At 57.3% G+C, this 276,930-nt stretch overlaps 5 protein-coding genes across 8 annotated transcripts; 2 read left to right on the top strand and 3 right to left on the bottom strand.

The window, feature by feature from the left end:
* Positions 1-42,851: 42,851 nt before the first annotated feature.
* On the top strand, positions 42,852-84,794 carry FEZ1 (fasciculation and elongation protein zeta 1). The gene is made up of 12 exons (XM_054175990.1): positions 42,852-42,909; positions 45,685-45,987; positions 50,416-50,512; positions 50,949-50,957; positions 52,069-52,155; positions 52,772-52,973; positions 55,650-55,909; positions 57,072-57,152; positions 57,509-57,584; positions 58,450-58,515; positions 59,847-59,906; positions 84,785-84,794. Exons 2-11 carry the CDS (start codon positions 45,713-45,715, stop codon positions 59,861-59,863), a joined length of 1,170 nt encoding a protein of 389 aa, XP_054031965.1. The 5' UTR covers positions 42,852-42,909; positions 45,685-45,712; the 3' UTR covers positions 59,864-59,906; positions 84,785-84,794.
* On the bottom strand, positions 62,974-202,660 carry PKNOX2 (PBX/knotted 1 homeobox 2). The gene is given in 13 exon segments (XM_054175989.1): positions 62,974-63,334; positions 64,853-65,031; positions 66,112-66,188; positions 68,099-68,218; positions 71,906-72,003; positions 72,074-72,206; positions 86,046-86,093; positions 86,095-86,235; positions 90,502-90,673; positions 98,558-98,697; positions 110,765-110,873; positions 128,906-128,990; positions 202,563-202,660. Coding segments are annotated over 11 exon segments (1,440 nt in total). The 5' UTR covers positions 110,849-110,873; positions 128,906-128,990; positions 202,563-202,660; the 3' UTR covers positions 62,974-63,086.
* Positions 202,661-228,756: 26,096 nt separating this feature from the next.
* Positions 228,757-232,298, top strand: TMEM218 (transmembrane protein 218). Its single transcript, XM_054176024.1, has 3 exons — positions 228,757-229,172; positions 229,252-229,354; positions 232,164-232,298. The coding sequence occupies exons 1-3, from the start codon at positions 228,757-228,759 to the stop codon at positions 232,296-232,298; spliced, it is 654 nt and encodes a 217-aa protein (XP_054031999.1).
* Positions 232,299-240,427: 8,129 nt separating this feature from the next.
* SLC37A2 (solute carrier family 37 member 2) lies at positions 240,428-250,702 on the bottom strand. 4 transcript variants are annotated; one of them, XR_008462995.1, is made up of 18 exons: positions 250,593-250,702; positions 248,282-248,363; positions 248,110-248,197; positions 247,608-247,686; positions 247,281-247,416; positions 246,114-246,190; positions 245,854-246,020; positions 245,512-245,549; positions 245,192-245,371; positions 244,962-245,052; positions 244,824-244,886; positions 244,603-244,688; positions 243,756-243,804; positions 243,450-243,523; positions 242,384-242,462; positions 242,171-242,268; positions 241,042-241,880; positions 240,428-240,584 (listed from the first exon to the last, which is right to left on the bottom strand). XR_008462995.1 is itself a non-coding variant. In XM_054176031.1 (18 exons), exons 1-17 carry the CDS (start codon positions 250,649-250,651, stop codon positions 241,569-241,571), a joined length of 1,758 nt encoding a protein of 585 aa, XP_054032006.1. In that variant the 5' UTR covers positions 250,652-250,702; the 3' UTR covers positions 240,428-240,584; positions 241,520-241,568. The 4 variants fall into 4 exon arrangements, 3 of the variants coding, with proteins under 3 accessions (XP_054032006.1, XP_054032007.1, XP_054032005.1); XM_054176031.1 differs by having other exon boundaries at positions 241,520-241,880; XM_054176032.1 differs by lacking the exon at positions 241,042-241,880.
* A 1,560-nt stretch (positions 250,703-252,262) lies between these two features.
* On the bottom strand, positions 252,263-268,871 carry CCDC15 (coiled-coil domain containing 15). Its single transcript, XM_054176023.1, has 9 exons — positions 268,739-268,871; positions 265,632-266,029; positions 265,052-265,213; positions 259,815-259,964; positions 257,904-258,023; positions 256,113-256,216; positions 253,420-253,596; positions 253,199-253,347; positions 252,263-252,527 (listed from the first exon to the last, which is right to left on the bottom strand). The coding sequence occupies exons 1-9, from the start codon at positions 268,869-268,871 to the stop codon at positions 252,364-252,366; spliced, it is 1,557 nt and encodes a 518-aa protein (XP_054031998.1). The 3' UTR covers positions 252,263-252,363.
* Between the last annotated feature and the right edge of the window lie 8,059 nt (positions 268,872-276,930).

Raw genomic sequence — 276,930 nt, 5'->3', positions numbered from 1 at the left:
GCAAGCAGGATGCAGCAGAGAGCCTGCAGGAGCCTGAGGCTGCCTTTGAATGTCTACAGCCAGGCAGCAGCCTCCAGGCTCCTGCTGCCCCTGCTGCAGTGCCAAGGTGCTGAGGGGCCTGGAGCAGCTCTGGGAGGAGGAGAGGCTGAGAGCCCTGGGGCTGTTGAGCCTGGAGAGGAGCAGCCCCAGAGGGCATCTGAGCAATGCTCAGCAAGAGCTAAAGGGTGGGGGACAAGAGGTTGGGGCCACTCTTCTCAGTGGTGCCACACCAACAAGAGCAAACCAGTGCTGCTGAGGCTGTTCCCAGCCCCAGGGCAGCAGAGAAGGAGCTCAGTGCTGCCAGCAGAAGCTTGGTCCTGCTGCAGTCAGCAGCCAAAGCCCTGGGCACTCGGAGCAGCTCTCTCCCCTCCTCCTTTGGAGCCAAGCACAGCCACAGCTTCCAGCCAGCAGATCCAGGGCCAGGATGCCAGCCAGACACTCACCTTCTCCACTTGGAAAGTGACTGCTGGGGAGGACATCTGCAGAGCAGGAGCAAGGAGCTGGCAGCTGAGCTCCACCTGCAGGATCTGGGTGCTCCTGGCCTGGCTGCCCACCGCGGCCTGGCACAGCAGCTGCTGGCTCCCCGCCTGCAGGAGAAGCCACAGGGCACATGGGGGCTGCCAGCAGGGTGGCCAGAGGACAGCCTGCATCTGCCAGCCACCAGCCATGGCCCTGCCCCTGCCCCCCTCAATGCTGCTTTCCCCTTGCCCTCCACATTGTGCCCAGTGCTGCTGAGAAGGAAAGCAGGAGAGAAGGAAAAGCCTGGGCAGGGCTGCTCTGCAGAACAGCAGAGAGGAGAGCAGCAGAGAACATGACAGAGACATCCCCATGGAGCCTGGGAGAAGCAGAGCAAGAGGAACCTTATCTGTGGCCTCAGTTCTGCCTGCTGCAACTCAGGGAGCTGAAGAGGCTGCTCAGAGGACAACATCTCCTCTGCAGCCCAAGCTGCAGCACCCCTGCTGCACACCCCCAGCATCTCCTCTGCAACCCAAGCTGCAGCACCCCTGCTGCACACCCCCAGCATCTCCTCTGCAGCCCAAGCTGCAGCACCCCTGCTGCACACCCCCAGCATCTCCTCTGCAGCCCAAGCTGCAGCACCCCTGCTGCACACCCCCAGCATCTCCTCTGCAGCCCAAGCTGCAGCACCCCTGCTGCACACCCCCAGCATCTCCTCTGCAACCCAAGCTGCAGCACCCCTGCTGCACACCCCCAGCATCTCCTCTGCAGCCCAAGCTGCAGCACCCCTGCTGCACACCCCCAGCATCTCCTCTGCAACCCAAGCTGCAGCACCCCTGCTGCACACCCCCAGCATCTCCTCTGCAGCCCAAGCTGCAGCACCCCTGCTGCACACCCCCAGCATCTCCTCTGCAGCCCAAGCTGCAGCACCCCTGCTGCACACCCCCAGCATCTCCTCTGCAGCCCAAGCTGCTGCACCTCTCCTCCACAGACTCTCTCTTGGGGGGTGGTGATACAATTCCTTTCCTCTTTCCTCTTCCCTCTCTCCCTCTCTATTCTCTCTCTCTCCTCCTGATCCCTCCACTTGATTTGTGTAACACATAGTCCAGCTGTTGGTACTTTGGCCTCCTTTGTGCCTCTCATTTCATGGCACAGAGAGCCTCACCAGCCTCACCAGCACCAAGGCTCTTTCCTCTCTGGACCAGACAAGGAGCCAGCCCCTGCCTCCCCCTGAGCTTCTCCCCACCCAGCAGCAGCTCTCTTTGTGCCCAGCCAGGGAAAGCTTCCTGAAGCACATCCTCTCAGCTGCTGTGGGCACAGCAGCCCCAGCCCCTGGGGCCCCCTCAGCAGTGTTTTACCCAAGGGCTGCCTGAAGCTCAGACTGGAGCAGACCCTGAGCTGGCCTGACCTGGCTGCAAGCAGATGGAGGAACAGCTCCAGGCCACTGCAGCTTCTCCTTGGCAGCTGCTGCCTCAGTTGGCTTCCTCTGCAGCTGCCAGCGGGGGGCTGCAGGGTATGGACTCCCCAGGGCCCTGCCCATGGCAGGAGGCTTGGAACCAGATGATCCCTTCCAAACCAAACCATGCCAGGATCCTCTCTGGTGGTCAGGGCACCACTGGCTTCGCTGGGGGGTGGGGGGTGGGGAGGGGGTGCTGGCATCCCTGGCATCACTTTCAGGCCTCCATCCTGTGGGAAGCATCCAACCCTCCTCAGCCTCTGCTGACCAGAGCAGCTGGGCTTGTGTTTCAGACAGAGCACTGAGCCTCAGAACGTGGATCCCCAGGAGTGTGGCTGAGAGGAGCAGGGTAGCCAGCCCAGCTCTGGCTGCCGAGGGAGCAGAGCCACAGCCAGAGATGAACAACCAGAGCCAGGCAGAACCCCAAGGGAATGTCCCATGGGAATGGGAGTTCCTTCCTGGAAAGAATCCAACTGCAGCTGGGCAGACAGGGCCAGCCTTTGCTCCAGGAAACCACTCCAGGGATGGGGACTCTGCCACTGCCCTGGGCAGCCTGGGCCAGGCCTTGACCCTCAGGGCAAGAATTTGTTCCTCAGGCCCAACCTAAACCTCCCCTGGGGCAACCTGAGGCCATCTCCTCTCCTCCTATCACTTGTTCCTTGGCAGAAGAGACCAACCCCCCCCTGCCTCCAGCCTCCTTCCAGGGTCTCATAGAGAGCAAGGAGGTCTCCCTCAGCCTCCTCTGCTCCAGCCTCACCACCCCCAGCTCCCTCAGCTGCTCCTCCCCAGCCCTGCTCTCCAGCCCCTTCCCCAGCTGGGTTGTGCTTCCCTGGCCACGCTCCAGCCCCTCAATGTCCTCCCTGGAGCGAGGCCCAAGCCTGACCCCAGGGCTCAAACTGTCTCTCAGCGCTGCCCAGCACGGGGCACAACCCCTGCCCCGCTCCTGCCGGGCTTCAGCCTGAAGGATGCCTGTGGCTGCCCTGGCAGAGCCCCTGGCAGCAGCAGGAGCTGAGGGTCACCTCCCTGCAGCCAGTGCCCAGGCTGGGCTGCGGAGCCCAGGGGGGCTGGCGCCGCCCAGGCGGGGCTGGCACCGCCCAGGGGGGGCTGGCACCGCCCAGGGGGCTGGCACCGCCCAGGGGGGCTGGCGCCGCCCAGGGGGCTGGCACCGCCCAGGCGGGGCTGGCACCGCCCAGGGGGGCTGGCGCCGCCCAGGCGGGGCTGGCACCGCCCAGGGGGGCTGGCGCCGCCCAGGCGGGGCTGGCACCGCCCAGGGGGCTGGCACCGCCCAGGGGGGCTGGCACCGCCCAGGGGGCTGGCACCGCCCAGGCGGGGCTGGCACCGCCCAGGGGGCTGGCACCGCCCAGGCGGGGCTGGCACCGCCCAGGGGGCTGGCACCGCCCAGGGGGGGCTGGCACCGCCCAGGCGGGGCTGGCACCGCCGACGCCCAGGGCCGCGCGGGGCTGCCGTAGCCAGGGCCGCGCTCCGCCGGCAGCTGCCCCTCGGCCTGGAGCCGCTCCCTGCCCTCCCCCTGTGCTGGGACACACACAGACACCTGGCCCTCGGGGGGCAGCGCTCCTTGGCTGGGCTCGGCCCTCCAGCACAGCCTCTGCCGCGCTGCAAGACGAGGCAGAGCCCCGCGGAGGCTGCAAGCCGCAGCCCTCGCCCTCTCGTGGGCTGCAGGAGCGAGGATGCGAGGGCAACGAGCCAGAAGGGCTTCCTGTGCCTGCAGCTGACCCGGGGGGGCTGCAAACAGCAGCTCTGCAGGCGCTTACACCCCCCTGTGCCACCCTCCTCTCACAGACTGCCCTCGTTAGCCCCCACGGCACCAGCCCGAGGCACACTCGGCCTCACGAGAAGGCTCTTTGCTCCTCCAGCCTCCTCGGAGTGAGTGCTCCCTGGCACTCCCAGCTGCTCTAAAGCTCCCTCTCTGAGTTGCAAACCAGCCCTCTTGTCCTGTCACTACAGCTCCTAGGCAAAAGTCTGTCCCCAGCTTGCTTAGAGGCCTCTTGAAGGACTGAAAGCTGCAAGGAGTTGACTTTTCTCCAGCAAATCCCAGGGAGAGGATCAGAGTCACAGAAGGCTTTGGCATTTAAGGGACCTGCAGCTAATTCCAAGCCCCTGACCTGGACAGGGACAGCTGCAACTGAACCAGGTTGCTCAAAACCCTGTCCTCAGTAAAGTGCTGAGGGAGCTGAGCTTGCTTAGCCTGCAGAAAAGGAGGCTGAGGGGAGACCTTCTGGCTCTCTCCAGCTCCCTGACAGGAGGCTGCAGCCAGGTGGGGCTCAGTCTCTCCTCCCAGGCACAAGCGACAGGACAAGAGGCAATGGCCTCAGGTTGCAGCAGGGGAGGTTGAGGTTGGCCACGAGGAACAATTCCTTCCCTTGAGGGCTGCCAAGGCCTGGCCCAGGCTGCCCTAGGCAGGGGTAGAGTCCCCATCCCTGGAGGCATTTCAAAGCCTTGGAGCTGTGCTGCTGAGGACCAGGCTTTAGTGGGGAGCTGGCAGTGCTGGGCCAAGGTTTGGCCTGGATGATCTGCAAGGTCTTCTCCAGCCCAAGGCATTCTGTGATCCCAGAGCTCCAAAGCCCTGACTCTCACAGCCAGAGACCTTCCACAAAGGAAAGGGAGAACTTGGAAACAGGACCCAGGCTCGCTGCTGCTCCAACATCTCCACAAGCTCTGGGATCCTGAGGGCTGCCCCAGCTGAACCTGCCCCCAGAGCCACCTCTGGCCACCTTCTGATGGAACATCTTGCTTGATCTCTCAGGCAGCCAGATGCAAAGGCTCCAGATGAAAACTGAGCCCCAGCTGGCCACAGAGCAGCCACTTCCACTGAAGCCCTCTCCAGATCCTCAGCAGCTCTGCCTGGAAGGCTGCAGGGATCAGGCTCTGAGTGCAGAGCTGCAGACACCGTGAGGCCTCCTGCAGAGCTTGGCTGCTGCCCAAATCCACCTGGCTAGGCTGCACAGAGACAACTGGGCCCTCTCCAGGGCTCACCAAGAGACCTCCTGCTGCAGGCAGGAGAGAGGAAAACCACAGTGGGCAAAGCTGAGAAGGCTCAGACAGCTCTGAGGCTGCTCCTGGATGGGGGAGAGCTCTGCCTGCTGCAAGTCTGCAGCGCTGGAAGCCTGAACCAGGAGGCCTGCAGCAAGGGTGGGCTCTGGAGGGAGCCCAGCTGAAAGCCACAGGCTGCTGTTGTCAGGGGTAAAGAAAGCAGCCTGCCCAGCCTGCAGTCCCTCCAGCAGCTCTCCTTCCTCTGCCCTGTGCCTGCTCCCAGCCCCTGCTGCCCACACTGCTGGGGACCTGCCCAGGGCACAGCTGGCTCTGGCTGGCAGTGCACAACTCCTTAACATGTCCACAGCAGCAGCTCCCAAAGAGTTGGAGATCCCTGGCAGGAAGGCAGGAAAGGAGAGGCAAGCCTTGGATGGCCTCAGCATCCTCAGGGGGCCCAAAGCTGCTGCAGTCACAAACATCCCTGCTTGGGCTGGCAGAGCAGCTCTTCAGCACCCTGACTTCTCCTGCATGGCAGCAGCCCAGAGCCCAGAGCACAAACTGCTCCCCAAAGAGCTGAAAGTGCTGCCTGAGGCTGCTGCTCAGGAAGGTTGCCATTGCCCTGCTCCCTGAGCTTCCCTTTGGGTGGCTTCCTGTGCTCAGCAAAGCTGTAGCATGGACTGGAAACCACCAAGGTCTCCCCCAAAGCTCTTTTCTCCCAAGCCCAGCCTGGCTGAGCCCTGGGGGCAGGAGGTGGGGGGGATGCCAACCTGAGGCAGCAGCCTGGCAGGTCACTGTCCTGCACCAGGGGCAGCAGCTGCTGGGCAGGGAGCTGCAGGCAGCAGCAGGCAAAGGTCACCACAGGGCTGAGCACTCCCAGAGCAGGAACCACACAGCTGGGCAGAGAGAGGGCCAAAGGCAATGGAGACACTGGCAGAGGAGAGGCTGCTTGAGCCCTCAGCTGGCTTTTGATCCAGCTTGGCCTTTGATCCAGCCTGGCCAGATGCCTCTGTAGGTTAACAAGCAGCTCAGCACTGCTGCCCAGCTTGGGCCTGTCTGCAAATGGACTGAGGGAGCCTGAGGGCATTGATCAAGTGTTCAGGAGAACTGGCCCCAGCACTGAGCCTTGGGGAGCACCACTGGTGACCAGACACCAAGTGGAGTTAGCTCCATCCACTGCAGACAGCAGAAGGAAAACCAACCCCAGGGGATCAGAAAGAGAGCTCCTGGCTCAGTGCTGAGGAGATTCAGCCCTCAGAGGGTCCTAGAGTAGAGAAGGACACCAGGTGCCCCACACACTGCATCCAGCTCCCTGCAGTGAGGCTGCAGAGCCCAGCTGCTGGCAATGCCACCAGAGCAGGGCTGCTGGAGAGCACAGGGGTGGAAGAGCTGCTGGCACTCAGAGCCTCACCCTGCCTTGCTGCCACCCAGAAACCTCCCCTCAAGAGCTGCAAATGGCAAGGCACCTCCTGGCCCAGGAGATCCCAGCCTAGAAAGCAGCCAGGGGCAAGCAAAGCCTGGCCTGAAGAGCAGAGCAGGATGCTGAGCTCCTCACCTCCGAGTGCTGGTGCTGTAAGGAGCCTCCTTGGGCTCTGTTTCTGCCCTTGGATCCTGCAGCTCCTCCCAGACACTGCTCTCGGGAATCTCCGCCGGCTCTGGCCACTGGCCTGCCCCCTGCCCCTCAGCCTGCTCAGGGCTAGCTGAGGCATCTTTCTAATTTGAGGAGTTGCTGAAGGAGGAGACTAACTTCTAAGCCTTCTTTTGAGCCTCTGTGACCAGCACCACTCAGCCCTTTCCCTCTGCTGCCTGCTGCTCTGCCTCTGCATGTCTCGGCTTTTGCTTCTTTCTCCCTGCAGCTCCTCTTCTCCTTCACCTCCTTCTCTTTGCCCTCTGACTTATCCTCAAGATGTCTTTTCAGCCTTGATTGCTGCTTGCTGACTTCAGACACCTTTGTGCTTTCCCTTTCCCAGGGGGCAGCATCTTTACCCCTGGCTGGCTTCTCTCTCTCAGGCTTAGGTTTCCCTGGGGCCCGGCCGAGCGCTCCCGGCTGTGGTTTCCGCCTCGCCTGCAGCCTCTCTTGCTTGGCTGACTCTGCTTTGCCAGCCTGTGCTGCTTGCTTTGCCTCAGCACCAGGCTGACCCTTCCTGTCTGCTGCCAATTCTGTCCTCTGAGCTTGCTCTGGAGCTCCAGGGGGATGTTGGAGCCTCCTATCAAGTGTGGGATCCCTGAGGACTCTTTTGAGACCACGCTGTGGAGGACTTGGGCAGGGTTGGTTCTCCTCAGGGTGCACAGCAGTCTGAGCAGGGCCTTTAGCTGCCAGATGAGCTGTGGCAGCCCTGGGCTGCTCAGCAGGGGCTGGAGCTGCAGCTGCAGGAGATGATCCTTGCTGAACACCAAGAGAGGCAGCCTGCAAGACAGACAAATCCACCACTGGGCTGCCTGCCACAGCTCTGACTCTCAGCTGCTCAGATCCTCTCTGCAAACCAAAGCCACCAACAGAAGGGCCTTGAAAGCTGTGAGGTTCAGCCACTGCACTGCTGAGGAGCCCTGCACTGCTCATTACCAGCACTGCAGCCATGCAGCCCCCTTACAAAAGATCCACTTCAAGCCCAAGGCAGAATCAGGGCCACAGAGCAGCACTGCAAGCTGTGTCCCTTCACACAGGGCCTCACTGCAGCCTTCCTGCTTCTCCCCATCCCTCCTGCTCCAGGCCACTCAGCTGCCCAGCCCCTGATACACTTTCCCTCTTTCTGCCCTTCTAAGGTGCTTGGCTTTGTCTCCAGCTGGCAGCACAGCAAACCTTCAGTTACAAAGGCAGAGCCCTGCAGCTCAGCTGCTATCTTCAGAGGGTGGCATCGACCCAGCCTGGCCTGAGGAGGCAATGGACTTGACTGCCAGCAGCCAGGCCTCCTTGTCCTTCCTCAGAAGAGAGAGTGGAGGAAGCCTGGCTTGCTGTGAGCCACAAGAAGGGCTGGAAGAGGAGGAGCACAGGCAGGGATCATTGTGGAGGCAAACTCAGAACAAACCCTAACAAATTTCCCTTTCTTTGCCTCCATTTTGAGGGCAATTCTTAGTTTTGAGGTCAGCAAATCCTGCCCAAGCCCCCCAGGTGAACTGGCATTGCTCCACTCCTCACAGAGCTCTGCTTCCCAGGCAGCAGCACAAGCTGATGGCTGGCAGCTCCCAGGACAGCCAAGAACTGTCCCAAAGAGCCTGAGACCCCCCCAGAAAAGTGTCACCACCTGTGCTGCTCACCTGTGCTGGGGCCTGCTCCAGCTCTGAGAGCTTTGGCCACAGCTCCAGCAGCTCCTTTTCCTTCTCAAGCACTTGCTGCCTCAGCAGCTGCTCCTGGGGCAAAGGCTGCACTGGAGGAGCAGAGGCAGCAGCCTTGGCACAGGCAGGTGCAGTGCATTCCTCTGGCTAGAAACAGAGCAGAACCTCTTACACTGCAAATCCTGAGGGAGCCAGGGAGCCCTGCAGCTGCTTTGCTTAGAACAAGGTCAGCCAGCCCCAGCCTCACCCTAACACCCCCACGGTCCCCATGCTCAGCTCACTCCAGCTGCCCTACCTGCTGCCACCACTGCACTGGAGCTCACTCTGTGCAGCTGGTGGAAGCTGCACTGTTCATGCACAATGGAACCAAACTCATTGGAAACCTTTGCCCCCCCTCCAATTTGCTGTTGTGACAGGGGGACATCACCTAACAGCAGTTCATCCATCTCCACCCTCCAGAGCACAGGTTTGAAACAGGCAAACCAAGCCCCCCCAGCGCTCTGCATTCAGGAGTGCCTCTGCCCTGCACTCCTCAGGCCCTGCACTCCTCAGGCACTGCACTGCCAACAAGCAGCCTCCAAACAAGGATGGCTGCTCTGGGACCGGCTGTCCTACAGCAGGCACACAAACTGACCGAGGCAGCTGCAGGCTGAGGGCTCACAGGGCTGCCAGCAGCACTCCCATCTGCAGGCAGAGGTGGCACTGGCCAAGCAGGATCTAATGCCTTGACTCTGACATCCAGGGCATGCAGCTTCTGCAGGGGGAACACCCTGTCCCACGTTGAGCGCAGGAGTCTTGCGAGTCTCTGTGTCCCCCTGCAGCAACAAAGCAACCCCAGGGCTGCCTCAGCTCCTGCCAAGCACAGCCTGCAGCTCTGCTGCCAGAAGGAAGGCTGCATTCACGTCCTGTTGCTCTCAGCACTGGCATTTCAACACGCTGGCCTGGCTGTGCAGCAGCTCTCAGCAGTGCAGCTCACACTCCCATGCCAAGGGAATCAGGCAGCAGCCTCTGAGGCAAGCAATGAGCCCAGGGGCTTGTGCTCAGCTCTCCAGCCCCTGCAGGACTTTTCCCCACCAGATGCCAGAGCAGGGCTAGCAGTTACAACTCAGCCAGTTCTGCTTCAGGTCAGCTGCACCACCAGACCCATGTGAGACACAGATCCAACCTCCTTGCAGGCTCAGTGCCCACTTGACTGCTTCAAACCACCAGCAGGGACCAAGGCCCTCAGTGCAGAGCCAGGCCAGAGATGGAGGAAAGCCAAGCAGTTTGTGTGGTTCACCACCCAAGCAAAGCCAGCCCTGAGCACAGTGCTCAATGCCCAGGCACAGCTTTGGGCTGCAGAACTCTTCTGAGGTGCAGAGACCTTCTCAAAGACAGAGAGAAAGGTTTCCAGCAGGTTTGGGGCAAAAGCCTGCAGGTATGCTCCTCCCACATTCTTGAGGATGGAGTCCATCAGGTGCAGAGCAGGGAGCTTCTGGGATGGAGGAGCCTGGAAGCCTGAGAAGAGAGGGAGAAGTTCAGCACAACCAAAGCACCTCTGAAGCATTGCACACACAGGGATTGCCAGGCTCAGACACCTCAGAGCCAGCACTTCAGCAGGGTTGGAACACTGAGGTTTTCTCTTGCAGGCAAAACCAGCTCCTGGGACAGGCCTGCAGACAGCTTTTAACCCCCACGCTTCTGGGCAGGCTGCAAACCAGCCCTTGGCTGACTGCTGCCCTGCCCTGTCCCAATCCTGCCTCACAGCAGGACATTGGCTGATTGAGGTCAGTCAGCCTGACCTCAGTGCCAGGGAAAGTGATGGAGCAGATTATCCTGGCGGCAATAACTGCGCACCTGAAGGATGGCCAAGGGATCAGGCCCAGCCAACATGGAGTTAGGAAGGGCAGGTCCTGCCTCTCCAACCTGATCTCCTTCTATGATCAGGTGACTGTCTGGTGGATGTGGGGAGGCTGTGGATGTAGTCTATCTGGACTTCAGCAAGGCCTTTGACACCGTCCCCCACAGTAAGCTGCTGGCTAAGCTGTCAGCTCGTGGCTTGGACAGCAACACTCTGTGCTGGGTTAGGAACTGGCTGGAGGCTGAGCCCAGAGAGTGGTGGTGAATGGTGCCACATCCAGCTGGCAGCCAGGCACCAGTGGCGTCCCCCAGGGATCAGTGCTGGGCCCCATCCTCTTTAACATCTTCATTGATGATATGGATGAGGGGACTGAGTCAGTCATCAGCAAGTTTGCAGATGACACCAAGTTGGGAACAGATGTTAGTCAGTTAGAGGGTAGAAAGGCTCTGCAGAGGGACCTTGACCGACTGGACAGATGGGCAGAGGCCAATGGGATGGCATTTAATAAGTCCAAGTGCCAGGGGCTGCACTTTGGCCACGGCAACCCCATGCAGAGCTGCAGGCTGGGGTCAGAGTGGCTGAGAGCTGCCAAACAGAGAGGGACCTGGGGGTGCTGATTGACACCCGCCTAAACATGAGCCAGCAGTGTGCCCAGGTGGCCAAGAGGGCCAATGGCATCCTGGCCTGTATTAGGAATAGTGTGGCCAGCAGGAGCAGGGAGGTCATTGTGCCCCTGTACTCTGCATTGGTTAGGCCACACCTTGAGTCCTGTGTCCAGTTCTGGGCCCCTCAGTTTAGGAAGGACATTGAGACACTTGAAGGTGTCCAGAGAAGGGCAACGAGGCTGGGGAGAGGCCTTGAGCACAGCCCTGTGAGGAGAGGCTGAGGGAGCTGGGATTGTTTAGCCTGGAGAAGAGAAGGATCAGAGGCGACCTCATTGCCCTCTACAACTACCTGAAAGGTGGTTGTAGACGGGAGGGGGTTGGTCTCTTCTCCCAGGCAACCAGCACCAGAACAAGGGGACACAGTCTCAAGCTGTGCCAGGGGAGGTTTAGACTCGAGGTGAGGAAAAAGTTCTTCACCGAGCGAGTCGTTCGGCATTGGGATGTGCTGCCCAGGGAGGTGGTGGAGTCGCTGTCCCTGGAGGTGTTCAAGGGGAGATTGGATGTGGCACTTGGTGCCATGGTCTAGTCGTGAGGTCTGTTGGAACAGGTTGGACTTGATGATCCTTGGGGTCTCTTCCAACCTTAGTTACTGTGATACTGTGATACTGTGATCTCCCCAGGCCCTCCTCGCCCTCCAGGCCCCCCCAGCCCGCAGGCTCCAGCTGGTGCCCCCAGCAGCACAGCTAGGAGCAGCAGGCAGGGGAACTTCCAAACCTTGGCCGCCTGTGCCTCCACCAGGGAGACAATGCTGCTGGCAAAGGCCACGTTCTGCTGGGCCAGGACGGTCAGCTTGGTGATGCAGGACTTGCTGCTGCGTGTCAGGCACTGCAGCTGTGCCCAGTAATCCTGGCACACAGCTGACACCTCTCTCCTGGCTGCTGGGGACTCAGCAGGCAGCTCTGGCAGGCTGGTTCCGCTCAGCAGCTCCGACCCCATCCCAAATGCGCTGTGGGCCACAGGGCCTCCCACCTCCTCCAGCCCAGGCAGCTGCTTCCCTGGCAGCAGGTCTGGTCTCTAGACAGGGAGAGCACTTCAGTGACAAGTCCAGGAGCCAAGGACACGGCGACCCTGCCCTCCCCAGCCCCATGCAGGCCTTGGCTCTGCAGGATGCCTCCTGCAAACCCTCCTCCCCTGCGCCTGCCTCCCTGCCAGGCTGCAGCCCCCCTGCCCTGGCAGAGCAGACAGAGGGGCAGCAGCTCCCAGCACCCAGGAGCACTGGCCAAGAGCAGCCCTCAGGGCTCCCCTGGCCCACCCCTGCTGAAGACAGGAGCCCCCTGCTTGCAGTTTCCCTGACCTCCTTTGGGACGCTGCCAGTGCGGCCGGGCAGGCTGGGGGCAGCCTTGGCAGTGGGCCCCTGCGAGCTCCTCCTGAGGCTGGGGATCCTGGGGAAGGCAGAGAAGGGCTGGCATTAACTGCCAGGGGCTGAGCCTCTCTCAGAGATGGACAGGAGGAAGAGGAACCAAAGCTCTGAGGGCATGAGGTGCTCCTGACATAGAGTGAAACCGTGGCAAGGGGCTGGGCCCCTCCCTGCCACCCTGCTCCCAGCCAGGGCATGCACAGGGCATCGGGGCACCCGGGCCAAGCTCCTGCCCACAGCCAGCCCTGTGCCAGCCCTGTCCCAAGTGCAGGGGGCAGAGGGGCCAGCAGGGGCAGAGGGGCCAGCAGGCACCAGACACTCACCTCTGGTAGAACAGCAGGTAGGCCTGCTGCTGCTGCAGGACCTCTTGGGTGTCTGCGGAGCCGACCCGCTCGTCGTCCGCCAGGTACCACTGCCCGTCGCTGGCCTGCAGCAGGGGAAGAGAGAGCAGGGCTGGGCTGTGCCCAGGCACCTTCCTGGCAGCAGGAGCAGCAGGAGCAGCGCCTGTGGGCAGAGCTCCTCTCCCCACAAGGCAGAGGAGGCCCAGGGCAGGCCAGGGGGCTCTGCCAGAGCCCAACCTTCCCCCCTCCTGCAGCACAGCGCAGCCTGTAGCCCACAGCCAGTGCTGCCCACCATGCACATCTGCTGAGCACCCTCCTTGCTGGGCCCTACAGGGACCCCCCAGCCCTGAGGGGGTGGCACCACAGCTCCTGGGCTCACCGTCACGTAGCAGCAGTAGTGCCCTGCGTGGCAGCTGTGCCCAGCGTGCACCAGCACCGCATAGAGGCTGTACAGGACGGGGTCCCTGTGCCGCACAGACACGTAGGGGCGGAGGTTCAGCGGCACGGGGTACCGCACGTGCTGCAGAGACAGGAGGGCTCAGGAGCCTGCACAGGGCAGGGCTTCTGTGCTGGGGCAAGAGCAGCACAGCTCTGTGCCACCTCTCAAGAGAAGGGCACTGAGTTGGGTGCCCCCCTGGTGCATTCACTTCCTGTGTCCATCCCTCTGGGCTGGACTTCTCCTCGTTCTCTGCGGAGCGGCAGGGAGCGGAGGAGGGGCAGCGGCAAGCAGAGCGTGGTCGGCCCGCGGCCGCTGCGGGGGCGGACACCCGCGGCGAGCGGGCAAGCGACTGCTGGAGGTGACTCGGACTCTGCATCGCGGCGACAGAGACGGCGGGGGCTGGGCCGGGCCGCGTTCAAGCGGCGGCGGCGGCACCGCCCGAGCCGGGCTGCGTTCAGGCGGCGGCGGCAGCTGTAAATCTTTCCCTGGTGTTTTCGGACGTGTTCCGAAAATGGCGCCGAGCACCTGGCTCCGCCTCCCTGCTTCTTCAGCGGGCTGTGGCGCAGCTCCTCCCTCTGCCGGGGGTGGAGGTTGTGCAGCCGGATGCTGTCCTGCCTCGGTACGCGAGCGCCCAGCCGGGGGGTGCGGAGTGCCTCTGACATGCATCCGTGTAGCTTTGGTCCGCGTGAAAGCGGTTGGCTGCGGCACCCTGGATGGATTGAAAAAGGCAGTCATGGAGCCGGATTGTTCCGACTGGCCTGCCCCAGGGGTGGAGAATCTGCCGCTGAATAGGAGAGTAAAGGCTTGGCTGAGAAGTTGTGAGGTATTTCCAGGTGACCAGGATGTCCCAAGGAGTCCACAAGGAATTCACACTGCAGGAGAAGGACTGCGTCGCTGGGAGGTTCCATCACATGAGGAAGAACAACTGGAAGGGACTGATGCTTGAGCCTGAATGAGAGACTGTTTGAGTGGACGCCCAGATGAAGATGTGGACTCCGCCGGACATGTCATCAGAAGTTTTCTGATCTGATGATGTGTTTGGGTGCAAAGATTATGGTATGAAATACAGGGGTGGCATGTTGTAGTTTGAGTTGGGTGCCCCCCTGGTGCATTCACTTCCTGTGTCCAGAAGTCCAGCCCAGAGGGATGGACACAGGAAATTGTGTATTTCCTACCATAATTCTTTGCACCACTATAAGATCCAGTGCGGAGTCTGGCACTTCCTCTTTCCTTCCCTCTCCGAGACTTGGTAACTGGGGGAGAGATCTCCCGGCCATGGGCCTGATTGGGCCCAAGGCCACAGGGGGATGGGCAGTCTCAGGCCTGGCCAGCTGAGACTAGCCCAGCAGAGGGAGGGGGAAGAAGGAGCCCTGGGGGTTTTGCATGCACCCTCAGGTGGGGATGGGATCTTTCTTTGTCACTGCGCTTTGGGTTTTCTGTAACATTCACTGCTTTCTATTTAAACTTTCATCACTTTTGCAATCCGTTTGTCTGAGTCGTTATTTCTGCCTGTGGTGGGGAGGGGACCTGCCCCAACCCATTACAGGCACTCAGCCTCCTTGTGCAGAGGTGGTGCTGAGGAAGGCGGCAGAGGAGCCAAGCTCCGCCTGCACCGCACAGCTGGGGAACGGCTGCAGCAGCACGGCACAGCTCACACTGGGCACAGGAGCACCTCCCAGCCTGCTCTGGGCAGCAGGACCTGGGGCCAGGAGACAGCCTCAGCTCCGGGCTGCCAAGCACTCACCTTGGTGATCTTCGCTCCGGCGCAGGGGGCAAAGCGCTTCAGTGCCACGGTGAGGACGTTGGCGGCTCGGTGGATGCTGAGGCGTTTGCTGGCCGACACCTCCTGCTGGCACCTGCACAGGCAGAGCTCCAGCTCTTCAAGCTGCTCTGCCAGCCAGCTGCCTGCCAGCCCTGCCCGGGCAGCAAACCCCTTGGCACTGACCCTGCCGGCAGCAGGCACTGCCGCAGGGCCCCTGCTGCCGGCCACGGCTGCCGGCCCGGCTCCTCCTCACCACAGGAGGCAGCCTTCGTGGCAGGCTCCCGCGGCCACGTCCCTCACGGCCGAGCCGTGGAGCAGGCAGAGAAGCCCTCCCGCAGCCAGCAGGGGGCACACCTGCTTGCCCCCAGCACAGCGCCCCCCGGCGCCCGCAGCCCCACACTCACCTGGCACACTTGCAGGCGTTCTCCCCGCACAGCAGCTCTGCCTGCACAAACTGCCCCAGCGCCTGCACCACGCTCGTGGCCTCCTGCACGGACAGAGGAGAGCTCAGGCCACCAGTGGCCTGTCCACGCCACAGCCCCGAGAGATCACACCGACCCTGGGCCACAGGCTGCAGCAAACCCCTGAGCCCCACCAGCTGGCACTGCCCAGCACCACGAGGGGCAGCTGCAGGGCCCCCAGCACCACGGAGCCTCTCGCCCAGGCACCGGGCACTGCCCTGCCAGACACAGCAGGCAGCTCAACAAGGCAGCGGCTTCCCTCTTCCCTGCGCTGTGCCTTGGCACCGGCAGGCTCAGGAGCCCTGAGGGCAGCGATGCTGCAGCTGCAGGAACAGCCCCAGGAGAGCAGAGCTCCTCCCCAGCCCCCACCCTGCCACCCTACCCCGATCTCCAGCGCCAGGTCCAGGTAAGGCTCGTAGGTGTCCCAGGTGCTCTTGCACTCCAAGCACGTCACTGCCAGAGAAAGAGCACTGAGCACATCCTGCCGTGGCCCTGCACCCACCCCAGCACAGCACAGGCGGCACCAGGCTTCCCCTCTCGTGCTCTGGGCTGCGGGAGGCCAGCCCCAGGGGGCACAGCCTGCCCGGGAGGAAGGCTGCCAATTCCACCGTGCCCTGGCACAGCCAGTGTGGCAGCAGGGGCTCCTTGGCTGGGGGCAAGGAGCTGGGCACCCACAGCCAACAGAGTTTCCTGTCACCGCAGCAGGCACCACAAACCCCAGCAGCTGCAGCTGGGGATCTCTGGCACACACTCAGCACTGCTCCCAAATGATTCCTCCTGCCAGGCAGCCCTGAGAGGCCCAGGCCCAGGAGCTGGCAGCCAACACTCACCACGGGACCGCAGGCAACCGCCAAAGATCTGCTGAACCAGGGTCGGGGCCTGGCTCTGGCCATCCAAGCTAGGCACAGGAGCAGCAGGTCTCACACCGCCCCTCCACCACGGCCACCCCGAGGGCCCCCTCCCCGTCTCCTCAGGACAGCTCCCCCCGGGGCGCTCTGGCCAGCACACAGGCTGCAGAGCTCCAGAGGCAGAGGCAAGTCTCAGAGGGAAGCCTCTCCCAGTGCCACAGCTCAAGGGCTGGCACCAGGCTCCCGGGGCACCTTCCTCCAGCAGGAGCAGAAGCTGCTGGCCGCAGCTCAGAGCTGCGCACTGCAGACAGAGGCAGGGCAGGGCCCAGAGGACAGCTGCTCACCCACAGCCACAGAGCTGCACCTCAGCCAGCTGCACCCTGGGTTCCTCGGCAGCTGGCACAGGATCCAGACCCAGAGCAGCCTCAGGAGCGGGGCACAGGGCCACAGCTGTGCTGGGGCAGGGGAGCCGGGAGAAGGTGGACTGTGGCACAGAGGGGCAGAGAGCTGGGCCATCCAGTGCAGCCCCTGCACTCAGTGCCTCCCTCTGGGAGTTCAACCTGGGGCAGAGGTTCACCCCTCCCAGGGGCACGGGGCACTGGGGAGGGCACAGGGCAGGAGGGCCACACATACTGGGCACAGCCGTTCCAGCAGGCCTGCTGCATGGCGTCGATGCTGTAGCGCAGGAACTCGTGGGCATCCTCCTGCTGCCGCAAGCAGAGGTGCTGGGCAATGTCTGCAGGAGGGGCAGCAACCAGCCTCAGCAGCTGCTGCAACAGATGCAGCTCCTCCCTCCCTGCCTGCTGCCCCGCAGCCCAAACCTGCTCTCAGACTCACGGCCACGGGAGAAGCCCCCTGCAGCCCACGGAGCCCCCAGCCCCCGGCAGGCTCCCTGAGTCACCTCAGGAGAGCTGTCTGCCAAGACCTGCCCCCATCCCACAGGTTCTGCTCCAGCATCAGTCTCTGCTCCCTGCAGGGCAGGGCAGGGCAGGGCGGGGCTGGGCGGGGCAGCCTCCTTTACTCTTGAGGTTCCGGGTGAAGGCCATCGGCTTTATGGCCTGCCCACTGCTGGCAAACGCCTGCCCCACCTGGTCCTGCAGCGTGCACAGCAGGCAGAAGCCTTCTTGGCGGCCTGGAGCAGCAGAGCAGAGGGCAGGACGTCAAGGTCAGAGCCAGGAGAGATGGAGGCAGGACAGAGGGTGCAGGGATCTCTGTTCCAACAGGGGTCAGCCACGCTCAGTGGTCCCTAGGAGCTCTGTGCTGCAGCACAGCTCTGGGGCATCCTGGCTACACAGGGGCCAGCAGACGTCCCCCTGGCTGATGCCATCCCACTCACGGTACCACTGCAATGCCCCTCCCCCCCAGAGGAGACAGCCTCCATGGGGATGGAAAGCAGCCACAGGTACTCTCCAGAGGAGGGCACAGGTTGGCCCTGAGGGGCAGGTCCCAGCAGAGCCCTACGGACAGGGCTGTGAGCCCTGAGTGCTCCCTCTAGTCCCAGCTCTGACCCTCCCAGCAGCTGTGCTGGACCAGCCTCCTGCCAGCCCTGAAACCAGCCCTGAAACCATCTTCAGCAAGGTGTTGGCAGAGAAAGTGGAACAACAGCAAAGGCAGAAAGCTAAAGCTGCCCTCTTGCAGTACAGCCATTGTGTTTCATTGAGAGCAAAATGCTCCCTGGGGAAAGGAGGCTGGGAGCTGAACAGCCTCTGCCCCCCTGCACTCCACACAAGCAAGCAAAACCAAAGCCAAACCACACAGACGGCCAAGAGCGGCTGGGGGCTGCCACTGTGCCACCTATGGACTCAGTCCTGAGCCGCTACAGAGCACTTGGATGGGAGGCAACCTTGTAATAAGGTGTCCTGGTTGGACAGGACTAGGCCCAAAACAGTTTTCAGTAAGAGCCCTAAGAAGCTGGGGGAGATAGACAAAAGGAAACGTGTACCAGTAAAAAGCCAACCAGACCTGTGTGGCAGGTATCCTGACCACTCACCGCTGCGCTGATGCCCAGAAGGTGGTTGGCCAAGTTTCAAATCCCTTTTCTGCCAGTGGTCAGTTCTGTTTCACAACAGCAGTTAAACAGAGGGGTTCCTCAGTAGCCCGCCCCTTTTCCTTTGGTTCTGGCTCGTCTTCAGCCAGCGAGCTGTGTGCTACTCGCCCATCCCCCTCCACCAGCATCCACCACGTGTACTCCAGTTTCACTTTCAGTGTCAGGCACCGTGCTTGGATCCTACTTTTACTTTTCCTCGGCTTTATAAATTTATACCGAGAGCAGAATTCTGGATTATAAACGTTCCTGCCCGCCGCTCTCAACGCCAGCTCTTGGACTGACTCAGAATCTCCGGATGGAATATCGCTTCATAAGTGACTCTGATTATTGACACAGCATTTGGTCATGACCTCCATGTCAGGACAGGCAGTTTCAGCATCCCAAGTGCTTGCATTACCAGAAGGGACACCAAAGGTGACTCTGCTCTACTTCCTTGGGCTTTGTTACCTTGAAATGTGCTGCAGAAACAGCCACACCTCAAACTGCCCATCTCAAGGCTTGACAACTGCTGACAGGCCTTGGGCACTGCAGGCAGCAAAGCCTGTGCCTGGAAGAGGGCAAACAGACTTGGCTGTGCTGGGACCTGTTTCCCTTGGCTGCCTCAGTACTTTCCCTAACTTGGCTCAAGCACAGGGGTGCTGCAGGAAGCCCACTCTGAACTGGCCCAGTCAAGGATTTCCCAGCCTTCACATGCAAATCCTCACTAGGGATGTGTGCACCTCCAAGAGCAGCTTCAAAAGGGCTCCTGAGTGGCTGAAAGTTCTGGTGCTGTCAATGTCTGCAGTGCACTTGACTGCTCCTCCACTCCATTGACCACTCTGAAAGAGGGAAACATCAAATACGTTGGTATTGATCAGGAAGCTGTTGAACTTTGTAGCTGTGTGATTCCAAAGGGAGAGAACTGAACTGTGCCAGGCTCAGCCTCTGCAGACTGCGGGACGTTGTGGAGCTGGTCACCAGCTGAGAGCTTTGCTTGACCTAAGAACTGAAGGAGTGGGAGCTAAGAGACAAAGCCTTGGTAAGGTAAGCAGCTGACTGACAGCCCAAGGACAGGGGTGGGAGAAGATGCAGGCCCTGCCCGTTTGGAGGTGAAAAAGACCATGGACAACAGGTAACCTCAAGTGACCATGAGGTTCCAATAGCTCTGAATATGGTATGAGCACCAGGGATAGGTGGGGACAGGATAATGATTTCTGGGGAAACTGGAGCTTGTGTCTGTTCCTATGCTGCAGGAACCTCTGTGCCCACGGATCCACGGGGGTGTCCATGGGGGTGCACACTTTGGGAGAGACTCCTGTGAACCCCAGGGCTGCAATAAAAGCCTGGATAAACTCATTTGCTATCAAGGGCAGCTTCTTGGTTCCAACAGCAACGTCTGGTGAATCCAGGTTAATGACAGGTAGGAAATGTTAGTCTCCAGTTCAGCACCGCAAGCAATATCCATCGTAAGGACATCTTCCTCAGGGTCTGCCGAGAGTCACTGACCGTTGCTGTCACACCTTGTCCAGAGCAGCAGCCGGTGCGGGGCCTGCCGCCCCGTGGCAGATATTCACTGTGCAGCTCCACAGGCAGAGCTGCCTGGAGCTGTGGCTCCATCCCTGTGTCTCGCCAGCTGCAGGCGCTCAGCCCTGCTGTGCTTTCCTTGCACTGCTGCCCCCAGCTTCCCGAGCAGCTTCCCGCACTGGCATCAGCTCACCGCGTTTCGGCTGGGGGTTGCTGTGGCTGTCTCGCTGGCAGCGGTGTCAGCAAGGGCAGTGGTGCCTCTGGAGCAGGCAGGGATTCTGCACGCAGGCTCTGGCGCTCTCGGGGCAGGCATCTTGGGGCAGGGGTGTTCAGCCGGGCACTGAAGAAGTCTCTCGGCGACAGGCTGAGAATGCCCCACCAGTGGATCCGCAGCAGGGGTCTCGTTTGCTCGGGTGCAGAACAGGAACTGCTTTGGCCACGCCACATCAGCGCAGAGAGCAGAGAGCTGAACGCAGCCAGGGAAGAACCAAAGCCTCCTGGCACGGCGCCGCCGGGGGCGGCGTCAGACGTCACTTCCGCCCTTGCTCCCGCAGGGGAGTCCATGCAACCCGCAGCAACCATGGCGCTATCGGGTGATGCGTCATTACGTCACTTCCGCCCTTGCTCCCGCAGGGGGGTCCATGCAACCCGCCGCAACCATGGCGCTATCCTGGGCGTCGTCGTGATGTCACTTCCGCCCTTCCTGCCAGCTGACACCCCCAGTGCTACCGGCCGTGCTCCAGAGGCGCCGCTGCCAGCCGGGCGGCTCTGGTCCTGCGGCCCCCGGGTCCGCACGGGGAGGCGGAGGCTGCCGAGTCCCACAGCCAGGACCCGCCGTGGCCAGAGCCCCGCCACGAGCGCACCCCGTGGCCCCTCAGCCGCTCCGCCGCGGCTCCGGCTGCCCCGCAGCGGGGAGCGGGAAGCAGCGACCGGAGGCGCCGGGTTCTGCGCCTGCGCGGCCGGCGCTGGCTGAGCCTGGCCGCGGGGCCACGGAGTCGTTCGGCTGGAGGTGGGCTCTGGCCGGGATGGGAGTCAGAGCACAAAAGCCTGAAGCCATTGTCACCAAATGCTCAAGGGGCAATCAGGAGGTGGCTCACAGCAGGGTGAGCAGTCCCACCGTGGGCAGGGGTCCTGCCAGGGTCAGTGGTGCTGCTGGAAAGGGTCAGTGCCTCACTGCCTGCTGCTGCAGCTGCTGCTCCACACCTCTGCCACAGGAAGAGCTGGTGCCAGTTCTGCCTCTGCTTTGGGCAGACCCAGCAGGATCGGTTTAATCTTGGTGCCAGGGGTGAGCCCTGGGCTGGCCCCCAGGAAAGTGACAGCTGCTCCCCATGAAGCCCTCTGCTTCCCAATGGGGAAGAGAAAGAAATGAAGTAGGGAGACCTAGGGACTGGGAAAGAAGGCTGAAAGCAGCTGTCAGGACATAAAAGAGCAGTCAAACGAGTGGACAAAACAGATCCAGAATTAACCAGGTTGGAAAAGACCTTTGAGATCACCACATCCAACCTATCACCCAGTACCATCTGATCAACTAAACCATGGCACCAAGTGCCTCATCCAGGCTCTTTAAACACTTCCAGTGATGGTGACTCCACCACCTCCCTGCAGCATATTCCAATGGCCAATCTCTCTTTCTATGAAGAACTTCTTCCTAACATCCAACCTAAACCTCCCCTGGCACAGCTTGAGACTGTGTCCTCTTGTTCTGGTGCTGGTTGCCTGGGAGAAGAGACCAACCCCCAGCTGGCTACAACCTCCCTGCAGGGAGTTGCAGAGAGCAAGAAGGTCTCCCCTGAGCCTCCTCTTCTCCAGGCTAAGCAACCCCAGCTCCCTCAGCCTCTCCTCACAGGGCTGTGCTCCAGACCCCTCCCCAGCTTTGTTGCCCTTCTCTGGACACCTTCCAGCAGCTCAACATCTTTCCTAAACTGAGGGCCCCAGAGCTGGACACAGGACTCAAGGTGTGGCCTAAGCAGTGCCGAGCACAGGGCACAAGGACTTCCCTGCTCCTGCTGGCCACACTGTTCCTGATGCAGGACAGGATGCCATTGGCCTTCTTGGCCCCCTGGGCACACTGCTGGCTCATGTTCAGGCCAGGGGCCAAGTGCCAAGCTCGCCCATGCCAAAACTTTATCCCCAGTGACTTCCCTCCCGATGCTGAGCCAGATACATGTTCAGGTGCCTTACAGTGCCCAAGCCAGGGAAATCCTCCTGCAGAGCTGTTCCGATGGGGCATAGCCAAGCCCAGCCATGTCTGCCCAAGAGCCCTTCCTCCTTGCTGGAGGCCCGGAGCAGCAGCGGCAGGTAGACGACAGAGGCTCCGCACAGAGCTGTGTCCGGACTCGCCGGCGGCATGGAGCCGGCAGCAGAGCTGCTGGGCAGGGCCCTGGCCGCTCACTGCTGTGCTGCTGCTCAGCAGCTACTTGGCTGCGTTTCGGATTGCTGGTGTGCCGCTGCTCCGCTTTGTTTCCAACAGGAGTTAAAGAGAGGGCGGGTGGTAAACCCTTCCCTTTCCCCCCTTGCTGCTGCCCGGCTGCCGGCCATCTGAGGGAGTGCTGCTGGAGCCTCCCCCTCCGCCGCTGCCCGGCGGCTCCACTTTCCCTCTCGCTGTGGACAAGGGGGAGGCTTAGCTCCTGCTTTCGCTTTGCCTCTGCAATTGCATCCAGAACACAACTTGGGATTATGAAATTTCCTGCCTGCAGCTCCCGGCACAGCGCCTCGCACTGACCAGAATTTCCCAGCCTGAGCATTGCTGTGTGAGGAAGCTGACTCAGGAGCTTGAGCAAAGCCTCCGGGGTTTGGGGTTCCCCTCCCCTTTCCTCTGCCTTTGCTCCATGAAGGAGCTGAAAGGAGTCCATCTTGTGACCGAAGCAGAAATTGCAGCTCCTGGCTCTCTCTGGCTCTGGATTTGATGTTGGGTTTAGAGTTGTCTTTTCCCTTCCTCTGCCTAAATCGTTCAGCTGCTCCTGCAGGTGCATTTGATGTGGATCCTTCCCAGCCAGGCACAGGAGCCTGAACAAACTGTAGAAAAGTTGTACTGGCGTTTTCTGGGGGACTTTTGGATTAATAAAGCTATCAATATCATTATTAATGATTCTGCCAGTTATTAACAATCATAATCCTGCCAAGCACATCCTCTCAGCTGCTGTGGGCAGGGCAGCAGCAGCCCTTGGTGCTTCCCAGCCAGCAGTGTTTTTCCAAGGGACTGCCTGCAGGTCGCCCTGGATCAGACCCTGAGCTGGCCTGACCTGGCTGCAAGGGGATGGAGGAACAGCTTCAGGCCACTGCAGCTTCCCCTTGACAGCTGCTGCCTTAGATGGCTTCCTCTGCAGATACCAGTGGGAAGCTGCAGGGTATGGACTCCTCATGGCCCTGCCCATGGAGCTAGATGATCTCTAAGGTCCCTTCCAAACCAAACCATTCTAGGATCCTATCTGTCAGTCTGGGCACCACCGGCCTCGCTGGCAGGGTGCCCTGGCATCCCTTAGGAAGCATCCAACCCTCATCAGCCCCAGCAGATCCCCCTCTGCTGACCACTACAGCTAGGTTTGTGTTTTAGGAAGAGCACTGAGCCTAAGAATGGAGATCAGGAGTGTGGCTGAAAGGAGCAGGGCAGCCAGCCCAGCTCTGCCCCCAGCCTGTAGCACTGCCTGGGGTTGCTGTGGCCAATGTGCAGAACCTGGCACTTGGATGTGTTCAATCTCCTGCCCTTGGCCTCTGCCCATCTGTTCAATCTGTCGAGGTCCCTCTCTACTCTCCAGCAGCTCAACTCCTGCCCCCAGCTTGGTGTCATCAGCAAATTTACTGCTGATGGACTCAATGCCCTCATCCAGATCATCAATAAAGATGTTCAAGAGCACAGGGCCCAGCACTGATCCCTGGAGCACACCACTGGTGCCTGGCTGCCCGCTGGATGTGGCACCATTCACCACCACTCTCTGGGCTCAGCCTCCAGCCAGTTCCTAACCCATCGCAGTGTGCTCCCATCCAAGCCATGGGCTGACAGCTTGGCCAGGAGTTTGCTGTGGGGGACAGTGTCAAAGGCCTTGCTGAGGTCCAGGTAGACTACATCCACAGTCTGCCCCACATCCACCAGGCAGTCACCTGATCATAGAAGGAGATCAGGTTGGTCAGGCAGGACCTGCCCTTCCTAAATCTGTGCTGACTGGGCCTGATCCCTTGGCCATCCTGTAAGTGCTGTGTGACTGCACTCAAGATGCCCTGTTCCATAACCTTGCCTGGCACTGAGGTCAGGCTGACAGGCCTGGAATTCCCTGGCTCATCCAACCGGCCCTTCTTGTGGATGGGCACCACGTTGGCAGCTTCCAGTCCTCTGGGAGCTCTCCAGTGAGCCAGGACTGATGAAAAATGATGGAGAGCGGCTTGGCAGCTCATCTGCCAGCTCTCTCAGCACCCTGGGATGGATCCCATCTGGTCCCATGGACTTGTGGGGGTCCAAGTGGCTAAGCAGATCACCAACTACCCCATTCTGGAGCAGAGGAAGACTATGCTGCTCCCTGACTCCTTCTGCCAGCTCTGCAGGCCAGCTGTCTGGAAGACATTCTGTCCTGCTAGTAAAAATTGAGGCAAAGAAGTTGTTAAGTACCTCTGCCTTCTCCTCATCCTCATACAACATTCCCCTCCATGTCCACCAAGGAGTGGAGGTTGTCCCTGCCCTTCCTCTTGCTATTCATGTATTTACAGAAGGACTTTTTGTTGTCCTTCACAGCAGAGGCCAGGCTAAGCTCCAAATGTGCTTTTGCCTCCCTAATTTTCTTCCTACAAGACCTAGCAACATCCTTAAACTTTTCATGGTTGCCTCCCCTTTCTTCCAAAGATGATACACCCTCTTTTTGTCCCTTAGTTCTATTAGAAGCTCATCACCCATCCAGGCTGTCTGCCCCGGGGCTCATCTCCAGCACATTGGCACAGCCTGCTCCTGCGCCCTCAACAGTTCTTCCTTCAAGCAGGTCCAGCCCTCCTGGACCCCTTTATTTTTAAGGGCTTTATCCCAAGGAACCTTCTGAGTTAGTTCCTTGAGTAACCTGAAGTCTGCCCTCTGGCAGTCCAGAGTGGAGGTCTTCTTGCTGCCCCTCTTAGCTTGACTGAGTGCTGAGAATTCAGTTCTCTCGTGGTCGCTGGCCCCTAAACAGCCTCCGACCACCACATCCCCACCAGCCCTGCCCTGGTGGTGAAGAGGAGGTCAAGCAGAGCCTTGCCCCTGGCAGGCTCACACAGCACCTGGGATAAGAAGCTGTCCTCCATGCACTCTAAGAACCTCCTAGACTGTCTCCTCTCTGCTGTGTTGAGATCCCAGCAGATGTCAGGCAGGTTGAAGTCGCCCATGAGAACAAGGTCAGGAGATCTTGAGACAGCCTGAAGCTGCCTATAGAATGCTTCATCAACATCTTCCTCCTGGTTGGGTGGTCTGTAACAGACTCCAACCAGGATGTCTGCCCTGCCGGTCTTCCCTCTAATTCTCACGCACAAGCACTCAACCTGATGGTCCCTAATCTCCAGCTCAATGGCATCTAGTGCCTCCCTGATGTACAGGGCCACCCCTCCACCCCTTCTTCCTTGCCTGTCTCTCCTGAAGAACCTGTAGCCATCAATTGCAGCACTCCAGCCATGTGAGTCGTCCCACCATGTCTCTGTGATGGCAACTACATCATAACTTTCCTGCTGCAGCAAGGCTTCCAGCTCCTCCTGTTTGTTACCCAAGCTTTGTGCATTAGTGTACATGCACCTCAGCCGGGCTGCTGGTTTCACCTCTGACCTTAGCTTATTGCCCCCAGACTCCTGCCTGGGGGGACTGGTTTCAGCCCCTTCCCCCTTCGAATCTAGTTTAAAGCCCTATCTATGAGAGCTGCCAATTCCCTTCCCAGGACCTTTTTCCCTTTGAGGGACAGGCCATTCTCATATACTGTGACCTTTCCCCTCCTCTGGGACAGATGTGCTCCAGCTGTTGCCAGCTGGCCTGGTGCAGTAGAAAGTTTTTCAATATTGAAAAACCCAAAATTCTTTTGGCTGCACCAGCCTCTGAGCCACTTGGTGACCATGGCTGCTGACCTGTTCCTTAAGGTATTCCCTCCTGCAACTAAGGGGATTGATGAGAAAATTATTTGGGCACCTGACCCCTCAACCAGATCTCCCAGGGCCCTGAAGTCATTTTTGATAGCCCTGGGAGTTCTGGTTGCAACATCATCATTCCCTAACTGCATAACTAGTAAGGGGTAGTAGTCAGAGGGCTGCACCAAGCTAGATAGCCTTCTGGTAACATCATTAACTTGGGCACCTGGGAGACAACAGAGTTCCCTATGAGATGGGTCTGGCCGACAAATGGGGCCCTCTGTTCCACTCAGAAGGGAATCACCAATAACAATTACCCTCCTCTTTTTTTTGAGGGAGCAAGTCCTGATGCCAGGGGAAGGCTGTTTGACCTTAGGCTGCTTTGCCTTAGGCTGTTCAACCTTAGGCTGTTTAGCCTCAGGGAGAACCCCAGATGGTGTGTCCTCCAGCATCAGGACCACCTCACCCTCGATCTCCAGTGCCCCATACCTGTTTTCCAAGAGCAGCGGGGAAGGTGAGGGGCAGCAAGGAGGTTTTAGTGTGTGTCTTTTGAGAGGAACCTGTGTCCATTCCCCTCTGCTTTTTGGATAACCAGCCTCTGCTGGAGGACCCTGCAGAGCCTGCTTACTCTGGTTCATCTCTTTCCCCCTCTGGTTCGTCTCTTTCCCACATTCCCTTACATCTCTAAGACTAGTAACCTCGTCCTTCAGTCTGGCCACCAGATTAAGCAGACAGTCGATCTGCTCACACCTTATGCAAGAGTTGCCCCCACTACCCTGCATCTCAGGAGCCAGGCTCCAGCACTCTCTACAGCCAGATACCTGGACAGCTACCTGCTTGTGTTCTACCTCAGTCTGGGTCGACGCTGATTTTTTTAGGGAGATTTTGCTGCGAGTTACAACCATGCCTGTCCCTGGCTAGAAAAAGTGCGTGGGCGCGTGAGAGCAGGAGAGAGTGCGAGCGAATAGGGAGAGCTGCCCGCCACGCGAGAGCCCTGTGAAACTATGCCGCTGCTGCCGCTGGCGTCACGAGCCCCGGCCACGTGAAAAGACGTCTCCTGCAAGCCTCGCGGCGTGTGCAAGGGATGTCCGCGATGCCGCCACTGCCCGTAGCCCGAACAGGAGGGAGCGCTTGGCAGCCGAGCCATGTTTCAGCTTGCCCAGCCGGGACTACAAAGCCCCCTCGCCGTAGAGCCTTGTAAAGCCCAGGGGCAGACACGCGTCTCGCCGGGCCGAGGTGAACCCCAGAGGAGCTGAGTCCCCGGCACAGTTTCGTTTGATTGGAAGACGCGAGCGTGCCGCTGCGAAGGATTGCAGCAGAGCAGCCTCTTTTCTACAAGGCTTTCAGCTACAAAACCTCTGGGGATAAGTCCTGAATGTGTCTTAGCAACAAGCTGCAGGCGCCAACAGAAAGTGAAACTGCTCCTGCAGCTCTCGCGTGGTCGGGGTGGTTGGTTGTGTTTAAATCCCCAGGTGTGCCGCGGGGTGCCAGGATCAGTGAGGAATTACAACATCTGATCTTTACAAGCATCTGTTGCAGCTCTGTTGCCCCGGGGGGTTCTGGAGCTCCCCCCTTGTGGGCCGCCGCCGCCTTCCTTGCCAAGGTTTCTTTTCTTCACAGTTTCAAGCGCTGTTTGTTGTTTCTGGATGCTTGTACATATTGTTTAAATTGTTACTTGTTCCTGCTGGGGAGGGATCTGTTCCACAACCCAATACTTCGAACCGGTAAATAGGTCTTATTAATATTTTCTGCGGGATTTTGATGATTAATAAAGTTATTGCTGTTGTAGTAATCGTTCTGCCTATCGGATGCTAATCGCCTTTCATGCGATCAGAGCAGCCTCTCAGCCCTTCTCTTGAGAAATCTCTCTGGTTAACCCCTCAGCAGGCTGCATCAGGTTACACCCAGCCCCAGAGCAGGGTGGGCTTAAAAGAATCTAGGCCCCAGCTGCACAAAGGAACCTGACCCAGGTGGGCAGAGAGACTTGGTCCACCCTCCCAGGAGGACGGTCCCCGTCCTGACCACCAAGCCCATTTAGGGGCAGTCATTTCCTGTCCTCACCCTCTTGCTCTGGCTCCTGGCCTGCCGGAGTGGATGCTCCTGCTGCTCCCTGCTGTCGCTGCGAGCACATGGTGGGGCCATGCTGCATCCAAACTCCTAAGGACTGCATCTAAAGAGAATCCACGTTTGCAGCCAGGGAATCCTTTGCCAGCTGTGACTGATTTTGTATATATTTTTATTTACCTTTTTTCCTTATGCCTGTGTGACCTTCCTTTTACTCAAATGCCTTTTATATTTTGCTAAACTTAGCTTTTTCCTTCCAAATCAATTCAAGACTATTTCTTTTGTGATTTTACCATATTTGCTTTCCCCTACTGGGAAAAGCATCTCTGTTTCATTTGGACGTTTAGACTCTCAAAACACATTAGTAAGGCTTAGAAGCAAAGCCCAGGCTTTTGGGGGTCAAACACTTAGTAGTCCAAACAATGTGCCACTCAGGGAGGAAAATGGAAACGCTGGACCAGCCCAGATGGAATGCACCACTCTGCACTGCCACCCCTCCCATGCACCAAATGCCCACCCCTCCAGCTCCTTCAGGATTTGCTTTAGCATTTCTGATGTCTGTTGAGAGGGTTTTCTTTCTGTGGCTTTGTACTTTGCTCTTTGAGTACCTGCCCAAAGTTAGCTCTGTCACAAAGAAAATGCTGTCAATGGTCTGTCAAGTTAGTCAAGAGAGACCACTCACCCCTGGGACACCAGGTGGGCTCTGGCACAGGATCCAGCTGAGGAGCTGAAGATGCCCTCCCCATGCCTCCATCTGCAACTAAACAGCAGAAACTCCCCTCAGAACCTTGGCAGACACTGTCCTAACCCAACAGGAGGACATTGAGGGGATCACACTGATGCAGCACACACAGAGCAGGTTGATATTCTGCCACCTGCAAGAGACACCTTGCTCACATTTGGGCTTTGAGCCGGCAGCTCTCAAAGACAGCAGAAAGCTGTCATACCCCTGGCAGTTGTTTAAGTGTCAGGCACAGAACGTAGCTGTGACTGTGTCTCCATCACCTGCAGCCCCAGCTGTGGACAGACACAACAGGAAAGCTCCCAGGAGGTATTTCAAGACACTTCAGATCTGTACAGCAGCAAATGCCAGGGGAGCAGGTAAGCTGCAGTCACCTGCCACCTACCTGGGGCACAGCCACACATTTCATCTTGGGAGAGTGGGGCTCCCAGAGGGGTTCTCCCTGGACTGAGGTACCTTCATTATGCCCACCCAAGTGCACTGGAGGCCCTCATCTCATGTGCCTGTCTGGGCATTGTGGCCAGCTCTGTGCAGCACTGGGAGAGGGAGACAGCTGGGAGCTTCCTTTGAAAAGTCCTGCAGCTGTCTCATCCTAGGGAGCGTGGTCATGACTTGGAGGAAAATTTCTCCTCCCTACTGAGTGCTCATAGTCCATGGTATCTATGAACTGGCTGTGGATGTCATTGCCCCACAGTGGCAGTTTGCTCCAGGTCCTCTCCCTGGTACCGTTTCTCTGGCAGTGGGAAGAAAGCCTGCAGCCCTGCTTCTTGTTGTCTTCTTGGTGCTGTGAGCTCACCCAGTGCAACAGGCAGTCAGATGTCTTCTGGACACAGGAGGCAATGCTGAGCCTGCCTTGTCAGATGTTTTGCAGCCAGTGGGCAGATGCCTCCTCTGGACTGTGCCTGGATTATCTGGCTGATGCTGGCTGTTGTTAAGGAGCTGCTGTCTTCTGGAGAGTCCTCCATGCTCACTGCTATGTCCTGTAAAGAGCAACCTGAAGATGCCCCTGCTGATGGTGGGCAGCAGGATAGACTGGATGGATGATCTTTGAAGGTCCCTTCCAACCCAAACCATTCTGTGTTTCTATCATGTTTGCTTTCTCTAGACGAGGACAAAACACTGAGGCAGATTCCTGGGAGGAGTCCCAGGGACCTCCTGGGCATTGCACATGCCTCCAGTATAGGCAAATTTGCCCAGGTAGCTTCCCTGGAGGAGCCTGGGGCTGTGGAGGTTTTTTTCTTCACACCACAAACTTAAGGCAATACTTGGATGTTCCCCAAGTTCCTCTGTGAACGTGGACTTCTGTCAGGACACGCTGTGCAGGACAGCCAGCAGCTCTGGGCTCAGGACAGCAGTGCAGATGTGCAAGTTGATTGTGTTACTGTCGTGGTTTGGGAGGCCGATTCTGCCACCACAGGCAGAAATAAGGACTCAGACAAAGGACTGCAAAAGTGATGGGAAGTGTAAATGGGAAAACAAAAAACCCAACAATGAAAGTTTTACAGAGAACCACAACCACCGTGACAAAAGAGATCCCAGAACATACCCAAGAACGTCCCATCCCCACCTGGGGGTACACCCAAACCCCCCAGGGCTCTTTCCTCCCCCCCAACCCAGCCTTGGGCCTGGGCAGGCCCCAGGGAGGCAGCTCAGCCATGTTACCTAGGCAGCAGCAGGGGGGCGAAAGAGGAAGCGAAGACCCCGCGCTGATCTATTACAGGGGATCAGGGCATTATGGGAATGGAATACCTGGTTTGCTGTGACCACCCCCCCGGGCTGGGCCCACCCCTTGGGACCTCCCAGGTGTGGTCTGTACGGTGGCATCCGGGCCAGCACCCAGCCTAAACCACCACAGTTACAAGTGCTGTGATCAGGAGAATGGACCCAGCCGCATGGTGCGTGGGGACAGGTGATGAATTTGGCTGTCCCTGGAGCAGCGACAGGCAGGAATGCCCATGGAAAGGTGTGGTAGGTTGAGAGAGGGCCTAGCTCTCCCTCCCCCACAGAGTAAGTAACCAGGGCTAAACTGAGTTGGAGAAAGCAGACTATATTTACAAGCATATATGGAAAGCAGGTTATATATAACACAATCTATACAGGCATTGACAATATATATAGAAACATACAGCAAAGAGAAATAACACAACAGAAATCCCTCCTCGAGAGGAGGGTTCCCCTCCCTGGAACCCCCTCTCTCCCCCCTACCTCCCTTTTGTCCCAAAAAGGGGTTAGAGAGAGAGAAAGGCAGTTAGTAAGGAAAAGAGTTGTTACTAAGCTTCAGAAGCCCCTGCAGGATTAGTTTGCTTATCTCCAGGTCAGCTCCGCTGAGTTTGCTGAGAAGCAGGCAGGGAGAGCAGCAGTTCAGGCTGGCATGGCAGAACAGGCTGAAACCCAAACTGAGAAAGAATTCCAACTGCCCTACAATTTAAAGTTGCATTTTGTCCATCCCCCAATGAGATTCGTTTAGAATCTCAGAGTGGTTTTGTTCTAGTACCGAAAACATTCAGCCAGTGTCCCTGCACTGTCTGCTTCTTCAGGGCACAGCCTCAGACGGTCACAAAAGGGAATATATTTTTAAGAAAGACAAACCAAGGGCCAAAGTCCCCCAAGCCCCTACCAAGACCTACAGAGCACAAGGGGAGGGCAGGGACCAGTCAGCTCATAAAATGCTTGCAGATGTGGGAGCAGGGTTGGACTAAGGGCGGCACAGGGTCACCTACAGCTGATTCATCCAGCACGCCAATGATTTACTGCTTCCTCACTCTCTGCTTGAGTTCCCTTGGTTTAAATCTCCTTGCTGGTGAGGGCAGAGGTGAATGGCCCACCCAGCTTCCTTGGTGGTGCCTCCTCCTTGCCCTGGGATGCCAGGGCCAGTTCTTTCTCACACCAAGCAGCAGAAAGGGCTCAACCTCTGCAAGAGACCTTCCTGGTGCTGGACATGATCAGGGCAGAGGCATAGGCTCAGCATCATCCCCCAGAAGCAATTTCATTTTCTTGTGTCTTTGTGCATCAGAGGGGCGACCAACGTGGCTGGGTCCTCTGGGTCAGCTGTTGCCAGGATTTGAGCAGCCATGGCACCTGCCAGCCTGTTTGTAGGCTCAGAGACCTCTTTCCCTGGAGGACACTGAATAATGTTGAACAGGACTTCGTAGGAGTGGGCCATGCCGCAGCATGTTGCAGTAATTTGTGTCTCTCAGGAACTGCCAGGCAAACAACAGACAATTTTAATTGTTTATCCCTGAATAACACCTGAGAAACATTCAGGAGACACAATGACAAGAGCAGGCTGGCTTGGACATCCCACAGACATTCAGCATTCTCAACAGGTGAGGCCTTCTTCCCTGTCTCACCCAGGAAATCAATGCGATTACTAAAACACTACAAGCTGCACACAAACACCAGCTTCACCCTCTTCCCAGCACCGTTCTCATCTCACATTTCCACGTTGTCCACTGACAGGGGCCCACTTCCACAAGATCACAGAATCACCAAGGTCGGAAGAGACCTCAAAGATCATCAAGTCCAAGCTGTCACCACAGACCTCATGACTAGACCATGGCACCAAGTGCCATATCCAATCCCCTCTTGAACACCTCCAGGGATGGGGACTCCACCACCTCCCTGGGCAGCGCATCCCAATGGCGATGCTCAGCATCAGCACAGGAGAGCCTAGAGCAGAGTCAAGAGCAGCTCGGCGCTGCGGCTGTGCACTGCTCAGCTCACACCCGCCTGTGGGTTACAAACTGTTGAACAGGCTCTGGTCAGATCGTTTGGGGAGCTGGGCACTTCCCAAGTGTGCACTGCAGAGCACAAAGGCTCACTCAGAAGGGCTGAAGCCTCACTTGAAGTGTTCAGATACTGATTCTTGTGGTGCAGGTGCTCATGGTGGGGTGTCTCTTCAGCCCAAAGCCTTATGTGCAGGGCTGAAACCTTCACCGTGGGACCCAAACTTTCACCTGTGTTCAGGAGCTACAGCCTCATCCCTACGGACCAGGCCCTGACTTTTAGGGCCGCAAACATCATTGTGGAGTCTAAAACCTCATTGTTAAAGCCCAGCGCCTGGGTCTGAGGTTGCAAAGCTGCACTGCCACGGCCCGGAGCCTGATGCTGGGCTCGGGCAGTGCTCGGCCAGGCTGTGAGCTCGCACCTCTCCTGGGCTAAGGCCTGGCTGGCGGCATGACTGGCAAGGGGACTCCCCTCGCATTTGGAAGCCATTGGTCACTCGGAGCCGTCCCTGGCCGCAGCTCCGAGGCTCCCCCCGCGCCAGCGCCCCCGCCGCCCCCCCCCAACGCGCCCCATCCCGCGGCCTCCCGCGGCCGGCCTCGCCGCGGCCAATCGGCTGCTGCCAGTGGCCGGAAGGCACCGCCAATGAGAGCCGGGCGTGCCCTGGTGACCAATCCCCGCACCGCTCCCGGCAGGCGGGAAAGGGCTGAGGGGCAGCAGCTTCGTGGTGCTGGCAGGCGAGGCAGAGCCACGTAACACCTGCGCTCAACAGGCAGCGATGAGAGCCCTGACCAGAGCCCTGGAGCTTCCCCGAGGGAGATGTGCAAACACAGGGGCTGACTCCAGGCATGCCTTTGGGGTGGTGCATGCCCAGGGAGCCATTTGCAAAGCAAGAGGACTGTTGGCATCTCAAGGAAAAGCTATCAAACCCGTGGGAGAGATACTGAGGCTGCTGGCAGCAGTGCAAGAGCCAAGCAAGGCACTGCAAAGCACCCCAAAAAGGGAACACCGGGTGTCGGCGTCCATCCTGCCACTGCACTCCCAGAAACTGGATCTCTGTGGTAGGACCCTTCACCTTGTCTCTCTTGATGGCAAAACCTGCATTCAGAAGAATGTCCATGATTTTGTTGCCTTTCTCAAAGACTTCCTCAGCAGTTTTACCCCAGACGATGATATCATCGATGAACTGGATGTGTTCTGGAGCACCACCTTCCTCCAGAGCATCATGGATTACTGCATGACAGATGCTGGAGCTGTGGATCCAGCCCATTGGCAGTCTGTTGAAAGTGTACTGGATTCCTCTCCAGGTGAAAGCAAACTGAGGCCTGCATTCCTCTGCTATGGGAATAGAGAAGAAGGCATTAGCAATGTCTATGGTAGCATACCATTTGGCCTCTTTGGATTCCAGCTCGTACTGGAGTTCCATCATGTCTGGTACTGCTGCACTCATAGGCGGAGTTACTTCATTCAGGGCTCGGTAGTCCACTGTCAGACGCCAGTCTCCATTCGGCTTTCGCACAGGCCACACTGGACTGTTGAAAGGTGAATGAGTTTTGCTGATGACTTTCTGACTCTCCAGCTGACGAATCAGATTCTGAATGGGCAACAAAGAGTCACGGTTGGTTCTGTATTGTCTGTGATGCACAGTCTGAGAAGCAGCCAGCAATTTAATGTCCTGGATCTTGTGTTGTCCCACAACTGCAGATTCATCAGAAAGTTCAGGTCTAGCAGACAGCTTCAGCTTTTGTCCATCAATCTCTACAGAAGCTACTCCAAAAGCCCATTTGTAACCTTTAGGGTCCTTGAAACGCCCTTCTCTCAGAAAATCAATTCCCAAAATACAAGGTGCATCAGGTCCGGTCACAACTGTATGCTTCTTCCACTGCTTACCAGTTAGACTTATATTAACCTCCACCTTACTTAACTCTTGAGATCCACCAGTGACTCCCAGAATAGTTATGGACTCTGATCCCTGATAATTTGATGGCAATATGGTGCACTGAGCTCCTGTGTCAACCAAGGCCCTGTACTTCTGAAAGTGTGAAGTGCCAGGCCACTGGATGTACACATACCAATAGATTCTGTTATCTCCATTATCCCTCTCCTCCCCCTGGCGGGAGGCAGGGCACCCCTAGTTATGGGGAACATTTCCACAGGTGCAACGAGCACACTGTGCAGTGTTAGAACTGGAGCCACTGTTGGAGCTACTAGAGTTGTCCTGGGGAACTGTGGAAGTAACAGCTACCCTTCTGGTATTGCTACCTCGGGTTCTGCCACTTTGCAGTTCCCTCAGTCTCCTGAAAAGATTAGAGGTTGGTTGACCATCCCACCTGTTCATGTTCTCACCAAACTGATCACGCAGAGTTATCCAAATGGTCCTACATGATTGCCTTGGTGGTCTGTTTTGGTTTGGCCTGTTTTGGAATGACCTCCTTGGAGGATGTCTATTCCTCACAGCTGAAACCTGCACCCACCTGGAGGAAGAATTGGAATTATCTCTTTGTGCCAATTGGCATATGGAATCTTTCAGCTCTTTCATGCAATTCTCAATTTTTCCAGACAGAGTTTCAATGGCTGAAACCAAAGAAACACGTGTCATGCTATCATCCAGTTGTCTTAGTTGATCAGTGAATTGGCCAACCGTAGGAGGATCTCCACCATAATTTCTTGCCACAATTCTACTTGCCAAAATATTTGCATAATTGGAAGGAGCAAGCTTAATGAGCTTTTTAGCAAGACCAGCTGCCACAGGAATATCGTCAGGATTCAGAGTGTCATGGTCACCATAGAGTATCTCTCTAATGGTAAACTCTCTCAGACGCTTAATTCCCTCATCTATGGTAGTCCAGGGCTGAGGATTCCATGGAAGGTCATCTCGGGAAGGGTATCTCAGGGAAACCGCCATTAAAAGGCGTATCCACAGATTAACCTTACCGAGAATCCTGGCTAGATGTCTATCTATTCCATTATCCTTTGAGAGAGTTCCTAGCTGGGCTGCTGACTTGTCTCCCACTATTAGAGCTGGAGCACCTGTATCATAACACCTAGCAAGCCAAGATAGGATGGGTTCCTTATCTGCTCTGAGGTAATCTTTGCGGACATTGCGAATCTCCTCCCTTGGTGATGAGCAGCTCTGCAGGTCATCCTCCTCTTCATCTATCACATCTTCCTGAACGTTTTGTCCCCATAATCCTGCTGTCACTCTCCTAAGGATCTCTTTAAGCTGAGAAGCACCACTGCCAGCTGCTGTCTTAGCTGCATCTCCATCCTGTGATGATCTCAATAACTCAGCTATATCTCTAAGGCGAACCTTTTCTTTATCTCCAGCAGGCCCTTTCCTAGCAGAGGTTCCCTCACCAGGATCATCCTGTCTAGCAGAGGTTCCCTCACCGGGATCAGTATCCTGCTCTTCTCCTCCATTATCACCACTAGCTCCTGGATCAGCTTTGGCCTTTCCACCTCTGGTCTTTAAGACTGCTACTTGTTTAACTGGAGCTGTGTTTGAATTTACAGCCATCCTGATAGAAGCTGACAGGTCCTGATCTAAACCAGCCGCCGTGGGGGCCCCTTCCGGTCCTGTCATGGCAGACGGAAATGACCTTGCCTCACTACCGGTCGCCATCTTGGGAATGGGAGCCGCCCCTGGCTGCTTGCCAAAGTCATAGAGTGGAGCATTTAAGGCTGCTTTGCCAATAGGTTTTGCTATTTTTCTAACCGACGCAGCCCCTTCCTCATCACTCGAGGACTCTGGGGCAGATTTAGAGGAATGCCTACGCTTCCTAGATTTTTGTTTAATCACAAAACATGGTCGAGAAACCTTTTTCTCTATATATAGAGCCCACAGCAGATAGACATTAATTATCAGCAACAGCAGGATTACACCCGTCAAATAAATCACCTTAAGATCCCAGCCAGCACTTAAAGTTACTCTTTGACCTCCTGAAGTGTTAAACTCCCTTATCTCGATCGGCAAAGTGGAAGACGTTCTATTGCCGTAATTAGTGAGCCGAAAAAAACCCAAACAGTGTTTATACAGCAGCTGGATCCTATGCATAAACCACAAATAGATTTTACGCATTAAATATTTACCTATCTGGTCTAACATCAACCCGATGCAGTACTGGTAGACCAATATAGAACACACGGAAAACAGCAACTGCTTAAAAACCCACAACATCTTAATTTCGTTTCTCCGGCTGAGACAAGCAATAAATCAACTTAATTACTTAATTACCCGGCCCCACGTTGGTGAGCCAAAAAAAAAAAGTGTGTGGTGGTTTGAAAGGAAAGGCTCTGCTTTCCCTCCCCCACTGAGAAAGAGACCACGGCTAAACCCAGTCGGAGAAATGAGAGTATATTTTATAAGGAAACAGATTAGATGTAACACAACAAATACAGGGATTTTACAATATATACAGGAATGTACAGCAAATGAACTCAACCAGAAACCAGACCCCCCACAGAGGGGGCTTCCCCCTGTGCCCCCTTCACCCCCCTACCTCCCTTCTCCCCCAAAAGAGGTAGAAGAAGAGACGAAAAGGGAGTTAGTACAGCAAGCGGAGGCCTATGCACAGGGAGTTAGTTCTTATCTTTTGGCAAGAAGCCCAGAAGCAGATCCAGCCGAGAGGGACAGTGAAGGAAGGAAGACTGAGAGAAAGTTCCCAACTCCCCTGGGTCCAATCTCTCCTCCCACAATCCTACCAATGAAATTCGTTTAGAAAACCAAAATATTTTACAAACATTTAGCCAGTGTGCCCCTTCCTTAAAGGCACAGCGTCAAACGGCCACACCGGGCAAGAGAGGCAATCCACTGGCAGGTGAAACAGCTCAAAGGGTGGCCAGGGAGGGGAGGAAGGTGGCAGAGTCTGCTTTGATGCCAGAGGGTAAACTGTCAGTTGAGCCAAAGGAGCCAGAAGCTGTGTACAGCACAGAGGATCAGACATTACCCAAAGATTAATTAGGGCTTAGGATAGGAAAGGGCTGGGCCAGGACACCGGATGGGAAGCTCATCACACCCACTAACCTCCTCTGGGCTCTTGTTCAGGTGGAACATGCAAAGACTCACTGGGGAACAGAAGCCCTGTGTGGAAACTTGGTTCAGGAGTGTCCAGCATGAAAGTCATACAGCACAGCAGAACAGGTAACCCAGCAATGTGAGCGTGGCTTAAGGCTAAGCCCGAGGTAAGGAGAGGAGTTAGCCTGGGCCAGGTTAGCAAAGGAAATGATCCAGGACAGCAATGGCAAGTGGATGTCACTGAGCTCCCAAGAAAGGGGGGATCCAGGTACCTGTTGGTACTCCCTGACACCTTCTCTGGCTGGCCAGAAGCACTTCCCTGTCGCACAAAGAAAGCAGCAGAGGTTACTACAGCAGTGTCACAAGAGAGGATACCTCGCTTTGAGGCACCTCCTGCTGTTGCCTCAGGCAGGGGACCTCAGTTTGTGGCCAAGGTGGTACAAGTAGGTAAAATCTTAGGGGTTGGTTGGCAACTCCACACCCCCTATAAGCCACATTCAAGTGGAGAAGTGGAGGAAATGAACCATTTCATCAAAAGGCAGACAGCAAAAATCAGGCAGGAAGCAGCAAACCTTCCTTGGCCACAAGCATCACCAAGGGCCCTGCTGCAAATTCAAACTGAGCAAAGGACAAAGGAAGGGTTGAGCCCATTTGGAATCCTCTCTGGAAGACCTTTTGCAGTAGGAGCTATGGACCCCTGTGAACCAGGGCAATGCAGAGAGGCAACGTTGAACAAGTAAGGTCAGCAGCTTTATCAGAACCTGAGCACTGTTATCAAACAGGTGACAGGAACCCATGGGAGAGGGCTAGACAGAGCAGGCCACGGTGTGGAGCCCACAGACCATGCCAGACCTCTTTCAGAGACCCCCTCTGGAGCCCAAGTGCACAGGACCATCTCAGGTGTTCCTGACATCCTTCACAGCCATTGAAATCGAGGAACAAGCTGCCTGGATCCACCACACCTGAGGCAAGAGGACCTCAGTGGGAGAAGGGAAACTCGAACCCCAGGGACCCCTGAAGCTCAAGCTCTGTGGATAACTGTGGCCTGGTGGTTGGTGAATACTGTTGAGGGATAGGAAGGCAGTCTGTATTTAAATGCTAGTCAGGAATTGGCTTTGTAAACTCATCTTTCTAACTGTTGGGCTTGGGGGCCACCAGTCTGGGTGACTACATCTGACAGTGGTTTCCCAAACTGTCAGCATGGGAAAGGTGGTTCAGAAGCCATTGCTCAGTAGCTGACGTGGTGCAGGATCTGCAGGAGGAAGTCTGAGTGGTGTCCATCCAAACCAGGCTGGCTCTGGGTATCAGCACAGCTGCAGTGGGAGGGGGCTGTGCCTTGGTTAACACCACTTGTTGCACTTACAGAGATAAGTCAGGACCAATTAACACTGGTGTAAAAAATATATGGTAACAAGGGAAAGCACTACATGAGGTGAGCAAGGATGATACATCACATGGATATTCAAACCTCTGGGGAGAATTAACCTCATGCATGCCCAACATTTTCTGGCTTAAACAGCTGTAGGAATTGTAATGATTATCATATTAATAGTGTTAATATTGGCTTTGATTAAGATGGTTATGTGCACTGGAAAAAGTGGTGTGGAATCATACCAGAAGTATAAAAATGATAAACTTAGGCATGAGGAGCTGGAAACAGGGAATGATTTTAAGAGAACAGAGTACAGGAATATACTCTTGGATGTCAGAAAGGGGGGAACTGATGGGTAGAAAATCCTTGGAGCTGATGAGGGGGAAATTCTTTACAAATAATGGCCAAGCTGAACAAGATAACAGAGCTGATAAAGAGAGACCCAATGGAATGACATGACAACACTGATGAAGAACTCCCCTTGTTGTCATGGGCTGGAATGCAGGAAGGGGCAGATGGACCTTGAAGAGGGAAGGATCAAAGGGGAACTGGGACTGTCTGTGAAATCCTTCTGTCATTCTTAGCTGGATAGCCCTTGTGTCGGTAGGACGCACCAGGACTGTCTGAGCGATAGCAACACACCTCTGGCATTTCAGATAGAGGACTTTTGGCATACAAGCCTGTACTGAGGCCTCTGTTGGTGCACAGCTCTGGGAGACATCCCCCTGTGTCCAGCGCTGTAATAAAAGCATAATAGGTGAAACTGACTGAGTTTCTCATCCTTCTCTAAATCAAAGGGGGAAGAGAATCTCCCTCCACCTCCTGGCCACACTCTTCATGACCCCCAAGACACCATTGTCTGTCCTGGCCACAAGGGCACGTTGCTGGCTCATGGGATGTGTCTCAACAACAGGTTTGCATTGTTGGCTACTGTGGTGGCTTTGCAAGCGAAGGCTCCTGCCCATTTCCTAAAAGCTTCTACTACTCCCAAGGTGCATTTGGTGTTTCAAGCTGTCACTGGCAGATGCCCCACAAAGTCAGTCTGCACATGTGCCAATGGGAGGCACGCAATGTGCTGATGCTGGACTGGGGCTGAGACTCCAATCTGCAATGTCATGGCACAAGAAAGAGAGTTCCCACAGCTCTGCACCAGTGATCTGTAGCTTTCTTCATGTTAGCTCAGCACCATGTTCACTCTGCTCAGAGTGCTTGCCCATGGGGGAGCTTGATTAGATCTGGTGTATTGAGGCACAACCCAAAGCTTATTGCCCTCTGCCTCTGCAGCAGAATAAATATTACTTTCCCTTCCTGTGTGGGCTGGCCTGATGAATCTTTGCACACCACTGCCTTTAATCTCCTGCTTTGGAAGGTGACATTCTCCCAAACTGATGAGTTCTGTCACAGCTACTTGAAATGATTTGCCACTTGAAGTGAGTTATTCAGCCTGACTTCGGCAGAGATGCCCCACGAGCATTCATGGGTGCTCCCTGTGATGAATGGAATGATAATTCGTGTCCATTAGATGATTTTGAAAACAAGGGATCAGACACTGGGAACTGACATTTGTAACTGGAGTGAGATTTTAGGGTTTATTATAACCTGTTGTTTGTTAATTTTATTTGTTTTAATATATGTATACTAAGGCCCTAGTGGAATGTTAGGAACTAACAGCTAACAGTTGAAACATTATGAAACAATAAGTTGTACAAGGATGAGAAAGGAAGAGAGATTGCTACAGAAGACATGAACACAAGAGACAATTGTGGGAATCACAAGAACCTGTGTGAAAACCCATCCCTGGGTGTGAAAACCCAACCCAGCACTGTTTTGCATGTCTCTTGTTGTCTTTGCTGCAGGAGTGGTCAGGGACTGGCACAGGCTGCCCAGGGAGGTGGTAGAGTCCCCATGGAGGTGTTCCAGAGCCCTGGGGCCATGGCCCTTGGGACCCTGGTTTGGTGGCCATGGTGGGGCTGGGTTGGTGTTGGACTGGGTGGTCCTGGAGGCCTTCTCCAACCCAAACACTTCTGTGATTCTGTGATTATTGCCTTAAAATGGCTCCTTTCGAATGAAAACTGTATTCAATCAACTTTGTCATTAATAACACATATCTACTAATTAAAGGGCAATGTTCTTCAGGTTCCCAGTGGGAGTTATCCCCAGGAATCTGCTGGCAAGGGTACCAGGATCCATGGTGACAGCCCACAGTAACCTAGGCCTGCCCAGCACAACCTGTGAACCTTGGCCAAGAGTTGCTCTTGAGCTCCCCAGCTGCAGTGATTGCCTGGCTCTGGTGGTGGTGATCTGTTGCTCTGCTGGGAACGGAGATGCTGTTCCAGCTTTCTCCAGTTCATTTTCTAACAACTTTAGTTCTTGTGCTTGTCCAGCTTTCAACTCCAGCCATTCAATTTGTAACCAGAGTTGATGTCTGCAGACTCTCAGATCTTCCTCTCTTTGGATTGAAGTGATTCTCCTAACTGGGGAAATTCCACTTCCTTCCATTTCTGGACCTGAATTGCAGGTCCTCCAAGACTGGCCAAGCCTCCAGACAAGTCAGAGCCACCAGGCTTCTGAGCTTGTTACCAGCCCTGATGCAGTCCATCACTCCTCATCCCCAGGGACCCCTGCGGGCTGGTGAAGCAGGAATTCAGAGACACCTGATGCAGGAGGAAATCTAAATGTGGCCATCACTGTGTCACCAAACAGCAGCCAAACCCTGCACCCCAGCCCTGCAGCGGGGCTGTGAGCTCTTCCTGGTCAAGGTGATGTGGGGATGTGGAAGGACAACTCCCATACTCTCTGGAGGTTGGCTGAGGGGCAAGGAGTCGCTGGGGCTGTGTGGCCCTGCTGTCCCATACGCGGGTCTCAGCGGCAGACACTGAAGCCATGCCTGTGAGGTCGCCGCTGCCATGAGCGGGAGGCGCCGCTCAGCGCCAGGCAGCAGCTGATCTGCCCCGGCCCTGGCCCCGCCCTGGCCTTCTCCGGCTGCCTCTGCCCGGCAGGGTCCTTCCCGGCTGCCTGCTGCTCTCTGCCTGCTCCACACGCACTCTCTGCATCCCGCGGGGAGCCGCAGAGGACCGGCACGCCTGCAGCTTCTGGGCTTCCTCCCCACGCGTTCGGTGCTCCTCCAGTTCCTCCCGGCCCCCTTGGTCGCAGAGCCCCGACCCGTCCCGGCGCCCAACCCTCACACTCTCCTTCCCCCCGCAGCCCAGTTTCCGCTCCCCTCGCACCCCAGGGGTGGTTTCCCCGTCACTGTCACCCACCCTGCGGGTGGTCCTCTGTGTGTGTCCCTGATGGCGACACCTCAGCGTGGTGGGGGAAGTCTCCCTGCTTCCTGCCTGGGGAGACATTGACACGGGGACATGGGTCTCATTGCCACCCCGTCATCCCCCACGTCCTTGTACTCTAAAATCCCCAACCCCCGTACTTGGAACACTATGGTGAGTCACCAGCACTGGGGACATCCCCAGCATCACCCCCATCCTTGGGGGCACCCATGCCATACCCTAGCCCTCCCCAAATGATCCTAATTCCTACCCACGTCCACTTTTCTCCCCACTTCTCCCAGCAGCATGTCCCTGTGTGTTCCCCATGTCCTCCTTCAGAGCCCCTGTCCCTGCTCTAGTATCCCAGTGTTCCCCCCATGTCCCTATCATCCCCCCCGACAGTGTCCCTGTGTTCCTTCCGGTGGCCTTGTACTGGAGATACGAGACGTGGTGACAGCTCAGGGAGTTAACAGGTGTGGGACAGGGACCGCCAGCCCTGGGGGGAGCACAGGGCGTGAGGGGACATAGGGACAGGGGCAAGCATCTCTAGGGGGGCACAGGTCAGGGGGTACATGAGGACAGGGACAGCCACTCATGGGGGAGGGACAGGGGAATACAAGGGCAAAAGAGACGTGGGGATATAGAGCCATGCATGCCTATGGTCTGTCTCCACGGCGGGTGGCATGTCCCCAGGTGAGTCCTCATGGGGCACGGCATGTCCCCAGGTTGCATGGCATATCCCTGTCACTCACGTGGGTGGCACATCCCCGTGCGTGTCCCCAGGGCAGGCAATGCGTGCCCATGCCAAGTGACAAGTTCCCATGGGTGTTCCCATGGCGAGCAGCACGGATGAGTAGGTGCCATGTCCCCACATGTCCCCAGGGTGGGTTGCCGTGTCCTCGCGTGTGTGCTTACGGTGGGTGGATGTCCCACGCGTGTCCCCGTGGCGGGCGGGGGCCGCTGGGGTCACAGCCGTGATCCCGATTTTCAGCGATGTTTGAAGGATGAGGAAGGTCTGCGGGGGGCGGGGGGGGGGGAAGGTGACGTCAGGGCTGCCCTCACCACCCACCGGCCCGGTGACGTCACCCTCTTCCCCCGCGCGTGCGCAGCGCTGTCTCCCCCCTCCCCCCGCCGCCCCCCCGTACAAGCCCCCCTGTATCTGGAGCCGCTGCGCGGAGGATGCGGGGCCGCAGGTGGGTGAGGGGAAGGGGGCGGTGAGAGCAGTCCGGAGGTGCATGGCGGGGGGGGGGGGGGCGGCGGCGTTGGCGTTTTGGGGGTGCCGCAGGGCGGGTGGTGCAGCCGGCGGAGGGTGCAAAGGGGCGTTGCAAGACGATGGCGGGGGGGGGATGTTGGGTTGCGTCCCCGGAGGTCGGGTGTGTGATGGGGGGGGGACACAGTCGGGGGCGTTGTGGGTAGCTGGGGTGGGGGCGCACATCGTTCGCTTCTCCACGGTAGGGCTGGGGGGGGCGTGGATGGAGGGGGGGAGGGCGTGCCGCAGCGGTGCACTGGGGGGTGCTGAGGTGCAGGGCGAGGAGGGCGGAATTTGGAGGGTGCGTTGTGGGGGGTGCTCAGGTGCGGATCAGCATCCGTGCAGGGGGGGTGCGCTCTGAGACGCGCAGGCGCCGCGGGGGGGGGGCGGGTTGGGTGCATGACGTTGGGGGGCATGCACAGAGCTGCACGTACAGGGGTGCAGCAGGCACAGCGCAGCTGTGTGCTCGCAGCTCGGGTTTGGGGTATGTGAAGCATTGGGGGGGGCACTCAATGCATGCTTACATGGGGGGGCTGTGGGGGGTGTCCATGCACCCATGTGAGCACATGCATGTGGGGGGGCATGTGTGTGCAGTGCCTGCTTGCACCCTTGCGCCCGCACCTGCCTGCACACATCTGAGCATGCATGCAGCTTGTATGCATTCCTGTGCCTGCACTCCTCAACATGCATGAGCTGCCAGAGCGTGTGCACCCTTATCTGCATGCAGCCCTTGCAGATGTGCACCATGACACTCGTGCAGCACAAGTCACTGCTCCCTCATGCATGCATCCCTGTGTGTGCTTGCAGCCTTTTGCACACCCCAACACGTTCACCATGCACATCCGCACCTTCATGTGTATGCACCCCTTGCACCTGTGTGTATCTGTGTGCTTGCACCCCTGTGCACTCATGCATTGTTGGAGCGTGAACGCAGCATGCTCCAGCGCACAGCTTGCACCCCTGCATGTGTGCACTTGCACCCTCTGCGCGCAGCCCACCCTCCATGCGTGCACCACGCGCGCACTGTGCCTTGCACATGCATGCAGCCCTGTGCATCACACAGAGGTGCACACACAGCCTGGCTATATGCAGGACTGCCTGCAGGCACATGGAGGTTCCTGTGCGCGCAGTGCTGCACGCATGTGGAGCTGCACCGCTGCACATGCTCTGCTCCAAGCCCCACCCTGCCCACGTTTTGCCCCAGAAGCTGCAGCCTGTTCCTCCTGCCCTGCCTCAGGGCAGTGAGAGAGGGTTGGGGTGGTGGCACCTTTACTGGCTTGCTCCTGGGCTACTGTTTGCTGCCTGTGAGGCTACTGCTAAGATCCTGCTCTAAGTAATCTGGTGAGGGAGTGATGGGAGATGCTATCGAGGCGCAGCCGAGGGACTCTCAGGACACTGCTCAGATGCTGTCAGGAATTCACTGAGATGCTCTCAGGATACTCTGCAGACAGTGCTGAGGTGCTTCTAGACTGGCATTAAGATACTGTCAGGATACTATCTGGATGCTACTGGGATATTGCAGGAACACTACTAAGATACTGTGAGGGCATGACCAGGATACTCTCAGGATACTTTTAAGATTTTTCCAGCATCTTTCCAAGGTTGATACTGAGATACTCTGACAGATACCCCTGAGCAGTGCTAGCACACCATTACTCTCAGATGCTACAACAGGGAGGATTAAGATGCTTTCAGCAGAGTAATGTGGCCCTAAGGAGATATCTGAATATGGCATTGCTCTACATAGGCACTATCAGGACCCTACTAAGGAGGTAGCTATGTAACCACTACAGCACTGTTAGTGTTCTACCAGGACACTGTTTGTGTATTGCTGTGATGCTACCAAAACACTGTTAGGCTACGACTAGGATGCTATTGGGATACTCCTGACATGTGCTGGTACAAATGAGCTAATCCAGTAGCTGCTCCTGGGATACTCCCAATGTAGCACAAAGGTACTATCCAGACACTGCTAAGGTGTTACCAGGGTACTACTGCTTGGATAAGAGAACACTGAGATACTGTCACTATACTGTCGAGGTACTACTGAGGGCATTGCTAGAATACTGCTGAGAGAGTATCAGGATACTACTGTGCTGCTGTCAGGATGTCACCACGATGCTGCTATGGTGCTGCCAGGACAGTACTCGGTTTTTATTGGCATACTGTCAGGATGCTAGTAGATTACTTCTGAGATACTACAAAGACACTAGAAAAAATAGTGGGCAGATGCTTTTGGGATACTATCAGGTCATAAGTCAAGCTTTTGGGTTACTGTCAGCACATTCATGATACTGATACTTGCAGCATGACACTTTCAGGATGCTACTTAGTGATACAGTCTAAGGACAGTACTAGGATACTACCAGTTGAGTGAAACAGGAGGTGGTGGTATGATAATTTGTTATGTACTATGAGGGTAACACTATGATACTTCTGGACCATTGTCAACACTTTGTTGCTACTAGTAAAGTGCTACTAGTGTACTGTCAGAATACCAGCATGTTTCTGTAGCAGCTCTTTCTGTAGCATTAAGAGACTTTGAGATGGTACTAAGACACTGTTGAGATACTACTAGAATACTACAGTAATGCCTCTGGTTGTGTAACCTCCATGGCAGTATGGTTTCAGGCAGCATGGTGGCACCAAAACAAATGGGGAGCCCTGGTGTTGTAACCTGTGAGTAGCCCGGTGCCTCACGGGCGCCCTCTCCCCGCAGCTAAGGCAGCACGTCGGTGTTGAGGAGGATGGAGGCACCCCTGGTCAGCCTGGAGGAGGAGTTCGAGGAGGGCCCCGGCGAGGATGGGGGCACCCCGCAGCGCAGCGCAGACCCGGCGCTGGCCGAGCTGGAGAGCTTCTCGGCCGAGATGATGAGCTTCAAGTCGATGGAGGACCTGGTGCAGGAGTTTGACGAGAAGCTCACCGTCTGCTTCCGCAACTACGACGCCGCCACCGAGGGCCTGGCCCCTGTGCGAGGGCAGCTCCAGGCGCAGGAGGAGGAGGAGCGCCTCCAGGATGAGGAGTGAGTAAGGCCTCCGTACACCTGGGGGCGTGTGCCTCCTCACACCTGCGCATTCCACCCCTCCCCAATGCAAATTGGCTCCTGCATTGCAGCACATTCACGCAGCACATCAAAGCAGTAACCTGTGAGTAAGCTCCCTGACAGCCCACATGCCTCCCTTGCACCCTCGTGAGGCTTTCCTGACCAGCTCCCTGCAGTGTGGCATGGTGATGCACCATGACAGGAGTAGTGCTCTAGTATCCTATGAGTAAGGACCTCCTTTGGGGTCTACATGCTGCACTGCATGCTAACATGCTATGCCTCACATGCAGCTCATTCCTCTGCATTGTGGAGTAGTCACACAGCACCACAGAGTAGCTGTATAGTATCCTATAATTAGGCCGCCCTTGGGCATGGTCATCAGATACACCCCTCCCACAGCGTGTGGACCAGCCTACTCCGCTGCAGTGTGGTTGTGTAGCACCTCAGGGTAACAGTGGAGCGTGCTGTGAGTAGTTACCCTCTGGGGCCTATTCCACCTCCTTGCCTGCTTAGAAGTTCTCCACAGTGTGGAAATCAGCCCCTGTGCTGTTGCATGATCATGAAGCACCTTAGAGCAGCTGTGTAGTATCTGTGGAGTAGCTGTGTGGAATCCTTGGAGTATTTGTGTAGCATGTATGGAGTAGCTGTGTAGTACCTTTGCAACAGGTGTGTAGATTCATGGGGGTCCTTTGAGTACCTGTGCAGCATGTGTGGAGTAGCTGTGCAGGATCCTCTGAGGAGCTATGTCGCATTGCAGGGGGTCGTGGCAGTCTCGGTCCATGTGAGGAGAGCCCCTGGGGGCGTGAATCTAGACCTTGAGTAAGGTGTGAGTAGAGCTCAGCTGCTGCTTGCAGTGTGTAAGCTCTGCCTCAAGTCAGGGGGCAGCTAATCTGGGGCAAATTCCCCCAGTTTCTGCCCCCCGTGGTGCTGTTTGCATTCAGAAGTCAATTTTCACTGCCCCCTGGGATTTGTTTTGTTTCTAAAGTGCCTTTTTTGGCCAAACTGCATCCAGCTGCCAGCAGACCTCATCCGTTCGTGCCGTGAGCGAGGCATTGTCCTGTCTCTGATCGCTTCCCAGCCTGCTTACTGCTCATTTTTAACCGCCCCAAAATGGTCATTTTCCACCCAAAACCTTTTTATTTTGCTGTGGTTTTATTTTGTTTTCCACCCAGACCTGCAGAGGCCAAATCCTGTGCCGGACTTGACCAAAGTGAGGCGTTTTCAGAGCAAAAAACAGGAGGCTTTGCCCCCCCCCCGCCGGGAGCAGCCCGGGAGCCCTGCGCCGTCCCCGCCTGCCTGCTTTGTGCTGCCTTTGTGTGGCTTTGGGTCACTTTGGGCAAAACAGGGCGGGTTTTTTTGTCCTTTTTGAATGAGGCCTGTGTGTGGGGTCGGGGGATGGGCTGGGACCGAGTTTCCCTTTTCATTAACCAATTCGTGCTGTATTTAACCCAGAAATGTGCCTGAGCCTGCAGGGTGCTGTCTCTTTAAGAGCCAGCATTTAAAAAGCAGGTTTGGGAGCGTTTGGGGCAAGAATCAGGGGCTAGGATGTTTCTGGGCTATGATTTGTGAATTTTGTGATTTAGGGGAAAATGAAGATGGAGTGAGGAGGGAGGGAAATGACCAAAAATGGGCAATTGGTGGTGGGGGCAAAGGGGGGTGGTGTGTGCAGGTGGTTTTGGGGTGATTTGGAGGGAGTCAGGATGTGCCACACCGGGGGGGGAGAAATCTCAGCATCGCTTTTTGTGTCTTTTCCCCCATTTTGGAGCTGTTTTTAACCCTTCCCTGATGCTGTCACTTCCCAGTTCCTTTCTCTCATTTTCTCCCTGCTTTCTCTCACTCCTCCTCTTCTCCCTTTTCTCTCAACTTTCCCCCCTTTTTACACTTTTTTCCCTTTTCCCCTTTCTCCTCTTTTCCCCATTTTCCCCTTCCCCCTTTACCCCTTTTCTTCTTTCCCCTCTTTTCCTCTTCTTTACCCATTTTTTCCTTTTTCCCTTTCTTTTTCTTCTTTGCCCCCCTTCCACTCATTTTTCCTCCCTTTTCCCTCTTCCCCCCCTTTTATTCCCTTACCATCCCTTTTTCCTCCTTTCCCTCTTTTCCCCCTTTCCCCACTTCCCCTCCCTTTTCATCTTTCCTGCCCTTTCTTCCCTTTCCCCCTTTTCCCTCTTCTCCTTTCCTCTTTTATTCCCTTTTCCCCCTTTCTGCCTTTTTCCTCTTCCCCCCCTTTTTCCTTTTATTTCCCTCTTTTGTTCTCTTCCCCCCATTTTTAACTCTTTCCCCCCTTTATTTTTCCATTTTTCTTCTTTTTCACCCCCTTCCCACTTTTTCCTCTTTTTCATCTCCTTTTCCACACTTTCACCACGTTTTTGCCCTTCCCACCCCCTGCCATCCTTTACCCTCTGCTTCTCCCTTTTCCTCCCAGGCCCTCTCCCCCCTGCCCCTTTTGAGGTTGAAATTTGGCACAATTTGTCCAGTCCTGTAGGGCAGAGTCAGGCACCTGTGGGGCAGAGGAGAGGGGCAGGGTGGGGCAGGGCACTTTTGGGGTAGCTTCAGGGTACCTGGGGGCATTTGGGGTGTCAGGGCTGCAGTTTGGGGGCATTTGGGTGTGGGTGAGGCAGTTGGGGGCTGTTCAGCGAGGGCGGTTGGAGGGCTCCAGGACATCCCAGCTGGGGTGTGGGGCATTTGAGAGCATGCTGGGGTGTGCCAGGGTCAATTTTGGGGGTGTTCCAGGTTGATTTTGTTCAGGGCACTTTGGGGGTGATAACTGGGGGGGAGGGTGTGTTCAGGGTGGCATTTTGAGGTGAAGTGATGGTGTTTGGGGGAATTTCAGCATCTTTTGGGGAGCTTCAAGGCATTTGGGGGTCTGGCAGAAGCATTGTAGGGTGTTGGGCATCAGGGGAAGCCCACAGCTTCAGGCTGCCATTTTGGGAAGTTCTTTGGGGTGTCAGGGCAGATTTTTGAGGGGGTTTAGGGTGCTTCTGGGCAGTGTTTCAGAACAGCATTTTGGGATCTTTCTCAGTGGCATTTGGGTTTTTTTGAGGCATTTTGGGCAGCATTTCAGGAAAGCTCTTTAAGGACTTTCTGGGTGTGCAGATGTGACCTTTTGGGGGAGTTTGGGGCGTTCAGGGGTTGTGGTTTGGAGGATTTCAGGAGGGCTGGAGCATTTTGGGGCATTTTGGAGCTTTGAGATGTTTAGGAGCATTTTAGGGTATTGCAAAGCAGCATTTAGAGATGCTTTGAGGCATTTGCGATGGCCTTGGGGCTGTGGGGCACTGCTGGAGGATGGCATTTTGGGGTGTTTCTGGAGTATTTGGAGATGTTTAAGGGTGTTTCAGGACATGATGGTGGTGCTTTGAGGGGGGCATTTCAGGACATTTCAAGGTGGTCTTTTGGGGCATCTGGAGACATTTCTGGATGTTGCAGTGGCTTTTTCAGGGGTTTTTTTGATGGCAACATTTCCAAATGATGTTTGGAGGCAGCATTTTGGGGCATTTCAGACCAATGATGGAATTGGAGAAGCTTTGAGGTTTTCTAAGGCAGGATTTGGGGTGTTCTAGGGCAGCATTAGGGTCTTCTAGGACACAACTTTGGGTGTTTTGAGATGTTTTGGGCATCTTGGTGGTTTTGGATGGGAGGGCACATTTCAGGGTGTTCCTAGGGCTGTGTTTTGGGGTGGTTCAAGGCATTCTGGCATGCTGTTAGGGGATGGCTTCTGGAAAAGGACTTGGGGATGCTGGACAGGAGCCAGCAATGGGTACTGGCAGCACAGGAGGCCAAGGGCAGCCTGGGCTGCATCCAGAGCAGTGTGGCCAGAGCTGGAGAGAGGATCCTGCCCCTCTGCTCTGCTCTGGGGAGACCTCACCCGCAGGGCTGGGGCCAGCTCTGGAGCCCTCAGCACACAAGAGACCTGGAGCTGCTGGAGAGGCTCCAGAGGAGGCCACAAGGATGATCAGAGACTGAAGAACTTCTGCTGTGGGCACAGGCTGAGGGAGCTGGGGCTGTGCAGCCTGGAGAGGAGAAGGCTCCAGGCAGACCTCAGAGCAGCCTCCCAGTACCTGAAGGGCTACAAGGAGGCTGCAGAGGGACTGTCCCCAAAGGCCTGCAGGGACAGGAGCAGAGGCAATGGTTTGGGATGAGAGCAGAGCAGATTGGGATTGGAGGTGAGGAACAAGTTCTGCAGCAGGAGGCTGCTGGAAGGCTGCAGCAGGCTGCCCAGGGAGGTGGTTGAGGCTGCAGCCCTGGAGCTCTTGCAGGTGAGGCTGGAGAGGGCTGTGGGCAGCCTGCTGCAGTGGGGATGTCCCTGCTGCCTGCAGGGGTTGCAGTGGGTGAGCTCTGGAGGTTCCTTCCAACCCCAACTATTCTATGATTCTATGGTTTTGGGGTCACTACTCACCACCCCCCTCTCTGCAGGGTCTGGGATGCTCTCACCGATGGCTTTGGGCCCCGGGGCTCCCCCCGGCCCTGGCTGCTTCCTGAGGCCGAGGTCCTTGATGGCACCGACCCCCAGGTATGGCTGTGACTGTCCCCTCCCACCCCTGGCTTCCCAACCCCTGCCCTGCCTCTACACAGCCTCCAGGTGATGACTGACAGCTGTCAGCCATCCCCAAGGCTCAGCTGCCAGCAGCAAGCTGCCCAGGAATGGTATTTTCATTGCACTGGGTGTCCACATTTTGGGGTGAAATCAGACAGAAATGTGCAAGTTTCAGTGCTCTTTGCCAGTTTGCCCTGGAGCCAGGAGGGAGCTGTTGTGTGGTTTGTGGTAGGAAATGTTTTTGCCATGGTGGTCAGGTCCTGCTAGTAACAGCTGTGCTTGGGCCTGTGGGAGGGCTCAGAGGTGCCCCCAGACCCACTGAGCTCAGGCTGTTTGGATGTTCAGGGTGGTCCTAAATTGGGAGGAGAAGGAGAATTTCTTGGGTTATTTCCTGCTAAAGAGGTGGAAAAAGCTGGGGAAGGTGGTAAAAAAGATGTCTCCCTGTTCACCATCTCCAGCCAACATCTTCACCTATCACTTTCCCATCCAGCATCACCCCCTGGCATCTCCCCATCCAATGTCTCCATCTGACCTCTTCCCCATTAGGCATCACCGTCCATCATCTCCCCATCTGACACCCCCAGCATCTCCATCCTGCAGCTGCACATCCAGTGCCACCAGCCAATTCAAAGATCTCTCCCTCCAACATCCACATCTTGCCCAATCTCCCAATCCAGTGTCTCCATCCAACAATTCCCCATCCAGTGTCTCCCTATGCAGCATATCTCTCTGTCTTCTTGCAGACCTCCCCTTGCAATGCTTCCCTGGCCATGATCTCCCTCTCCAGTGTCTCCAGCATCCCCATCCAGTGTCCCCATGCAAAGTTCCATCCAGCATCCCTGTCAAGCATTTCCCCATCCAACATCTCCACCCATCTCTCTCTGGTGTCCCTGTCCATTATCCTCCTACTCAGCTTCTCCACCCAATGCCCTCACCCAGCATCTCTCTACCCAATGTTCCTATCCAATGTCTCCACCCAATGCCCTCACCCAGCATCTCTCCACCCAATGTTCCTATCCAATGTCTCCACCCAATGCCCTCACCCAGCATCTCTCCACCCAATGTTCCTATCCAGTGTCTCCACCCAATGCCCTCACCCAGCATCTCTCCACCCAATGTTCCTATCCAGTGTCTCCACCCAATGCCCTCACCCAGCATCTCTCTACCCAATGTTCCTATCCAATGTCTCCACCCAATGCCCTCACCCAGCATCTCTCTACCCAATGTTCCTATCCAGTGTCTCCACCCAATGCCCTCACCCAGCATCTCTCCACCCAATGTTCCTATCCAATGTCTCCACCCAATGCCCTCATCCAGGGTCTTCCCATCCAGTGTCTCCATCCAACATCTCCACCTCACCCAACATCTCTCCAGTGTTCCCATCCAGTGTCTCCCTCTCCAAAGTCCCCATCCATGTCTCCTGTGTCCCCCTGAGCTGTGGTTCCCTGGTGGCTGTGCCAGGGCCTGTGCCACACCAGGGCTGGGCTGTGCCCGTGGTGCCCCCAAGGCCACCCAGCCTGTGCCTTCTGCAGCAATGTGAAAAGGAGGAGGAGGAACTCACTGAGAGGAGTGAGCAAGACTCGGGCATCAACGAGGAGCCACTGCTGACAGCTGAGCAGGTACCTTTGGTCCCCATGGCCACCATGTCCCCTGAAAGCTTTGGGCCCCCAGCGTGGCCTTGACCCACCCCAGCCCCATGGTGGTGTGCTGGAAGCACAGGAGGACAGATCCCCAGATCCTCAGATCCCATCACCTCGGGATGCAGGCTGCAGGATCCAGGTATAGGATGCAGTCATATGGAGATGCAGGTCCAGGGTGCAAGTTCCTGTGGGGTGTGGGAATGCAGGGTGCAAAGGCAGACTGCAGAGTACAGGGGTGCAAGTGCTGCATATACAGGATGAAGGAAGCTGGATGCAGATGGAAAATGACAAGGTAAAGGAGGATGAAGATGAAGGGTGAAAGGGGGTTGGGGGGATGCAGGATGAAGGGAAGGGTGGAGGATGAAGGGGAGCATGGAGGATAAAGGGGAGGGTGGAGGCTGAAGGAGATAGTGGAGGATGCAGGGTGCAGTGCCCAGGATGTTGACACAGATGGAGGATGAAGGGCTGGGCTGCAGCTGACGGCGCAGGACTGGGGTGCGGCAGGCAGCAGCACGGTGTTGCTGTGGCCTGCAGGGAGCAGAAGTGAGGTGGAGGCAGGATGCAGGTGCACATGGAGGACACTGACACCCTGCAGGTCATTGAGGAGCTGGAGGAGCTGATGCAGAGTTCACCTGACCCCGAGGCCGACCCTGAGGGAGATGAGGAGGAAGAAGAGGAGGAGGAGGAGGAAGCTGAGGCTGATGCCGAAGGCAAAGGTGATGGTGGGGGAACAGAGCCCATCCTGCTGCATGAGCTGCAGGCTTTCTGCCCCACCAACAACAACTGCTCCCATGAAGGTACAGCAGCAACACCCAAGCCAGGTGCTTTTGGGGGGCGATTGCAACCACATGGGACAAGTGAAGCTCTGCAGGCTCCAGGGCTGGCTTGGTTCTGCTGGGCCAGGAGAGGGCTCTGAGCAAGACTTTAAGAGCATGGAGATCTTGCTTACAGTATAGTGTTAAATGCAGTACTGAGTGCTGAGGGGGTCATGCAGCCTTCTTTCTCCATGTGCATGGAGATGTTGGGGTGCTCTTGAGTGGTGTTTGGGAAATGCACTTCCCTGAGAGCACCAAGGGTGTGCCAGGCTCAGTGCTGAGCCCTGCATGGGGCAAACCCCAGTGCCAGTCCAGGCTGGGGCTGAAGGGCTGCAGAGCAGCCCTGAGGAGAAGGCCTTGGGGGTGCTGGGGGTGCAGAGCTGGCCAGGAGCTGGCACCCAGCGCTGCCAGCCCAGCCCCAGCCTGGCCTGGGCTGAGCCCCAGCAGGGTGGGCAGCAGGGGCAGGGCTCTGCTCACCCCCCCTGCAGGGCTGGGGCAGCTCTGGAGCCCTCAGCACAGCACAGGCAGGGAGCTGGGGCAGCAGGGCCAGAGGAGGCCACAGCAGTGCTGGCAGGGCTGGAAGCCCTCTGCTGGGAGCCAGGCTGAGAGAGTTGGCCTTGGGCAGCCTGCAGAGGAGAAGGCTCCAGGGACACCTTCTGGTGGCCTCCCAGCACCTGAGGCAAGCTGGGCACAGAGGTTGGAGCAGGGCCTGTTGGGCCAGGCCAAGGGGGGATGGTTGGGAAGGCAAAGAGGGAGCTTGAGAGGGGAGAGAAGGAGAAATGGTTGAGCCTGAGGCTGGGGAGAGCCTGGCCCAGGCTGCCCAGAGAGGTGGAGCTGCCCCATGGCTGGCAGCAGGGCAGCTCAGGTTGGTTGGGGCTGGGAGCAGCCTGCTGTGCTTGGGGATGTCCCTGCAGGGTAGTTGGATTAGATGAACTTGAAAGGTCTCTTCCCACCCAAGCCAGTCTGGGATTCCACGATTCTCACTTCCCCCTGCATGTTGCTTAGTCCCTGCAGCACAGCTGCTGTTTCCCCTCCCTGCAGCGTGCAGCTGCCCAGGAGCAGGCTGTTAAGGATCTCATTCCCCTGGGCATTTGCTGATTCCTGTTAATTGCTCAGCCCTTTTGGTTCCTGCTGCCTGCCACTTCTTGCAATCCTCTAATTGCTCTGCACACCTCATTTGTGGCTCTGGACCTCTCAGTAATTACAGCCTGCAGTCATTAATTGGGAGCTCAGTGAATGCACCATGCAGCTCATAAATTACCCCAGACTGTCCCTGAGTCTGGCCTGTGTCCCCCTGCACCGTGCAGGGCTCTGCTTGCACCAGGAGCCACACTGCACTGCACCACACAAGGCACTCCCTGCATTGGGCGTTGTCTTCACTGCACTGGTGCCTCACCAGTGCACCTGGGCAGCCCACTGATGGCTCTGTGCAGTAATTGCAGCCTGCAGCATGCTAACTGCACAAAGCATTTTGGTGATGTGCCTTTCTGGAGTGACAGGTCGCTGCCTGACTGGGATTTGGAGTGATTGCTGCAGGCATGCTGCTGGTTGCACTGGGCCTTTTGTTTCAGTGAGCAGGGGTCCTCCTGCAGCCAGTGCTGTTCAGTATCTTTATCAATGATGTAGGCAGGGGGATTGAATGCACCTTGAGCAGGTCTGCAGATGACACCAACCTCAGTGGTTCAGTTCACACACCTGAGAGCAGGATCCATCCAAAGGGAGCTGGACAGGCTGGAGAGTTGGGCCCAGTGAACCTCCTGAGGTTCAGCAAGGCCAAGGGCAAGGTCCTGCAGCTGGTCCAGGACATCCCTAGTGTCAATCCCAGCTGGGGCTGAAGGGCTGCAGAGCAGCCCTGAGGAGAAGGCCTTGGGGGTGCAGAGCTGGCCAGGAGCTGGCACCCAGCGCTGCCAGCCCAGCCCCAGCCTGGCCTGGGCTGAGCCCCAGCAGGGTGGGCAGCAGGGGCAGGGAGGGGATTCTGCCCCTCTGCTGGGCTCTGCTCACCCCCCCTGCAGGGCTGGGGCAGCTCTGGAGCCCTCAGCACAGCACAGGCAGGGAGCTGGGGCAGCAGGGCCAGAGGAGGCCACAGCAGTGCTGGCAGGGCTGGAAGCCCTCTGCTGGGAGCCAGGCTGAGAGAGTTGGCCTTGGGCAGCCTGCAGAGGAGAAGGCTCCAGGGACACCTTCTGGTGGCCTCCCAGCACCTGAAGCAAGCTGGGCACAGAGGCTGGAGCAGGGCCTGCTGGGCCAGGCCAAGGGGGGATGGTTGGGAAGGCAAAGAGGGAGCTTGAGAGGGGAGAGAAGGAGAAATGGTTGAGCCTGAGGCTGGGGAGAGCCTGGCCCAGGCTGCCCAGAGAGGTGGAGCTGCCCCATGGCTGGCAGCAGGGCAGGGCAGGTTGGTTGGGGCTGGGAGCAACCTGCTGTGCTTGGGGATGTCTCTGGGGGCTGCAGGGGGTTGGACTGGATGCCCTTGGAGGGCCCCTTCCCACCTATCCCAGTCTGTGGTCCCATGACATGAACAAACGGTGACTGTTTCACCAGTTGCATTGGGCAGCCTCTTAAGCACCTCATACATTTTCATCCTAACCTTATGCCCCCCTCGGGTGCCCTTCGCCATGCCCACCTCGGGTGCCCTTCGCCATGCCCACCTCTGGTGCCCTGCAGGGCTGGGCCGGCTGTCTGCACAGGAGCTGGCGGCGGCGGCAGGGCGTGCGGAGGCGGCGAGCCGGGCGCTGTCGGCGGAGCTGGTGGCACAGCTGGCACGCAGGGACGAGCTGGCCTTCGAGAAGGAGGTGAAGACAGCCTTCATCGGGGCGCTGCTGGCCGTGCAGGGCGAGCAGCGCGAGGCCGCCCGGCGCCGGCGCCGTGACAAGGGCCTGAGCCTGCAGGGCGGACGTGCGGAGCGCGGCCACATGCCCAGGAAGGTAGGGCAGGGCAGGGCAGGGCAGGGCAGGGCAGGGCAGGGCAGGGCGTGGGGCGAGCTCTGGGGGCGGGGTGGGGCAGAGGCGTGTCTGGCACGGTTGAGAGGCATCCCTGTCTGTGGCAGGGAGGTTGGGTTGGGTGATCTCTGAGGGCTCTCCCAGCCTGAGGCTTGATTCTGTAATGTGGAGCAGAGGCTGAGGGACAGCAGGAGCTGGGGCTGTGTGGACAAGGGGCACGGGGCAAGGGGAGGAGGGACGTGGGACAGGGAGAGAAGGACTGGCGGGACCGAGGGACACAGGGCAGGAGGGATGCAGGGAGAGGTGGGGCAGAAAGTCATGGGATGGGGACACAGAGCAGGGAGGTGAGGATCGGGGGGACACACTGCAGGCGTCTGTGGGGACAGGAGATTGGCCAGCAGGACACAGGGCAGGGAGATGAGGGATGGGAGAACAGGGGATATGGGGACTGAGGGACACGTTGCAGGGGTCTGTGGGGGCAGGAGATAAGCTGGGGGGACACGGCAGGGGGATGAGGGATGTGGGAACATGGGATCCAAGGGAAGGGAATGGGGGTGTGGAGGAGTCGGGGAACAGAGATTGGGTAGTGGAGGGCAAGGGAAAGAGATATGGGACAGAGAGATTCAAGGGAGGGGGGAAGGATGGGTGGACATGGAACAGGGGGATGTAGGGACAGGGGGACACAGGGAAAAGTGGTGTGTGATGGGACAGAACAGAGGGACATGGGGCAGGGTGAAATGAGGCAAAGGGGTGAGAGAGAGTGGGACACAGGGCAGGAGGGAGTTTCAGTCAGAGGAACATGGGACAGGGAGACAAGAGGCAGGGGAATGAGGAATGGGGTACCTGGGGCAGGACTGGGGGTGTGGAACAGGGAATGGGCTGAGGCAGGGGCCTGAGGGATGGAGGGACAGGACAGGAGGCCTTGGGACAGGGGTATGCAGGGACAGGAGCGGGGATGAGGCAAGGGGACAGGAGGGTGGGGGGACCTGGGTTTGGGTGGATGAGGAACAGAGGTGGGGGAGCGTGGGACCAGGAAATCGGGAGATGTGGATGGGAAGTGGGGAGTTGGGGGCTGCTGGTGCCAAGGAAGGTGCCAGGGGTGATGTGATGTCACCAGGAGGTGACAGGATGCCACCTGTGTCCCCAGCGCTTCAGCATGGAAGGCATCTCCAGCATCCTGCACTCCGGCTTGCGCCAGACCTTCAGCCCCACTGCCCACGAGAAGCAGGTGCCTTTTCCCCCTTTTCTCACCCCAAAATTGCCCAAATCTGTCCCCTTTCAGCCCTTGCCCCATTCCTCTGCATCCCCCAAGCCCTTCTTTTAAGAGTTTTCAATTTTACAGCTCCCCTCTGTGCCCTACACCCTGCTAGTGCAGCTTGCCCCATTCTTCACCCCGAGAACCCCTCCCTGTCAGAGGAGTGCTGTGGGTGGGGGTTGACAGAATGCAATGAATTCAGCACCCCCACACAATGCCTGCAGGTTACCTGCAGTGCAGCTCCTGCAGCAGTGTGGGGAGAGCTGGAGCAGAGCCTGGGCAGCCCTGTGGCAGCTGGGTGGGTTTGGGGTGTTTTCTGTTCTGGGCAGTACCTGAACACGGTGATTCCCTACGAGAAGAAGGGGTCCCCGCCCTCCGTCGAGGACCTGCAGATGCTCACCAACAGTGAGTACTTGCTCCAGCCTCTGCCCCAGGGCAGAAGCAGAGGTTTTGCATCACCATGGTTGGTCTGGGACCCAAACACACATTTTGCATTGCTGCATCAGCTACAATGCACAGATCCCAGCATGGATGGGGTGGAAGGGACCTCCAGAGCTCACCCAGCCTAAGCCCTGCCCCAGCAGGGCACCCCCAGCAGCTTGCCCAGGGGCACAGTGCCCGGGGGGGGTTGGAAGCTCTCCACACCAGGACACTCCACAACCTCTCTGGGCAGCCTGCTCCAGGCCTCCAGCACCCTCCCAACAAAAAACTTTCTCCTCCTCTTCCCCTCCAACCTCCTGGGCTCCACTCTCTGCCCACTGCCCCTTGGCCTGGCCCTGGGCACCACTCAGCAGAGGCTGGCCCCAGCCTCTTGCCCCCCAGGGGCCCTTCAGCTCTTGCTGAGGATTGCTGAGCATTGCTCTGGGGCTGCTCTGCTGCAGGCTCTCAGCCCCAGGGCTCTCAGCCTTGGCTCCTGCCAGAGCTGCTCCAGGCCCCTCAGCAGCTTCCCAGCCTCCCCTGCCCTCTCTCCAGCACTTCTCTGGCCCTCTGCCCCTGGGCAGCACACAACTGCCCCCAGGGCTCCAGAGGTGGCATCGACAGGGCAGATTCAGGTGCAGCAAACACCATCCCCTGACCCATTTTTGTACCCTTTTAGGGGTAAGACACCCATTCAGCTGACTGGGGGTGAAAGTGCCTTTTTGGGGTTGTTCTAAGGCCTGGTGCATTGTGGGAAACTCTGACAGTGTCTTTATGGTGACTGTGGGGCTGACTGGGGGGAGGAGATACTGGGAGGCAGTAGAGTTTGGCTTACAGCTCTGTTTTCCTTCAGTCCTGTTTGCCATGAAGGAGGGCAATGAGAAGGTGCCCACACTGCTCACAGATTACATCCTCAAAGGTATCTGCTGTCCTTGGGCATTCCCTGCCCACCCCTTGGTGCAGTTCCCATGCCACCCTTTGCATCCACCATGGATCTCACCCTTGCATCCTTCATGCACCTCCTGCACCTCCTTGTGCATCTCCTGTGCATCCCTTACCCCTTCTTCATGCAGCTCTGGTGCATCCTTTGTGCATCCTTCAGGAATCTCAGATACAGCTCCTGTACATTCCTCACACGTCCCTTGTGCACCTGCTGTGCATCCTTGTGCATCTCCCTTGCATCCTTTGTGGAGCTCTTGCCCATCCCTCATGCATCTCCAGTGCATCCTTCATGCATTCCCTGGGCATCCCAGCTGCATCATCTCCCCTGCATCCTTCCTGCATTTCCTGTGCATCTGTGCATCTGCCTGTATCCTTTGCGCATCTCCAGGGACCCCAGGTACATCTCCTCATACATCCTCATGCACCTTCTCCAGTCCCTGCACATCCTCCCTGCGCCTCCCTTGCACCCTTATCCACTCACTTCCTTCATGCAGCCTCAGGAACCCCTCTGCACCCCTTTACCCCTCGTGCACCATCATGCATCCCTCCTGTGCATCATTCATCCACCCCTGTTCATCCTTCATGCATCCCACACAGCCCTTGTGCATCTTTCATGCACCATTGTGCATCCCTTCCCTGTTCCTCCTGCATCTTCTGTGTGTCCCATCTGCAGACCCTGGGCAGCCTTGCACAGCACTCACACCTGCTTGTGAATCCTTGTGCACTTCTCTGCTCTCATGCACACTCAGGCATCCTTTCTGCACACTTGTGTGCACATGTGCACACTTATGCACTCCTGGGTGCCCCCATGCACACTTCTGCGTCCTCATGCAAACAACTCCCATGCAGCCTTGTGCCCCTCATGCATCATTGTGCACCCTTGCACACCCCTGTGTCCCAATGCGTGTTGATGCACTCTAGGGCACCCCAGAGCAAGCCTGTGCAGCACTGTGCACCGTCCTGCACCATGGTGTGCTCATGTGTCCATGTGCATCCTCCTGCAGCCCTGCACACACTTCTGCATCATCTTGCCCCCCGTACACACTCGTTCAGCCCGGTGCTCGCTTGTGCAGCTCAGGCAACTGCATGCATTGTGCACCCTTCATACGCTCTCGTGCATGGCCTTGCACACTCATGCAGCCTGGTGCATCCCTAGACACACTTGTGCACCCTCATGCATCCCTCTCTGTGCTCCTGTACCCCCATGTGCATGCTTGTGGGGCACTGTGCACCCTCGTGTCCCCCTCCCAGTTCCTCCCAGTGCCCCTTGTCGGCGCCAGCGCCCAGCGGGACCCTCTCTCTTTGCAGTGCTCTGCCCAACCTGAAGCGGCGCTGCCTTTGCGCCCGCCTGCCCCCGGCGCTTCCCCCCGAGATCGGGGCCAAACCCGAGGAAACCGGCAGGGCTGCGGCCCGCCCCCAGCCCGGCGCAGCCGCGGTCCCCCCGCCCCAGCCCGCACCGCCCCCGCACCGCCCCCGACCTTTGCACAACCGGGAAATAAACAAATTGGTTTCATTAATTAAGCAGCCAGGCTCCAGCGTCTGCCTCCAGACCTCCACCACGACCCCCCGCCGACCCCCACCTCTCCCCGGCCCCCACCTCGTGGCTTTGCAACTTTTCACAGCATCACAGAACCTTAGGGGTTGGAAGGGACCTCCAGAGCTCCTCCAGCCCAAGCCCCCCTCCCCCACCCCATGTCCCTTCATCATCCTCATGGCTCTCTGTTGGCTTCTCTCCAGCAGTTCCCTCTCTCTCTGGAGCTGGGGAGCCCGGAACTGGACACAGTATTGCAGGGTGGTCTCAGCAGGGAGAGCAGAGGGGCAGCAGAAGCTCCCCAGCCCTGCTGGCCACACTCCTCTTGCTGCGCCCCAGGACACCCTTGGCCCTCCTGGCCACAGGGACACCTTGCTGGCTCATGCAGAACTTGCTACCCACTCCTTGGGCGAACCCTGCACAGCTCCTGCCTTGTGCTGAGGAATAGTCACAAAATGATCACATGTGCAAATCTCTGCCACCGAGCTCCATGTTCTCCTGCCCCACAACTCCCTTTCTGCTCCCGTGGAGCAAAGCTCCCTGCTGTGTAAGGCCCCTGGCTAGGCCCGCAGGGGGCGCTGCAGGGGGCGCTGCAGGGGGCGCTGCTCTAAGGGCAGACAGCCCTGGGCACTCCTGCGCTCGGGGGCAGCTTGTGGTTAGGTTTTCTTTGTGTCACTTAGGGGCAAAGTAACGATCGTTTGGGGGGCAAATCTCATTTTGGGGGAAATTTGTTCATTTTAGAAGCAAGTTTGATCATTTGGGGGTAACTTTGGTCATTTCAGGGGAACATTTGCTCATTTGGGGAGCAAATTGGGTGATTTTGAGGGGTAAATGTCATCCTGGGAGGAAATGTGGGGGTGGGGGGTAAGTTGGTCATTTGGGGGGGGGGAATTGTTCATTTGGGGGTAAATTTGGTGATTTGGGTGGCAAATTTGGTGACTTTGGGGGGGTAAATTCAGTCTATTTGGGGACAAAGTCACTTATTTGAGGGGCAGTTGCTTATCTGAGGAAGATTGACTCATTTGGAGGGAGTACCACTCAGGGGAAGCATTTTGGGGAGCATAATGGTTTTAAGCTCCGTCCTCTGGGGGCCGCCGCTCAAAACCTCTCAATGCTTGGGAGGAGCAGTCCTCATTTGGGGCAAATTCTGGTTTTTGAGGGGGGAAACACTTTGATTTGGGGGACCAGCCCATGTTTTGGGGGCTTTTGTGGTGGGCATTGCTTATTTTGAGGGAGAACCACTCAGTCTGGGGAGGGCTTGCCCCTCTGGGGTACCACCACTGCTTTTTGGGGGAGCAGCAGGGCTGGGTTTGAGGGGAGCAGGACATAGGGTGGGGGAGCATCACCCATTTTTGGAGACTAATTTTAGGGGAGAAATCATTTGGGGGGAGAATCATTTTTGAGTAATTTGATTCAGTTTAGGGCAAGTGTCACTCTTTTTGGGGGTCAAAACACCGCATTTTGGGGGTGCAGCACTCAGTTTGGGATTCAGAGCTCCTCAGACCTCATTTCTGGAGGCAGTCTTTGGAAGTTCAAATCCCCAGCTCCGCATCACTCTGCTGTGGATTTGGGTCAATTCTCAGCCAGTTGGGGTTTGAGTCACCTCTTGGGAGGGGAATTTTGCCCCTTTGGGGGGGTTACTGCCAATAAAATAAGAGCTGCAAGACCTCCTCTTGTAGCACTTTATAGTAACTGGTGATGAGTTCATACTAAATTACACCAAACCCTTTATGGAATTACAGAGGACATCCACACCAGATCAGGATCCCAACAGAGGCTTTTCTGCCCACTTCACCATTGATCTCTTTTGCCCCCAGCTGCTGTTTTTGTTGATACTTTTCCCCTCAAGAGCCAAACCAAAAAAAGGACAAAACCCAGCCAGAAGCTACCAAAGAAAGCAAAATGCTGCTCCCAGAACCTGCATTTCCAGCAGGAACCTGCAGAAGAAAATTGCTTTATTATTTTCACCCTGCCTCACCCAGGATTGCTTTTTGTCTTTCCCCTGTGCCACATTTTCAGGTGAAGTTTGCCTCTTTTTTTCCAGCATTTCAAAAACCACCTAAAATCTTTGGGGGTTTGGGTGGTTATTTCCAGAGCTGCCCTCCCCTGTTTTGGGGTAAAACTCCACCCCTTGGGTGGGTGGTATCAGGGAGACACCATCTTCCTAGCAGCATTCTCAGACCTTGCACCTGGGTGAGCCTTGGGGGTCACCATTCAATTTTGAGGGGAAATCTGCATTTTTAAACTGTTCCCCCCCCTTTTTTTCCTGCCTCGCTGCCAAACACCCTGGGAAAGTCTCACCCTGGAGGCTCTGCCCCAGCTCCACGTCCAGTCTCAGCCCTTAAGGACGAGGTTTGGGGGTTCTTCCAGATTCCATGGGTTTGGAGCACATAAATTAAAGGATTTGGGGGAACTTCCTCCCTTTTCCAGAAAGTTGTGTCCAGAGTCACCAAACGGCCTCAGGTTTGGGGCCAAAAGAGAGAGGTTTGGGCAATCTGGTGGGTCAGGAGTGTGAAACCCTCCTCAGATGCAACCTGAAGCAGAATCTGCACTCAGTGATTTCTTTTTTTTCCTTCCCAGTATTTCTGCCTGTGAGGCAGCTTTTGGGGGGCAAGCCCCAAAAAGCATCAGTCTTGGGGTGGGTTCTGGTCTTGCTCCAAGTGCTGGCCAGGGTGGCCCATGGTAGAAAGCCTCCATCGCCCCACAGCAGCCACGTGCTGCAAGGGGAAAGAGCTGCCCCAAAAATGCTTTTTCATACCAAAAACAAAGGGCAAAAAGGGTAAAAGAAGAAGAAAACCTGAAAAACCCCAAATGAATCTGGCCACGATATGTGCCTTGTAAACACGTCCCTCAGGTCCAGGCGCCGCGGGGGGCTTCCCACGCCGGGGCAGCCAGGGTGCCCCCACCGCCTCCCTCTGCTCCTGTCACCAGCTGGGGTCGCTCTTGCCAGGCCTCTTGGCCTCTGGAAGGGGAATTGGTTTCCAGTGCTGTCAGTGAGTTGAGCAGGACTCCAGCAGCTATTCCAGTGAGTCACTGTGTTCCAAGCTGAGGTCGTTGCTGGGTGCTGCCGGGAGGCCACCAGGCTCTTCCTCCAGTTCTTCCTCCTCCTCTTCCTCCTCCTCCATCTCCTCCTCATCCTCCTCGTCCTCCTCCTCTTCCTCAGTGCCATCGAGGGAGTCATCGTGGGCAGCCAGCATGGCCTGCTGCATGGCTATGGTGGCCGTGGCTGACGAGAGGGGCTGCAGGTTGTCCATGCTGAGCGAGCCTGCAGTGACAGAGGTGAGGAGAGAAAAGCAATGAGGGGTCCACAGCTGCAAGAAATGGACCCAAAAGTGCACAGACTAAGAGTCACCCAACCCAAAACCCAGACACAACACCCTGAAGGGTCACCCATCTGCCAACCCTTGACTCCTTAGCTTCTGTGTCTCCATTCCATATCAGGGAACCTTCATTCTTAAGCCAGCAGCTGGACTGGCCAGGCAGAGCTTGTCTTCAGCTCTTCATTTCCACCTTCTCTTGTTCTCATCTTGTCTTCTCCATTCCCATCTCTGCTCTTTTCAGCTCTACTCTTCATTTGCATCAGCTGTTCTCTCTTCAGATTCTCTCTTCTCATCCTGTCTCATCTGTCAGCTTCATTTTCTCCTCATTTTCATCAGCTGTTCTCTCCTTGTCTTTCTTCCTGTCATGTCTGATCTCTCTTCTCATCTTTTGATCTTTTTCCTTGCCCCCTTTACCCATCTCCCCCTTTATTCCCTCCCCAGTACCTCAGGACATATCTCAAGTGATGCCCCACTAGAGATCATCCAGGGCACCCCCAGCAGCCTGCCCAGGGGCACAGTGCCCAGGGGGGGTTGGAAGCTCTCCACACCAGGACACTCCACAACCTCTCTGGGCAGCCTGCTCCAGGCCTCCAGCACCCTCCCAACAAACAACTTTCTCCTCCTCTTCACCTCCAACCTCCTGGGCTCCACTCTCTGCCCACTGGCCCTGGGCACCACTCAGCAGAGTCTGGCCCCAGCCTCTTGCCCCCCAGTGGCCCTTCAGCTCTTGCTGAGCATTGCTGAGCATTGCTCTGGGGCTGCTCTGCTGCAGGCTCTCAGCCCCAGGGCTCTCAGCCTTGGCTCCTGCCAGAGCTGCTCCAGGCCCCTCAGCAGCTTCCCAGCCTCCCCTGCCCTCTCTCCAGCGCTTCTCTGGCCCTCTGCCCCTGGGCAGCACACAACTGCCCCCAGGGCTCCAGAGGTGGCCTCAGCAGGGCAGGGCAGAGGGGCAGCACAACCTCCCTTGCCCTGCTGCTGCCCACACTCTTCTCCATGCCCCCAGCACAGCCTTGGCCTTCTTGGCCCCCAGGCCACCTTGCTGCTGCTGGCCAACTCCTTGTCCCCCAGCACTGCCAGCTGCTTCTGCTTGCAGCTGCTTGCCAGCAGCTTCCCCCTGCCCTGTGCTGCTGCAGGAGGTTGTTCCTGCCCAGGGCCAGGACCCTGCCCTTGCCCTGCTGCCCCTTCAGGAGGTTGCTCTCCCCAGGTCTTGCTGGATGCCAGCACAGCCTGATGGTGTCAGCCACTGCTCCCAGTGATCCTTGAGGACTGCTGCTATGGGAGGAGATGGCAGTGCTCCACTGCCACCCTTCTGATGATCCTCTTGGAGGACATTTTCTGTGACTCTTCACCACATGTTTTCCCCACAGGGTGTGGCAGGGCTCTAGCAACCCCTGATGACCAATTAATTTCCCATTTGAGTTGTGGCCCCCCTGGAGGAGGGCAGGGCCAGCAGGCCTTGTCCTTACCGTCAGGGTTGGCCCCCGCGCTGCCCCCCTGCTGCTGCAGGACGCCGGCGGCGATGGAGTTGGGCCAGAAGCGCTGCGTAGGCCTGTGCTGGGATTTGATCTTCTTGGCCTTGGGGGCTGGGTCTGGGTTGCTGGCGTCCAGCATGGGCTGCAGGATGCGCCGGCGAGCGTTGATGAACCTGCGGCAGGCAGAGGCACCAGCGGTGAAGGGGAAGGGCCGCAGCAGCTCTGAGCTGCCAGGACACACAACCATTGCTAGGTCATGGACTCCAGCCCTGAGCCCAGCACTGCCAGGGACCACCAAACCATGGCCTCAGCACCACAGCTCCAGGGCTTTGAACCCCCCCAGGGATGGGGACTGCAGCACTAAATACACAGAATTGTGGAACAGAATCAGAACTCTTTCAGCTGGAAAAGGCCTTCAAGATCATGGAGTCCAACCCTTCCCTAAGGCTGGGGCTAAACTATGGCCCTCAGCACCACATCTTTGAACCACTTCCAGGGCTGGGGATTCAGCCACTTCCCTGGGCAGCCTGGGCCAGGCCTGGACAACCCTTTCCATGAAGAAATTGTTCCTTATGGCCAACCTGAACCTCCCCTGGGGCAACCTGAGGCCATTTCCTCTTCTCCTCTCCCTTGGTACCTGGGAGCAGAGCCCAAGCCCCACCTGGCTCCAGCCTCCTTGCAGGATGCTGCAGAGAGCAAGGAGGTCTCAGCCTCCTCCAGCCCCAACACCCCCAGCTCCCTCAGCTGCTCCTCCCCAGCCCTCTTCTCCAGACCCTTCCCCAGCTTTGCCCTTCCCTGGCCCTGCTGCAGCCTCTCAAGGTGCTGCTGGGAGCCAGCAGCCCAGAGCTGAAGGCAGCACTCCAGGGGTGGCCTCAGCAGTGCCCAGCCCAGGGGCACAATCCCTGCCCTGCTCCTGCTGCCCACAGCATTGCTGCTGCAGGCCAGGCTGCTGGTGGCCTTCTTGCCCAGCTGGGCACACCCTGGCTCCTCTGCAGCTGCTGTCGACCAAAATCCAAGGAGTCACAAAGCAAAACTCTGCCTGCATGGTCCCAGAGCTGGGGTTGTGCCCTGGTTTGTCTGTGCCAGGTTCCACCAGCACAGGGATTTTTCCAGCTTGCCAGGAGAGGGCACTGAGGCACCACAAATGGATGCCAGCAAGTCAACATCCCAGAGTCTCCCAGAAATCAGCCCTAGCACCCAAATTACCCCAAAAAAATCCTTTCTGTAGCACTAAGCAGCAGTGCTGCACTCACCAGTTGTTGACTTGCAAGAGAGTCAGGTTGGTTTGGGCAGCAATTTGCCTCTTCTCATCCTCTGTGGGGTAGGGATGCTGGAAGCAAAAAGAGAAGAGGCAGCAAATTGAGAACCCTGTGTGCAGAAGAGCCCCAAAAAAGGGGGAAAAGGTGGTTTTTTTATTGCCCCACCCCAAATTTGATGTCTTGAATCTGGAAACTGCAAAGCTCAAGAGTGGCACCCAAGAGGGTTGCTGTTTCCCTGGGCTCCTTAGGCCTTTTGCAAGGTTTTCCATCAAGGAAAATAAAATTTTCTTTCCTTTTCCTTTCATTTCTCTTCATTTCACTGATTTTCTATCAATGGTTGTTGGTCAAGGTGGGATTTGGGCTTCCAAACCTGCTGTCACTGCTGCACTCCTTGTCAGATAAAACTCCCAGCCCTTGAGATGGCAGCTTCCTCCCAGCTGTGCTGAAATCCTCCTTTCCAACCCCAAAGTGAAATTGTCACTGTTGCAGCAGCCCCACACATGCTTCCCAGAGCCAGTGCTGATCCCTCTGACTCACTTGCCAGCTATTTGCCCCAAGACAGTGTTGTCTCCTTGACAAAACCACTCAAAGTCATGGCATGGGGGAGACTCTGTCCCACTGGGGCCTCAGGGATCACAGAATCATAGAATGGGCTGGGCTGGAAGGGACCCCCCAGAGCTCCCCCAGCCCAAGCCCTGCAGGCAGCAGGGACATCCCCACTGCAGCAGGCTGCCCACAGCCCTCTCCAGCCTCACCTGCAAGAGCTCCAGGGCTGCAGCCTCAACCACCTCCCTGGGCAGCCTGCTGCAGCCTTCCAGCAGCCTCCTGCTGCAGAACTTGTTCCTCACCTCCAATCCCAATCTGCTCTGCTCTCATCCCAAGCCATTGCCTCTGCTCCTGTCCCTGCAGGCCTTTGGGGACAGTCCCTCTGCAGCCTCCTTGTAGCCCTTCAGGTACTGGGAGGCTGCTCTGAGGTCTGCCTGGAGCCTTCTCCTCTGCAGGCTGCACAGCCCCAGCTCCCTCAGCCTGTGCCCACAGCAGAGCTGCTGCAGCCTCTGATCATCTTTGTGGCCTCCTCTGGAGCCTCTCCAGCAGCTCCAGGTCCCTCTGGTGTTGAGGGCTCCAGAGCTGGCCCCAGCCCTGCAGGTGAGGTCTCCCCAGAGCAGAGCAGAGGGGCAGGATCCTCTCTCCAGCTCTGGCCACACTGCTCTGGATGCAGCCCAGGCTGCCCTTGGCCTCCTGTGCTGCCAGTGCCCATTGCTGGCTCCTGCCCAGCTGCTCCCCCCCAGCACCCCCAAGGCCTTCTCTGCAGGGCTGCTCTCACTCTCCTCACCCCAGCCTGGGTTGACAGTGAGGACTGTTCCAGCCCAAGTGCAGGACCCTCCACTTGCTCTTGTTGAACCTCCTGAGGTTCCCCTGTAGTGGAAGCCTCCTGCCTGGAGGTGTTTGCAGCCAGGCTGGAGGTGGCTGTGAGCAACCTGCTGTGGTGTGAGGTGTCCCTGCCCATGGCAGGGGGTTGGGGCTGGCTGAGCCTTGAGGTCACTTCCAGCCCTGGCAGTTCTGTGATTCTGTGATCCCTCTGCCCACATCCTCAGCCCCTGTCAGGGGCAGTTCTGTCATTCTGGATCTCACCTGATTGTTGTTGTGCCTCAGCCACACCCAGGGGCAGCTTCCACACTCAGGCTTGCTGAAAAGTGGGATTTTGGAGCTTTTAAGTGGGAAGAAACCCCCAAACATTTCATTATCCATTCTCAATTATTTATGGAAGTTCCTCCCTGGTTTTGTTTGCTTCTCCATGCATGGAGGGAGCCTTTGTGCCACCTGCATTGAAAAAGGTCACCCCCAAAGCCTCCCAGAATAAAACCAAAGCCATTTGATGCCTCCCCACATTAACTCAGACAAACTGCCTCGAGCTGTTTGGGTTGTGGGGGTTTGCCCTCTCCCCCCAGCTGCTCAGGTGTCTGGGGGCTGCAGTGCTCACCATGAGGTGCTGGAAGAGCCAGGAGCGCATGATGTTGGTGGCGTGCTTGGGCAGCACCCCTCGCTTGTTCTTGGACTTCTTGTCCTCACCATCCAGGAGGGAGGTGAGATCCAGGTTGACCTGTTGGGAGAGAGGGATGGGGACAGCACTGCCTGAGAATGGGGATGGGCAACCCAAAAAAATCAGAAAACCAACCCAAAACCCAAGCAAAATCAACCCAACAAAAGAGAACTGATCCCCAAGAAATGAGCAGAACCAGCCCAAAGCCTCAGCCAAACTCCCCAAGAAATGAGCAGAACCAGCCCAAAGCCTCAGCCAAACTCCCCAAGAAATGAGAACCAGCCCAAAGCCTCAGCCAAACTCCCCAAGAAATGAGAACCAGCCCAAAGCCTCAGCCAAACTCCCCAAGAAATGAGAACCAGCCCAAAGCCTCAGCCAAACTCCCCAAGAAATGAGAACCAACCCAAAGCCTCAGCCAAACTCCCCAAGAAATGAGAACCAGCCCAAAGCCTCAGCCAAACTCCCCAAGAAATGAGCAGAACCAACCCAAAGCCTCAGCCAAACTCCCCAAGAAATGAGCAGAACCAACCCAAAGCCTCAGCCAAACTCCCCAAGAAATGAGCAGAACCAACCCAAAGCCTCAGCCAAACTCCCCAAGAAATGAGAACCAGCCCAAAGCCTCAGCCAAACTCCCCAAGAAATGAGCAGAACCAACCCAAAGCCTCAGCCAAACTCCCCAAGAAATGAGAACCAGCCCAAAGCCTCAGCCAAACTCCCCAAGAAATGAGAACCAGCCCAAAGCCTCAGCCAAACTCCCCAAGAAATGAGCAGAACCAGCCCAAAGCCTCAGCCAAACTCCCCAAGAAATGAGAACCAGCCCAAAGCCTCAGCCAAACTCCCCAAGAAATGAGAACCAGCCCAAAGCCTCAGCCAAACTCCCCAAGAAATGAGCAGAACCAGCCCAAAGCCTCAGCCAAACTCCCCAAGAAATGAGAACCAGCCCAAAGCCTCAGCCAAACTCCCCAAGAAATGAGAACCAGCCCAAAGCCTCAGCCAAACTCCCCAAGAAATGAGCAGAACCAACCCAAAGCCTCAGCCAAACTGGCTCAAAAAATGAGCAAAACCAGTACAAAAACTGAGCACAATCAACCCAAAGCATGAGGAACAGCAACCCAAGCTGCTGTGTTCCACAGCCAGCAGCACCCAAGCTCCTTCTCAGTCCACATCTGGCCCCAGGATCTGCATTTCAGCGCTGATGTCACAACTGCTTCTGATAGCTCCTTAGGAGCCAAAACCATCTGACCCTAACAACCCCAAAACAACAAAACCCCTCCCCAAAAGCTGACTTTACAAACCTGAGGTTAAGCCCTGCCACCCCTTCAGCCCCTGCAGACCTGCATTCATCACCCAACCGATGCCTACCACAAGGAGAGACAAGCCCCAAGGAGCAAAACTTTGCTTTCTTCCCCCCAGGCCACTTCCTGCACCAGAAGTGTTCATGGGGGTGCAGGAACCCAAGGGAAGCTCAGTGCTGGGCTTCAGAAGGGAAGGGTTTATCCTTTTGTTTCCACAGCCCTTCATCAAAACACTTCTGGATGAATTAAACATCAGGTCCCTGCCGTTCCCCTGGGCTCTGGCTGCATAAATCAGGCTGGCAGCATGGGAAGAGCATCCAGAGGTGCTTGTCCAGGGCTCTCTCCCTGCCCTGCTATTCCCTCAGCTCGTGTTCTCCCCACCACGCAGGGTTCAGCCCAAGGCTGAAGGCCAGGACATGGAGATGTTAAAGACAGGATCATCAAGGAGCATTCTGCAGGCAAAGAAACCTGCCAGGGAGCTGCCACCTGTGCCCAGAATGCCTCTTGACTGCATTTCAGGAGACTCCTGGAATTCCATTGGGGATTTCAGGGAACAGCCACTGAGACAGAGGATTTTACCATGAGGAAGGCTGCAGCAGGCTGCCCAGGGAGGTGGTTGAGGCCCCTGGAGCTATTGCAGGGGAGGCTGGAGAGGGCTGTGGGCAGCCTGCTCCAGTGGGGATGTCCCTGCTGAGTGCAGGGGTTGCAGTGGGTGAGCTCTGGGGGTCCCTTCCAGCCCAGACCATTCTGGGATTCTCTGCTTCTCCTGCTCTGCCCCCATGAAGCACCATGGCAGAGGTGGATGAGTTTGTGCCCAGCCTGCTGGGCAGTGGAGGCTGGAAAGACACCAAGAGCAGCACAGCCAACAAGGCAAGGGGGTCAGAAACCCACTGGGACCCCAAACTGTCCCCTTAGGGCAAGGATGGGGGGGACCCTGCAGGGTTAATTGTGAAGACAGAAGCAAAAAGAATGGAAGCAAAGAACTAAAAATAGCCCAAAATTCCTGAAGCAAGGAAAACAGGAGAGCTGGGAGCACACTGGAGAGTGCCTGGAGTGAGCCCAGAGCTGGGATAGCATAGCAGCAATGGATGGAATAGTGTGGAATGATGGCATGGGATGGCATGGGATGGTATAGGATGGAATGGGATAGGGTAGGATAGGATAGGATAGGATGGAAAGGAATCTTCGATATCAATACAATTAAGGTATCATAATATGTTATCTAATACCCATCCTGGTGAGGTTCCATGTGAAGAGGAGGAGAAAGTTGTTTGTTGGGAGGGTGCTGGAGGCCTGGAGCAGGCTGCCCAGAGAGGTTGTGGAGTGTCCTGGTGTGGAGAGCTTCCAACCCCCCCTGGGCACTGTGCCCCTGGGCAAGCTGCTGGGGGTGCCCTGCTGGAGCAGGGCCTGGACTGGAAGAGCTCCAGAGGTCCCTTCCCACCCATCCATGCTGGGATTCTGGGATATGATTTGATACAGAATTTTATGGTTGGAAAAGCTCTCTAAGATCATCCAGTCCAACATCAACCCAGCACCACCATGGCCACTAAACCACGGCCCCAGGTGCCGTGGCCACAGCTTTCTTGATCACTTCCCAGGATGGGGACTCCGCCACCTCCCTGGGCAGCCTGTGCCAGGCCCTGACCACTCTTGAAGCAAAGAAATTGTTACCAATTTCCAACCTAACCCTCCCCTGGCACAAATTCAGACCATTTCCTCTCCTTCTATCACCTGAGACTAAGGAGAAGAGACCAATCCCCACCTGGCTCCAGCCTCCTTGCAGGGAGCTGCAGACAGCAAGGAGGTCTCCCTCAGCCTCCTCTGCTCCAGCCTCAACCCCCCCAGCTCCCTCAGCTGCTCCTCCCCAGCTCCTTCCCCAGCTCCTTCCCCAGCTTCCTTGCCCTTCCCTGGAAATAACTCCAGGAACAAAATATCCTTCCTGTGATAGGGAAGGGAAGGGGGAAGGGGGGGGAAGGGGGGGGAAGGGGGAAGGGGGGGGGAAGGGGGGGGAAGGGAAGGGAAGGGAAGGGAAGGGAAGGGAAGGGAAGGGAAGGGAAGGGAAGGGAAGGGAAGGGAAGGGAAGGGAAGGGAAGGGAAGGGAAGGGAAGGGAAGGGAAGGGAAGGGAAGGGAAGGGAAGGGAAGGGAAGGGAAGGGAAGGGGTTTATGGTATATGACATTAGTAATAGAGCACAGTACAAGGCAGTGCAGTATCCTGGCATACCCTGTTCTGTGCCCCAGAGGCTGTCACAGCCTGCCGCTATCATCCCGGTGTTCCATCCCACCGCAGAGCACTCGGCCCAGCTCTGCTGCCGTTGGTGAGGTCCCCGCTGGCGCCTCCAGCAGCTGGGTTTAACCAGCGCCGCTGCCGAACGAACGCTTTAGGAGGCCCCGGTCGCTGAACCGAGGCGGGTTGGGTTAGTTCGCTTCCTGAAGCGGTTCCAAAGCTCTTACCTGGGCGCTGGGGAGCTGCAGGGCACCAGGGGCGATGGCTTGGGCAAGGACCTGGCCCTGCGACGTCACCATCGTCACAGGCTGGTACAAGGCTCCGCCTGCGGAAGAAAGGCTGATGGGGGGCGCCGAACCCCCGCGCCCACCCCCCCAGCCTGCCCCGCTCCCTACCTGCCACGGCGGGCGAGCCGCTGCCGGCGCTCATGGCCAAGTTGCCCGGGGGCAGCGCCGCCGCCGGCACCACGATGCCCGGGGGCGGGTTGGAGGGGGGCGGCAGCGCCGCCGGGGAGCTCTGCAGCATCTCCTGCGGGGGCAAGACTGAGATGGTGAATGCCTCCCCGCCGGGTGAGGAGAGGCTCTGTGCACCGTGCCGCGGCCAGCAGGTGGGAAAGGGGAAAGTACGGAGGTACACCTCGCCAAGCTCCGCTGGAGAGCTCGCAGGAGGGGGGAGGAGAAAAGGAACAGAGCAGGAGAGCCAGGAAGGAGTTCCTCCAGGTTTCACTACAAGTAGCTGGGCTTTGGTGTTGGACTAGAACTAGCCATGGAGCAGCTGCCAAAAGCCAGGGCAAGGCCCACGGCCTCCCCCTGCCAAACCCAGAGGGAAAGACTGAGATTAATAATGGAAGAATCCTACCCCACCCTACCCTACCCTACCCTACCCCATCCTATCCTACCCCACCCTACCCCACCCTACCCTACCCCATCCTATCCTACCCCACCCTACCCCACCCTACCCTACCCTACCCTACCCTACCCTACCCCACCCTACCCCACCCTACCCTACCCCACCCTACCCCACCCTATCCTACCCTACCCTACCCCATCCTATCCTACCCCATCCTACCCTACCCTATCCTACCCTACCCTACCCTACCCTACCCTATCCTACCCTACCCTACCCCATCCTATCCTACCCTACCCCATCCTACCCTACCCCATCCTACCCTACCCCATCCTACCCTACCCTACCCTACCCTACCCTATCCTACCCTATCCTATCCTACCCCATCCTATCCTACCCTACCCTACCCTACCCTATCCTATCCTATCCTATCCTATCCTATCCTTCTCTAGCACCCAGTCACCATTGGTATGCCCCAGGGCTCAGCTCTGGGACCTGCCCTCTTTAATGTCCTTATCCATGACCTGGGAGAGGGCATTGAGGCTGCCTCAGTCTGCAGGTGGCACTGAGCTGGGTGGCTGAGTCCATCTGTCAGAGCCAGGGAAGCTTTACAGCAGGACCTGGGCAGGTCAGAGCCATGGACCAAGGCTCCTTGGGTGAAGCTCAGCAAGGCCAAGGGCCAGGGCCTGCCCCTGGCTCACAGCAGCCCCATGGGGAGCTCCAGACCTGGGGAGGTGTGGTTGGAAAGCTGCAGCCTGGAGAGGGCCCTGGGGGGGATGGGTGGCAGTCACTGCCCAGGAGCCAGCAGTGCCCAGGTGCCAAGCAGGGCAATGGCCTCCTGGCTTGGGGCAGAAGCAGGGTGGGCAGCAGGGCCAGGAGGTGACCATCCCCCTGTGCTCAGCACTGGGGAGGCCACAGCTGCAGGGCTGTGCTCAGCCCTGGGCCCTCCCTGCAGGAAGGCCACTGAGGGGCTGGAGCCTGCCCAGAGCAGGGCAGCCAGGCTGCAGAAGGGCCTGGAGCCCCTGGGCTGGAGGAGGGCTGAGGGAGCTGGGGCTGTGCAGCCTGGAGAAGGCTCCAGGCAGACCTCAGAGCAGCCTCCCAGTACCTGAAGGGCTACAAGGAGGCTGCAGAGGGACTGTCCCCAAAGGCCTGCAGGGACAGGAGCAGAGGCAATGGCTTGGGATGAGAGCAGAGCAGATTGGGATTGGAGGTGAGGAACAAGTTCTGCAGCAGGAGGCTGCTGGAAGGCTGCAGCAGGCTGCCCAGGGAGGTGGTTGAGGCTCCAGCCCTGGAGCTCTTGCAGGTGAGGCTGGAGAGGGCTGTGGGCAGCCTGCTGCAGTGGGGATGTCCCTGCTGCCTGCAGGGCTTGGGCTGGGGGAGCTCTGGGGGTCCCTTCCAGCCCAGGTGATTCTGTGGTTCTCTGCTGTTTGTATGTTTGCCTTTTCCATTTCTATTTGCATTTTCAGGCTCTTTCTGCCATTATTTCTTTATATTAAAAGCTCCTCTCCAGTCTGTTCCCTCCCAGCCCCAGCTGATGCCTTTCTCTGCAGCTCTGAGCTAACTCCTTGCAAAAATTAGCATAATTTACCCAAAAGCTCTCATCTTAGCCCCAGCTCCAGGGATCCAGCAACTGGAAACAAGCCCAAAGTGCACAGTGATTGGAGGGTTTCATGCAATGTTCTGGGGAGGGAAGGGTGCCACAGTTGAGGGGATGGGGGAATGGGCATTGTACCACAGCCTCCCAGCTGGGCAGGAGCTGGCACAGAATATTTATTAACTATTTCCAAATAAGCCCCAAATAAGGAATTTGCTCAGCTGGAATGGCACTGAAATTGCTCATTTCTTGCAAGGAAAACAGTTCCCCCTTTTTCTACCCATTTCCCTGTTCTGCAGCAATCCCCTGGTGCCCAGCTGGTTCTCAGCTGCTGAGCAAAATGCCAGCCATGGGGAGTTCTCTTTCCATGGTTTATTCCATTTCCCTTCATCTGGATGCATTTCTTCAGGAACTCTGGGGTAAGGGAATTTCTCTGGAGGAGTGGCAGGAGAGACACCAGAGGAGGTGCCCACAGGAACATGCTCAGGGCAGGAGAAGCTGCAGCTCTGCTGTTCCTTGCAGCTGAGCTCCAGAGCTGGCAACCTGAGCACACAAATCATCAAGAGATAATGTGTCTGCATCCTTGAGGGGGGAGGGAAGGACCCCCCTGTCCCCATTGATGCATTTCTCATCACTGGGGGGGGAATGCCATTTCTGTGGTGCTTTTTCCCCTTTCCACATTAAGTTTGTGCATCCATTAGCTTCTTCCCCCCTGGTCACCACTGACATGGCTGCAGAGTGCCCAGGAGAAGAGAACCTGGGGGTCCTGAGCAGCAGTGGCCAAGAAGGCCACCAGCAGCCTGGCCTGCAGCAGCAATGCTGTGGGCAGCAGGAACAGGGCAGGGATTGTGCCCCTGGGCTGGGCACTGCTGAGGCCACCCCTGGAGTGCTGCCTTCAGCTCTGGGCTGCTGGCTCCCAGCAGGACCTTGAGAGGCTGCAGCAGGGCCAGGGAAGGGCAAGGAAGCTGGGGAAGGGTCTGGGGAAGAGGGCTGGGGAGGAGCAGCTGAGGGAGCTGGGGGTGGTGAGGCTGGAGCAGAGGAGGCTGAGGGAGACCTCCTTGCTCTCTGCAGCTCCCTGCAAGGAGGCTGGAGCCAGGTGGTCTCTTCTCACATGCAGTAAGTGACAGCACAAGAGGAAATTATCTCAAGTTGCAGCAGGAGTTGCAGCCCCTGAGAGGTTGGACACAAGAAATAATTCTTCCCCTTGAGGGTTTCAAGGCCTGGCCCAGGCTGCCCAGGGCAGGACTGGAGTCCCCATCCCTGGAGGAGTCCAAAGCTGTATAGATGTGGTGCTGAGGGACCTGGCTCTGTGGAGCTCTGGCAGAGCTGTCAGACTCCAGGACCTGATAGATCTTTCCCAGCCTGAAGCACTCCAAGATTCCATGACTGTGATCTGCCTGTGCAGTGGCTCTGGATCAGCTCTGATTTCTCTGCATCCTTTGGTGGTTGCAGTCACTCAGTGCCTTTCCCCTAACATGATCTGCCAGAGGGACAGGATGGCATCCAGAGGCACCTTGGGCATCCTGGAGAGGTAGCCCAGGGGAACCTCATGATTCAACAAGAGCAAGTGGAGGGTCCTGCACTTGGGCTGGAACAGTCCTCACTGTCAACCCAGGCTGGGGTGAGGAGAGTGAGAGCAGCCCTGCAGGGAAGGCCTTGGGGGTGCTGGGGGGGAGCAGCTGGGCAGGAGCCAGCAATGGGCACTGGCAGCACAGGAGGCCAAGGGCAGCCTGGGCTGCATCCAGAGCAGTGTGGCCAGAGCTGGAGAGAGGATCCTGCCCCTCTGCTCTGCTCTGGGGAGACCTCACCTGCAGGGCTGGGGCCAGCTCTGGAGCCCTCAACACCAGAGGGACCTGGAGCTGCTGGAGAGGCTCCAGAGGAGGCCACAAAGATGATCAGAGGCTGCAGCAGCTCTGCTGTGGGCACAGGCTGAGGGAGCTGGGGCTGTGCAGCCTGGAGAGGAGAAGGCTCCAGGCAGACCTCAGAGCAACCTCCCAGTACCTGAAGGGCTACAAGGAGGCTGCAGAGGGACTGTCCCCAAAGGCCTGCAGGGACAGGAGCAGAGGCAATGGCTTGGGATGAGAGCAGAGCAGATTGGGATTGGAGGTGAGGAACAAGTTCTGCAGCAGGAGGCTGCTGGAAGGCTGCAGCAGGCTGCCCAGGGAGGTGGTTGAGGCTGCAGCCCTGGAGCTCTTGCAGGTGAGGCTGGAGAGGGCTGTGGGCAGCCTGCTGCAGTGGGGATGTCCCTGCTGCCTGCAGGGGTTGGGCTGGGGGAGCTCTGGGGGTCCCTTCCAGCCCAGACTATTCTGTGATGCCAAACCCAAGCTGTTGCTCCTCTGTCTGTGTTATCTTTGTCTCCTCATGTGACATCTTAGCCTCTGCCTGGAAATCTTGCTGCAGTTGCTGTGAATGTTGGCTTTGCCTTTCAGCTGCTCCTTTTCATAGCTAATTTAATTAAAAAATGCTAAATGCCCACAAAACCTTCTCCTTTCCTTCCAGCTATCCCCTTCCCTTCTCCAGCCTTTTGAGAGAAGGGTTTTTGTGTGAAATTGGAAGATTTCTGGCTGTACAAAAAGCAAACCTGAGTCACTTTGGCATGCATCTGGACTTGGCTTTTGCTAAGCATCCAGCTGAGCAATATTGCTGTAAAGACTCAGAGAATCCCAGCATGGCTCAGGCTGGAAGGGGGCTCAGAGCTCATCTCCTCCAACCTTGAACACCCCAGGCAGGAGGCAGCCACAGCCTCCCTGGGCAGCCTGGGCCAGAGGCTCAGCTCCCTCCTGCTGAACAACTTCTTCCTCAGCTCCACTCTAACCCTGCTCTGCCTCAGCTCCAAACCCTTCCTCCTTGTCCTGTCTCAGACACCCTCAGGGAAAGTCTCTCTGCAGCCTTCCTGCAGGATCCCTTCAGGTGCTGGCAGCAGCTCTGAGCTCCCCCTGGAGCCTTCTCCTCTGCAGGCTGAACGCCCCAGCTCCCTCAGCCTGTGCTCACAGCAGAGCTGCTCCAGCCCCTGGAGCATCCTTGTGGCCTCCTCTGGACCCTCTCCAGCAGCTCTGAGTCCTTCTCCTGCTGGGGACAGCAGAGCTGGAGGCAGGGTTGGAGGTGAGGTCTGAGCAGAGCCCAGGGGCAGAATCTCCTCTGCTGCCCTCTGCCCACCCTGCTCTGGCTGCAGCCCAGCACACAGCTGCCTGAGGGCTGCAGGAGGCACTGCTGGCTCCTGGGGAGCTGCTCAGCACCCAGCACCCCCAAGGCTCCTTCAGGGCTGCTCTCAACCCCCTGCACCCAGCCTGGACTGTGCCTGGGGCTGGCCCCTGCCAGCTGCAGGACCTTGCCCTGTGACTTGGTGAACCTCTTGCAGCTGGCACTGGGACACTTCTGCAGCCTGTCAGGAGCCTTCTGGAATACTCAAGCTGGAACATTCATGTGAGCCAGAGAGGGACTTTGGAGAACCTCATAAAGCACAGACACAGCCAGGGCTGATTACAGAGTTTTGGACCAGCCTGAAGACCTCCAACTTTTATCTCCTTCCTTATTTTCCCACAGTTCCTCCAAAGAAGGGCATCCAGAAGACCATTTCTCAACATGGCAAGAAATCATTTGGGATATAGGAAAATGGGGACAGGAGTTTGCTGTTCCCACAGAGAGAGAGGCCTGAGACATGTGCAGGAGGATTTTAGGATGACAAAAAGTGGGAGGGGTGTTTGGTGGCAGAGAGGAAAACTCCCAAAACAGAGGCTCAGTGGTGCCTTAAAAAGCAACAATTAAGAGAGAAACCCAGGGAAGAGGTTCATGGAGTCACCCCAGGGGCACCCAATGGAAGGGGAAGCTCTGCCTTAAAATAGATCTGGTTATCTCCAAGAAGGCTGAAGAAATCCATTCTGCATCCTAATTGCCTCAGATCCCAAATGCCAGCCAAGTGATATTTTTGCTGCAGTGGAGAATACTTCATCTTCTCAGACCCAGAGGAGCTGAAATGTTTCTAGCACTTCTGAACTGTGGCCTCAGGAGATGGCTCTGCAGACACCTTGGGACTGACCTTCCCCAGCTCCACACACAACCTGATCTCTCCAGATGAAGTCACTTGAATGGTGGAAAAGATCCAAAAGGGGAGGTTCAGGCTGGATATTTACAAGGCCAGGCTGAGGGAGCTGGGGCTGTGCAGCCTGCAGAGGAGAAGGCTCCAGGCAGACCTCAGAGCAGCCTCCCAGTACCTGAAGGGCTACAAGGAGGCTGCAGAGGGACTGTCCCCAAAGGCCTGCAGGGACAGCAGCAGAGGCAATGGTTTGGGATGAGAGCAGAGCAGATTGGGATTGGAGGTGAGGAACAAGTTCTGCAGCAGGAGGCTGCTGGAAGGCTGCAGCAGGCTGCCCAGGGAGGTGGTTGAGGCTCCAGCCCTGGAGCTCTTGCAGGTGAGGCTGGAGAGGGCTGTGGGCAGCCTGCTGCAGTGGGGATGTCCCTGCTGCCTGCAGGGCTTGGGCTGGGGGAGCTCTGGGGGTCCCTTCCAGCCCAGCCCATTCTATGATTCTGTGAAATATTCTGCCCTGGGAGGGTTCCCAAAGCTTGGAAGTGGCTGCCCAGGGCAGGGCTGGAGTCTCCCTCCCTGGGGGTGTTGCAGCCCCGTGTGGAGCTGGTGCTGAGGGACAGGGTTTGGTGCTGAGCCTTCAGTGCTGGGGGGAGGGCTGGGCTGGGGGAGCTGCAGGGCTCTGCCAACCAGAGATATTCTGGGATTCTGTGGAGCATCTTGCACCCCCCATGGTTCTCACAGTGAGGGAAGTGTCACAGAGGAAGCACTTTGTGTAAGTGCTAACCTCCAGCACTGCTTGAGCTGATGTCCTTCTCCATGTGCTTCCTGACACAGGAATCTATTTCTGGCTACCCCACAGGAGCACAAATTTTGGTCTTATCCTTTTTTTTTTTAATTCCTGCTTCAGTGAAGCTGAGGAAAATCACTGCAGGCACAGGCAGCTCCTGAACTTTGTGAGGAAGAGGTGGCCAGGCTCCAGCTGGTGTAAGGAGATTCATGGAATAGTAGGAGTGGGAAGGGGTCTTTCAAGCTCCTCCAGTCCAACTACCCTGCAGGGACATCCCCAAGCACAGCAGGCTGCTCCCAGCCCCAACCAACCTGAGCTGCCCTGCTGCCAGCCATGGGGCAGCTCCACCTCTCTGGGCAGCCTGGGCCAGGCTCTCCCCAGCCTCAGGCTCAACCATTTCTCCTTCTCTCCCCTCTCAAGCTCCCTCTTTGCCTTCCCAACCATCCCCCCTTGGCCTGGCCCAACAGGCCCTGCTCCAACCTCTGTGCCCAGCTTGCCTCAGGTGCTGGGAGGCCACCAGAAGGTGTCCCTGGAGCCTTCTCCTCTGCAGGCTGCCCAAGGCCAACTCTCTCAGCCTGGCTCCCAGCAGAGGGCTTCCAGCCCTGCCAGCACTGCTGTGGCCTCCTCTGGCCCTGCTGCCCCAGCTCCCTGCCTGTGCTGTGGGCTCCAGAGCTGCCCCAGCCCAGCTGGGTCTCAGCAGAGGAGGCCACACTCATCAGGCTCTTTGTGGATGGTTGGAGATGAGATAAAAATTGGCTTTAAATAAGAGAGAAATCTGAGCTGGACCGCAAGATAAACCTGGATAAATCCACACAGGAAGCTCTGCCTTGGGTCACCCAACCCAACTGCCAGCCTCCAGCCACTTGCAAGATGGAGAAGGAATCAGAGAAGGAAGGCAAATCTTTTGCTATCCTCATTTAAACCAGAGCTGAAGAATGCACTTCTTAACCCAAAGATCCCTGGCTGGGGGCTGGCTTTGTGTTTGCCTTTGTGGTAGGGTTTGCTTCTTGCAAGCCAACTGGAGAGCAGCCAGGACCTGCTCTGCTGGTGGTGTTTCAGGTGGCTTCAGTTGGCTTTTTCTTTTGCCCCCCTCAAGCACTTTCCCTTCCCTGTCTGACAAACTCTAAAAACTATTTATTAAATGAAGGGAGGGGTCAAAAAAAGTCCAAAGAGCACTGGAGGGAATGAAGCCAGTGGAAAACAACCCTGGGAGAGGGGATTTGCACCCCTGCAGAAAACAGGGCTGGAAAATGTCTGTAAGGTTCACCCCAGAGGAAAAAGCCAATTCTCACCCAAGCTTGGCCAATGCCAGGAGTCAGCTCTGGACTTGGTGACCAGGAGAATATTTCAGCAGTAGCCAAAAGACTTCTCTAGGGCTCTCTCATCTTCCCATCACCTCCAGGCTTTTCTGCATTTGCAGAGCTTCAGGCAGTTCTCAGCTTGGAAAGCACAAAGAGCCCCAGGCCAAGGCACACCAGGGAAACCCAACCATGACATTTGCCAGCTCTGGGCCTCACTCCCTCAGCTCTGGTTCACATCTTTCTTATTTCCTCTTTTTTTTCTGCAGGCTGTCCTGTGGTGAGAAAACTGCACCAAAAATGGCAGCACTGCCCTTGCCTGCCAGCCTGGTGCAGCTCTGAACACCTCTCCCTGAGCGGGGCAGATGTGGGTTGGATGGCTGGAGTGGCCAGTGCAGGAGGAATTGCCTGGATGGTCACATCCAAAGGGCAGTGGTCAACAGCTCCATGTCCAGATGGAGACAGGTGACAAGTGGTGTCCCTCAGGGATCTCTGTGAACAGAGCTGGTCAGTGTCCTCAGTGACAGAGACTGAGGCACCTCAGCAAGTCTGCAGATGGCACCAAGCTGAGCAGTGCAGTTGGTAAGGCAGAAGGACAGGAAGGGATCCATCCAGAGGGTCCTGGGCAGGCTGCAGAGCTGTGCTGAGGAGAACCTCAGGAGGTTCAACAAGGCCAAGGGCAAGGTCCTGCCCCTGGGTCAGGGCAACCCTGGGTAGCCCCAGGCTGGGGTGAGGAGAGTGAGAGCAGCCCTGCAGGGAAGGCCTTGGGGGTGCTGGGGGGGAGCAGCTGGGCAGGAGCCAGCAATGGGCACTGGCAGCACAGGAGGCCAAGGGCAGCCTGGGCTGCATCCAGAGCAGTGTGGCCAGAGCTGGAGAGAGGAGGTTTCCCAGAGCCAGTGCTGATCCCTCTGACTCACTTGCCAGCTATTTGCCCCAAGACAGTGTTGTCTCCTTGACAAAACCACTCAAAGTCATGGCATGGGGGAGACTCTGTGCCACTGGGGCCTCAGGGATCACAGAATCATAGAATAGTCTGGGCTGGAAGGGACCCCCAGAGCTCCCCCAGCCCAAGCCCTGCAGGCAGCAGGGACATCCCCACTGCAGCAGGCTGCCCACAGCCCTCTCCAGCCTCACCTGCAAGAGCTCCAGGGCTGCAGCCTCAACCACCTCCCTGGGCAGCCTGCTGCAGCCTTCCAGCAGCCTCCTGCTGCAGAACTTGTTCCTCACCTCCAATCCCAATCTGCTCTGCTCTCATCCCAAGCCATTGCCTCTGCTCCTGTCCCTGCAGGCCTTTGGGGACAGTCCCTCTGCAGCCTCCTTGTAGCCCTTCAGGTACTGGGAGGTTGCTCTGAGGTCTGCCTGGAGCCTTCTCCTCTGCAGGCTGCACAGCCCCAGCTCCCTCAGCCTGTGCCCACAGCAGAGGTTCTGCAGCCTCTGATCATCTTTGTGGCCTCCTCTGGAGCCTCTCCAGCAGCTCCAGGTCCCTCTGGTGTTGAGGGCTCCAGAGCTGGCCTCAGCCCTGCAGGTGAGGTCTTCCCTGAGCAGAGCAGAGGGGCAGCACAACATCCCTTGCCCTGCTGCTGCCCACACTCTTCAACATGCCCCCAGCACAGCCTTGGCCTTCTTGGCCCCCAGGCCACCTTGCTGCTGCTGGCCAACTCCTTGGCCCCCAGCACTGCCAGCTGCTTCTCCTTGCAGCTGCTTGCCAGCAGCTTCCCCCTGCCCTGTGCTGCTGCAGGAGGTTGCTCCTGCCCAGGGCCAGGACCCTGCCTTGCCATGTTTAAAACACTGACCCAGTGCTTGCTCTGCTCTCTGGAGCTCCCTCAGCCCTTAAAACTCCACTGATGGCTCTAGAGGATTTCCACCAATTGTTTCAAGCCTTCTCCATGCAAATTCCATGAGCTGAAGTGCTTAGGCCCTTGACATTGCTTAGTTGGATAATGAGAAGGAAATTGCTGTTGCATCACCACTGCACATGGTCCCCATCCAAAGACCCAGTGAGATGTGGCTCTCTCTGGGCCATCATCATCAGCTCCTGTTGCCTGCTAAGGACTTTTCACTGCTGAGCAATCCTTTCCCTTCCCCTTCAGTCCTTGCAGGGTGCACTCATCCCTGCTGCTGAGGGACAGGATTTAGTTGTGGATTTCAGTGCTGCCTTGGACTCTTAGAGGCCTCTTCCAATCAAAAGGCTGAGCTGTTGGAGAGCAGCACAGAGGAGCCTGGGGGTCCTGGTGGCCAGAAGGATGCCCCTGAGCCAAGAAGGCCAAGGGCATCCTGGGGTGCATTAGAAGGGCTGTGGGGAGTGGGTCAGAGAGGGTCTCCTGCCCCTCTGCTCTGCCCTGCTGAGGCCACAGCTGGAACCTTGTGTCCAGCTCTGGGCCCCTCAGCTCCAGCAGGACCTGAGGGAAGTGCTTGAGAGAGTCCAGGGCAGAGGCACAGAGCTGCTGCAGGCAGTGGAACCTCTCCTGTGAGCACAGCTGAGGCAGCTGGGGCTGGGAGCTGGGAGCAGAGCAGCCTGAGGGCTGCCCTCAGTGCTGGGGCTAAAGATGTGCAGGGCTGGAGCCAGGCTCTGCTCAGGGCTGGCCAAGCACAGCACAAGGGGCACTGGGGGCAAGCTGGAGCAGAGGAGGTGCCAGGGGCACAGGAGGGAAACTTTGTCCCTGTGAGGCTGCCAGAGCCTGGGGCAGGCTGCCCAGAGAGGTTGTGGAGTCTCCTCTGGAGCCTTTCCAACCCCCTGGATGTGTTCTGTGAGCCCTGCCCTGGGTGCCCTGCTCTGGCAGGGCTTGGGCTGGGGGAGCTCCAGAGGTCCCTTCCAGCCCCTCATGTTCTGTGATCCTCTGAAGGTGATTCCTTGACTTTCTCATCCCTGTTTATTCAGCAAATCTTTCCATGAATTCCTCAACTTTCAAGCTGTGCCCAGAAGGGAGACATCAGCAGCTCCACCTCTGTAGGAGCCAGAGGAGCTCAGAGCCTCTCCATGGGCCTGATTGTTTTCCAAAGCCTGATGCTAATTTTCTGATATCATCCCCTGCTCTTTGTGAGCCTCCAAATCCTCCTCTCAGCTCCTGCCCCACGCATGCTTAATGAGAGCAACACTTCCAAAAAAAGGGAAAAAAAGAGGGGGGAGGGGGAGGAAAAAAGCAGAGAGGCAAAAAAGCTCCACAATAGCCACAGGACAGCTTTTCCATCTCATTAACTCCCTCACTTATTATTTTCATGAAAATTACTGATAAAGCCCTGCCTCCCCATTGGCTGGCAGCAGCTCTGGCTCCTATCTGCCATCTCCCTGCTCAGCCTGGCCGTTGCCATGGCAACAGCACAATAATAGAAACTAATAAATTACAAAGGAGATGCTCGTGGAGCAATTATTGTTCCCTTTCATGCAAGTGTCTTGCTAATTTGGATCAGAAGGAATGCCAGCAGAAAGCAGTGCAGGGAAGAAGTCCATTCCAGGAGGCCATTAGCACAGCCACAGGCTGGGTTGGTTTAGATCCCCAGGGAAGAGTTTGGGCTTCCAAGCAACCCAAACACAACTTTTTTGGGGTGGCTTTTCCCTCCCTGTGCTGGGCCACAAACATTTGGAGCCTCAAACTCTGCACTGCTTGCAGCCAAGCTGCTGACAAGGATTTGTTTTGTCCCTCTCCACCATCATAAAAGTGCCTCAAGAGCACCCCTGGCCTGACTGCTTTGTAAGGAGAGCTCCAGGAGTGTCTTGGGTTACTTCAGGCTGGCTGCAGAGATTTCTGGTGGGGCTGTGTAACCCCAGATTTCACTTCCCCCTTTCCCCCCCCAAAACAGTATCTGAGAGGTAGAAGGGAGAGAACCTTAGAATCACAAACTGACCTGGATGGAAAGGACCTTTCAAGTTCACCCAGTCCAACCCCCTGCAGCCCCCAGGGACATCTCCAACCACAGCAGGTTGCTCCCAGCCCCAAACCACCTGAGCTGCACTGGTGCCAGGCATGGAGCAGCTCCCAGCTCTCTGGGCAGCCTGGGCCAGGCTCTCCCCAGCCTGATCATAAAAAGTCCCAAATTTTGCACCAAGGAAGTCCTCTGGGCTCAAGCAGCCACTGGTTCCCTGCACAGGGAAAGCCCTGGCCCTGGGAAACATCTTTCCCAAATATTCAGCTAAGCCAGAGCTCCAGGCACCCTGGCCTGACTGCTTGTTAAGGCTCAGGTGTCTTGGGCTGGCAGAGATTTCTGGTAGAGTATCTGAGAGGTAGAAGGAGAGAACCTTAGAATCACAGACTGACCTGGATGAAAGGACCTTTCAAGTTCACCCAGTCAAACCCCTGCAGCCCCCAGGGACATCTCCAACCACAGCAGGTTGCTCCCAGCACCCAAACCACCTGAGCTGCACTGGTGCCAGGCATGGAGGCGAGCTTCCCAGCTCCTCTGGGCAGCCTGGGCCAGGCTCTCCCCAGCCTGATCATAAAAAGTCCCAAATTTTGCACCAAGGAAGTCCTCTGGGGCTCAAGCAGCCACTGGTTTCCCTGCACAGGGAGAGCCCTGGCCCTGGGAAACATCTTTCCCAAATATTCAGCTGCAAGGCCCCAGAGACCCGAGGTCTAGGCCTAGCTTGGCCACTGGCAGTCCTTGGGCATCTCCTGGTGCTCCCTGTGCCTGAGGCACAAATTTCCTTCTCCCAACTAAACCCCAAATTAAGCATAAAACCCAGTCTGGGTGGGAAGAGTGCCTGAGGCAGGGGGACTGACTGCACGATTGCAGAGGTGGTGCTCTGGGTTTCAGAAACTGGGATGTCTTGAACCACAGACACAGATGTCCAGAGGCTAGCTAGGTCCAGGGGAGGACCTGAAAGTGTAAGCTTTGTTCTTCCATTCCCAGAATGCCTGCACCTCCCCCCTGCACCAGAGCAGCACAAGCTGTGCCCCCCACCTCTTCTCCCTTGGTGGCACAGACCTTCTCTCTGCTATGCAGAGGAGGTTTGTGGCCTGGCTCAGGCCTTGGCCATGCTAATTTTTACTGCATCATTCAGTGAGGATCCATCTGGGTAGAGAGGTATGGTGGGGAGGGAGCACTGGAGGCCTTTTGGGATTTGAGGCCTGGGGGATGAGGGCTGGTGGGGAGAAGGTTTTGGGAAGGTGATGGACTGTTGAGGTTTCTGCAGAAGCCCAGACTGGAGAGCTGGGCTGGACAGGAACTGGGCATTTTTTGCATGTTTTGGTATGCAGCTATGGGTAGTACCTCCATTTAAACTTCCAGTTCTTCCCAATCCTGTGTGGAGCACTTTCTTTACTCCTTAGGGAAGAGGTGAAGAGCATCTGTCCTGCTCCCTAAACCTAAGACAGGTGGGGGAGCCAAAAAGGGTTCTCTGAGACCCCCAAATCTGTTGAGCTGCCATGGGATGAAGACAAGACTGGGGAGGGAGCAAGAGAAAATGCTTGTGTTTCTGTCCCTCCTGAAAAGCAGCAGCACTTCTTCATGGAGCAAATGCACATTCCTTGCCCACTAGCACAGCTCCTGCAGCCCTTTCCCTCCATGGCTCATTGCTGCAAGAAAAGAGTTTAGGAGGAGTCCTTACCTCCCCCTTCTGCAGAGAGACTTGGGCTACATCTCTGCCAAACCCATGGAAAGAAAGGGACCATGAAAAACCCCTTTAAAAAGAAAAGAAACCCTGCCCCTGCAGCATCATTTTTTGCACCATATGAGCAAGGAATCAGGGGGGGAGGAGGAGGAATTATTTTCTTCAGCTGGGGATGGATTTTCGTCTGCTCCCAAGAGGCCCTCAGACCCTTCCGGACCACCTGGCTGGCCAACACGCGGCAATGGTGAGTGGAGGTACTTCCAATGGCGTTACCTGGGGGTGGAGGCTGATGGAGGAGGGGTTGGGGGAGTAGGGCCCCCCCCAGGTCGTTCCTGAGTAGGTTGTCACTGTGCATCTTGGTTTTGAGGCAGGTGATGTAGCGGTTGCAAAAGTCCTTGCACAACTCGTTGACCTTCTCCAGTTCCAGGAGGTGGATGCGCAGCACCTGGATCGCCTTCACCATCTGCAGGACAGCACGAGGACAGCACAGTCAAAACCATGGTTTGCCTTACTGCACTGGAAAAAGCCCCAAAAGACTATATCCTTACCCAAGGTCTAACCTGGAACTGCTCTCTGTGGCAGTCGACTGTGTTGTCTTTCTCAACACACCCACAGAAGGCCCCAGATCAATATTCTCACCCCCACCCCTCTGCAATCCTTTCCCCTCCCCAGACTTCACAAACGCTGCTCTTTGCCTTCATGGGAGTTCCTCCCAGGGCCCCAGAAAGCCCTGGATGCCAGAGAGTGTTTGGTTATTCCCCAGAGGCCACTTCTGCTAACAAGGTTAGAGGGCTGCAGCCCCACCCGCGCCTGGCCCTCGTTAAGCTGCGCCCCGTAACCGTGCCCAGATTGACCCAGGACCCGCTCCCGAAGCCCCCCCTTTTGCAGCCACTGTTGGGAGTCTTGCACCATATATAAAACCTCAGCTCTTCACTCTGGGGCAGTAAATCCCGTTTTATGGCAGCTCAAAGCCCGCCTGGAGCTCGTACATTTCGGTGGTCATCTTCACAAACCGCGGCTGGAAAGGCGCTGAGAAGCCCCCGGCCAGCCGCAGGCGGCGGCTCCGCAGCACAGAGCGCGGGGTTTGGGTTGGCCAGCAGCAGGGCTGATCATTTATGGCTGGAAAAGTCCCTTCTGGCTTTGCCTTCTTCTCGCTTTTGTTTTGCGGCCCCTCCCCGGCCGGCGCAGGCGAAGCGCGGGGCGGAAGCGCCGCGCCCCGGCTCGCCGCGTCCTCCCGAGGCTCGGCGGCCATGAAAGTCAAGATTCAAGGGCAAAGGCAAGGAGACCTGACACAGACATGTATCAAAAATAAATCTCTCAATTATCTCAGCTCATTTGCTTAGGGTCTCATTTTATGGCCCCGCTCCGCCGCGCCGTATATCTGTCCGCATCGAGAGTTACAGTCCGGCGGCGGACGTGCGCGGGGTCGTAAAACCTCCAGATGCTGAATTAATTGAGTGTGTGGCACTCGGCAGCTGATGGAGTTGATAATGGTGAGAGCTGACCTTTTGCTAATTTCTAATTATGTGCATCTCAGCAGTGAGGAATACATGACTCTTGTTCTAATGATGGTTAATGCTGCTGGCCTTTGCAGCCCTGCGCTGCCAGCGCCGACTTCCGGGGAAGCGCTGGCAGAGAGGGGGAGAAAACCACCCAAAAAGAACCACAGATCCAAATGCAAGCAGGGCAAACACAGCAGCTCAGGGAGAGAATGGTTTGGGTTAGAAAGGACCTTAAAGATCATCTAGTCATAATCCTCCTGCCACGGGCAGGGACACCTCCCACCAGCCCAGGCTGCTCAAGGTCTTATCCAGCCTGGCCTTGAGCACCTCCAAGGAGGGGGCAGCTACAGCCTCCCTGGGCAGCCTGTGCCAGAGTCTCACCACCCTTACTGGAAAGCTCTTCCTCATCTCCTCTCCCCAAGCTTTGATCCATTCCCTCTTGCCCTGTCACAAGAAGCCCTTGTGAAGAGTCCCTACCCAGGTAAGAACAGGGTGAAAAGTGGAGTTGTGAGCTCTGTAAGATGTTTAATTCAAACTTCCCTCCAGATACCACTTCAGCATGGCAGGGGGTCGGAGCTAGATGATCTTTAAGGTCTCTTCCAACCCAAATCATTCTGTGATTCTATGCTCACATTAACCATCTCCTCTTGTCTTGATGGAGATCAACCATACTGAGTGATTTAGATGACTTATGGAGAAGTTCTGAGCATTGGATAGACCACAGACAGACCAAAATGTCTGAGAAATAGGGGAAAAAATGGATCACAGCATCACAGAACATGAGGGGTTGGAAGGGACCTCTGGAGCTCCCCCAGCCCAAGCCCTGCCAGAGCAGGGCACCCAGGGCAGGGCTCACAGAACACATCCAGGGGGGTTGGAAAGGCTCCAGAGCAGACTCCACAACCTCTCTGGGCAGCCTGCCCCAGGCTCTGGCAGCCTCACAGGGACAAAGTTTCCCTCCTGTGCCCCTGGCACCTCCTCTGCTCCAGCTTGCCCCCAGTGCCCCTTGTGCTGTGCTTGGCCAGCCCTGAGCAGAGCCTGGCTCCAGCCCTGCACATCTTTAGCCCCAGCACTGAGGGCAGCCCTCAGGCTGCTCTGCTCCCAGCTCCCAGCCCCAGCTGCCTCAGCTGTGCTCACAGGAGAGGTTCCACTGCCTGCAGCAGCTCTGTGCCTCTGCCCTGGACTCTCTCAAGCACTTCCCTCAGGTCCTGCTGGAGCTGAGGGGCCCAGAACTGGACACAAGATTCCAGCTGTGGCCTCAGCAGGGCAGAGCAGAGGGGCAGGAGATGAACCTCTCTGACCTGTTCACCACACTGCAAGGACACACATGAGGCGTTCGAGGTCAATGCAACTGCCCACAGTCAAACTTGACCTCAGCAGCAAAAGCCACTACAAAACATGGCCACAAGCCAGGACTGGCATGGGAATTTTTGACAGCTGCCAAAAAAACTGACAATAGCTTCCACTGAGCCTGCAGTGACCATTTGCTGGAGATGTTTCACACTCACATGTGGTGAAGGATCTAGAGCACAGGGCTGGTGAGGAGCAGCTGAGAGAACTGGGAGTGTTCATCCTGGAGCAGAGGAGGCTGAGGGGAGACCTTCTGGCTCTCTGCAGCTCCACGCAAGGAGTTTGGAGCCAGGTGGGGGTTGGGCTCTTCTCCCAGGGAGCAAGGAGACAGGACAAGAGGATATGGCCTCAGGTTGCCCCAAGGGAGGTTCAGGTTGGACATGAGGAACAATTTATTCATGGAAAGGGTTGCCCAGGCCTGGCCCAGGCTGCCCAGGGCAGTGGTGGAGTCCCCATCCCTGGAGGGGTTTCAAAGCCCTGGAGGTGTGGTGCTGAGGGCCGCGGTGGACCCCTGGCAGTGCTGGGCTCAGGGTTGGACTCCAGGATCTCAAATTGTCAAATTCTGCAAATAGAGTTTTCCTCCCCCAAATTTTTAGGGTTTCATTTAGCTTCAGCTGGTTCCTTTGCTCTTCCCCGGATCCCTGCACTCACTGTCAGGGACCTCAGTGCTGTGGAGCTGGTTTGTTGGTGCACCTCAACACCTAATGCACTTTCAGTCCCAAACCTGAAACAATCCAAACCATTTTTTTTCTGGTTGCCTATCCCAGACCAATTTTGTCCTTGGCTGCCAGAGTGCAAGGTGTGTTTCATAACCTGCAAGTGGGGCTTTGCATGGCCAGCAACGGCCTCGGAGGGCTTCCCACAGACTGCTAAAGCCTCTCCTGATTTAGGGATGTCACAACAGTCTCCTCCACAAGTGGCAATGTGGCACAGAGGATGTGAGATTTTCATCCACCCTGAAGCCGTTTCTTGCCCTTTGTTTAGGAGAGCAGCAACTGCTGCCCTTGGATGGACATTGCTCCTTCTTCCCCTGGTGACTGCTCACTGGACAGAATCACCTCCTGCACTCCTTTAACATCTGCAGACAGCTGCCTGTGAACTGCCCAAATTACTTCTTCTCTGGGATGCCAACCTGCAGGGAAGGTGCTTTGCTCTTTGCATTGTCGGAGGTGGGCAACATTGCCTCTTCAGCCCCTGAGAACTTGCCTGTGGAGCACTGAGAGAGTGCACCAGGGTGCTGCAATAGACCCTGCCATGGAGACCACATCTGGAGGCTTCCAAGACAATATAATGGGACCTGGGGAGGTTTCTTGGTGCTGCCAGAAGAAAGCTCCATCCCAAGCAGTTCCAGCAGCAATGGGCACAGTAGGAAACGTGGGTTGCCGTGACAGGGAACCCACCAAAAATGATCCAAGGTGTCCCAAACCATTTGGTTTTGGGAAAAGCTCTTCTTTTGCCTTGTCTGTAGGACAGGAGCTGTGCCTGACAGCTGACCTGAGATGAGCTGGAGCCAGACAGGAACGCAGAGGCCGTGCGGTGCACTGCGGAGCAGCAGCTCCTGCAGACAGGGCAGCTCTGGGGGCATAAACTAACCTTCAGTCTTGGCTCTCCCAGCAAACATCTTGACTCCATGACCTTTGTGTGGGAAAACTACCCAAAAATGAGGCAGGACTTTGTCCTCACAGAGAATCTTCTGGGAAACATCTCAGAGAAGGTCCTGGAGAAGATCTCACAGGGTCTAGAGAGAACATTGCCAAAATGGCCAACAAACAGAGCCCAAGACGCTGCCCAGGGCAAGACGTCTTCCACATTTGTTCCTTAACCCCTACCTTCTCCCCACCCCCCAAAACCATCAGCCAAGCCCAGGCTGCCTCTACCAGGTTGTCCAGCTCAGGGTCATCACTGAAGAAGGGTTTGTGCTCCTGCTCCTGCTGGTGGACGAAGTTCTCGATGTCGACGTCGAAGCTGGCGGAGGTGATGCACTCAGAGCCCTGGGTGGCCTGCTCACACTTCTCAAAGAGCAGAGTCAGCAGCGGGAACAGAGGGTGTCTGTGAAGGACAAAGCAGACCCCATGACTCCCAGGGCCATTTTGACCCCACCCCACCCACCCATTCCCACTCAGCTTGCATAAGCCTGGCTGTGCAAACCTCACTCCCAAGCCACTGCTGGAAGTGTTCCTCTAGACCTCTTCCAACAGCAAAATCATAAACCCTGCAACTTTCACCACCTTCTTCTCCCAGTGTCTTGGTGCTTTCCATCATTGCACCAAAGCCACCAAAATGTTTTGTCATGGGCCAAAGGGTTTCCCCTTGAGCCATCTCCTGTCCTGGAGATCAACAGCAGCTCCTGGGAATATTTGAACCAAAGATGTCTAGGCTGGGACTGTCACAGAATCCAAGCACGACAGGAGTAGGAAGGGACCTCCAGAGATCATCCAGTCTAACCCCCCCTGCCAGAGTAGGCTCACCTACTGCAGGTTGCCCAGGATGAAGTGCAGGTAGGTTTGGAACAACTCCAGAGGTGAAGACTCCACCACCTCTGTGGGCAGCCTGCTCCAGTGCTCTGCCACCCTCAAAGTAAAGTTCCTTGTCCTGGCACTGAGCACCACTGAACCAAGCCTGGGCCTGACATCCACGCTCTAAGTATTGATTAACATTGATCAGGCTGCTCTTCTTTGGCCAAACATCCCAAAGTCCCTCAGCCTTTCTTCCTAAGGCAGATGTTCTGGTCCCCTAATTATCTTCATAGCCTTCTCCAGCACTTCTCTGGCCCTCTGCAAGTGGGCAGCACACAACTGCCCCCAGGGCTCCAGAGGTGGCCTCAGCAGGGCAGGGCAGAGGGGCAGCACAACCTCCCTTGCCCTGCTGCTGCCCACACTCCTCTCCATGCCCCCAGCACAGCCTTGGCCTTCTTGGCCCCCAGGCCACCTTGCTGCTGCTGGCCAACTCCTTGTCCCCCAGCACTGCCAGCTGCTTCTGCTTGCAGCTGCTTGCCAGCAGCTTCCCCCTGCCCTTGTCCTGCTTCACCTTCAGGAGCTTCCTCTCCCCCAGCTCTCAGCCTGGCCAGGGCTCCCTGGGTGTCAGCACAGCCTCAGGGCTCTCAGCCACTGCTCCCAGCTCTGTGCCATCAGCAAACTGGCTGAGGGTCCTCTCTGTGCCTTCACCCAGGCTGATGATGAGGATGTCGAATAGGACTGGACCAGCCCTGACCCCTGGGGTACCCTACTTGTTCCAGTCCTCCAAGTTGGCTCTGTGCCACTGACCACAACCCTCTGAGCTTTATCTCTCAGCCTGTTCTCAGCCACCTCACTGCCCACTCATCCAACCCAATCCCAAGCTGGGCAGTGAGGATGCTGTGGGAGATGGTACTGAAAGCTTTGCTGAAGGCAGCATGGGGCTGAGCTGGTCTTTCAATGTGCCTGCGATGTCCTACGGACCACCCTTGCTATGAGTCTCTCCTCCACCAGGAGGTCTCTTTGCATCTCTGTCAAGCACATCCCCATCTGTCCATGAAGCAGGGTCAGATCCCACTTCTTTCTTGCCACAGATGTCTTTATAATTCTTCTGGCAAATCCATGCTTTGCCCCAATGGTGAATGGAAACACAGAAACAGCACCAAAGCATGGGGAGAAGGAACTGAAGGCCCTGAAAGAGCTTCTGCAGCTGTGCAGGTGAACAAACAGAAAATATTTAGGGAGTCTTTCAGAGCAGGGAATTCAAAATGGTTCTCATGGATGGTCTGCCCCAGCACCCCAGCTAGCACAATGGCATTTGTGTCACTCGAAGGGACCTGGACAAGCTGCAGAAGTGGGACCATGTGCGGGTGGATGGTTTGGAAGGCAAAGAGGGAGATTGAGAGTGGAGAAATGTTTGACCCCGAGGCTGAGGAGAGCCTGGCCCAGGCTGCCCAGAGAGGTGGAGCTGCCCCATGGCTGGCAGCAGGGCAGCTCAGGTTGGTTGGGGCTGGGAGCAACCTGCCCTGGTTGGGGATGTCCCTGGGGGCTGCAGGGGGCTGCACTGGATGCCCTTGGAAGGTCCTTCCCACCCACCCCAGTCGGAGATTCTCTGAGTGTCTCCAAGGGATGGCTCAGACGCTGACTGAATCCTTCCACACCGCTCCGTTCCGGGCCGGCAGCTCGCCCAGGGGTTAACCCTCAGCTAAGTCTTCATTTGCAGCTAACCCCGCGGCGCATCCTGCTTTAATCCCTGCTGATCCCAAGCTTAATGCGGAGCGGCCGCGGCCGGGGCCGGGGGCGGGGGGGAGCGCTGGATAATTCCTACGCCCGGCGGCGCTGAGCCGCGGGATATGAAAGGCAAATTCCAGGCGCCGGGATGAGTTATGGGGATTTAGGAGGCGGCGGCAGCTCCGAGGCTGCTGCCATTCCCAGAGCAAGGCAGGGAATGACCCCCGGGATGGGGGGGGCTGGCGTTGGGACCCCTTCGCTTGGCGGGGGTCACGGAGCAAGGGGGCTGAGCCGCGTCCGCGCTCTGCAGGGCTGGCGCTGAGCCTCCTGCGGGCATTGACAGCCGGCAGGCTCCGGGCCACGGGGGGAGGGCTTGGGGGTCAGTGGGAAGGAAAATTAAACGGGGGGGAAAAGCAAAAAAAAAAAAAAAAAAACAAAAGAACAGCAACAACAAAAACCCCCAACATAAAATGAAAGAGTGAAATAAAGAACTCAAAATAACAGAAAATAAAACGAAATAAAATAATAGACTAGAAAAGAAAGCAGGAAAACACAGAAAGCAGCACGAGGTAACAGGAACCAAAGAGTACAATAAAATAAAGAAATCAAAGTAAAATAATAGGAAATGAAATAGAACATAAAATAAAACAATAAAGCAAAATAAACCAAAAGAAAATAATAAACACACATGAATAAAACTAAACCAAGCTGCAAAATAGTAAAAGAAGATTTAAAATGCAAAGTTAGGAAAAAATAAATTAAATCAGAAAGAATGAAATCCATTTGAACCCAATAAAAGACACAAATAAAATAACCAGAAAATAAAAATTAAACACTAGCAAAGACAATCAATCACAGCAAAATGGAAAAAAAAACAACAACCAAAGGAAAAGGAAATAAAAAGAAAATAAACTGCACAACAATAAACAAGCTACAGGAAAATAAACAATAAACAAGCTACAGGAAAATAAAATTCAGAATGCAAAAAAATAATGAAATGAAATAGAATGACACACATCCGAATCCAACAAAAGAAATGGATCAAAATAAGAGATGAAATTAAATTAAGTGTGCCAGAAAAAAAATAAAAAGCAAAATAAGTCAAAATGAAAGAAAATGAAATCAAAATGAAATTGTTAGCAAATAATGAAATAAAGAAAAGTACAGCAGAATAAACTAAAATGGGAAGGGAAGGGAAGGGAAGGGAAGGGAAGGGAAGGGAAGGGAAGGGAAGGGAAGGGAAGGGAAGGGAAGGGAAGGGAAGGGAAGGGAAGGGAAGGGAAGGGAAGGGAAGGGAAGGGAAGGGAAGGGAAGGGAAGGGAAGGGAAGGGAAGGGAAGGGAAGGGAAGGGAAGGGAAGGGAAGGGAAGGGAAGGGAAGGGAAGGGAAGGGAAGGGAAGGGGGAAGGGAAGGGAAGGGGGAAGGGAAGGGAAGGGGGAAGGGAAGGGGAAGGGAAGGGGAAAGGAAAAGAAAGGGGAAAGGGAAGGGGGAAGGGAAGGGAAGGGGGAAGGGAAGGGGAAGGGAAGGGGAAAGGAAAAGAAAGGGGAAAGGAAAGGGGAAAGGAAAGGGGAAAGGAAAGGAGAAAGGAAAGGAGAAAGGAAAGGAAAGGGGAAAGGAAAGGGGAAAGGAAAGGGAATAGGAAAGGAAAAGGAAAAATAAAATGAATGATAAAAGAACACAAGAAAATAAAGTTTGAAATGTAAAAAATCGAGGCAGAAATGAACTCGAATAGGACAGGATGAAACCAATTCAAATCCAATCAAATCCAATCACAATTTAACAAAACCCCAAACCTGAAGTAAATGAAGATTCCAAGGGCAAACAAAACTCAGATCACCCCAAAACAAAGCAAATCAAATCACACAAAATAATTGAACATGAAGAAGGAAGAAAAGAAGGGAAGGAGGCAGGGGAGGTGCAGGAGCCGCAGGGGGGTGAGGGAGCCACCAGTGCCGGTGCTCCAGCAGCGTATCCAGGAGCAGTGGAATTTGGGCTCCACCATCATCCAGGCACAGACTTGGGTTTGGGGCCCTCCCCCAGCACACACTCCCCTGCCCCCCCAGTTTTGTGTCCAAAAAAATGCAGATTTCCATCTTCCTGTGGCAGAGGAAATGTGGTGGAGGGAGAATGAAAACTGAAACTGACAGCTGGAGCTATTGCAGGTGAGGCTGGAGAGGGCTCTGGGCAGCCTGCTCCAGAGGGGATGTCCCTGCTGCCTGCAGGGCTCCGACTGGGTGAGCTCTGGAGCTCCCTTCCAGCCCATTCTGGGACTTTATGGGGAGGATGCACAGGGAAGCAGGATGGTTTCCCAAGGGAACAGGAAGGTTTGCCATAGGAAACAAGAGGATTCTCCTTACCATGAGCAGTAAGGAGGTGGAATAAGGAAGAGCTTTGGGGAGGAAAAATCCACTTTGGCAAAGAACAAACAAACAAATTTTTTTTTCCCTTCAGGGAATCCTCCAAATAAAAGTTCTGAACCCAGTGACATTTTCCTGCAGGAGAGAGGTGGCTGACAGCTGCTAATAAAAAGGATTCAACAAGGGCTAATAAAGAGAAATTAATTCCTCCAAGGCTCTCACTCCACACCTTCGGCCGGGCTCTGCCCACAGCCCCGGGGGCCCAGCAGGGATCTTTTTTCCCCCAGCCCCAATATAGCCCTATAGGAAAATAAACTTCAGGCAAAGAAATTCATCAGATTTACTTGGAAAAAGCCAGCTTGTGGTGCTGGGGTGGTTTCAACACCGAAAGCCCAGGAGCATCGTCTTTACTGGCCCCAATCCTCTTAGTGCTGCTGTTGCATCATGTCAAGAAAATGGGGGAACATATGGAAAAATATGGGGAAATATACAGGAAAATATACAGGAAACATCACAGCAGTGATGCTGCTGGACTGGTCCCTGGGAGGGTGCTCCCAAGCCAAGCAAGAAGTTGGAGAATTAATTGTTTTCCCCTGTTTCACAGAATCACAGAACATGAGGGGCTGGAAGGGACCTCTGGAGCTCCCCCAGCCCAAGCCCTGCCAGAGCAGGGCACCCAGGGCAGGGCTCACAGAACACATCCAGGGGGGGTGGAAAGGCTCCAGAGCAGACTCCACAACCTCTCTGGGCAGCCTGCCCCAGGCTCTGGCAGCCTCACAGGGACAAAGTTTCCCTCCTGTGCCCCTGGCACCTCCTCTGCTCCAGCTTGCCCCCAGTGCCCCTTGTGCTGTGCTTGGCCAGCCCTGAGCAGAGCCTGGCTCCAGCCCTGCACATCTTTAGCCCCAGCACTGAGGGCAGCCTTCAGGCTGCTCTGCTCCCAGCTCCCAGCCCCAGCTGCCTCAGCTGTGCTCACAGGAGAGGTTCCACTGCCTGCAGCAGCTCTGTGCCTCTGCCCTGGACTCTCTCAAGCACTTCCCTGTCATTCCTATCTATTACGTGTGACAAACCTCCTGCAGGAGTATAAAACCCATCAGGATGACTTGTCTGGTGGGGTTTATATTTCCCATCACATTTTCCTGGTGATTTGCCTCCAGGGTGGTTGATCGATGCCTTCTGCCTTGAATTATTGAAAATCAACCAAAATCCATTTGTTTGGGCAGAGGATATGGCCCTGGGTGGGGTAAAAATCACCCTGGTGTGCATTTGATAGCAAAATCTGTCCGAATCCACCTCAGCAGCTGAATACAGGAGAATGATCAGATTTTGTATGCAGCAAAAAAGGAGTTAAGGGATAAAAATATACTGGGGAGTTGGTTGGGCCAACCAAATCCATGTCTGGAACCAGGGGATATTTTTTACAGTTCTGGTGTCCCCATCACAAGAAAGACACAGAGCTGTGGGAGGAAGTCCAGAGGAGGCCACAAGGATGCTCCAAGGGCTGGAGCAGCTCTGCTGTGAGCACAGGCTGAGCGAGCTGGGGCTGAGCAGCTTGGAGGGGAGAAGGCTCCAGGGGCACCTCAGAGCTGCTGCCAGCACCTGAAGGGATCCTGGAGGGAGGCTGCAGAGAGACTTTTCCTGAGGGTGTCTGGGGACAGGACAAGGAGGAAGGGTTTAGAGCTGAGGCAGAGCAGGGTTAGAGTGGAGCTGAGGCAGAAGTTGTTCAGCAGGAGGGAGCTGAGCCTCTGGCACAGGCTGCCCAGGGAGGCTGTGGCTGCCTCCTGCCTGGGGGTGTTCAGGGCCAGGCTGGATGAGGCCCTGAGCAGCTGAGTGCAGCTGAGAGGTGTCCCTGGGCATGGCAGGAGGTTGGAGATGAGCTCTGAGCTCCCTTCCAGCCTGAGCCATGCTGGGGCTCTGTGTTACCCAGGTGGGAAATACCTTCAAAAAGGCATTTCTGGCATATTTTTGGATCTTGAAGTTAAGGCTGTGAGAACTCCACAGGTTGTTTGGGCTTTCATTACCCCACATTGTCTTTTTCCCTCTTGAGTGACCTCGTTTGCCTTGAGAAACTCTTGAAATCTGCTGCAAAGAGTCCTGGGGAAAGGCTTTATTCAATGCCTCATTCCAGAGCTTCTGGACTCGTCATACCTGAATTCCTTCCCTTCCAAGCTGCACCTTTTTGGTTCACAAGTGCCTATGGCCCTGGCCACTAGCTGGGGGAGGATTAATCCTTAAACTGAAACCTTAATCCCAATGGTGTTAGAGCATCAGAGAGGACTGCTCCCCAGCACTGTGCACGGTGTCAATAATTATCACCTCCATAATTACATTTTACTTATATAATTAGACTGTTTACCTAATTGGAATGTTAGTTATGGCAATGCTCTCACAACACCACTGCAGCCAGCAAAAAAAAAGACATTATTATCTCCAAAGGACTGAAAAAAAATGGGGCCAGAGTAGCTTAGCCATCTTGCAGCCACTGCTGCCCACACCCTGCACAGATCAGTAATTGTCTTTATTCCTCCTGGGTCCTGTTTCATACCCCCAAGAGGTTTTGTCAGAGAAAATAAAAGAGAGAATAATTTTAGGTTATCTCCTGGATTTACTCTCTCTGGCTGCTTTCTCATCCCTGAATCACACCATTTGGAGAATCATTTCCACTCAAGAGGTGACTTTACTCCTTCTAGGTGCTTGTGGGGGGTGCAGAAAGGCATGGGGCTGCCAATGAAATGGGAAATTTCAGCTGAATATATGGCTTTAATCCTTTTGGGTGGTTTTCACCCCAAAATTGCATGGGTTTACCCCACAGGCTAATGTGTGGGTTACCCCTTCTGGGTGCTTTTTCACCCCAAACTGCACTGAACTGGGGGAAGGGGAAAAAAAAGGAGATGGGGAGATTGAATTTCCTTTGGGTGCCTTCAGCTCTTCAAATCACAGGGCTGTGCCAAACACAAAGGGGCAATTTCGAGCTAATGCCTGGCTTCACTCTTCCTGGGCACTTTTTAGACCCCAGATGACATCATTTTGACCCCACAGAAGGGACAGTTTAGGTCTGGAGGTGTGAGTGCTGCACAATGAGGGCCATGACAGAGCTCCAGCACCATGCTGGGATGGCCACCACCTTACCAAAGGTTCCCATTGCTACAAATATTTGTGCCTGCCCCCACTCCTGCCTGGCAGCCAATGCATTAGAGTAACAATGCAGGACAACAAAGGGCACGTGAGCCAGGGCACGCAGGAACCCACGCAGGAACCCACGCAGGGATGAGTGCAGCACTGCCGCCTTAGCAATGCACTGCAGCAACCCGTGCCCTGATGAAATAATGCAACACTGATGCATTAATTACTGAACAAGGTGATTAATGAATGCAGACTGCTGTGAGCTCACATCACCTGTAGACAGCTCGCTTGTCAGCCTCCAGCTGCGCCTGGGGGTCAGCAGCCGTGGCAGGAACCGGAGCGCTGGTGGCTGCCGCTGGCGTGGCGAGGTGCACAGGTTGAGCCTTGCTGGGCTGCTGGGCTGTGGCTGTCATCTGGGAGGGGAGGGGGAGAAATAAAGGAAGAAACTCAAATTACACTTTTCTGCTGAGCTCTGCATGGAATATTGACAATTTCACAGGAGAGCCCCTGTGACTCTGCTGAGGTTCAACAGGGCCAAGGGCAAGGTCCTGCAGCTGGCTCAGGACAGCCCCAGGGGCAGCCCAGGCTGGGGCTGAGGAGAAGGCCTTGGGGGTGCTGGGGGTGCAGAGCTGGCCAGGAGCCGGCACCCAGCGCTGCCAGCCCAGCCCCAGCCTGGGCTGAGCCCCAGCAGGGTGGGCAGCAGGGGCAGGGAGGGGATTCTGCCCCTCTGCTGGGCTCTGCTCACCCCCCCCTGCAGGGCTGGGGCAGCTCTGGAGCCCTCAGCACAGCACAGGCAGGGAGCTGGGGCAGCAGGGCCAGAGGAGGCCACAGCAGTGCTGGCAGGGCTGGAAGCCCTCTGCTGGGAGCCAGGCTGAGAGAGTTGGCCTTGGGCAGCCTGCAGAGGAGAAGGCTCCAGGGACACCTTCTGGTGGCCTCCCAGCACCTGAAGCAAGCTGGGCACAGAGGCTGGAGCAGGGCCTGCTGGGCCAGGCCAAGGGGGGATGGTTGGGAAGGCAAAGAGGGAGCTTGAGAGGGGAGAGAAGGAGAAATGGTTGAGCCTGAGGCTGGGGAGAGCCTGGCCCAGGCTGCCCAGAGAGGTGGAGCTGCCCCATGGCTGGCAGCAGGGCAGGGCAGGTTGGTTGGGGCTGGGAGCAGCCTGCTGTGCTTGGGGATGTCCCTGGGGGCTGCAGGGGGCTGCCCTGGAGGAGCTTTGGGGGTCCCTTCCCACTCAAACCCATCTTGACCACAGGCAGTGCCATGCTGAGCCCACAGCAGGATGGTTTGGGGGGAGCCCAAATTCTGTTTGCATTGCCTCTTAGCCTGGGAGCAGCAGATTTAAGGTTTTTCACTTTTTCCTCCCCTCTTTCTTCTTGAGGAAAATACAGGGGGGGAAATGCCCAACATCCTTATAGCAGCAGCAGCAAAACCAAGGCTGAGGGTGATTTATTATGGGATGCTTTGCCCCAGTCCCAGATTAAACTACCTGCCTGTGCCAGGAGTGTGCTGAGCCAGCAGGTTTGTCTAGACACACACTTGGAGCCTTCTCCCCACGGTACCTGAGCCTCTCCTGACTCCCCAGGCCAAGCCATGACTCATCCCAGCACTGTGAGCCTCCAACCAAAACAAAACCTCAACCTTTTTGGTTTTGCCTGTGCCCAATCTCCCATTTTTAGCCCCAGTCCTGCCCCAGATCCCCAGGACGGGGCTGGGACTCCGGCAGGACCTGGCAACTGCTCTGTGTGGCTGTGCTGGGAACCTCAGGCCCATGCAGGACTGAAATTTTATCTCAGACTCTACATTTGAATTTAAGCTTAAATGGAAGTTCAATTTTGATCTGTGCCAGCCTGTCCTTCCAAACATCTATTCTGGGCCAATTTCCACATCAATTGAGCAACCACATTAAAAACAATCTGAATTGTTTGCTGCCAGGCTGTGGCTGAGCCACAAAAGCTTCACAAGATTTGGTTTAAAAAAATTCATGGAGAATTTTATTCTTTTCCATTGCTTAATCAATCTTGGCTCAAGCCCCAAATCCAGGGATGTTTTGTTCCAAATTTCAGTGGGACAGTAACCCAAATTGGGTGTTCTACCTGCTGCAGTGTCAAAAAGATTTGACAAATCAAGGCTGGGATGCTTTAGTTCCTGAATCTTTACTCCTCCCTTGAGCCAGGCAGCAAAAGGAAGCTCCTGTCCCTGGCTAAATATTCTACAGATCATTTATTTATTTACTACACCCATTTTTATTTGTTGTATTTATCTCTGTGTTTAAGTAAAATATTTTTATCAATTACTTATTTCTCTGCATTATAGCTAACAGACTCAATATCCAACATCACAGCTGTGCCCCTGTGGCCAGGAGGGCCAAGGGTGTCCTGGGGTGCAGCAAGAGGAGTGTGGCCAGCAGGGCTGGGGAGCTTCTGCTGCCCCTCTGCTCTCCCTGCTGAGACCACCCTGCAATACTGTGTCCAGTTCTGGGCTCCCCAGCTCCAGAGAGACAGGGAACTGCTGGAGAGAAGCCAACAGAGAGCCATGAGGATGAAGCAGGGACTTGAGCTGCTGTGAAGAGAGACTGAGAGCCTTGGGGCTGTTCAGCCTGGACAGGAGGCTGAGAGGGGACCTGATCAATGTCTATCCATGTCTGAGGGGTGCAGGTCAGGATGAAGGTGCCAGGCTCTCTGTGGTGGTGCCCAGTGCCAGGACAAGGAGCAACAGGCACAGGCTGGAACCCAGGGGACTCCAGCTCAGCACCAGGAGACCCTTCTGTATGGTGAGGCTGCCAGAGCCTGGGGCAGGCTGGCCAGAGAGGTTGTGGAGTCTCCCCTGGAGCCTTTCCAACCCCCCTGGATGTGTTCTGTGAGCCCTGCCCTGGGTGCCCTGCTCTGGCAGGGGCTTGGGCTGGGTTATGTCTGGAGGTCCCTTCCAACCCCTCCCATTCTGTGGCTGTTTGGTAACACAAAAGGACAGATTGTATATTGAGCTCTGTCACCATGGGTAAAGAAATCATTTCCTGTGCTATTTACTGGCTCCTGTAATTCTCTATTGATTTCTGCCTTCAGAGGTAAATAAAATGGATTTTATCTGTTATTTGTCTGATATAATCATCTATTGACTTGAGTGTATTTATATCTATTTTACAGCTATTTGTCTGATAACCTATTAATTGGGGTGCATGTATATATCCCATTTCTATCTGTCTACTTGTGTATTTTCTCATATAATCATCTATTCATTTGTGTGCATTTACAAACCCCTTTGATGTCTATTTGCTGAATATTGTTGTCTGATACAATCATATATTGATTTATGTCTAGTTTGTCTCTGTATTTTCTGATACAATAATACATCAATGTCTAGGTATTGATATATATCTATTTCATATCTATTTGGCCAATACATTTTCTGCTCCAATCATGTATTACATTCTGTTTGGGTATTTAATTTCTGTGTATCCCTCTCCTGCTCTAATTACATATTAATTTGTGTGCCTTTATATATCAGTATTTCCTAGCTGACTAATATGTTTATCTATTGGATAGAACAAATGACTTTGTGTGCATTTACCTATAAATAGTTTACATCTCTGTGCCTAATATTTTTATGTCTATTTGTATTCAGTATATTTACTTACACTGCTGTGCCTATGGATGGATACTTTCCAACATGTGTTCTGTACTGTTTTGTTCATCTCTCTGTTACTGTTGCTGCCTACATTACAAACTGATCTGTATTTATCAATTTGGTCCTCTGATTACCTGGATGTAACTAAAATGGAGATTCTCTCCCTGCCTATACACAGATTACAGAGCACATCCCTGGGAAGCGCTGCCCACCTGTCTCCATGCCCACAGCCTTCGTTCCCAGCTCCTTGCCATGGCAGAAGCCAAACCTTTTGCTTCCCAACTGTTTGACTTTAATATCTCCTGCCTGACCTTTCGCTGCCGACGCTGCGCTTCATTTCCCTTCCTTAATCTCCTTTATTGTTCATAACCCCCAAAGTTTGACTCCAGCACCTGGAAGTTCACCTGCTGCCATTTCAGTTCCACTCCCACCCCTCTTCCCTTACCCAGTGCTGACTGCATCAGTGAAAATTAGCAGTGCACTTCCCACTAGCTTGGATTTCCATTCCCCCCATTTTCTGTCTAAGGCCAACCCCTTGCAGATTTGGGATGCTGCACTAAATAGCTCCCTTCCTCTTGCTTTTCCCCCTTTTTTCTCCTTATTATTTCCCCTGACAATTGGGTTTTTGGAAAAAAATTTCACTCTTCCCCCTTTCCCCTCCCCCCTTTTAACTTTCTCCCCCAGGTCACACTCATTTCCTGTGATGTCGAAGCCCATTTTGCATCCTGCCCCAAACTCCTGCCAAGTTGGCTCTTTCCAGCCAAGTCTGCAACTAATTGGACCATTACCCCCCAAAAAAAGCTTCCTCTGTGGCTCTCCAAGCCATTACCTCACCTTGGTGAACTAAAGAAATAAACAAAAATAGTCTCAAGTCAGCAGAAAAAGAGCTGTGAGGACACCAGGGAGTGAGGATGGAGCACTGGGATGGGGATGCTGGGCAGGCAGGAAGGCAAAACCGGGGCCAGAGATGGTTTGGGAGAGAGCAGGTGGGGATGGGAAAGGAGGGAAGAGGCTGCAGGGAGCAGGAGTACCTGAGCAGGGGGGCAGGGAATGTGCAGGTGTTAGTAAAAAAAATGTAGATTTGTGTATCTTTAGGAATTCTTTTTTCAAAATGGCCAAAAATAGAAGCAGGAGGGAAATAAACAGATGCAAGTGAAAGCAAAAGGCAAAAACAAATGAAGTGAAAACAAAATCCAAAGAAAGGTTAAAAAAAAAAACCCAAACCAAACCAAAACCCAAAGGGAGTTGAAAAAAGTCAAATTGCAAAGAGTTAAAAAATAAATCAGAAAAGGTAAAACAATCACTTTGTAAAGGGGGTTTGAAATGCCAACAGGGAAACTGCTTTTAAAAGTTAAAAGACTTTAAACTGTCCTCAAGAGTTTTAAAATGTTAAAAAATGAAAAAGTAAAAAATAAGATAAATTTATTTTTTTTTTTTAAAAATGAAAGGGGGGGGAAAAAAGGTTTCAAAAGTTTTTAAAACCAAGAGGTTAAACAAACAAACAAACAAAAAGTTTCATTTTTTAAATGAAGTTAAAAAAAACTTGAAAAAGAAATTAAAAAGTAAACCCAAAAGTTCAGAAAAGCCTAAAAGCTCTCACAAGGTGAAAACAACAAAAAAAAAAGGTTTAAAAGTGCAACGAAAAAGTAAACAAAAAAGTTACAAATTTTAAAGGGTGAAAAATGAGTTTAAAAAGTTTAAAACGTTGAAAAGGCAAAGGAGTGTTCAGAGAAGTCTAAAAAAATTACAAAGGCAGGAAAATAAATGAACAAAGGTTGGACACTTTAAGAGGTGAAAGCTGCAAAAAGGTTTACAAAGGTCTTGAGGTGTAAAAAATGTTTTTAGAAGCTAAAATAGGGCAAATAATGACATGAAGAGGAGTGAAGTGTGTTGTTCCAGGGGAAAAGCACTGGAGAGGAGGGAAAGAATGATGCAAAACTGGTGTAAACTGTTCAGCTGTTCAAAATGAGTTTAGAAGGATGAGAAAGAAGGCCAAAAAAAGTTTAAAAGCTTCAAATTATGTCAAGAAGTTGACTTCTGCTTGTTTGGGGGTTTTTAACAAGACAGTTAATCTGTAGGAATCTACAAATTGGCCACAAAGAGTGGAGAAGGCAGAAAATGGAAAGCAAAAGGTCAAAACCCCAAAAGAGTTCACAAAATTATGCTGAAAAGGCTTAAAGAATGATAGAAGCACCTCTGAAACAGAGAGCAATAGCAGAAAACAGAAAGGGCACAAATCATATCAAATATAAATAACATCAACTCCCAGCATGGCTCAGGCTGGAAGGGAGCTCAGAGCTCATTTCCAACCTCCTGCCATGCCCAGAGACACCTCTCAGCCAGGCTTGGCTGCCCAAGGCCTCATCCAGCCTGGCCCTGAACACCCCCAGGCAGGAGGCAGCCACAGCCTCCCTGGGCAGCCTGGGCCAGAGTCTCAGCTCCCTCCTGCTGAACAACTTCTTCCTCAGCTCCACTCTAACCCTGCTCTGCCTCAGCTCCAAACCCTTCCTCCTTGTCCTGTCTCAGACACCCTCAGGGAAAGTCTCTCTGCAGCCTTCCTGCAGGATCCCTTCAGGTCCTGGCAGCAGCTCTGAGGTGTCCCTGGAGCCTTCTCCTCTGCAGGCTGAACGCCCCAGCGCCCTCAGCCTGTGCTCACAGCAGAGCTGCTCCAGCCCTGGGAGCATCCTTGTGGCCTCCTCTGGACCCTCTCCAGCAGCTCTGAGTCCTCCTCCTGCAGGGGACAGCAGAGCTGGAGGCAGGGTTGGAGGTGAGGTCTGAGCAGAGCCCAGGGGCAGAATCTCCTCTGCTGCCCTCTGCCCACCCTGCTCTGGCTGCAGCCCAGCACACAGCTGCCTGAGGGCTGCAGGAGGCACTGCTGGCTCCTGGGGAGCTGCTCAGCACCCAGCACCCCCAAGGCTCCTTCAGGGCTGCTCTCAACCCCCTGCACCCAGCCTGGACTGTGCCTGGGGCTGGCCCCTGCCAGCTGCAGGACCTTGCCCTGTGACTTGGTGAACCTCTTGCAGCTGGCACTGGGACACTTCTGCAGCCTGTCAGGAGCCTTCTGGAATACTCAAGCTGGAACATTCATGTGAGCCAGAGAGGGACTTTGGAGAACCTCATAAAGCACAGACACAGCCAGGGCTGATTACAGAGTTTTGGACCAGCCTGAAGACCTCCAACTTTTATCTCCTTCCTTATTTTCCCACAGTTCCTCCAAAGAAGGGCATCCAGAAGACCATTTCTCAACATGGCAAGAAATCATTTGGGATATAGGAAAATGGGGACAGGAGTTTGCTGTTCCCACAGAGAGAGAGGCCTGAGACATGTGCAGGAGGATTTTAGGATGACAAAAAGTGGGAGGGGTGTTTGGTGGCAGAGAGGAAAACTCCCAAAACAGAGGCTCAGTGGTGCCTTAAAAAGCAACAATTAAGAGAGAAACCCAGGGAAGAGGTTCATGGAGTCACCCCAGGGGCACCCAGTGGAAGGGGAAGCTCTGCCTTAAAATAGATCTGGTTATCTCCAAGAAGGCAGAGCTGCTCCAGCCCCTGGAGCATCTTTGTGGCCTTTGTGACATGGAAAACAATTCTGAAAAAACCCAATTCCATAGAAGATTGAAATAAAGTTTTAAAATTATATAAGAATGTAGAAAAAAAGCCAAAAGATGGAAACCAAACCCAAATGTATTTCTATTCTTTTGCAAAATGCAGATTTTTGGTAAAACGTAAAAAGAACAAAGCAATTAAAATGTTCAAAGTATGATGTAGAAACCAGAGCCTGAAGAGGCTCCAGGAGAGCTGGGGAAGGACTTTGGACAAGGGCTGGGAGTGAGAGGATGAGTGAGGGACAATGGCTTTGAGCTGGGAAAAGGGAGACTGAGACTAGAGGAAGAAAATCTTTAGAGTGAGGGTAGAGAGACTCTGGCACAGGCAGCCCAGGGAGGCAGTGGCTGCCTCCTGCCTGGGGGTGTTCAAGGCCAGGCTGGATGAGACTTGGCGCAACCTGGGCTGGTGGGAGGTGTCCCTGCCCATGGCAGGGGGCTGGATGAGCCTAAGGTCCCTTCCAACTCAAGCTGTTCTAGGATTCTGTGATTGTTTTCCCCAATGTCCTGCCAAAAAACTGCATCGAGAAGAGACCTACAAGGCCTGTGAGGAGCAGCTGAGGGAGCTGGGGGTGTTGAGGCTGGAGCAGAGGAGGCTGAGGGAGACCTCCTTGCTCTCTGCAGCTGCCTGCAGGGAGGTTGGAGCGAGGAGGGGGCAGCCTCTGCTCCTTGGTGCCAAGGGCCAGGAGCAGAGGCAATGGCTGCAAGCTGCAGCAGGGGAGGCTGAGGCTGGCTCTCAGGAGATCTTTCTGCCCTGGGAGGGTTCCCAAAGCTTGGCAGGGGCTGCCCAGGGCAGTGCTGGAGTCTCCCTCCCTGGGGGTGTTGCAGCCCTGTGTGGAACTGGTGCTGAGGGACAGGGTTTGGTGCTGAGCCTTCAGGGCTCTGCCAGGGCTCTGTCAGGGCTCTGCCAGCCACATGGATTCTGTTGTTCTGTGACCTGCACTCGATGCCTTCGGGGACACCAGCAGCAGACCTCTGCTTGTGTTCCTCCTTCTCAGTTCCTCATTTTCTCTCAGTTTTCACAAGGTTTCCTTCCCTGCTCCCCCAAACTCTTCTCTGAATCGATGACAACAGACACCACACATTCAGAAGTAGAAAAAGAAGGGTTTAAAGATGTAAGATAATGATGGACAAGGAAGCCAAATGTTTCCCAACAGGGGAAAATGGAAACCATTAGCTTACAATTCAAACAATGTTTTAAAACCTTTTTAGCTTAAAATTTTCTATTTTAAAATTGAAAATTTAAATTTAACATTGCAAATGTTTTATTTCTTTAGAATTCCCTTTTCAAATGTTTTCAAAATTCTCTGCTGAGGAGCCCAGGGGCTGAGGAGGTTCCCTGAGCCTCAGCTCCACCTCATTTGCAGCCTGAGTGATTTTTTACCATCCAAAATTTGGTCATTTTCCACTTCTGGCCTTTTTTGGCCTCCTCAGAAGCACTCTTGGGACAGGCTGCTCTCAGCACCTGTGCTCTGGACACGCTGACAAATCAGCTTTTACTTTTAAGAAGGAGATTAATGATTTGTTAGATTTCTTTTCATTTCCTTTTTTGCCCTACCAAAGCCTTTTAAAAACCTTTTGGGGGAGACAAAGCTCGTTTTATCATTTGCTGTCCTGGAAGTGGTGAAGAATCAACACCTGCCCCTCACCCACCGTGGCAACACCTAACTCCCTCATTTGGGAGTTGCCTTTTCTGAGTTCTTACCCTGATGTAACCGCCTGAAAAAGCTCTTTCCTGGGAGACAAGGCTGCTTTTAGCATTTGCTGTCCTGAAAATGAGGGAAAATCAAAGCCTCAACCTAGGAAATCTTTATCATTAATAAAAACTAAACTCTTTGATGGTTTTGTTTTACTTTTGCATTTTCCCCCCCCGATGCAGACATCCAACTGAGCAACTTCTGGGGGAGTCAAAGCTGCTTCTAGCATTGCTGTCCTGAGAGTGCTGACAAACCAACATCTCCACCAAATCAGTGCTCACCAGAAATAAAGCAAGCTGGTTTAAAATGTTAATTCTCCATTTCCCCATTTTTTAGCATTTTAAACTATCCCCCTCTATCCCTTTCTGTCCATTTTTATCTCTTCTACCCATTTTTATCTATTTTTAATGTCTAGTCCATTTTTGGTCCCAATGCAAGCACCTAAAAACCACTTTTGGTGTGAGGGAAGGAGGACAAAACTTCTTTCTATTGCTTTGGCTGTCCTGAAAATGCTGAAAAATCAACATCTCCACCCAATTCCAAATTATCATTTCTTGATCAACTCGATTTCTAATCATAAATACAGAAATACTGGTGAAGAGTTCGAATTTGGTCTGGTTTGGGTTTTTTGTTTCTCGCTGCTGCAACTTCAAACAGCACTTGGGGGGCACACAGCGAGCTGCCCCTGCGGCCCCCCCGCGACGAGGATGCTGCCAGCGCCACGGCTCTCCTCAGTCACACTTTGAAACAGTTAATTTCTGTACTAAAGACAACAAAGAAAGGGTTTCTCATAGATTGTTTTCTTTAGCTTCCATTTTCAGCTCTGCTATAAGCACCAATCAAATGCTTTATTCTGGGGGGGGGGGGGAAGCTGCTTTGACCACCTTGCACGGTGGAAATGATGGAGAATGAACATTTAACCCAATGAGTAAGAACTGTTAATAACAGCAAGAACTATCTCACATCTTGTCTATTTTTTGCCCTTTCTATTCCATTTTTGTCCTCAATGCAACCACCTAATAAGGCACTTTTGGGGGAGGCAAAGCTGCTTTCCTGGCTTTTGGTGTCAAAAAAAAGCTATTTTTAAATGAGCCTCTTTTTGTAACTTGGACAAGGAGAGGGCTCAAGACTCTCCCCTGCCTCTTTCTCTCCATTCAGCGCGGGAAATAGGTGGAATTTGGGGGCAGGCTCTAATTTCCAACAGGTAGAGCTGCTCTCTACAAATGATGCTCCCTTAGCAGGTGATTATTACAGCCGCTCTTTCTCTGCCTCTGAACCGCAGCTCTCCAGCATTTCTGCGCCGCTTTTGCACGTTCCTGACGGTGAGGCAGGAAAATAACAGCACAACCCTCCCCCAAACCCCTTTTTTGGCCCCAAACCGCTCCCCTTGACGATCGGAGCCGGTTGTAGCTCCACTAATTGGTTGTGGCTCTAAATTTTTCCTCTGGGAAGAGGGAATTTGTGCAATTTGCTTTTCCAACCCCAAATTTCCAGGTGAAAAGCTCACAGCAGTGAGTAAAAGGGGGGGAAAAAGCAACTTTCAGCTGCAGCTTTTGCTCCAGACCTGGGGAAAAGGCTTCAGCAGCCCTCTCGGTCGGGGGAATAAAGGAGGGACTTGGTCAACGACGCACCGGAGGGTCCCCAAAATTCAGTGCATGGAAGCAAGGAGGAGCAGAGGAGGGACAAGGATGGGGAGGGCAAAGCGGGGGACAGCGCCGGAGGGTGCTGGGGGAAATCCGGGCTGCTTCCAAAGTCCCTTCAGTTGCCCATTAGGAGCGAAGCGGCGCCGCGGCGCCCCGCGGGGTGAGCCAGAAAAGGCGACGGGGGGGAGGGGAGGAGGGCAGGGGGGGAGGGCAGGGGGGGATGGAGGTGGAACCGGGGAAGGAATAATAAAAAAAAATAAATTAGGAGGGGGAAAAAAAAAAATAGGTAAAGGGGGAAAAAAAAAAGAAAAGCGTTGTGAGAGCAGCGAAGCGAAGAAAGGATGGCACGGGAGGTGGAAGGGCCATAAAAGCCCCACGGAGGTGTCGTTGGCGAGAAGTGACCTTTTCCCAGCGAAGGAGACGAGCAGAAAGGAGAGCTGGGTGGCTTCAGGGGAGGTGTAAAAGTCAATTTATTTATTTTAGCTCGCAGAGCACAGCCTGCAGTTTATTAATTTTAATCTTTTTTGTTCCCTGGGAGGGAAGATTTCGCTGCTTTAGCAGCAGAGAGCTGCAGCAAAAGGGGGGAAAGCTCCAAACCTCCCCCGGGCTCCTTGCTGTGCGGAGCTGGTTCAGTGCTCGGCCCAGACCATCCCCACTGGACCACTGCAGCTGGGAAACGTGATATGGATTTGCCCCCCCCAGATGGGCTGTGAGGCACTGGACCATCACTGAAACCCAACCTCAGCCCCCACGCCCCAGCCCTTGGGGTGCTCCAGTGGAGTTTCTCTTGGACAGCCTCCTCTTCCCTCAGTAACTCAGCTCTGTAACGATGCTCAGGGAAGTTATTCGACCCCTTAGAGCAACACCACAGATGAAGGCTGCCAAAAAATGCCATAAAAATACAGCAAAATCTCCCACTCCAGCCAGACATTTCGTCTTGCCAGCTCATTAACCTGCTGGCTGCAAACTCACCACCATGTCAGCATTCCAAGAAGACCCCTGCAACTCCAAAATAAGCCAGGAAGGGGGAAAAACAGAATCCCAGAATCACAGCATGGTGTGGGTGGGAAGGGACCTCTGGAGCTCCTCCAGTCCAGGCCCTGCTCCAGCAGGGCACCCCCAGCAGCCTGCCCAGGGGCACAGTGCCCAGGGGGGGGTGGAAGCTCTCCACACCAGGACACTCCACAACCTCTCTGGGCAGCCTGCTCCAGGCCTCCAGCACCCTCCCAACAAACAACTTGCTCCTCCTCTTCACCTCCAACCTCCTGGGCACCAGTCTCTGCCCACTGCCCCTGGGCCTGGCCCTGGGCACCACTCAGCAGAGGCTGGCCCCAGCCTCTTGCCCCCCAGGGGCCCTTCAGCCAGGGGCCCTTCAGCTCTTGCTGAGCATTGCTGAGCATTGCTCTGGGGCTGCTCTGCTGCAGGCTCTCAGCCCCAGGGCTCTCAGCCTTGGCTCCTGCCAGAGCTGCTCCAGGCCCCTCAGCAGCTTCCCAGCCTCCCCTGCCCTCTCTCCAGCACTTCTCTGGCCCTCTGCCACTGGGCAGCACACAACTGCCCCCAGGGCTCCAGAGGTGGCCTCAGCAGGGCAGGGCAGAGGGGCAGCACAACCTCCCTTGCCCTGCTGCTGCCCACACTCTTCTCTGGATGGCAGCACAGCATGAGGGCTCTCAGCCACTCCTGCCAGTTTGGTATCACCAGCACAGAACTGGTGTCACCAGCATCATCATCCTCATCATCTGACCCCCAGCCCTTCACCCCTGCAGAACATGTCCACAGGAGGTTAACTTCTGACAGTCCCTGAATCGAACGTCCTGAGGGGAGATGGTTTCTGATGGTCATTAACTTGGAAGTTAGGGTAATTAATGCAGGAGATGGGGGTGTCGAGGGGTCCTGAGGAGCCCATGGGTGCTAGGGGGACACTGACCTGCGGGGTGTCTTGGTAGGGAGGAGGGGGCACGGTCTGGGTGGCCATCATCGTCAGCGCCGGTGCCGGGGAGACATGGTGCATCCTGCGCCGCAGTCACATCGAGAGCCTGCAGGGCGAGAAGAGCTGTGGCAGTCAGGGCTCTGCCCCCCAGAAACAGGGAGAAAAGGGGCAGAAAGGAGATCCCAGCACAGTGCTCCACCATCCAGCCCCTGGAGGAAAGCCAAGGCTGGATGGCTATTTGAGACTGGTGAGCTTGGCTGAGGAGCGCATCAGGGCTGAGCTGCAGAGGGCCACTCCCAAGGAGACCTTTCCTGCAGAGCAGAGCTCTTGGTGGTGATGGCTGCCACAAGCCACCCCGTTCTATTTTTCCCCTTGTCCACCCTGGTGCACCCTGAGCATTTTCTTTCCACCCTTCCTGCCTATAACCATGGTGCCTAGGTGGGAATCTCTGTCTCCTTTACAATTATTCCTCCTTTTTGGAAGCAGGGAGACAAGGCAGCAATGCAAAGCCCAGGCCATGTGCCTCTGCCTGTGGCTGCCTCCCAGCCACAGCCTCAGGCACTGCATGGAAGGGACAGTGTTGAGGTGACTGATATGATTGACTCCTGTGTTGAGCTGACCAACCTCATGGTGATGGAATGCACAGAAATGAGGAAAGAAGGTTCAAATCTTTGCTTGGCCTGAGCCAGGAGCAAGCTTTGAGTGTGCAGATCCCACATGGACATCCTTGAACCCAGGAGACACTCTGCTGCCCCAACCTCTCTTGGAGTTGCTCTTCTTTAGGGTATCTTCAGGCCTGATGGAGATGGGGGGGAAAGAGGGGTACTAGAAAGGAGCTCTTGGCTGGATATTGTCCCACTAAGGACAGACCTGGTGGCAGATGGAACCAGAAGGAACTTTTGGTCCCCAAATGCCTCCTCTCATTATTTCACTGCAGCTGTGTGGTTGCTTCAGCAGCAACCCAGTCCTGAGCTCTCTCTGAGGCTCTGAGCTCTGCACTGAGCCAACTCACAAAGCCAACTGGCACAGTCTCTCCAGAGCCTCCCTAAGTCCTTTCCTCCATGCAGTGGCTGGTTTGGGAAGAGAGGCCATCTGCCTGAGGGTTCATCTCCTCCATAGGGCCCATGGTTGTTCGGGGAAGGGCTGCAACGTTCTGGTGCTCTCCACCAGGCCTCTGGCTCTTTGGGAGACCTTCCACAAGACTCTGCTTTCCCCTGTGAGTTCCACAACTGTCTGGGGGAAGAGCTGCAATATTCTGGTCCCCTCTGTGAGGCAGCCAATTGTTTAGGGGAAGGCCTGCAACATCCTGCTCCTCTCCACAAGGGTTTAGAGGAGCTACCAGAGAGCCAGAGCATCGATGCACAACGGAAAGCCAAATGCTGCCTGCATGGGCTGAGCCTCAACCTCTGACTATTTTGCATGAATAAAAGAATTTCTTTCCTTGACTTTGCCCCAGCAAGGATGAGCTGAGCAGCCCCAAACCCCTGTGAGCTGGGGAGCTGCAGCACACAGAGCTCCTGCAGCCAGGAGGATGTTGCATTTATAGGATTAAAATCCTGCTTTTCATCTTTTCTCTCTTTCTTTCCCCCTCCACAGCAGAATAGCAGGAGGCAAAATGATCTGCTCCTGAGTGACCTCACGGCTCAGAGTCCTCAGCGGCAGAACTCAGCTCACGGCTTGAGCATCTGTGCCCTTGAGGGGGTGACACAGAGGGGAAAAGCCTCCCCCAGGAACAGCTGCAGCTGGGGAAAAGGAGAAGTCAGCACTGCCGTGGTGCAGACGGCTCAGGGGGAAGCTGCAAACCCCAAACGATCTCTGCTTGGGGAAAGAAACAACCACCCTGCTCGGCATCTGGCGGCGCCAGGGTGAGGTGTGAGGTCTCCTCCCGGGAGGGGGCAGCCAGAGCTCAGCTTCGTTCCCACATCTCCTCAAGCCCTTCAGTCTTGGTTTGTCTGCAGAGCTGGACGTGGAGCAGAGAAGAGGCAAGAAGGCTGGGAGAGAGGGCAAGCTGTGGCTGACAGCAGAGTGTTTATCCTGGGGCAGAGAAATGTCCATAAATATCCAGGGAAGCTCCTGGTGCCTGGGAAAATCCTGATGGGGCCTCAGGCAGGAGCCCCCAGCCATGAATCTCAGGCTGATGGTGCCAAGCTGTCAGCACCATGGATTGATGTGCAGCAGAGGCAGGCAAGGCTGGGAGGCTGCTGGCATTCCTCCTCTCCTCTTTATTATTTTTCATTCCATGCATTAATTCTTTCTTCTTTTTCTCTCCACCTCCCCCTGACACCTTGGATCAGTGTAGCCACACCATCTCCTGACCACAGACACCCAAATGACCAAGGGAGCAGAGCACTGCCAAACCCCTGCCAGCCCCCAGCTACCCAGAGCTCCCCAGTGACCAAAAGCCCAACCTCAGAGTAACCCACACCAGGCAACACTGGCACCAAGAGCAAGGCAACTGTGTGGGCATCAAACACACTGAATGTGTGGAACTAGCCCTGGGCTCTTCACCATGTGGCACATGGCCAGGATGGCCAGAAAGAGTCAGCCCAAGCTGCAACCTTCTCTTCTTTAACCACCTCTACAAGCTCACCGGTGCCACGGGGAACACACAGCCACCAAGTGCTCACTGGGAAAGCCTCCACATCCCTGCTGTGAGGAGAGACTGAGAGCCCTGGAGCTGCTTAGTCTGGAGAGGAGAAGGCTGAGAGGGATCTGATCGATGTCTACAGATATCTGAGGGGTGGGGGGCAAGAGGAGGGTGCCAGGATCCTTGGTGGTGCCCAGTGGCAGGACAAGGAACAATGAGCACAAACTAGAACCCAGGAGACTCCAACGCAAAAGGAGGAGAAACTTCTTTGCTGTGAGGGTGCTGGACCTGGAGCAGGCTGCCCAGAGAGGTTGTGGAGTCTCCTTCTGTGCAGACTTTCCAAACCCAGCTGGATGAGTCCCTGCACAGCCTGCCCTGGGTGACCCTGCTCTGGCAGGGTTGGACTGGATGACCTTTGGAGGTCTCTTGCAACCCCTAACATTCTGTGGGTCTGTGACACCAGCTTGAATCTTGAGCAAAGGCTGAACTCTGGGGGTGTCTGGGCAGGGATTGCAGCCAGCTCCTGGGACAAAAATGATGAGCAATAACCTCCACCAAGGCTCCCTCATCTCTGGCAGCAGCAATGCTGAGGTTTTGGCAATGACCTGAGGCCAAAGTGTCCTACACCTCCTCAAGAAATCAAGTCATTTCAGCTGTCCCTGCCCTGAAGTTGAAAGCACTCTGCAGAGCCCTTGTGTCCACCTGCAAGAGCCTCAGGTTTGTAGACTGCTTTTTGGCCAGCAATATATCACAGACCCACAGAATCATTCAGGCTGGAAAAGACCTTTGGGCTCACCAAATCCAACCACCCTCTCAGCTCTGCAAAGTTCATCCCCAAACCGTGCTGCCACGCAGCAGCGCCAGGGCTGGTGCTGCTCCCTCCCCTCAGGCCAGTGCCTGACCACTCTTGCTGGGAAAAAACTTTTCCTACTGTCCAGTCTAAACCTCCCCTGCTGCAGCTGGAGGCCATTCCCCCTTGTTCTACCTCTGAGAGCAGACCAGCACCAACCTCTCACAAGGTCCTTTCAGGGAGCTGCAGAGTGATGAGGTCTCCCCTCAGCCTCCTCTTCCTCAGCCCCAGCTTCTTCAGTTGCTCTTCAGAAGATTTATTCTCCAAGCCCTTCACCAGCCCTCACTCCAGCAGTAAGTGAAAGACTCAGGTGAGGAGCTGAGGAGTTCACCCAGCATGGTCACTGCTGCCCTCAACATGGCCAAAGCCACAGAATCATTGAATGGGTTGGGCTGGGCTGGAAGGGTCCTCCAGAGCTCCCCCAGCCCAAGCCCTGCAGGCAGCAGGGACATCCCCACTGCAGCAGGCTGCCCACAGCCCTCTCCAGCTTCACCTGCAATAGCTCCAGGGCTGCAGCCTCAACCACCTCCCTGGGCAGCCTGCTGCAGCCTTCCAGCAGCCTCCTGGTGCAGAACTCCAAAGCGTTGACCCCACCAAAGCTGTGCAGCACCCCCGTGTCAGCAGGAGCCCTAAAAACCCAGCCCAGAGCAGCAGCACCTGCTTGGGCTCCACCACAGGGGACAGCATTCAGCCAGCCTGGAGAGCAGCAGCTCTGGGGAGCAGCAGCTTTGGCCTCCAGTCCAATGGGCAATGTGGGTCCCTGCCCATGGGGCAGCAAAGCAGGAAGGGATCAGGAGTGAAGAGGGGAAAGCAGAACATCAGCTGCTGGGATGTCCTCCTCCTGGCTTCATGAGCAGCTGAGACACCTGAGGTTTTCTGAGCCCCAGAAGCCATCTCCTGCATTTCCCTGAATCCTTCTCTGTTCTTCCCTATTTTGGGGCTATTTTGATGTATTTTCCCTGTTTTCATGGAGGGTTTTCACTCCTCTTCTGCGTTTCTCTGCACTTGCCCAGCTTCTGCCCCTCTGCTCACCTCATGCTCTGGCTTTGTCTTGATTTTCCTTTACTTTCCTTAACCTTTCCTTTTATTCCTTTTTATTGACATTTTCTTTATTTTGCTTTCATTTTCTTTATTTTCCTTTCCTTTGCCTTTGATTTTACTTTTCTTTGTTTTCCTTAGTTTTTCCTTGTTTTCTTCAACCCAGCTGCATTTCCACTGCATTTTGCCAGCATTTTCTGCCCTTTCCCCACCTTCTTCTTGCACTTTCCTGCACTTCCTCTCGTGCTTACTGCATTTTTCTGTACTTTCTGTGTATTTTCCCTTCTTTTCAGGATTTTCTCCACTGTTGCTTATTTTTCTCTTGGTTTCCCCCCCCCCCCCCCCTGATTTTTCCTGAGACCTTCTGGCTTTCCCCCCTGTATTTCAATTGCATTTCTCTGAACTGTTTCTGTGCTTTTCTGCATTTTCATCACCTCCTGCCCTGCCCTGGCTGCCTCTGGCTATTGCTTGCTGATTTTTCCTCTCTTTTCCTCCGATATTTTTCCCAGCATTTTTCTGCCTTTTTTCCACAGTTTCATTGTATTTTTCTTTTCTATTCCCCCCCCCCCTCTGCTGATTTCTTCTTCTTGGTTTTCCCCCCCCTGATTTCCCCCCAGTTTTTCTGTAATTTTGTGCATTTTCCATATTTCAGTGAAGCTTTCTGCAGTTCCTCTCTCTGCAGCTCCCCTCTGGAGTTTCTGGATCTCTGCATTTTTGTTGGGTTTTCTCATATTTTTATTCCAGTTCTCCTGGTTTTGTGCTGTTTGCCATATTTTATTCTATTTTTCCCACATTTTTTTGGTATTTCCTGTATTGTAATCCCATTTTTCAGCCCTTTACTCCAACTGCCACATTTTCAGCCTATTTCTCCTCTTCAGTCCCCGTTTCCCACGCTTTGATTCCATTCTTCACATTTGTATTCCAATTTCCCTGGTTCAGTTCTATTTTTCACTGGTTTTTTTCTATTTTCTATACCTTCATCACCATTTTCCTGCCTTTTCCTTGCTCTTTTCTGCCTTTCCTGAAGCTGCATTTTTGCTTTCCCCTTTCCCAAGCTTTAAAGCAGCTCCAGGGCAGCCCTGGCCCCGCACAGGGGCTGCAGCTTCTCTCTGCCTCCATCCTGACGGAGCCTTGGCCACGCCGAAGCTCCTGCTCCGTGCATTCATCATCTGCCTCCAGCCCAGGAGCCAGGAAGAAACACAGCAGGGGGAGCAGAGAGACCTCCAGAGGAGCATAGATCTGGCCGGGGAGCGCAGCCAGGACAGCTCCTCCTCGGCAGGAGATGCTGACTCTGCACTGGCCATAAACTGACTTGAGAGCGACCCCCTGCTCCCGAGGGTCTCCTTTCCATCTGCCCTCTGCTTGTTTGCACCAAACCTCACAGCACCAGGTGAGCAAAGGCCTTTCAGACCCCACAGTCCAACCATTAACCTGACACCACCAACCCATGGCCTCAGCACCACAGCTCCAGGGCTCTCCAGGGATGGAGACTGCACCACTGCCCTGGGCAGCCTGGGCCAGGCCTGGACGACCCTTTCCATGAAGAAATTGTTCCTCATGGCCAACCTGAACCTCCCCTGGGGCAGCCTGAGGCCATTGCCTCTTGTCCTGTCCCTTGGTACCTGGGAGCAGAGCCCAAGCCCCACCTGCTCCAGCCTCCTTGCAGGGAGCTGCAGAGAGCAAGGAGGTCTCCCTCAGCCTCCTCTGCTCCAGCCTCACCACCCCCAGCTCCCTCAGCTGCTCCTCCCCAGCCCTCTTCCCCAGACCCTTCCCCAGCTTCCTTGCCCTTCCCTGGCCCTGCTGCAGCCTCTCAAGGTGCTGCTGGGAGTGAGTGCCCCAAAATGAACACAATGTTCTCCTGGCACCCTCACAGATCCACACCAGGCTTTCACAAGCTCCCAAGGAAGCCACTGATGCCACCCTGAACTCATTCAAAATAAACTGAATGCTATTCAGGGGTGAAAATGGGGAAGAATCCAACCTAAGGATGTCACCCACTTGGTCAGCCCTCACTCTGGAGGCTGCTCCCAGGCAGGTTCCTGTGATGCTCAGGAGAGCTTGCACAAGGAATACCCCTGAGCCACCAGGTAATTTTAGCATCTTCAGGAATAGTTGGCTGCCAAATTTCCTTTCTCCAAACCCAGGAGGGACTTTGCACTGGGAGCACTTTGCCCTAAGTGCTGACATCTGCACCCTTGCCAGGATGCAGTCAGTGAGGTCAGCCCACAGTGGCTGGTTTGGGGGGGAAGGGACCTCTCAAGCTCATCCAGTCCAGCCCCCTGCAGCCAGCAATGGGAGCAGTTGCTCAGAGCCCCAAACAACCTGACCTGGAGTGGTTCCAACAGGCAACCTGGGCCAGGGTCTCACCACCCCCAGCATGAAGAATTCACAGAGTCCATGCAGCTGGCAGAGCCCTGCAGCTCCCCCAGCCCAGCCCTCCCCTCCCCCCAGCACTGAAGGCTCAGCACCAAACCCTGTCCCTCAGCACCAGCTCCACACGGGGCTGCAACACCCCCAGGGAGGGAGACTCCAGCCCTGCCCTGGGCAGCCCCTTCCAAGCTTTGGGAACCCTCCCAGGGCAGAAAGATCTCCTGAGAGCCAGCCTCAGCCTCCCCTGCTGCAGCCTGCAGCCATTGCCTCTGCTCCTGGCCCTTGGCACCAAGGAGCAGAGGCTGCCCCCTCCTCACTCCAACCTCCCTGCAGGCAGAGAGCAAGGAGGTCTCCCTCAGCCTCCTCTGCTCCAGCCTCAACAATCCTCTTCCTTCTATCAATCCCAAATATCCCTCTTCTAGTTTAAAATCATCCCCCCTTGTCCTGTCACTCCAGTCCCTGCCAACATGTCCAGAGCCAGAACTGAAGCAGGACAAACAGAATGCAGAAGCAAGAGCCAAGCCTGTCCCTGTGCTGCAGCCATGGGCTCAGGCAGGATGAGCCCTGGAGCTGAGCAAACCTCTTTCCTGACTTTCTCCTAGAAAAGCCCTTGGTGAATTCTTGGGCTAAGAGGGAGGCAATGCCAAACCCCTCCTGCCAAGCAGTGCTTTGCTCTGACACTGCATGGAGATCTGCCCTGGGCACAGGGGAACAACTTTAATGCTTTACTGCCTGCACTCATTGATTGAGTAACTGCATTCTGTAAACAGTTTGGTCCAGTTTGGATCAACATCTTCATCACTAACACCTGGATGAAGGCACAGAGTGGAGCCTCAGCCAGTTTGCTGATGGCACAGAGCTGGGAGCAGTGGCTGAGACCCCTGAGGCTGTGCTGGCACCCAGGGAGCCCTGGCCAGGCTGAGAGCTGGGCACAGGAACCTCCTGAAGGTGAAGCAGGACAAGGGCAGGGTCCTGGCCCTGGGCAGGAACAACCTCCTGCAGCAGCACAGGGCAGGGGGAAGCTGCTGGCAAGCAGCTGCAAGCAGCAGCAGCTGGCAGTGCTGGGGGACAAGGAGTTGGCCAGCAGCAGCAAGGTGGCCTGGGGGCCAAGAAGGCCAAGGCTGTGCTGGGGGCATGGAGAAGAGTGTGGGCAGCAGCAGGGCAAGGGAGGTTGTGCTGCCCCTCTGCCCTGCCCTGCTGAGGCCACCTCTGGAGCCCTGGGGGCAGTTGTGTGCTGCCCAGGGGCAGAGGGCCAGAGAAGTGCTGGAGAGAGGGCAGGGGAGGCTGGGAAGCTGCTGAGGGGCCTGGAGCAGCTCTGGCAGGAGCCAAGACTGAGAGCCCTGGGGCTGAGAGCCTGCAGCAGAGCAGCCCCAGAGCAATGCTCAGCAATGCTCAGCAAGAGCTGAAGGGCCCCTGGGGGGCAAGAGGCTGGGGCCAGCCTCTGCTGAGTGGTGCCCAGGGCCAGGCCAGGGGGCAGTGGGCAGAGAGTGGAGCCCAGGAGGTTGGAGGGGAAGAGGAGGAGAAAGTTGTTTGTTGGGAGGGTGCTGGAGGCCTGGAGCAGGCTGCCCAGAGAGGTTGTGGAGTGTCCTGGTGTGGAGAGCTTCCACCCCCCCCTGGGCACTGTGCCCCTGGGCAGGCTGCTGTGGGTGCCCTGCTGGAGCAGAGGCTGGGCTGGAGGAGCTCCAGAGGTCTCTTTCCATTTCTCTGTGCTGGATTCTGGATTCCTGGATTAATTTAATTAGTATTTGCAAACCCTGCCCCCAGCTCCACCTGCACCCAAGGGGGAAAGCCTCTCCCAGTGAGTTTTTAAGGAGAACAGCAATCAGCTCTCAATGTTTCTCTGCCCTCCGAAGGTTCCCATCCCTAAATGCTTCAGGGACATCTCTGCAACATAAACATGAGAATAAAACCTGCAAGAGCCACTCAGAGCTGCAGCAGACAAGGTTAATGGGCCTTGCAGAGCAGCATTAAACAACTTTGTTCTCTTTAAGTGGAGAGCTGAGATACCTCTGACACACCGAGAGTGGATTTGACGGAGGGAGAGCATGAAAGCTCCTTCCAGAGCAAACTGGCACAGGGAAACATCAAAAGAGCTTCTTCAAAGCAAGCTGCAAGGCCTTGCCCCGGGGGCAGCCAGCCCCTGGCCCCACAGAAGTTCCCAAAAGAGCAAATTGTGAATTTTTCCCGAGGGCAAATCAGAAGCTTTGAAGTGAGACCCAGCTGAGGAGCACAGAAGAGCTGCAGCCCTCGGCCGGCCGGACACAGCTGGGCCGGGAGAAGGCTCCGCTGCCTCCAGAGCCCTCCTGAAAGCCAGGGAGGGGATCCATGCCCCAAAGGGTCTTGGCTGCAAGCTGTGAATAACTGAGGGTCAAAATCTTCTCTGAGCGTTTCCAGCCCCTGCCTTGTGCTCTTCCCTCTCCACTGCAGTCACATTTCCAGCACCAAGCTCCCTCATGTGGCACCAAGGCTCAGCCCAGCCCGGCCCGGAGCGGGACGGCTCCAGCCCGGGGCGCGCAGCCAGCCTCGGAGCAGCCTCCTGCAGGGCAAAGCAGAGAAGGGAAGTGCTGAGGCTGGCAGAGGAGGGGCTGGAGGAGAGGCCTCATCTGGGTCTGACAGGAACCAGGGCTGGGGAAAGGGCAGAGAGCTGATCCTGAGAGGTCTTCTGTCCCACCAGAAGGGCAACGGCAGAGCAGCTGCTGCGGCGTCAGGGGTGGGCAGTGAGAGGGAGCTGGATCAGGAACAGGATCAGCCTGGATCAGGAGCATGCTCAGGGGCAGTCTGGATCAGGAACATGCTCAGGGGCAGCCTGGATCAGGAACATGCTCAGGGGCAGTCTGGATCAGGATCATGCTCAGGGGCAGTCTGGATCAGGATCATGCTCAGGGGCAGCCTGGATCAGGAGCTTGCTCAGGGGCAGTCTGGATCAGGAACATGCTCAGGGGCAGTCTGGATCAGGATCATGCTCAGGGGCAGCCTGGATCAGGAGCTTGCTCAGGGGCAGTCTGGATCAGGAACATGCTCAGGAACACTCTGGATCAGGAACTTGCTCAGGGGCAGTCTGGATCAGGAACAGGATCAGCCTGGATCAGGAGCATGCTCAGGGACAGCCTGGATCAGGAACTTGCTCAGGGGCAGTCTGGATCAGGAAGATGCTCAGGGGCAGTCTGGATCAGGAACAGGATCAGCCTGGATCAGGAACATGCTCAGGGGCAGTCTGGATCAGGAGCTTGCTCAGGGGCAGTCTGGATCAGGAACATGCTCAGGGACAGTCTGGATCAGGAACTTGCTCAGGGGCAGTCTGGATCAGGAACATGCTCAGGGGCAGTCTGGATCAGGAACAGGATCAGCCTGGATCAGGAACATGCTCAGGGGCAGTCTGGATCAGGAACTTGCTCAGGGGCAGTCTGGATCAGGAACATGCTCAGGGACAGTCTGGATCAGGAACATGCTCAGGGGCAGCCTGGATCAGGAACTTGCTCAGGGGCAGTCTGGATCAGGAACATGCTCAGGGACAGTCTGGATCAGGAGCTTGCTCAGGGACAGTCTGAATCAGGAACATGCTCAGGGACAGTCTGGATCAGGAACATGCTCAGGGACAGTCTGGATCAGGAACTTGCTCAGGGACAGTCTGGATCAGGAACTTGCTCAGGGACAGTCTGGATCAGGAGCTTGCTCAGGGACAGTCTGGATCAGGAGCATGCTCAGGGACAGTCTGGATCAGGAACATGCTCTGGGACAGTCTAGATCAGGAGCTTGATCTGGGACAGTCTGGATCAGGAGCTTGATCAGGGACAGTCTGGATCAGGAACATTCTCAGGAACTGCCTGGATCAGGAACATGCTCAGGGACAGTCTGGATCAGGAGCTTGCTCAGGGACAGTCTGGATCAGGATCATGCTCAAGGACAGTCTGGATCAGGAACTTGCTCAGGGACAGTCTGGATCAGGAACATGCTCAGGGGCAGTCTGGATCAGGAACTTGCTCAGGGACAGTCTGGATCAGGAGCTTGATCAGGGACAGTCTGGATCAGGAACATGCTCAGGGACAGTCTGGATCAGGAACTTGCTCAGGGACAGTCTGGATCAGGAACTTGCTCAGGGGCAGCCTGGATCTGGATCATGCTCAGGGACAGTCTGGATCTGGATCATGCTCAGGGGCAGTCTGGATCAGGAGCTTGCTCAGGGACAGTCTGGATCAGGAACATGCTCAGGGACAGTCTGGATCAGGAACATGCTCTGGGACAGTCTAGATCAGGAGCTTGCTCAGGGACAGTCTGGATCAGGAGCTTGATCAGGGACAGTCTGGATCAGGAACATTCTCAGGAACTGCCTGGATCAGGAACTTGCTCAGGGACAGTCTGGATCAGGAACATGCTCAGGGACAGTCTGGATCAGGAACATGCTCAGGGACAGTCTGGATCAGGATCATGCTCAGGGACAGTCTGGATCAGGAGCTTGCTCAGGGACAGTCTGGATCAGGAACATGCTCTGGGACAGTCTAGATCAGGAGCTTGCTCAGGGACAGTCTGGATCAGGAACATGCTCAGGGACAGTCTGGATCAGGAGCTTGCTCAGGGACAGTCTGGATCAGGAACTTGCTCAGGGGCAGCCTGGATCAGGAACATGCTCTGGGACAGTCTGGATCAGGAGCTTGCTCAGGGACAGTCTGGATCAGGAGCTTGCTCTGGGACTGTCTGGATCAGGAGCTTGCTCAGGGACAGTCTGGATCAGGATCATGCTCAGGGACAGTCTGGATCAGGAACATGCTCAGGGACAGTCTGGATCAGGAACTTGCTCAGGGACAGTCTGGATCAGGAGCTTGCTCAGGGACAGTCTGGATCAGGAACTTGCTCAGGGACAGTCTGGATCAGGAACTTGCTCTGGGACTGTCTGGATCAGGAGCTTGATCAGGGACAGTCTGGATCAGGAACTTGCTCAGGGGCAGCCTGGATCAGGAACATGCTCTGGGACAGTCTGGATCAGGAGCTTGCTCAGGGACAGTCTGGATCAGGAACTTGCTCAGGGGCAGCCTGGATCAGGAACATGCTCTGGGACAGTCTGGATCAGGAGCTTGCTCAGGGACAGTCTGGATCAGGAGCTTGCTCTGGGACTGTCTGGATCAGGAGCTTGCTCAGGGACAGTCTGGATCAGGATCATGCTCAGGGACAGTCTGGATCAGGAACATGCTCAGGGACAGTCTGGATCAGGAACTTGCTCAGGGACAGTCTGGATCAGGAGCTTGCTCAGGGACAGTCTGGATCAGGAACTTGCTCAGGGACAGTCTGGATCAGGAGCTTGCTCTGGGACTGTCTGGATCAGGATCATGCTCAGGGACAGTCTGGATCAGGAACTTGCTCAGGGGCAGCCTGGATCAGGAACATGCTCAGGGACAGTCTGGATCAGGAACATGCTCAGGGGCAGTCTGGATCAGGAACTTGCTCAGGGGCAGTCTGGATCAGGAACATGCTCAGGGGCAGTCTGGATCAGGAACTTGCTCAGGGGCAGTCTGGATCAGGAACATGCTCAGGGGCAGTCTGGATCAGGAACTTGCTCAGGGGCAGTCTGGATCAGGAACTTGCTCAGGGACAGTCTGGATCAGGAACTTGCTCAGGGACAGTCTGGATCAGGAACATGCTCAGGGGCAGTCTGGATCAGGAACTTGCTCAGGGACAGTCTGGATCAGGATCATGCTCAGGGACAGTCTGGATCAGGAACATGCTCAGGGGCAGTCTGGATCAGGAACATGCTCAGGGACAGTCTGGATCAGGATCATGCTCAGGGACAGTCTGGATCAGGAACATGCTCAGGGACAGTCTGGATCAGGATCATGCTCAGGGACAGTCTGGATCAGGAACATGCTCTGGGACAGTCTGGATCAGGAACATGCTCAGGGACAGTCTGGATCAGGATCATGCTCAGGGACAGTCTGGATCAGGAACATGCTCAGGGACAGTCTGGATCAGGAACATGCTCAGGAACTGCCTGGATCAGGAACATGCTCAGGGACAGTCTGGATCAGGAGCATGCTCAGGGACAGTCTGGATCAGGAACATGCTCAGGGACAGTCTGGATCAGGAACATGCTCAGGGACAGTCTGGATCAGGATCATGCTCTGGGACAGTCTGGATCAGGAACTTGCTCAGGGACAGTCTGGATCAGGAACTTGCTCAGGGACAGTCTGGATCAGGAGCTTGCTCAGGGGCACTCTGGACCACAAGAATTTAACCATGACAGTTATTTTCCACCCCAAACTGCCATCTGTAGGCCTCAGCCAGGGCAAGGGCTGCAAAGGGCAAGGTCAGACTGACTCCAGCACAACCCCCAAGGCAACCTCAGCACAGATGTCTGCCAATGGCTCCAGCAAAGGTCCCACCACAAATCAGGCAAAACTTCTTGCAGCCATTCCTGAGCCCAGGCACCTGGTGAGCAACACTGCAGGAACTGATAACTGTGGAGTCATGGAATGGTTTGGGTCAGGAGGGACCTCTGAAGGCCATCTGGTCCTGTCCCCTGCAGTGAGAAGGGACAGCAGTACCCTGGGCTGGGCACTGCTGAGGCCACCCCTGGAGTGCTGCCTTCAGCTCTGGGCTGCTGGCTCCCAGCAGCACCTTGAGAGGCTGCAGCAGGGCCAGGGAAGGGCAAGGAAGCTGGGGAAGGGTCTGGGGAAGAGGGCTGGGGAGGAGCAGCTGAGGGAGCTGGGGGTGGTGAGGCTGGAGCAGAGGAGGCTGAGGGAGACCTCCTTGCTCTCTGCAGCTCCCTGCAAGGAGGCTGGAGCCAGGTGGGGCTTGGGCTCTGCTCCCAGGGAACAAGGGACAGGAGAAGAGGCAATGGCCTCAGGCTGCCCTAGGGGAGGTTCAGCTTGGCCATGAGGAACAATTTCTTCCCCTTGAGAGTTGTCCAGGCCTGGCCCAGGCTGCCCAGGGCAGAGGTGCAGTCCCCATCCCTGGAAGGATGGAAAAGCTGTGCAGATATGGTGCTGAGGGCCATGGGTTGGTGGTGCCCTGGCAGTGCTGGGGTAAGGGTTGGAGTCTCTGATCTTAAGAGTCTCTTCCAACCAAAACCATTCTGTGACTCTGTGATCTTCAGCTACATCAGGTCATTCAGATCCAGGGCAGGTGACTCAGACCCAGGGCAGGTCACTCAGATCCAGGGCAGGTGACTCAGACCCAGGGCAAGTCACTCAGATCCAGGGCAGGTCACTCAGAGCCTTGGCCAACCTGAGCTTCAATAACAACTTTCTGTGGTGCCTGCTGTGCAGGTCAGAGCCCCACAGGCTCATGCACATCTCCAGCCCTGCCTGAGGAACTGCAGTGAGTAAAAACAAACAGAAGCCTGCTCCTGGTGGGCTTGCAGACACTGGGCTGGCACCAGCAGACCTAACCTGACTGCAGAAGCACAGGGAGATGGTTGAAAGAGGCTCTCCTCTGAGTCAATTCTGTCCAAGAGAAGTGCTGGAGAGAGGGCAGGGGAGGCTGGGAAGCTGCTGAGGGGCCTGGAGCAGCTCTGGCAGGAGCCAAGGCTGAGAGCCCTGGGGCTGAGAGCCTGCAGCAGAGCAGCCCCAGAGCAATGCTCAGCAATGCTCAGCAAGAGCTGAAGGGCCCCTGGGGGGCAAGAGGCTGGGGCCAGCCTCTGCTGAGTGGTGCCCAGGGCCAGGCCAAGGGGCAGTGGGCAGAGAGTGGAGCCCAGGAGGTTGGAGGGGAAGAGGAGGAGAAAGTTGTTTGTTGGGAGGGTGCTGGAGGCCTGGAGCAGGCTGCCCAGAGAGGTTGTGGAGTGTCCTGGTGTGGAGAGCTTCCACCCCCCCCTGGGCACTGTGCCCCTGGGCAGGCTGCTGGGGGAGCCCTGCTGGAGCAGGGCCTGGACTGGAGGAGCTCCAGAGGTCCCTTCCCACCCATCCATGCTGGGCTCTGGGATTCTGTGGTGTGTGTAGGAGCAAGCCAAGATTTCTGCTCCCACAGGGAAGCCTCAGCAGCAGAGCAGTGCCAGAGCACACTCCACAAACCCCTCTGCTGCCCTAAATCTGCCTCGTTCCTGGCTGTATCCTGCCATCAGGCTTGCAAATGTTCCCTTTGGGAGTGGGAAAGGAATCCCTCTGGAGCCAGCTGCTTCCCTCTTTCCCATATGGCAGATCAATCAGAGGTCCCAACTTGCCTTCACATCCCTCTCACAGCCTCCTCCTGCTTTTACCTCCCCCTGGAATTTCATTTGAAGATGCAAAGCTCCCCAGCCAGGCTGGGAAGGCTCCCAGTGGCTCCACAAGGCAGGAGACAAAAAGCAGCTTTCCTTGGTGCATGCCAGGCTGCTGCTGTGGCAGAGAGCTGTCCCCAGCCCAGTCCTGAGCCAGGGCACCACAGGCTGTGATGGGAGCCCCTGGACTGATGGCCTCTTGCAGCAGTTTGGGCTGGGTGCCCTCTGCTGTGTTTATGTGAGGGGAGCTTCCTGTGTCCAGGGGTCCAGCCCAGTGGGCAGACACAGGAAGCCAGGCTTTCCATCCCATAATTCCCTGTGCCACTATCAGGTCCAGCACAGCCTCTGGCACTTGCTCTTTCTTCCCTCTCCACCACTGGTGCCTGGGGCAGATGTCTCCCTGGCTGGGCCCAAGGCAGTCTCAGACCTGGGCAGCTGAGACTAGCCTAGCAGTGGGGGGGGAGAAGGAGGCCTGGGGGTCCTGGGTGCAGCCTCAGGTGGGGCTGGGATGTCTCTGAGTCTGCTTTGGGCTCTCCTCTGTCACTGCTGCTGGCTCTCTGCAACCATTCACTGCTTTGATTGCAACCTTCCAGCACCTTTGGCTGAGTCCTCACTCCTGCCCCTGGTGGGGAGGGGCTGCCTCAGCCCAGCACACCTCAGCCTTCATCTGCCCTTCTGGCCACCTTTGGGACATCCTTCCAGCCCCAGTGACAGAGGAGACATCTGAAACGTGACTAAAGGTCTGCCCTGGGCCCAGAGCTGCAGCTCTGGGGATGAGCCTCTGGAGGAGAAAGGCTGCAATGGTTTTGCTGTGCCTGGGCACTGGGGGCCCATGGACAAGGTGCAGGCCAGTGGGGACCACCTTGTTGCTAAGATGTCTTCAGGATGCACAAAATGCATCAGCAGGCACTGAGCTCTGCCAGCCTCCTGCTCCAGGCTCTGAGTGGCCACCTCCCACCACATCTCCCTGCACCATCAGTGCCTGCTGCCCGCTGCCTGCACCCTCCTGGCCCACCCTGCTGAGCACCCTGGGTTGAGCCTTCTTGCTGGAGATGCCTCCCAGGCCAGGCTGAGCAGGACTCCTCCACAGCCACTTGCCTGTGTCCTCCATGGGCTTAGCCTCCTCCAAGGGGAACAACCCCAAGTGCCCAGGAGCACTGAGCCCTTCCACTCAGCTGCTGGGCAGAGCAGATCCTAGAACTGACTCAGATTTGGATCCTAGAACTGAGCTAGAGCTGGAGCTGGAGCTGCTGAGGGCAGAGGAGGCCTTTGAGATCACCAAGCCAACTTCTCACCCAGAGCTCCCAGCCCCACCACTGCTGCTAGGCTACCACCAAACCATGGCCTCAGCACCACATCTCCAGGGCTTTGAAATGCCTCCAGGGATGAGGACTCCACCACTGCCCTGGGCAGCCTGGCCCAGTGCCTGAGAACCCCTGCTGGGAAGAAAATGTTCCTAATATCCACCCTGAACCTCCTCTGGTAGACCCTGAGGCCATTGCCTCTTGCCCTGTCCTTTGTTCCTTGGCAGAAGAGCCCAACCCCCACCTGGCTCCAGCTCCTTGCAGGCAGCTGCAGAGGGGATGAGGTCTCCCCAAAACCTTGGGAAGAGTGCATCAAGGCAGGGAGGATCTCCACAAGAGAGCTCCCTGTGGTGACCCCAAGCATCCACAAACCCAGCAGAGAAGTCATCTCAGAGTGAGCTGAGCCTGGACCTTTGTTAGCAAAGGAGCAGCCCCAAAGCTCACAGCCTGGCCCAGGGGAGCTGATCCTCAGTCACTGCCTGCCAGAGGGGGCAGGACTCAGAAGAAGACTCAAAGAAAAGATGCTCTGCTGCACCCTGCACCAAGTGAAGCTTTTGGGGTGTCCCTGGAGATGCCCCCACCCTGAATAGCAGCAGTTTGGGATGAAATCAGACCCTTTTTCAGGGCCCTGCAGCAAACTGAAGCTGCCACCTCCATTTCCAGTGCCCAAAGATCTCTCTTTGCCCCTCTAGGAGCCAAGAGGGTTTTATTTTCTTTGTCACCTGCTGGGTGGCCAAGGTCTTGGCACCAGTTGAGCTCATTTGTCACTCTGTCAAGCCCTAATTTTAGCCATCAGGGTTGAGTGAAGGCTGAGAGCCCTTGGCTTGATGCAGACCTTATTTTGAGCTCAGCTATTTTTAGCTGGTGACCATTTCTCCACATCCTGCTGCTGTGCCAAGATGTGCAGCAAGAGCAGCCCCTGCCTGAGGGGACCTGGACACAAAGGCAGCTGTGTCCTCCCCTCCAGGCTGGCCACAGCTTGAAGGGCTCCTGACAGAGTGTTTTCAGCACCTGAGCTCCAAAGCAAGATCCTCTGCAGGCTCTGAGTTAGAACAAGGAAAGCACAGCAAAGAACTCCCTGCACTTGGGGAGACCTTGAACATCATCCAGTCCAGCCAGGAGCCCAGCACTGCCAGGGCACCACCCCCAGCACTCCAGGGGTGGCCTCAGCAGTGCCCAGCCCAGGGGCACAATCCCTGCCCTGCTTCTGCTGCCCACAGCATTGCTGCTGCAGGCCAGGCTGCTGGTGGCCTTCTCGCCCAGCTGGGCACCCCCTGGCTCCTCTGCAGCTGCTGGCACCCAGCACCCCCAGGGCCTTTGCTGCTGGGCACTTTGCAGCCCCTCTGGCCCAGCCTGGAGCCTTGCTGGGGTTGTGGTGAGCCAAGGGCAGGACCCAGCCCTTGGCCTTGCTGAACCTCCTCCCCTTGGCCTTGGCTGCTCCCTGCAGCCTGCCCAGGTCCCTCTGCAGAGCCTCCAACCCTCCAGCAGCTCAACACAGCCACCCAGCTCGGTGCCCCCTGCAGGCTCCTGAGGCAGCCTCGATGCCCTCACCCAGGTCATCGATGGAGCCCTTGGAGAGCCCTGGGCCCAGCACCTGTGGCTGGCCACCAGCTGCAGTTGTCTCCATTCACTCTGGGCCCAGCCAGCAGTGCACTCAGGAGAATGCTCTGGGAAATGGAATTTGGATGTACCTGAAAGGAGCAGAAGTTCCCCCAGATAAAGACCCCCCAAGGTCTCCACTCCCTGTGGCCCAGCTGCAGTCACTGCACCACTGGCAGCTGGCATTGACCAATGGACACAGCCTCACCGTTTGGGGGTGCCTGGGGAGCCACTGTCTCACAAGGGTCCTGCTGCCACCCCAAGAACCAGGTGTCCTGGGCAGGGCTCACCACCTGGGGAAGCAAAACAGGAAAATGTTTGAGTTTTGAGAGCAAATAAAGAAATGGAAGAAGAAACACAAGCAGAGGGCTTTTGGTGGAGTCCCTGCAGCCACGCTGGGCAGCTCTGCTCTTGCTGCACCTTCTGGGCAGGACACTGGGGAAACACAATCACAGGACCCTGGAACAGCTGGAGTTGGAAGGGACCTTAAAGCTCATCCAGTTCCAACCCTAGCCAAGTGCAGGGACCCCTCCCCCCAGCCCAGGCTTCTCAGGGCCTCATCCAGCCTGGCCCTGAACACCTCCAGGCAGGAGGCAGCCACAGCCTCCCTGGGCAGCCTGTGCCAGAGTCTCCCCAGCCTCAGAGTGAAGAGTTCTTCCTAAGGGCCAACCTAAATCTCCCTGCTCCAGTTTCCAACCCCTCATCATGGCTCTCCCAGCCCTTGTCCCAAGTCCCCCCCCAGCTCTCCTGGAGCCCTTCAGGTACTGGAAGGTTGCTCTGAGGTCTGCCTGCAGCCTTCTCTTCTCCAGGCTGAACAGCCCCAACTCTCTCAGCCTGTCTCCACAGCAGAGGCTCTGCAGCCTCTGATCACCTCCATGACCTTCTCTGGACCCTCCCCAACAGTCCCAAGTCCTTCTGGTGCTGGGGGCTCCAGAGCTGGACGCGGTGCTCCACTGGGGTCTCACCAGAGCAGAGGGGCAGAATGTCCTGCCGTGACCTGCTGGGTGGGAACATCCCCAGGAGGTGCAGGCAGGGCTGATGGCTGAGCTAGGTCAGGCCAGCAGGGCTCTGGCTGGGCAGGTTTGAACACCCCCAAGGAGGGGCAATAAAGCAAACAGATCCTGAGGGGTGGAACCGAGAGGCGTCCAGGAGGCAGAGCTGCGCTCGCTGCTGGCCTGCCCGCAGGGGCTGCAGCCCCCTGCAGTCCTGTCCTGTCCTTTCCAGCTGCTGGAGGGTGGCCAGTCCCTGGCACGGGGTCTCACTGAGGGCTAGCAGAGCAATCTGGGTCTGGGAAGGAAAAAAGAAGGGGAACAAAGCAGTGAGACCACACTGCTGGTGGCCCTGCCCTGGCTTTGTGCCCCCTGCCAGCACGCCTCGCTGGAGTGGTTTGACTCTGGGGCTTGGGTGGCATCAGCTAGGGAAGAGCTGTGAGGCCACAACCAGGGGAGCTGCCAGCATCACCCCAAGCCCTGCCCTTTGTGGGGGCTGACAGTGGGGTTTCCAGAGCCAGCCAAGCAGATGGGCTGGGCAGGGATCAGTGCAGCCATGGCTGTGCTTTGGGTCTGGCTGCCAGAACAGGAGTGCAAGGTCCCCAGATGGCCATTCATCACCTCTGGCCTCCACTGCACACCTGGGAAGTGTCCCTGGGTATGCAGCACCTCTAGATGTTTCCTGTGATAAATAACACCCAAGGTGTCCAAGACACATCTGCTCTGTCTAGAGACAGACACCCAGCAGAGAGCTCCTTCCATCTCCAGCATGTGCCTGACCTCCACCCCTGATGCACATCCCCTCCCTGGGGCTCCTCAGACCTCCAGTTTGTGTCTGAGATCTCTGCCTTGAGATGGATGCCCTCTGGACACCTCCCTGCTGGATGTCACCCGAGTGGAGCTCCTCACATCTCCATTCTGTCCCTGGTGTGTCCCTTGGCAGGCAGCACCTCTACAGAGATCATCACTGTACAGCTGATCCCCCCAGCAGAGCTCCTCAGCCTGCCAGCAGATGGCCAGGAGAGATTCACAGACCCAGCTGGAGCTGCTGAGCTGCTGAGGCTCCAGTGCACACCTGAGGCAGGCACCTCAGGCACCTCCAGCCACCCAGCAGCTCCCCAGCGTGCCCCTGCCAGACCTGCCAGGGCTTAAACCACCCCCAGAGAGCTCCTCAGACCCCAGACATATTCTGATACATTGATGATGACACACACCACCCCAGAGCTGCTCAGACCTCCAAGGCACAGCTGAGGACACAGAGAACTGTGCCTGCTGTGGGGAGGCCATGGGGAGGGCCCTTGGGTTTCCTTCCATCCCAACCCCCTTGCAGCACCAACCCTTGCTGAGCCCTCAGCCACCGTGGCCTGGGGCACCAAAGCACAGAGCTACATTGGGGAGCTTGCACATAAGGTACCTGGGTGCCACCAAGGCCACTGCCCAAGGAGGGGACTGGGCAAAATGGGGCAGAAACCCAAACATGGAAAACCTGGGCAAAAGGGCAGGATGCCCCCTGAGACCTGCCGGGGGGTTGGTTATGCTAAATGCTCAGAAGGGGCCTGAGGTCAAAACTCTTCCACCACAACAGCAGCTGAAGGATCCTTAAGGAAATTCATGATCCTGCTGAGCACAGCTGAGGCAGCTGGGAGCTGGGAGCATCCCCTGGATGTGTTCTGTGAGCCCTGCCCTGGGTGCCCTGCTCTGGCAGGGCTTGGGCTGGGGGAGCTCCAGAGGTCCCTTCCAGCCCCTCATGTTCTGTGATCCTGTAATAAGGAAACCTCTGGGCTCCTGCCTTGGAAGAGCATCCACAGGCTGCTGTCAAACACACCCTGAGGACCTGGGAGCTGATTTGCATTGCATTTGTCCTGGTGATGTGATGGAAAAGGTCAAGCTTGGCAGCACCTTTCACCCCCAGGAACACTTCCCTCTGGCTGGTGGGAAACAGTCACCTGAGCTTGTGTGTCACCAACACATGAAGAGTGGAGGGAAAGGAGCAGCTAAAGAAGGCTCTGCCAGTGCTAGGAGAGCCCTGCCTGGCTCATTTGCATCCTTGGAGGAGATCAAGGCTGAGGTCTCCAATGCTGTATTCATGCTGAGCTGGAGCAGCCTGTGCTGCACAGCTTTCATCCCTGTCATGGAGTGCACCATGAGCCAGCCCCACCAGGGACACCTCCCTCAGCACCCTGGCAGGGTGAGAGGAGGCTCTGCAGAGCCAGCTCACATTTATAGCAACTTCAAAAGGCAGCCTTTGAAGTTCAGCAGAGGCCTTTGAAGTCCTGGGAGCCAAGGGCAGCCCAGGAGGCTACCCCAGGCCTGAGGCAAGGGCAGCAGTGCCCCTGGCAGCCCTGGTGGCAGGCAGCAGCTGCCCGAGAGCCACGCAGGAGGCACCACCGGTGCCAAGCCAGCAGTGCCCCAAACTGCCCTGGGTCCTGCTCCTGACCCACACAACAGCCAGCAGTGCAGATGGGCACCCAGCACCCCCAGGCCCCAGTCTGTTCCAAGGCTGAAGAAAGCCAGGGGGAGAATCTCCATTAATAAAGCCTTGATTAAGTACAGTGCTAATGAGCCTGGGGCTTAGCCCTGAAAATCCAGACCCTAACAGCAATGTCCCTCCTGGCACCTTGTTTGCAAGCCTCTGTGCCAGAACCCATCCCATGGGCAGAGCCCTGCAGCTCCCCCAGCCCAGCCCTCCCCCCAGCACTGAAGGCTCAGCACCAAACCCTGTCCCTCAGCACCAGCTCCACACGGGGCTGCAACACCCCCAGGGAGGGAGACTCCAGCCCTGCCCTGGGCAGCCCCTTCCAAGCTTTGGGAACCCTCCCAGGGCAGAAAGATCTCCTGAGAGCCAGCCTCAGCCTCCCCTGCTGCAGCCTGCAGCCATTGCCTCTGCTCCTGGCCCTTGGCACCAAGGAGCAGAGGCTGCCCCCTGCTCGCTCCAACCTCCCTGCAGGCAGCTGCAGAGAGCAAGGAGGTCTCCCTCAGCCTCCTCTGCTCCAGCCTCAACCCCCCCAGCTCCCTCAGCCCTCCTCCAGCCCAGGGGCTCCAGGCCCTTCTGCAGCCTGGCTGCCCTGCTCTGGGCAGGCTCCAGCCCCTCAGTGGCCTTCCTGCAGGGAGGGCCCAGGGCTGAGCACAGCCCTGCAGCTGTGGCCTCCCCAGTGCTGAGCACAGGGGGATGGTCACCTCCTGGCCCTGCTGCCCACCCTGCTTCTGCCCCAAGCCAGGAGGCCATTGCCCTGCTTGGCACCTGGGCACTGCTGGCTCCTGGGCACTGACTGCCACCCAACCCCCCCAGGGCCCTCTCCAGGCTGCAGCTTCCCCTCCACTCACTGCTGTCTCACTGGGGTGATGATTTTGTGAGAGCTCTCAGGGCAGCTCCTCTGGCTTGAGGGGAGACAACTTTTGAGCCCCCAGACCATGCTGCTGAGGTTGGGCAACCAAGGAAACCCTGCAGCTGTGAGAGGCAGAACTCCAAGCTCCAAGTGCAGCTGAACTCTTCAGAAGCACAGAATCCTTCTGGCTGGAGCAGACCTTTGGCACCACCAAGTTCAGCTGAGCTTAGGCAGCTCCAGGGGCAGTGCTGACTCCCCCAGCACTCTGCAAGGACCACTGCAGAACTCCCTTGGGCTTGTTGGGCTGCCCCCAGCAGGGCAGTTTCTGGAGCACCTCCATGCTCTGAGCTGGGGGTTGGGGATGCTCAAAGGTGCAAAGAGCAACCTGGAGCTCTCATCCTTCTGCCTGCCCAGTCCCACAGGTGAAACTGGTGACAAGAGGATCCCAGAACCCCAGCATGGATGGGGTGGAAGGGACCTCTGGAGCTCCTCCAGTCCAGGCCCTGCTCCAGCAGAGCACTCCCAGCAGCTTGCCCAGGGGCACAGTGCCCAGGGAGGGTTGGAAGCTCTCCACACCAGGACACTCCACAACCTCTCTGGGCAGCCTGCTCCAGGCCTCCAGCACCCTCCCAACAAACAACTTTCTCCTCCTCTTCCCCTCCAACCTCCTGGGCTCCACTCTCTGCCCACTGCCCCTTGGCCTGGCCCTGGGCACCACTCAGCAGAGGCTGGCCCCAGCCTCTTGCCCCCCAGGGGCCCTTCAGCTCTTGCTGAGCATTGCTGAGCATTGCTCTGGGGCTGCTCTGCTGCAGGCTCTCAGCCCCAGGGCTCTCAGCCTTGGCTCCTGCCAGAGCTGCTCCAGGCCCCTCAGCAGCTTCCCAGCCTCCCCTGCCCTCTCTCCAGCAGCTCCCAGTATGGAGCCAGAGTCTTCTTCCCTTGTACTCTGCCCTGCTGAGGCCACATCTGGAGTACTGTGTGCAGTTCTGGGCTCCCCAGCTCAGGAGGGACAGGGAACTGCTGGAGAGAGTCCAACAGAGGCTATAAAGATGCTAAGATTCCAAACCCCTCTGGCCACTGTGATCCTGGGCACCCTGCTCTGGGTGACCCCACAGAGGTGTGGACCAGATGATGTACAGAGGTCCCTTCCACAACCTGAAGATGCCAGCTGTGCCCCCTGCCCACCAACACAACATCCCTGCCAGACCCAAGCTGCCTCACCACAAACAGCACCCAGCAGACAGGGGGCTGTCACTGGAGCCCTGCTACAGCTCCAGGGAGGTTCTCCTCCCCCTTCATCCTGCCCAGCTGGGACCACACCTGGACTGCTGTGCCCACTTTGGGGCTCCTCTGTTCAAGAGAGATCTGTTGTAGAGTCCAATAGAAGCCGTGAGGATGAGGAAGGGACTTGAGCTGCTGTGAAGAGAGGCTGAGAGCCTTGGGGCTGTTCAGCCTGGACAGGAGGCTGAGAGGGGACCTGATCAATGTCTATCCATGTCTGAGGGGTGCAGGTCAGGATGAAGGTGCCAGGCTCTCTGTGGTGGTGCCCAGTGCCAGGACAAGGAGCAACAGGCACAGGCTGGAACCCAGGGGACTCCAGCTCAGCACCAGGAGACCCTTCTGTATGGTGAGGCTGCCAGAGCCTGGGGCAGGCTGCCCAGAGAGGTTGTGGAGTCTCCCCTGGAGCCTTTCCAACCCCCCTGGATGTGTTCTGTGAGCCCTGCCCTGGCTGGGGGAGCTCCAGAGGTCCCTTCCAGCCCCTCCCAGGCTGTGATCCTGCGATCTGCATCCCCCAGAGGGGCCAGGCATGGAGCCTCAGACACATGGAGAGAGAGCTGGGAGCCAGCAGGGCCTGGGCAGCAGAGCAGCCCTGCAGGGGCAGCCCCACGCTGCGCAGCCTGGGGCGGCAGGCAGCAGGGCTGCGGAGCTGCAGCCCCGGCTCTGCAGCAGGCAGAGCAGCGAGCAGCAACCTGAGAGCAGGGGGGGTGGGGGGGGAGTTCCTCCTCTCTCTTCTCTTCCTTTTTCTGCTCCACAGCCAGCAGTGAATGTTTGAGCATCTCGGCAGGGGGTTAATGAGGACTCTGATTAGTTATTCAGATTGCCCATGCTGCCTCCATCCAGCCTCAGCCGGGGATGCCACAGAAGGGTGTGCAGAGAAAGCTCTCACAGATGAGCTCATAAAGGCTCCTGAAGCTCAGCCAGAAAAAGGGTTGGGGGTACCATACCTCAAGGAGCCCCCAAACCCAGACCCTAGAGCCAGCTTGGGAGTGGAAAACCTCTGTCCATCACCTGAGGGGGATGTGCAAAGCTTCTGGGTGTTGTGCACCACTGCCCAGGCCAGACCCGAGGGAGAAGAGTTGGATTTGTGAGGACTTTTTGGGTGCCTCAAAAACATTTTCTGTGGTTATGGGCAGGGGTAGAGGGCCACAGATGCTGGAGGCATGGAGGGGTGGGACCAGGAGACACAGCTGCAAGGGTGAGGAGATCCATGGCTGTGAGGGTGCAGAGATGTGAGGATGGGAGCACAGAGCTGCAGAATTCTTTTGGTTTGAAGAGACCTTCAGGATCCTGGAGTCCAACCCTGAACCCAGCAGTGCCAGGAGTCCACCAGGCCATGGCCTCAGCACCACAGCTCCAGGGCTCTGAAACCCCTCCAGGGATGGGGACTGCACCTCTGCCCTGGGCAGCCTGGGCCAGGCCTGGACGACCCTCAAGGGGAAGAAATTGTTCCTCATGGCCAAGCTGAACCTCCCCTGGGGCAGCTTGAGGCCATTGCCTCTTGTCCTGTGCCTTGGGAGCAGAGCCCAAGCCCCACCTGGCTCCAGCCTCCTTGCAGGGAGCTGCAGAGAGCAAGGAGGTCTCCCTCAGCCTCCTCTGCTTCAGCCTCACCACCCCCAGCTCCCTCAGCTGCTCCTCCCCAGCCCTCTTCCCCAGACCCTTCCCCAGCTTCCTTGCCCTTCCCTGGCCCTGCTGCAGCCTCTCAAGGTGCTGCTGGGAGCCAGCAGCCCAGAGCTGAAGGCAGCACTCCAGGGGTGGCCTCAGCAGTGCCCAGCCCAGGGGCACAATCCCTGCCCTGCTCCTGCTGCCCACAGCATTGCTGCTGCAGGCCAGGCTGCTGGTGGCATTCTTGCCCAGCTGGGCACCCCCTGGCTCCTCTGCAGCTGCTGGCACCCAGCACCCCCAGGCCCTTCTCTACTGGGCAGCTCTCCATCCACTCTTTTCCAGCCTGTGGCATTGGGACCATCCCATGACCACCACTAAACTGCAAAAATGCAACCTCTCCCACTCTGCAGTGTGTCACGGTGTCCCAGAGAGCTCCTTGGCCTGGCCCTGGGCACCACTCAGCAGAAGCTGGCCCCAGCCTCTTGCCCCCCAGGGGCCCTTCAGCTCTTGCTGAGCATTGCTGAGCATTGCTCTGGGGCTGCTCTGCTGCAGGCTCTCAGCCCCAGGGCTCTCAGCCTTGGCTCCTGCCAGAGCTGCTCCAGGCCCCTCAGCAGCTTCCCAGCCTCCCCTGCCCTCTCTCCAGCACTTCTCTGGCCCTCTGCCCCTGGGCAGCACACAACTGCCCCCAGGGCTCCAGAGCTGGCCTCAGCAGGGCAGGGCAGAGGGGCAGCACAACCTCCCTTGCCCTGCTGCTGCCCACACTCTTCTCCATGCCCCCAGCACAGCCTTGGCCTTCTTGGCCCCCAGGCCACCTTGCTGCTGCTGGCCAACTCCTTGGCCCCCAGCACTGCCAGCTGCTTCTGCTTGCAGCTGCTTGCCAGCAGCTTCCCCCTGCCCTGTGCTGCTGCAGGAGGTTGTTCCTGCCCAGGGCCAGGACCCTGCCCTTGCCCTGCTGCCCCTTCAGGAGGTTGCTCTCCCCCAGCTCTCAGCCTGCCCAGGGCTCCCTGGTTGCCAGCACAGCCTCAGGGCTCTCAGCCACTCCTTTAAATCCTTTCTAATATCACCCAGAGTATGGGATTCAAGAAGCAATTCCATGGTTCCATGGCTCCGTGACCCCATGGCTCCATGACTCCATGACGCCATGTCCCCGTGACGCCATGTCCCCGTGACTCCATGACGCCATGGCTCCGTGACCCCATGACTCCATGACCCCGTGGCTCCGTGACCCCATGGCTCCATGACTCCATGACCCCATGGCTCTGTGACCCCATGACTCCATGACCCCGTGGCTCCGTGACCCCATGGCTCCATGACTCCATGACCCCATGGCTCTGTGACCCCATGACTCCATGACCCCATGGCTCCGTGACCCCATGGCTCCATGACTCCATGACCCCATGGCTCTGTGACCCCATGACTCCATGACCCCGTGGCTCCGTGACCCCATGGCTCCATGACTCCATGACCCCGTGGCTCCGTGACCCCATGACTCCATGACTCCATGACCCCATGGCTCTGTGACCCCATGACTCCATGACCCCGTGGCTCCGTGACCCCATGGCTCCATGACTCCATGACCCCGTGGCTCCGTGACCCCATGACTCCATGACCCCGTGGCTCCGTGACCCCATGGCTCCATGACTCCATGACCCCGTGGCTCCGTGACCCCATGACTCCATGACCCCGTGGCTCCGTGACCCCATGGCTCCATGGCTCCATGACTCCATGGCTCTGTGACCCCATGACTCCATGACCCCATGGCTCCGTGACCCCATGGCTCCATGACTGCACTCTGTGTTCCATCTCTGGTGTCAGGAGACATCTCTGACGCTGGAGGCCTCGGGCAGCCTTGGCTGCCTGGCTCCTGGGCCTGGTGAGCTGCTGGGGAAGGCTCCATGGGGAAGGGCCCAAGGGCTGCGGCAGCCTCCCGGGCAGGGCAGCCCCGGGCAGGGCAGCCCCGGGCAGGGCAGCCCTGGGCAGGGCCTCAGGCCCCAGGCAGGCAGCTGGAGGCCGCTCCCTGCCGCAGATTCATTTCCCTTGCTGGGGAATTGCAATGAGGGCTGGGGCTGGAGCAGACAGCAGCAATCAGAGACCTTATCAAATGCCACCTCAATTATTCAGCTATCCCTGGCTCCTCAGGTTGGGTGCTGCGGAGGCAGTGCCACCCCCCTGCTGCCCCCCCAGCACGTCCAGCCCAGCTCTGATTAAGGCATTTGCATTCCACTGCAGCCTTCTCGTTCTCCCCATCTGGAGCCAATGCAGAAGCTGAGTCCCTACCCCAAGCCTTAATTACATTTGTTAGATTAAAAACCCAGGACGGGAGAGGCTTCCACGCAGGCAGCCCCGTGCCCAGCCTCCACGTTCAGCCTGCCCCACTTTCTCTCTTCCCTTCCCCACCCCTGGGCATCAAAGAAATTCCAACTCCACGACAGCAGTTCCTGCTGAAGGATGAAACAATCGATGCTCTCCTGACATCTCCGAGCTGCTTGCAGGGAAGGAGATAAAATGGAATAAATTCAGGCACTTCTGCCTCTTCCTTGGCTCCAGCAGCTAAAAATTTCCATCTCTTTATGCAGGAGTCCTGGGGAGCAGAAATCCCTGATAATGCCAAACAATTTGACACTTTATTTTCTCTTTACACAGGCTCTGAGCTGCCAGCTGCTGGGACTGAAACCAGATGCCACATCCCCCTCCCATATGGGAAGAGAAACGACCCTGGCTGGGGGCACGCAGACTCCCCTCAGCCACTGCCCTCCCTGACCCTGGGATTGCTACTGCCCTGAGGCCAAAAGGCATCACTGCAGAGGTGTCAGCAGGGCTCACACCCAGCGGGGTCAGCAGTGCCTCTGGGAGCAGTGCTGGGAGCAGAGCCGTGCAGGATCTTCATCAGAGACCTGGCTGAGGGCACAGAGGGCACTGCCAGGCAGGTTGCTGGTGACACCAAACTGGGAGCAGTGGGGACAGCCCTCAGGCTGTGCTGCCATTCAGCCAGGCCTGCACAGGCTGCAGAGCTGGGGGGGAGAAAGGGAAGGGAATCCAACAAGGGCAGGGGAGAGTCTGGCAGCTGGGGAAGGACAACCACATGGAGCAGGAGAGGTTGGGGACTGAGCTGCTGGAGAGCAGTGCAGGGGAAAGGTGGCCAGAGGGATGCCCCTGAGCCAGCAGTGTGCCCTGGTGGGCAAGAATTGGCCTTCTTGGCATCCTGGGCTGCAGGAGAAGGGCCGTGGGGAGTGGGTCAGAGAGGTTCTCCTGCCCCTCTGCTCTGCCCTGCTGAGGCCACAGCTGGAACCTTGTGTCCAGCTCTGGGCCCCTCAGCTCCAGCAGGACCTGAGGGAAGTGCTTGAGAGAGTCCAGGGCAGAGGCACAGAGCTGCTGCAGGCAGTGGAACCTCTCCTGTGAGCACAGCTGAGGCAGCTGGGGCTGGGAGCTGGGAGCAGAGCAGCCTGAGGGCTGCCCTCAGTGCTGGGGCTAAAGATGTGCAGGGCTGGAGCCAGGCTCTGCTCAGGGCTGGCCAAGCACAGCACAAGGGGCACTGGGGGCAAGCTGGAGCAGAGGAGGTGCCAGGGGCACAGGAGGGAAACTTTGTCCCTGTGAGGCTGCCAGAGCCTGGGGCAGGCTGCCCAGAGAGGTTGTGGAGTCTGCTCTGGAGCCTTTCCAACCCCCCTGGATGTGTTCTGTGAGCCCTGCCCTGGGTGCCCTGCTCTGGCAGGGCTTGGGCTGGGGGAGCTCCAGAGGTCCCTTCCAGCCCCTCATGTTCTGTAATCCTGTGAAGGTTCAGATCAGATCCTGCTGCCATCAGCCCTGGAGAAGAGCTGGGAAGAGCTGCCCCAAGACACCAAATGTCCTAATTTACAATAAAAAGGTAAACAGAGAGGTGGAAATAAACCCTCTGAACTTGAGGGCTTTGAAGAGCTTTCAGAAGCTTCCTAAATTCCTCCACTTTTGGAGATGAGAGTTACAAAGGCTGCAATCAGGTGCTGGACTCGAGGTGGCTGCCAAAAAAGCATCCAAATAATTAAAGAGCAATTAAACAGAAATGGGAGATGAAATGGCCTGAAATTGTGCCAGGGGAGGGTTAGGCTAGAGGGGAGGAAAATTGCCTTTGCTGCAAGAGTGGTCAGGGACTGGCAGAGGCTGCCCAGGGAGGTGGTGGAGTGCCCATCCCTGGAGGTGCCCAAGAATTGAGTGGCCGTGGCACCTGGGGCCGTGGTGGGGTTGGGCTGATGTTTGCAGCTGATCTTGGAGAGCTTTTCCAACCCAAACAATTCTGTGAAGCATTTCCAGCTCTGGGGGGGGTTAGCAGCAGCACTCCCTGGGTCCAATAAATCTCTTTTGGTGTTGATCTTGATGTCAGCAACAATGAAAGGGCTGAGGGAAGCCTGCTCTCAGCACTCCCAGGGCCTGACATGACTGATGTGAGTGCACTGGCACCAGCCCCAGCTCCAGCCTGCCCAGGCTGCTCATAAAACACAGCTGAAAGTACTCAGCAAAGCCACACAGGGGTAAAGTGAGACAGGTGAGAGCAGAGCCCAGAATAGCTGCTGCCCTGCTCTCAGCATGCTGACAGCTCAGGCAACATTTCTGTGCTCTGGGGGAGCTGGATTGGACTGCCCCCCACCCCCCCAGCCCCCCAAAATCCCCTCAGAGGGGTGCAGCAGCCCAGACACGGCGGCAGAGAAACCTCCTCCCAGCACTCTCAGAGGGCTGTGATGGTTCCTCTGCCTTTCCTCTGCTTTGTTGTGAGCTCCCAGCTCTGGTGCCCCAGGAGCAGCATCATGTTTTAGCAATGAAGTCCCCACTGAGGCTCTTTAAAAATTAATTAGTGCCAGGCAACATATTAGCCATGGATGGTAATTCTGGAGCCACTTCATCTCCTTCCACACCACCACCACTCCAGCCTCTGCTCCTCCCAGCCAACCAGGACCTACGGCCTCAGAAATCATTGCCTGTGGCTCCTGGAAACCTCCCAGCCAGCAGCAAGCCTCTCTTGGTGTTCTGTGGAGCTTTCAAGCAAATTAAAGTCGTGTTTGCTGAGCTGGCTGCAAGGGGAGCAGAGCAGGCTCCCATCAACCCAAAGCTGCAGCTGCCCAAGGGGGTGAGCCTGAGGAGCCCTGCTCCCATCCCTCCAACCCTAAGGTGTGAGATCTGCAAACTCCAAGGATGGAGACCCCCAAACCTTGGAGATTCCCAAACCTTTAGGACAGAGATCCTCCTCACTCCAAGTACAGGATTCCCCTGACCCTGAGGGTGCAGATCCCCAAAGCCCAAGGATCCTCACAACCCTGAGGGTGGAGGTTCCCCAGACATCAAGGATGGAGATCCCCCAGATCTTCCAGGGAGAGAGATCCCCTCCATCCTCAGGGATCACTGTATAGCCCAAGGATGTTGTCCCCCTTCTTTCTCCAGGCCACAGGAGGGTGATCACCCCCTGGAATCCCACTGGCTGCACCCCTGCCCCACACTGCTCAGGCAAGACTTGGGGGCATCAGAACAGAAACAGAATCATTACAGCTGGAAAAGCCTTCAGAGCTCATCCAGTCCAACATCAACCCAGCCCCACCATGGCCACCAAACCACAGCCCCAGGTGCCATGGCCACAGCTTTCTGGAACACCTCCAGGGATGGGGACTCCACCACCTCCCTGGGCAGCCTCTGCCAGTCCCTGACCACTCCTGCAGCAAAGAAATTGTTCCTCAGCTCCAACCCAAACCTCCCCTGGGACGACCTGAGGCCATTTCCCCTTGTCCTGTTCCTTGTTCCCAACCCCCACCTGTCTCCAGCCTCCCTGCAGGGAGCTGCAGAGAGCAAGGAGGTCTCCCTCAGCCTCCTCTTCCCCAGGCTCAACACCCCCAGCTCCCTCAGCTGCTCCTCCCCAGCCCTGCTCTGGTGACAGCCCCCACCCCAAAGTGCAGCCCCAGCCATCACCCTGCTACCTCAGGCAGCGAGGGAGGCGCTGGAGCCTCCTTGTGCCGTCCACCTTCAGGTGGCTGCCGAGCCGAGGGGGATTTGTGGGGCCATCTGGAACAGATTGAGTTTATGGCCTGTTTCATGTCCCAGGCAGGACTTTGAAGCAGGGAACTGGTAGCCAGGCAGCAGGTCCCCATGGGTGGGCTGCGGTTTGCACTTTCAGCCCCGGCTGCCCCAGCGTGACACAGGGGCTGGGCAGGGGGAGCTGAGGTCCTCCAAACACAGCTTTGGACCTCTGGGGGCAGGAAGAAATGAAAGAACAGAAGACCACCAAAAAACCCAGACCCAGAAACCAACCCCACAGCAAAGTGATGCTGATCCTCAGGGCAGGCTGTTAACAGCCCCACTGCAAACTGGAAATGGCTGCCATGAATTAGGGGCTTAGCAGTGGTGAGGAAAGGCCTTTGGAGGAGGGATTTGGTTTGTGGCAAAGAAATTAGCTGGGAGGTTAAAACCTTTTCCAGCAGCTTGATGCAGAGGCCCTGCCAAAGCCCACATGGGGTTGTTCCCACAACCCTGGGACATGGACAGTCCCCAGAAAGGAAATGTCCTCAGCAAGCATCCCAGGAGGATGCAGGAAGAACCAGGCTGTGCCCCCTCCCAGCAAAGCTCTTAACCCCCTCAAGTGATGAAGAAAGCTGCAAACAGAAAGATGTGATCCAAAACAGCCCCACGAGGAGGGGAAGTCAGTGGCTGAGCTGCAAGAGAACAGCCAAGGGGGATGGATGGTAACAGAGGGATGGCTCTGAGCAGGGGAAGAAGCTGGGGTTGTAGCTCTGGGTGCAGTCAGCCACAGTGATTTGCCCTCACATGCAGTGAGCTGCCCTCAAATACAGTGAGCTGCTCCCACATGCAGTGAGCTGCAGCAATTTACCCTGGATAGGAGATTTACAGTGATTTAACTGGAGGTGCAGTAAGCCACAATGATTTGAAACCCCCCTCCCCAATATGCCCTCAGTGCAGGTAACCACAGAGCCCTCAGCACCTCATCCTGCACAGGCTGGGTGAGTGGAGGGTGCTGCTGCATTCAGGCTCTGTGGCACTGAACCTCCCCAGGGTCTGATCCCTGCTGCAGCAGTAGGTAGCTGCCAGCCAGGTCTGGAAGCAGAAAGCCAGCTCAGTACCACTCCTGTCTCTTGTGCCCCCCTCAAGGCCTTTAAGAGGGACTCACCAGGTGAGCTGCACTCTCCTCAGCACTCTCCTGCCCCATTTCAAGCTGAAGCAGCTTCCCCTGTCTCCTTCATCCACCTCATCCCCACTTCTTTTCCAGAGAACCCTTGGCCCTCTCAGTGCCAGACCTGCACTTTTGTAAGCCCTCTGCCCCCAGGAGCAGGCAGGACCTGGTGGTGCCACCAGAGCCAGGGGTGACCTGGCTGAAGAGCAGTGCTACAAACCCACTTACACTTCACAGCACCACAGGATCACAGACCGGGCTGCAGCATACCCCAGTGGCTTCCCTGATCCCCACAACCCTGGAGTTTCAAAGCCCCACAAGGGGATAAAGGGAAGGATCTGGTGACAGAGCTGTGACCCTGGGGGGGTCTCCTTGTCCCTGTTCGGATGCAAAACCTCTTCCTGTGTTTACTGGGGAGAAAGAGATGGGGAAGAGGACAAAACAAAAGGGCTCCCCCATGCAGAAGGAGCTGCAGAGTGAGCACTCGTGGTTCAGATGCATCCAACCCAGCTGGAGAGCCTGAAGCTTTCCCAAACCTTTGCAGACCTGGAACAAAGCTGAAGTGTGGAAGGGAAACCACAAACCAAGAGACTCCACTCCGGGAAGAAGCAGGGGAAACACCCCAGAAAATGGTGAGAAACGAGTAAGAAACTCAGAAATGCTTTTGCATGGCAGACACGGGAGGGTTTCAGACAACCCTGGAAGAGCTTCTTCCTTCCAGCTCTTCCTCTGCGCTTTGCCTCTCCCTGTGCCATGCCGCAGCCGGGTGCTGCCGAGCTGGGATTTCCACCTCTCCAGCTCCTCCTCGCAGCAAACCCAAAACAGCCCCCGGCAATAAAACCCCCGAACCCCGAAAGTAGGCCAGTGAGTGCCGCTCAACCCCCGCGCAGCTTGGCGCTCGCTAATTACCTGCTAATCGCTGCGCAGCGCTGCCGGAGGCTCGCAGCGGCCGCGGCTGGCAGCCGGAGCCGCATCAATATTCATGGTCCCGCTCCCGGACCGGGGCCCGAACGCACACGGGAGGGGGAGAGGAAAGTGGGGGGAAAGGGCAGAAAATTAACGCTCAGAGCCTTTTCCTGCGCTTGGCAGGAAGGGAAGGCTCCGGATCAAATAAAAGGATCCCCCCTTGGCGTCTGGAAGGAAAAACCACAAAGCAAAACTGAACTCTTCCCACCCCAGGGCACAGAATCTTCAGCAGCAGGAACACTTTCACCATCCCTAGGAGCTGGAGCTGCCCCGTAGGTAGCAACAGGCTGGAAAAGGCTTCCTTCATAGAACCATGGGATCGTTAAGGTTGGGGGAGACCTTTAAGACCATTAAGTCCAACCCTGAACCCAGCAGTGCCAGGGGTCCACCAGACCACAGCCTCAGCACCACAGCTCCAGGGCTCTGAAACCCCTCCAGGGATGGGGACTGCACCACTGCCCTGGGCAGCCTGGGCCAGGCCTGGAGAATCTTTTCCATGGAGAAATTCCTCCTCATGTCCAACCTGAACCTGGGGCAACCTGAACCCTGGAGCAACCTGAGGCCATTGCCTCTTGTCCTGTCCCTTGGTACCTGGGAGCAGAGCCCAAGCCCCACCTGGCTCCAGCCTCCTTGCAGGGAGCTGCAGAGAGCAAGGAGGTCTCCCTCAGCCTCCTCTGCTCCAGCCTCACCACCCCCAGCTCCCTCAGCTGCTCCTCCCCAGCCCTCTTCTCCAGACCCTTCCCCAGCTTCCTTGCCCTTCCCTGGCCCTGCTGCAGCCTCTCAAGGTCCTGCTGGGAGCCAGCAGCCCAGAGCTGAAGGCAGCACTCCAGGGGTGGCCTCAGCAGTGCCCAGCCCAGGGGCACAATCCCTGCCCTGCTCCTGCTGCCCACAGCATTGCTGCTGCAGGCCAGGCTGCTGGTGGCCTTCTTGCCCATGCCTAGGCCTTGTTGAACCTCATCCCCTTGGCCTTGGCTCAGGTCCCCCTGTAGCCCCTCCAGCAGATCCTGCTCAACTTGTCATCTTCAAAGTGCCTGAGGGAGCCTCAATCTCCTCACCCAGATCATTGCTAAAGATGATAAAGAGAGCTGGTCCCAGTGCTGAGCCCTGGGGACACCGCTTGTGACTGGCCACCACCTGGAGTCAGCTTCATTCCCACTGAGCTCTGGCTCTGGCCAGTTTTTCACCCATCCAAGCCACGAGCAGACATTTTCTTCTGGGGGACAGGGCTCCAAAATTTGAGGTATCCTGAGACAACAGCTGCAGATATTCATCCCTGCAACTTCAGTCTCTTCAGGCAAAACCCTGGACATCAGCTGGGCTCAGCAAGAAGCACTGCTGGAAACACCCTCCTGAGACTGTCTCCCTCCTAAACATTTTTCACCCCCCTGTGAAGTTTTTTTCACCCTCCTCAGAATATTTTCAACCCCTAAGAAGAGTTTTGCCCTCCTCAGAGGAATTTTTTCCCCAGTGCTGCTTCAATCCTTACGGAACCAGGATCAGAGCCCCCAGAGCCGGGGGGGGAGCAGGCAGGGGATGGCTTGCAGCGGCCCGGCGAAGGTGCCCTGGCGCCGCTTTGTCACTTGATTAAAAACCTCTTTTCTTAATAACTCCTGCGTGGAGCCACTTGGCACAGGGGGAGCTTGTAGGCAGAGTTTCAGTGGAGTTCATAAACTATTAATAGGCTGCAGGAAGGCTGTGAGAGAGCCGAGCTGCAGGAGCTCTGTGCGCCGCTGCTGCCCAGGCCTGCGCTTGCTGTGATTCAGGAGAGCTCCTGCAGGAGTTCCGCAGCAAACGGAGCTCAGGGGTCCAGAGTTTCCCAAGGGAAAAGAACACCTTGAGGATTTTGGCCATCAGAACAAAATCTGATTAATTTGAGAGTAAGAGTTGCAGACTCACAGAATGTCTCTGGTTGGCAGAGCCCTGCAGCTCCCCCAGCCCAGCCCTGCCCCCAGCACTGAAGGCTCAGCACCAAACCCTGTCCCTCAGCACCAGCTCCACACTGGGCTGCAACACCCCCAGGGAGGGAGACTCCAGCACTGCCCTGGGCAGCCCCTTCCAAGCTTTGGGAACCCTCCCAGGGCAGAAAGATCTCCTGAGAGCCAGCCTCAGCCTCCCCTGCTGCAGCCTGCAGCCATTGCCTCTGCTCCTGGCCCTTGGCACCAAGGAGCAGAGGCTGCCCCCTCCTCGCTCCAACCTCCCTGCAGGCAGCTGCAGAGAGCAAGGAGGTCTCCCTCAGCCTCCTCTGCTCCAGCCTCAACCCCCCCAGCTCCCTCAGCCCTCCTCCAGCCCAGGGGCTCCAGGCCCTTCTGCAGCCTGGCTGCCCTGCTCTGGGCAGGCTCCAGCCCCTCAGTGGCCTTCCTGCAGGGAGGGCCCAGGGCTGAGCACAGCCCTGCAGCTGTGGCCTCCCCAGTGCTGAGCACAGGGGGATGGTCACCTCCTGGCCCTGCTGCCCACCCTGCTTCTGCCCCAAGCCAGGAGGCCATTGCCCTGCTTGGCACCTGGGCACTGCTGGCTCATGATCAGTGTTGGCTCCCTGGATGTACCCTGGGCATGCAGCATTCACTCTGTGGCACACTGGATGTGGTGTCAGGCCCACCAGTGAGTGCTGATCTGTGTTCATTAGCTATTAATATTCAACAAAAATTAATGAAAACCATGAAGCTCACATCCAGGAGCTCCACACTAGGACCTTCCCAGATTGTTGTGCTTCAATTTCCATGGAAGTTGAGGACTTTCCTGTTTTCAAACTCCAAGTGAGGGGCAGGCAAATGGAGCTTCTCCTTCCCCACCAAACCACCCTCATGGACCCTTTGTTTCAGCTAAGCAGTTACTGAACAAGGACAAGGCACAACCAACTGACCCTTCAGAGAAGAGCCAACCATGTGGTGATGACTATAACAGTCACCAAGGCCAGCACTTGGCCTTCTTGCACCTCATCCCATTGGCCTCATGCATCCAGCCTGGCCAGGTCCCTCAGTAAAGCCTCCAAACACTGGCACCCAGCTTGGTGCCATCTGCAGACTTGCTGAGGGTGCCTCACCCCCTCGTCCAGATCATTGAAGAAGACAGCAGAGAAGTGCCCCCAGCACTGAGCCACCTGTGACTGGCCACCCCTGGAGTTCTCTCCAGTCCCCACCACTCTTTGGGACACTTCTGTACCCAGAACAGCATCCAGAAACTCAGGTCATCAGCTGCCAGGTTCTGCAGGAGGATGCTGTGGGACAGTGTCAGGGGCATTACTGAATTCCATGTAGGCACAGCCCCAGCCTGCCCCTCACCCACTCAGCAGGGTCACCACGGGATGAGAGCTGCAAGAACCAGGCTAAAGAAGAGTCAAGAGTGATCCTGAGAGGTCATTTTCAGCTCTTCATGGAGACATTGGCTGATGTCCTACACAGCTGCTCCCTGCTGAACTGCTCACCTCCAGGGCTGCTGGCCACCAGCCTGGGGCTAAATGCAGGTTTGGGCTGATGTGACTTTGGGGGGATTTTCTCTGTTTCAGGGGAGGAATTGAAGCTGATTTATGCAATATTGCAATTTATGGACAAAACACCCCCACTTCTGCTGTCTCACCCCCACAGGGGTGGGCAGCTGGGCCAGGAGGTGACCATCCCCCTGTGCTCAGCACTGGGGAGGCCACAGCTGCAGGGCTGTGCTCAGCCCTGGGCCCTCCCTGCAGGAAGGCCACTGAGGGGCTGGAGCCTGGAGGGGGTCCAGCTTTGTTCAAGAAGGACCTCAGGGCAGTGCTTGAGAGAGTCCAGGGCAGAGGCACAGAGCTGCTGCAGGCAGTGGAACCTCTCCTGTGAGCACAGCTGAGGCAGCTGGGGCTGGGAGCTGGGAGCAGAGCAGCCTGAGGGCTGCCCTCAGTGCTGGGGATCAAGATGTGCAGGGCTGGAGCCAGGCTCTGCTCAGGGCTGGCCAAGCACAGCACAAGGGGCACTGGGGGCAAGCTGGAGCAGAGGAGGTGCCAGGGGCACAGGAGGGAAACTTTGTCCCTGTGAGGCTGCCAGAGCCTGGGGCAGGCTGCCCAGAGAGGTTGTGGAGTCTGCTCTGGAGCCTTTCCAACCTCCTGGATGTGTTCTGTGTCTCTGCCAGGGGGTTGGGCTGGGGGACCTCTGGAGGTCCTTTTCAGCCCCTGATGTTCTGTGACTGTGACTCCCATGGCCATCAGGCCAGGCACACTGAGCAGGCAAACCAAGGCCAACCCTGGAGCTCTTCAGCCACTGAAAGCTTTTTCCCAAAGGCCTCTTGCAGAGCAGGGGAGATCCATCACAGTGGGAAGTGCCTCAGCGAAGCTGAGTTCTTGGTTGGAACCTCCAGCTCCACTCAGTGCCATTCTGAAGCTGCTTTCTGTTGAAATGTCAACTGCAAACTCCCGTTCCCAAATGTCAAAACATTTCAGGGCTGCAGACAGCAGAGAAGGGTTTGGGGTTTGGTTTGGTTTTTCCTTCGTGTGGCCAAACACAAAACTCTGTTGGAGTTTCCCTCTGAAATGAACCCAACTGGCAATACCTATGGCTGAAACCCCTCAGTCCTCTGCCTCCCTGGAATGCAAATGCAGTTCAAATGGAACATTTCCTGCAGGATGCAGACAATATCCTCTGACAAGCTGCAGCCACCAGAAAGTAATGAGAACCAAATGTTGGCTCCCACGGTCTGTTGGAGCTGCAGGAGAAGAGGGATTTGGGTTCTTCTGCCAGCTTTTTGCCATCCATTTCCAGACTCTGACAGCTTTTCTCTCCTGTTGCATCCCAACAGGAAGGGGAGCAGGGTGCAGCAAGCCCCTTCCATAGAAGCATTAAGGTCAGAAAAGACCTCTGAGAGCGTTGAGTCCAACCCAGCCACCACAGCCACTAAACCATGTCCTGAAGCACCACAGCTGCAGCTTCTTGAACACCTCCAGGGATGAGGACTCCAACCCAGCACCACCATGACCAGGAAACCACAGCCCCAAGTGCCATGGCCACAGAACCTGGAACCCCTCCAGGGATGGGGACTCCACCACCTCCCTGGGCAGCCTCTGCCAGTCCCTGACCACTTTCACAGTAGATTTTCTAATGTCCAACCTAAACCTCCCCTGCCACAATTCAAACCCATTTCCTCTCATCCTATCCCTGCTTCCACCAGCCCAAACCACTTCCAAAACTCGGATTTTCCTCCATGGTGGGAAAAGGCTTGAAAAAAGAAGAGACTTTTACTCTTAAAAGAGAACAAATTTGACTTTTGGCTGGGGTTTCAATGTGTGTGGCAGAAATGAAACCTCCTCTTCCTCACTGGGAGAAGAGAAAGAGGGAGAGGGAAAAGAGGGAGAGGGAAAAGAGGGAGAGGGAAAAGAGGGAGAGGGAAAAGAGGGAGAGGGAAAAGAGGGAGAGGGAAAAGAGGGAGAGGGAAAAGAGGGAGAGGGAAAAGAGGGAGAGGGAAAAGAGGGAGAGGGAAAAGAGGGAGAGGGAAAAGAGGGAGAGGGAAAAGAGGGAGAGGGAAAAGGAAAGAGGGAGAGGGAGGGGAAGAGGGAGAAGGAGGGGAAAAGGGAGAGGGAGGGGAAAAGGGAGAGGGAGGGGAAAAGGGAGAGGGAGGGGAAGAGGGAGAGGGAGGGGAAGAAGAGAGGAAGAGGGGAGGAAGGGGGAGGGGGAGAGGGAGGGGGAGGGGGAGGGAGAGAGGGGGAGAGAGAGAGGGAGGGGAGAGGAAGGGGGAGAGGAAGGGGGAGAGGGGGAGAGGAAGGGGGAGAGGGGGAGAGGAAGGGGGAGAGGGGGAGAGGAAGGGGGAGAGGGGAGAGAGAGAGGGAGGGGAGAGGAAGGGGGAGAGGAAGGGGGAGAGGAAGGGGGGGAGGGGAAGGGGGAGGGGGAGGGGGAGGGGGAGGGGGAGGGAGAGGGGGAGGGAGAGGGAGAGGGAGAGGGAGAGGGAGAGGGAGAGGGAGAGGGAGAGGGAGAGGGAGAGGGAGAGGGAGAGGGAGAGGGAGAGGGAGAGGGAGAGGGAGAGGGAGAGGGAGAGGGAGAGGGAGAGGGAGAGGGAGAGGGAGAGGCTCCAAGCCAGGTGCTGATTATTGTGGCTCCAGACAGGTGTACACAAACAGCACTGCAGAACGGGCTGAGAAGTGGCAGGTTTGGAGCCACCGCTGGGCTGCAGATGAAGCTCTTTCGCCGGGAGCCTGCAGGGCTGCCCCTGGCTGCGGCGCCTGGGCCCTCCCCAGCACCTTTGCTTCCCCCCAGATTTCCCTCCTGCTCTGCTGCTGCTGTCCCCCGTGCCCAGCTCCAGCCCCGCGTGGGAGCGAGCTCAATTATCTTCTCTCGGCACATTTCTCCAGCCCTGTCTGAGGTTTAATTAAAGCCAAGTGAAAAACACAGAGGAGAGGCACCGGGCGCCGCTATCGGCCCGGCACACGTGGCGGGGAGGGGAGGGAGGAAGCAGGGGGAGAAGGAAAAGAGAGAGGGGGGGGGGGAACCAAACCTTTTAGACTTGTGAAGTGCAAAAAACCTTTCTGGATATTGTTATCATATTTCCTGTAAATATTTCCCTCTCCCCCAGTGTTCACAGAGGGGCTGCAGGCACAGAGGAGGAGGGCTGCAGATGCGGAGCGGACAGCCAGGCACCCTCCCTGGCTAAAAGCAGCTCTCTGAGCGCACCCTAATCCCCTGTAATCTCCTTGAATTACACCTAAACCACCCTCCTCGCAGGTGACCTTTCCGCAGAAGGCTGTTTCTATGCCAACAGCATTGTTTGAGGCGGGGAGAGCAAAAAGCCCTGCGCAAGAATCCTTGGTTTGGGCTTCACTCAGCCTGCTCCGGGGTGGCTGGGAGCCGAGCATGCTCAGCCCCAGCAAAAACGTGTTCCAAAGTCCTCACCAGCCACGAGCTGGGTGTTGGGTGGAGAGCAAGGAAATCCTGACCCAGGTTAGGTCGTGCCTAAATTCTTGGCATTGTTTCCGGGTGAAATTCCCCTCGGTCGAGAGGTTTAGGAGCCAAATCTCCTCGGTTTAAGGTTGTTTTCCTACCAAAGCTGCATTTTCAGCTCGTCCTCCAAACACCACCCACAGGCTGGGCTCTTACCACAAAGCCCTAACATAGAACACTCTGGAAATCCACTTCCCCCCCCCAGTTTTCACTGATTTTTAGGGAATTCCAGCAAGGAGTTGGTTTCCAACAGGAAAAATGAAGATCTGACAATAAATACCAGGCCTGAATGCCCTCAGGTTTGGACAACTTGTTAAAAATGAAATACTAAAGATCCCAGAATAATAAAGTGGTGCTGAGACTGGGAGAGGAAAAGCAGATCAGTGGAAATCATTTCCCACAGGTACATCACAGAATCACAGAGGATTAGAGGCTGGAAGGGACCTGCAGAGATCCTCCAGTCCAAGCCTGCCAGAGCAGCATCCCCCAGGGCAGGCTGCACAGGGATGCAGCCAGGTGGGGCTGGAAAGGCTCCAGAGGAGACTCCACAACCTCTCTGGGCAGCCTGCTCCAGGCCTCTGTCACCCTCATTGGAAAGAAGTTTCTCCTCATGCTGAGCTGAAATCTCTGTTCCAGCTTGTTCCTGTTGTTCATTATCTTATTGCTGTGCACCACCCAAAGGAGCCTGGCCCCCTCCCCTGGCCCCCTGCCCTCGCCCCCCAGCCCTCAGCTCTTGATAGACATTGATCAGATCCCTCTCAGCCTTCTCCTCTCCAGACTCAACAGCCCCAGGGCTCTCAGTCTCCCTCCACAGGGGAGATGCTCAAGTCCCCTGAGCATCCTCCTGGCTCTCCCTTGGCCTCCCCCCAGCAGGTCTCTGTCTCTCTTGAGCTGGGGAGCCCAGCACTGGGCACAGGATTGCAGCTGTGGTCTGAGCAGGGCAGAGCAGAGGGGGAGCAGAACCTCCCCAGCCCTGCTGGCCACACTTCCCTTGCTGCACCCCAGGACCCCATTGCCTCCCTTGGCCCCCAGGGCACTTTGCTGTCCCCTGCAGACCTTGCTGCCCACCAGCACTCCAAGGTCTTTCTCCATGGAGCTGCTCTGCAGCAGGGCAGCCTCTAAGCTGTCCTGGTGCCTGCTGCTACTCCTCCCCAGGTGCAGGACCCTGCATTGTCCTCATTGAACTCCATGAGGTTTGCCTGCAGCCAGCTCTCAGCCTGTCCACATTTCATTGTATGGCTGCACAGCCTGAGGGGTGTCAGCCACCCCCCTCCTGCACGCCACCCCCCCCCAGTTTTGTGGCATCAGTGAACTTGCTGAGGGTACAGAAGGTTGGTTTGGGTCTGGAACATTTTCTTCCCTGCAAAATTCAGGATATTTTCCCTCCTGCTCTTGACTTCCTTGAGCTCCAGCTCGGCCCAGAAGGCTGCATCCCAACCCAGAGCCTTTCAACCTGGTACAGAGAAGGGCAAATGAGATTTCCCCAGCACCAGATCCTTTTCCTTAGTTCTCAGGTGGCTTGGGACTGGTTTAGAGCGTGGCACAAAGACCCCTGGCCTGCTGGGTTGTGGCATCCCCACAATTGCCTCTTTTTGGCTCATTCCAAGAGGGATTTCATCCAAATTGCTGCTTTTTGATTGTGCTCTTGGCAGCAGGGAGATGTTTTGATTTCACTTCTGACCTGACCACACCACCTTGGGGGATCTCAGGAGGGAAGATCCTTCCCAGTGGCTCCAGCTCATGCTGAACCAAGCAGATGAAATCCTGGTTGTCATGGGAACACAAACTCAGGGCTTGCAAAGCCCAGCATCCAGCCCTGCACTAACTCCAGACCTCAGACCTGGGGTTTGGGTGGATTTGAGGGGTCTGGAGCCAAGATTTAACTTTCAAGCAACCTGAGCAGGGTTTCAGCTCCTGGCAGATCTACCTCCCAGATCCAGAGACAAAGTCAGAGAGATTTGTCAATGAACAATCTGACTGAATCCTGACTTCTGGCATCACTCCTCACATCCAGCCACAGAGCCATCAGCCACAGAGATGCATCCCAGCACTGGGGTGAGGAGCTGACCCCCTGGGCTCGTGGATATGCCTGGAATTGGGAGGTAATGGAATGACAGAAAGGTTGGATGAGACTTGCAGAGTCCAACCCTTGCTCCAGCCCTGCCAGGTCACCACTAAACCATGGTCCTCAGCTCCACATCTCCACAACTTTGAAACCCCTCCAGGGATGGAGACTGCCCTGGGCAGCCTGGGCCAGATCCTGGACAAACCTCAAGGGGGAGAATCACAGAATCCCAGAATGACAGAACCCATGCAGCTGGCAGAGCCCTGCAGCTCCCCCAGCCCAGCCCTCCCCCCAGCACTCAAGGCTCAGCACCAAACCCTGTCCCTCAGCACCAGCTCCACACGGGGCTGCAACACCCCCAGGGAGGGAGACTCCAGCACTGCCCTGGGCAGCCACTTCCAAGCTTTGGGAACCCTCCCAGGGCAGAAAGATCTCCTGAGAGCCAGCCACAGCCTCCCCTGCTGCAGCCTGCAGCCATTGCCTCTGCTCCTGGCCCTTGGCACCAAGGAGCAGAGGCTGCCCCCTCCTCGCTCCAACCTCCCTGCAGGCAGCTGCAGAGAGCAAGGAGGTCTCCCTCAGCCTCCTCTGCTCCAGCCTCAACCCCCCCAGCTCCCTCAGCCCTCCTCCAGCCCAGGGGCTCCAGGCCCTTCTGCAGCCTGGCTGCCCTGCTCTGGACAGGCTCCAGCCCCTCAGTGGCCTTCCTGCAGGGAGGGCCCAGGGCTGAGCACAGCCCTGCAGCTGTGGCCTCCCCAGTGCTGAGCACAGGGGGATGGTCACCTCCTGGCCCTGCTGCCCACCCTGCTTCTGCCCCAAGCCAGGAGGCCATTGCCCTAATGAACACCAAACATGGGAGCAGGTGAGGGGAGAGGCAGCAGGGACACAGGAAAGGTGAAATGGGAACAGAAAGGATTTAAAGGGAGAAGGGGCACAGGAAGATTCCCATCACGAAACCTGAGCTTCTGAAGCCCAAGAGGGAATTGATTCCCGGGTCAGGGAGCTGCTGGCACTGATTTGTTGGCAGTGGCAGGAAATGGACTCAGTGCTGGAAGCTGAGGGCCTGTGCAGCTGTCTGGGGTTGGTGATGTCTCTGCAGGGTTTGCAGTGCACTGCAAGCTGCCCTTGGGGGTGGCAGTGCAGCCTGCTTGCAGTTCCTGCAGCGCGTGGAGGGGGCTGCAGGACTTGCAATGCAGCTGGGGGGGGGGGGGGGGGGGGGGCACGATGCAAGCAACGAGCTGGGTGGGTTTGAGGCACCCTGCAATGGCTGCCCAGGTCTGTGAGGGTCTGTGGGGCAGTGGCTTTGTAGGGTTTGCAATCTGAAACGTTTGTCTGAAGTTTCTGCAAACAATGAGATGTGGAGGAGCTCAGGGCTGGAGGACCTTCCCATGCAGACAGGCTGGGAGAGCTGGGGAAGAGAAGGCTCCAGGCAGACCTCAGAGCAACCTCCCAGTACCTGAAGGGCTACAAGGAGGCTGCAGAGGGACTGTCCCCAAAGGCCTGCAGGGACAGGAGCAGAGGCAATGGTTTGGGATGAGAGCAGAGCAGATTGGGATTGGAGGTGAGGAACAAGTTCTGCAGCAGGAGGCTGCTGGAAAGCTGCAGCAGGCTGCCCAGGGAGGTGGTTGAGGCTCCAGCCCTGGAGCTCTTGCAGGTGAGGCTGGAGAGGGCTGTGGGCAGCCTGCTCCAGTGGGGATGTCCCTGCTGCCTGCAGGGGTTGGGCTGGGGGAGCTCTGGGGGTCACCAACCCATTCTATGATCCTGTGATTCTATGTCCCCACTCACTGCAGAGGGGTTGGACAAGATGACCTTGGGCAGGATCCCTTCCAACCCAATGCATTCTGTGGTCTGTGTGGCCTTGAGTTCTGCAGTGCAGTGAGTCTGCAGGTTTTGCAGTGCCATCTGTTTGCAGGGTTTGCAGCCCAGTGCATTTGTTTGAAGTTCCACATTCCAGTGCAGTGCAACCCAATCCAGGCCACAGTGTCTGTGCAATCCACAGTGCTGGAAGCTTCTGCACTGCACCCTGCAGCTTCTGCAATCCAATCCAACCTGTTTGTGGGGTTTGAGATCCAATGTGTTTGCCTGGTTTCCAATCCAATCTTATCCAATGCTATCCTATCCAATCCAATCCCATCCAATCCAATCCCATCCCATCCAATCCCATCCCATCCAATCCATTTGTGGCTTTTGCAGTGCACCCCAAAGCACTGTCATTGGTGCTTCTGCACTGCAGGCTGATGCATGCCACTGCTTGCAGGTTCTGCAGCCCAGTGCTGGCAGGGTTTGAGATGCTGTGATGGGTGTTTGGAGTTCTTCCACTGCCATGCTATGCCATGCCATGCCCTGGTGGGGTTTCCATTGCAAGGTGCTTGCAGGAGTTTGCAACACTGCAGCACAATCCCACGTGTGTGAGGTCTGCAGTGCAGTCTGTTAGCAGGTTTGGAATGCAGTGCAAAGTCTGAAGTGTTTGCAGTGCACTGCAGTCCAGTCCCACGTGCTGGCAGGTTTGCAGTGCAATGCAAGGTGCCTGAGGGGGTTGCAATCCAACCTGTCTGCAGGTGGTTGCAGGCTGGGCAATGCAACTTGCTTGCAGGTTTTGCAAGTCAGTGAGTTTGCAACCCGGTGATGGGAGCAATGCCACCGGTTCAATGTTTGGTGATGCAGTTCAGTGCAACCCAACCTGCTGCTCTCAAGCTGCACAACTCATTCCAACCCAATCCAACCCAGTCCAGTCCAACCTAACCCCAAACTACCCAATCCAGACCAACCCAACCTAACCCAATCCAGACCAACCCAACCCAATCCAATCCAACCCAGTCCAGTCCAACCCAACCCAAAACAACCCAATCCAATCCAACCCAAAACAACCCAATCCAATCCAACACAACCCAATCCAATCCAGACCAACCCAACCCAATCCAATCCAGACCAACCCAACCCAATCCAATCCAACCCAAAACAACCCAATCCAATCCAACCCAACCTAATCCAATCCAGACCAGCCCAACCCAATCCAATCCAGACCAACCCAACCCAACCCAATCCAATCCAACCCAAAACAACCCAATCCAATCCAACCCAACCTAATCCAATCCAGACCAGCCCAACCCAATCCAATCCAGACCAACCCAACCCAATCCAATCCAGACCAACCCAACCCAATCCAATCCAGACCAACCCAACCCAATCCAACCCAGTCCAGACCAACACAATCCAATCCAACCCAGTCCAGTCCAATCCAACCCAATCCACTACAACCCAACCCAATCCAGACCACCCCAACTCAATCCAATCCAACCCAGTTCAATACAATCCAACACTATCCAGTCCAGTCCAACCCAATCCAATCCAGCCCTATCCAATCCAGACCAACCCAATCCAATCCAGTCCAATCCAACCCAGTCCAGTCCAAGCCAATCCAACCCAACCCAATCCAACCCAGTCCAGTCCAAGCCAATCCAACCCAACCCAATCCAACCCAGTCCAGTCCAAACCAATCCAATCCAACCCAACTCAATCCACTACAACCCAACCCAATGCAATCCAACCACCCCAACTCAATCCAATCCAACCCAGTCCAATACAATCCAACCCAATCCAGTCCAGTCCAACCCAATCCAATCCAGACCAACCCAATCCAATCCAGTCCAATCCAACCCAGTCCAGTCCAATCCAACCCAGTCCAGTCCAATCCAACCCAGTCCAGACCAAGCCAAGCCAATCCAATCCAACCCAGTCCAGTCCAAGCCAATCCAATCCAACCCAATCCAATCCAATCCACTCTGCAGGTTTTGCAGTGCAATGGAAGGAGTCTGTGGCTTTTGCAGTGCAGCCTGGTTGCCATTCTTGCAGGGCACTGTTAGGTTTGGGGCTTGCAGGTTGTGTGATGAAGTGCAGTGTGTGTGCCTGATGGGTCTGCACTGACATTTGTTTGCAGGTTTTGCACTGCAGTGGTTTGAGGCTTTTGTGATGCAGCCTGCCTGCAGGATTCCCACTTCAGTCTGCTTTGGGGGGTTGCAATCCAACCCAGCCTGCTTGCAGAGTTTGCAACCCAACCTGTTTGCAGCTTCTGCACTGCAGTCTCCGGAGAGTCTGCAATCCAACCTGCTGCAGGTTTTCCAAGGCTCTGAGCAGAGGCTGTTGGCACTGCTGCAGCTCTGCCATGTGTGGCTGCCTGCCTCTCCAGCTCCTCAGTGCAAAACTCACTCAATCGCTGCTGCAGCTCCGCAGTGCGGGGCCCGCGGGCGCCGGGCGGTGAAACTGCGCCCGGGCATCGGCAGCTCCGCTCCGCTCCAGGCGCCGGCCCGGGAAGCGCTGAGCCCATTCCACCTCTCCCTGCCCCGGGGTCAAGTTTCCTGCACAGCTCCTGCGAGGCTTTCGAAACCTCCCCCCGGGGCCGGCTGCGCAACTCCAGGCCACCCCGCGGCGCTCCCAGCTCCCACGAACCAGAGCCCTGCGCGGCCAGGGCACTGCCAGGGCACGGCCAGGGCACCAGGGCACCGACAGGGCACAACCAGGGCACCACCAAGGCACAGCCAGGGCACCACCAGGGCACAACCAGAGCACCAGGGCACAGCCAGGGCACCACCCCGCGGGATCTCGAGGGGGAATCGCCTGGGTTTGGGGCGTCAATGGGTGTCTGGGGGGCACTCCACCCGGCCCAGGAGCAACCAAGGCTTGTCCCTACCCATGGGATGCTTTCCTTTTGCAGCACCACCCCAGCCCTGATCATCTGATCCGGGGGAGAAATGAAGCTCTGTGCCTAAAAAGGGTGGGGGTCAGCCCCAGTTCCCAGCTGGGAAAGAAGGCCTGGCTGCCTGCATGTCTGTGCAGGGGGAAACAGGCAGGGAAAGGGAAAGAAAAGGAGAAAGAGAAAAAAAGGCAATGAAAGAAAGTGAAGAATAGCAAGGGGGAAGGCAAGAAAGGGCAAAAAAGGAAAAAAGGAAAGAAAAGCAATTTGAAAAAGGAAAACAAAAGGAAAAGGGGGGGGGGGGGGGAAGTGAGCTAAGCAAGTGTTGAAAAGCCAGAAAAGGGGGAAAGGCAAAGGGGGAAAGGCAAAGGGGGAAAGGCAAAGGGGAAAAGGCAAAGGGGGAAAGGCAAAGGAGAAAAGGCAAAGGGGAAAAGGCAAGGGGGGAAAGGCAAGGAAAGGGGGGAAAATAAAAGCAAGAAGAAAAGGGAAATAAAGGGGAAACCACCCACACCCCCACACCACACCCCCTACACCCACCCCCCACCCCCCACCCCCCTTCCCCGAAGTAGGAGAGGCAAAAAAGGCAAAACAAGGGAAGCACAAAGGCCACACTCAAGGACAGGAAGGCAGGGGAAAGGGCAGCAAAAAGTAAGGAAAGGCCAAAAAGGCAGCAAGAAGCAAGGTGGTTGGATGGGTTGGGGCAGAAAAGGCTGGGGTCAGGTTCTGAGAGCCCCTTCCCCATCCCCCCACGGTCCCTCCCTGGCCCCAGTGGCCTCTGCTGGCAGGGCTGCAGCCAGCTGCTCAGAGATGCAGCTGGGACAAGCCCCTGCTGCGCCCTGCGGCCCTGGGCAGGGAGGGGCTGCACCCTGGGCCCCCAGGCCAGGGGAGAATCCACACTGCAGGGATGTCCAAAGGAGGTTCTGCTGCTCCCCAGCACGGGAAGATTGGATTTCCCTGGAAGCACAGGAAGAGGAAACACAACAGTGGGAGAAGGCTGTGGATGGTGAGCGAGTCTGGCACCAGTGTCACCTTCCTGGTGGTGAGGCTGAAAAACTCAAGGCCTGGGTATGGAAGGGAGAGAGGGAAGAGGCCACAAGGTCACTGATCCCCATGGATATTAGCTAGAGGAGCTTATCAATGTGGGAACCACTGATTCCATATCATCTACAGCAGAGCAGTGTCTGCTGTGCTCAGGTCCTGCAGAGACTGAGCTGCATGGATGTGACAGCAGGGAATGGCTCAGGATGGAAGGGAGCTCAGAGCTCATCTCCTCCAACCTCCTGCCATGCCCAGGGACACCTCTCAGCTGCACTCAGCTGCTCAGGGCCTCATCCAGCCTGGCCCTGAACACCCCCAGGCAGGAGGCAGCCACAGCCTCCCTGGGCAGCCTGGGCCAGAGGCTCAGCTCCCTCCTGCTGAACAACTTCTGCCTCAGCTCCACTCTAACCCTGCTCTGCCTCAGCTCCAAACCCTTCCTTCTTGTCTCAGACACCCTCAGGAAAAGTCTCTCTGCAGCCTTCCTGCAGGATCCCTTCAGGTCCTGGCAGGCAGCTCTGAGGTGCCCCTGGAGCCTTCTCCTCTCCAGGCTGCACAGCCCCAGCTCCCTCAGCCTGGCCTCAGAGCAGAGCTGCTCCAGCCCTGGATCAAGGCTGCTTCATCAGCTGTAGGTCACACCAAGCTGGGCAGGAGAGTTAATCTGTGCTGGGATATGACACATAAGGCAGTAATAAATAATCCATATCACTCCCATCTTTGGGAATATATCCAATATAATGGGAGTGATAGAGATGACACAGGATATATTCTAATGTATACTGAGATAGTTCATACATATTTATATCTATATGAGGCCCATTATTTCTCTTGGGTATTTGGAGGTAAAAGGTTATCTTCCCAGTGCTGCCTGATGACAGTCACAGAACCATCATAGAATGGTTGGGGTTGGAAGGGACCTCCAAAGGTCACCCAGTCCAACCCCTGCAGGCAGCAGGGACATCCCCACTGGAGCAGGCTGCCCACAGCCCTCTCCAGCCTCACCTGCAAGAGCTCCAGGGCTGCAGCCTCAACCACCTCCCTGGGCAGCCTGCTGCAGCCTTCCAGCAGCCTCCTGCTGCAGAACTTGTTCCTCACCTCCAATCCCAATCTGCTCTGCTCTCATCCCAAGCCATTGCCTCTGCTCCTGTCCCTGCAGGCCTTTGGGGACAGTCCCTCTGCAGCCTCCTTGTAGCCCTTCAGGTACTGGGAGGTTGTTCTGAGGTCTGCCTGGAGCCTTCTCTGCAGGCTGCACAGCCCCAGCTCCCTCAGCCTGGCCCCACAGCAGAATTGATGCAGGCCCCTGATCACCTTCATGGCCTCCTCTGGACCCTCTCCATCAAGTCCATGTCCTTCCTGCAGCACTCAGACCCAGGAGTTCCCCACAGGATGGGGTCCAAGAGACGATTTTGGGCTCATGTGGCCCTTGCACAAATGATGCTTTGCAACCCCTGACACCAAAGCCATCTTTTTCCTCCCCCAGAAACCCCCTCCCCATCACTGCAGGGGTGCTCTCCACGCTCCAACACTCTTCACAGCGGCAAGAGCCGAAGGAGCTTTGCCATACCCTGCCAAACGGGAGCCAGAATTCAGTGCCTTCCACCTGGGATTCTCAGCCCAGCACTGCAAGAAGCCACTGAAGTGAGGCTGCAAATGGCCCTCATTAGGCTGGACACTGCTCATTAGAAGCCAGGTAAGGGTGAAATGCAAATTCTGTGTGCAAATGCACCCTCTCAGAGCTGTCCCTAATTGCCCCAATCAAGCCCCAGTGCAATTAGCTGTGGCCAACCCAAGGGGTTCAACTTCGCCTCCTTGGTCGGCAGCCACAGCAAGGGGCCAGAAATCCTCCCCCCCAGGTCTGGTTTGAACAGCAATGGGCTCTGGCCCTGCAGCAGCACTGCTAACCAGGAGCACCCAGGAGACCAGCTCTGTGGAGTGGGGATCAGGGACCAGGGGCAGTCAATCTCCCCAGGGAGGCTGGGGGAGAGAATGGGGAGACTGGGAAGGTGCTGGGGTGGGAATCAGGAGAGCAGTGGACAGTGGCTGGATCTGAACAGGTCTGGCCCTGCCCAGCTTGGGCACAGCTCCAAGCAGGCACAGAACAGAGACTGTGGTGGGAGGGCTGGAGGCACTGGTGTACATTTGCATATATGCAAACAGCCCTGGGCAGGCAGGGGCAGGCAGCTCATGCAGATGGAGGCTTGCAGCTGGCTGCTCAGATGCACAGCAATGCACACAGGCAGAGCATGGAGGCACAGCATGGCTCAGGCTGGAAGGGAGCTCAGAGCTCATCTCCAACCTCCTGCCATGCCCAGGGACACCTCTCAGCTGCACTCAGCTGCTCAGGGCCTCATCCAGCCTGGCCCTGAACACCCCCAGGCAGGAGGCAGCCACAGCCTCCCTGGGCAGCCTGGGCCAGAGGCTCAGCTCCCTCCTGCTGAACAACTTCTGCCTCAGCACCAAATCCTTCCTCCTTGTCCTGTCTCAGACCCCCTCAGGGAAAGTCTCTCTGCAGCCTTCCTGCAGGATCCCTTCAGGTCCTGGCAGGCAGCTCTGAGGTGCCCCTGGAGCCTTCTCCTCTGCAGGCTGCACAGCCCCAGCTCCCTCAGCCCAGCTCAGAGCAGAGCTGCTCCATGAACACACGCAGCACATGCACAGGAGTCATCCTGATGCTTCTGCATGTCTCAGGTGATTTTCTGGCCAAAAACCAAGCAGAATAGGGTTTGATCCCCCCAGTTCAGATGTGTGACCCCCCAGGCCCTGCTGCTCACCCACCCCAGTCACATTAGTATTATTTCATTCTGGGGCTCCAGAATAAAACTGCCTGGGGCTGTGGGTCCTGCCAAGGCTGCCCCCACCCCAGCCTGCACAGCCCCACCCCGGGGGCTGTGGTGCCTGCAAGCATTTGGATGGCAGCTTTTGATGTTCTGCTCCTCCTCAGAGCAGCAGCAAAACATCTGCAGAACAAGCCCAGATGTGCAGGGCTCCCCCAGGCAGGAATCCCAGCTCCCAGGCACACCATCAGGCAGCGTCTGGGATGCCTTAATAAGGGGGAAATTAAAATTGTTAGTGGAGGATAATGAAGAATGAGCTCTTGGAACAAAAAACACCCAACCAACAACCAGCCCTGAGCTGAAATTGCAACTTAATTATCCTCAGAGCCCCGGGAAGGCACCGGGCTGCTGCTGCCTTCCAGGGATGAGGAAGGGAGGGCAGGGCAGGGTGAGAGCAGCTCCAAAACAGCCAGGAAGGGGTTTGGGAAAGTCAGTTTGTGCTCATGTCTGCATATGATCAGGGAATCCCAGACTGCTTTGGGTGGGAAGGGACCTTCCAAGGGCATCCACTGCAGCCCCCTGCAGCCCCCAGGGACATCCCCAAGCACAGCAGGTTGCTCCCAGCCCCAACCAACCTGCCCTGCCCTGCTGCCAGCCATGGGGCAGCTCCACCTCTCTGGGCAGCCTGGGCCAGGCTCTCCCCAGCCTCAGGCTCAACCATTTCTCCTTCTCTCCCCTCTCAAGCTCCCTCTTTGCCTTCCCAACCATCCCCCCTTGGCCTGGCCCAACAGGCCCTGCTCCAACCTCTGTGCCCAGCTTGCCTCAGGTGCTGGGAGGCCACCAGAAGGTGTCCCTGGAGCCTTCTCCTCTGCAGGCTGCCCAAGGCCAACTCTCTCAGCCTGGCTCCCAGCAGAGGGCTTCCAGCCCTGCCAGCAGTGCTGTGGCCTCCTCTGGCCCTGCTGCCCCAGCTCCCTGCCTGTGCTGTGCTGAGGGCTCCAGAGCTGCCCCAGCCCTGCAGGGGGGGTGAGCAGAGCCCAGCAGAGGGGCAGAATCCCCTCCCTGCCCCTGCTGCCCACCCTGCTGGGGCTCAGCCCAGGCCAGGCTGGGGCTGGGCTGGCAGCGCTGGGTGCCGGCTCCTGGCCAGCTCTGCACCCCCAAGTGATGGAACAAGGGGTGAGGCACCAAGGACACTGCAGAGGAGGAAGCTGAAGATGGCACTTCAGGACATGGTTTGGTGGCTGTGGTGGTGTTGGGTCTGATGACCCTGGAGGCCTCTTCCATCCCAAACAATTCCATGATTCTGTTGTGTGCTGGCTGGGACTGATGCAAGCTAGAACCAAAGCACTGCTGCTGGCCAGAACTCAGCCAGGGATGTTGGTTAACATCAAGCCAGGGATGCTGGCTTGGCTCAGCCTGTGGCCACTGACAGCAAACTGAGGCCATTCCCTGGGGCCAAAGCCAAGACCTCAGCTCCACCACTCCAAGTGCTGATTGTTAGCCCTCTGCAGACTGCCAGCAGCCTGGAGGGGCTCTGCCCCATCCCACAGCCCCTCCTGTGAGGGGGGATGTGGCTTTAATGAACCCAGCTGAGGGGAAAAGGACAATCTTGGTGCATGGCAGATCCAAAATTCCATCTCTCCCTTGGCTCCAGAGCCACAGGCAGCCTGGGGCAGTCTGGCAGTGCAGCCATGTCTGGGTCAGCTCCTTACCTGTGGCTTTCCTGCCCAGCCCTGGCACACAAACTCAGGGGGACTTTGACCCAAAAGGGACTTTTGAGCCCACATCTCTGGGAAAACACACTGCTGATTGCTGCACCAAGCACCAGGCTAAGGCTGCAAGATGGTGATGACCTTGGAGGTCCCTTCCAACCCAAACCATTCCATGATATTCAGCTGCTACCAAAGGCTTCCAGCAACCCTAAATCAACCAAGTTCCTGCCCCAGCCCTCTCCCCCCCCCAGAATAAATCTATATTTAATTCCTGATCTCATAATAAAACCTCAAGATTTGGGGGCTGACACTGGTTTGAGCAAGCAGCTGCTGGAGGGTTGAAGGGGATAAAAGAGGCTGTGTCACCTCTGGGAGGAGGGGAAGGCTTCTCCAGGTGTGTGCAAGGAAGCTGTGAGATTGTGTAGGAATGAGAGAGGCAAAGGCCCAGCTGGGGCTGAAGCTGAACAGCTCTGTGAGAGACAACAAAAAGCATTGTTCCAAATGCATTGACACTGAAATAGGGCAAGAGGAACCTGCACTCCTTGGTGGGCCTGGAGGGGAACTCTGGGACTGAAGAGGAGGCAAAGGCTGAGGTCCTGAACACCTTCCCTGCCTCAATGTCTAACAGCAGGGCAGGAGCTCAGCACCAGAGGCCTCCTGAGCTGGGGATGGGGTCAGGGAGCAGTGTGATGCCCTGGAAATCCATGAGGAATTGGCTGGGGACCTGCTGAGCCACTTGGACACTCCCAAGTCCCTGGGACCGGATGGGATCCATCCCAGGGTGCTGAGAGAGCTGGCAGAGGAGCTGCCAAGTGCTCTCCGTCATTGTCCTCCAGCCCTGGCTCACTGCAGAGGTCCCAGGGGACTGAAACTGGCCAAGGTGGTCCCCAGCCACCAGAAGGCTTGGATGGAGGAACCTGGAAGCTCCAGGCCTGGCAGCCTGAGCTCAGTGCCAGGGAAAGTGATGGAGCAGATTATCCTGGGGGCAATAACTGCACCTGCAGGGTGGCCAAGGGCTCAGGCCCAGCCAGCAGGGATTCAGGCAGGGCAGGTCCTGCCTGACCAACCTGAGCTCCTTCCATGCCCAGGGGACTCCTGGTGGGTGTGGGGCAGGCTGTGGATGAACTCTGCCTGGACTGCAGCAAGGCCTTGGCCACCATCCCCCACAGCCACCTCCTGGCCAAGCTGTCAGCCCCTGGCTGGGGCAGCAGCTCTCTGAGCTGGGTTAGGAACTGGCTGGAGGCTGAGCCCAGAGAGTGGTGGTGAATGGTGCCACAGCCAGCTGGCAGCCAGGCACCAGTGGTGTGCCCCAGGGAGCAGTGCTGGGCCCCAGCCTGAGCAATATCTTCATTGATGATCTGCAGGAGGGGATGGAGTCCAGCAGCAGTGAATGTGCAGAGGACACCAAGCTGGGGGCAGGAGTTGAGCTGTCAGAGGGCAGCAGAGCTCTGCAGAGGGACCTTGCCAGGCTGCACAGATGGGCAGAGGCCAACAGGATGGCATTGAACAAGTCCCAGTGCCAGGGGCTGCACTTTGGCCACACCAACCCCAGGCAGTGCTGCAGGCTGGGGGCAGAGTGGCTGAGAGCAGCCAGGCAGAGGGGGACCTGGGGGGAGTGGTGGAGAGCAGCTGAACAGGAGGCAGCAGTGTGCCCAGGGGGCCAAGAAGGCCAAGGGCATCCTGGCCTGCAGCAGGCAGAGTGTGGCCAGCAGGAGCAGGGAAGTCCTTGTGCCCTGTGCTCAGCACTGCTGAGGCCACCCCTGGAGTCCTGTGTCCAGCTCTGGGCTGCTCAGCTCAAGAAGGACATTGAGAGACTTGAAGGTGTCCAGAGAAGGGCAAGGAGGCTGGGGAGGGGTCTGGAGCACAGCCCTGGGAGGAGAGGCTGAGGGAGCTGGGGTTGCTTAGCCTGCAGAAGAGGAGGCTCAGGGGAGACCTTCTTGCTCTCTGCAACTGCCTGCAGGGAGGTTGGAGCCAGGTGGGGGTTGGGCTCTTCTGCCAGGCAGCCAGCCCCAGAACATGAGGACACAGTCTCAAGCTGTGCCAGGGGAGGTTTAGGCTCGAGGTGAGGAGAAAGTTCTTCCCAGAGAGAGTTGTTAGCTGTTGGAATGTGCTGCCCAGGGAGGTGGTGGAGTCCCTGTGCCTGGAGGTGTTCCAGAGGGGACTGGATGTGGCCCTTGGTGCCATGGTCTGGTCATGAGGTCTGTGGTGCCAGGTTGGACTCAATGATCTTTGAGGTCTCTTCCAACCTTGGTGATCCTGTGAGCTCTGTGTGATTCAGCTCCCCCAGCAAGCTAACTCTCATGCTTTCAAATTCAATGGAAAGGTTTTTCCTTCAGTATTTAACACCAAGATGACATTTCCCACAACCTCCATGCCTCAAATTTCCACTGAAGGAGAGTAGGTTTAGAGTGGATCTTAGGAAGAAATTCTTCCCAAGGAGGGTGCAAGACTCTGCCGTGGATTGTCCAGGGAGGCTGTGGATGCCCCCTCCCTGGAGATGCTCCAGGCCAGGCTGGATGGCACCTGGAGTAAGCTGGGCTAGCTGAGAGGTGCCCCTGCCATGGGTTAGATGCACTCCAAGGTCTCTTCCAGCCTAGGCCATTCCATGATTCTGTGATTTGCCCCCAGAGTCACCCCAGGACACAAGAAGCTCCAAAGCCCTCTCTTCCCCCTGCAAACCCATCAGGGATGCCCCAGCTGGAGCTGGACCCTCCCCAGCCAGGCTCCCACACTCCTCCCAGTTTCCAGCCAGGACAGAAGACTCCTGTGCTGAGCTCTGACGCCGACAGAGCTGCCCTGCACCATTTCCCCGTCCTGGGATGAAGACGAACGAAGCCCCCGGTGCGAAGCCCCCGGTGCCGCCGGGGCCCCGCGGCGCGGCGCGGCACGGCACGGCGCGGCCCGGCCCGGTGTTAATTAGCAAGCGCTTGGCTAATTATTCTAATCAGGCCACGGCTGCGGGCCGGGGGGATGTGAAGCTCTGTGACCACTCAGGCTGTTTGCCTCATGCAGCTGAGTGCCGTGAGCTGGGGCTGGGCAGGGTTTATGAGCTCTGTGCTTAATGAGGGGAGCCTAATTAAGGTCGGGGAGGGCTGGATCCATCAAGAGACCCTGCGCCAAGTCTGCCCTGGCTTGGCTGGGAGGTCCCTGGCCGTCTGTTGGCTCAGCCCAGCAAGGTCACACTGGCAATGAAGAAGGATTTAGCTCCTGGGCTTGCAGCAGCCTTGCACCATCCTGCTCTGTGCTGAAATGATCCCAAGCACCATCCCAAATCGCTCCCATGGCCAAGCTGGGGGTTGCATTCCCAAGGAAGGAAAAGCATGGAGGGAAAACAGAGATGCTTTGGGATTCCTTGGAAATGAGGAGCTGGGAGTTTGGAAGGATTCAGTACCCCAGAGGATGAGGATGCTGGTGAAATAAGGATGAAGGCAAAACCATGCTGGCTGCTGAGGAGCACCACAGGAGCAGGGTGAGAAGCAGCCCAGAGCCATCCCCAGCATGCAGCAGACTCCCAGAGCCAGCTGAATGGAGCTCTGCAGCAGCAGCAGCTGGCAGCTGCTCTGGCAGGAAATGCCCCAAATCAGACACAGCCCCAGGCTTAGGCTGGGTGTGAGGAGGAAGCTCTTCACCAGGAGGCTGCTGGAAGGCTGCAGCAGGCTGCCCAGGGGTTGCAGTGGGTGAGCTGTGGAGTTCCCTCCCAACCCAGACCGTTCTGTGAGTCCATGATCTGGATGCCAGGCCAGGACACAAATGGGTGCTGGGTGCTGCTGTTCCCCTTCCCAGAGCCACAAACTCCTCCAAAAGGTATTCCAGAGCTGACACTCTGCAGGGATGAGCCTGGATTTGTGCCACCTCTGGGGTGTTTCAGCATCATCTGGCACAAACTGCTCCTGAAATTTGGTCACTGTCAGAAGTTGTTCTACTTACTAAACCTAGAATTGTCACTTGGCTTGGTTAAAGGCAACCTAAGGACTCCCTGAGGACTCCATGGTGGCACAGCCAACTCTGCAGGGGTCTTGGGGACCCAAAAGCATTTCACAGAGTCACAGCATGCACAGCATGGGCTGGGCTGGAAGGGACCCCCCAGAGCTCCCCCAGCCCAAGCCCTGCAGGCAGCAGGGACATCCCCACTGCAGCAGGCTGCCCACAGCCCTCTCCAGCCTCACCTGCAAGAGCTCCAGGGCTGCAGCCTCAACCACCTCCCTGGGCAGCCTGCTGCAGCCTTCCAGCAGCCTCCTGCTGCAGAACTTGTTCCTCACCTCCAATCCCAATCTGCTCTGCTCTCATCCCAAACCATTGCCTCTGCTCCTGTCCCTGCAGGCCTTTGGGGACAGTCCCTCTGCAGCCTCCTTGTAGCCCTTCAGGTACTGGGAGGCTGCTCTGAGGTCTGCCTGGAGCCTTCTCCTCTCCAGGCTGCACAGCCCCAGCTCCCTCAGCCTGGCCCCACAGCAGAGCTGCTCCAACCCCCTGAGCATTTCTGTGGCCTCCTATTGACTCTCTCCATCAGGTCCAGGCCCTCCTCTTGTGAGGGGTCCAGGGCTGGAGGCAGTGGTCCGAAGCTTCTGTGCCTATAAAGTGCCATTGTCCTAAGAAACCCTCACTGGTGGGAGGGGAAAGGCTCCAAGCACAGAGAGTTGCCTAAAGCCACCCATTTTGAAGGGGTTTTTTAAGAATCTTTTCTCTTTTTAGTTCTTAGGGAACAAGGCCAAAACCTGATGGTACTGCTTCTCTGCAAAGGGGAGGTGGCTGTCCTGAGAGACACTTGATGTGTGCAAGACCTGGAGAGGGGAACAGGTGAGCAGAGGAAGCTCCTGAAGGGGCAGCAGGGCGAGGGCAGGGTCCTGGCCCTGGGCAGGAGCAACCTCCTGCAGCAGCACAGGGCAGGGGGAAGCTGCTGGCAAGCAGCTGCAAGCAGAAGCAGCTGGCAGTGCTGGGGGCCAAGGAGTTGGCCAGCAGCAGCAAGGTGGCCTGGGGGCCAAGAAGGCCAAGGCTGTGCTGGGGGCATGGAGAAGAGTGTGGGCAGCAGCAGGGCAAGGGAGGTTGTGCTGCCCCTCTGCCCTGCCCTGCTGAGGCCACCTCTGGAGCCCTGGGGGCAGTTGTGTGCTGCCCAGGGGCAGAGGGCCAGAGAAGTGCTGGAGAGAGGGCAGGGGAGGCTGGGAAGCTGCTGAGGGGCCTGGAGCAGCTCTGGCAGGAGCCAAGGCTGAGAGCCCTGGGGCTGAGAGCCTGCAGCAGAGCAGCCCCAGAGCAATGCTCAGCAATGCTCAGCAAGAGCTGAAGGGCCCCTGGGGGGCAAGAGGCTGGGGCCAGCCTCTGCTGAGTGGTGCCCAGGGCCAGGCCAAGGGGCAGTGGGCAGAGAGTGGAGCCCAGGAGGTTGGAGGGGAAGAGGAGGAGAAAGTTGTTTGTTGGGAGGCTGCTGGAGGCCTGGAGCAGGCTGCCCAGAGAGGTTGTGGAGTGTCCTGGTGTGGAGAGCTTCCAACTCCCCCTGGGCAGGCTGCCCTGGGTGCCCTGCTGGGGCAGGGGCTGGGCTGGGGGAGCTCCAGAGGTCCCTTCCCACCCACACCATCCTGGGGCTCTGTGAAGATGTAAGCTGTGGCATGAGGCACAGACCCCAATCACATCTGACATGAAGGAAACAAACTGGGCTGTGGGGATGAGCAAAGGGTGTGGCACGGCCCAAGGGGCATCCTGAGGCATTTTAAGCACAAAACGTTTTCTCCTGGGATATGCCAAGAGTCCCTCCCCAGTGTGCTGTGTAGCCACTGAACACCTCTGCAATGGCAGCAGCAGTGCCCTGGAGCCACACAGAGCAGTGGAGCCCTGAGACAGGCAGCACAGCCCCAGCAAATCTGACACCCCCATGACAGACACTGATCCCCTCTGAGTGCATGGAGGGGTTGGAAGTGACCTCCAGACATAAGCCAGCCCAACCCCTTGCCAGAGCAGGGGCACCCAGGGCAGGGCACACAGTGGGGGGGTTGGAAAGTCTCCAGAGGAGACTCCACAACTTCCCTGGGCAGCCTGCCCCAGGATCTGTCCCCCTCACAGTATGGAAGTCTCCTGTTGCAGAGCAGCCTCCTGGGTGCCAGCTTGTACACGTTTTTCTTTGTCCTGTCACTGAGCACCACCAAAGAGCCTGGCACCATCCTGACACCCACCCCTCAGGTATTGATAGACATTGAGCAGATTTCCCTCCTAGCCTTCTCCTCTCCAGACCAAACAGCCCCAGGGCCTTCACAGCAGAGATTTCCAGTCCCTTCATCATCCTCAAGGACGCTCATCCAGTCCAGGCCCTGCCCCAGCAGGGCACCCCCAGCAGCTTGCCCAGGGGCACAGTGCCCAGGGGGGGTTGGAAGCTCTCCACACCAGGACACTCCACAACCTCTCTGGGCAGCCTGCTCCAGGCCTCCAGCACCCTCCCAACAAACAACTTTCTCCTCCTCTTCCCCTCCAACCTCCTGGGCTCCACTCTCTGCCCACTGCCCCTTGGCCTGGCCCTGGGCACCACTCAGCAGAGGCTGGCCCCAGCCTCTTGCCCCCCAGGGGCCCTTCAGCTCTTGCTGAGCATTGCTGAGCATTGCTCTGGGGCTGCTCTGCTGCAGGCTCTCAGCCCCAGGGCTCTCAGCCTTGGCTCCTGCCAGAGCTGCTCCAGGCCCCTCAGCAGCTTCCCAGCCTCCCCTGCCCTCTCTCCAGCACTTCTCTGGCCCTCTGCCCCTGGGCAGCACACAACTGCCCCCAGGGCTCCAGAGGTGGCCTCAGCAGGGCAGGGCAGAGGGGGAGGCCACTGTGAATGTGCTCCAGAATCCAGAGCACTGTGCTCATCCATCAGACAGTAACCACTGCAGGACAGGTGCTTACAGCAAGCCATGCATTTGATGTTTCTCTGCCCCTGCTTCATGGAGCACAGGCATTGCAATATTTCACTGCACATCTGGGCAGGTGTTGCAGTGACTCCTGATTAGATCCAGGAACCATCAAGGTTGGAAAGGACCTTTAAGAACACAAAGTCCAACCCTTAACCCAGCACTGCCAGGACACCATGAAACCTTCTTGGACTGAGCTCAGGATTTGAGATGCAGCCTCACCAGATAATACAACAGGAAGATGATCCCTGTCTGGGCCTGCTGGCCACACAATAGGCTGCTGTGCTTCTTGGCCACCTGGGCACACCCTGGCTCACCTTGAGCAGCTCTTGGCCAACAGCCCCAGTTCCTTCTCTGCTGGACAGTTTCCACTCATGCCCCAGCCTGGAGCCTTCAGTGGGGTGGTTGGAACCCAGCCCTTGGCCTTGTTGAAGCTCATCCCATTGGCCTTGGCCAGGTCCCTCTGCAGAGCCTCCAACCCTCCTGCAGGTCAAAACAGACACCCAGCTTGGTGCCATCTGCAGACTGCCTGAGGGAGCCTGGATCCAAGGGCTGGAGCAGCTCTGCTGTGAGCACAGGCTAAGGGCGCTGGGGCTGTGCAGCCTGCAGAGGAGAAGGCTCCAGGGGCACCTCAGAGCTGCCTGCCAGGACCTGAAGGCATCCTGCAGGAAGGCTACAAAGAGACTTTTCCTGAGGGTGTCTGGGGACAGGACAAGGAGGAAGGGTTTGGAGCTGAGGCAGAGCAGGGTTAGAGTGGAGCTGAGGAAGAAGTTGTTCAGCAGGAGGGAGCTGAGACTCTGGCCCAGGCTGCCCAGGGAGGCTGTGGCTGCCTCCTGCCTGGGGGTGTTGAAGGCCAGGCTGGATGAGGCCCTGAGCAGCTGAGTGCAGCTGAGAGGTGTCCCTGGGCATGGCAGGAGGTTGGAGATGAGCCCTGAGCTCCCTTCCAGCCTGAGCCATGCTGGGGCTCTGTGAGCTCATTCAGATCAGTGATGAAGACATCAGCGACGCTGCCCCAGCAGGCAGCCCTGGCGGTCCCAGTGCATCGCCTGCTTCCACACAGATAAACACAGCTCTGGGGCTGGCATCCTACAGGAATGCAGAGAACCACAGTCAGAGAATCCTGGAATGGCTCAGGATGGAAGGAAGCTCAGAGCCCATCACCTCCATGGGAGGGACTCCTCTCACCCAGACCCAGCTGCTCAAGGCTTCATCCAGGCTGGCCATGCACACCCCAGGCAGGAGGCAGCATCCTCTGTTCGTATTCCACATGAAGCTCCATTTCTGCAGCACATAAATATAGACCTTAGCAATAGAGGGGAGCACTGGGGAGGCAGCCACAACATAGAGGGGCAATGGGGGAAGGGCATTTGCAGGAGTGATGGAATTTAAAGTGAAATTATGTATAAATATCCACAAATAAATGTATACAAATGTACTTTATCTCATATATACAATACAGAAACTGATGTCTAGGGAAATATAAATGGGTAAGACTACAAGTATATACAAATATTTAAATAGATACAATGTATAGATTTGATATAGCTACTAAAAGATGTAAAAATCTAGAAATAGCCATAGCTAGAAATAGAGAAATGTAGACACATACTAAAATATACTTCAATCTGTCTATAAACTGATAGCTGAACACCTAGAGGCACAAATGTACATATTTTTTAATATATATAAATGTCTTGATATAGAAATCTATAAATATCTGCCAGGGCTGGAAGGGAGCTCAAGGCTCAGCCAGTCCCCAACCCCCTGCCATGGGCAGGGACACCTCACACCACAGCAGGTTGCTCACAGCCACCTCCAGCCTGGCTGCAAACACCTCCAGGCAGGAGGCTTCCACCACCTCCCTGGGCAGCCTGTGCCAGGCTCTCACCACCCTCCTGGGCAACAGCTTCTTCCTCACAGCCAATCTCAATCTCCCCACTTCTACTTCTGCTCCATCCCCCCCAGTCCTATCCCTCCCCGACACCCTCAAATGTCCCTCGCCAGCTTTCCTGTAGCCTCCTTCAGATCCTGGAAGACCACAATGAGGTCTTCCTGGAGCCTTCTCCTCTGCAGCCTGCACAACCCCAACTCTCTCAGGCTGTCTGCAGAGCAGCTCCAGCCCTCTGCTCCTCCTCCTGGCCCTGCTCTGGACACCTTCCAGCCCCTCCAGAGCCTTCCTGGCACAGAGGCTCCAGAACTGGCTGCAGAGCTGCAGCTGTGGTCTCAGCAGGGCAGAGTGCACACACATGCAGATGTGTGTGTGCATATATAATGTAGCTGTGTCAGTCTAGAGCTATGCAAGGCTAGAGATGCAGTGACACACATTCATGTATAAACTACATCTATTATCTATTAACATTACTACTGAAGACACTAAAAATATCAATAGGAAAAATGATACAATCTACAAAAATCCCCCCGAATACACCATCCCCACAGCCAAACCCCGTCGCGTCGCGTCGCGTCGCGTCGCGTCGCGTCCCGTCCCGTCCCGTCCCGTCCCGTCCCGTCCCGTCCCGTCCCGTCCCGTCCCGTCCCGTCCCGTCCCGTCCCGTCCCGTCCCGTCGCACCCTGCCGCCCGCCCCGCAGCACCACCCCTGCGCCCAGCCCCTTCCCGCCCAGGAAAGTTCTCTGCACAAGAGGAGAAGTTGTCGAAATCTCCTTATTTCCCTTCCCCCCCCCACCCCCTCTTTGCCCACGGAGCTGGAGCTGGGAATCCATTAGCCTTTAATGAAGTGAAACCCTCATCTCGGCCGAGCCACCTCATTTAGCGCAATTGTTTCGCAGCCATTACGGAGAGACAATTACAAGGAAGCGGCAGAGTAATTGGAAATGCCGGCGGGAGCTGGGCCAGAGCATCATAAATAAAAATATTCCCCCTAATAAGCTTGCCAGGAGGGGGGTGGGCTGCAGAAAATCAACATAATTAGAACTGAGCCTCGGCGAGGAAAAACAGACAGCAGGGTGGCGAGCGCCGGGCGTGCGGAGGGGCAGCCGGCGGAGAGAGCTTCCCCTTGCTGCCGGCCCCCAGAAACTGCTGCTCCCACCGCAAGCTCTGCTGGGTGTGGGGATGCTGCTGGGGATGCTGCTGGGGATGCTGCAGGTGATGCTACGGCAGGTGATGCTGCGGCAGGTGATGCTGCTCCAGTGCGCGGCCCTGGCTGGGTGTGACTCTCCGTCCTGCGGCCGGTTAGGACGGAAGCTAAAACAAGCTCAAGAATGAGCCAGGCATAAAGAAAAGCTCAAACATGAGAAAGGGGAAAAAAGCTTCGAAGTAAGATAGAAAGGGAAGAAAATCGATAGAAGGGGGAGGAATAAAATGGGAGAAAGGGGGGGGGGGGGCTTAAAAATGAGAAAGGAAAAATCTTAGCTAGAAAGAAAAAGAAACTTAGAAGTGAGACAGGAAAAGAATTAAAAATGAGATAGGAAAAAAAATTAAAAGGAGACAGAAAGGAAAAAAGCTTTAAAATGGGGAAAAACCCTGTTAAAATTAGATAGAAGGGTGGAAAGCTTCACAATGAGACAGGGGGAAAGCTTCAAAATAAGATAGGGAAAAAAGCTTAAAAATTAGTTAAAACAAAAAAAAAAAGACAGAAAGGGGGGGCTTAAAAATGAGATAGAAAGGCAAAACCCCTTCAAAATCAGATAGAAGTGAGATGGTTTTGCCCACAGGACAGCTTGGAGGGGCACTGCTGGGGCCCAGGCATTTCCTTGCTGCAGAAGGTGGGGGTGTGTTTGTGTGCAAAATGCAGTTATTTTAGGAGCAGGCTGCAGCATTGCTATTTAAAATGTATTTTCGTTGGGTTTATCCTAAAAAAACCCAGGGTATTCATTTATTTATATAGTTTAAATGAAATGGGTTTATTTATAGCTTTAACACTAATTGGGTTGCAATTACAAAGCTTTAGAGATGGGGATTTTGGTGAAGGAATGGGGGGGGGGGGAAAAAGAGAGGTTAGTTCCTGCTCAGAGCCCCCCAGAGCAGCCAGCAGGGAGCTCCTTTCTTGCCCTGAGTATCCCAACTTTGCCCCCCATAAGGAGCCCTGTCCCCCATGCAAGCATTAAGGCTCTATCCCCATCCTCATTCCAACCCCTGTGGCTTGAGCAGCTCCTCCAAAGTGCTTTGTGGCATAACGAGTCCTTTAAATTGCAGGTCTGAACACAGACAATTCCTTAAAGCAGGAGCTGATGCTCAGAAGTCCTGCAAAAATCTCATTCAGAAAAGAGAGTCACCAAAACAAAGTCCTTTAAGCAGGAATTGTCATTAAGAAAAGCACCTTGTAACAGGGATTTGCACCCAAAAGAGTCCTCAAGCCAGCAGTTTTCACCCAAACAGAAGCACTTTAAACAAGGTTTGCACCAAAAAACCAAAGGAGCCCTTCAAATAGGGGCTGGACCTCAGAGTGCTTCCACAAGGAAACTGCATCCCCAAAAGGACGTTTAAAAAAGGGTTTCCACCAAAAAAAAAAAAGTCCTTAAAACAAGATGTTGCACCCAAAAAAAAGTGCTTAAAACAATGGTTTGCACCCAAAAGAAAAGTCCTCTAATGGAGATGTTCAGCACAAAAAGACCCTGAAATGGCGATTTGCACCCAAAGGCCTTTCAGCAGAATTTCACACTACAAAAGAACCACGCGGAGAAGTGCAGGCAAAGAAGTCCTGCAGAAAGGAGTTTGCCCCTAAAAAGCCTCTCACAGAGGGGGCTGGCACCAAAAAACTCCTTTAAACCTGGGGGAAAGGGTAGGGGTGGAGGGGTGGGGGTTCAAGTGACAAAAAAAGCCTTAAACCAGCAAAAATGTCCTTCAGACAGAGCTCTGCGTCCAGCAGAGTCCTTTCCTACTCCAACCAGTGGCACTGGGAGCAGCCCAGCACCTGCCTGGGGTGTGCCCAGATACCAAATATTTCCCCCAAACGAATCAAAATGCCCCTAATGAACAATCAAATGGCCAGAAATAAATCCTCAAGCGCCCTCAAAACAAGAAAATGTCCTCAAATAAATCCTAAAACAGCCCCAAGGTCAGGAAATACCCCAAAGCCATTATAAAGTGTCCCCAAAGAAACCTTAAAATGCCTTTAAAATAATCAAATATCCCAGATAAATACTAAAATGTCCTCAAATACACCCTAAAATATCCCCCAAATACCAAGGTCAGCCCCCCAGACAGTAAGCCACTCCAAATATACCCTAAAATACCCCAAAGAAATAACAAAGTGCTCCCCAACATAACAAAGTCCTCCCAATCAATAACCAAATGCTGCCAAAGAAGTAATCAAATGCTGCCAACTGCAGGAAAGGCTCCCCCAGAACAACAGCAGACCCCAAACACATCATCAGGTAGCCCTCACCATAACCAAATGTCCCTCAGAAATAATGAAGCAAGAACATACCACAACTGAATAAATAAGGAACACCCCAGGTAATGAAATACCCCAAAGAGGCATTCAAATATCACAGACAAATACTGAAATGCTGCAAAGGAATAATCAGATATCAAAAACAATTCACAACCTGAGCTCCAAAATGCAGAAAGTGCCCTCTCCAAACTGTAAAGCCCCCCCCCCCCCCAGGCACATAACCAAACTCCCCTGGAACTAACCCAATGCCCCAAATAATTACACAATTAACCTCCCAAAGCAACCAAACAGCTCAGAAATCATTAAGTGCCCTACATGAAGAGGCAAATGCTCCAAATAAATAAGACAGTACCCCCCCCCCCCCATGTATCATCCCTCATGATTAATAAAAGCCCCCAAAATAATAAATACCCTGAAAATAATCAACTGTCCCAAAGACTTTTTAACACACACAGCCCCCAATCAATATCTCAATCAATTAACCCCCCCCCCAAAACGACAAAGCACTGCCAATCAACAATAAAATGCTGCCCCCAGAAGAAAGTCTCCCTAGGAATTAATAACAGATTCCCCCCTGGAGTTATTCAGTATCTCCCAAAGGAATTAAACACAGCCCAAAAGAATAAGTGATCCCCCAAAAGAAGACCATCTCCCCCCTCAAAATGTGAACTATCCCCAAAATAATAACATCATCCAAAGAAATAATAATGCAAAGAATAAAATCATCCAAAGGAATAATAATGCAAAGAATAAAATCATCCAAAGAATAATAAGGCAAAGAATAAAATCATCCAAAGAATAATAATGCAAAGAATAAAATCATCTAAAGAAGTAATGCAAAGAATAAAATCATCCAAAGAATAATAATGCAAAGAATAAATTAATCTAAAGAATAATAATGCAAAGAATAAAATCATCCAAAGGAATAATAATGAAAAGAGTAAAATCATCCAAAGAAATAATAATGCAAAGAATAAAATCATCCAAAGAATAATAATGCAAAGAATAAAATAATCCAAAGAATAATAATGCAAAGAATAAAATCATCCAAAGAAATAATAATGCAAAGAATAAAATCATCCAAAGAATAATAATGCAAAGAATAAAATCATCCAAAGAAATAATAATGCAAAGAATAAAATCATCCAAAGAATAATAATGCAAAGAATAAAATCATCCAAAGAAATAATAATGCAAAGAATAAAATCATCCAAAGAATAATAATGCAAAGAATAAAATCATCCAAAGGAATAATAATGAAAAGAGTAAAATCATCCAAAGGAATAATAATGAAAAGAGTAAAATCATCCAAAGGAATAATAATGCAAAGAATAAAATCATCCAAAGAAGTAATGCAAAGAATAAAATCATCCAAAGAATAACAATGCAAAGAATAAAATCATCCAAAGAATAATAATGCAAAGAATAAATTAATCTAAAGAATAATAATGCAAAGAATAAAATCATCCAAAGAAATAATAATGCAAAGAATAAAGTCATCCAAAGAATAACAATGCAAAGAATAAAATCATCCAAAGAATAATAATGCAAAGAATAAAATCATCCAAAGAATAATAATGCAAAGAATAAAATCATCCAAAGGAATAATAATGAAAAGAGTAAAATAATCCAAAGAAATAATAATAATCCAAAGAATAAAATCATACAAAAAAGAATAATCCAAATACAAAACTTACTAAGACTCCAGAGAAATATTAAAGTATCCCCCCCAAAAGAAACCCAAATAACAAAATATGCCCCCAAATAAAATACTCCCCCAAAAGAACAACATATCCTCCCCAAATAAATCATCCACAGCAATAATGAAGTAGCCCCCAAAGAATCAAATATCCCCAAGAAATGAGAATATCCTCTCAGAATAATGACCTAGCCCCCCAATAAGCAAGTATCTCCCATCAATAATCAAAGATGCCCCCAAAGAATCAAATAGCCCCCAAATAAGAAAGCATTCCCCCAAATGAACAAAGTCTCTCCCCAAAACAATATCACAAAGAAATCATCCAATATCCCCCTAAAACAATTAACTATCCCCCCCCAAATTAACTGCCCCCTCAACTAACTCAATCCCCTCAAACAATAAACTATTCCCCCCCAAAATAAGCAAATAGCATCATTGGAATGTGCTGCCCAGGGAGGTGGTGGAGTCCCCATCCCTGGAGGTGTTCAAGAGGGGATTGGATGTGGCACTTGGAGCCATGGTCTGGGCATGAGGTCTGTGGAGACAGCTTGGACTCGATGGTCCTTGGGGTCTCTTCCAACCTTAGTGAGACTGTGAGACTCTAACATCTCCCCCCCAAATTCTAAACTATCCTAGAGGAATAATCAAATGTCCCCCCCAAAACAGAGCAGCCCCCCAAAAGAAATAATAACACAACCCTCAAAATAATCAAACCCCCAAATAACAAAAGCCTCCCCCCAAAATAATCCAATATCCCAATGAAGTCCTAAGGTGTCCCCTAAAAGTATTACCATTTCCCCCACATCATAAAATATCCCAAAGAAATCATAAAATCCCCCCCCCCCCAATAATCCAACACCCTGAAGGAATATTCTCCCCAAACTCTTCACATCTCCTCCTACAATAATCAAATATCTCCCCCAAATAATCAAATATCCCCCAAAATAAGCAAATAGCCCAAAGAAAGCACGCAGTAACCTCCCAGGGCAATCAGCTACCCACCCCAAAGAACATGCCCCTAAAATCACCACTCATCCCCTGAAGAATGAAATATCCTCCCCAAAAGGTCATCACATCGCCCCCAAAATGATGGAACAACCCAAAGAAGTAGGGAAATATCCTCCCAAGGCCCCCAAATGAACTACCCCAAGGGAATAATCCAATATCCCCAAGACATCATAACCTCTCTCCCCCAAATCTGAAGACACTCCAGGGTAATAAACTGGCCCCCAAGCAGGCAAATATCCCCCAAATAATAAAATCACTCAGTCATTAACTATCCCCCCCCCCCAAAATCAAATATCCCAAACAAATAATGAAATGACCTAAAGAAATAACCAACCCTCCCCTCAAAATAATCAAACAACCCTCAGGAGAACCAAGCATCCCCCAGAGCAGTGAAGTAACCAGAAGAAATCAGCAGCTCTCCCTCCAAAAGAACAAAACACTCCCCCAAAATGCTACCCAGTGCCCCCAAATACCCCCCAAAATACCCCCACAATGCTAAAATATCCCCAGGAAATCCTAAAGGATCCCCCAAAGACCCTAAAACACCCCCACAAAATCCGAGAACACCCCCCCAAAAATCCTAAAGCTCCCCAAAAAATCCTGAAATAGCCAAAATCTTGAAATACCCCAAAAAAAAATCCCTAAAATACCCCAAAAATTCTAAAACACCAACATGATTTCCTTAAATATCCCCAAAAAGTCTTGAAGTGCCCCCAAAAAAATCCTGAAATAGCCTAGAAATGTCCTAAAGAACCCCCAAAAATCCTACAACACCCCAAAGAAATCCCAAAATCACCCCAAAAGAAAGCTAAAGCACCCCCAAAAGTCCTACAATAGCAAAAAGCCTAAAATACCCCAAAAAACCCCAAAGCACCCCAAAAATCCTAACATTCTCCCCCAAAAGTCCTAAAAAAAATCCTCAAATCACTGAAAAATCCTAAAATGCCTTAAAAAAAAAATCTTAAAATATCTCCAGAAAATCCCAAAGAAGCCTCAAGGGTCCCCAAGGAATCCTGAAGTGCCTCAAAGAATTCCTAAATGAAAACCAAAGTCCTGAAACACCCCCCAAAAAAAAATCCTACAGTGTGCCCAAAGAATCAAAACCTGCCTAAAATACCCAAAAAGTCCTGTAATGAATTCCTAACATAGCCTAAAGGAATCCTAAGATACCCCCAAAAAAATCCTGAAGCGGCCCCCAAAAAAATCCAAACTATCCACACCACCTCCTACAGTGCCCAAAAAAACCCTGAAATGTCCCCCAAAAAGTCCTAAAACACCCCAAAAAAAATCCTGAAACAGCCAAAAGAAATCCTGAAGTACCCCAAAAAACCCAACACCACCTCAGAGAAATACTGAAACCCCCCAGAGAGCCCAAAACGGCCCCAAAACCCTGAAATACAAAGAAAAACCTGAAATACCCCCCAAAAAATCCTGAAACACCTCCAAGAAATCCTAAAATACAAAGAATCCTAAAATAGCCAAAAATAACCCTAAAATACCCACAGAGGATCCTAAAATACCCAAAAATAACCCTAAAATACCCGCAGAGGATCCTAAAATACCCCAAAATAACCCTAAAATACCCACAGAGGATCCTAAAATACCCAAAAATAACCCTAAAATACCCACAGAGGGTCCTAAAATACCCCAAAATAACCCTAAAATACCCACAGAGGGTCCTAAAATACCCAAAAATTATCCTAAAATACCCACAGAGGGTCCTAAAATACCCCAAAATAACCCTAAAATACCCACAGAGGATCCTAAAATACCCCAAAATAACCCTAAAATACCCGCAGAGGATCCTAAAATGCCCCAAAATAACCCTAAAATACCCACAGAGGGTCCTAAAATGCCCCAAAATAACCCTAAAATACCCACAAGGATCCTAAAATACCCAAAAATAACCCTAAAATATCCACAGAGGGTCCTAAAATGCCCCAAAATAACCCTAAAATACCCACAGAGGATCCTAAAATACCCCAAAATAACCCTAAAATACCCACAGAGGATCCTAAAATACCCAAAAATAACCCTAAAATACCCGCAGAGGATCCTAAAATACCCCAAAATAACCCTAAAATACCCACAGAGGATCCTAAAATACCCAAAAATAACCCTAAAATACCCACAGAGGATCCTAAAATGCCCCAAAATAACCCTAAAATACCCACAGAGGGTCCTAAAATGCCCCAAAATAACCCTAAAATATCCACAGAGGATCCTAAAATGCCCCAAATTAACCCTAAAATACCCACAGAGGATCCTAAAATGCCCCAAAATTATCCTAAAATACCCACAGAGGATCCTAAAATACCCCAAAATAACCCTAAAATATCCACAGAGGGTCCTAAAATGCCCCAAAATAACCCTAAAATACTCACAGAGGGTCCTAAAATACCCACAGAGGATCCTAAAATACCCCAAAATAACCCTAAAATATCCACAGAGGATCCTAAAATACCCAAAAATAACCCTAAAATATCCACAGAGGATCCTAAAATGCCCCAAAATAACCCTAAAATATCCACAGAGGATCCTAAAATACCCCAAAATAACCCTAAAATACCCACAGAGGATCCTGAAATACCCCAAAATAATCCTAAAATACCCACAGAGGATCCTAAAATACCCAAAAATAACCCTAAAATACCCACAGAGGATCCTAAAATGCCCCAAAATAACCCTAAAATACCCACAGAGGATCCTAAAATACCCCAAAATAACCCTAAAATACCCACAGAGGATCCTGAAATACCCCAAAATAAGCCTAAAATACCCACAGAGGATCCTAAAATGCCCCAAAATAACCCTAAAATACCCACAGAGGATCCTGAAATACCCCAAAATAACCCTAAAATACCCACAGAGGATCCTAAAATGCCCCAAAATAACCCTAAAATACCCACAGAGGATCCTGAAATACCCCAAAATAATCCTAAAATACCCACAGAGGATCCTAAAATGCCCCAAAATAACCCTAAAATACCCACAGAGGATCCTGAAATACCCCAAAATAACCCTAAAATACCCACAGAGGGTCCTAAAATGCCCCAAAATAACCCTAAAATACCCACAGAGGATCCTAAAATGCCCCAAAATAACCCTAAAATACCCACAGAGGGTCCTAAAATACCCAAAAATAACCCTAAAATACCCACAGAGGATCCTAAAATACCCAAAAATAACACTAAAATACCCACAGAGGGTCCTAAAATACCCAAAAATTATCCTAAAATACCCACAGAGGATCCTAAAATGCCCCAAAATAACCCTAAAATACCCACAGAGGGTCCTAAAATGCCCCAAAATTATCCTAAAATACCCACAGAGGATCCTAAAATACCCAAAAATAACCCTAAAATATCCACAGAGGATAATAAAATGCCCCAAAATAACCCTAAAATACCCACAGAGGGTCCTAAAATACCCAAAAATAACCCTAAAATACCCACAGAGGGTCCTAAAATGCCCCAAAATAACCCTAAAATACCCACAGAGGGTCCTAAAATGCCCCAAAATAACCCTAAAATACCCACAGAGGATCCTAAAATGCCCCAAAATAACCCTAAAATATCCACAGAGGATCCTACAATGCCCCAAAATAACCCTAAAATACCCACAGAGGGTCCTAAAATACCCAAAAATTATCCTAAAATACCCACAGAGGATCCTAAAATGCCCCAAAATAACCCTAAAATATCCACAGAGGATCCTAAAATGCCCCAAAATAACCCTAAAATACCCACAGAGGATCCTAAAATACCCCAAAATAACCCTAAAATACCCACAGAGGGTCCTAAATGCCCCAAAATAACCCTAAAATACCCACAGAGGATCCTAAAATGCCCCAAAATAACCCTAAAATATCCACAGAGGATAATAAAATGCCCCAAAATAATCCTAAAATACCCACAGAGGATCCTAAAATACCCCAAAATAACCCTAAAATATCCACAGAGGATAATAAAATGCCCCAAAATAACCCTAAAATACCCACAGAGGGTCCTAAAATACCCAAAAATTATCCTAAAATACCCACAGAGGATCCTAAAATGCCCCAAAATAACCCTAAAATATCCACAGAGGGTCCTAAATGCCCCAAAATAACCCTAAAATACCCACAGAGGATCCTAAAATGCCCCAAAATAACCCTAAAATATCCACAGAGGATAATAAAATGCCCCAAAATAATCCTAAAATACCCACAGAGGATCCTAAAATACCCAAAATAACCCTAAAATACCCACAGAGGATCCTACAATGCCCCAAAATAACCCTAAAATACCCACAGAGGATCCTAAAATACCCCAAAATAATCCTAAAATACCCACAGAGGGTCCTAAAATGCCCCAAAATAACCCTAAAATACCCACAGAGGGTCCTAAAATGCCCCAAAATCACCCTAAAATACCCACAGAGGATCCTAAAATACCCAAAATAACCCTAAAATACCCACAGAGGATCCTAAAATGCCCCAAAATCACCCTAAAATATCCACAGAGGATCCTAAAATGCCCCAAAATAACCCTAAAATACCCGCAGAGGATCCTAAAATACCCAAAATAACCCTAAAATACCCACAGAGGATCCTAAAATACCCCAAAATCACCCTAAAATATCCACAGAGGATCCTAAAATGCCCCAAAATAACCCTAAAATACCCGCAGAGGATCCTAAAATACCCAAAATAACCCTAAAATATCCACAGAGGATCCTAAAATGCCCCAAAATCACCCTAAAATACCCACAGAGGGTCCTAAAATGCCCCAAAATAACCCTAAAATACCCACAGAGGATCCTAAAGTACCCCAAAATAACCCTAAAATACCCACAGAGGATCCTAAAATACCCAAAATAACCCTAAAATATCCACAGAGGATCCTAAAATACCCTAAAATTATCCTAAAATACCCACAGAGGGTCCTAAAATGCCCCAAAATAACCCTAAAATACCCACAGAGGATCCTAAAATGCCCCAACATAACCCTAAACTACCCACAGAGGGTCCTAAAATGCCCCAAAATAACCCTAAAATACCCACAGAGGATCCTAAAACACAGCAAAGAAATCCAAACCCACCACAAAAAAACCCTGAAGTCCCCCAAAGGGATCCTAAATCATCCCCAAAAGGCCCTAAAGTACCCCCCAAAATACCGAGGTACCCCCAAAAATGCCGAAGCACCGCAAACAATGCTGACGCGCCCCCAATTACTGCGGTACCCCCAGCACTGAAGCATCCACACACTGCTGCGGTGCCCCAAAGCCCTGGCAGGGCCCCGAGGAACCCTGACATTGAAGCAGCATCACCCACCGACCCCTGGCGACCACCGCCCGGGAGCGCTGCCACAGCCCCCAGGAGCCCTAAAACACCCCAAAAATTCCTGCATTACAAACAAACTCCTAAAGTACCCCAAGGGATCCTTCCCCCCATCGCCCCCCAGGCAGCCATCCCCTCGGCCCCCATCGCCCCCGGGCTCCCCGGCCGCCCCCCGCCCCTCCTCAGCGCAGCGCGGCCGCGGCGCTGCCTCTGCCGCTGCCGCTGCCGCTGCTTTGCTGCCAGCGGCTCGGCGCCCCCGGGCGCAGCTCCCGGGCCCGCTTCAGCGTTTCGCTGATTCCTGGGGTTTGGGTTAACAGATGCCGGGGGTCTGAACGTCCATTCCTCCTCATCTAGCTGACTTAGCACCGACTGTTCCCCCCGCCCCCCAGGTTTGGCAGCCCCTCTGCCACCAGGCTGCTGCAGAAGTCTGGGTTTAAGTAGTACTAAGTAATAGTAATTAATGACCGACATTTGGCTGTATCTTACCATTGTCTGCCATTAACTATTAATAAACGTCGTTAGGCATCCTGCAAAGCTGCCATCGACAAACACTTAGGAGCTGCCCTGGGTACCAGTGAGCAGAATCCTGCCCAGAAGATGTTACACAAAGAAAATTTGGGGGAAATTTGTCGATTTTGGAGTATTTTGGTGCCCTGGCGGTGATGGAAGGAAGAGAGAGGCAGCTGTGGAGCTGGGGTGGGGGCCTGCAGGCAGAGAGCAGGGGGACGATGAATGGGGGCTGGAAGCATGCAGGGACGGTCAGTGGGAGCACGCAGGGGGAGCTGCACTTCAGGATGAACAAGAGCTGGAGGTGCACAAGGAAGCATGCAGGCAGCTGGCAGGAGGGAAAGGAGCAGCACAAGGAGTGATAGTGGGAGCCAGGTGTGTGCATGGGGAAGCACAGGGAAGTGAGCACGGATGGCAGTGGAGGTGTGCAAGGAAGGGCACGGGGGAGCTGGGAGTGTGCAGGGGAGTGCCAAGGAAGGTGCCTGGGACTGCACAGGAAGCTTACATGGAGCACGCATGAGAGCTGGGAGAGTGCTTGGCAGTGAGCATGGAGCATGCACAGGAGCTGGAAGCATGCATGGCGTGTGCATGGGAGGGAGCATGGTGCAGGGAGCACGCCTGCAGCACACACCAGGGACACTCCAAGTGCACAACCAGAGCCAGAAACCACACAAACAGAGAAACAAACAGGTTGGAAGTGGGCAAAAAGTTGCTTTTCAGGGAAGGTTTCTTTTCTTTTTTCCCTTCCAGGGAGGGGCAAAAGCCTCTTTGGCCAGAGGGGAGTGAAACCTGCAGGTGTGCCTGGGTGCAGCAGGGAGCTGCAGCAGCAGCTAAGTGCAGCGAGAGCGCCGGCAGTGTGAGGTGTGCTCTGTGTTCATTGCCCACCACACAGCGAGAGAGTGGCTGGCACAGGAGCGGCTGCTGTGTCAGCTCTGCTCCCTGTGAGCTGTGTGACATGCAGGGGCAGTGCCGCTCTCCATGGCACACCCTGGCTCACCTGTGCTTCAGGCACTGCATTAGACAGCACGTACAGTTAGAGTTTATCTTGTATAGCATCACAGAGCCCCAGCATGGCTCAGGCTGGAAGGGAGCTCAGAGCTCATCTCCAACCTCCTGCCATGCCCAGGGACACCTCTCAGCTGCACTCAGCTGCTCAGGGCCTCATCCAGCCTGGCCCTGAACACCCCCAGGCAGGAGGCAGCCACAGCCTCCCTGGGCAGCCTGGGCCAGAGTCTCAGCTCCCTCCTGCTGAACAACTTCTTCCTCAACTCCAGGCCAAACCTACTCTCCTTCAGCTTAAAACTATTGCTATGAATGTTATATATATGTGTGTGTATCTGTATGTACCACTCTGCTGAGACCTCACCTCCAATCCTGCCTCCAGCTCTCATGGCCCCAGCAGGAGAAGGACACAGAGGCCAGAGGAGGCCACAAAGATGCTCCAAGAGCTGGAGCAGCTCTGCTGTGAGCACAGGCTGAGGGCGCTGGGGCGTTCAGCCTGGAGAGGAGAAGGCTCCAGGGACACCTCAGAGCTGCCTGCCAGGACCTGAAGGGATCCTGCAGAAAGGCTGCAGAGAGACTTTTCCTGAGGGGGTCTGAGACAGGACAAGGAGGAAGGGTTTGGAGCTGAGGCAGAGCAGGGTTAGAGTGGAGCTGAGGAAGAAGTTCTTCAGTGTGAGGCTGCTGAGACTCTGGCCCAGGCTGCCCAGGGAGGCTGTGGCTGCCTCCTGCCTGGGGGTGTTCAGGGCCAGGCTGGATGAGGCCCTGGGCAGCTGAGTGCAGCTGAGAGGTGTCCCTGGTTATGGCAGGAGGTTGGAGATGAGCTCTGAGCTCTCTTCCAGCCTGAGCCATTCTAGGACCCAATAGCTGTTAAGCTGCTGATCAAAGCAGTTCATCTGTTTATTCTGTGTAACACAGACAGGAACAGGATGCAGCAGTGTCTATACCACCAAAGTATCAGAGCTGGTGAATACAAAATCCATCATTTATTCTATTTGTACACACTATGGAGTGCAGGAAATGTAGGAAAAAGAGAATATGGATGATGTAGGGACATGAAGATTGGAAAGAAGATCCACAGATAATGCCCTGCACAGGGATACACAATGAACCTACAGAGTTAATTATTTGTTTATACAGCCTCTATAGGACAGAACATAGAGATATTGTCTATCCAGTGTGCACAGAGAGAGTGAGATCAGGGTCAGTTCCCAGCCAGTTATCATCCCCATAGAATAATCCCAAATGATGGCCACAGTCCTGCCCACAGTGCTCAGCCAACTCCAGATTCCCACCACAAAACGTGAATGGTCTCATGTGTGGGCACCATGGTGTGGTTGACATCCATTGTTCAGCAGCTGTCACAGGCTCTGCACTCTCTCTGTGCTGATCCACAGTGCATATCTGCATCTGTGGAGCTGGGGGAGAGCAACCTCCTGAAGGGGCAGCAGGGCAAGGGCAGGGTCCTGGCCCTGGGCAGGAACAACCTCCTGCAGCAGCACAGGGCAGGGGGAAGCTGCTGGCAAGCAGCTGCAAGCAGAAGCAGCTGGCAGTGCTGGGGGCCAAGGAGTTGGCCAGCAGCAGCAAGGTGGCCTGGGGGCCAAGAAGGCCAAGGCTGTGCTGGGGGCATGCAGAAGAGTGTGGGCAGCAGCAGGGGAAGGGAGGTTGTGCTGCCCCTCTGCCCTGCCCTGCTGAGGCCACCTCTGGAGCCCTGGGGGCAGTTGTGTGCTGCCCAGGGGCAGAGGGCCAGAGAAGTGCTGGAGAGAGGGCAGGGGAGGCTGGGAAGCTGCTGAGGGGCCTGGAGCAGCTCTGGCAGGAGCCAAGACTGAGAGCCCTGGGGCTGAGAGCCTGCAGCAGAGCAGCCCCAGAGCAATGCTCAGCAATGCTCAGCAAGAGCTGAAGGGCCCCTGGGGGGCAAGAGGCTGGGGCCAGCCTCTGCTGAGTGGTGCCCAGGGCCAGGCCAAGGGGCAGTGGGCACAAAGTGGAGCCCACCCAGGAGGTTCCTCCTGAACAGGAGAAGCAACACCCACAAGTAGGCAGCACATCCCTGCTGCACCCAAATGTGCACTATTTTGACTCATTTATGATGGGAGTGAGTTTTCCAGGTCAGGATCCAGCACAAGAGACCCTTACAAGGACCACTCCTCACTGGAGAGACCCCAGATCTCAACTCCCATCTCGCAGAGAGAAGGAGACAAACACTATCTGAGGTACCTCAGAATGTCCCATTCCCAGAATTCCTTTTCCATGCCATTCTCTTTCACCCACAGAGAATTTGCTCACAGGCTCCTGCAGGGTCTGGCATAAACAGGGACTGTTAGGGGCAAATCCAGCACTGCTTCCCTGACCACCCAGGATTGTCCTTCCTGAATTTCCTGCATTTCCTGAACTGAAGTTACTCCATTTCCTGTATTATTTTCCCTGCATTTCCCGAATTAATTTGCCTGGAGTTCCTCAATTTCCTGCATCCATTTCCCTCTTTTCCCAACTTCCCTGGATTCTCTCTCCTGGCTTTACTCAGTTTCCTGGAGCATTCCTCAATTTCCCACATTTCCAGGTTCCATTTTCCTGAATTTATTCAACATTCTGAATTCCTGGTCTTGATTTCCCTGCATTTCCTGAGTCAGCTGCCCAGAATGCCCTCAGCCTCCTGCACCCATCTGCCTGGAGGCACTGAATGGCCTGAGTTCACTCTCCTCAGTTTCCTGACTTCCCAGCATTTTGCCATCCTCTCCCTGCATCCCTTTGCACAAAATCCACTTTATCCCAACCCCCCCCATCCCCCCGGCCCCTGAGACCACTTCTGGGGCTGCTCTGGCACCTCGAGCCCATGCTCTGATTCTGCTCAACCAACCCCAGGGACCCCAAAGCCCCTCCGGCGTTTGGTTCTGCTCACCCCAGGCTGAGCGTCCTGAGCGCGGCAGCACCGAGCGCGACTGGGGGGGGGGGGCAGGGAACGGCTCCCCTGCATTTTGGGGATGAAAAAACCCTTTTAGGGTCATGAAAATCAATTAATTCAGCACAGCGATGCTCCCATCCCGCAGTCCCAGCGGGAACCCTCCGGTAGCCAAGTGGAAAGGTTTATTAGCCGGGAGCGGCGGCGGCTCCGCAAACATTCCCGCGGCTCCTGCCGGGAGAGGCTGCCCGAGAGGAGATTTAATTAGCGAAAATCTCGTTAGGCAAACGAAATTACCCGTAAGACAATCCAGCTCTGGACAGGGGGTGATTAAAGCACGCCGTTAATTGAGGAAGGCAGCCTGCCGGGGGGGGGGGGGGGGGAGTGAGACCCCTCCACGGCTCCCCGAGAAGCCCCCACGCGGGGGACTGCAGCGGGGCACCAGCCGCGGCCGGGGTCAGCTCCATGGAACCCCAAAGCAGGGGAGAGCCCCAGGGGCTGGAGGGGGGGCAAACAACAAAGAGAAGGGTGAGGGGGATACAGACTGGTACAGAGGGGTACAGACAGGACCATGTGCTGGCCACTGAGGGATGCAGATCCCAGAACCCATGCAGCTGGCAGAGCCCTGCAGCTCCCCCAGCCCAGCCCTCCCCCCAGCACCGAAGGCTCAGCACCAAACCCTGTCCCTCAGCACCAGCTCCACACGGGGCTGCAACACCCCCAGGGAGGGAGACTCCAGCCCTGCCCTGGGCAGCCCCTTCCAAGCTTTGGGAACCCTCCCAGGGCAGAAAGATCTCCTGAGAGCCAGCCTCAGCCTCCCCTGCTGCAGCCTGCAGCCATTGCCTCTGCTCCTGGCCCTTGGCACCAAGGAGCAGAGGCTGCCCCCTCCTCGCTCCAACCTCCCTGCAGGCAGCTGCAGAGAGCAAGGAGGTCTCCCTCAGCCTCCTCTGCTCCAGCCTCAACCCCCCCAGCTCCCTCAGCCCTCCTCCAGCCCAGGGGCTCCAGGCCCTTCTGCAGCCTGGCTGCCCTGCTCTGGGCAGGCTCCAGCCCCTCAGTGGCCTTCCTGCAGGGAGGGCCCAGGGCTGAGCACAGCCCTGCAGCTGTGGCCTCCCCAGTGCTGAGCACAGGGGGATGGTCACCTCCTGGCCCTGCTGCCCACCCTGCTTCTGCCCCAAGCCAGGAGGCCATTGCCCTGCTTGGCACCTGGGCACTGCTGGCTCCTGGGCACTGACTGCCACCCAACCCCCCCAGGGCCCTCTCCAGGCTGCAGCTTTCCAACCACAGCTCCCCAGCTCTGGAGCTCCCCACAGGGCTGCTGTGAGCCAGGGGCAGGCCCTGGCCCTTGGCCTTGCTGAGCTTCACCCAAGGAGCCTTGGTCCATGGCTCTGACCTGCCCAGGTCCTGCTGTAAAGCTTCCCTAGGCTCTGGCAGATGGACTCAGGCACCCAGCTCGGTGCCACCTGCAGACTGAGGCAGCCTCAATGCCCTCTCCCAGGTCATGGATAAGGACATCAAAGAGGGCAGGTCCCAGAGCTGAGCCCTGGGGGACACCACTGGGTGCCAGCCAGGTTCAGCTCCATTCCCACCACTCCCTGGGCCCAGCCATCAGCCATTTTTTTACCCACATGACCCTTTCTCACCACTCACAGATATTTTGGGTTCATTTCTTGCTCTTCAGGGCTTTTCACACCTGTGGCTGTGCTCACACTGGTCCCTAATGATGCCTGGGAAAGCCATGGCTGTCAGAGCACCAGATTTAGGGGAAGAGGCAGATGGCTACCCACCAGGACCACATGCTGAGCACCAAGTGATGCCACTTCTATTTTTTAAGGGATTTTCATCTCTTTGGGCATTATTTCCAGCTCATGGACAAGGTGCTGCACACACTTGCGGCTCTGTTCGCTCTGGTCCCTAACGACCTCCAGGAGCACCGTGGCTATTGCAATGTCCAGTTTAGGCAGGGGAATAGATTAGTGCCCACCAAGTGATTTGAAGACACTTCAGCTTTTTGTCACCTGAGGGATGCAGACTTGTTCACACTGGTCCCTAATGAGGGCTGGGAGCAGCTCCGATGCCGTGACGCTGACTGCCTTCGTTTAGCCAGCACAGCAGCACAGGGAGAGCTAAGGCAGCACAGCAGCACAGGGAGAGCTAAGGCAGCACAGCAGCACAGGGAGAGCTGAGGCAGCACAGCACAGGGAGAGCTAAGGCAGCACAGCAGCACAGGGAGAGCTAAGGCAGCACTGCAGCACAGGGAGAGCTAAGGCAGCACTGCACAGGGAGAGCTAAGGCAGCACAGCAGCACAGGGAGAGCTAAGGCAGCACTGCAGCACAGGGAGAGCTAAGGCAGCACTGCAGCACAGGGAGAGCTAAGGAGCTAAGGCAGCACAGGGAGAGCTAAGGCAGCACTGCAGCACAGGGAGAGCTAAGGCAGCACAGCAGCACAGGGAGAGCTAAGGCAGCACAGCAGCACAGGGAGAGCTAAGGAGCTAAGGCAGCACAGGGAGAGCTAAGGCAGCACTGCACAGGGAGAGCTAAGGCAGCACTGCACAGGGAGAGCTAAGGCAGCACAGCAGCACAGGGAGAGCTGAGGCAGCACTGCAGCACAGGGAGAGCTAAGGCAGCACAGCAGCACAGGGAGAGCTGAGGCAGCACAAGCTGCTGCACTGCACAGCTCCCCAGGATGTAGCATCCCTGCTTCCAGGAGCTGGCTGCAGAGGGCTGCTCAGCACCGCCGCTGCTCCCCCGGCCCTGTGCCATCCTGGGAGAGCACCAAGCAGCCAATAAACCAGGACTGGGTCAGGGCAAGAGGAGCTGCCCCTTCCCAGGAGCATTCCTGAGGAATCAGAATGACAGAACCCATGCAGCTGGCAGAGCCCTGCAGCTCCCCCAGCCCAGCCCTCCCCCCAGCACCGAAGGCTCAGCACCAAACCCTGTCCCTCAGCACCAGCTCCACACGGGGCTGCAACACCCCCAGGGAGGGAGACTCCAGCCCTGCCCTGGGCAGCCCCTTCCAAGCTTTGGGAACCCTCCCAGGGCAGAAAGATCTCCTGAGAGCCAGCCTCAGCCTCCCCTGCTGCAGCCTGCAGCCATTGCCTCTGCTCCTGGCCCTTGGCACCAAGGAGCAGAGGCTGCCCCCTCCTCGCTCCAACCTCCCTGCAGGCAGCTGCAGAGAGCAAGGAGGTCTCCCTCAGCCTCCTCTGCTCCAGCCTCAACCCCCCCAGCTCCCTCAGCCCTCCTCCAGCCCAGGGGCTCCAGGCCCTTCTGCAGCCTGGCTGCCCTGCTCTGGGCAGGCTCCAGCCCCTCAGTGGCCTTCCTGCAGGGAGGGCCCAGGGCTGAGCACAGCCCTGCAGCTGTGGCCTCCCCAGTGCTGAGCACAGGGGGATGGTCACCTCCTGGCCCTGCTGCCCACCCTGCTTCTCACCCAAGCCAGGTTCACCTCCATTCCCACCACCACCTCCACTCATTTCCATAACTGAGTTCTGGGATATTTCCCACCAGGATTCAGGCTATCCACATGGAAAACTCCAGCAGGGTCACAGGCACAGGCTGTTCTCACCCCTCCCAGCAGCCAAACCAGGAGCTCGAGTTGCAGGACACAGCCTGGCCAGGGTCCTGCCATGCTGAGCTGCAAAGCAGCTATTTTGGGATGCAGGATCATTTCACCACCAATTCACCTTGGATTCATGTGACACAGAGCCAGGAGCCCCAAAATAAACAGGGGACCACTCCCCCAGGTTCAAGGAATAGAAATGCAAAATAATAGTAATGCAGCTGAGCCAATGCTGGACATTGAACAGAGCCCCAGCAGGGAGTTGTGCTCTCTGGGATCAAGACCAAGACAGTGCAATGAATGGCCTGGATGAAGAGACACAGGGGACCCAGGGCCACTCTGCTGATGACACCAAACTGGGAGGTGTGGAGGAATGGCTGACAGGCTGAGAATCTTTTGCCCCTTGGCCTGCCCCTGGGCACCACTCAGCAGAGGCTGGCCCCAGCCTCTTGCCCCCCAGGGGCCCTTCAGCTCTTGCTGAGCATTGCTGAGCATTGCTCTGGGGCTGCTCTGCTGCAGGCTCTCAGCCCCAGGGCTCTCAGCCTTGGCTCCTGCCAGAGCTGCTCCAGGCCCCTCAGCAGCTTCCCAGCCTCCCCTGCCCTCTCTCCAGCACTTCTCTGGCCCTCTGCCCCTGGGCAGCACACAGCTGCCCCCAGGGCTCCAGAGGTGGCCTCAGCAGGGCAGGGCAGAGGGGCAGCACAACCTCCCTTGCCCTGCTGCTGCCCACACTCTTCTCCATGCCCCCAGCACAGCCTTGGCCTTCTTGGCCCCCAGGCCACCTTGCTGCTGCTGGCCAACTCCTTGGCCCCCAGCACTGCCAGCTGCTGCTGCTTGCAGCTGCTTGCCAGCAGCTTCCCCCTGCCCTGTGCTGCTGCAGGAGGTTGTTCCTGCCCAGGGCCAGGACCCTGCCCTTGCCCTGCTGCCCCTTCAGGAGGTTGCTCTCCCCCAGCTCTCAGCCTGCCCAGGGCTCCCTGGGTGCCAGCACAGCCTGAGGGCTCTCAGCCACTGCTCCCAGTTTGGTCCCACCAGCAAACTGGCTGAGGGTCCTCTCAGTGCCTTCATGCAGGCTGGTGATGAGATCAATCCAGCCACTGATGAGATCAATCCAGCCATAATTTCCTATTACAAAGCAATCAAGCTGTGATTTTCCTATTACAAATCAATCAATCAATGGTTCTTTATTGCAAGTCAATTCAGATTAAGTCAGATTTAATTAGATTTAGGTTTCACTGCTGTGGGGCTAAATGCCACCTCCTTACATCCCCCCCATACACCCCCCCCCAGCAGGTATTTATAGCTGGCATCTCATCCCCCTGCCCTCAGCCCCAGCCCTTAATTAAATGAGCACAAAGAGTGGCTTGTTGAGGGCTCTGGCCACATGAAGTCGAGCTGGGGAACAGGAAACAAAGGGTTGGATTCTGTCTGCTGGGCTGAAGGGTGCTGTGTGTGCAGAGGGGCCAGGGAGGGGTCCCCTGCCAGGGCAGCCATGGCACAGGATGGGAAAAGGGCTCTGCTGAATGGGTTTGTGCTCAGGGGGGTGTGAGGGGGGCTTGGTAAAGGGCTCAAGCCACGGAGTCCTTCCTAAGGGTCTCTTGCCAGGAGATTCCTGTGACCAGGGCTCTGCTCAGAAGGTTTTGCTAGCAGGGCTCTTGCTGGGGGCTACTGAGGGGGTCCTGCTAAGGGGTTCTTGCTAAAGGAGCTCTTGCTAAGAGTTTCTTGCTCAAGGGGCTCTTGCTGAGAGGGTCTTTGCACTTCCCACCCTGCAGGGTTCATCTCTCCCCAGGGTACATTTTGGGCTCATTTCAGCTGCTTTCAGGAGCAGCCTCCACTACAACCTGCTGAGCTCTTCCCTCTACATCACAGCAGCATGAGAGCACTTCTGCACCCAGCTCCCCTCCCCACACAATTAACTCGGGGTGAAACCAAGCTCCTGAGGATTCCCACAGGGATCACAGTGCCTGGGAATGTCTCTGGCTTCCCCCCAGCTGAGTCAAATCCCAACAGCCATGGCTACAGGGAAGAGAAGTCCCTGCCTGATGTCCACTGCACTGAAGTAACCTTGGCCACTCTCCCTGGTTTTGGCATGAATGTTCCTCATGGATCCTCCAGTGCTGGCTGGGGGATGCTTGGGTCAGAAGGATTGATCCTGTGTGGAGTAAGGTGGGAAAAGTTCCATGAAATGGCAAGAAAAGCTCCTGGATGGCAGGAGGCAGCCCCTGGGATGAGGAGAAAAGGTTGGAATGATCCAAGAGTGATCAAGAAACATCAACACTGGGATGGAAGGAATGCAGGGGGAGGTGTGAGTCAAGTTTGCACTGGGGGGGGGGGGGGAATGGGAGTGGGGAATGTGGCCAGGGGTGGGAATGGGGATGGGGGAGTCACAGCCAAAAGCTGGAGGACAAAAGGGACAAAAGTCATTAAAACTGCAGGGGGAGCACCAAAATTGGAGCAGAATCACCAAAACTGCACCAGCAGTGCTGAAACTGCCCCAGCACCCCCAGCAGGTGCACAGCGTCCCTCAAAGCAGATAAGCTCATTCCAAGGGGATGGGCAGGCCCAAACCTGCACCTGCACCCCTGGAGCTCCAGCAGCATCACTGCACCTGGACAAGCCCCAGCAAAAATGCTCCAGCAGCTGTAAACATTGGAGAGCATCCCCAAACCACACCAGCACCCCCAAACCGCACCAGCACCCCCAAACTGCACCAGCACCCCCAAACTGCACCAGCACCCCCAGCACGAGGCGCCCATTGGGCCAGGACCAGCACCATGAAGCCTGAACCAGCACCACTGAACCTGGATGAGTACCCCCAATACTGCATCAGCAGGATGAGGGCACAGAGGGCACTGCCAGGCAGGTTGCTGGTGACACCAAACTGGGAGCAGTGGGGACAGCCCTCAGGCTGTGCTGCCATTCAGCCAGGCCTGCACAGGCTGCAGAGCTGGGGGGGAGAAAGGGAAGGGAATCCAACAAGGGCAGGGGAGAGTCTGGCAGCTGGGGAAGGACAACCACATGGAGCAGGAGAGGTTGGGGACTGAGCTGCTGGAGAGCAGTGCAGGGGAAAGGTGGCCAGAGGGATGCCCCTGAGCCAGCAGTGTGCCCTGGTGGGCAAGAATTGGCCTTCTTGGCATCCTGGGCTGCAGGAGAAGGGCTGTGGGGAGTGGGTCAGAGAGGTTCTCCTGCCCCTCTGCTCTGCCCTGCTGAGGCCACAGCTGGAACCTTGTGTCCAGCCCTGGGCCCCTCAGCTCCAGCAGGACCTGAGGGAAGTGCTTGAGAGAGTCCAGGGCAGAGGCACAGAGCTGCTGCAGGCAGTGGAACCTCTCCTGTGAGCACAGCTGAGGCAGCTGGGGCTGGGAGCTGGGAGCAGAGCAGCCTGAGGGCTGCCCTCAGGGCTGGGGCTAAAGATGTGCAGGGCTGGAGCCAGGCTCTGCTCAGGGCTGGCCAAGCACAGCACAAGGGGCACTGGGGGCAAGCTGGAGCAGAGGAGGTGCCAGGGGCACAGGAGGGAAACTTTGTCCCTGTGAGGCTGCCAGAGCCTGGGGCAGGCTGCCCAGAGAGGTTGTGGAGTCTGCTCTGGAGCCTTTCCAACCCCCCTGGATGTGTTCTGTGAGCCCTGCCCTGGGTGCCCTGCTCTGGCAGGGCTTGGGCTGGGGGAGCTCCAGAGGTCCCTTCCAGCCCCTCCCATTCTGTGATTCTGTGATCCCTAAATCCACAGCAGCATCACCCCAAGTGCACAGGCAGCCCTCAACATGCAACCAGCACCCCTGAAGGCGCACCATTACCCCCCAAATTACACCAGCATCCTTAAAATCATTCCAGCATCTCTAAAACTTTAAGTGCCACACTGCCCCAGCACCCCTGAGACTGCAGCACCAGCCCCCAGCTGAACCAGTATCCCTGAATAGGGACCAGCGTCCCTGCAACCTGCAGCAGCGTCCCTGCAACCTGCAGCAGCGTCCCTGCAACCTGCAGCAGCGTCCCTGCAACCTGCAGCAGCGTCCCTGCGACCTGCAGCAGCGTCCCTGCAACCTGCAGCAGCATCCCTCAGATCCCAGCAGCATCCCTACCAACTGGAGTAGCATTGCTAACCTCAGCCAAGCATGGTTCAAAGGGGATGAGAATCCCTGAGAGTGCATCAGGAAGCAGAGAGGAACTCAGGAAACAGAGGAAAGAACAGGAGGGAAAAAACCCAGGACTGAATAGGGAAAACATAGGAAGCAGGGCAACAATCAGGCACCAGGGGAAAAATAACAGGAAATGGAAAAAATAATAAATAGAGGGGAAAAATAAAGATATTTTTTGAAAATAATTAGGAAATATGAGGGGGGAAAACAGGAATTAAGAGTTAAAAGTGGGGCAAAAAATCAGGAAATGGGAAAAAAAAAACAGGAAATGAGAATAGAGGGAAAAATAAAAGACAGGAGTAAAAAAAATAGGGAAAAGAACAACAGGAAATGGGAAGAAAATCAGGAAATGGGAAGAAAAACCCCAAGAATTAAGAGGGAAAATAGGAAATGGGACAAAAATCAGGGAACAGGGAACAAGGGAAAGCAGGAAGGGAAAAACATCGAGGGACAAGTAAAGATATTGGGGGGAAGTTCAGGAAATGGGGAGGAACCAGGAAATGGGGAGAAATCACAAAACAGGAAGGAAAAACCCAGGAATTAAGAGGGAAAAATAGGAAATGGGACAAAAATTGGCCACAGTGGAGAAGAAATCAGGAAATGAGAAAAAAATAGGGGGAAAAACTAAGACACTGGGGGAAAAAAATCAGGAAATGGGGAGGGGGAAGGCAAGGAATGGAGAGAAAAACAGGAAATAGTGGGAAATAGCAGAAGACAGGGGAGAAAAACAGGAAATGGGTAGAAAAATCAGGAAATTGGGAGGAGGAACATTAACCAGGGAGAAAATCTGGAAAGAGGGGAGAAAGGCCAGGAAATGTAAGGGGAAATCAGGATGGGAGGGATAGGAAATTGGGGGGGGGGGGGGGAGGGGGGGCAGGAAAAGTGGGGAATGAGGACATCAGGGTTGGGGGGGGTGAGGAAGTGAAGGAAAGAAGCAGGAAGTGAAGCAGGTGGAAGTGCTGGGACAGGCACCAAGCCCTGCAGGCAATGCAGAGCAGAGCAGCTGGGACCAACCTGTTCCCCTCTAAGCATTTCTGAGGAGCATCAGCAGCGCCAGCAGCAGCTCCAGAGCCAGAGCCCTGAGGATCTCCCCAGGAAGGAGGGAGCCTGGAATTGCCCTTTGGGAATTCCATCTTGGATGGACGCCGAGCCACGGAGCTGTGAACGTCAGGGCCGGCCCCGGGGCCGGCTCCGACCCCGGCCCCGGCCCCGGCGCGGCAGGCGCAGGCAGGGCTGGGTCCTGGCGGATGGAAGCACAGGCAGGGGAGCGCCGCGGGGCACAGCTCTGCGGAGCTCTGGGCTGGCTGCTGGCTCGGTGCTGTGACTGGGGAGGTCCTGGGGCTGGTGGTGGCGAGAGAGCAGCAGGGAGTGACCCCAGGGCTGCTGGGAAAGCGGGGGGAAAGGGAAATAAAACAGAACCATGGCAAAACAAACCCCAAACCCAGCCAACCCAAACCACCAAAACCCACAGCCCCAAACCCACCCCCCCAGTGCAACAAACCAAGCCAACCAACAGAAATGGGGGGAAAGGGGAAAGGGGGAAATGGAATGGAGGGAAAACGAAGAAAAGAAAGAAGGGAAGAGGGAAAAGGGGAGAAAGGGGGGGAAAGAAAAAAGCAAAAGAAAGAAAATAAGGGAAAAGGGAAAAGGGGGAAGAGGGAAGAAGGGGAAAATGAAATGAGAAAGGGAAAAGGAAAGGGGAAGAGAATGGGGAAGGGAAATGGAAAGGGGACGGGGGAAGGGGAAGGAAGAAGGGAAAAAATGGGGGGGAAAGGAAACCAAAAAAAAGGGGAAAGGAAAAAAGGGAAAAGAGAGGAAAAGAGGAATAGGGAAAAGGGAAAGGGGAAAAGAGCAAAAGAGGAAAAGGAAAAAAGGAAGTGAGTTTAAACAAGAAAACAGGAAAAATATATAGAAAGTAGGAAAAAAGAGGGGAAGGGCATAAAGTGTGGGGGGAAGGAAGCTGAAGGCCAGGTGCTGGGGTGGGGATGAAGCTCCACCATAAACTGGGGCAGGGGCTGCAGCCTCAGGCACCGCTGCATGCAGCACTGCTCCCGCCCGGCTCCTGCCGGGATGCTCCCTGCCCGGAGCCTGGCTGCCGGCGCAGCCTCGGGGAAACACCAACCCAGGGCGAACAAAGCAGGAACCTCTCGGAAGGCTCCCAACGGGCAGCGGCTCTCCCTCGTCACCAGGGGGCTGCAGCTGGGGAAGGCAGAATTGGGCTACACACTGCGGGCTTGCTGAAAACTTTTCCATCCTTTTTGCAGAGCCTCAGGGAAGGGAAAACCTCCCTGGGGAACGTCACTGGGGGAGGCTTTGTCCTCACCCCCCCAGCAGCACCCCACGGCAAGCCTCCAAACCTCACCTCCAGCTGCACCGAGGTCAGCTGGGGCTTGGGGCAGCAGCGCCTCACAGTATCACAGTATAAGGTTGGAAGAGACCTCGGTGGGAAGCTTCAAGGTGCAGCTACCTGGATACTGGGAGGGTCCTGCCTGGATCAGGGATGGGATGGTGGGGATGGGGCAGGTCACAGGGAAAGGGATGTGGAAAAGGAGGAGATGAATGAGGGAGAGGAGAGGAAGAGAGAGGACAAGGAGAGGATGAGGAGAGGAGAGGACGAGGAGAGGGAGAGGAGAGGAAGAGGAGAGGGAGAGGAGAGGGAGAGGGAGAGGAGAGGGAGAGGAGAGGGAGAGGAGAGGGAGAGGAGAGGGAGAGGAGAGGGAGAGGAGAGGGAGAGGAGAGGGAGAGGAGAGGGGATGCCATGGTTTCACAAAAATGAAAAAACCCTGAAAGAAGACACCAAAGGAATTCAAGTACTAAACCCAAAGAGATAAAATGAGGAGCTAAGGACATTTTTCAACTCCATTAAAAATCAAATTGAAAAATGAACAATAACTGAAAACATAAATGAAAAATCAAATAAAAATCAAGAATCAAGTAACATTTTATGTGAACAAATATAGCAAATTCTAATCACAATAAATAACAAAGACAACTTCGATGGTCCTGGAAAACCCTTTGCAGCTGGAGCTGAGGTTTCAGCCACGGCTCCTCCTCATCCCTGCCTTCTTCCCCAGCTGCTCCAGCATCGCTCCCTTGTGGTCTGCATCTCGCTGGCCACAAAGAGAGTCCCACCAGGAAAGCCTCATCCCGAGGGGACCACAGCTCCAATCCAACCCGGTGCAGGTTTTCCCATAGAGATTACCTGGGTCTAAGTCTAAGGCTCAGTTCCCATCGCTGTGGATGGTGACTCTGAGCCGGCACCAGAGCGCTGCTGGGAACCCTTCCTTTGAGGGTGTTTGGTAACTCCCTCTGTGGTGCTGGCCACAGTTATTTGGGAATCACTTTACTGGACAGCAGGTGGGATGTTAAATTCACCTGGGAATTGCCTGGACTAAGTGAATCACCCTGTGAGCACCCAAAGATGTCCTTTTCCACATCCTAAATAACGACGAAGGATAATTGGGAACAGGCTGCTGGAATGCGGCATGGGTACCCAAGACTGGAAACTGCTGCTTGCCTTTCCCAAGCTCAGGAATATCAAACCTCCCCTAACTTACCCCAAATGCTGGCAAAAGTCTCCTCTGGGCTTTAGAAATGTGGCTTCCCTGCTCCAATATCTCCCCGAGCATCCCAAACCCCACAGCACGGCGGGAGCCAACGCGGCTGGCACCTGGCTGCGCAGCCCCTGCGCCCCACGGGACGAGGGTGGACAGGTGCAGGACCTTTTCCCCAGCAGGACCACAGTGCTGCTTACATTTCCTGGGAGGAAAGCATGCAATGAAATCAATAAAAGCTTGCAATAAAATCAGTAACATCAACAAACCTCTGCTGCTATCACTCAGGCTCACGGCTGCTGGTGATCAGCATGGAAAATGCCAAGAGGGAATTCCAGAGTTCGCTGGAAAAGCCCAACAGGAGCCCTGGTGCAGGGATCCAGCTCAGCCCTGAGCTGGGAACACAGCTTACTCCCTGGGGCTCCGGGGCAGTAAAACCCTCCCCATCTAACACAGCTTCTGGTGCTTGCTTAGGGGGAAAAAATGATGTTTCCTTTAAAGAGTCAGAGATTGACTCCAAGTGAGGCAGTTCCTCCCCAAACCAGAGAGTGTGCCTCCAAAAATAACGTGGTTGAATTCACCTTTAAAAGCAGAAGTGCCATCAAAAGAGGCAGGCCTCTTAAGGAAAAGGAAAAAGAAACTTCCAGGGGCAAAAGAGAGATTTCCTTGTAACGAAGGGCAGAGGTCCTCAGGGGAAGGAGATTGCCCTGAAGCCCAGGGGGTCTCCCTCAAAACCGGAGGAGAGCGCCCTCAGAAACGGAGATTTCCCCTCAGAAACGGAGATTTCCTTGAGCCAAAGGGAGATTTCCTCACAGAAAAGGGACTTCCTTAAACCCCAGCTGACTTCCTTAAAAAGGAGAGATTTTCCCTTCAATCAAAGGGGAAATTTCCTTCTGAAGTGATTTCCTTTAAAAGGAAGGAGATTTCCTGAAGGACAAAGTTCTTCCCTTACGCTAAAGGTAATTTCCAAAGGGGGAGACTACACAGGAACAAAAGGGGAAATTTCCCCAAAGCCAAGAAAGATTTGCTTTAAACCCAGGAATTTCCTTCTCAAACAAGGCAATTTCCGTAGGAAAAAAAGGAGATTCCCTGAAACACAGATTCTTTCCTAAAGGAAAAGGCAATTTCCTTCCCCCTTCCCTCTCCACCATGGGCGTTCAGCCCCCTGCCCCCAGCACTGGTTTTCAGGAGCTGGGGTCTGACACCTGCCCCCAGGAGCCCCCATTTTGGGGGTTGGGGGAAGCGCAGCAGGTCCCTGCCCTCCCCACACTCCTCCATTAACCCTGCCTCTAATTAGCCTCCAGCAATTAACTTCTGCCCCTAATGAAGGAATCTCAGCGCAGGGGGTGAAATAAACCAGGGAGAAGAGTGGGATACAGGAGAATCCAAATCCCCTCATTCTTCTGGCACTGCAAAAGGTGTCAGGCAGAGCACCCCAAATCCCTTTGATTCAGCCAAGTCCCTCTCGCCGTGCAGGCAAAGCCCCCCTGGAGCACCACATCCCAAAGGATTTGGGGGTCACATCCCCCTTCGCTCCGCCGGGATGCTGCCGAAGACGCCAAGTCAGCACTTCCAGAGGCGCGACACCTCCAGCCCGGCCCAACCCGCCTCCAGCCCAGGATTTTCCCACTTCGTTCCCAAAGCCTTTGAGGATTTCAAGGTAAAATCAGTGGAAAAAAGCCAACTCAAAGCCTTTTCCCTCTCCTTCTCCGCGCCGCGGCCCCGGCAGACAGCTGCCCCCGCATCCCGGCCAAAAATAATCCCTGCTTCCCCCCCTCCTCTCCCTCCATCTAATCTCCCCAGCTGGGAGGTTGGAAATATCCCGGTGGGGTTTGGGTTTCCCGTTACGAGCAACAAGAAAAACCGGGAAGAGCCCAAACAAAGAGCCAGAGCCAGAGCCCGAGTGGAGCTTCGACACCCGGCGAGGAGTGCGGGGGGGCGGGGGGCGACGGCACACGGAGCCCTTGCGAAACTTCTGATGCCAGCGGAGTCGCCCTCTGAGGATGGGAATGTGTTAAAAACCCAAATGCATGGAAACGATCAGAATCGTTCAGGAAAAGCCCACCCTGGATGGTGGCAAAGCTGGAAATCTGGATTACTTTAGGGTTCAGGATTGGGAGGGTCCTGTGGAGCCAGCCCCGGGACAACGGCGTGCCCCGGGACAACGGCGTGCCCCGGGATAACGGCGTGCCCCGGGATAACGGCGTGCCCCGGGACAACGGCGTGCGGGGGAAGCTCATCCCCCAGGGAAGCGGCGGCAAGGGGGCAAGGGCCAGGTTTCAGCGCCGGCGTCAAGCCTGTGTGGGCACAGTGCCACCTCCACCCCCTCAGTGGGTACCCTGGGGGCGAGGGGGGCAGCACCCTGGCAAAGCTGGGAGGCTGCGGATCAAGCTGCCCCCTCTCCAACCCTCCCGCGGGGGGGGTCTGCAACTGGCTGAGGGTCTGCAAGCAGCTGGGGAGGTTACAGCTGGTAGGAGGGGGGAGGTGTCTGCAACTGGTTAGGGGTCGCAGAGGGTCTTGCAAACCGCTGGGCGGTTGCAACCTCTGGGGGGGGTTGCAACACTGAGAGGGCTTGTGAGCCCCCCCGGAGACCACTGCAATTGGTCGCATGTGGGGAGGGAATTGTAACTGGCTGGGGGGGTGCTACAACCCCCTCACGGGCACTGCAACCGGTCGGGGGTCTGCAGAGGGTCTTGCAACTGGCTGGGAGAGTTGCAACCCCCCCGGGGGCATTGCAACTGGTGGAAGGGATCTGCAACCACTTAGGGCTCTGAGGATGGTATTGCAACTGGACGGGGAGGCTGCAAACCTCTCCTCGAGGGACATCGCAAGTGATCGGGGGGTCTGCAGCAAGTCCGAGGGTACTGCAACCGGACGGGAGGGTGCAACCTCCCTAGGACCCCTGCAACCCCCCGGGAAGCACTGCAAGAGTTCGGGGCGAGGGGATGTGTGCCTGCGACCAGTCCGAGGGCACTGGAACCGGACGGGGTTGGGGGTGGGGTGCAACCCCCGCGGTGGGGCACTGCAACCGAGCAGTGCGGCCGGGGCTGGGGGCTGGTATTGTACAACCCCCTCGGATCACTGCAACACCCTCACCTCCGCCAACACCGTTACAACCGGCCGGGGGTTTCTGCCTCCCCGGAATCCATCGCACCCACCCGGAGGGGGAGGCACCGCAGACAACCGCAACGGTGGGGCCAAACCGCAGGCGGCTGGAGGTCAGCCGTGGTTGAGGGGGGGTGAGGCGGAGTGGGGGGGAACTGGACACCGGAGGCACGGACACACGCTGCAACCGCGGCCCGCATCGGGCGAAGGGGCGGCGGGGAACGGCAAGTTACTTCCCGCACCGGAGGGGATGGAAGGCGGTTGGGGGGAAGGGGGGAAAGAGGGAAAGCAGAGGGGGGGGTGGGGGTTGGCCCCGCTGCCGCCGCCGCCGCCGCCACACGTGCCCCGCCGGTCGGGCCGCTTTGTCCGCGGCGCTCGGCGCGGCTCCGCCCGCCCCCTGCGCGGCGGCCCCGCCGGTGAGTGACAGCCCTACCTGCCCGCCAATCTTCATCACACCGGCACCGGCCTGACAAGCGCGGCCGCCGCTCGCCGCCCGCCCGGCCCCGCCGCCGCCGCCGCCGCCGCCACGCCCCGCGCCAGGCCCCGCCCCGCGCCTGGCCCGCGCCCCGCCCCCTCGCCGTCGATAGGCCCCGCCCGATGCCCCGCCCCGGCTCCTGACAGGACACGCCCCCCGCGCCGCACCGCTCCCCGGCCGGCGCCCGGCGCCCCCTGCTGGCCGGCGCTCCTCGCGAACACCGCCCCGCGGCGCCCTGCCGCACGGCCGACACCCCGAAAGGGATCCCCCCAGGCAGCCTCCGCGCCCCTCTCCCCCAGCATCTGAGTCCTCCCCATGGTACCAGACAGACTCTCCCACCCGCAGGCTGCATTTGCTACCCTCCAACACATTTGCCCCACCAGCAGCATCTGCCACCCAACACAGTTGACCAATTCACCCCTCCAAACACGTTTCCTCCCAAACATATCTGCCCCCTCATATACACGTGCACCCCCGGGCGCACTTGCCCCCCAAAGCCATTTGCCTCTTCAAACACAGTTTACCCCCAGCAGCATCTGCCTCGCTCCAAAACACATTTACCCCTCCAAGCACACCTGCCCCCGTGGAGTGGCATCTGCCCCCTAAACACATTTGCCCCTTCAAAGACAATCCCCCCCCCAGCAGCAGCAGCCTCCCCATAAATATTTCCCTCCAAAACATGTTTAAGGCCCCCAAACACATTTGCACCCCCAAACACACTTGCCCCACCCCGAGCAGCGTCTGCTCCCAGCCACATTTGCCCCTTGACATTTGCTCCCCAAGCAACTTTTCTCCCCCTCCCCCACATTTGTCCCCAGCTACATTTGCCCCCCCAGCCACATCCTGAGCCAACCTCTGTGGCCTTGGACACCACCTCCCCACATCCACAAACTGCCCCAGGGGTGTCACCCCCCCCACCAGTGTCACCAACACCCCGGGGGGGGTCACAAATACCTACCCACCCACCCCCTCCCCAGCATCACCTTTACATTTGGGGCACTAAAACAAATCCCTGCCTGGGGCATTTCCCACCCAGGGCTCTTCCCATGGCACCATCCCCGGAGTCAAAACGCTCCGATGCACCGTCCCTCCCTTCCCCCAGGGACCTGGAGATGAGAGCTTGCTGCAGTCAGCCCCACCGGGAGCACTGCAGCCAGGTTTTATTGCAGGAGACACAAGGATGGAGTTTTCCAGACCAGCCCCAGCCACACTTTGAATTCTCCCAGTTTTCCATCCCCTTCCCCAATACAAATTCCCATCAAAACCAGGCTGGGTTAAGAAATGTTGAATCTCTGAACATTCCCTAAGGAATAGGAGAGAGGGAATCACTTCAAATATCCCTGGAATTCTTTCAGGGTGGGATAGAATTGGCTCCAAAGAGGGGGATGTATGAGCCAGGGGGATGGGTTAGGGATGGTCATGGATCTGATGGGAAAGGTGGATAAATGAGCTTAAATTGAAGGCCAAGAGCCCCAAAGCACCTCATTTTCCCCCTGAAATCTTCCACCAATCCCCATTCCTCAGTCCCTCCTTCCATCTCATCCCAAAGAAATCCATAAAGGAAATATCACAGAATCACAGAGCTGTCAGGGCTGGAAGGGACCTCAAGGCTCAGCCAGTCCCAGCCCCCTGCCATGGGCAGGGACACCTCACCCCACAGCAGGTTGCTCACAGCCACCTCCAGCCTGGCTGCAAACACCTCCAGGCAGGAGGCTGCCACCACCTCCCTGGGCAGCCTGTGCCAGGCTCTCACCACCCTCCTGGGCAACAGCTTCTTCCTCACAGCCAATCTCAATCTCCCCACTTCCATCCCCTGCAGTCCTATCTCTCCCTGACACCCTTCAAAGTCCCTCCCCAACTTTCCTGGAGCCCCCTGCAGCTCCTGGAAGGCCACCAGAAGGTCTCCTGGGAGCCTTCTCCTCTCCAACCTGCACAGCCCCAACTCTCTCAGGCTGTCTGCAGAGCAGAGCAGCTCCAGCCCTCTGCTCCTCCTCCTGGCCCTGCTCTGGACACCTTCCAGCCCCTCCAGAGCCTTCCTGGCACAGAGGCTCCAGAGCTGCAGCTGTGGTCTCAGCAGAGTGGAGCAGAGGGGCAAATCTCTGCACCTCCTCCATGGGAGCAGCCTCTAAACCATGGAGACCTTTGGGTTTGCCATCAAAGGGCAACCAAAAATTGGTGGATCCTGAGCTCCACTGATTAAATAGCAGAGGGGTGGCAGCAGCTGGGTGGGATGAATCCTACCTTCCCAGAAGAAAAGGCATCATGTCACTGGAACAACCAGGACCTCAGGATTCCTTGGAAGCTTCCAAAGTGTTCTTTGGAGAGGTCAGGACACTGATCTGCAGGCATCCCATGTTCACTCCTTGAGCATCCCACACTGATTCCTCAAGCATTCCCTGTTGACTCCTCAAGCACCCCATGTCTATCCCCTCAGCAGCCCACGTTTGCTCCTCCAGCATCTCATTCCTCTTCCTAAATGTCTGTTGCCAATCTCCAAAGCAATTCCTCTGCTAGTTTTGGAATCTTCAGGATTCATCCTCCAGGAAAAGCATCCAGGTAAGTGTGAAATCTCCTGCACTCTTGGGGGTTCTCCCCCAGAAAAGCATCTTCCTGCTGTGAGAGCTCACTCTGGGGTGGCCTTGTTTTGCTCAGATCTCATCCCACAGGACTGGGAATGCTCAGCAGTGCTCCTGCTGGAATGCTCAGCCCTCATCTCCCCACCCTGGGCCACCCTCTGGTGACCACAGCTCACGATGCTGCAGTACCACCGGGAAGAGATCTCCAGAACAGGAATCTCCTGCCCAACCCCCTCCTGCCCCACCCAGATCCCCACTGGGGCATGGACAGTTGGAAAACCTCCCCTGGAATGAGACCTCCTTCAGCACTCAGCCCTTATCCCAGAGCAGGTAGATGGTTCCTTCTGGGAATGAAGGAATCGTTAAACCATGGATTTTAGGACACAGAAGGATGAGTTTGGCAGCTGAGCAGCATGGTGGGGGGAGGGAAGATGTCCCCTCCCAGCCACTCCTGGGAAAGATGTTGGATCCCCTCAGGAGCTTAAGGATGATAAAATGGGATCCCTAAAGATAATTTAGGGCTCTGTTTGGATCAGATACTTCTCCAAGGGATGGGTAGCACCCAGCAGTATTCCCCCTCTGTCTCGGGCACCACTCTGTCATCAGGAGATGATGCTGGATCCAAACCACCCCCAAAAATGATGCTGGGGGCAGGGCTGGGTCCAGTCTTGCTGAACATCTTCATCACTGACCTGGATGAAGAGAGAGAGGGGACCCTCAGCCAATAAACACCGGGAGCTGGCACCCAGGGAGCCCTGGGCAGGCTGAGAGCTGGGCACAGGAACCTCCTGAAGGTGAAGCAGGACAAAGGCAGGGTCCTGGCCCTGGGCAGGAACAACCTCCTGCAGCAGCACAGGGCAGGGGGAAGCTGCTGGCAAGCAGCTGCAAGCAGAAGCAGCTGGCAGTGCTGGGGGACAAGGAGTTGGCCAGCAGCAGCAAGGTGGCCTGGGGGCCAAGAAGGCCAAGGCTGTGCTGGGGGCATGGAGAAGAGTGTGGGCAGCAGCAGGGCAAGGGAGGTTGTGCTGCCCCTCTGCCCTGCCCTGCTGAGGCCACCTCTGGAGCCCTGGGGGCAGTTGTGTGCTGCCCAGGGGCAAGAGGCTGGGGCCAGCCTCTGCTGAGTGGTGCCCAGGGCCAGGCTAAGCAGGGGTTAGTCACAGAATGGGAGGGGCTGGAAGGGACCTCTGGAGCTCCCCCAGCCCAAGCCCTGCCAGAGCAGGGCACCCAGGGCAGGGCTCACAGAACACATCCAGGGGGGTTGGAAAGGCTCCAGAGCAGACTCCACAACCTCTCTGGGCAGCCTGCCCCAGGCTCTGGCAGCCTCACAGGGACAAAGTTTCCCTCCTGTGCCCCTGGCACCTCCTCTGCTCCAGCTTGCCCCCAGTGCCCCTTGTGCTGTGCTTGGCCAGCCCTGAGCAGAGCCTGGCTCCAGCCCTGCACATCTTTAGCCCCAGCACTGAGGGCAGCCCTCAGGCTGCTCTGCTCCCAGCTCCCAGCCCCAGCTGCCTCAGCTGTGCTCACAGGAGAGGTTCCACTGCCTGCAGCAGCTCTGTGCCTCTGCCCTGGACTCTCTCAAGCACTTCCCTCAGGTCCTGCTGGAGCTGAGGGGCTCAGAGCTGGACACAAGGTTCCAGCTGTGGCCTCAGCAGGGCAGAGCAGAGGGGCAGGAGAACCTCTCTGACCCACTCCCCACAGCCCTTCTCCTGCAGCCCAGGATGCCAAGAAGGCCAATTCTTGCCCACCAGGGCACACTGCTGGCTCAGGGGCATCCCTCTGGCCACCTTTCCCCTGCACTGCTCTCCAGCAGCTCAGTCCCCAACCTCTCCTGCTCCATGTGGTTGTCCTTCCCCAGCTGCCAGACTCTCCCCTGCCCTTGTTGGATTCCCTTCCCTTTCTCCCCCCCAGCTCTGCAGCCTGTCCAGGCCTGGCTGAATGGCACCCTCCAACCAGACTCAGTCCCATTGACTACACCTCTCTGACTTCTCCCCTTCACTCAGTTCCCATCCACCTCACTCCCTGACCTTCCAGACCACACCGGCTGCAAGGGTGCTGTGGGAGATGGTGGCTCATGGAGCTGGGAGACTGTTTGGGATGTTTCTGGAGGCAAAGTGCTGGAGAAGTGGCAGCTTCTGTACCCTGTGAGGAGCAGCTCCCCACTGCCAGCTGCCTGCTTTGGAATGTTTCCTTTCCAGCCAGAATCAGTTCACAGCTGCTCCTTCAGGCCCTCCTGCACCAAGTCACTGCCAGCAGCCAACTGACTGAGCCCTTCCCAAGCACTTCCAGGAGAAAAAGAGGGGGGAAGACCCCAACCCCAAAGCAAAGCAAGGTAAATCAAGGCGTTTAAAGCCACTCACCTCCAGCAGTCGGGCAAGCTGGGGAGCCTGCAACAGCAGCAGGCTGAGATGGGGCTGGGCTGGATGGGTACACACCAGGGAGGGTAAACCAGTGAAAGAATCATCAACTGCACCTTGTATGAATGCTGTGGGATCAGACTGGGCTTGGTGGCTGGGCTAAGGCAGGTGAAGCCCCCTCACACTCATTTTTCACTTGGATGTCAGTTGGGTGGCCACAGAGGCTGGGTGCCAGCCAGCCAGCAAAAGCTGCCTGGAGCTGCTGGCTCCTCCCTGCCTTCCAAAGCCTGGCTCCACCGGAGAGGTTTCCTCACCTTGGCTGGGCTTCAGCAGCCCTTCCCCACCCTCGCTGCCGGAGTCTCGGCAGCTGCACCCAGCGCGGTGCCAGCCGCCGGCACCAGCCCGGCCCCGCGGCAGCCACCCAAGGGAGGAGCAGGAGATGGTCACAACTCCTTAAAGATGCAAATTGAGAAGCAGCCATCAAAACGTGAGAGCTCTGCTGCTCCCCTCGGCAGCGTGCAGATCCCAGCGGCAGCTCTTTGTTTGATCCAGCAGCACTTCCCCGAGCAGGCTCCCTGGAGCAGGGAGGCAGCTGGACCATGGACACTGCCTTGGGAGCAGCTGCTTTGCTCGGGCTCGCCCTGGACCTCCTCTGACAGCATCCAGGGAGCCTTGCAGGGGCCGAATTCTGAGGTTTATTTTTTGTACAGCCACCTTTAGTGGCTTTGGCTTTGCACAGTTTACCCCAAAGAATCTGAAATGCAACCTAAATGATCCCCACTCTTGGCTGGGGGAGCACTGGGGTGGGCAGACACTGGAACAGGCTGCCCAGGGAGGTTGCTCCCTGGAGGTATCACAGTATCACAGTAACTAAGGTTGGAAGAGACCCCAAGGATCATCAAGTCCAACCTGTTCCAACAGACCTCACAACTAGATCATGTCAGCAAGTGCCACGTCCAATCTCCCCTTGAACACCTCCAGGGACGGTGACTCCACCACCTCCCTGGGCAGCACATTCCAATGACGAATGACTCTCTCGGTGAAGAACTTTCTCCTCACCTCCAGCCTAAACCTCCCCTGGCACAGCTTGAGACTGTGTCCTCTTGTTCTGCTGCTGGGTGCCTGGCAGAAGAGACCAACCCCCTCCTGTCTACAACCACCTTTCAGGTAGTTGTAGAGGGCAATGAGGTCACCTCTGAGCCTCCTCTTCTCCAGGCTAAACAACCCCAGCTCCCTCAGCCTCTCCTCACAGGGCTGTGCTCAAGGCCTCTCCCCAGCCTTGTTGCCCTTCTCTGGACACCTTCAAGTCTCTCAATGTCCTTCTTAAACTGAGGGGCCCAGAACTGGACACAGTACTCAAGGTGTGGCCTAACCAATGCAGAGTCCAGGGGCACAATGACCTCCCTGCTCCTGCTGGCCACACTGTTCCTAATACAGGCCAGGATGCCATTGGCCCTCTTGGCCACCTGGGCACACTGCTGGCTCATGTTTAGGCGGGTGTCAATCAGCACCCCCAGGTCCCTCTCTGTTTGGCTGCTCTCAGCCACTCTGACCCCAGCCTGTAGCTCTGCATGGGGTTGCCGTGGCCAAAGTGCAGCCCCTGGCACTTGGACTTGTTGAATGCCATCCCATTGGCCTCTGCCCAGCTGTGCAGTCGGTCAAGGTCCCTCTGCAGAGCCTTTCTACCCTCTAACTGACCAACATCTGTTCCCATCTTGGTGTCATCTGCAAACTTGCTGATGACTGACTCAACCCCCTCATCCAGATCATCAATGAAGATGTTAAAGAGGATGGGGCCCAGCACTGATCCCTGGGGGACGCCACTGGTGCCTGGCTGCCAGCTGGATGTGGCACCATTCACCACCACTCTCTGGGCTCAGCCTCCAGCCAGTTCCTAACCCAGCACAGAGTGTTGCTGTCCAAGCCACGAGCTGACAGCTTAGCCAGCAGTTTACTGTGGGGGACGGTGTCAAAGGCCTTGCTGAAGTCCAGGCAGACCACATCCACAGCCTCCCCACGTCCACCAGACGGGTCACCTGATCATAGAAGGAGATCAGGTTGGAGAGGCAGGACCTGCCCTTCCTAAATCCATGTTGGCTGGGCCTGAGGTGTCTGAGGCCAGGCTGCATGAGGCCTTGAGCAGCCTGGGCTGGTGGGAGATCATAGAGCCACAGACTCATAGAATGGGTTGGGTTGGAGAGGACCTTAAAGACCATCTGGTTCACCTCCCACCAGCCCAGGTTGCTCAAGGCCTCATCTAACCCAGCTCTGAATGCCTCATGGGAGGGAGCATCCACAACTTCCACAGGCAACCTGTGCCTGCCCATAGCAGGGGGTTGGAACTGGATGGTCTTTATGGTCCCTCCCAACCCAAACCATTCTATGAATCTATGAATCTGAGCCTTGCTGATGGACCTGAGCAGCCAAACATCTCCTCCACAGGCAAAAGAAAGCAGAAACAGATTGGCACAGCCTCTGGGGCTCCTTCTAAACTTCCTCAGGTCTGAGACCAAACCCCCAGGGCTGGAATCCCAGAATCCCAGCAGGGTGGGGTTTGGAAGGGACATCTGGAGCTCATCCAGTCCAACCTGCTCTGCTCAAGCAGGACACCCACAGCAGCTTGCCCAGGGTCACAATGGCCAGGGGGAGGTGGAATCTCTCCACAGAAGGAGACTCCACAACCTCTCTGGGCAGCCTGAGAGGGCCAAATAGAATGGTGGCCCTCAAGCAGTCTGTGGTTTTGAAGGACCATGAAGTCCAGACCCATGTGGACATTGCTACAGGCTCTTCAGGAGAGACAGGGCAGGGAGAAGGGGTGGAGGGGTGGCCCTGTACATCAGGGAGGCTCTAGACACCATGGAACTAGAGATCTAGGATGATAAGGTTGAGTGCCTGTGGGTGAAGATTAGAGGGAAGACCAACAGGGCAGACATCCTGGTTGGAGTCTGTTACAGACCACCCAACCAGGAGGAAGATGTTGATGAAGCATTCTATAGGCAGCTTCAGGCTGTCTCAAGATCTCCTGACCTTGTTCTCATGGGCGACTTCAACCTGCCTGACATCTGCTGGGATCTCAACACAGCAGAGAGGAGACAGTCCAGGAGGTTCTTAGAGTGCATGGAGGACAGCTTCTTATCCCAGGTGCTGTGTGAGCCTGCCAGGGGCAAGGCTCTGCTGGACCTCCTTTTTACAAGCAGAGCAGGGCTGGTGGGGATGTGGTGGTTGGAGGCTGGCTGGGCTCCAGTGACCAGGAGATAACTGAGTGTTCAACATGCAGCCAAGCTGAGAGGGGCAGCAACAAAACCTCCACTCTGGACTGCCGGAGGGTGGACTTCAGGTTACTCAAGGAACTAACTAAGGGTTCCTTGGGAAACAGCCCTTAAAAACCAAGGGGTCCAGGAGGGCTGCAGCTGCTTGAGGAAAGAGCTCTTGAAGGCTCAGAGCAGGCTGTGCCAAGGTGCCAGAGATGAGCCCAGGGCACACAGCCTGGATGGGCAACGAGCTTCTGAGTGAATCAAGGGGAAAAAGAGGAGGTCTCATCTTTGGCAGGAAGGAGAGGTGACCCATGGGGTGTTTGAGGATGTTGCTAAGTCATGCAGGAGAACAATTAGAGAGGCAAAAGCCTATTTAGAGCTTAGCCAGTGCTGTGAAGGACAACAAACAATCCTGCTACAAACACATGAATGGCAAGAGGAGGGCAGGGACACGGAGGGGAACATGGTAACTAAAGATGAGGAAAAGGCAGAGGTGCTTAACACCTTCTTTGCTTCAAATTTTAATAGCAGGATAGGTTGTCTGCAGGCCCAGTGGCCTCCTGAGCTGGCAGATGGGGGCAGGGAGCAGGATAGTTCCCCTGTGATCCAGGGGGAGGCAGTCAGAGACCTCCTGAGCCGCTCAGATCCCCACCAGTCCCTGGGACCAGATGGGATCCATCCTGGGGTGCTGAGAGCAGATGAGCTGCCAAGCTGCTCTCCAGCATTCACCACCAGCCCTGGCTCCCTGGAGAGGTCCCAGAGCACTGGAAGCTGCCAGGGTGATGCCCATCCACAAGCAGGGCTGGAAGGAGGAGCCAGGGAATTCCAGAGCTGGCAGCCTGCCCTCAGTGCCAGGCAAGGTTATGGCACAGGACAGCCTGGGTGCAGTCACACAGCACTCACAGCATGGCCAAGGGCTCAGGCCCAGCCAGCAGGGATTCAGGCAGGGCAGGTCCTGCCTGACCAACCTGAGCTCCTTCCATGCCCAGGGGACTCCTGGGGGATGTGGGGCAGGCTGTGGATGAACTCTGCCTGGACTGCAGCAAGGCCTTGGCCACCATCCCCCACAGCCAACCCCTGGCCAAGCTGTCAGCCCCTGGCTGGGGCAGCAGCTCTCTGAGCTGGGTTAGGAACTGGCTGGAGGCTGAGCCCAGAGAGTGGTGGTGAATGGTGCCACAGCCAGCTGGCAGCCAGGCACCAGTGGTGTGCCCCAGGGAGCAGTGCTGGGCCCCAGCCTGAGCAATATCTTCATTGATGATCTACAGGAGGGGATGGAGTCCAGCAGCAGTGAATGTGCAGAGGACACCAAGCTGGGGGCAGGAGCTGAGCTGTCAGAGGGCAGCAGAGCTCTGCAGAAGGACCTTGCCAGGCTGCACAGATGGGCAGAGGCCAACAGGATGGCATTGAACAAGTCCAAGTGCCAGGGGCTGCACTTTGGCCACAGCAACCCCAGGCAGTGCTGCAGGCTGGGGGCAGAGTGGCTGAGAGCAACAGGCAGAGAGGGACCTGGGGGGAGTGGTGGAGAGCAGCTGAACAGGAGGCAGCAGTGTGCCCAGGGGGCCAAGAAGGCCAAGGGCATCCTGGCCTGCAGCAGGCAGAGTGTGGCCAGCAGGAGCAGGGAAGTCCTTGTGCCCTGTGCTCAGCACTGCTGAGGCCACCCCTGGAGTCCTGTGTCCAGCTCTGGGCTGCTCAGCTCAAGAAGGACATTGAGAGACTTGAAGGTGTCCAGAGAAGGGCAAGGAGGCTGGGGAGGGGTCTGGAGCACAGCCCTGGGAGGAGAGGCTGAGGGAGCTGGGGTTGCTTAGCCTGCAGAAGAGGAGGCTCAGGGGAGACCTTCTTGCTCTCTGCAACTCCCTGCAGGGAGGTTGGAGCCAGCTGGGGGTTGGGCTCTTCTGCCAGGCACCCAGCCCCAGAACAAGAGGACAGTCTCAAGCTGTGCCAGGGGAGGTTCAGGCTGGAGGGGAGGAGAAAGTTCTCGCCAGAGAAAGTTGTTAGCCCTTGGGATGTGCTGCCCAGGGAGGTGGTGGAGTCCCCATCCCTGGAGATGTTTAAGAGGGGACTGGATGAGGCCCTTGGTGCCATGGTTTAGTTGCTCAGATGGTGCTGGGTGATGGGTTGGCCTTGATGATCTCTCAGGTCTTTTCCAACCTGGTCTATTCTATTCTATTCTATTCTATTCTATTCTATTCTATTCTATTCTATTCTATTCTATTCTATTCTATTCTATTCTATTCTATTATGTTCCATTCCATTCCATTCCATTCCATTCCATTCCATTCCATTCCATTCCATTCCATTCATCCTGATGCTGGGCAGCCTGCTCTGGGTGGCTGCCATGGCTCTCACTCAGCTGGGATTCTGTGACACATCTGGCTGGGAAGGTCACTGATGCCAAGGGAAGTCCCCAGGGGACCTCCAGCCTGGGCTGTGGATGCAGCCATGAGCTGAGTGAGACATTCTGGCCAGACCCAGAGGAACATTCTCCTTCCCAAGGCCCCTGAGCTGTGTGAAAATCCCACACTCAATGTGGGATGTAAGAGCCTCAGCTGCTGTGCTCAGCCTCGGGGAGAGGAGAGCTTAAGGGCAAGGCTGTGACTTCTGAGGGCAGCCCCCAGGGGCCACACAGAGCTTTCACCTTGCTGCTCCTGGCCCAGCCACTTCCCCCCCACCCCCCCAAAACACAAACAAGGAAGGAAATTCATTTTTTGGGAGAAAAATAGCAAGCACAGCAGCAGCTGCAGCACTCCCAAGCTGCTGTCCAGGGAGCAGGGGAGAAAGAATCGATCCGGGGGGAATGCAAAGGGTGAGAGCAAAGGTGAGGTGAGAGGGAGAGGCTGAGATTAAAGCTGCAAGCAGAGCTGGAACCCAAAGAAACCAAAGTTTTGAGGGTTTATGGTGATGGCTGCACTCAAGCCCCATGTCTGCGCTGTTTGTGTCCAGTTGTGTGCTGCCCAGGGGCAGAGGGCCAGAGAAGTGCTGGAGAGAGGGCAGGGGAGGCTGGGAAGCTGCTGAGGGGCCTGGAGCAGCTCTGGCAGGAGCCAAGGCTGAGAGCCCTGGGGCTGAGAGCCTGCAGCAGAGCAGCCCCAGAGCAATGCTCAGCAATGCTCAGCAAGAGCTGAAGGGCCCCTGGGGGGCAAGAGGCTGGGGCCAGCCTCTGCTGAGTGGTGCCCAGGGCCAGGCCCAGGGGCAGTGGGCAGAGAGTGGAGCCCAGGAGGTTGGAGGGGAAGAGGAGGAGAAAGTTGTTTGTTGGGAGGGTGCTGGAGGCCTGGAGCAGGCTGCCCAGAGAGGTTGTGGAGTGTCCTGGTGTGGAGAGCTCCCAACCCCCCCTGGGCACTGTGCCCCTGGGCAAGCTGCTGGGGGTGCCCTGCTGGAGCAGGGCCTGGACTGGAGGAGCTCCAGAGGTCCCTTCCACCCCATCCATGCTGGGGTTCTGGGATCCTCTTGTCACCAGTTTCACCTGTGGGACTGGGCAGGCAGAAGGATGAGAGCTCCAGGTTGCTCTTTGCACCTTTGAGCATCCCCAACCCCCAGCTCAGAGCATGGAGGTGCTCCAGAAACTGCCCTGCTGGGGGCAGCCCAACAAGCCCAAGGGAGTTCTGCAGTGGTCCTTGCAGAGTGCTGGGAGAGTCAGCACTGCCCCTGGAGCTGCCTAAGCTCAGCTGAACTTGGTGGTGCCAAAGGTCTGCTCCAGCCAGAAGGATTCTGTGCTTCTGAAGAGTTCAGCTGCACTTGGAGCTTGGAGTTCTGCCTCTCACAGCTGCAGGGTTTCCTTGGTTGCCCAACCTCAGCAGCATGGTCTGGGGGCTCAAAAGTTGTCTCCCCTCAAGCCAGAGGAGCTGCCCTGAGAGCTCTCACAAAATCATCAGCAAGAGGAAGAGGCTTGAAGCCCTTCCCACCCCCATGGTGTTGGGGTCCTGGGGCTGCTCACAGACCCCCAGCACCCCACCAGGGATGCAGCACCTCCCATGTCACCGACCCTTCCCAACCAGGAGCCATTCCCAAACACTCAGCTGTGAGTTATGACCAGGAGGCTATTAGGGGCCCATTAGAGGCTAATGAGCAGCCGGTGATTAACGTCATTAGGAGGCACAGCAAAGCAATTGATGATGATGAGCCACTGCCAGGGCCCTGTCAAGGCTTTCATTATGGATGACTCCTTGGGCTCTGGCCTCAGAAACTCCTGGGCTGGAAGGAGGAAGAGGCTGGCACAGGCCAAGGTGAGAGGGTTCCAGGGGTGAGGGCAGAAGGAGGTCCCTCAGGGAGGGCTGGGGTGGATGGCAGTGCTGCAGGAGCATCTCCCTGGAGCACCTTTGCCAATGCCACCACCAAAGCAAACTACAGCGAGGCCTGCTGGGCTGAAAGGCATCTGCCCAGCACCACAGCCATGCTGACAGGCTGAGCTCCCTACAACCACCTGAGAGGGGCTGCTCAGAAGGGTCTGGACAAGGGGAAATGGTTTGAAACTGAGCAGGAGAGATTGAGAGTGGAGATGAGGAAGAAACTCCTGAGAGTGAGGGCATTGGCCTGGACCTGAGCACAGCCTTCAACACTGTCCTGCACCACATCCTGGTGCCCAGGCTGGTGCAGGATGGGTCCCATGGAAGCACCATGCAGGGGGTACAGAACTGGCTTGGGGGCTGCACCCAGAGGGTGGCTGTCAATGGTCCATGGCCAAGGGGAGGCCAGGGACAAGTGGAGTCCCTCAGGGATCAGCCCTGGGAGCAGTCCTGTTTGACATCTGTGTTGGTGCCATGGAGAGTGGCACTGAGGCTCCCTCAGCACCAAGCTGTGTGGTGCTGCTGACAGCTGGAGGCAAGGATCCATCCAGAGGGACCTGGGCAGGCTGCAGAGCTGGGCCCAGGACAACCTCAGGAGGTTCAACAAGACCAAGGGCAAGGTCCTGCAGCTGGGGCAGGGCAATCCCAGGCCCTGATCCAGGCTGGGCAGGGACTGGCTGGAGAGCAGCCCTGCAGGAAAGGCCTTGGGGGTGCTGGGGGAGGAGAAGCTCAGCAGGAGCCAGCAGGGAGCACTTGCAGCCCAGAGAGCCAAGCAGAGCCTGGGCTGCAGCAAGAGAAGTGTGGCCAGCAGGGCCAGGGAGGGGATTCTGCCCCTCTGCTCCACTCTGCTGAGCCCACAGCTGCAGCTCTGGGGCCAGCTCTGGAGCCTCTGTGCCAGGAAGGCTCTGGAGGGGCTGGAAGGTGTCCAGAGCAGGGCCAGGAGGAGGAGCAGAGGGCTGGAGCTGCTCTGCTGTGAGCACAGCCTGAGAGAGTTGGGGTTGTGCAGGCTGCAGAGGAGAAGGCTCCCAGGAGACCTCATTGTGGTCTTCCAGGATCTGCAGGGGGCTCCAGGAAAGTTGGGGAGGGACTTTGGAGGGTGTCAGGGAGAGATAGGACTGCAGGGGATGGAAGTGGGGAGATTGAGATTGGCTGTGAGGAAGAAGTTGTTGCCCAGGAGGGTGGTGAGAGCCTGGCACAGGCTGCCCAGGTAGGTGGTGGAAGCCTCCTGCCTGGAGGTGTTTGCAGCCAGGCTGGAGGTGGCTGTGAGCAACCTGCTGTGGTGTGAGGTGTCCCTGCCCATGGCAGGGGGCTGGGACTGGCTGAGCCTTGAGGTCCCTTCCAGCCCTGACAGCTCTGTGGTTCTGTGATATTTCCTTTATGGATTTCTTTGGGATGAGATGGAAGGAGGGACTGAGGAATGGGGATTGGTGGAAGATTTCAGGGGGAAAATGAGGTGCTTTGGGGCTCTTGGCCTTCAATTTAAGCTCATTTATCCACCTTTCCCATCAGATCCATGACCATCCCTAACCCATCCCCCTGGCTCACACATCCCCCTCTTTGGAGCCAATTCTGTCCAGCCCTGGCAGTTCTCTGATTCTATGATTCTATGACATCCCCATCACAGCTTGTCCCAAACACCATAACTTCACAGTACCACAGAACATAAGAGGCTGGAAGGGATCTTAAGAGGGCATCCAGTCCAAGCCTGCCAGAGCAGCATCCCCCAGGGCAGGCTGCACAGGGATGCAGCCAGGTGGGGCTGGAAAGGCTCCAGAGGAGACTCCACAACCTCTCTCGGCAGCCTGCTCCAGGCCTCTGTCACCCTCACTGGAAAGAAGTTTCTCCTCATGCTGAGCTGAAATCTCTGTTCCAGCTTCTTCCTGTTGTTCATTATCTTATTGCTGTGCACCACCCAAAGGAGCCTGGCCCCCTCCCCTGGCCCCCTCCCCTGGCTCCCTCCCCTTGCCCCCAGCCCTCAGCTCTTGATAGACATTGATCAGATCCCTCTCAGCCTTCTCCTCTCCAGACTCAACAGCCCCAGGGCTCTCAGTCTCCCTCCACAGGGGAGATGCTCAAGTCCCCTGAGCATCCTCCTGGCTCTCCCTTGGCCTCCCCCCAGCAGGTCTCTGTCTCTCTTGAGCTGGGGAGCCCAGCACTGGGCACAGGATTGCAGCTGTGGTCTGAGCAGGGCAGAGCAGAGGGGGAGCAGAACCTCCCCAGCCCTGCTGCTGGCCACACTTCCCTTGCTGCACCCCAGGACCCCATTGCCTCTCTTGGCCCCCAGGGCACTTTGCTGTCCCCTGCAGACCTTGCTGCCCACCAGCACTCCAAGGTCTTTCTCCATGGAGCTGCTCTGCAGCAGGGCAGCCTCTAAGCTGTCCTGGTGCCTGCTGTTACTCCTCCCCAGGTGCAGGACCCTGCATTGTCCTCATTGAACTCTGTGAGGTTTGCCTGCAGCCAGCACTCAGCCTGCCCAGGCCATGCTGGATGGCAGCACAGCCTGAGGGGTGTCAGCCACCCCCAGTCTGGTATCACCAGAACTTGCTCAGGGAGCCCTCAATGCCCTCAGCCAGGTGGTTGATAAAGATACTGAACACAACTGGACCCAGCACTGGTCCCTGGGGAGCAGCACTGGCCACAGGCCTCCAAGCTGACTCTGTGCCACTGCTGACAGCCCTCTGAGCTCTGTTGTGGAGCCAGTTTGCAGCCCACCTCATGGACCAACCCTCTGTGCCACAGCTCCTGAGCTGTTCTATGAGGATGTTATGGGAGACACTATCAAAAGCTTCACTGAAGTGAAGGTGGATGACATCCACTCTCTTCCTTTAGCTGCTCCTTTGGTCATAATTGCATACAAGGCTTTCAGATCAGTCAGACAGGATCTTCTCTTGGTAAATCCATGTTGGCTACTCCTGATAACCTTCTTGTCTTCCATGTGGTTCAAGATGACCTCCAGGATGAGCTGCTCCATCATCTTTCCAGAGATGGAGGTGATGCTGACTGCACTGCAGTTACCTGGCTCCTGCCTCCTGCCTTGTTTTGAAGACTGGAGTGACACTTGCTTGCTTCCAGTCCCCAGGCACCTCCCCTGCTCTCCAGGACTGTTCAAAGATGATGGAGGGAGGTTCAGCAGCAGTGTCAGCAGCTCTCTCAGCACTCATGGATGCTTCCCATCGAGGCCCATGGATTTGTTTGTCTTTAGCTGGTGTAAGAGATCTCTAACCCAGCCCTGGCTGACCAGCAGAATGTCCATACCCCTCCAGTTCTGCTCCCCTGCTTCTAGAGACTGAGGTTCCTGAGGGCTGGTCTTAGGAGTAAAGGCTGAGGCAAAGAAGGCATTCAGCAACTCTGCCACCTCTGCACCACCAGTTCCCTTATCCCCCACCTCATTCAGCAGGGCCTTACCTTTTGCCTGCTCTTCCTTGAGTCATTAATGGATCAAACTCTTCTTGTTGTCTCTCACCCCTCTGGGGAGGCTCAGTGCCAGGAGGGCCTTGGCCTTCCTCGTGGCATCTCTCCAGTCTCTGGCTATGTCTCTATAATCCTCCCAACTGACTACTCCTTTTTTCCACATACTGTAAACCTCCTTCTTATTTTGGAGTTTCACAGAGGTCCTGCTCCCCATGCAGTCCCCTGCCTGCCTGCCTTGGTTTGCTTTGGGTTTTTTCCAAGGGAACACATTTCTCTTGAGCTTGGGGGAGGCAATGTTTGAATATTAAGCAGCTCTCTTAGGCCTCCTTCCTTCCAGAGCCCCAGCCCACTGGGTATTTCTAAGTAGAGTCTTGAAGAGAATAGAATAGAATAGAATTAACCAGGTTGGAAGAGACCTTCGAGATCATCCAGCCCAACCTCTCCCCCAGCACCATCTGATAACTCAGCCCTGGCACCAAGGGCCTCAGCCAGGCTCTTCCTAAACACCTCCAGGGATGGGGACTCCACCACCTCCCTGGGCAGCACATCCCAAGGGCCAATCTCTCTTATCTCTGCTGGGGCCCTGGGCAGAGTGTTCAGCTCTGCTCTGTTCTTTTGGCAGTGCCATTGGGGCTTTTGGATCTGGAAGCAAATGGCCCTGCTCCTGTCTGCCAAGAGGCTTAAACCATCAGTGTGCAGTGTGCCCCAAGCTTTGGCTTTATTTCTTTGTCTTGAGCGACCTCCTGGGGCCATGTGAGCCTGGGCCTTCTCCTTACCCCGTGTGCTCATAGCATCTTTGCTTTTACAAGCAGGTGATGCAGGTCTCTGCCCAAGTGTTATGTGGAGAACAGGGCTGTCCAGCCCTGCACATGTCATCTCCTCCCTCCCTGCTGCTCAACCCAGCCGACATGCCTGCACTCTGCAGGGCTGCAGCCTGGTGTTACTGCTCTGTTTGATCCTCAGGCTAGTGCCTGGACTAGGCAATTCTGCAATAGGGTGGCTGGAGCAAGAAGATGGCAGGCAGGCAAGGGAGGCTTGGGCTTCCCACCCAGCTTCCACTCAAACAAAGTACAGAAGAGCTGATCTGAAACGCTGTGTAGGGGGAGGCAGGGAACCAAGGCCGGTGCAGGAGGCTCATGCTCCACCAACACACCTGGAGGAAGATGCCTGCATGGGCTTTACTGACACAGGCAGTCCCAATGGGAACCCAAGTTTTGGTGGGATCAAGCTACTAAATAGCTCCAGCATTACCCTGCTTATTCTGCCTCACATGAAGATTTGTGCAACTGTTGTGCTCTTACCTGACTAACAATGCACCTCTCCCACACCAAAGGTTCATTGCTCTCCAGAAAAAGAAGCTTCTCTTCCTCAACTGGTACCAACCACACTGCCAGGCACCTGCTGTGGCTGTAAGGAGATGGTGGCTGGCACTGGCAGGCCTACAGCCTTGAACTTCAGTGTCCATGCTACCATGCACTTGTACTGCACTGTACATTGCCATGGCAATCACCAGGGGAGGGGAGGGGAGAGGAGAGGAGGGGAGAGGGAGGGGAGAGGAAGGGAGGGGAGAGGAGAGGAGGGGAGAGGGAGGGGAGAGGAAGGGAGGGGAGAGGAAGGGAGAGGAAGGGAGGGGAGGGGAGGGGAGGGGAGGGGAGGGGAGGGGAGGGGAGGGGAGGGGAGGGGAGGGGAGGGGAGGGGAGAGGAGGGGAGGGGAGGGGAGGGGAGGGGAGGGGAGGGGAGGAGGGGAGAGGAGGGGAGAGGAGGGGAGAGGAGGGGAGAGGAGGGGAGAGGAGGGGAGAGGAGGGGAGAGGAGGGGAGAGGAGAGATCATTGAGTCCAACCTATCAAACCTACCCAACCTATCCAGGGGGGAAAGTTTGCCCTCTTAAAGTCCAGGGTTGAAATTGTACTCATCGCCCTGCTTCTTTGTCTGTTGCTGTTAAACTCTATCCTGTCATGGTCACTGCAACCAAGATTACCTCCAGCCTTAACATCTTAACCAGTCCTTCTTTGCTTGTTAATAGCAGGTCCAGCATTGCACTTCTCCTTGCTGGTTCTTCAACTACCTGCAAGAGAAAGTTGTCATCAGTGCACTGCAGGAACCTTTTGGCCTGTTTGTGCTTGGCTGTGTGATCTTTCCAACTAATATCAGAGTGGTTGAAGTCTCCCATGAGCACCAGGGCACTTACTTGAGGCTACCTCCAGCTGCCTGCAGAAGGCCTCGTCAGTAGCTCCTTCCTGGTGCGGTGGTCTGTGGTAAACCCCCACAAACCATGTCACCCATGTCTGTGTGTCCCTTCTCTCTTACCCACAAGCTTCTATCATCTCCCCCTGGGTAAAGCTTATTCACACAGAGCAACTCCACCACCTCACCTTGGCAGTCTGCCCACAGTGGTCCATAACCAAGCTGCAGTCGTGGAGCTGTCCCACCATGGCTCTGTCATCACAGCAAGATCATAGCCCCTGCCACTGCACACAGAATTCCAGCTCCTCCTGCCGACTTCCCATGCTGCTTGCTTTGCTAAGCAGACATTTCAGAGACTTAGCAGAGGAGTATCTGGCACCATTGTGGGTGTTACATAACCCACCACCCCCTGCAGCCCCTGGGGTAGCAGTGGAGCTGTACCCTGCCTCACAACTGTCCCAGTGAGGCTCGTTTTGCCCTCTTCCCCCTCCAAAACTAAAGCCCTTTCCACCAGCCCTGCCAGCTCTTGTCCCAGGAGTCTCCTTCCTCTTAGAGGTTTTTTCTGTAGTCAGCAGGCCTGGGGTCTTGTAGAGCAGCCCATGACCAAAGAACCCAAAATCCTGCTGCTGGCACCAGCCCCACAGCCAGGCATCAACCTGCTGGATCTCCATTCCATCATCAGGCATAGCTGGTGGGGGGCAGAGGCAAACACAGCTTGTGCTCCTGACCCCTCCAGCGCCCGTCCCAGGGCTCGGAAGTGCTTCTCCACCCACCCCTGACTTCATTTTGAAATGTCATCATTGCCACCTGGAAAACCAACAACCAGCAGTGGTCAGCTGGGCAGACCAGGGTAGGAAGCTTTCTTCCTGCATCCCTGACCCTGGCCCCAGACAGGCAACAGACTTCCCCGGAGAGTGGGTCAGGGCTGCAGACAGGAGCCCAGCGCCCTGCAGAAGCGAGTCCCCGAGGACAAGCAGCTGGCATTTCCTCTTGACTGCAGATGTCCTGACAGGAGCTTTGCTCCCTCCTAGCCTCTCTGAGCGACCTGAGCTAAAGCTTTCACAGCTGCTGTGAGCTGCCTTCACTTGCTGAGCAGTGGCTGTGGTGAAAATAGGCTCACGGAGGGCAGCAAATCAGGGGCACCAGAGGGGCTTCAGCGGCTTTTGGGGTGCCAGGCCCGGCGCACTTGGGAGGAATTTGTCTCCATTGATCTGCAGCTTCTGAGTCATTCTCTTTGGGAAGCTGGCAAGAGGGCAGGGAGTGCTCGACGTGCCGCCTGCTGCCTGCCTGATGGGGCTGGCTGAGGCACGGCAGGGGCTGGCGCCGCGGCTCCGGCTCCCTCCGGCACTCCCCAGCAGTCTGCAGCCTTTCAACGTCCTCCTTCAGCTCAGCCCCTGGCCAGAGGGCACTCACCTGCTGCAGCCTGCCAGGAGAGGTGAGGCTCTGGCACTGCTCTCAGCCAGGAGCCTGCACACCTGCTGCTTCCGTGGCACCCCTGGCTGGGCTGGCACAGAGCTTTTGGGAACAGTTCTAGGCCGAGCTGCACCCATCCTGACTGCAGCTTTCCACAGCAACCCCTCGGGGCTCAGCACCTCCCGCTGGTGACCCACGCCGCACTCCCACGAGGGACAAGCTGCCTCGGGGGGCAGTGCTGCTGCCCCTGCACTGCTCCTGCCTCGATGAGCAGGGCTGAGAGCGCAGCCGGCGCTGCAGATCTGCCCTTGTCCCCATCACCACAGCTTGTCCCCATCACCCCTGACAGGGCTGGCAGCCTTCTAGTCTCCTCTAGTCCTCTGGCCCTTCTCACAGGCGGGCACCACGTTTGCTACCTCCAGTCCACTGGTCAGCCAGGACTGCTGGCAGAGGATGGAGTGGCTTGGTGAGTCCTGCCTGCACCTTCAGCATCCTTGGATGGATCAAGAGGGACAGGGATATACTGGGGAGACTCCACAGGGATATACTGGGGAGACTCCAGTGGAGGCCATGAGAATAGTGAAGGGACTGGAACATCTGTGTTAGGAGGAAAGGCTGAGAGCCCTGGGGCTGTTGAGTCTGGAGAAGAGAAGGCTGAGAGGGAATCTTTGCAATGCTTACAAATATCTGAAGGGCAGGGGGCAAGAAGGGGCCAGAGCCCTGTGACAGGACAAGGCACAATGGACACAAACTGGGACCCAGGAAGTTCCTCCTCAACGTGAGGAAAGATTTCTTTACAGAGCAGGCTGCTCAGAGAGGTTGTGGAGTCTTCTTCTCTGGAGAGCTTCCAAACCCATCTGGATGCCCTGGGTGACCCTGCTCTGGCAGGGGGCTAGGCTGGACGGTCTCCAGAAGTCTCAGCTCCTACCATTCTGTGATTCTAGGATCCCATCAGGTCCCACAGACTTGTCTGCACCTGGGTGGTGTAGCAGAGGACAAACCATTTCCCCTTGGAGCAGGGGGCCCTCCTTCCCCTCCCCTCCCCTGTCTTCCAGCTCAGGGCCTGGGTGCCCAGATTGCAGCTGCACTTGCTGCTGAAGGCTGAGGCCAAGAAGGGGTTGAGCACCTCAGCCTTCTGCTCAGCCCTTGTTGGCATGCTCCACGTCCACTGAACGGTGGAGATTCTCCTGGGCTCTCTCCTGCTGCTGAGCTATTTATAGGAGCAGTTTTTGTTATCCTTCCCAGCAGCAGCCAGATCAAGCTGGGCTTTGGCCCTTCTGCTTTTCTCCCTGCAATGTCTCACTGCACCTTTGCAGCCCCCTCCTGTCCCCAAGGCCAGCAGCCCTGCTCTTGCTCCTGAGCCCCAGCCAAGCTTCTTGTGCCAGTCATTTACAGATAATCGTGCTAAGAGCAATCAGTCATGAATTTAGTCAGCCAACACCCCCCAGAAGTCCCAAACAGCCCCTGCAACACACCCAAACCCAGCCCTGAAATCAAGCAGCATCTTCCCAGGATGGAGAATCCCAAGGCCCCACCACCGTCCCCCCCCCCCCCCCCGGTTTGCAGCAAAGCTCCATATGCAAATGTATGCAAATAAAGGGGTGGGGTGGGGGTGGTTCCTGTCACACCTCAGGGGGGAACGCTGGGGCTGTAGCAACGCTGCAGGAGCTGAGCTCCGGCTGGGGCTCCCGATCCAGGAGCAGCCACCCCAGAAAGGGGGTCCCCAGACAGGCCCCCAGCAGCAGCCCCACCAGGAGGCTCAACCACCTTTACCAGAGGGTAATTTAACGCCATCCCCAGCCTCAGTTCCACACCGACCGGGCGTGAAATTAGTTCCAGCAAGCTGCAAATTTGCCACTAATAAAAATATTTAGCAATTGGCTGCTCTGTAAATCAGCAGCAGAATATTCCCCTGCCTGCCTCGGCGCCTGCTCCCTCTGCATCCTAATCTCCCAGCCTCAGGGAGCTCCGGCTGGAAACCTGCAAGTTCTACCGCAGCACCAAGAGCTTTAAGTCAGCTGCTCAGGCACTTCCAGCTCCCCCACCAACAGCTGAGTCACCTCCTGCTGGGATCATCTTGGTCGGTTTGGCCACTGGGATGAGCTGGGGATGATGGATTAAAAGGGTTTAAGCCCCAAAAGGCCATCCTGACCCAAACTCACCCCACTGAACTAGCTGTATGCTCAGGTGGCCAAGAAGGCCTCCAGGATCCTGGCTTGGATCATTAGTAGTGTGGCCAGCAGGGAAGACATTGTTGGAGGCTCTGCAGAGGGACCTGGGCAGGCTGCAGGGAGCAGCCAAGGCCAAGGGCATGAGGCTCAGCAAGGCCAAGGGCTGGGTCCTGCCCTTGGCTCACCACAACCCCAGCAAGGCTCCAGGCTGGGGCAGAGGGGCTGCAAAGGGCCCAGCAGCAAAGGCCCTGGGGGTGCTGGGTGCCAGCAGCTGCAGAGGAGCCAAGGGGTGCCCAGCTGGGCAAGAAGGCCACCAGCAGCCTGGCCTGCAGCAGCAATGCTGTGGGCAGCAGGAGCAGGGCAGGGATTGTGCCCCTGGGCTGGGCACTGCTGAGGCCACCCCTGGAGTGCTGCCTTCAGCTCTGGGCTGCTGGCTCCCAGCAGCACCTTGAGAGGCTGCAGCAGGGCCAGGGAAGGGCAAGGAAGCTGGGGAAGGGTCTGGGGAAGAGGGCTGGGGAGGAGCAGCTGAGGGAGCTGGGGGTGGTGAGGCTGGAGCAGAGGAGGCTGAGGGAGACCTCCTTGCTCTCTGCAGCTCCCTGCAAGGAGGCTGGAGCCAGGTGGGGCTTGGGCTCTGCTCCCAGGTACCAAGGGACAGGACAAGAGGCAATGGCCTCAGGTTGCCCTAGGGGAGGTTTCAGTTGGATATGAAGACTGGGATGGGGCCCCCAGGTGTGAGAGTGCAGCACAGGGAGGAAGGTCTTGAGAGCTTCCTGCTGTCGGCACTGCCAGGAATGATGCTGGGAGAGCTGGGATGGGCATGGACAAACACTAGGACTGGGACTGGGACCAGGACTGGGAATAGGACTGAGGTTGGGACTGTGACCATGATCAGGACTAGAAGTGAGGTCAGGATCAGAACTGAGACTCAGATTGGGAGCAGGATCAGGAATGGGATTGAGACCGGGACAGGGAATATAAATGGGATCAGGACTGGCATTATGACCAGGATCAGGTGCAGGATCAGGACTGGAATCAGGACTGAGACCAGGGCTGAGATCAGGACCCTGAGATTAGGACTGGGGGCAGAATCGTTGAGGGGTCAGGTGCCCAAATAATTTTCTCATCAATACCCTTAGCTGCAGGAGGGAATACCTTAAGGAACAGGTCAGCAGCCATGGTCACCAAGTGGCTCAGAGGCTGGTGCAGCCAAAAGAATTTTGGGTTCTTCAATATTGAAAAACTTTCTACTGCACCAGGCCAGCTGGCAACAGCTGGAGCACATCTGTCCCAGAGGAGGGGAAAGGTCACAGTATATGAGAATGGCCTGTCCCTCAAAGGGAAAAAGGTCCTGGGAAGGGAATTGGCAGCTCTCATAGATAGGGCTTTAAACTAGATTTGAAGGGGGAAGGGGCTGAAACCAGTCCCCCCAGGCAGGAGTCTGGGGGCAATAAGCTAAGGTCAGAGGTGAAACCAGCAGCCCGGCTGAGGTGCATGTACACTAATGCACGAAGCATGGGTAACAAACAGGAGGAGCTGGAAGCCTTGCTGCAGCAGGAAAGTTATGATGTAGTTGCCATCACAGAGACATGGTGGGATGACTCACATGGCTGGAGTGCTGCAATTGATGGCTACAGGCTCTTCAGGAGAGACAGGCAAGGAAGAAGGGGTGGAGGGGTGGCCCTGTACATCAGGGAGGCACTAGATGCCATTGAGCTGGAGATTAGGGACCATCAGGTTGAATGCTTGTGGGTGAGAATTAGAGGGAAGGCCAACAGGGCTGACATCCTGGTTGGAGTCTGTTACAGACCACCCAACCAGGAGGAAGATGTTGATGAAGCATTCTATAGGCAGCTTCAGGCTGTCTCAAGATCTCCTGACCTTGTTCTCCTGGGCGACTTCAACCTGCCTGACATCTGCTGGGATCTCAACACAGCAGAGAGGAGACAGTCTAGGAGGTTCTTAGACTGCATGGAGGACAGCTTCTTATCCCAGGTGCTGTGTGAGCCTGCCAGGGGCAAGGCTCTGCTTGACCTCCTCTTCACCACCAGGGCAGGGCTGGTGGGGATGTGGTGGTCGGAGGCTGTTCAGGGGCCAGTGACCAGGAGAGAACTGAATTCTCAGCACTCAGTCAAGCTAAGAGGGGCAGCAAGAAGACCTCCACTCTGGACTGCCGGAGGGCAGACTTCAGGTTACTCAAGGAACTAACTCAGAAGGTTCCTTGGGATAAAGCCCTTAAAAATAAAGGGGTCCAGGAGGGCTGGACCTGCTTGAAGGAAGAACTGTTGAGGGCGCAGGAGCAGGCTGTGCCAATGTGCTGGAGATGAGCCCTGGGGCAGACAGCCTGGATGGGTGATGAGCTTCTAATAGAACTAAGGGACAAAAAGAGGGTGTATCATCTTTGGAAGAAAGGGGAGGCAACCATGAAAAGTTTAAGGATGTTGCTAGGTCTTGTAGGAAGAAAATTAGGGAGGCAAAAGCACATTTGGAGCTTAGCCTGGCCTCTGCTGTGAAGGACAACAAAAAGTCCTTCTGTAAATACATGAATAGCAAGAGGAAGGGCAGGGACAACCTCCACTCCTTGGTGGACATGGAGGGGAATGTTGTATGAGGATGAGGAGAAGGCAGAGGTACTTAACAACTTCTTTGCCTCAGTTTTTTCTAGCAGGACAGAATGTCTTCCAGACAGCTGGCCTGCAGAGCTGGCAGAAGGAGTCAGGGAGCAGCATAGTCTTCCTCTGTTCCAGAATGGGGTAGTTGGTGATCTGCTTAGCCACTTGGACCCCCACAAGTCCATGGGACCAGATGGGATCCATCCTAGGGTGCTGAGAGAGCTGGCAGATGAGCTGCCAAGCCGCTCTCCATCATTTTTCAGCAGTCCTGGCTCACTGGAGAGGTCCCAGAGGACTGGAAGCTGCCAACGTGGTGCCCATCCACAAGAAGGGCTGGTTGGATGAGCCAGGGAATTCCAGGCCTGTCAGCCTGACCTCAGTGCCAGGCAAGGTTATGGAACAGGGCATCTTGAGTGCAGTCACACAGCACTTACAGGATGGCCAAGGGATCAGGCCCAGTCAGCACGGATTTAGGAAGGGCAGGTCCTGCCTGACCAACCTGATCTCCTTCTATGATCAGGTGACTGCCTGCTGGATGTGGGGCAGGCTGTGGATGTAGTCTACCTGGACCTCAGCAAGGCCTTTGACACTGTCCCCCACAGCAAACTCCTGGCCAAGCTGTCAGCCCCTGGCTTGGATGGGAGCACACTGCGATGGGTTAGGAACTGGCTGGAGGCTGAGCCCAGAGAGTGGTGGTGAATGGTGCCACATCCAGCTGGCAGCCAGGCACCAGTGGTGTGCCCCAGGGATCAGTGCTGGGCCCTGTGCTCTTTAACATCTTTATTGATGATCTGGATGAGGGCATTGAGTCCATCAGCAGTAAATTTGCTGATGACACCAAGCTGGGGGCAGGAGTTGAGCTGCTGGAGGGCAGAGAGGCTCTGCAGAGGGACCTGGACAGGCTGGGCAGATGGACAGAGGCCAAGGGCAGGAGACTGAACACATCCAAGTGCCAGGTTCTGTACATTGGCCACAGCAACCCCAGGCAGTGCTACAGGCTGGGGACAGAGTGGCTGAGAGCAGCCAGGTGGAGAGGGACCTGGGGGTGCTGGTCGACGGTAGGATGAACATGAGCCTGCAGTGTGCCCGGGCAGCCAAGAGGGCCAATGGCATCCTGGCCTGCATCAGGAACAGTGTGGCCAGCAGGAGCAGGGAGGTCATTCTGCCCCTGTACACTGCACTGGTTAGGCCACACCTTGAGTCCTGTGTCCAGTTCTGGGCCCCTCAGTTTAGGAAGGAGGTTGACTTGCTGGAACGAGTCCAGAGAAGGGCAACAAAGTTGGTGAGGGGTTTGGCACACAAGCCCTATGAGGAGAGGCTGAGGGAGCTGGGGTTGCTTAGCCTGGAGAGGAGGAGGCTCAGGGGTGACCTTCTTGCTGTCTACAACTACCTGAAGGGAGGTTGTAGTCAGGCAGAGGTTGGTCTCTTCTCCCAGGCAGCCAGTACTAGAACAAGAGGACACAGTCTCAGGCTGCGCCAGGGGAGGTTTAGGCTGGAGGTTAGGAGGAAGTTTTACGCAGAGAGAGTGATTGCCCACTGGAATGGGCTGCCCGAGGAGGTGGTGGGGTCACCATCGCTGGGGGTGTTCAGGGTGAGGCTTGACAGGATGCTCGGTTGCATGGGTTAGTTGATTGGGTGGTGTTGGATGATAGGTTGGACATGGTGATCTCGAAGGTCTCTTCCAACCTGTCTGTTCTATTCTATTCTATTCTATTCTATTCTATTCTATTCTATTCTATTCTATTCTATTCTATTCTAATCCTGATGAGGACTGGGAATGGGACCGGGATCAGGACTAGGATAGGGACTGGGACCACGATCAGGAGCGGGATTGGTTTTGAGACTGAGAACAGAACTGGGACAAGGACCGGGATCGTGGCTGGAATTAGGACCAAGGGCTGGAACCAGAATGAGGATAGAGACCAAAACCAGGGTCGAAATCGCAGTGAGGACAGGGATCGGGATCGGGATCGGGATCGGGATCGGGATCGGGACTGCGACCGGGACCGGGACCGGGACCGGCGCCGGCGCCGGCAGCAGCCGCACGAGCCCCGCCGCGCGCGCGCGCGCCTTTCGCAGAGCGTCTGAGTCTCGGCCCCGCCCTTTCGTCCCTCCCCTCAGCCAATGGGCAGCGTCGTGCGAGGGTCCTGCGGCGCTGATTGGCTGCGGCGCGGTTGCTAGGGGAAGCGGCAGCGCGGGCAGCATGGCGGACCCGGAGCCGGGCGCGGCGCTGGGCATCGGCCCCGGCGTGCTGCTGCTGCAGCTGCTCTGGGCGCTGGCGCTGCTGCTCTGCCTGGCGCTGTCCCGCGCGGCCGGCCGGGCTCGGTGAGCAGCGGGAGAGGGGCGAGGTGCAAGGTAGGGCCGGGCCGGGTGCTGAGCCGCGCCGCCTCTCCCCTGCCCGCAGGTTCGCCGTGGTGCCGGTGGCGCTGGGAGCTGCCGTCCTCAGCGCCGCGCTGCTGCTCTTTCCGCGGGAGGACGGGAGCCCGGCCGCAGCCGCCGCCGAGGAGGTGAGCCCGCGGAGTGGGCGGGTGGGACGTTACCCAAAGGAAGGCCCCAGCTGCCGCCCCGAGGCCCCCAGGGGTGCTCTGAGCCCCGGGGATGTGTCTTTAGCGCAGAGCGGGTCCCAGCAACGGCCCTGAGCTGTTGAGGGTGAGCTTTTATCTCCAGAACCGCCCCCAGGAGTGCCTTGAGCTCCTGGAGATGGGTCTTGACCGGGGGATGGCCACCGCGGGTGCCAGGAGGCCCCAGGGTTGAAGCTCCTCGCAGCTGGCCCTCGCAGCAGCCCCGAGGCCCAGGGCATGGCCTTTACCTCCGGCATGGGCTCAGAGGGTGCCTCGGGGGCCACGGTTGGGTCTGTAGCTCAGAGAGAGCCTCAGCAGCAGCTCTGAGGGCCAGGGCATGGCCTCTTAGTTCAGGGATGACCCCGTGGGTGCCGTGCGGCCCTGGGGATGGCTCCAGCAGCTGCCTTGGCTGCTGTCGGTGCAGGCAGCGCTGCTCCTGGAGCAGAGATCTCTTTCGTGAGCCAAGTCCTTTATTTATGCGCCGTTATGTGTGACCTGTGGGGTTCAGCTCCTGTTCTCCCAGTCCCAGGAGGGCTCTGTGCAGGAGTCACAGTCATCCTTTTGTCCCTCCCAGCTTCTACTCTCCCTCTGCCATCCCCTTTTGCAGCTTGGTGCTTGTCTTGCTGTGCTCCAACCTGCCTCCATCTCCCAGCAGGCTCTGGAGCAATCCCTTAGCCTCCCTCAGCTCTGGTCTGTTTTAAAGCCTTTGTTCTTTGGCTCTCTGGTAGGTTATCATTATCCATGACCTGGGAGAGGGCATTGAGGCTGCCTCAGTCTGCAGGTGGCACCGAGCTGGGTGGCTGAGTCCATCTGCCAGAGCCTAGGGAAGTTTTCCAGCAGGACCTGGGCAGGTCAGAGCCATGGACCAAGGCTCCTTGGGTGAAGCTCAGCAAGGCCAAGGGCCAGGGCCTGCCCCTGGCTCACAGCAGCCCCGTGGGGAGCTCCAGACCTGGGGAGCTGTGGTTGGAAAGCTGCAGCCTGGAGAGGGCCCTGGGGGGGTTGGGTGGCAGTCACTGCCCAGGAGCCAGCAGCGCCCAGGTGCCAAGCAGGGCAATGGCCTCCTGGCTTGGGTCAGAAGCAGGGTGGGCAGCAGGGCCAGGAGGTGACCATCCCCCTGTGCTCAGCACTGGGGAGGCCACAGCTGCAGGGCTGTGCTCAGCCCTGGGCCCTCCCTGCAGGAAGGCCACTGAGGGGCTGGAGCCTGCCCAGAGCAGGGCAGCCAGGCTGCAGAAGGGCCTGGAGCCCCTGGGCTGGAGGAGGGCTGAGGGAGCTGGGGGGGTTGAGGCTGGAGCAGAGGAGGCTGAGGGAGACCTCCTTGCTCTCTGCAGCTGCCTGCAGGGAGGTTGGAGCGAGGAGGGGGCAGCCTCTGCTCCTTGGTGCCAAGGGCCAGGAGCAGAGGCAATGGCTGCAAGCTGCAGCAGGGGAGGCTGAGGCTGGCTCTCAGGAGATCTTTCTGCCCTGGGAGGGTTCCCAAAGCTTGGCAGGGGCTGCCCAGGGCAGGGCTGGAGTCTCCCTCCCTGGGGGTGTTGCAGCCCCGTGTGGAGCTGGTGCTGAGGGACAGGGTTTGGTGCTGAGCCTTGAGTGCTGGGGGGAGGGCTGGGCTGGGGGAGCTGCAGGGCTCTGCCAGCTGCATGGACTCTTTGATTCCCACATTCCAGCATGGAGCCCTCTGTCTCAGCCTCTTGTCTGCATTGGGGGAGCCCCCCCAGTCTTGGGTCACATCAAGCTGCTTGCAGGGCTGCTGCCTGAGCTACCAGCTGGAGCTCTCCCAGAGCTCTTTGAGCTTTGAGCACACAAAGTTTTCTGGTGCTTTAGGTGCCGTTTCCTCTGTTCTATTATTAATAGACATTAATTATTGCTCTCCGAGATCGTGAGCTGGGTAAATCCCTGCTAAAGACACTTGTCAGTTCCTCCTTGCCTCTGCTCTGCCTGGGACCTGCTGCTGTGAAGCTTGGCAGCGAGATGAAGGGCAGCCCGGCCGCGGCTTTGTGCCCGGGAGGCCAGCAGCTCCTTGGATCTTCAATTGGACTGGACCGGCCCCGGCTATCAATAATGCATGGCCTGGGCTCTCTGCGCCGACACTCTGCTAATTGGCTAATTAAAAAGTGCAGCGTGCGGGCGGCGGCGGCGGCGCTGCGCTCCCCGGGGGCTGCTGCGGCGGCGCCGGGGCCCGGCCTGGCTGCTGCCATTCGCGGAGCCGAGCCGGGGCTGAGCGGGGGGAGTTCAGGAGCTGATTTTGTACCCAGCCTTCTCCTTGTGCCTCGCCTTGCCACTGGAGCTGCTGCTTTTTACGGCTTTTTTTCTTCCCCCCCCATTTCCCTTCTGAAAGGGGAGAATTTTTCACCTCCTTGCAGGGCTGGAGCTTCGTGGCCGGGGAGAGCCTCTGCAGCTTTTGAGTTGTGCTTCTCCCCCGTGCTGCTGCTCCCCTCCGCGGGGCTGTCACACGAGTGGCTTTTACAGGAGAAAGGGAACCTTTGGGTCCTTTGTCACAGCCTCCCCTTCCCACAGAGAGCCCCTGGGGCAGGAATGGAAAGGGAGGAGAGAGCTCTCCTCTGGAGGCTGTCCTGGGTGTCCCTGCCCTGGCAGGGGCTGAGCTCTCAGGGTCCCTTCCAACCCTTCCGTGCTGTGATTCTGTGAGCTCTGGGGCGCCCCGAAGGCTTTCCCCCCGGAGTCCTCTTTCCTGGGGGGTGGTGTGTTCCCTGCAGGCTCCTGGGGCTGTACCAGGTGTTGTGATCTTGGGTTTCCAACTCCACAGATCGTGGACACCTTCTTCCTGGGGCGCCTGGTGCTGCTGGCCGCGATGATCCTGCTGGCGCTGGGCTGCCTCTTCCTGCTGCTCCTCTACCACCTCCTGGAGCCAGTCTATGCCAAGCCTCTGCGCGGCAGCTAGCAGCCTGCGCCCGCAGCGGGCCAAGAGTGGTGCCTCTGACCCAGGGCTGGGCAGCAGGAGCTGCTGGTGCCAGCTGTGCCAGGCCCACAGGGGGCCAGCAGGGCTCGGGGCGGGCCAGCAAAGCAGCTGAAGGGCATCGCTGCCACTCAGCACTGCAGCCCTTGGCTCTGAAAGCAGCACTGTGCTGAGCACCTCAGCAGCTGCCTCTGCAGGGGCCTTCGGGGCTGGCCCTCAGGCCTCTGCAGGCTGCAAAGGTGTTTTAACCTCCCCCCCTCCCCGGGCAGGTTTGTTCCCATTCCCCACAGGTGCTGGTTTGTTACTGTTCCTTTTTCACCTCAGTTTAATAAAATGCTCTGAGAAGCCCCTGGAGGGTTCTTTATTTCCCTTCTGCTGCTCTTTGCTGGCAGTGTCTGCAAGCTGCCCCTGCTCCCAGGGGGCTGCTTTATGGAAGCTCAGGTTGTGGCTTGTTGGGGATGGTCCCTTTGGCTGGAACCCTTTGGAGGGGAGGAGGGAACAAAGCAGGGACACTAACCCCTCCCTCCCCTGCAGTCTCCTACAGCTTCTCAGCTGCTGGCAGGGGGAGGCTGTTCTGGCCTGCAGTGTTGTGACCTCTTCAGCAGAGGGAAGGAGCCTGTCCCATCCAGACTGTGGCAGGAAGAGATTCCCAGAGGTGCTGGAGGTCATTTCCATCACAGCTCGTGGCTGGCAGCCCCAGGGGGCTGGAGCTGCTCAGCTCCCCACGGCTGAGTCCCGGTGGCTGCAGCTGTGGCGCCGCAGCCGAGTGCGAGGCAGCCCCAAAGCCTGGGGGCAAGCAGCTCACAGCTCTCACACAAGCTTTGCTTTTTCTCCTGGCCAGCTCCTTCCAGCCCTGCCAGTCTCAGAATGTCACTGTCAGGGCATGCAAGACAAATAAATAAGGCAGAGCCAGCAGGGCCACCCTCCCCTGCAGAGAACGCCCTGGCACCTGTGAGGCCTGGCTTGGGCAGCTCGGAGCCCGCAGGTGAAGGAGGCAGAGGAGCTGCCAGCACTCAGCCCCTTCCTGTCCCACTTGCAGCAGGGGCACTGAGCAGTGCCCAGGAGCACAGCACGAGGCTGCTGGTGCCGTGGAAGTGAGGCCTGGAACAAAATTTAATTCATCATCTTAATCACTTCAGAAGGCAGAGAGCTGCCCCCAGGGCTGCCTGCTGGGCGTCAGTCCCTGTGCCAGGGCAGGGGGTGGGCAGGGAGCCTTGCTGGCCTGCTGGCACACAGGGCCGGCTGGAGGTGGCAGCATTTAGCCAGGCTTGAGTCCAGCAAACACAGCACCCACTGCAAAGCCCCTCCAGAGGCAGGAGTGTGAAGCACCTTCCAGTCCTGTGCTGTCAGTAAACCTCAGCGCTGGCTTTTGCCATCGGTGCCACTAGAATGCATAGAATAGAATACACAGAATAGAGCAGGTTGGAAGAGACCTTCAAGATCATCGCCTCCAACCCCTCCACCAACCCAACACCACCCAAACAACTAACCCATGGCACCAAGCACCCCAGCAAGTCTCCTCCTGAACACCTCCAATGATGGTGACTCCACCACCTCCCCAGGCAGCCCATCCCAATGGGCAATCACTCTCTCTGTGTAGAGCTTCTTCCTAACATCCAACCTAAACCTCCCCTGGCACAGCCTGAGACTGTGTCCTCTTGTTCTGGTGCTGGCTGCCTGGGAGAAGAGACCACAGTATCACAGTAACTAAGGTTGGAAGAGACCCCAAGGATCATCAAGTCCAACCTGTTCCAACAGACCTCACAACTGGACCATGGCACCAAGTGCCACGTCCAGTCCCCCCTTGAACACCTCCAGGGACGGCGACTCCACCACCTCCCTGGGCAGCACATCCCAATGCCGAACGACTCGCTCAGTGAAGAACTTTCTCCTCACCTCGAGTCTAAACCTCCCCTGGCACAGCTTGAGACTGTGTCCCCTTGTTCTGGTGCTGGTTGCCTGGGAGAAGAGACCAACCCCCTCCTGTCTACAGCCACCTTTCAGGTAGTTGTAGAGGGCAATGAGGTCACCTCTGATCCTTCTCTTCTCCAGGCTAAACAATCCCAGCTCCCTCAGCCTCTCAACATCTGTCTGCCTACAACCTCCCTTCAGGGAGTTGCAGAGAGCAATAAGGTCACCCCTGAGTCTCCTCTTCTGCAGGCTAAGCAACCCCAGCTCCCTCAGCCTCTCCTCCCAGGGCTGTGCTCCAAGCCCCTCACCAACTTTGTTGCCCTTCTCTGGACTCGTTCCAGCAGCTCAACCTCCTTCCTGAACTGAGGGGCCCAGAACTGGACACAGGACTCGAGGTGCAGCCTAACCAGCGCAGCGTGCAGGATCACCAGGCTGACTGTGGAGGGGGTCGGGAGGGCAGGAAGGCTCTCTGCGGGGGGCAGGCGAGAGCTGCAGGCTGTCTCCCTCCGGAGCAGACATTCCAAGCTGCATGCTCGTCCCCGGCGCTCAGCAGCCGGCCGTGAGCAGCTGGCTGAGCTCAGCCCCGGCCCTCTGGCTGTGTTTGTTTATGCTGGGCAGCTCTGCTCCCCGCCCCGGGGCCCTCCAGACGGTTCCTGTTTATTTTGGGGAAGGGACGGACGGCGTCAAGGAATCGCTGGGAGCCCGAGCTGCCTTCCTGCCACCCCCAGTGGGGGTCGTTTTGCTGCCATCCCCCGCCCCAGACCTTCAGCTCCTGGAGGGTGACTTCCCCCTGGCACCTCTGCCCCTGTCCAGCACCTTGAGCATTTCGGTTTCGCAATTCATGTGCAGCAGGAGGGCAGCTTTGGCTCAGCTCCCAACCACTCACACTGGTGAAGGTGTGGGGGGCTCAGAGGGGGCTGCTGGAGCCGAGCTCTGACCCAGCTTCCTCCCCAGACTGCAAGCAAACCATCCCAGCATTCCTGGGGCAGGGGGAGTGCTGGGGGCTGGGGGGAGTGCTGGGGCTGGGGGAGTGCTGGGGCAGGGGGAGTGCTGGGGCTGGGGGAGTGCTGGGGGCTGGGGGAGTGCTGGGGCTGGGGGAGTGCTGGGGGCAGGGGGAGTGCTGGGGGCAGGGGGAGTGCTGGGGCAGGGGGGAGGGCTGGGGGCAGGGGGAGTGCTGGGGGCAGGGGGAGTGCTGGAGGCTGGGGGGAGTGCGGGGGGCTGGGGGAGTGCTGGGGGCTGGGGGGAGTGCTGGGGGCAGGGGGAGTGCTGGGGCTGGGGGGAGTGCTGGGGCTGGGGGAGTGCTGGGGGCTGGGGGGAGTGCTGGGGCTGGGGGGAGTGCTGGGGGCAGGGGGAGTGCTGGGGGCTGGGGGAGTGCTGGGGCAGGGGGGAGTGCTGGGGGCAGGGGGAGTGCTGGGGGCTGGGGGGAGTGCTGGGGGCTGGGGGAGTGCTGGGGGCTGGGGGGAGTGCTGGGGGCAGGGGGAGTGCTGGGGCAGGGGGAGTGCTGGGGGCAGGGGGAGTGCTGGGGACAGGGGGGGAGTGCTGGGGGCTGGGGGAGTGCTGGGGCAGGGGGGGAGTGCTGGGGGCAGGGGGAGTGCTGGGGCAGGGGGGGAGTGCTGGGGGCTGGGGGAGTGCTGGGGCTGGGGGGGGGGCTGGGGGAGTGCTGGGGGCTGGGGGGGAGTGCTGGGGCAGGGGGAGTGCTGGGGCAGGGGGGGAGTGCTGGGGCAGGGGGGGAGTGCTGGGGGCAGGGGGGGAGTGCTGGGGCAGGGGGGGAGTGCTGGGGGCAGGGGGGGAGTGCTGGGGGCTGGGGGAGTGCTGGGGCTGGGGGGAGTGCTGGGGCAGGGGGGGAGTGCTGGGGGCAGGGGGGAGTGCTGGGGGCTGGGGGGAGTGCTGGGGCAGGGGGGAGTGCTGGGGGCTGGGGGGAGGGCTGGGGTCTGGGGGGAGCACTGGGGCAGGGGGGGAGTGCTGGGGGCAGGGGGGCAGTGCTGGGGCAGGGGGAGTGCTGGGGGCTGGGGGAGTGCTGGGGGCTGGGGGGAGTGCTGGGGGCTGGGGGGAGGGCTGGGGGCTGGGGGGAGTGCTGGGGGCAGGGGGAGTGCTGGGGGCTGGGGGAGTGCTGGGGGCAGGGGGTGTGCTGGGGCAGGGGGAGTGCTGGGGGCTGGGGGGAGTGCTGGGGGCAGGGGGAGTGCTGGGGCAGGGGGGGAGTGCTGGGGCAGGGGGGAGGGCTGGGGGCTGGGAGGAGTGCTGGGGCAGGGGGAGAGTGCTGGGGGCTGGGGGAGTGCTGGGGGCTGGGGGAGTGCTGGGGCAGGGGGAGTGCTGGGGCAGGGGGAGTGCTGGGGGCTGGGGGGAGTGCTGGGGGCTGGGGGAGTGCTGGGGGCTGGGGTGAGTGCTGGGGCAGGGGGAGAGTGCTGGGGGCTGGGGGAGTGCTGGGGGCTGGGGGGAGTGCTGGGGGCTGGGGGAGTGCTGGGGCAGGGGGAGTGCTGGGGGCTGGGGGGAGTGCTGGGGGCTGGGGGAGTGCTGTGGGCTGGGGGAGTGCTGGGGGCTGGGGGGAGTGCTGGGGGCAGGGGGAGTGCTGGGGCAGGGGGAGTGCTGGGGGCTGGGGGAGTGCTGGGGCAGGGGGAGTGCTGGGGGCTGGGGGGAGGGCTGGGGGCTGGGGGAGTGCTGGGGGCTGGGGGAGTGCTGGGGCAGGGGGAGTGCTGGGGCAGGGGGAGTGCTGGGGCAGGGGGAGTGCTGGGGCTGGGGGGGAGTGCTGGGGGCAGGGGGAGAGTCCTGGGGCAGGGGGGCCGTGCTGGGGCAGGGGGGGAGTGCTGGGGGCTGGGGGAGTGCTGGGGCAGGGGGAGTGCTGGGGCAGGGGGGGAGTGCTGGGGCAGGGGGGGAGTGCTGGGGCAGGGGGGAAGTGCTGGGGGGAGTGCTGGGGGCAGGGAGAGTGCTGGGGCAGGGGGGGAGCATTGGCAGGGGGGGAGTGCTGGGGGCAGGGGGGCAGTGCTGGGGGGAGTGCTGGGGCAGGGGGGGAGTGCTGGGGGCAGGGGGGCAGTGCTGGGGGGAGTGCTGGGGGCGGGGGGAGTGCTGGGGCAGGGGGGGAGCGCTGGGGCAGGGGGAGTGCTGGGTGCTCCAGGTCCTGAGGAGCCAGCTCCCTGCAGCCCAAACACCACTGCTAAAGCCCAGCAAGAGGCAAAAATTCTCTCCTGCAGGAGTGGTCAGGGCCTGGCCCAGGCTGCCCAGGGAGGTGGTGGAGGCCCCATGCTGGAGGTGTTGAAGGAAGCTGTGGCCATGGCTCCTGGGGCCATGGTGGTGCTGGGTCGGACTGGATGAGCTCTGAAGGCTTTTCCACCTGAGCCAGCTCTGACTCGGTGAGAACCCTGCTGTGGCAGGAGGGCTGCACCAGGGCAGTGGCTGGGCTGCTGTCAGGTCAGGTGGGCAAACAGCCCCTTCCCACCCTACATTCCCTGCCTGGATGGTGGGGAAGGAGCAGGGATGCTTCTGCAGTGGGGTCCTGGTACCCAAGGGCAGCTGCTCTTGGGTGTCTGCAGGAGCAGCTCTTTGCTTTCAAGGGCCTGGCTGATGGCAATCCCCCACGACTCTGCTGCTGCTTCATTGCCCTGGCTGGTAAAACCCAGCCTCCTTCCACCCCGGCTCTGCTGACCTCAGCCTCCCTGCTGCCCAGTCTCACTTTGCCCTTGGCTACCAATTAAAGAGCCCTTCAGCAGCGGGAGCGCCGTGCCCTGCCCCAGCCAGCTCCTCACCGCCACAGCAGCTGCCGGGATGGGAGCTGCCCCGTCCTGAGGCACTGCCCAGCAAGGCTCAGCTGGAAGCTGTGGCTGGAGGTGCAACCTGGAGGCAAACACAAGCTCTGTGTTTGCCATTAGGGCACCACTCATAGGAAAGACCTTGGGGATCATGGAGCTCAACCAAGGAACTCTACCAAGGCTGCTGCTAAGCTGCAGCCCTCAGCACCACAGCTCTGTGGCTTTCAAGCCCCTCCAGGGGTGGGGATTCAAACACCTCCCTGGGCAGCCTGGGCCAGGCCTTGAGAACCCTTCCAGTGAAGCAGTTTCAGAGAATCACAGAAGAGTTTGAGTTGGAAAAGCCTTCAGAGCTCATCCAGTCCAACATCAACCCAGCACCACCACAGCCACTCACCCATGGCCCCGAGTGCCATGGCCTCAGCTTTCTGGAGCACCTCCAGAGATGGGGACTCCACCACCTCCCTGGGCAGCCTGTGCCAGTCCCTGACCACTCCTGCAGCAAGTAAGTTGATGGCTTGGTGCCCTCTGAGGGTGCCTCAATCCTCTTGTCCAGATCCTTGATGACATTGAAGAGACCTGGCCCAAGCAGCAGCTGGGACTTGCTTTGTGACTTTTCCCCCACCCACAGCACAGCAGCAGAGGTGTTGGATGGGAGCTGTGCCAAAGGGGGTTCTGGCAGGGGGGAAAGCAGCAGCCCCTTCTCCAGCAGAGCAGGAATGAGGCTTGTCCCAGGAAAGCTCAGCTTGATCTGAAGTCCCTTGGCCAGGCAAGCCCTGGGGATCCCCCCTGGCCCTCCCTGCCCCCAGTCTCTGCCCCCTCAGTGAGATCTGAAGTTTTCTTTGGCTTTTGGCTCCTTTTTTGGGATGGTTTGGGGTGGGGTTTTTTTTTTCAGGTCTAGAAGTGCCAGGGGCTGGCTGCCCTTCCTCCTCACTCCTGGCAGCTCAGCCAAGGCTGCTCAGACTTTCCAAACATGAGCAGCCCTAAATTTGTCCCAGAAAGACTCTGAGCAGCTGAAGGCAGCGGGGGGGGAGGGAACTAAAAACCCCAAAGCAACCACTTCTTGTACTAAGCCCCTGCATGTGCCAGGGCTTGTGGGAAACTGGAAACTCTGCCTCAGCCCCCCAGGTCCTTCTCCCCAGGGTGGATGATGGTCAGGCCAAGCTCAGCCACAAGTGCAGCGAAATGACCATTCTCAGCCCAGCACCTGGCAGCTCTGCTGCCCCCCTTGGACCTTGTGCTGCTGGAGGCTGTTTGCCAGAAGCCCACAGTGATGCCATGGTGTCAGCCATGGGCTCTGCTGAGGGCAGAGCCCCTCCTGAGGCCTCTCCCTGTGGCTCACCCTGGGGGCTGGGGGACAAAGGAGCAGTTGGGGATTTGGCTTCTCTGCACCTTCCCCAGCGCTCCTCCTGCTTTCTCCCCCTGGCAGCCAGGACATTTTCAAGCCCCCTGAGCATCTCAGTCAGAGAGGAGGGGTCCCAAGGCTGTCGCTGTCCAGCTACCTTTTAGCCGTGGCAGGGAACGGCTGCCTGTCCCTGCCGTGTCTCCGTCCCCCTGCAGGGGCTCACAGGGAGCTGATCCAACTGCCCAGCAGGTCTCCTTCTTTGGCCTTTTTTTCCCCCTTGGCTGATGAAATCAGCACTCAATAAAATCACATCAGGCCCAGATGTTTTTCTCCTCGGCTTGAGATCCAAGGAGGTGAAGTCAATTAGAGCTCAGATTTATACCTGGCACTAAGTGGGCGGCTGGCACCCGGGGCAGAGCTGCAGCCCTCCCCAGCACCGGCCCTCGGTGGTGAGCAGGGTGGGACACGCACCCCAGCTGCTCACACATCAAAGTCAGGGCCCCCCCGCCAGGGCACAGCTGGCCCCCACCTCAACAGCGACCTGCTGGAGCCTCCCACACCAGCTCTGCCCGGGGGAGCTGCTGCTTTAACCTCCTGGGGACTCCTAATTAGGAGGTGTCTAATGAAGAGCGTCAGCTGCCCAAGCTGGAGTGGCTCAGCGAGCAGCTGTGCCCTGCACGGCTACAAGCTCTGCTTTGGGGCTAAACACTACGGTTTGGGGTCACAGCCGTCAGGAAGATGCTGCTTTGGGCAGCAGTTTTGCAGAGGAGCAAAACCAGCTTAGTTTAGGCTCAATAGCGAGCCTGGGGCTGTCCTTTCCGGAGCTGCTTTGATGCCTTCAGTGGTTTGACTCAGTCCTCCCGGTCCAATACCCACACAGCACCAAGCCCGGGCCGGGGCAGGCTTGCCGAGGAGAGGCTGCCCGTGGAGAAAGCAGGAAGGGCACAGTCCTCGGCCCCAGGTGCGCAGAGAGCCCTGGCCGAGCGCTGCCGGGAAGGGGCCGTGTGGCAAGGCAGGGGTCGCAGGTTTTTATTACTCAAAGGGCCGGCGGCGCAGGGTCGGCCCCGGGGCGCAGGCAGCTGCGGGCCCCTGCAGGGGGCTGCTCCTCGCCGCCTCAGCCCCACGCTGCCGGTGGGAGCCCCACGGGGCCCCTGCCTGAGGCTGTGCCTCGGCTCTGCCGAGACCAACACGCTCCCGGCGTGCCCCAAAGCCTCTTTCCTCCCTCCGGGCCCCTCGGCTCGGGGCGGCTCGCTGGGGTCAGGTCAGAACTCCTTATACCTGCGGGGAGAGAAGCGAGGGGGGGCTGAGCGTGGAGGGTGCTGAGCGTGCAGGGTGCTGAGCGTGGAGGGTGCCCTTTGGGATCAACGAGTGCCACGGTGCTGCTGGAGAGACGGGAAGGCTCTGCCAGGATACCCCAGCCCCATCTGCACCACAAGCCAGGAGAAGCAGGCAGGAGGAGGAGGTGCAGCCACCATCTGCTGGCCCAAGCTGAAAGGACCCCAAAACCCCCAGAGCATTTGAGCCTCCTCTCTGTGAGCTCCTCCACAGCTCCCCAGAGCCCTCTGAGGCATTAGACTCTCTCCACAAACGGAGCCAGCTGCTTCCAGCTGGAATTTGGTGCAAACAGGGATGGTGCCAACCCGGCCAGAACAGTCCTTGGCCCAACCAGCCCTGGCACAAGAGCAGAGCCCAGCAGCCCTCCACCGGCAGCCCGAGAAGCTTGGGCTGCACTTACCACAGCAGAGCCCAGACCATGGCTGTCACCTGCAAACAAGACACAAAGGACCAAACGTTTTCAGGGAGGGGAGTCTGGCACCCCCGTGACTGGACCAGCTGTAGCCCCTTGCCCCTTGTGCTCATGGTGCAGCGTTGGTGGCAATCAGAGTGGGGCCAGGGCTGCACCCTGGATGCCATGCTGGGGGTTTGATCAGCCAGCCCTGGCGCTGTGCAATCGAAGCTCATTAGTGTGGGTGGAAGCCAGCCTGTGCCTGTGGCATTTGGAGGGCACTAATTGATGCCAATCAATCTGGGCTAACGCTGCTAAGGACGTGCTGCCCACCCGCCTGGCTGCACTCCCGTCCCTGGCCACCGTGATTTGATCCTTCTGATTCCCACATCTTGATTTGAAGTGATCCTAGGCTGAGCCTGCCAAGTGAAACTCAGAATCAGGGCGAATCAGGCCTGGGTCGTGTTTAATCCTGAGGGATACTCACACCGAGCTACTTCCCATCCAGCACTGACTCTGTTAGCTGCACGCTAGAGCTACAAGACACGAGGGCAGCCTCTCAGCACCGAGAGCCTGGGGAGGCAGCAAGGGCTAAAATGCCCTCTGGTGCCGACCTGGCTCATGGGGACACATCCCCCTGTGCCCACAGCAGCCAGACACGGGGCAGAGGGCCTCCTGGAGCCCGCTGCGGTCAGCAGGGCCAGCAGGGGATCACAAACGTCCCTGCACAGGGGCAGCCGCACCAGGCCCTGGCACAGGCTGGCACGGGGGGGCTGTACATACCCTCTCTGCCGTGCCATGGGGCCGCACCACCCACGGAACTCTTTGACCACCACACGAGTGAGGAGCTGCAGGAGGAAAGATGGAGGATTGCCACGAGGCCAAGGGCGCTGCAGCCACCAGCCCCAGCCCGAGAGCTGCGGTCACCGAGAGAGGGACTTGCAGGCTCCTCCTCAGGAAGGTCACACAAAGTCCTCCGTGCGAGGAGGGAAGAGCCAAGTGGATGGAGGCAATGGTTTGGTGGAGTCAGCACGGGGCTTGGCACCCACCCCGTGCCCTCTGCCAGCCAGCAGGAAGCTAAAAAAGAGCCCTTGGATATCCAGGGTGGCAAAATGAGCCCCACCTGGGAGGGACCTACCAGGCAGGCCAAGACATCAGCTGCTATCAGCATGTAGAAGACATTGTTCCAGCCCGTGGGGGAGATGAGCCCTGCCAGCAGCGGCCCCAGCGCGGCACCTGCGGGGCACAGGAGCCACAGTAGCACAGGAGGCCAAGGGAGAGGGCACCAGGGCCCACCTGACACCATGGCAGCAAGGGGAAATCGATGCTTGGCATCCCCAGCTGTACCTACCTATGGACCCTGTGCCATCAATGATGGCTGTGACAGTGGAGAGGGCTTTGGCGTTTCCTTTGAGAGACTCATGGGTTCCCTGGGGAAAGGAGCAGCAGGACATAAGGAGCACAACCAGCACTGGGCCTGAGCTGGCAAGCCCTGGGGCAGGCTGCTCACACCCCGGGCAGCAATTCCATGTGTCGGACCCAGGTGTGGATGGGAAAACCACAGCTGGACGCTGCCTGCAGCCAAAGCCCAGCAGAACAGCAGGCAGCACCCACAGGTGATTGCCCAGTGGGTTTTGCCACCCTGTGCTTCGAGGGAGATGCAGTGAGGCCAGGGCAGAGCATGCAGCCAAGGTGGTAGAGCAGGAGGAGAAAGCAGCAGGTGTGAGGCAGGTGATGGTCACAGCAGGAGCTGTGACAGCCCTGCCCTTCTCTGCTGGGCTTCCAGGGGCTGAGGTGCCTGGGGCAGCTGGAAGGTCCCTTCCAACCCAAACCATTCTATGAACCTAGGAACTCCACCAGGCCTCAGGGACCAGGCAGCTCCCTGCTGTTGGCATCAGTGGGACCATGGGCCTGATCCAGCTACTCTGGGTGCTGGGTGTCAGAGCTCAGCAGCCACGAGCTGGGCAGGTTGGTTTTCATCAAGACAAAACCTTGTCTGAAACCTTTCTGATGCAAGAAGGAGGACAAGGAGAGCAAATCCCAGGTCAATCCCTGTTCTTCAGCACCCCCCCTCCTCAGCACCATCCCTGGCTAGCATGGGGTGGTGTTCCCACGTTTCCTGGGGCTCTAGTGCAGGGCAAGGTGGGCAGGCTTGGGAAGAGGGATGCAGTAAGGAGGGATTCTCTGGGAATATGGAGAAGCCTGGCACAGGCTGCCCAGGGTGGTGACCGAGTCCCTACCCCTGGAGGTGCTTCAAAAGGGCAGAGCTGTGGTGCTGAGGGCCATGGCAGTTAGAGAAGGGTTGGACTGGATGAGCTTCAAGGTCTTTTCCAAGGGAAAGGATTCCAGGATTCCAAAACCCCTCTGAGAAAGAGCAGCCCGTGGGCAGGGCAGGGCAGGGCTGCCAGGCATCTTACCAGGTCTGCCGACACGGCAGTGGTGATGAGAGCGTAGGGGCCGTTCACCAGCGCGCCGCAGACCACCAGCATCGCTGCCAGGAGCGGGGCAGAGGAAGCTCTCAGTGCCGGCAGCAGCAGGACACCGATGCCATCGTCCCCAGCCAGCAGGAGGCAGAGCTGTGCCGCTGCCTGCCCAGCTCTGCCCGCTCCAGAGCCACCCAGCACCACCCTCCCGCCCGGCCCCGACTGAGGAGAGCCCAAAGCAGCTGAGGGCACAGCGCCCCCCACTGCCCCTGCAGCTGCCCGAGCCGAGGGGCTCCTCACCTATGGAGGTGCCGATGCCGTTCTGGCCGATGTGGTTGTACAGGAACAGCTGCACAAGAGACACAGAACAGCCCAGCTGTGGGCAGCCCAGCTGTGGGCAGCCCAGCTCCTTCCCCGCGTGTGCACCCCGCAGCGGCATGGACAGGACCCAGGAGCTGAGGACCTGAGTTATGGCTGGCACCAAGCAGCGATTAGAGGAGAGCAGCCAGGGTGAGGAGCTGAGCATGCCCTTGGCTCCGTGTCCTGCCAGCTGAGATCCCTGGTAGCTGGCACAGAGGTGCTGGCACACAGAGGTGTTGCCACGACTCACAGCCCCATGGGACTTGCCCACCTCCTGCCAGCCAAGGCCAGCTGGTGATTTGCCCTCTCAGCGCTGTGGGGAGACCTGGACATGGTCTCCCTGTGCCTCAGCGCACGCTGGCTTCATCAGAGGGAAGAGGCTCACGACCCAGAGCTGGATCACAGCTAATTAGCCACACTGGGAGCCAGAGGAGCTCCGGGCAGGTGCTGGGAAGTGCCAGCAGGGCACAACATCTTTGGGGGTGCAAAGCAAGGAGACCAAAGTTGGGCCTGCTCAGTGGGACCATCGAGGCTTTAAGACAGAGCAGATTACGGCAGGATGGAGGAAAACAAAACTCCACAAAGGAGGTTTTGATCTGTCAGGGACTCTCGGCTGCTCTCCCAGCCCCCACATCTGGATGCCCTCCCCGGGCAGGTCTGGGCCAGCGGCCGGCGCTCAGCGCGTGACCGTCCCAGGGCCGGGGAGGGGAAGGAGGCAGTGAGTCAGAGGAGCAGGAGCAGGGCACAGCCTGGAGAGCAGCCCTCCCCCCCCCGCGTGACAACTCACCATGGGAGCAGCGACCACCAGCATCACGCAGCACGTGGTGGCCCTGCCGCCGGTGTAGTCGGAGATGAGGCCGGCGAAGATGCCTCCTGCAGGGGGCAGCCACAGCTACGGGTCACAGCGCCCCAACAGCAAAGCCTGGCGCTGGCTTCGCCCCAACCCCCCCGGGATGCGGCACCAGGATGCCCTCCGTCCCCCAGCCCCTCACCAGCTAAGTGACAAACCTAAAATGCCCCCAGCGTCAAAGAGGGTCGACAGGTCCCCGGCTTCCTTGGCCCCAAAGTGAGCTGCAGGGAGAGAAGAGCGGTGAGGAGATGCTCCCCGGGCCCAGCCCCCCCCGGCTCCCCGCCCCAGAACCTCACCAACGTTGACGATGTAGAGGGGCAGCCAGTAGAGGAAGGTGTAGCTCACCAGCTTGGCAAAGAGCAGGCACAGGGAGAACTCCACCACGCCCTGGGAGCAGAGAACACATCAGAGGAGCCTCCTTCTCCTACCTGGGTGGAGGGATTCCCCCGGTTTCCAGCCCTGGGGAGTGGGCTCTGCCCCTGGGCTTTGCTCCCCACCATGGTGGAAGGGACATGCCACGACTCACAGGTATCCGGAGTGCCCCCAGGAAGCTGATGGCCTCAGGCTCCTCAGCTGGCTCCTTGGGGCTGTTGAGGTGATCCCTGCTGCTCTGGCCTGAGATGCTCAGCGGCCCCTCATTGGAGGTGATCCCTTCAGGATCCTTCTCGCTGCAGGTCACCCCTCCAGGATCCTCATCAGAGGCCATCTAAGAGCAAGCCAAAGGCAGGAGGTGAGGCTCTTGTTGCTGAAAGGGCTGAGACAGAGCTGGTGCTGCAGCATGAGCTGGTGCAGGCTGACAGCAGAACAGCAGCCAGCGGCCCCCACCATGACTGAGCAGCGACTTACATGATGCAGAGGTGGACTGCAGCCAACATCCTCAGGATCTGCCAGGGGAGAAGAGATTCCATGAGCCTGGAGCAGCCCTGCCCCAGCATCTCACACCACAGGGGAGAAACATGGGACTGGGAAGCCCCTGGTGGGGCTGGGCTTCATCTCCAGGCTGAGAGGAGAGAGTGGCACATCCTGCCTGGATGATCCTAAAGGATGCTGACCAGTGGTGGTCACAAGCTGGCAACAGGTATCTGGGGTTGCCAGAAGCACTTGGGGATGGGTAAGGAGGAAAACTGTGGCCCTGCTGGTTTCAGTGGGGTGCCAGACACCTGCTGTGCCTCAGATGACAGCACTCACACTCCACGAGGAAGAAGAAGCAGATGATGCCCACAGCGGCGATGATGATGCCAGGCACGATGAAGGACAGGCCCCAGGCAGAGGACACCCAGACCCCAGCGATCAGAGACCCCAGGATGTTGCCCACGGAGGTGTGTGAGTTCCAGATGCCCATGATCAGCCCTCTCCTGTGGGGACAGAGGGAGGGCAGGCATCGCTGGGGGGCTGCTGGGGCCAACAGGCAGCAGGACTGGGCTGGGACGTGCCAGAGGATCACTCACTTGCCCTTCCCGAACCAGTTCCCAACGCAGGTCACGACAGAGGGCCAGCCAGTCGTCTGCACCAGCCCATTGCACACCTGGCAGGAGGTAAGCAGCACCACTGGGCACCCAGCAAGCACCAACTCAATCCAGGGAGCACCATTCCACCAAATCCCAGAACCCCAGCATGGTGGGGTTGGAAGCTCTCCACACCAGGACACTCCACAACCTCTCTGGGCAGCCTGCTCCAGGCCTCCAGCACCCTCCCAACAAACAACTTTCTCCTCCTCTTCCCCTCCAACCTCCTGGGCTCCACTCTCTGCCCACTGCCCCTTGGCCTGGCCCTGGGCACCACTCAGCAGAGGCTGGCCCCAGCCTCTTGCCCCCCAGGGGCCCTTCAGCTCTTGCTGAGCATTGCTGAGCATTGCTCTGGGGCTGCTCTGCTGCAGGCTCTCAGCCCCAGGGCTCTCAGCCTTGGCTCCTGCCAGAGCTGCTCCAGGCCCCTCAGCAGCTTCCCAGCCTCCCCTGCCCTCTCTCCAGCACTTCTCTGGCCCTCTGCCCCTGGGCAGCACACAACTGCCCCCAGGGCTCCAGAGGTGGCCTCAGCAGGGCAGGGCAGAGGGGCAGCACAACCTCCCTTGCCCTGCTGCTGCCCACACTCTTCTCCATGCCCCCAGCACAGCCTTGGCCTTCTTGGCCCCCAGGCCACCTTGCTGCTGCTGGCCAACTCCTTGGCCCCCAGCACTGCCAGCTGCTTCTGCTTGCAGCTGCTTGCCAGCAGCTTCCCCCTGCCCTGTGCTGCTGCAGGAGGTTGCTCCTGCCCAGGGCCAGGACCCTGCCCTCGCCCTGCTGCACCTTCAGGAGGTTGCTCTGCAGCTGCACTCAGAAATAGCCTCTCCCACCCCAAAGCTGTTGACAAAACTCTGGGTTTGGGTTTATTTTTCCCCTGCTGGGGCAGCCCTGGAGCCCTTTGCATCATTCCTGTGGCTCAACCGGGAGCAGCCGGAGCTGCCAAACCTGCCTCTCGCCCTGCCGCCCGCGCCAGGCCTGCCCTGGGGTTTCGGTGCCCACGCGTGGCCGAGTTCTGCCGGCAGTGGCTGTGCCTGGTGACCTCCTGCCCAGCCCCTGAGCCGCCCCTGGAAAGCAGCGAGCTCAGGGGGGGCAGGACGGCGCGGGGCTGGGCCGCACCTGCACGACGATGAAGTACCAGAGGACGTGGATGTGCCAGAAGTAGCCGAGGCCGAAGAGCAGAGTGAAGAGGCCGCTCAGCACCATGCCCCCCGACAGGTAGTAGCGCAGGGGCAGGCGCTCCCCGAAGATGCCACTGTGGAGAGAGGGAAGAGCGGGCACAGAGCTGGCACAGCTCTGCCACCCACGGCTGCTCTCTCACCCAGCTGCTGCCTGAGTGCCAGGCAGTTCCCAGCACCCAGCTGCCCTCTCTTAGCACGACCCCAGCCTGCTGGGACCCAGCCTGCTGGCAGCCTGGTGCCGCCGGTGTGCGGCGGCCCTGGGTACCTGATGAACATGCCGATGGCGTAGGCCACCAGGAAGGCATTGTCCAGCGCCCCGAAAAGCTCCTTGTAGTTGTCCCCATCTGGAGAAAGAAAGGTTGGGGCCATGTCAGCCTGGCCCCATCTTGTCTGCCCTCCCTGTGGCCACCCTTGTCCCATCTCCAAATCCCCTCCTCCTCATCTCAGGGACTCTTGGAGCGTGGCCAGTGCCATTGGCTGGGCCCTGCTCCCATCCTGGCCCCAGCTCTGCCACTTGGGTGCCCTTCGGTCTGGGGGCACTGGGCAGGCTCAAGCTGCTTAATTACCTCCGGCTGCACCCTGCTCCCATCCTGGCCCCAGCTCTGCCACTTGGGTGCCCTTCGGTCTGAGGGCACTGGGCAGGCTCAAGATGCTTAATTACCTCTGGCTGCCTAACAAATCACAACCTGGCTCAGGGCAGGGGGCAGCCTGGCTTGGTTGCCATGAGGGCAGCTTGTGGGGTGACTTGAGGCGGGGCTGAGCCTTACCAAAGGGTGCCCAGCTGCACCATGTGCTGCTGTTGGAGTCATTGTGGGGGTTCGGGCCCAAGGCTGAGCAATTGGGGTGCAGTTGGCTCTGTGGGGTGAGAGAAGGGGTGAGATTTGGGTGCTCCAGGACATAGGGGTCCCCACGTCCCCTCTGGCTGTGGTTGGAGCTAACCTTGACAATGCTGATTGGCTTTCTGGAGAGGTGGTAGCTGGTGTAGGAGAGGAAGGTCAGCACCAGCGTCAGCCCTCGGTACCTGTGGGATCAAGCCAGGACAGGGCTGGTGGGACAAGGATGGAGACAGGGATAGGTGGTTTGTCACCATCCCAGCTGGCACACCCCAGCCCAGTGGGGATCACAATATCCTAGAATGAGTTGGGTTGGAAGGGCTCATCCAGTTCCACCCCCCTGCCACGGGCAGGGACACCTCCCACCAGCCCAGGTTGCTCAAAGTCTCATCCAGCCTGGCCTTGAACACCTCCAGGGATAAGGTCCACAGCTTCCCTGGGCAGCCTGTGCCAGTGCCTCAGCACCCTCACAGCAAAGAGCTTCTTCCTAATGTGCCACCTAAACCTCCCCTGATGTCCTGGGCGTCTCCAGCCTTGCTGTTAGCTGTGCTCTTCCCCACCCCCCAAAATTCCTGCTTTTTGGAGGAAAATATCCAGAATGGGAGGATAAAAGCCAGCACCCAACCAGGCTGAACCCACTTGGGATGCACACAGGCAGCTCTGGTGCCGTTTGACCTGCAGGGCCTTAGAGGGGAAAGAGTCAAACCTGGGGTCACTGCTCCCACAGAATAGGACTCTTCTGCCACAGGGCTGAGCTGAACCTGCTCAGCTCCCCCCCAGACAGGCACTGCTGTGGCTCAGAAAGGGCAGCTGAGGTCGCGGGGGGGGGGGGCAGACAAATCAGTTTTTCCCCTCCTTGAAGCACCATCCCAGCAAACCGCAGTGTGAGCAAGAGCCCTCCCGGCGTCACGGGTGCAAAGGGGGCAGGAGGCGGCGGCTGAGTCACCATTCCTGGGGTTAATTTGGGACAAGCCGGAAGAAAAGGGGCGGGGGGAGATGCCCTGAGCAGGACCTGCCCCGAGTGCGCCAGCAAACCCTGGTTTCAGCCCCTCTGCTTGACCCAAATGAGGAGGGAAAAGCGGTCTGGGCTCTGGGATGGGGATGCTGCTCCCAGCACAGCCGGTGGATGAAGCCTGGAATCCCAGCTAGGGTCCAGCACCCTGTGGAGCAGGGTGAGCACCACCAAGGGGCCCCGTCCTGCGTTTAGGGCAGCAGCAGAAGCTGCGAGCAGTGAGGGGCGGCAGCGCCAGGGAGGTGTCACAGGGCCGCTCCGAGCGCAGCAAGCCCCAAAGCAAAGCCTTTTTTTGGCAGTCTCAGTCCTCTTCCCAGTTTCACTTCCTCGTGGAACAGCAGCAATTAGACACCCTGCAAATCCAGGGCAGCTCCCAGCCGCAGGCTCTGAGACACACAGCAGCTGAGAAATTCTTGGTTCTCACCCCCAAAACATAACAACCCCCCAAAAAATCACTGCGGGGCTGAGCTGAGAGGAGAGACTGCAGCAGGGAAGGGGAAGAGCAACTTCCCGTGCAGTTATTTGGGTTTGGTGTTACCCAACAGGATCTGGCAGGGGAAAAATGACAGCACGAGGGTCGGTCTGGCAACAGGCTGCCGAAAAAACAACTCCATTAGACCCGCTGAGCCGGGGGCGAGCTCAGCACCCTGCCAGCAGGGAGGACAACCGACAGCATCCCTGTGCTTGCCACATCCCACCACATCCTGCGGGTGAGGTTGGCCACATCCCATCAAATTTCGCGGGTGAGGGCCGTGCACATCTCGGGATCTTCCTGCACCCTCCCTGCCCGACCCTACGGTGCCAAGAGTGTCTTGGTGCCCTCTGGCCCCCGGATGGGTCGTGGCCAAACCCCTGGCCGCGGGCCCCGTGCTGTGCTGGAGCCATGCTCACTGTGGACCAGTGCCCTGGGAGCGATGCTGGTCCCCAGTCCAGTGACCCTTGGCGGGTGCTGGTCCCCAGGCAAGTGACCACAGGTCCGGGGCTGGTCCCCAGGCAAGTGATCCCCAGTTTGAGGCTGATCCCTGTCCTGATGCCAGTCCCTATCCTGGTGATGGTCCTCTGGCCAGTGACCACCATTCCACGGCCAGTCCCCAGCTCAGGGCCGGTTCCCGAGCAAGCGACCCCCGCCCCAGGCCCATTCCGCCGCTGTCGGTCCGTGCGCGGGGGTCGCCTGATCCCGAGCCTGTCCCAGTCCCCGGGCCGCTCCCGATCCCGGTGCCTGTCCTCCGCTCCAGGGCCGGTTCCTATCCCAGTGCCAGTCCCCAGGCAAGTGACGCCCGGTGCAGGGTCGGTCCCTGTCCCGCTGCCGGTCCCCGGGCAAGTGACCTCCGGTCCGGGGCCGTTCCCTCTCCCCTCTGCCGATCCCCCCAGCCCGTCTCCCCGCGGTGCCCCGTTCCGCGCTCACCGGCTGTCCCGGGGCAGGGCACGAAGCAGGCGGACACCGGGGGCGAGCGGTGCCCTCATGGCGGGCGGCGGCGGAGCTGCCGGGGCCCCCCCGCGGCCCCTTATCACCGCCCCGCGGGGCCGCCGCTCCCCGCCCCGCCCGGGCCCGGCCCCGCCCCGGCGCCCCGCCGAGCCCCGCGTCCCGCTCCCGGCTCCGCTCGCAGCCGAAAGCCACCGCGACCCAGCGCCCAAGGGAGAAGCGGGGAGAAGCCCCAGGGGCGGGCGCCTACAGCCCTGCCCGCTCCGCGGCTCCGGGAGCTGCTCCGCGGCTCCGGGATCTTCCGCAGCTGCTGTTTTCTTTGCCGGTGCCTGGTTCCGCTTCGCCATCCGCAGCCACCCCTCCCAAAGGGTTATCCCCCCTTGTCCTGGGGCCCCGATTTTGGCTGACCTGCCCCAGCCACGCTCCGGGGGCAATTTGTGGGGATTTGGGCTTATTTGCAGGGATTTGTGGTTATGTGTCAGGATTTGGGGCTATTTATAGGGATTTGGAATTACTCACAAGGCTTTGGGGTTATTTGCAGGGATTTTGGGTTATCTGTAGGGATTTAGGGTTATTTGTAGGGATCTGGGGTTATTCACAGGGAGCTGGGGAGTGAGGGGGTGAGGGAGCAGCCATGGCTCCACTTAGCCATCATCATTCCTTTGGAATGCTCCTTCCTTAAACGTTCCTTGATCAGCATTCCCCAGCCAGCTCCCGGGAGCTGCCGCGGCCCGTCTGGAGAGCTGGAAATGGGGAGCCCGGGGCCTGAGCACGGCCTTGGGGACCTGCCAAGGAATCGCTTGTCCCCAGCTGCCCCAGCCCAGAAACCAGTTAGGAAACACATTTGGCCTTTTGCTTCCCTGCAAAACCTCGCGGGTCGGATCCTGCCCTTCGCAGAGCCATCCCCGCAGCAGGGGGATGCAAGGCTGGGTGCGGGGCGCCTGCCCCTTGCGCAAGCGGCGGTTAATGAACAGCGGCCGGCAGCGGCCAGCGGCCAGCGGCGGCGGTGCGCCGGTGCCGGTGAATGATTGCCAGCGGCAGCCGGGGACCAGCCCCCGGCCCCGGGGTCGCGGCTTTGCTCAGTGCCCAGCGGGATGGGAAGGGAGGGAGCAGGGACCATCGGGCACGCTCGGCCGCCCGCCCTTCCTGCCGCGGTTAATATTGGTGGTGGGAGGGTGAGAGAGGTGAGCAGGGGGCAGCACCGCCCAGGCGCAGGGAACTGGGCTGCTGGAGCTCCTGGGCCGGGCAGCCCTGCGATGGGGGGGAGGGAACTCGCCCCGAGATTACATCCAGGGTTTTCCTCATAAAAAAAGCTCCCTCCCAGAGCAGAGGGAGGCTGCGGGAGCAGGGGCCGGGGGCAGAGCTGGGTGGATGCTCCTGGAGGAGAAGCCCTCACCCAGGAGAAAGTGAAGGAGCAATAAATACCTGGCTCCGGGTCGTGACTCGAAAGAAGGGAGGGGGAAGGAAGAGGTTCAAACCCTCAAACTCTACTGACCCTGAGCACCTCATCCCTCCTCCTCTCACACTCCAGATGACTCAAACAGCCCTGGAAAAGTTTATTCCTCAGCTCAGCACCCAAAGCCCAGCTGCCTGCCTGCCACCAGCCCCGCAGGGCAAAGGGCTCCTCCCCCCCGAGCCACGGGCAGGGCGCAGGAGCGGGGCAGCTCGGAGCTGAGCAGCAAAGGGGTGATCCTGCAGGATGGAGGGAGGCCAGGCAGGAGCAGACAGGACACGGCCCGGCCCTGCTCCCCCCTTACAGCAACGGCTGAGGTAGAGGAGGGGACGAGGGCTGGCGGCCAGCCCCTCCCGGACGCTTCCCGCAGGCAGCAGCCAGGTCCCGCAGCGGCGGCAGGGCACAGGAGCTCCTCCCCTGGGGCTGGCAGGACGAGAGGAGGGAGCGCAGGGCACGGCGGTAGGCTGGGCAGGAGGGGACACGGATGGGGCATTAGGGGCGTGAGTGTCACTGAGGGCCCCAAACTGGGCCTGGGTTCAGTGGTTTAGTGTAAAGCAGGGAGAGAGGAGGGAGGCTTCAGGGCACAGAGAGGTGCTGGGGGACTCCCATCTGCTTGTCCAAAGGTCTTCTATAAAGCCCCTCACGAGCTGTTGTCTTCCCCTGAACGCTGACTCCCAGGTGTTCAGCCTAGCTGGGCTCAAGACAGAGCACTCCACCTCCCAACAAGGACCATTCCCACCCCCCTGGGGCCTGCCAGCAGCATGATGGAGTCACTCAGGCTGGAAAAGACCAGACCTCAGAGAAGATTCAATATCTCTGTGCCCCTAAGGAGCCTGTTTCTGACTCCTGGGATAATTTGGGCTGGGAAAGACCTTTAAGATCCATCAAGCCCAACCCTCTCCTCAGGGCTCTCCACCACTGCATTAAGACACTCTCTAGGCTGGTGCTTTGCCACGAAGCCACCAGAAGGGCCAGAGGGAGAGGCTGGGCTAGGAACAGGCAGAAGAGCTCCTGACTTGTTGTTGGAATGTCTCAGCACAGTGGTCCAGGGCCATGGGAACATCTCCTCAGCTTTGCTTTCTCCCTGACCAAGCAGGGACCCAGCCCCAGGTGCCTCCCTTGCAGGAGCTCCTACCTTTGTGGTTCTTGTAGAAGATGCAGTTGTTGGCACAGGAGTCTGGGTGGGAGTCCCAGAAGCTGGAGCCACAGGAGCACAGGGGGGGCAGGTCAATGTGACACAGTTTCATCTTCTCCCTCAGCTGGGCTCTCAGAGCTTCAAGGTACCTGGGAGGGAGAAGCTGTTCAGCACTGCCACCAAGGGCTGGCCCTGCACAGCGGGAGGGGACGAGGCTGTACCTCAGGCGCTCCTTGTGCCGCTGCTCCTTCCCCTCAGCCTTCTCCACTCTCCTCTCCTCCAGTTCAAGCTGGGCCAAGCTTTCAGAGGCCTCACCTGGGGAGGGCTCTCTCTGCTCAGCCATCTGCATCAGCCTCTGCTCCTCCACCCAGCGCTGCTTCTCCTTCTTGCTCTTAATCCTGTGGGCACAGAGATGCTTGGAGGAGCTTCCCCACCCCAGGCTGTAGGCTGAGGCCAAGGGGATCCAGATGCTGCTGCTTCACCCAAAGGCTGCCAGCAGCTGCTCACCATCAATTTTCTTGCAGACTGAAACACGAAATGGACAAACATGCTTCCCAAACCCCCTTCCTTTCCCCTGTATGCAGCCACCAGCCTGTGAAGGTTCTCCTGCCCTCAGCCTCCACTTTCCTCACTCCTGTGGCCCTCACCATCCGGTTCCCTCCCTCATCACAGTCAGACACACTCCTGGTAGGAAGTGCACCCACAGGAGCTGCTCCTCTGCCCTTCCAAGCCCAAGAGTGGTGCCTGAGCTCTTTTAGATCCGACAGCAAGGCTCAGCAGCTCAGCTTCCCCACTCCTGACTGCTGGTTATGGGCAGCTGCAGGATGGGGAGTGGAACCTGGCTGGAGCACAGCAGAGAAGCTCCAAGGATCCCACAGCTACTCCACAATAAACTTTGAGAGGCATCTGGAAGCAAATCTCCCTTGACTGCATAGAACTGTAAAGGTCTTCTCCAACTGAAATTGTTCTAAGATCAAGTCCAACCCTTCTCTAACCCTCCCAAGGCTGGGGCTGAGCCATGGCCCTCAGCACCACAGCTCTGCCTCTTGGAAACCCCTCCAGGGATGAGGACTCCACCACTGCCCTGGGCAGCCTGGGCCAGGCCAAGACAAGTCTCAAGGGGAAAAAAATTGTTCCTCATGTCCAACCTGAACCTCCCCTGGGGCAGCCTGAGGCCATTTCCTCTTCTCCTGTGCCTTGTTCCCTGGGAGCAGAGCCCAAGCCCCACCTGGCTCCAGCCTCCTTGCAGGGAGCTGCAGAGAGCAAGGAGGTCTCCCTCAGCCTCCTCTGCTCCAGCCTCACCACCCCCAGCACCCTCAGCTGCTCCTCCCCAGCCCTCTTCCCCAGACCCTTCCCCAGCTTCCTTGCCCTTCCCTGGCCCTGCTGCAGCCTCTCAAGCTGCTGCTGGGAGCCAGCAGCCCAGAGCTGAAGGCAGCACTGCAGGGGTGGCCTCAGCAGTGCCCAGCCCAGGGGCACAATCCCTGCCCTGCTCCTGCTGCCCACAGCATTGCTGCTGCAGGCCAGGCTGCTGGTGGCCTTCTTGCCCAGCTGGGCACCCCCTGGCTCCTCTGCAGCTGCTGGCACCCAGCACCCCCAGGGCCTTTGCTGCTGGGCCCTTTGCAGCCCCTCTGGCCCAGCCTGGAGCCTTGCTGGGGTTGTGGTGAGCCAAGGGCAGGACCCAGCCCTTGGCCTTGTTGAGCCTCATGCCCTTGGCCTTGGCTGCTCCCTGCAGCCTGCCCAGGTCCCTCTGCAGAGCCTCCAACCCTCCAGCAGCTCAACACAGCCACCCAGCTTCGTGCCACCTTTCCTCAAGGTTCCCAGGTGTCCCTCAGTGGTATCTGGGCTGTGTCACACCCCAGGCTCCTTGTGTCCCCTTGGCCAACAGCTGCTGACTCGCTGTGTGCTGATGGTTGCCAAGAGGCACTTGGAAACCACAACATCAAACCAAGGCTGGGTGGAAACCAGGAGGAGAAAGCATCCTCTAAGAGGACTTTCTGGATGTGGCTCCTTTGAGGAGGAGATCAAACCCCAGAGGGAGCCAGGCTGCTCCCCTCAGGTTCTGCACTCCAGAGTTATTGTCAGTGGAGTGGCAAAGGAGCCTTTAACAACCCCACCATAAACCCTGGGCTATAGAAACCAGGACAAGGCCTTTACACCAAGTAATTACCAACCAGCCCTTCTCCTGCCTCTGCTCCCAGGCACCAGCAGCTCCAGCAGCACCCTGGCACCTGGGGGTAACATAAACATGCAATAAAGGGATGGTGCAGCAGCTCAGCAGGCCCTGGGGCCTCGCCAGCACTTGCAGGGCAGGAAAAGGTCTCCAGGGCTCCTGAGTGCCAAGTTAAATGTCAGGAAGGGGGCCTGGAGCAGCTTCCCTCCAGACTGGGCAACTTCTGTCCCAAAAGCAGCCATGAAAACCCTGCCTGAGCTGTTCCCACCAAGATGGTGCTGGAGCTCCATCATTCTGTCTCCAAGCAGCACAGAGAGGAAAATAATCCAAAGCCTCTTTCCCATATTGGTGAGAAGTGGCAGAGCTCCCCCAGGCCCCCCTGACAGGCAGCAGGTGAGAACAACAAGAGCTCATTTTATTACACTGCACACATTTACAGCTTCCAGGGTGAAGGGTTTGATATCAAAAAGCCCAGAGATAAGATCAGTTTAGTGACAATGACAATGTGACCTCTCACCCAAGTTTCCAAACAAGTAGCACAGGAGCTTGGATGGCTTCCAGGAGCCACTTTGCTCCCAGGGCTCCGGCTCCCAGCTCCTGCCCAGGCTGCACAAGGACTCAGAGCAGGGCAGGGAAGCAGCTCTGAAGGCTGTGACGTGTCCCAAGGGTTTCTCCTGGGGGGTTGGTTGAACAAATCCCACCCCAGGGTGAGCAGATTGGGCACTGAGCCCCACAGATACTCACTGAGTGACTCTCCTCTGCCTCTGCTGCTGCCTCTGCTGCTCCCTCACCTGCTGGCGCTCGATGCTCCTCAGGAGGCTGCGGTGCCGCAGCTGCTGGCGCCGGCGCTGAGGGCAAGAGGAGGCAGCCCTGAGAGGGCATCTGGGACTGGCACCCTGGCTGATCTCTACAGACATCCCTCCTTCCCCAGGAGATGCTCAAACTCCCCAGGGCTGGGGAGCTGGAGATGGTTTGCCAGGAGAGGAGGACCAAGACACCTCAAAGCTAAACAGCAGCACTCCTCAGCTGGACTGAGTCACAGCTTGGGCTGGGCTGGAAGGGACCTCCAGAGCTCACCCACTGCAGCCCCTGCAGGCAGCAGGGACATCCCCACTGCAGCAGGCTGCCCACAGCCCTCTCCAGCCTCACCTGCAAGAGCTCCAGGGCTGGAGCCTCAACCACCTCCCTGGGCAGCCTGCTGCAGTGCTCCAGCAGCCTCCTGCTGCAGAACTTGTTCCTCACCTCCAATCCCAATCTGCTCTGCTCTCATCCCAAACCATTGCCTCTGCTCCTGTCCCTGCAGGCCTTTGGGGACAGTCTTCCCCATGGATGGAAGCTCTGCCACCTGGCAAACTCCTGACTCCTGCTTTCCTGGTGGTAAAAAAGCTGCTTCCTACCTCAGCCCACAGTGCCCTACAAGTTCCCACCTAGGGGCTGGTGCTTCACTGGGCCCTGGATCTCCCAAAGCAAATGGAGCTGCAAGACCAAGCTGGCCCCAGCAACATGCAGGACAACCACAGAGGTGGGAAAACCATGGCTGGGGCAAACCCCAGAGCCCTGCAGGGAACAAGTCCCACACATGAAGAGGCTGAGTGTCTGGGCTTGGGCTCAGCTCCACCACTGCAGCAAGAGGGAGGAAACCTCCTGAGCCAAGCTGCCCCCAGGAGCTGCCATCTGTGTGGCACCAGTCTGCACACAGCCAGGCAGAGGGCTGAAGGTGTAGCTCTGTCCTCACCAGCACCAAGAGCTTTGGGGCTGAGTTTGGCCACCTTGGCCAGAGCAGAGCAGGAGAGATCATCCAGGCAGGATGGAAAAAACCCATGAGGAAGAAAGAGCTGTAAAGTGTTATCTGGGGTGGATCAGAGCCAAGGAGATAAAACCTGAGGGACACAGGGAAGTGCCAAGGGAAAGAGCAGCCTGAGGAGCCCCAGCTGCCTCTCACACTGTCCAGGAGCTGCTCTGCATCAGCCTGATGGAAAAGTGCACAACAGCAAAGCAGCAATTCCCTGCAAACCCTGAGGCTCAGCACTGGGAGCTGCAGGAAAGCTGAGCACAAGGGAGGTGCTCACCTGCACAGCAGCAGCAGGCATCCAAGAGGAACATCCTCCTGGATCAGCCTCAGCCTGGGGAATCAGGCACTCAGCAGCAGGCCTGGAAGGCACCATCCTGATGCCTGGGAGCTGCTGCCAGGGTGGGACCTTTACATTCCCAGCCTCACATGCAGTAGGTTTTGCTCCTCTGAAGCATTCCTGGCAGCCTCTCCCTCTCCCTGCACTGCAGCAGTCAGGGCCTTGCTCTGCCAGGCACAGGGGAGCCTGTTTCTCCTCCAGCCCTCACTCACACCCCAGGGGTTGAGGAAGGAGCCCAGAATGGTTGCACTTACAGTCATGATGGACTTCCAAAGAGCCTGAGACACCACCAAACACCTCACTTCACAGCTGCTTTGTGCATGAGAGCTGCTAGTGAGGCTCCTTATCAGCAGCATCCCCTCCTGCAGGAGGTGGGACAGTGAGGGCTTGGCTCCAGTGGACAAACCTGCTTCTTGGTCTCCTCTTGGTCTACACCAGCCCAGAGCACAAGAGGAGTGTGGCAATGGGTGTGGGGCTTCTGGGGGGGTTCAGGTGAGCTGGAGTCCCTCACTGAGCCATCACACAACTGGAAGAGAATGTCAGAGGGTGGCATCAGCATCGTCATGGGCAGGGTTCTAACCTTCCCTCATTGAAAGACTCCTTGCTGGAAGGGAGTCCTCTGCACAGGATCCCTGTGGTCCTCCACATGGGAGCCCCACAGTCCTCCACATTCTGGCTGCAGACAGCACAGACACAAGTGACATCTCCACTCATGAGCCTGGGCAGCAGAGCTTTGCCAAACCCCTTCTAGAGACACCCTTGGAGGAGCTCTGGGGCTGCTTTAAGCATGGATTCCTACCTCCCCTCCCCAGAGCTCCCACCAGGAAGGTCCTGAAGCAGGAGAACACCAAACAATGATGCAAATGGCAATGCAAACACCAAGAGCATCCAGGGAGCTCGCAGCCAAAGCCTCCGAGCAGACCTCTCCACCTCCCTCCCCCTGCTCCGTGGCTGCCGAGCAGGTTTGCTGCTCCCGGCTGGGCTCAGCCCAGGCTGGGCAGAGGCTGCGGCCGCGGCCAAGCGTTTGCTAACTGCAGGCAATCAGGGACGGTCCCACCCCCCGAGGCGGCCTGGAAACAAAAGAGGGATCGATAAACTCATCAGCGGGGTGCTGCCGGGCTCTGGGACCCATGAGCCATCAGCTGGGTGCTGCCAGGCAGGAGGATCCCCCTGCCTCCAGGGGAGGTGCTCCACCAGCCTGAGCCATGGGAGTGCCACAGCCGGCGGCAGCACAGCTTTGCTTTGTCTCTTTGGAGGAGGTCTGCAGCTGATTTGATCACAGCTCTTCGGGGTGGAAGCCCTTTCAGATCACCCAGTCCAGCCCTCCTCTAACTCTGCCAAGACTGCCCCTCAGCACCACAGCTCCAGGGCTTTGAAACCCCTCCAGGGCTGGGGACTGCACCGCTGCCCTGGGCAGCCTGGGCCAGGCCAGGCCAGCTCTTTAAGAGAAGGAATTGTTCCTCATGGCCAAGCTAAACCTCCCCTGGGGCAACCTGAGGACATTTCCTCTTGTCATAGGATCATAGAATCAACAAGGTTAGAAAAGACCTCAGAGCTCACCAAGTCCAAGCTGTCACCCAACACCTCCTGACAACCAAACCATGGCTCCAAGTGCCACATCCAATCCCCTCTTGAACCCCTCCAGGGACAGGAACTCCACCACCTCCCTGGGCAGCACATCCCAATGGCCATTGCCTCTTGTCCTGTCCCTTGTTCCTGGGAGCAGAGCCCAAGCCCCACCTGGCTCCAGCCTCCTTGCAGGGAGCTGCAGAGAGCAAGGAGGTCTCCCTCAGCCTCCTCTGCTCCAGCCTCACCACCCCCAGCTCCCTCAGCTGCTCCTCCCCAGCCCTCTTCCCCAGACCCTTCCCCAGCTTCCTTGCCCTTCCCTGGCCCTGCTGCAGCCTCTCAAGGTGCTGCTGGGAGCCAGCAGCCCAGAGCTGAAGGCAGCACTCCAGGGGTGGCCTCAGCAGTGCCCAGCCCAGGGGCACAATCACCTCCCTGGAAGCTCTACCCACAGCTCTTCCCCCTGGCTCCAGGCAGGGCAGTGGGCACAGGCTGTGGAGCTGCCCAGGCTGGGTCTCAGGTTTCAGCCAGGGGGTCACAAGGCAGGCACAAATAAATCCTCTCCTGCAGCCCCAGCTGCAAGGGGAGAGCAGCACAGGGGGAGCTGCCAATCTCCTCTGGGGTGCTGCTCTCCAGCCTCTCTTGACCACAGCAGTGACCAGGGCTGGGGGCAGCTGCCCTGCACCACCAGCAGCCCAGAGCCCAACCTCCTGCAGCCCTGGGCAGCAGCTGCCCAGCCCTGTGCCAAGCTCACCTTTAGAAACTCGACTTTGATGTAGAAGTCATCCTCTGGCTTGGGCAGGGCTGGGCCCTGCTCCTGCAGCCCAGCTGGGGGATCCTGGTGGCCTGCCAGAAGCAGCTCCTTGCCCTCATCTTCTGCAGGGGTCTCACAAGGCTCTGGGCTCTGCAGAAGGGTGGAAATGTGGAACTCAAACAGGGCTGCTCTGGTGCCAAGGGCAAATCCAGGCTCCTTGGATCCCAGGGGGCTTCTCCCATCAAGCCAGCTGAGATCTGCTGAGCAGCACCACAGTGACAGGGGTTGGAAGAGACCTCTGGAGATCATCCAGGTGGGTTTGGAATGACAGCACAGAAGGACACTCCACAACCTCTCTGGGCAGCCTGCTCCAGGCCTCCAGCACCCTCCCAACAAACAACTTTCTCCTCCTCTTCCCCTCCAACCTCCTGGGCTCCACTCTCTGCCCACTGCCCCTTGGCCTGGCCCTGGGCACCACTCAGCAGAGGCTGGCCCCAGCCTTTTGCCCCCCAGGGGCCCTTCAGCTCTTGCTGAGCATTGCTCTGGGGCTGCTCTGCTGCAGGCTCTCAGCCCCAGGGTTCTCAGCCTTGGCTCCTGCCAGAGCTGCTCCAGGCCCCTCAGCAGCTTCCCAGCCTCCCCTGCCCTCTCTCCAGCACTTCTCTGGCCCTCTGCCCCTGGGCAGCACACAACTGCCCCCAGGGCTCCAGAGGTGGCCTCAGCAGGGCAGGGCAGAGGGGCAGCACAACCTCCCTTGCCCTGCTGCTGCCCACACTCTTCTCCATGCCCCCAGCACAGCCTTGGCCTTCTTGGCCCCCAGGCCACCTTGCTGCTGCTGGCCAACTCCTTGTCCCCCAGCACTGCCAGCTGCTTCTGCTTGCAGCTGCTTGCCAGCAGCTTCTCCCTGCCCTGTGCACAGGAATCAGAACACCCAAATTCAGTTCATTCCTGAGCACATCCTGGCAGTGGGACAGAGGTGGGGAAGGGAAGGGAAGGGAAGGGAAGGGAAGGGAAGGGAAGGGAAGGGAAGGGAAGGGAAGGGAAGGGAAGGGAAGGGAAGGGAAGGGAAGGGACGGGAAGGGAAGGGAAGGGAAGGGAAGGGAAGGGAAGGGAAGGGAAGGGAAGGGAAGGGAAGGGAAGGGAAGGGAAGGGAAGGGAAGGGAAGGGAAGGGAAGGGAAGGGAAGGGAAGGGAAGGGAAGGGAAGGGAAGGGAAGGGAAGGGAAGGGAAGGGAAGGGAAGGGAAGAAGCTCCAGGAGCTGCTTTGCAGGGTGGGGGAGCTGGGGGTGGTGGCTCCCTGGCAGGCTCCCCAGAGGCAATGAGCAATGTTGTGAGAGGCAGCAGATTGTTTCCTACAAACTGGAAGCTACAAGTGCCAGAAGCAAGCCCAGAGCCAGGATTTTTTCCCCTCCCCTGCCTTGCTGTCCCCTGAGCAGGCTGGGAAGGGAAAAGGAGCACTGCTGGCAGAGGATGGACCAGCAGGAGGACAGAGGAGTAGGGCAGGGATCCCTCAAGGGGGTGGAAGGATGGAGGGTAGCAGAGCTTGTCTGAACATGGACTTGTTTGAGAAGCACTGGAATGGTTCCATCTGCCCTGCTGTGGCAGCATGGGAGAGCTGCTGTGGTGCCCCAAGGGATGCTGGGCAGAGCTGCTGCTGCTCTCCAGGGTTGCTCTGAAGCCCTGGAGGGAGAAGGAAAAGAAGCTGCAGAATAAAGCCCAGCAGCTCTGGGGAGAAGAGTGTGGGGCTGCCCTCCTGGGGCCATGCTGCTGTGTGAGGAAGGTCACCTGGCACAGCAGGGAGGTGATGGAGAGACAGCCTTGGTTGGGTGGAAAAGATCTTGGAGATCATGGAGCCCAACCATGAGCCCAGCACCACCATGGCACAGCCCTCAGCACCAGCTTTGAAACCCCTCCAGGATGGAGACTCTACCTCTGCCCTGGGCAGCCTGGGCCAGGCCTGGACAACTCTCAAGGAAAAGAAATTGTTCCTCATGGCCAAGCTGAACCTCCCCTGGGGCAACCTGAGGCCATTTCCTCTTCTCCTGTGCCTTGGGAGCAGAGCCCAGGCCCCACCTGGCTCCAGCCTCCTTGCAGGGAGCTGCAGAGAGCAAGGAGGTCTCCCTCAGCCTCCTCTGCTCCAGCCTCACCACCCCCAGCTCCCTCAGCTGCTCCTCCCCAGCCCTCTTCCCCAGACCCTTCCCCAGCTTCCTTGCCCTTCCCTGGCCCTGCTGCAGCCTCTCAAGGTGCTGCTGGGAGCCAGCAGCCCAGAGCTGAAGGCAGCACTGCAGGGGTGGCCTCAGCAGTGCCCAGCCCAGGGGCACAATCCCTGCCCTGCTCCTGCTGCCCACAGCATTGCTGCTGCAGGCCAGGCTGCTGGTGGTCTTCTTGCCCAGCTGGGCACCCCCTGGCTCCTCTGCAGCTACCTATCAACTCTCATTCCCATGTGATACCAGCTCAGTATCTGCTTGGGAAAGCAGGAGAGAAACTCTTTGGATGTTTTTGACCTGAAAAGAAGTTCCTGGGAGAGAGGAAGAGCAGAGACCATGGATCCCTGCTCACAGGGAATGCAGCTCTAGAGGAGGGGAAAGAAGCAGCAAACTGCAGACAGGAGGCCTGAGGAAGCAGCAGTTCCTTTGAGTCAATGCAAACTGCCAGAGCAGGAGAAGCAGCTTGGAGTGGGGCAGCCCTAGCCAGGCCCCAAGCTCTCCCTGTGCCCACATCCCTGCTTGGGGGCAGGTGGAGCAGGGTCAGATTGCAAAGGAGCTCTGCAGGAGACAAGAGGAGCACAAGGGACAGAAAAAAGCCAGCACCCAAGTGCCAGGAGGACAACAGGAGATCAAGGTCAGGCTTTAGCACCAGGGGCAGACCCCAGGAAGGGCTCTTTGCTTTTGGGCATCAATGCTCAGGATGCTGTGAGCCAACAGAAGCAGAACCTTGGGGAGAAGTAGGATTAGTGCCAGGAGCTGAGGGCTTTCAGCAGGCAGGACCTGCCTTAGGCTCCTGCCAGGAGCTGGAGCTGCTAGCAGCCATCTCCAGGAACCTGTGGGGGTTCAGACTGTCAGGAAAGGGCCCAAAAGAGGGAGAAAGGAGATCCTGAAGAACTCAGTCCCAAGAGTTGGTTAACTGTCTGACTTGGGGCAGACAAGAGGGAATCAGCTTGCAAACTGCCCTTCAGCTGCAAGAAAAGAAGACAAACAGCAACCAGCATCAACCTGTCAAGAGCAAGTCCTGTTTGGCTGGGCTGAGTGCCTCCTGCAACAGAAGAAAGAGGCCTCAGGCCAAGTGCAGCAGCAGACACCTTGGTTCCACAGGGCCTCATCCAGGCTTGGGTAAGCAAACAGCTGCTAGAGGACAGCTGTGACATGGGAGGAGGTTAAAAACCAACCCAGGCTGAGGAGCTCCCCACACAGAAGCAGAACCAGGTGGGCTCTGCTTGCCAGCTCCACTACCAACCTGCTGATGGAAGAAGGAAGGGTCTGGGCTACCTCTGCCCACCCAGCAGGCTGTGGAGACCAGGGACCAGGCTTGAGGCAAGAGAGAGCAGAGCACCCCAGCAAGATATTCCTCCTGGAATAAAGTGCCAGGGGAAGCTGTGAAATCCTTCATCCCACAGAGCTGCTGCAAAGCTCAGGTGGGAGCATGGCCCTGATCCTTCCCAGCTCCCTGCCAGCCTTGTTTCTCACTGCTCCCACGCAGCCCTGGCTGCTTCCTGTGGCCCCCTGGCTCGCAGGGGCAGTGGCTGCATCAATCATGCCCAGGCCTTTGTGCTGCTAGGAGCCATGGGGTGAACCACTCCACCTTGCTCTGAGCACTGGAGGACTCCCACGAAGGTGCTGGAGCACAGGAGAGAGACAAAGAGGAGGCTGAGGCTGTGAGTGCAGCCTCCCTGCCAGCCCTGCTGGCTGAGCTGACTTCCTTGAGCATAAATCAGGCAGCAGGCGCAGGAGGAAGCGCAGGAGCAGCCCCTGTGAAAGGTATGCTCCAGGGAGCAGCCAGACCTGCTTCACCCTTCATGAACCCAAGAGAGAGATGGGAATGAAGAACTGCAAGACAGGCAGGAACCTGGCTCTGGGAGAGGAAAATCAAACCACCAGGCTGGGCTGCTGCTGGTGCCCTCCAGCATGGCCCCAGCACCTCAGCTGAAGGAAGGTGCTGGCAAAGAAAGCAGCAGGAGGCTGCCACACAAAGCTGCTCCTGAAACCCAGGGTGACAACAGCAGCACAAAAGGCAGCAGCACAAGAGGAGGCACTGGGGCTGACCTCCTGAGGGGGCTCCTTCAAGACAAACAGAGTGCCAACAATTCTCCACCAGAAGCCAGCCTTGGGGGAGGGAAACTCTCCAGATCTTTGCCACCCACCCAAACCCAGGGCTGCTGGAAGGGAAGGAGCTGCTGAAGGCACCTGAGGGGAGGGCTGCTGGAAGGGAAGGAGCTGCTGAAGGCACCTGAGGGGAGGGCTGCTGGAAGGGAAGGAGCTGCTGAAGGCACCTGAGGGGAGGGCTGCTGGAAGGGAAGGAGCTGCTGAAGGCACCTGAGGGGAGGGCTGCTGGAAGGGAAGGAGCTGCTGAAGGCACCTGAGGGGAGGGCTGCTGGAAGGGAAGGAGCTGCTGAAGGCACCTGAGGGGAGGGCTGCTCATTGTGCTCCTCCCCAGCACCCAGATGCCAACCTCAGCCTTGAAGTCTTTTGTCAGCCCTTGTCCCCTGCTCCAGGTCTGAACACAGAGCTCTCTGCACCCACTGAATCCTGCTGCCTGCTCCAAAAGGCAGCAAGAACAGAGGGGCAGAGCCCTTGGGCCACCAAAATCATTGTGCAGGTCATGGAGCACTGCCAGGTCACCACTGAACCATGACAGCTGCCCTGGCACACTGCCACCTCCCTCCTGCACCATGGAATCATCTGCTTGGAAAAGACCTTGGTGGTTGGACTCAATGACCCTCATCTACCTCTGCCAGTGTGGTGCTAAACCATGGCCCTCAGCACCACATCCCCAGGGATGGGGACTGCACCTCTGCCCTGGGCAGCCTGGGCCAGGCCTGGACAATCCTCAAGGGGAAGAAATTGTTCCTCATGGCCAACCTGAACCTCCCCTGGGAGCTTGGGGCCATCTCTTATCCTATCACTGTCCAACCATTTTGGGTCATGACAGCCCAAGTTTGTTTCTCTTTGGGTTTGCTAACTGGAGCCAGAAGTTCAAGAGTGACCAGGTCATTCCTACTACCCTCCCCCAGGCACCCCCAGCTCACCTCTTGCCTCCAGACAGCACCAGGCAGCTTGGGGGGACCCAGTCCTGGGGGGATGGTTCTGCAGGAGGCCAGCCTGAGCCGGGCTTGCTTCGTGGTTCTGCTGAGCTGCCACAGAGGGAGAACAAAGCCAAGGCAGGAGGTCACTGGCTGCTCTCCGGAGGGCTGTGCAAAGAGGCTGAGCTGCACAGATGCCCTCTCCTAATGCAGCCAGCTCCAACAAGTGGCTTCCTCTCAGGAGTGTGACTCAACACCAAGAGCTATAAAGCCACCTGCCCCCAGGGAGTCTTTCCCAACTGCCCCAAGGCACTCAAATCCCAACCCAGGCACGGTGCAGGGCTTGGCTGCAGCTCATCTGCTCCCAAACCACCTTGCTGAGATGCCACAAGCCTCACATCCTGCCTGCCGGCTCCAGCCAGCAAGGGCTCTCCAACCCAAGGCAGACTCCAGCTGGGGTGACTCCGGCTCCCGGGGGGCGATCCCCGCTGTAGAGAAGGCCAAAGCAGGAGCAGCACCGCGCCGCAGAGCAGCCTCAGGCACTGCCCAGGCTGCGGGGCTCCGGCGGCCCTGCGCTGCAGGACACCAGCTGCGAGGAGCTGGCGCCCCCTAGCGGCCGCCCGCCGGCACCACCCCGCGGCTCCTCGCTGGCGCCCCCTAGCGGCCGCCCGCCAGCACCACCCAGCGGCTCCTCGCTGGCGCCCCCTAGCGGCCCCTCGCAGGCACCACCCAGCGGCTCCTCGCTGGCTCCCCCTAGCGGCCCCTCGCAGGCACCACCCAGCGGCTCCTCGCTGGCTCCCCCTAGCGGCCGCCCGCCGGCACCACCCAGCGGCTCCTCGCTGGCTCCCCCTAGCGGCCCCTCGCAGGCACCACCCAGCGGCCCCTCGCTGGCTCCCCCTAGCGGCCATCCGCCAGCACCACCCAGCGGCTCCTCGCTGGCGCCCCCTAGCGGCCCCTCGCCGGCGCCACCCAGCGGCCCCCGCCCTGTAATTCCAAGCGTCGGGCACAGAATTGTCAGGGTTGGAAGAGACCTGAAAGCTCATCCAGGGCCAACCCCCACACGGGCAGGGTCAGCTCACACCAGAGCCTGCACAGCATCCTCCAAGCAGGCATTTCCTGCCCTGTGAGGGTCTGATGAGAGCTGGGGAGGAGTAGGAACATAGGGAATGATAGAGACTGGTTTGAGTGGGAAGGGACCCCCCAAAGCTCCTCCAGGGCAGCCCCCTGCAGCCCCCAGGGACATCCCCAAGCACAGCAGGCTGCTCCCAGCCCCAACCAACCTGAGCTGCCCTGCTGCCAGCCATGGGGCAGCTCCACCTCTCTGGGCAGCCTGGGCCAGGCTCTCCCCAGCCTCAGGCTCAGCCATTTCTCCTTCTCTCCCCTCTCAAGCTCCCTCTTTGCCTTCCCAACCATCCCCCCTTGGCCTGGCCCAACAGGCCCTGCTCCAACCTCTGTGCCCAGCTTGCTTCAGGTGCTGGGAGGCCACCAGAAGGTGTCCCTGGAGCCTTCTCCTCTGCAGGCTGCCCAAGGCCAACTCTCTCAGCCTGGCTCCCAGCAGAGGGCTTCCAGCCCTGCCAGCACTGCTGTGGCCTCCTCTGGCCCTGCTGCCCCAGCTCCCTGCCTGTGCTGTGCTGAGGGCTCCAGAGCTGCCCCAGCCCTGCAGGGGGGGTGAGCAGAGCCCAGCAGAGGGGCAGAATCCCCTCCCTGCCCCTGCTGCCCACCCTGCTGGGGCTCAGCCCAGGCCAGGCTGGGGCTGGGCTGGCAGCGCTGGGTGCCGGCTCCTGGCCAGCTCTGCACCCCCAGCACCCCCAAGGCCTTCTCCTCAGCCCCAGCCTGGGCTGGCCCTGGGGATGTCCTGAGGCAGCTGCAGGACCTTGCCCTTGGCCTCATTGAAGCTCAGGAGGGTATCACAGTCTCACAGTATCACTAAGGTTGGAAGAGACCCCAAGGATCATCGAGTCCAACCTGTCTCGGTAGACCTCACGACTAGACCATGGCTCCAAGGGCCACATCCAATCCCCTCTGGAACACCTCCAGGCACAGGGACTCCACCACCTCCCTGGGCAGCACATCCCAATGGCTAACAACTCTCTCTGGGAAGAACTTTCTCCTCACCTCCAGCCTGAACCTCCCCTGGCACAGCTTGAGACTGTGTCCTCTTGTTCTGCTGCTGGCTGCCTGGCAGAAGAGCCCAACCCCCACCTGGCTCCAACCTCCCTTCAGGCAGTTGCAGAGAGCAAGAAGGTCTCCCCTGAGCCTCCTCTTCTGCAGGCTAAGCAACCCCAGCTCCCTCAGCCTCTCCTCCCAGGGCTGTGCTCCAGACCCCTCCCCAGCCTCCTTGCCCTTCTCTGGACACCTTCAAGTCTCTCAATGTCCTTCTTGAGCTGAGCAGCCCAGAGCTGGACACAGGACTCCAGGGGTGGCCTCAGCAGTGCTGAGCACAGGGCACAAGGACTTCCCTGCTCCTGCTGGCCACACTCTGCCTGATGCAGGCCAGGATGCCCTTGGCCTTCTTGGCCCCCTGGGCACACTGCTGCCTCCTGTTCAGCTGCTCTCCACCACTCCCCCCAGGTCCCCCTCTGCCTGGCTGCTCTCAGCCACTCTGCCCCCAGCCTGCAGCACTGCATGGGGTTGCTGTGGCCAAAGTGCAGCCCCTGGCACTGGGACTTGTTCAATGCCATCCTGTTGGCCTCTGCCCATCTGTCCAGTTGGTCAAGGTCCCTCTGCAGAGCCCTTCTGCCCTCTAACTGACCAACCTCTGCTCCCAGCTTGGTGTCAGCTGCAAACTTGCTGCTGACTGACTCAATGCCTCATCCAGATCATCAATGAAGATGTTAAAGAGCACAGGGCCCAGCACTGCTCCCTGGGGCACACCACTGGTGCCTGGCTGCCAGCTGGCTGTGGCACCATTCACCACCACTCTCTGGGCTCAGCCTCCAGCCAGTTCCTAACCCAGCTCAGAGAGCTGCTGCCCCAGCCAGGGGCTGACAGCTTGGCCAGGAGGTGGCTGTGGGGGATGGTGGCCAAGGCCTTGCTGCAGTCCAGGCAGAGTTCATCCACAGCCTGCCCCACATCCCCCAGGAGTCCCCTGGGCATGGAAGGAGCTCAGGTTGGTCAGGCAGGACCTGCCCTGCCTGAATCCCTGCTGGCTGGGCCTGAGCCCTTGGCCACCCTGCAGGTGCAGTTATTGCCCCCAGGATAATCTGCTCCATCACTTTCCCTGGCACTGAGCTCAGGCTGCCAGGCCTGGAGCTTCCAGGTTCCTCCATCCAAGCCTTCTGGTGGCTGGGGACCACCTTGGCCAGTTTCAGTCCCCTGGGACCTCTGCAGGGAGCCAGGGCTGGAGGACAATGATAGAGAGTGGCTTGGCCAGGGTCACACAGCTCCACCTCTCCAGGTGAATGCATGGATCCTGTCCCTCAGGTACCTCAACCATGCTACACAACTAGGTGTCACCTGCACACTGAGGGTCACTCCATCCCAGTGGCCTTGTTAATGAAGACATTAACCAGCACTGGTCTCAGCATGGGCCCCTGAGGGACACCTTTTGGGTTGTGTTTCATTCAGCACTAAAGAAATCATTAGGGACGTGTGGTGGAAGACAAACTTTGGCTGTTCCCCACTGCAAACCATGACTGAAGAAGCAGGGATGGAAACTTCTCACCTCAGCAGCTTGCTGCTGGAATGGCTCACTCTGCACCTTCCCCTGATGCTGTGCCTGGGTGGTGCAGGCACCAGGACCACAGATGAGGGCTGCAGGATGGCTCTGGCACAGGCAGGGTCCCGTCCTGGCAGTCAGGCGCAGCGCAGAGCCTGGGTACTGCATGGCCACAGTGCTCTCCCTCTCTACCTGCCAGGGTGAAAAAGCCATGGATCCCTGAAGCCCAGCATGGAGGGGTGGGAAGGGACCTCTGGAGCTCCTCCAGCCCAGCCCCTGCTCCAGCAGGGCACCCCCAACAGCCTGCCCAGGGGCACAGTGCCCAGGGGGGGTTGGAAGCTCTCCACACCAGGGCACTCCACAACCTCTCTGGGCAGCCTGCTCCAGGCCTCCAGCAGCCTCCCAACAAACAACTTTCTCCTCCTCTTCCCCTCCAACCTCCTGGGCTCCACTCTCTGCCCACTGCCCCTTGGCCTGGCCCTGGGCACCACTCAGCAGAGGCTGGCCCCAGCCTCTTGCCCCCCAGGGGCCCTTCAGCTCTTGCTGAGCATTGCTGAGCATTGCTCTGGGGCTGCTCTGCTGCAGGCTCTCAGCCCCAGGGCTCTCAGCCTTGGCTCCTGCCAGAGCTGCTCCAGGCCCCTCAGCAGCTTCCCAGCCTCCCCTGCCCTCTCTCCAGCACTTCTCTGGCCCTCTGCCCCTGGGCAGCACACAACTGCCCCCAGGGCTCCAGAGGTGGCCTCAGCAGGGCAGGGCAGAGGGGCAGCACAACCTCCCTTGCCCTGCTGCTGCCCACACTCTTCTCCATGCCCCCAGCACAGCCTTGGCCTTCTTGGCCCCCAGGCCACCTTGCTGCTGCTGGCCAACTCCTTGGCCCCCAGCACTGCCAGCTGCTTCTCCCTGCACTGCTCCCTAACCATCACTCAGTGCTGCTCTGGCTCAGCTTGGTGACAATTCCTTGGGCTGAGAAGGGCACAAGGAGCTGATGGCATCCATGGAGTGATGTCAGAGTCCTGTGAGGGCATCCCCAGTTCCCACCCTTCCAAGTTCTGGAACCAGCCCAGCACCTTCCCTTCTGGCCTCCCCAGCTGCTGTTTGGTCTGTTCAGAGGGTTTGCAGGACAAAGGGAAAGGAGCACACAGGGTGAGGTGAGTGTGGAGACAGCCTGGCTTGGGGCTGTGCTGGAGAGGGGACAGCAGACATGAGCAGCTTTGCTTCCCCATGGGGACACCAACATCACTCTCAGCTGCTCTTTAACTCCAGGCAGCCCTCCAGAAGCCACCAGGACTCTGCTCTGTTGCTGCCCAGGGACCTCTCCATAAGGAGGCAAAGGGCTGGAAACTCCTTCAGCAGCACAGTGAGCCAGGGGCACACAGGGGACACACAGCCTGGGGTCTGCTGGGACCATGAGCTTCCCTCTGCCCTTCTCACACCTTCCCCTGAGCTCAGCTGGGTGTGGAGGAGCTGCTCCCACAGGGCTCCTGCTGCAGCAGGGACTTACTGCTTCACACAACTCCTGCAGCTGCTGCTTCCTTCTCTCCCGGAGCTGCTGCCTCACCCTCTGCTTCACCTGGCCCTGGAAGCCTCTCAGCTTGGCTGCCCTCTGCTGCTGCTGCTGCTGCAGCTCCTGCTCCACACGGGAGGCTGAAGCCTGCAGAGATGGAAGCAGATTTCACAGGGCTTTAATCCTTGTTCCATCTTCCCTTCCCACACCTGCACCTAAGAGCCAGGCAAGCAGCACCCACAGCAGACAATTGGGAGTGAGTATTGATCTGCAGAGGGACCTGGGCAGGCTGCAGGGAGCAGCCAAGGCCAAGGGCATGAGGCTCAACAAGGCCAAGGGCTGGGTCCTGCCCTTGGCTCACCACAACCCCAGCAAGGCTCCAGGCTGGGGCAGAGGGGCTGCAAAGGGCCCAGCAGCAAAGGCCCTGGGGGTGCTGGGTGCCAGCAGCTGCAGAGGAGCCAGGGGGTGCCCAGCTGGGCAAGAAGGCCACCAGCAGCCTGGCCTGCAGCAGCAATGCTGTGGGCAGCAGGAGCAGGGCAGGGATTGTGCCCCTGGGCTGGGCACTGCTGAGGCCACCCCTGCAGTGCTGCCTTCAGCTCTGGGCTGCTGGCTCCCAGCAGCACCTTGAGAGGCTGCAGCAGGGCCAGGGAAGGGCAAGGAAGCTGGGGAAGGGTCTGGGGAAGAGGGCTGGGGAGGAGCAGCTGAGGGAGCTGGGGGTGGTGAGGCTGGAGCAGAGGAGGCTGAGGGAGACCTCCTTGCTCTCTGCAGCTCCCTGCAAGGAGGCTGGAGCCAGGTGGGGCTTGGGCTCTGCTCCCAGGAACAAGGCACAGGACAAGAGGCAATGGCCTCAGGCTGCCCCAGGGGAGGTTCAGGTTGGCCATGAGGAACAATTTCTTCCCCTTGAGGGTTCCCAAGGCCTGGCCCAGGCTGCCCAGGGCAGTGGTGGAGTGCCCATCCCTGGAGGGGTTTCAAAGCTGTGCAGATGTGGTGCTGAGGGAGCTGGCTGAGCACCAGCCAGAGGTAGATGATGATTGGACTCAGGGATCCTCCAGGTCTTTTCCAAGCAAACAACTCCATGGCTCCAGGCTGGCTGCCTGGCAGGGAGCAGCCTGCAGAGCAGGGCTCAACCCTGGGCATGTTTTTACCATCTGAGGTAAAAGATTCAGAGCAGTGACCTAAAAATAACCAGAGGCTGTTTGGCTCTCCAGGCCAGCACAAGGCAGCAGGGCACCAAGCTGGGGAGAAACCTGCACAGGGGAGGATGAAACTGAGCCAGAGCCACACGGAGCAGCCAGAGCCTGGCACACTCCCCTTGAGCTCATCAGCAATTCTGAGGCAGGATGCACTCAGATGTTGATTTAGTGCCAGACCCTGGCATGGCCAAGCAGATTCAAGCAGCTCTGCTGGCTTCACACCCCTGCAGCCACACCTGAGAGCTCCTCTGCCAGGGAAGGACTGAGAGCACCCAGGCTGCCCCCAAAGAGCTCAGCTCCCCCAGGCTCAGAGGATGTCAGGGGTTGGAGAGGACCTCTGGAGATCTTTGAGTCCCCCCTGCTGCCAGAGCAGCAGCACAGAGTCCAGCCCAGGTCACACAGAACACATCCAGGCAGGGCTGGGAAGGCTCCAGGGAAGGAGACTCCACAACCTCTCTGGGCAGCCTGCTCCAGGCCTCTGGGAGCCTCCCAGGGCAGAAGTTCCTCCTCCTGCTGAGCTGCAACCTCCTGGGCTGCAGTTTCCATCCCTTGCTCCTTGGCCTATGCCAGGGTGCAGCTGAGCAGAGCCTGGCCCTGTGCCCTCCCTCCTGACCCCCAGCCCTCAGCTCTTGAGAGACATTGATCAGATCCCTCTCAGCCTTCTCCTCTGCAGCCTGAGCAGCCCCAGGGCTCTCAGCCTCTCCTCCCCAGGCAGTGCTGCAGTCCCTTCAGCAGCCTTGCAGCCTCCCTTGGCCTCTCTGCAGCAGCTCCCTGTCCCTCCTGAGCTGGGGAGCCCAGAGCTGGATGCAATCACCCAGGGGAGGTCTCAGCAGGGCAGAGCAGAGGGGGAGGAGAAGCTCCCTGCCCCTGCTGGCCACACTCTGAATGCCCCCCAGGACCCCCTTGGCCTTCCTGGCCCCCAGGGCACACTGCTGCCCCATGCAGACCTTGCTGCCCAGCAGCACTCCCAGGGTCACTCTCCAGCCCCCAGCTGTGTGGATATGGAGATGCTTCCTTCCCATGGATCATCCCAGGCTTTAAAGCACAACACAGAATGAAACAGCCCAGGAGGGCAGGAGCTGCTGCTGCCCTCAAGGAGCTCCCTGGGGCCTGAACTCATCACCCAGTATCTGAGGTGCTTTTGGTCCTCAGAGCACAGCCCTCAGAGCAGAGATCCCTGAGATAAAGCAGCAGCAAAGATCTGCTTCAGGGTTCCTAACAAAGTGCAGCAGAGTCAGGCTCTGGACCTGCAGCTCCAAACCTGCTGTTGATAAAACCAAGGAGAGACCTGGAACAGGAAGGAAAACTCAGGTGGGGGCAGGAAGCTGCTAACCTCCCCTGACTGCTGGCTTCCTCCCAAACAGCCTGAGGGGAATCAATTCAGGGCTTGTGCCAAGGGGACATCAGGGTCTGAGGCCACCATGGTGGCTCCTGACCATTCCAAACCCCATCAAAATCCTTAAGAGCCTGTGGGTGGGAAGGGACCTCTTAAACTTATGCAGTGCAGCCCCCTGCAGCCCCCAGGGACATCCCCAAGCACAGCAGGCTGCTCCCAGCCCCAACCAACCTGCCCTGCCCTGCTGCCAGCCATGGGGCAGCTCCACCTCTCTGGGCAGCCTGGGCCAGGCTCTCCCCAGCCTCAGGCTCAACCATTTCTCCTTCTCTCCCCTCTCAAGCTCCCTCTTTGCCTTCCCAACCATCCCCCCTTGGCCTGGCCCAACAGGCCCTGCTCCAACCTCTGTGCCCAGCTTTCTGATCAGCCCTGTATGTGGAGTCCCCATACCCAGGACACTGAGAGGCTGCAGCAGGGCCAGGGAAGGGCAAGGAAGCTGGGGAAGGGTCTGGGGAAGAGGGCTGGGGAGGAGCAGCTGAGGGAGCTGGGGGTGGTGAGGCTGGAGCAGAGGAGGCTGAGGGAGACCTCCTTGCTCTCTGCAGCTCCCTGCAAGGAGGCTGGAGCCAGGTGGGGCTTGGGCTCTGCTCCCAGGAACAAGGGACAGGAGAAGAGGAAACAGCTTCAAGTTGCACCAGGCTGGATATGAGAAGAAACTTCTTCCTGAAAGAGTTCTCAAGGCCTGGCCCAGGCTGCCCTGGGAGGTGGCTGAATCCCCAGCCCTGGAGGTGATTAAAAGAGGCAGAAAGGTGGTGCTGAGACATGGTTCAGCTTCCAGCCCTGCCAGCACTGCTGTGGCCTCCTCTGGCCCTGCTGCCCCAGCTGCCTGCCTGTGCTGTGCTGAGGGCTCCAGAGCTGCCCCAGCCCTGCAGGGGGGGTGAGCAGAGCCCAGCAGAGGGGCAGAATGCCCTCCCTGCCCCTGCTGCCCACCCTGCTGGGGCTCAGCCCAGGCCAGGGCCCCACAAGCTCTGCCAAAGCTGCCATCCTCACCAGCTCAGCCTCACTGCAGTGCTGGATGCTGTGCTCCAAGCTCCCCTCCTGCACGCCCCAGCAGCTGAGCTGTGCTGGCTTGGGCTGGGAGCGTGGAACCAGTACAGACAAACTCTCCCCAGGAGCAGTGCTGCTGGCTGCCTGTGGCCCAGCAGCTCACTCCCAGCTCCCCTGGGCTTTGCTGGCACAGCTGGGGGGCTAAGGCCAGCCCTGGCACGACCCACGAGCCCAGCAGGTCCCCAGGACCCCCCAGCAGCACTCACAAAGGCCAAGCTCTGCTCCAGCTCCCCTGGGCCACTCTCCACCCAGACACCCGCTGGGGCCAGGCTCAGGCTCCTCTCGGCCAGCGCCTGGCAGCTGTGCCGCGGGGGTCTGCCCCGACGGCCCCCGGGGTGCTGCCCAGGCCCCCAGGGGCGCCCCCTGGGAGGGGGCAGCCTGCAGTGCACCATGGCAGAGCCCTGGGGATGGGGCAGAGGTGAGTGTCACCCACCTACCCCCCTGCATCCTGACCAGCACCACCCCCCAGCACCCCCCCAGGCACCCTGACCAGCACCCACCCCCCTGTGTCCCAGGCCCAGCTCTCCTGCCAGTGCTCTCCCCACACCACTGCAGTGAGCCCACCCTGGGGTCCCCAGGGCAGGCCTGCAGGCCCCACTCCGATGGGCTCCCCACATGCATGGCAGACTCCCCCCTACCCCTCCTCTGCACCCCCATTTCACCTTCCCTGTCAGCAGCCCCCCGCTCCCTCCCCTGCTCACTGCTCGCCCACTGCGGCCCCAGGATGCCTCCGACCCCAAACCCCTCCAACCCCTCACCCCAGGGTGCATCCCAAAGGGCCCCCTGCACCCCCACACCCCTGCACCCCCACCCCCCTGCACCCCCATCCCCCTGCACCCCCATCCCCCCCACGCTCCCACCCCCTGCACCCCTATCGCCCCCCCATCCTCTGCACCCCATCCCCCCCTGCACCCCCACACCCCCCCTGCACACCTCCCCTGCCACACCCCCATCCTCCCCCTGCACCCCTGCCCCCCGCACCCCCACCCCGCCCTGCATCCCCACCCTCCTGCACCCACATCGCCCCCCCTGCACCCCCATCCTCTGCACCCCATCCCCCCTGCACCCCACACCCCCCCTGCACCCCTCCCCCCCGCACCCCCATCCTCCCCCTGCACCCCCATCCTCCCCTTGCACTCCCACCCCCTGCACCCCCATCGCCCCCGCTGCACCCCCACACCCCCCAGCACCCCTCCCCCTCTGCACCCCCATCCCCCCCACACCCCCACCTCACCCTGCACTCCCATGCCCCTGCACCCCCACCCCCTGCACCCCTCCCCCCCAGCACCCCCATCCTCCCCCTGCACCCCCATCCCCCCGCACTCCCACTCCCCCCTACACCCCCATCCCCCCCTGCACCCCCATCCCCCCCCTGCACCCCATCCCCCCGCACCCCCATTTCCCCCCACAGCCCCATCCCCCCCTGCACCCCATCCCCCCCCTGCACCCCATCCCCCCGCACCCCCATCCCCACCCTGCACCCCATCCCCCCCTGCACCCCATCCCCCCGCACCCCCATCCCCACCCTGCACCCCATCCCCCCCTGCACCCCCATCCCCCCCCTGCACCCCATCCCCCCGCACCCCCATTTCCCCCCGCAGCCCCATCCCCCCCTGCACCCCATCCCCCTCGCACCCCATCCCCCCCTGCACCCCATCCCCCTGCACCCCATCCCCCTGCACCCCATCCCCCCCTGCACCCCATCCCCCCGCACCCCCATCCCCCCCTGCACCCCATCCCCCCGCACCCCATCCCCCCCCTGCACCCCCATCCCCCCGCACCCCCGTTCCCCCGCACCCCCATCCCCCCCTGCACCCCATCCCCCTGCACCCCCATCCCCCTGCACCCCATCCCCCCCTGCACCCCCATCCCCCCCCTGCACCCCATCCCCCTCGCACCCCATCCCCCCTGCACCCTATCCCCCCCTGCACCCCATCCCCACCCTGCACCCCCATCCCCCCCTGCACCCCATTCCCCCGCACCCCCATCCCCCCCTGCACCCCATCCCCACCCTGCACCCCATCCCCCCGCACCCCCATTCCCTCGCACCCCCATCCCCCTCGCACCCCCATCCCCCCGCACCCCCATCTCCCCCTGCACCCCATCCCCCCGCACCCCCATTCCCCCGCACCCCCATCCCCCCCTGCACCCCCATCCCCCGCACCCCCATTCCCCTGCACCCCCATCCCCCCCTGCACCCCATCCCCCCCCCTGCACCCCATCCCCCCGCACCCCCATTCCCCCGCACCCCCATCCCCCTGCACCCCCGTCCCCCCCTGCACCCCATCCCCCCGCACCCCTTCCCCTCACCCCCATCCCCTCCTGCCCTTCCCCCCGCCCCGGGCCCCACCAACCGCCGCTCCCGCCCGCAGCCGCCGCCTTCCCTCGCGGCGCCACTTCCGGCACAGGCCCCGCCCCCGCCCCGCCGCCCACCCCCACGTGGCTCTGAGGCCCGGGTTCGAGTCCCGAGGTGGGCAGGTAAGGGGAGGGGGGTGTGACTGCCCCATGTTCCCACCCAAACATCCCGAATATAGCCCCCTGAGCATGCCTGAGTCACCCCCCGAGCACCCCTGAGTCAACCCCCTGAGAATCCCTAGAATTCCCTTGAGTATCCCCAAAACACTGAGAGCCCCTGAATTATCCCGACAGCCCCCCCAAATACCTCTGCAGTGTCCCCCAAAGCATCCCTGACCCCCTAAAGTATCTTCTTTAACATCTCCCCACAGCGTCCCCCCATAACACCTCCCCTATAGCACCCCCCAAATCCCTCCCTCAACATCCCCCCTTACATCATCTCCCTACAACATCCTCCCAAAACACCCTCCAGTAGCGCCCCCCCCGTAACACCCCACCCCAAAAGCCACCCCCAAACCATCTCCACCATGCTGGGTTCAGATATTTGGGCTCCTCAGTTCCCTTTTGGGGGCTCTGGAGCCTCCCTGGTGGGGGGCTTGGGGGTGGCTCACTGGGGTGATGAGTTTGGAGGGGCTCAGAGGGGGGTTGGAAGCCGCTCCGGGCATCCTGCCCCGCACCCTGCTGCCCTATTCAGCAGTGCCCGGGGAACCGGCACTAATTGGCACCGGAGCTGGAACGAAG

The sequence above is a fragment of the Dryobates pubescens genome, chromosome 34, assembly GCF_014839835.1.
Source record: "Dryobates pubescens isolate bDryPub1 chromosome 34, bDryPub1.pri, whole genome shotgun sequence".
Taxonomy (NCBI): Eukaryota; Metazoa; Chordata; class Aves; order Piciformes; family Picidae; genus Dryobates; species Dryobates pubescens.
This window is presented reverse-complemented; position numbering and strand designations above follow the sequence as displayed.

What these genes read in the sequence shown, in the direction of transcription:
- FEZ1 (XM_054175990.1), top strand. Translation starts at nt 45,713, where the DNA reads ATGGAGGCACCCCTGGTCAGCCTGGAGGAGGAGTTCGAGGAGGGCCCC. An exon ending in GAGCGCCTCCAGGATGAGGA is followed by an intron (nt 45,988 to 50,415) that starts GTGAGTAAGGCC and finishes CCCTCTCTGCAG; the next exon opens with GGTCTGGGATGCTCTCACCG. An exon ending in CAACAACTGCTCCCATGAAG is followed by an intron (nt 52,974 to 55,649) that starts GTACAGCAGCAA and finishes GGTGCCCTGCAG; the next exon opens with GGCTGGGCCGGCTGTCTGCA.
- CCDC15 (XM_054176023.1), bottom strand. Translation starts at nt 268,871, where the DNA reads ATGCAGTACCCAGGCTCTGCGCTGCGCCTGACTGCCAGGACGGGACCC. An exon ending in GCGCCAGCTCCTCGCAGCTG is followed by an intron (nt 265,214 to 265,631) that starts GTGTCCTGCAGC and finishes CTCTTTGCACAG; the next exon opens with CCCTCCGGAGAGCAGCCAGT. An exon ending in AAGAGGAGACCAAGAAGCAG is followed by an intron (nt 256,217 to 257,903) that starts GTTTGTCCACTG and finishes TCTTGCCCTCAG; the next exon opens with CGCCGGCGCCAGCAGCTGCG.
- TMEM218 (XM_054176024.1), top strand. Translation starts at nt 228,757, where the DNA reads ATGAGGATAGAGACCAAAACCAGGGTCGAAATCGCAGTGAGGACAGGG. An exon ending in CGCGCGGCCGGCCGGGCTCG is followed by an intron (nt 229,173 to 229,251) that starts GTGAGCAGCGGG and finishes CCCTGCCCGCAG; the next exon opens with GTTCGCCGTGGTGCCGGTGG. An exon ending in CCGCAGCCGCCGCCGAGGAG is followed by an intron (nt 229,355 to 232,163) that starts GTGAGCCCGCGG and finishes CCAACTCCACAG; the next exon opens with ATCGTGGACACCTTCTTCCT.
- SLC37A2 (XM_054176031.1), bottom strand. Translation starts at nt 250,651, where the DNA reads ATGAGGGCACCGCTCGCCCCCGGTGTCCGCCTGCTTCGTGCCCTGCCC. An exon ending in GCCCTGCCCCGGGACAGCCG is followed by an intron (nt 248,364 to 250,592) that starts GTGAGCGCGGAA and finishes TTGATCCCACAG; the next exon opens with GTACCGAGGGCTGACGCTGG. An exon ending in CTGCCGTGTCGGCAGACCTG is followed by an intron (nt 242,463 to 243,449) that starts GTAAGATGCCTG and finishes TCCTTTCCCCAG; the next exon opens with GGAACCCATGAGTCTCTCAA.